We start from the raw sequence: 288,358 nt of genomic DNA, 5'->3' as shown, positions 1-288,358 counted from the left end.
CCAATAGCAGCTCCTCTTCGATCTTGAGGATCACGGTCTCGGTACGGTGGAGGTGGTTCACACGCACACGCAACGCGGAGGGAGACAATAGTTTTTTCTTTTGGGGGTTCAACACTATCGGCGTGCTATCGATGCCAAGTTCGAATGCGAAAACGTTAAGCACGTTCTTCGTCGCACGTGCGCGCTCTCCCTCTCTTTTAGCTCTACATTTTCTGCATGGCGGCGGCACCTTACGGGCCACTAAATTTTTAAACTTCCGCGGTTCTTGCCCGGGTGTTCGCTTTGCGAATTTAACATTCCACCCACCAAAACCCACAGTTTTCAAATAACCGAAAGGCACCCATAAGGTAAATGAATGGATACGAAAAAAAAAAGGGTTTTCTATAAAAGAAAGAACAAAAGAAACTTCTTGCTAACTTAAATACTAAAAACGGGTAATTAACCTAAATATTGTATGGCTACGTGATTACCCACGCGTCAGTGATTGGGTAAGGGACAGAGTTTGACCACGGGCCGTTGCATAAGTCCGGTGGGGGTTTTTAGAGTCACCACCCGGACGAAACCATCGGTGCCCGGGTGAACTTTGGTTACTCGGGCTAAAAGCCATTGAAGAGGTGGTCTTTGCTCGTTCTTTATGAGTACCAGCCTCCCCACCTGAATATTATCGACTTTCTCGCACCACTTCGCCCGCTGCTGAAGAGTGTGAAGGTATTCATGTTGCCACCTTCGCCAGAAGTCGGTGTGCATCCGCTGAATTAATTGCCATCTGCTAAGGCGATTGATGCGCATATTGGAAAGATCTGGATCCGGAATGCTAGAGTTCAGGGGCTCCTGCGTTAAGAAATGGGACGGAGTCAGTGCCTGGAGATCGTTGGGGTCGTTAGAGACAGCGCACAACGGGCGCGAGTTGAGAACAGCCTCTATTTGCACGAGCAAGGTATACATCTCCTCGTAGGTGAGGAGTTGATCGCCAAGCACTCTGTAGAGGTGAGTTTTTACTGATTTGACACCGGCTTCGGCCAAGCCGTTGAAATGTGGAGCGCCGGGGCTATTAAAGTTCCACTGAATAGCCGCAGTCTGGGCGGCGAGTTTAAAATATTCGACGATTTGTTTATGGGCACCGACAAAGGAGGTTCCTTGATCGCTGATTATTTGTGAGCATCGGCCTCGGCGAGCTACGAACCGCCGAAAGGCGGCAATGAATGCTTCTGAAGATATAAGAATTTAGTGACTTGGCACCTCGAGACTTGCTCATGGTCATCGAGAGGGGGCCGGCGTAATCTAGGCATACCACCGAAAAAAACTTTTAGTTCTGAAACTCTTACGGCTGGGAGGTCGGCCATAAAGGGAGAGTAAGATTTGGGCTTCGCCCGGAAGCATCGAATACACTGGGACAAGACTCTCTGTATAGCAGTGCGTGGGGAAAGGATCCAAAATTGCTGTAGCAAAATGTATTGAAGAGTCTTAAAGCCTACGTGTAGGTTTTGTTTGTGTGCCCAGCTCTGTCAATCGGTGAGATTTGGGCAATAATAAAGGATGCTTCTCGTCATAGGATAAATTGGAACGCCTAATCCGACCACCCACCCTGAGGCAGCCTCGCCCATCTAGGAAGACGGCTAACTTGCGAAAGGGTTTGGGAGGCAGATTATTTTTGTTTAGTTGTTCAACGATGTCTGTAAAGCAAAACATTTGAACATGTTTTACGATCACCAGAAGCGCATTTTGAATCTCCAATGGGGTGAGAGGGCCGAATTGTTTTGCAAGTTTATCGGATCTGGTGTTCGAAATGAATCTAAGGACGTAGGCTATTGTGTGTTGTATTTTGGGCAAAGAGGAAAATTTATTCACCAACAGCGTTAAAAAGTGCTCCTCGAAACTGGTGTGCAAGACTAAAGTTCGCTTCTCGCAGAAGACCTCTTGGGGACGAATCTCAGTAATGTCCGGCTGTTGAGGCCAATTATTGGGTTCCTGTGCAAGCCAAGCGGGGCCTTGAAACCATAAGCCATGGTTTACGAGCTGAGCGGGTCTTACACCTCGGGAGACGCAATCAGCGGGGTTCTCCGCAGTGGGAACGTAGCGCCAACTAGTGAAGGGAATGAGACCGTGTATATGTGCCACTCGATTGGCCACGAAGGGTTTCCAGCGATGCGCTGGGGACGCCAACCATGCCAAAGTAACTTGTGAGTCAGACCATGCAAAGACTGCGTCGAGAGTGACGTGCCTTGCATAGACCTGCTTGACGTAGTCGACAAGGTCGCTGAGAAGTGCGGCAGCGATTAGTTCCATGCGGGGAATCGAGATGGCGGTTTTCAAAGGGGCTACTCGAGACTTACCAATGACGAGATGGATCTGAGGATTGCCAGTAAAATCTCTGCATTTGAGGTACACCGCTGCCCCGTAGCCAGTCTGCGAGGCGTCGCAGAAACCATGCAGTTCCACCAATTGTGGTTCGTCTACAAATATACGTCTCGGAATTTTAAGGGCTGTTAGTTCGGGAAGTTCCGACTTAAAATTATTCCACTGTCGACAAACATCGTCACTGGGGATTTCGTCCCAGTCCGAGTGAGACAACCAAAGCTTTTGCATTAAAAGTTTAGCGAATAGCACCACGGGTGACAGAAAGCCTAGAGGATCGTAGACGCGAAAGATTTGACTGAGAATATTGCGTTTGGTACAAGGTAGATCTTTGGGCGAGCAGGAATAGAAGAACGTGTCGCACGAAGGGTTCCATTGCAAACCTAGGACTTTAATACATATGGGCTCATCCTTGTCAAACGAACAGGGCATCTGAAGATGTGAGGCATTGACAGCAGATAGGACAGCTTCGTGGTTGCTTGCCCATTTCCGAAGCTCGAACTTCCCTGTTTGAAGAAGCTGAATAAGTTCTTGCTGTAAGCTTAGCAAGGCATCAAGGAGGTCCGCACCTGCGGCGATATCGTCTATAAAGATTTGATGCTCCAAGGCTTGGGCCGCGCGGGGAAATTTTTTACCTTCCCGTATGGCCAACTCTTTGATCGTTCTGAGGGCCAGGTAAGGAGAGCTGGACACACCGTAAGTGACGGTGTTTAAAACGTATTCCTGCAAAGGTTCCTGATCGGAGAAGCGCCAGAGAATTTTCTGGAAATTTCGGTGTGCAACGTTTATCAAGATTTGCCGATACATCTGACGTATATCGCAAACGAACACGTAACGATGGAATCTGAATTGTAGGAGTATCGAGGAGATATCCTGCTGCAATTTTGGGCCTGTAAGCTGGGTGTCGTTTAATGAAACACCGTTTGATGTGGCGCATGATGCGTCAAAAACGACACGGATTTTTGTATCTTTGGAGATACAAAAATGAGTTATGTAGTAACCTAGAGGAGAGCGATATTGGGCGGAGTCAGATACCAAAGACATGTGGCCAGATTTCAAATAATCTGTCATAAAATCAACATAAGCCTCTCGGAGGTTAGGATTCTTTGCTAAACGCTTTTCGAGGAGGTTGAACCTTTTAAGAGCTTGATTATATGAATTTCCAAGCGTGGGCGCGGAATGCTTAAAAGGAAGTGAAACTACGAATCTCCCGGAGGTCTCGCGGTAGGTAGTTTCGTTATAATATTTGTCACATTTGATGTCATCAGGGGATGGAGGTATGGACCTTGAAATCGATTCAAGTTCCCAAAACTTTTGAAGACCAATATCAAGTGTTGGCTCCGTGGATACGTGTAGATTAGTCAAGTGATTGGAGAAGGCCAAACATTGGGCTCTGCCTTGCAGGATCCAGCCAAAGACGGTCTCAAGCGCTACCGGTTGATCAGGGTTGCCGACTAGGCGGCCCCTTTCTAAAAGGTAGGGTACTAATTCAGCACCAATTAACAGGTCAATGTCGCCTGGAATGTTGAATTGAGGGTCTGCAAGAGGCAGATGTTGTATATGGGCCAAGTGTGAGCAATCGATTATCATTTTGGGCTGCGAAGAGCAAATTTTGGGCAAGATAATTGCTTCAAAGTTGAATATAGGTTCGAGCTTATCACAAGGGCGGAGTTGGCATTGGATCATACCTTGGTTGCAACTGGACGACATATTGTTAAGCCCCTCTATGGGAACCAAAACCTTTTTACGGGGTAAACGTAACCTGTCTGCGCAGTTCTGCGAGATAAAGTTTGCCATGCTTCCTGTATCATTCACGTGGGCTACGATAGTGGACAGTAGAACTGTGGATTGTTCTGACACGGCAGATGATCCGACAAGAGTCAAGTTTGGTGACTGAAAGGCAGCTGCACAAGTGGAATCGTTTGCGTTTGCATTGGGCAAAGCCTGAGAGTGGCTGGGGGTACTAGTAAAGAGCCGGGGCTCAGTGGATTGAGCTAAGTTGTCGTCCTCGTTATTCTTGGGAAAGTGGAGGAGAGTATGATGTAAAAATTTGCAAATTTTGCAGTGTACTGAGGTGGGGCACTGCTTTAGGTTGTGTGGAGCCCGTAAGCAATTGATGCAGTAATTATTAAAGACCTGGCAACGGAAAAGTATATGATTACCAGAGCACGCAATACATTTGCTTTTTTGGGCAGAACTTTGTTCAGGCGTGTCGGTTATGAAAGCCGAGGTGGATTTTCTAATGAAACTAGAGCTGGTTGGAGTTTTAGTTCGAAGACCAGACGGGTTAGAGTTCATTAATTGCGCCGAGTCCAAGGCCTTACAGTATTCTTCAAGAAAATCGCTTAAGTCCTGAAATGTTGGCAACTCAGTTGTCCTGAACTCCTTTTCAAACTCAGTGCGTGTCTGACTATCCAGCTTTGGCAGTATCATGTTAAACAATAAAAAATCCCAACTGTCGGTGTTAAATTTAAGGGCTTTAAGAGCGGATATGTTTTCTGAAAAAGTGTCCAAAAGGGCGCGGAGTTCTCTAGCAGCGGGTTTTTGAACCGCGGGCGCATTAAAAATCTCATGGTAGTGACAGGTGGCTGTGAAACGCTTATTGTCATACCTTTTACGCAAAGCTTCATATGCGATTAAATAGTTGTTTTCCGTAATACTCAAACCCTTAATAACATTAAACGTGTCACTTTTCAATGCTCTATGCAAGTAATGAAATTTTCGGACGTCTGAAAGCCCTACGTTATTATGTACGAGACTATCAAACATGTCTATGAATGGCGACCAGAATTTAAAATTTCCATCGAAAGTAGGAACGTCCATTTTTAATTGAATGGCCGATTCGCGGGGAGGCTCAATATTACTGGCGTTTTGACTAGATGCAGGGGCATCCGTGGAATAAATATCGCGTTTAAACATTTTGATTGCGTAGTAATATATGTCCGCCTGTTTTCGAACCGCATCGTGTTCCTCGAATTCCGCGTCATCGGCAAGCAACATAATTACGGAATTATGAGACTTGCCGAATTCACCGTACATTTTGTCACACTCATCGGCACGAACCAAAAATTGAACTTTTTTTGAAGGATCGGTCTCGACCTTTACCCCAACCTCGTAGGTTTCCTTTAACCGATTAAGATCAGCAGCGCGTTTCATTACGAGCCTTTTCAATTTTTCGGTCATTTCCAATTAAATTGTAAAAGAACTAGACACCAAAAAATAAACGGCTACGTAAGTAGTACTAATCGACAGGAAATGTAACAAAAAACGGCAAATACCGACTCTGTTATTATTTGTTAAAGAAACCAAAGCGGAGTAACCAACGTTTTTTATTTGATAATTTTTTGAAAAGTTATTAACACTACGGTCGTAATGCGATATCGTAGGCCTTGGTCAAACCGTGCGCCCAAACACTTGTTTTTATAATTTATATATGGATCTACCAACAAAAAAAACTTTCGATATGGATCGATAAATTTTGTACCTACGGAGGATTTAACCTATTGATGCATTTATGTACCTACCCACAAATAAATGTTTTGAACGAAATACGCCAAGCAAACACTATGACTTTTATATGATGCAGAAAATGAGCATGTAAAATATTGAAAATATAGAAATCACGAAACATCCAGCATCCCGGTCGAAGGATCAAAATGGGTCGTCGCGACCCTGAGGTTAATTTAAAGCGGACTGTAATTTTTTTTAAGCAGAGCCCGCAAGACGTGGTCTTGAGGGTAGAGACGGCACTAACCTCTTGTCGCTGCTGTCTCGCTGGACTGGGGCCCCAATAGCAGCTCCTCTTCGATCTTGAGGATCACGGTCTCGGTTCGGTGGAGGTGGTTCACACGCACACGCAACGCGGAGGGAGACAATAGTTTTTTCTTTTGGGGGTTCAACACTATCGGCATGCTATCGATGCCAAGTTCGAACGCGAAAACGTTAAGCACGTTCTTCGTCGCACGTGCGCGCGCTCTCCCTCTCTTTTAGCTCTACATTTTCCGCATGGCGGCGATACCTTACGGGCCACTAAATTTTTAAACTTCCGCGGTTCTTGCCCGGGTGTTCGCTTTGCGGATTTAACAGTACGATCAATATTAAATTATTTTTAGTCGAATTGCAAATATTACGAGAATGTTGAAAAACATTTCTATGATAAATGGACTTGCAATAAAATAGCTTTTATTTTTTATCTTGTAAACGAAGAAGGATATGAGCAAAATTTAAGAAAAGAAAAAGTAGTAGTTATACTCGCTCTATCCCCGAAATTAAATTAAAGTCAGTGGCGTGTATTTTTATCAATACGTTTTATAAAGTTGGAACAACGCCGCCAAATTTCAAAGAAATCCGTATGAAGGTGTTTAAATTAATTTAAAAAATATTATTAAAAACAAAATTAAAATTGTTTTAGTAAAATGATCTGAAGAATCACGTTCGTAAATATTGCTACGCCTTTTTTAAACACCCTGTAGAGTCCCGTGCACAAAAATCGCTGCAAGCAATGTTGAGGTCAGTCAGTCAAGATCGAGATGAATTTTATCGCCATCAATTTAATCAGTTTTGAAACATCTCTATTTCTACTTCAATAAAACACGAAACGCCCACTGCGTAGGTATATAATTTTAATTAGTTGCGTAATTAATATTTATTATGTTTAAATCAACGGCGGGATAAGGTGTAGCACGAACAAGGTTGCAGAATCTGGTAAATGTTTATCGATCGTTGTGTTTCTACACTTGCCTTGGGATAAATCACCTATTTATATTTATTCTTTTATTTATATTTAACAAAGTAAATATCGAAATAGGGGCAATATTTATTTATATACTTACTATGAATTTGAAAATAATAATAATAACATGTAGTAATAATAATTATAGTAATAATGATAATAATAATTGTTTTGTCTAAAAATAATAATTTAATGAATACCAAATTGTGACAAAAATTTCCTCACTTAACCTTCATTCGCCGTATATTAATTACATTACAATTACAATTAATACAATTAAAAGGCAAGCCGTACAAAAAAAGAGAACGAAAAGAAAAGAAAGAAAAAAGCCCATGTCACACATGTACCTATTATTATCTACATCAATTTATTTATACAAAAAAAGTAACAAAAGAAGAAGATGCATAAGAAAATAGATGATTCAGAACAGGGCGCATATGCAACTACCCAGATATTTCACAGCAGCCCTTTTGAATGAGTCTTATGAGGGCAAAGTGATATAGCGATATGGTGTGTTTAAGTCCAAATTATGAGCATCATATCTAAATTTAATTTTATCAAATATATAACTCAATTCATCTTTTAAGTTATTTAATTATTTCATTATGCAGTATAAAATACTATGATAATATCGCCTTTTCCCCATGCTCAACCACCCAATTTCTCTCATTTTAGTACTAACCCCCAGCCATACTGTCTAATATCAGCAATGAAACGCACACAACAATTCTGCATAAGCTGGATACATCCTACAAGGACCGTACGCAGTGTCACAAAAAGTGAAACTGCTAAAAGACTAGACTATCACATGATTTTTTAAAACCATGATTTAAAAGATATCTTTAGTCGAACATAAGTTTAAGATTGGCAAATGAAATTGTTGACATTGATCCGTATAATTGGGGATTTTAGAGAAGGGAGTAGAAACAAATATTTGCTAGAAGAATCCATAGAATCATACTAAAAAAAATATATAATCGCCTGGAAGACTAGAAGCTTAGAAACACATGAGCATAAACTACAATAAACTTACTTTCATAGGAAATATAAAAAAAGGAATACAAAAATCGGAAAATGGAAAAAATTGAATATGTGGGGAATATATTGCCAGGAGTAACACAATTTGTTATTGCGTATAACATGCCCGAATGGGAGTTCGCCCCAAAAGCAGAACCGGAAAAAAAGAGTCTAAAACCCCATTACATTTTACATTTTACAAAAAGGAGAAAACCAAAATAGCTATTAAAATTAAATAACTGGTAAAACATATTGTGTTCTGTTAGTAAATAAGATTTTATTGATCCTTATTGTCACATACATGAACGATCTCTGAAATTCTATGTAAGTTATTTCTTGTTCTTTGGGAATAAGGAAGAGGTAAATGAAAAAAAAAATGCGCATATTGCTCATATTTAAAATATTAAAATTACTTAAAAAAGGAGATATATGACTACAGTAATGAATGTTAAATGCTTTTTTTCTAATTTTTCATTTGATTTTTTAGTTTGCTAAGAGAATCTCCATACGCCACCTGTTCGAAATCAAATGGAACTAATTTGTTGCTGTCACATTAACGATATTGTTATGATCATGTAGAGAAGAGGTTTTTACTTTTTTAAGCAAAAGCCGTATCTATATTTGTATTTATTTGTTAAGTTAAATAAAGAAATTTCTAAAAGAAACCTTAGTCAGTTGCGATTCAGCAGAATATTGCAGTTATTCGTTTTATCCGTACTATACACAACACAAATTTTGGGGTCACAGCAGATCATTCGTTGGTCAATGTCAGTGTTATTACGACGCCTTGCCAAAAACACAAGGCCTCGAAAAACACACTTCGATCTTCCAAATTTAATTTGCAAAATCTCGTTTGAGAAAGAAAATTTATTCATTTATAAATTAGACGCACACCAAATTATGTTCGTGGCAAATTCGCCAATTTGTAAAGATGCGCACGTAACTCATCTGCGAACAAAAGGCATCGATTTTAGATATGTTGCTATGGCATTAGTGTGGGATCCCATCGTCATTATCAAAATGCAAAGTAGCGCATCAAATTTTGGTTTTTTAACGCTAGTCTCAAGGTGCCCGTAGCTAATTTTGGTACCTGCCTATTTTTAAATATATGCTAACTATGCGGCTCTTCCAAGCACTATTAGAGACATTTGCAATTCGATATAATAAAGTTAGGCCGTGGTGCTAATTTTTTTTATCAACTTTTTGTCAACGTTGAACCGTATTTTGTATTAAACAAGCTATGACAAATAACGTGACCATGAAGTTGTGCATAACAATGCAACTGAATCGTATGACGTAAAATAAAGCAATAAGAAGAAACTCCTTAAGAAGTGACAGAAACGTTTCGCATTATACAATGAAAGGGACGAAAGTTCCGCAAAAAAATAAAAACATTTTTGTGCAAAAGGTATATTCGTTGCAGTTGCAGCAAATTTGGTGCTTGCGCAACAAATATAAATTTATTATCACACAAATAACATTTCCTTGCATTCAAATTATATTTGCAAAACCTATAATATAAGTTTGTTTAATGTACATATTTTTTAATTAGTTTTCAGAACTGAGAAATAGATAGTTTAACCAAAGATCATCAAAACTGTATTGGTTTAATTCACCATTACTGGATTAAAACTTTTATTATTGAACAACTAAATGATAAGATTGAAATTTTTAATTAAATAAGTAGTATTTGGTTTTTACACTAACTAAGCAACGTTAAGAAGTCACAGGGGCCCATTAGATTTCGCAGTAGGAATATAAAATAAACATATTTTTTTATTCCATACGTTATTTTTTAGATTTAGTTCAGAAGAATGATATGGGTAGTCTAATTCAATCCCCTCCACACATTTTAAAAACGGTTAAAAATATTCTGTTTTTATAACAGTAAAACTTCCATAATATTTTATTGTTCTATCTTTTTTCATTTTTAATGTAAAGAAATAAAAACATTATGTTCCGCCATAGTTGTAGCGCGATATGTCGCTAATGGTTGGCTTTTGAAGCAACGTTAATAAAACAAATTATCCCTTATTTTAAACGTCAAATCATACTCTTAAGTTTTTCTCATTTGGTTTGTACCACCCAGTATATTTGGAACATGTTTTTTGTTGGCTCTTAGAAGAGCTGGAACAACCAATATTCACTGTCCCTTCGCAAAGACATTTGTCAGGAAGCTTGATCTGTAATTTCAGTGAGGCTGACGATCTGTTTGTGCAAAGCTGAAAATTTAGCCTTGACACTCTCGTTATATGTGACTCAAGGTCTAAACGGACCGTTTGACCGGGTTTCGAAGCGGACCGTGAAATGAAAATCTAAATTTCAAACCAAACGGCGGTTGGTTCTAAAACGACTACAATCTAAATTACGATCTAAATACCACACGAATCTAATTATGATCACGAAGTAAGTGACGTAGGTATGTTAATATTATGTAGGTACAGATTAAAAAATGGATTTTTAACGATTTTACAATTGTGTGACGATAGTTATTGCGCGACTGACGTCAATCATATTATTCTACTGCTTAATTTGCCTGCCTACTAGCTATCTCCACGGAGCTGAGCTACGATGATGATGTTTAAATGGATTAAAATTACGTTTTAATTGAAAGCGGTTAAAAATAAAGTTATTTGAATGTCAAGTTCTATGAAAAATTTAGGGTTCAGCAAACGAACAACTTTAAGGTAAATTGTATTAGTTGTCACATGTAAAATGTCAGTATAAAAATGTGAAAAATTTAGGGTTGAGCAAACGAGCAACTTTAAGGTAAATTATATTAGTTGTCACATGTAAAATGTCAGTATAAAAATTGAGTGAAGGAGTAAATGTGCGTTAGTTAAATAGTAATAATAAAATAATAAAATTTGCCGCGAAAATTTTATATACATTTTTCTGATTCCGATTATATTAAAATTAAAAACAAAGAGTAAATATACAAAACAAGGAAGAGTGGAGTGAGGAGTGTTGCCTGAATACAAATGGTTGCCATGGCAACAATGTAATGAAATAAAAATAATAATATAAAAAGTGAAATTATTCAAACTTGACCTTTGCAAAGATAATGCAAACCATACAGATAGATACGAAGTCCTAAACATATGCAACAAAATTCAACAAAGTAATTTGCTCTATGTGATAGCATTAGAAGAGAAAATAAAATTTAAGAGGCTAAATCAGAAAAGGTGACCAAATATTATCATATTAACTAATCTGATCAACCACATCTTTACGGTTGATGTTTATCCGCCTTACTTCATACTCCATTATTGAAAAGCGGTAATAAACATAAGATGACAAACCACTGTCTAACTATATAGTAGCGAGAGTTTTCTAAAAAGTATGAAAATTGTAAGTAACAATATTCTTCAGGAAATTTTAAATAGTTTTTGAAAATCAGTATGGCTTTCGAAAAAATTGAAACACGCAATACATTAACAGTAAATTTCTAACAAAAGAAAAAAGTTTTAGTAAGTTTAGTAGACCTCAAATTCAACTTGTGGTTTGATAAGCCATTTCTAGTCCTTTACAACGAAAATCCTTTGAAAACCAAGCACATTTGTTATTGTTAGACAAATGATTAACTATTGTTTAGTCTTGTATGTTCTTAGTTTTTGTTAGTTTTTATATTTTTGTTTTCATTATCCAATTATTAATTTATTTCTTATCTAATCTTATACATAATATCGTGGATACTAAGTTTCCCAGTTCAAAATATCGTATTGCCGTCGAAAAACTATGTTTTTATTTAGAGAAATATGTATGTGTTCTAGAGTCTAGAGGGTCTATGCGATATGAAACAACGGAATTTTCCGCGATTCCGTTGCGATAAGCGTAGAAATTACGTTTAAAAAGTTTATTATTTGTTCGCAGTAAAATCGAGTGTAAATGTGAAACGTTCACGCTCAAATTGAAAACCAATTAGAATAAGTGAACTTGAAGCAACCCAAATATTTTCGTAATTCACAAGAAAATGTTCAATATCATCTATTTTCTTTGCATATTTTTTCATTGACCGCTAAAGGGACTAAGATAAAAGCGAAACATTATTCATCTATCGCAAACTATTTCATATAAACCAAACAATCTTGAATCATTTAATCTTCGTTACCACAAAAATTAACTCAAAAACAACTAAAATTTTTAATGCAATTAGACTTTCGGTGAGTAACCGGAAACAATTTTAAAAATGAACTGACAAACCAGCTTATATGCCAACCGGCTGGAATACAAGCCCAATTAAAATTACAAGCAATTAACCGTAATTGTGGAACAATTATCGCAATAAAAATGGTCAAAAGAGTAGTCTCTCACCAGGAAGTGGCACCCTTCGCAGCTAAAACTGCAGGTCAAACTAATGCAACATAAAATTTGCGCCGTTAGCTGTTCTTTGATAGACGTAATTAATGCGGCAATTAAATCGGCAGACAAAATAACGTTTCCCTTGTTAATCGACATTTAAAGTAATCCGGTGTAAACAAATAGCAAATATTTGTCTATTTAATGTTATCGTACTGCGTTGCTGTTGCCGCTCGTGAAAATGTGTCCCTCTAAGTAATAATGTTTTCATTGATTTTTATTGAACAACAGAATAAAAGAACGTTATTTCAAAAAATTATATTTCAAAATAAAAATTAGACAGATTTTACATACTACTCTCACTACCCCATGCAATGATGTCATAAGTTAGATGAGTCTGTGAGATTGACATGTATAATATTTTTAAATGTTCGCTTTTTGGAAAATCTTTAAGCTGTGAACATTTATTAGAGACTCCACCTATTAATAGTCTTTTATTCAATATTATATTATAAAACAACTTAAAAAGTACTATACGTGTTGCATATTATACTTTTTCTACGACCGTTAGTTTTTGGGTACATTTTTCCAAAACAACACGAATATATTCACTAACATGACAGTCAGAATTGACAAACGTCAAAATGAAATGAAAAGGTGTTTTTTTTGGGATATTGGCATTACAAACACTGCTAACAAAATTGCAATTTAATGTATAAGTCTTAGTATATTATGCAACAAGTGTAGTAAACGGCATTAATTTTTTTGTAATAAACGTTACCGTTACCTTTACTTGACGATGACGATTATATTCATTGATACGACCGTTAGAAAACATCCGATTGCTTCCAAACATAACAGCTACTGTAGATTTTGAGTGTTTCTCATCCCAAAATCTACGCTGAGTACTAAAGAATTTCTTTCTTTTTGTCGAAGAAAAATCGTATATCTGAATAAATGGAATCATGGCGAGATACAGCAACAAATGTGTTTTATATGATAAGAATCTATTTACATCTTTGATTGTTTCATGTTACATTAATTTTTATTTGCAAAGTTTTAGTCAACTGTTTAGTATCTGCTCGTATATTTTTGTTTTAGAATCTTCCTGTAGCAAATGGACAATTTGTCGAAAAGGGAACGAAAAAAGGACAGCACTCAAAGCTTTTGCTCCCATTCAGTTTGTTCAAGGACGCAAAGGTCAAAGATATACGTATAAACAAAATGAGAGATAGCAAATGCAAATGCTAGCGTTGAAAATCAGACTAGCAGTGCGTATTTCCAATGTAACTGAACCTCGACATTTACGATACGACGATAAGGAAAGTGTTAGTGAATAAAACTAACGTTTTTATCCCTTTTAGCCGACGGAAAAGCTTACCTTTCTGAAATTTCCTCAGCGACCAACTCGACGACCTGAAGTAAACATTGTCGAACTCCAAATCGACCTGTTGCTTCTTGGGGAACTTGTACTGGACGGTATCTTTGACCATCGCGACGTCGCTAACGTTGAGTTTCGGCAAACCGACACAAGAGTTTTTTACCTCGCACAAGACGTCGTTTTCGCTGGAATCGTTGGAACCGAACGACTCATTGCTCTGGCAACACTTCAACGCCGATCCCGATGACTTATTTTTATCTTCTTTGTTGGACATTGCGACGCGACGGACATTAACAACTCATCCTGCAAGCAACAGTTCTGCGTTAACCGCGCGTTTCCTGAGCTATCTATTACGGACTCCAACGCACAACGACCGTTAACGTAACACTAACGCGGTCGACTGTCGATTGTCTGTTTTTATAGAGGAGCATAGCGGTGTGGCTTCTCTGATTACGTTTCATGATTAATACGATACGTCACTGGGAATCTCGCCTCTGTTCAAATGAGCCCGCCGGAACGCGTACAAAGCTTGTAGTGCGTCGTTCATTGCGTACGAAAATGGTATCCGTTAGAGATTGTTACTTCTTTTAAATCTGTAACCTTAGTAAGCAAAATTCTGCTCTCTAAGTAGAAAATGTATGGCAGATGAAATCGGGGAAATACTTGTCCGGATTTTCGCAAGTGACAAAAATTTAGCTCCTTCAAGATATCGATTTCAATTATGAAAAAGCATAAAAAAGGACGTGGCGTTGGGCCAAAAGAATTTTTGATTGAAGATCAAATATACACTCCAAATTTGCCCGCGAATTTTACAGAAACATCAACAGTAACAATTAAACAAGTTACCAACGTGAACTGTGAATTTACAATATTTATTAATGTTAGGTCAGTTTTGTCAAACCTCAGCCCTTTCCATGTCAGTACATTAACCTGGTAGTTTTACAGTCAATTGCTTGGAATATTAGTTAAATTCTCTAGTTAAATCGCTGTAAAATCACAGTTTCATGCAAAACCTGTGACGCAGACACGCGCCATCTTAACTTTCGAACTTATAAGTATTTAACGGGAATGATCAAAGTTTATTTATTTTATTATTATGATAAGGAAGAGGTAGGTAATACGAATTATTGTTATATAAGGTTAATATTATTTATATCATAAAAACGAAGATATAACCCTCACCTTTACCTTCATCAGTATAATGCTACTAGAAAAACATTTAGTTGTTTATATATTGACTGCTTTTAGCACATATTTTTGGAGTTCACATGGCCAAAAATAGCGTAAAAGTGGGTCAAAATTTACTATTAGTTATAATTTTAATTTTAAGTGCAATTTTACAACTGATAGTTTCCAAAGTGAATATTATTATATATATATATATATATATATATATATATATATATATATATATATATATATATATATATATATATATATATATATATATATATATATATATATATATATATATATATATATATATATATATATAATGATGACACTATACTCCGGGATATCATCCGTTCGCTCGTTGAACTCCGACTGGAATCCTGCATCCGACTGGAATCCTGCAAATCCTGCATCCGACTGGAATCCTGCAGACGTTTCGCCAAAATCTCACTTGGCATCTTCAATGCTCGCGCTCCGAAAACGGTGTTCGAAGTGTTTTCGGAGCGCGAGCATTGAAGATGCCAAGTGAGATTTTGGCGAAACGTCTGCAGGATTCCAGTCGGATGCAGGATTTGCAGGATTCCAGTCGGATGCAGGATTCCAGTCGGAGTTCAACGAGCGAACGGATGATATCCCGGAGTATAGTGTCATCACATTTTTCCATCCGTGAATCAATACGTGAGAATATATATATATATATATATATATATATATATATATATATATATATATATATATATATATATATAATAGCGTCGAGTTGATCCAGAGAATTTGAGCATCAGGTACTATTACGCAGGTTAGGAGAATCATCTCTGCAGATTAGAAGGGACATTCATTCTTTAAAATTTCTGTATGGGTAAGGGCTTTTTCAGCGTACGGTCGCCAATTTTATTTGCGAGTGGTAACTTCGTTATTGTTTCAGATATGTCCTATTAAAGAAGATACACTTCGTGAGTATGTGTGTGAGTAATAAGCTTCCTTTAAATACGTGTGCGATTGCGATAGTTTTCTTATGTTTTGTGCAGTATTTTTATTATTTTTCTCTTATTTATATATGTTCTGTATTTGGGTGTAAACTTGTTGAAATAAATTTGCTTATTATTTAAATTTCTATTGTCGTTAGAAGATTTTGTTTTTTTAAAAGCTTCTGCCGTGATTTACGTTCCAATCCAGAACCTTGTGTAAAAGTTGTGTAAATTTGGCATGTTGTTTATTGATATTTTTATCACCGTTATTCTAGGAACAAACAGTTTTGATATGCTGTATGCCTTCCCCTCCGTTCCCCATAAATAATTAAGATAACAATTACCAACATTTCAAGGTTTCTGATAAATAGCGTTTACACTGTTTAAAAGTCGTTTAATGCGCCCCATTAGGTCACTAAACAGTAATATAAGAATAAAAGAAACTGTTAAAATTGAGTAAGCAACGACTGAAAGTAGAGGTTTACTAACCAAAACAGAAAATCACTATTAATAGAATAAGACAAATTATGTGACGTCGAGGACGTTATTATTTATGTATAATAATAATTATATTTATTATTCCAGTAAACTACTTGTAGCAACGCTGTTGTCTCTGAACTCTATTAGTGTTGCATTAAAGAACGATATTATTTTCGAAATCTCATCGTGAGCTAACCGAATGCTCAGTACTATGCGCTTTGCAATCTCCCCTCCCAGTTTCGCAAAACTTCATAGTCAGCGGCAAACTTTGGTAAATACAAAAATTTGTACAAATAATAGCGATTTCCAATGATATTTTGCCAAATATCTCGCGCACCCTGTATGATAGATAAAACCTGAAACTCTCTCTGTCGACACAGTTTGCGATACTGTTTAAACCAAATCATCCCATGTTTTAGTGTTTTCGTTTACGGCTAATAAGTTACCCACCACCCAATTTTCAGGATTTTTTTGTCTTTTTTCCCATAATCGACATACCCTGTACATAATCCAAAAAATGCCCCCAACAAAAATTATAGCCTTCGATCTGCCACGTTTCCTGGTATATGAATTTTTCCGATAGAATAAATGGTTTTCGAGAAAATACTTGTTTTCTGAAACCATGCCGTAATAGTAAATGACATCATCGCGTCTAGATTGAGTGCAAGATATAGCGACTGTCACATGCACTTTTTCAAATATCTCGAGACGCCTGTATGATAGACGAAAACCATAAATACAAAAATTGTAGGCCTCGATGCTACCTTTATTACTGTGAAAAGCGAATGGCCATATTTTTCATGAATTTTGATTTGCGGCTAATAATAATTTGATGAGAGCCTCTAAAATTTTTGTCTATAATTGAAAAGCCCAGTAATATAATCGAAAAACTGATTGAAATAAGAGTTACGGTCCCCAATCTCCAGGATTTTCCGGTTCACAAATTTTGCCCATTTGGTTAATAGTTTTCGAGAAAATAACGTTTTTCCGGAAGCTAAAGTATCCACAAAAAAAATCAAAACTAAAAAAAATACTTCTCGGTATTTGATTGAGTCCTGTTTCAACAGTTATAATAATAGATAATAGTAGACTTCTACTTATCTGCCAAATCTGAAGTCGATTGCTGCAAATTTAATACACCTGTTAATGTTTCAATATGGCATGGAATATCCTGAACACTCTGTACAATAGGCGAAAACCTTAAATACAATAGTTTTAACTGTTTATTGGGGATATATCGTCATGTAATAGGAACTGAACACAGTATTTTAGTTATAGCCAATTTCACTGGTCTGGTCTATTTCTTTTATTCATGATTTCATCATATTTTGTGCTCTGAACACGGAATTCAATAGGAAAGTACAGCTCATAGATTTTGAATAAAATGTCCATTTAATTGAAAAATGATATTATTAAAGTAACAACAATTATAAAAAATATTACTGTCTAAGTTTTACAGTGAAAAATGCTAATTTTATTTTTAGAAGTTATAAAGATATCAGTAAATATATCTCATTATGGTTCTAAAATACAAGTTACTTTGTAGTTTTTTTCTTTTCATCGTTTCCATCGGAGTTTTTCAGTGGTATCGACCAACAGAAATCAGCAAGCATTGCTGCTGACCATTTCCCATTGTAGCGCCCTTTCAAATTGCATAATATCCTGATGAAACCTCTCACCATTCTCATCTGATACGGCACCGAGGTTTTCAGGCAAGAAATCTACATGAGAGTCCAAAAAATGAATTTTAAGTGACATTTTGCATCATAAAACTTTATAAGCAGAGAGAAACTCTCGAATAATTTGTCAGTAGTTGTCAGCTTTAGTATTCCCAAGAAAATTATGACATACATTTACAAAAGCCATCTAAGCTCTTTTTTTCGGCTTTGTTCAACTTCGAATTAAAAGCTCCATCCGTCATAAACTCGCGTATTTTCGGACCTACCAAAATTCCTTCTTTCAAGGGGGCAGAAAAATTTTTGTCACTTGGCACTAGAGGTTTATGAGATATATTTTTGAGTCCAGGAGTCAAGCTTTTTCTTTGTGGTCAAGTTTTTACTTTGTAATGATTTTCTCTTGCGCAGCTATCAGACTCGCATATAAAACAACAGAACTTGGTTTATCCTCCTAGTAATCCAATAAATATAGCGACAACTTTTAAATCAGCACAAATATTCCATAGGTATTGAGAATATTTTATTTTTTCAAGTAATACCTCTAGATTTGCATAATTTGTTTCATGTTTGTTACATGTGCAACGGGCACTATGGAGTAAAAATTCCATTCATCAGAATTTTCCGCAACACTAAGTTCTTGGAGAAGCCCGGCAGCATCATTACAATATACTAAATCATCTTCTTTGGAAAAGTAACTCGTGAAATGTTGTTTAGTGCGAAAATATGAGACTTTTGGACTTTTATCCAACAAATTCGACTATTTTAATCTTGATCCGAGTAATTGTGCTTTAGATTTTGATAGCCCCAAATATGTAACAAAACTATTTAACTCGCATTATTTAAGTAAATGAGGTTCTTTTGATGAACTTGAAGATCCAGATAAAGTGTATGAAGGTGAAGATGTTCAGACAGACATAAAACTCGATTGAGGCTGTAGACCGGAAGTATTTTTATTTTCCATCTTTTCGTTATATCTTGGTGGAACTGGAGGTAAAGTGCCTTCACCACAAGGAATTGGTCCCTTTGCAGATGCCATGTTCAGATGTATAATCTTATTTTTATTTTTTTTTCAAGAATTCTCGTGTGAATGATAACAGTCATTTTCATGATTCTGAGGTTCACTCCAAAGCATTGGCATTGTAAGCCAACCTCTCAACGTTCTTGGGCAACTGTTACAGCACATTGCAGTCGGTTATGGCATTTCGCTGCATTTTTAGAGTAAACTCACCACAAATGTAGCAAACATATTGTGTAGAATTCTTACAAGTTCGCGACATTCTATAAGCTAAAATTAAATAAAATTTCTTTTAGAACAATTTTCAAATTGCTGTTTTATATTTATTGGCTCCGTTCATAAAAAATACATGAAATACACATACAATACTTAACAAAAGTATAAAGAATATAAACGTTATGCAAAACTTACCAAAATATTTGATACAGAACGTAAACAATTAAAAGACAAGTATTATGTGTACTACCATAAGAATCACATTCGGCACTTTCCTTCTTTATATTACAACTCGCTCAAACCTATTTTGTATGTATACACGCTGTTTATGATGTTAACGCATAAATTGAATTCAGAAAAACCTAAATTTATGATATTTAATGATATTTAAAATATCGAAAAATGTAGACGTGATAGCAAACAACGTTCAACGGGAACATATTCAGAGCATTAAAATCTTTATATTTATGACATAACCTTTTATAGGGGCACGCATTTTTCAGTTTTTTTTTTATTATGCGGCGCACCCTGTCCACTTATGAAAAATTGTTAGCAGTAAAGGTTTATAAACCCGAATCTGCGTCTTCTCGATCAAAACCTTTTTGGAGGCTTAAACGGGTTTCGAGAAATGATATTTTTTTTGGACATTTGCAAACGCGGTTTTTATCTTTTTTTTAAATACTTCCCGACACCCCAGGCCCCCAATTTCAACAGGTTTCGTCAGTTGACCACACCTTATTCACTTGCCAAATTTGAAGTTGATAGTTACAAATTTAGGACAGTTTTTAATGCAATGTCCAAAAAACAGTCGAAAATAAACAAAAAGCAGACTGTAAAAAAAGAGCAAAGTTTGAACCTCCTAGATCAAGCGGTTCGAGAATTATTGAATTAAAACCCGTTCCACGGAGAACGGAGAGTCAAAAAAAATTGAAATGTTTATTTTTTAACGCTGATTCGATCTGTACTACGGCGTTGCTTTAAGACCTACTATTACGGAGATCCTAAAAAAAATTACTAGCTCGTATACTTTCGAGAAATTCGATTTCATTGATTTTTGGTTGAGTTAATTTTTACGTTGCAAGTGGAATACAATTGTTTCTTTATTCGTTAAAGAGAAGAGAGAATTAAAAGAGAAAAAAGAAGTAGCACTGTTAACCATAGTTATAATTATAAAGAAAAACAGTCAGCAATTCAGTTGGACAAGTACTATTTTGAAGTTACTGTGTGATAGTCCTGATGGAGAATTGAATTATCATTAGAATAAACCAATAATAATACTAATAATATCTTTATCATCTCATATATTTAGAAAACAATCCGTGTACAATGGATGAAAGTGAGCCAAAAATAGGTACACAATATATGCTACGCAAATGAGATAGAGAATTATATTAAAAATTTATACAATAAAAATACATGACAGAGCATAGCAATACATTTATTAGGCAAAATATTCCTTTAAAGTATAAAAACAGTTTTCTGAGAAGAACAATTTTTGTTTGGATTTAAAAACATGTTCGTTAGCTCTGAAAAAACACCGGTATTCGTAAAATATTTTTTTCTAAAATTCTAGTCTATTTTTTTATAGAGAAACAATCTTTGTTACATGTATTATATGCATGGAAATTCCGTTTTTTGTTATTTTTATACACCCATGAATAAACTTAGCGGAGAAAAAGTCTATATACTGCAATGATAAACTATCGCTTCAACGTATTATTATTTCAATTTAGTTTTGGTTATGGCAATGTATTAGAGAACTCGACAGGTAAACGAGCGTGAATCTTCCAGCTGACGTACTTAAATAGCGCTGAGCCAGCGTTGTACGCACTTTTGACAATCAACCTGTTCTGAAAGTGTTGTTTTTTTAAATTGCCCATGACCAATGATTCGTTCCATTTTCTCTCTATAATACGTAGACATTACTATACATTTAAAAAACAAAACAGTAAACAAATAGGGATAATTGAATTGACATGTAATTGGAAATACACACAGATACAAATTATAATTATGACAAAATATGTAATGCGTACTTGTTTCTTAGATAGGCGGGGAGCTGTGATAAAATATTATCGTTGGAAAACTACACGGAGAGCATTAAACATCGGGCAAGCGAATAGAAAGAAGGTAGTAAATTGTTTTAAATTGCCTTTATAGAAAAATTTCAGAAAAATGTTATTCAGTCTTTATTGAGCGATAATACTTAAAATGGATGTTGGCAATATCAATTTAAATAGTTGGGTGCAAAGCTTGAGTAAGTGTTTCTTTTTCTATCCGTTCTACGTTTGTCTGTAGACAGGGCATTAAATTGCGATAACTTTCGAACGGCTTGACTCACTTCCTTCATATTTGGCTCCTCTAAAGCAGCCTACGAGATACATAAGCCAATAAAGAATAAGCTGAATTTAACAACGCCGTCCATCTTTTTTTGTTGATTTTAGACTGTTTTTTGGACGTTGCTGTGTGTCCGAAATTGGAAGCTATCGACTTGCAATTTAGCGGACGTTTAGCGTTTCGTTCCCTAACGTGGCCTATTGGAATGGGGGGGGAGGACCTGAGAAAAATGTTGATCTTGCCGCTTATTCAAAAAACCGAAAAATGTGTTCCTCTGTTAATGAAAATTGCCAGAAAGATACAAGTCCATATTCGCATTTCAACTATTGAAATAGGACTTAATCGAACCTCACAAAGTATTTTAAAAAAATATTTTTTTTTTTGAGATATTTCGGCTTCCAGAAAAAAAAATATTTTCTCGAAAACCATTACCCCAATCGGCAAAACTTGTGAACCAGGAAATTATTTTAAGTATTTTTCTATTATATACAAAGTTCTTCAGTTACAGATAAAAATGTAAAAAAACCCTAAAAGTTGTTTTTTTCGGGATTAAATTATTAGCAGTAAATCAAAATTCGTGAAAAATATATTTGGTTAACACCCTTATGTTGGCTGAATCGAGGCCTACAATTTTTGTATGTAAGGTTTTCCACTTCAGTCACTATATCTCAGAAAAGAAGTGTTTTCTCGCACACCATTTACATTATTGAAAAATTTCATATACCAGGAAATGTAGGAGTTCCAGGGCTATAACTTGTACTCCGGGTAATTTTTCTAAATAATGCTTCTCTCTAGCTAAGTAGTGGTATTATAGACTGCATAGCACGTAGCCAGGAGCAGTCGCCTGGCACAGCGACGAGATTTCGAAAGCAATCTTGTGGTATTTATCGCTCCAGTATGTCGCCACAACGTAGACTGAAAGATATAAGGTAAAAATATTTAATATTGTTGATAAATTTTTTGAGTTGCGTCCAAGCATAGACAGAGCTGCCGCCGCTGTCTGGCTTGCTTTGGAAACTGTTTTGTAGGCCATTTATCTAAACAAAGAGAGAAAGAAGGTATCAAGGTAATTAAACCGTTTAACCACATCGAGCCTTGAATCATCCAAGAAGAGCTAGGTTGCCGAACAGGAGTTACTAAAGCACGTAACTTTAGTATTTTGAGCTTTCATTGTAAGAGAATTTATCTTTGGTCAGAAATGTCAGCATGTTCTGAAATTGAGTCTCTGGTTTAGCTAACCAAGGGAGAGAAGAAGTCATCATGTCCGCAAGGACATGAGGACTTCTGATGACAAATCAAAAGCGCATTTAAAATCAACGAAAGCTGTAAAAACCTATGTCGATACAGCCGCGTATACTAATATATATATATATATATATATATATATATATATATATATATATATATATATATATATATATATATATAATAATATATACTAATATTTGGTAGCCATTTTTGTATGATTGCTAGTGCCCTAAGATGGCTTTGGCTCCACTGCAACTTCAAGATATTTATCAATATCAATCAATATTAAGGTCTGTAAAACAAAATTTTGATATTTAGATATATTAACTTATTACCTTATTAGCGTAACAGGAGGTGCCGTCGACGGCAAATAAAATATTAGCAAAAAAATGTTTCAAAGGCTGGTTTTTAAAACGTTTAGAAAAATTGTGAGTGACTCATTGACGCAAGTCTTTCAACTTTATTGCGAATTCTGGTGGCCGTGAGTAAAATTTAAACAAACCTACAACAATATTTCATCTTAAATTGAATGCCTATTTAGCCCAAAAACCAGCTTATTCGTTTTCCCGTCACATATTCGCCATGGTAACTGGCCTACGTGCATTTTCTTCGTAGTTTTTATTCGCGGAGGAAATGGAAACATCACCTGAATCGTTAAACACCGCGGCTTGCGTCAGACGACCAGATTCGACGTAGCAAGTATCTGGTTTACGATCGTTCACAATCTTGTGGCTTGTGGCTTCGTTTCGCGATAAGATCAAATCCAAAAGTGCTTCGGTCTCGACGTTTTGAATTTTAATAGCTAAATATTACGTTATGACAAATGTAATATATTTTTTTTATTAAACGTTTATCATTTTGTTGTTGATGATACATATAAAGGAGGTGGGGCTAAAGGCGACTTAAAACTACCTGATTTTTGGTTTAAAAAAAAGAGAAATTGGTATGTTTATGAGATTTTCATTTGACTCCCGTTTGTATTTTGTATTCTTCAAAAGCTTATCAAGTGCAGAGACCAAGCACAAAATAATAATGGTTTTACTTCTAACGGCTCTGTTATTAATAACTACCTACATTGTTTTGATATGCCGAGCGTCCCAGTAATGTCAGGAAGATAAGGTATTGGGAAAACGAAAGTTAGGTATTAAAAGCTGGCGCATTTTGACATAAGCGCAAAAAAATAAATTTCTGAAAAAAAAGCAGTGAAAAACTGCATCTCAATATCTTTATTCTAATCTAAAATATGAACAAAATAATTTAAAACTCAAAATAAATTAAATTTTGGTAAGAATTTCCACTCTACGGATCTTTAATGAAATAGGATTTCGTTGTTTATCTTTTTACTGCGTTGTGATCTGTTTTTAATTGATATCTGTTTTCAATCGGGTATTATCACTTTTTTTCATAAAAATAGATTTAGTCGCATATATTTAAACAAACCACAACCTTATTAATTACTGATATTCAAGCAGTAAGTCGAAAACCGTAAAATACATAGAGCATTTCATTTCACACATTCCCAATTAACGAGATTATCATAAAATAGTATACTATGAGCGAGTGATTAATAAACGAGGGACTTGTAGAGTTTATCAAACGTGTTGCACACTATACATTTTTGCAAAATACCACGAATACCGTGCGGTAAAATCTCCGAAAACATCCGATTACGCAGCTTTCATGTCATGGCTGAGCGAGTATACTCTGCAAATTAGCCGAATAGCAGACAGCATCGCTATCTTTAGGAAATCCTTCAAGCTTAGGAGTTAGTCAATTATAAAGTTAATGTTTGATCACAACACTCCTATGCGGATACATCTTCAAATTGGGATAGCGTCTCTGTATGCATCTGTTAACATCTGCTAATCTTAAATGTCTTTAGATGATCATCTCCATATTTTTAGCTTCCCCGATTACCTTTAATTTCTCACTTTTTACAACAATCTGCAAAATATTTTCCAACACTTGCATTTATTTCAATTGATGCTTTTTCCCAGCAAAACTACATATTGGGTAAAACATTGGAAATAATATTGAACACTGAAGGACACCGCCTGAAACGAGCTATTCTGTAAATATATCCTTTTCAGTTTCAATGTACTGATACTGATTAGTTAAATAGTTCTATTGTACTTTCTGAATTGCCCAAGTATTGCATCGCAGACAAAAGAATTTTGTGGGTTGCCATCCTCTTTGAAAACAGCTGGTAAGTATCAGAACGCTCTTTAATTTTATTATGTGTGATAATAATAATAAATAATAATAATAATACTGGCGAGTAAACCTACACGTTCGAAATGATAAGCTGGGTATGATTAATATCAAAAGAGGCATTTGCCAACGCTCCCTTTCATCCATGTGGTTCATTAACCCATTGTCGACCCTTCTGAATGATGTTCAGATAGGATACATACCACAACCCAGAGGCAATTCCAAAATAAACCACAATGGATGACTTAAAAATGTGTGCAGAAAATCGATCAAAACTGAACAGCCTCATTGCTATCGTGAAAACATTCAGTGACGATATTAAGATTTCATATGGATCGGATAAGTGCACAACAATAGGAATCAAGAAAAGAAAACTTGATCCATCAAGTGAAGAAGAAGATTCTTTCGAAGGCATCGCAGACCTAGAACCCGGCTCGTTAGTCTCTAAAATTGGTGTGCAATTATTAGGATCGAACCAGTCTATAAGAAATGCCAATAAAAACTTCACCAACTTAGGCCAATAGTAACCGATACAACATCAACACTACATCAGGAAATACAAACTTGGACGGAAAAAGCACTTCATGGTAAATGCATGGCTTCATAAGGGCTATCTTTATTCGGAAACTGTTCGCAATACAAAGTAATTAGAACTATAAATTATAAAAAACATATATTGAAAATCAACAACATTGATAAGCGTAGGAAATGTAGCAATACTGGAGAATCAAAAGAACACATCATGGGTGGTGTAGACCACTAGCAGAAAATGCTTCTGTAAGAAGGCACAATCAACTGGCAACAATCATACAACAGCAACTGAGTTTCAAATGGACACTTTTATCGAAAGATACGCCTGCATTTTACAAATATAAACCAAAATTAATTCTCGAAAATAGGTCACATCTGCTATAATGGGATCGTCCGGTACTAATAGATAAAACGGTCGCTCACAACGGACCAAATATTCTCCTCATTAATAAACAGGAAAAAAAGGGACAATCATTGATATCGCCATACCGTCGACTCACAATTTGAGATCTACCGAAGCTGAGAAAGTTCGAAAATATGAAGATCTGGCTTTAGTTAAAACAAATCTGGCGTCCTAACGAAGTTATGTCAACGGAGGGAATCGTCATGACCTCACTGTTGTTCATGATCTGGTGTACTCCGCCGCTGTGGCAACCATCCTGCTCCATAGACAGAAATTCTATCCCTCTAGCACTAACTCACCAAAGAAAACGCTTAAACTCCCCCGATGGCAGAGAAGACTAGAGGACAAAATTGCGACTTTGAGAAGAGAGATCGGTATACTCACTGAAACCCTTGAACCCAGAAAACCAAGTAAACGGGTCAAAAAGCATGCCGATAACGTGCGAAAAAAATACGGAGACTCTGGAAACTATACTGTGGTCGACATGTTGGATCTGCTAAAGCAGAAACTGCGAGTATACGCAAATAGACTGTGCAGATACCAGCAATCATGGCATAGAATAGTGGATAATAACCTCTTTAACCGGAGCCCTGGTGCTTTTTACAGAAACTTGGCGCCATCAACCACCGACGACAAGGGCCAATACCCGGAACCAGAAAGTATCAGGGAATTTTGGAGTGGCATCTGGCAGGTCCATCTCAATCACAAAGTTTCGGCTGAGTGGATAAAGTGCGGACAAAAGAAGACCGAAAGAATAAAACTCATGCTGCCTCAAGTGATCGTCATAGAGGACCTAAATGAAGTCCTGGCGAAAGCTAAAAACTGGAAAGCCCCCGGACCGGATGGGATACAGAACTTCTGATACAAGAAATTCACCGCTGTCAGGTCCAAACTTGCTGACATCTTGAGCCTGATACTGAACAACCCTCAGTCTACGCCACCCTTTCTGATGAAAAGGATGACCTACCTTCTCTCAAAGACAGATTACCCAATTAAAAATCCCTCAAAATACAGACCCATAACGTGCCTGCCCACGATATACAAAATTCTCAATGGAATAATAGCTAACAAACTATACCAACACATGGATGATAACAATCTTTTGGCTGAAGAGCAGAAGGGGTGCAGACGGCATGCACAGGGGTGTAAGGAAACACTTGCAATTGACAACGTTGTCACCCGCAACGCAATAGCTTCCAAGAATTTCTTTACTGCATATATTGATTATCAGAAGGCATTTGATAGTGTTCCGTACACTTGGCTGCTACAGTGCTTCTCTGTCTATAAAGTCGACCCCAAAATCATCAACTTTCTCACACATGCTATGGACCAGTGGGAGACACAAATGATTCTGAGAGACCAGGGGGCGTAAGAAAAGCCGATCAGCATAAAAATACAACGAGGTATTTTCCAGGGTGATGCTCTGAGTGCCCTCTGGTTCTGCATAGCGTTAAACCCACTCTCCTCCGCTCTCAATAATCTCAAGCAAGGATATCCACTTAATAAAGAACTTAAGCTCTCTCACTTAATGTACCTGGACGACCTCAAGATATTCTCGGACACCGAGAAGGGACTAAAACGGCAGCTCAGATGCATCGAGAACTTTTCAAATGATATTCGAATGAGGTTTGGTCTGGAGAAGTGTAAAGTTGGTAAACTTCATAGAGGAGAGTGGCGTCAGATAAACGGCGATCAGCTTACACAACATAGTGGTGGTGGAAAAATAACGACGCTGGATAAATTTGAAACCTATAAATACCTAGGTCTTGCCCAGGCGCGAGGAATAGATTCTAAAAGTGTCAAGACGCTGCTCACCGAGAGATTTAAAGAGAGAGTCAAGCACATCTTAAAAACAAGATTGGCAGGCCGTTACATGGCGACTGCAATCAATTCCTACGCCGTCCCTGCAGTGGCGTACAGCTTCGGCATCGTCCATTGGACGCCGACAGAGCTTGATGATCTGAATAGAACCTTAAGGACAAGTCTAACTAAATTCCGCGCTCACCACCCACGAGCTGGCAGAGAGAGGGTACATCTACCTCGAGACATCGGTGGCAGGGGATTCTCGGATTTGCGAATATGCCACAAGACCCAGGTGGAGCGGCTGCAGAAATACTTCCATCAAAAAGCGAGAGCTCAGCGCTCCACCGAGCAGTGACAGGTCCAGATAGATCATTTACACCCCTCATGTTGCAGGTCACACACTATCAGTGCGACCCTAAGTATTCAATTTTCGAGCTCGAGACCCAGTGGCGGGGAAAGGAACTACACGGCAGATACCCAAACTTGCTTGACAGTGCTGACCTTGACAAGCCCGCATCAGTTGGCTGGCTAACGAACGGCAACCTTTTCCCCGAGACTGAGGGTTTCATGTGTGCAATTCAGGATCAGGTCATACCCACTCGGTCTTATCTTAATCAAGGACCCGACAGTAACAACAACGAATTGTCGTATATGTGGAGAGGGCCATGAGAATGTTGAGCACCTCATCAGTGGTTGCCGGATACTGGCCCCGAAGGAGTACACCACAAGACACGACAACGTAGCCAAGATAGTCCATCAGGAAATAGCCTTCAACCTTAAACTTCGAAAAGAGAAGTGTCCGTACTACCGATACTCACCAGAATCCGTGCTTGAAAATGAGGGATTTAGGATATATTGGGACAGAACTGTTCAGACCGATCACACTGTCCAGCATAACAGGCCAGATATTCTTATTTATGACAAGGCAAATAAGGTGGTGACCATCGTCGACGTTGCAATTCCCGCACCTAACAACTTGCAGAAGAAAGAACGTGAAAAAAGAGAAAAATACATACCGTTAGCGGATGACATAAAACAGACATGGCGTGTCGATAGGGTTAACATTGTTCCTATAGTGATCGGTGCAATGGGAGAAATACCAAAGTCCCTCAGAACCAACCTGACAACACTCACCGTAAAACCAGGCGCCTACTTTGAAATGCAGAAGTCTGTGGTACTAGCTACCTGCAACATAATTAGAAGAGTTCTTAATCAACCTCAACTTCAATAGCGCACATTTCATGTTTTGCTACTCACCTAGCCGACATGAGAGGACTCCATCTTCCGATGAGAAAAAAAAATAGTAATAATAATAATAATAACAATAATAATAACGTTATTGTTTAACCATATTTACAAATATAAAATATACCAAACACCTACAGAATCGAAGCAGATATCTGGGTAACCAATAAAATTAACATAAGTCGGACTCTTAAAAAAAACTGAAATTATGAAAAAAAGGAAGAAAGAAAGAAGAAAAAAAAACGAAGGGAACCGAAATACAATGAAAAGGATTTTACTGGTCAAGTATTTTTTTTATTAAAAGTCGTGTATATTGGACTGATTTAGAATAAAAGCTATAATATTTTTTAAAATTATCTTTACAATGTTGAGAAACAGTCAAGAGCCTTTTGCAACGTAAGTTTAAATTATGTATATCACTTCTAACACAAACTTTGTTGTACAGTTAACGCGGTGTAGTATATTTAATAATTTTGGAAAAAAAGTTGCGGCATGGCGCCTCTATCTGTATACGAGGTGTGTTCAAAAAGTTATGTCACATATCCGGTGAATATGATGGCTGAGACATAATTGTGGTTTTGTTTTTGGCCACAAAGTTAGACACAAGCAACGATGAGTGAGCAGGTGCATTATCGTCATGCAAAATCCATGAATTGTTTTCCTACAATTCCGGACGTTTTCTTGGTAGTGCTTCTTGCAAACGGCGCATAATTTCAAGGTAATACTCTTTATTGACCGTACAACCTTGTGGTACGAACTCTTGATGTACTACGCCACGATAATCAAACATTAAGAAAAATCTTGACATTTGATCGAACTTGAAGTGCATCATTGACGTCGTTTAACAGCTCTTCGATGGTCCATTTGTTCAAAAACAAACAGTTTCGGAACAAATTTTGTTGCTACAAGTTTCATGTCTAAAACTTGGGACTTCACTTCTTCCACGCTTTCATCAGTTATTGACGTGCTGGGGCATCCAGAGTGAGATTTGTCAGCGGAGTCTTCTCGGCCATCTTAGAACAGCTTGGACCAGTTACCATTTTTTTTACTTAAGGTTGATGCACCATATGCCGTTGTCTTTTGCAGCACTGTATTCCATTTTTACACAAAACACATCTAATGCCTCTGTCTCACAAAAGAAAGCACATGTGCAAACTGGATGAAACTGGTTTAGTTAGGGACATGTCTAGCCCGCGCAATTACAAAAGTCACCATACTTTTTGAACACACCTGGTACATACTAAGCCAACCAAATTTTTATAGGTAAGTTGTTATGCGAGACTCTCTCCCTATACCAAGACATGAATTCTGCATTTTCTGATTGCGCTAGTATTAAGGTAGGGCTTGTATACACTAATACATACAATGGTTCAGTTGTGATAGGACAAGAGTATCACATAGGTTTTATTTATATCGCGAGACAAACAATGACGTTGACTGTAGATTAACTTTAAACTACTGTAACAAGTTCTAAGCTTACTCGTCACATATTCCCTGAATTTTAGTTTTGAGTCTAGGATTATGTCCAGATTCTTGCAACAATCTAAGAACGGTAAGGTTAGGTAATTAATTTTGATTTCAAATTCCGTCGTACATGATTAATGAGTATAACCGATTTATTTGGATTTAATTTGAAGAACGATCCGTGGCTATACCACAAAACTTGAATTAATCCTTTTCGCTGATGTCTACATCGTTAAAAGAATGATAGAGATGGCGTCAATGTAAACGTTATATTTATAGTATTTTAAGCACTTACAAAACTGCAAGTAAATATTATGCATAGCAAAGGACTGAAAATACTTGTGGGACTCCGATTTGAACATTTAGGGATTCAGATATCCGGTCATTACAAATCACCTGTCGGGTTCTATCACACAAAAAGGACCTGGCGGGATTCATCACTCATTCCAATGTAAATTAGCAAACAGACTTTCATGATTCATCATATCAAATGCATTACAAAAGTCTGACATTATTGTTATAGAAATTTAAAAGGTTGGGTTTAGGTAAGTTACTTGTGACGGAGTTTACGAAAAAAATTATTAATGTTGTTAAAGTCACTCAGACTTTCTGGAAGAGTATTATTAGCTTTGTTGTTGACAATACTTAAGTTTTGCAGTTTTCTCCACCTCTCTTCATTATCTGCATTTTAAACCATTGACCTAAAGTAAGCTTTTTTTTCTGCCCTCAATGCCATAATGATATAATTTTTTAATTGTTTATAATATTCGTAATCAGTAGAGAGCATTGTACGCTTAGTTTTTTTAATGCTTTGTTTCGCAGTTTACGCAAAAGCTGTTTAGTAGTAGTCATCTAAGGAAAATATTTACTATTATTTTTTTGAAGTGTTTTAATGCGGGCTTCTTATTAAAAATATTTAAAACACATTCATTAAAAACGATACCTTATCACCAATTTTATTTAGATACAAAATATCAACCCAAGGAGCAGCTAACAAATCTGTGTGCCCTTCAAAGGCCTATGAGAGAAAGTACGCGGCTGGGTAACAGAGACCTCAACATTCAACTTTTAGGTACACTAAAAATGATCAGCAATATTAAAGGCAATCACACCGGATTCGGTAACATTGTATATGTTAGTACACAATAAATCAAGAAGTGTAGAGACTAGGGGCTGATTTCCGCGTCGGTTCGTTCATTAGCTGTTAAAAGTATTTAGCATTGCTTCTCAACGTGTAGACAGAGTATTATTGATACCCAACATGTTCATATTGAAGTCTCTATTGTCATACTGCATATCTTCAAGATTCAACACAATAGATATCTTCTCCAATTTAAATTCAGACATTCAGTCTATTGAAGAGACATTAATTCAGCCGCAATATATTGATTAACGTATAAATCCACACCACCTTCCCTACCGTAACTTCTATCTTGCTTAAAAAACTGTATCTGTTTACACCTACAACGTCATGAAAGACCCCAGTATGCAACCAATTTTCTGCGAGTCTAACAGAATTTTTTTACATAGAATGTTTTAATGATATGTCTCCAAATTAGGTTATAGTGACATTGATGTGAGCAATATTTAGGTTCATATGTGTGTTCACGGTAGGAATATAGTAGAATTGGGGAAACATAGGGGAAAGGTAAATAAAAAGAACGTGTTTAATTTAAGTCATAAGTAAAGTTTTACGAGAATAGCGTGTTGGATGCTTCTACAAAACTTTTGTCAGCACCGACTCTTGCCGGTCCCATTTATAGTAAAAGCGTCGTTTTTATGCAGTTTGCAGCTGTCCATTGATAAGGAAAATACGACTCCAATAAACAACTATTAATATTATTATGATGTAACATAATTATTATTACATGGAGATTCAGTTCATCATGAAAACAAATATTTTTTACTCCATTTTATTCGACTGGGGAAAGTATAAAGGACGCCATAAAACTGAACATTTCTATTGTTATAAAAATCTATTACCTTACTATCGACATCGGTTAATCAGATCAGGCAAATGGGATTTTTACTCCTGTGTGTCAATAAATTCTGCCACAGCAGTCTTGAGTTTTACTGACATGAGTTTAGAGAAAATTATTTTTCTTTTTCCATTTTAACTGCGATGTCCGTTTGAAATAGTAGTAGTGTTTTACGCTAGAGTTGAATTCTGCTTTTAAAAGGCCTCGTTTTTTAATTTGATCATTTTTTGTAGCTAGTAACCCAAGACACCTTTTTACGGAGATATGTTAAAAGATCAATTTAGGCAAGAAAATACTCGGATATATTGAGACCCAAGTGGTTAATTCCAACTGAAAAATAATTTGGCCCAAACTTTTTACGCCCGACTATATGATTTATGGATTTAGTTTATTGTTGGTGTTAATATTACTTATTTTAAACTGCAAAGTACCTTTGACCCACTTTAACCAGATTGACCAAAAATTCTTTTTTAATACCGATAATGTATCTAAATTTCAATCTTAAATTTTTATTTATAATTTTTCTTTTGGTTAATTTTCGTGTGAGTTTAAATACGAACAACTAAGGGTTTAAAAAATCAGCACTAACTCACAAACTAAATCAAACAGCCTGAATGTTAAGGTTGGAAGTGAGGAAGATCAGGCAAGACAATGTAATGTAAAAATAATTTCCCCTAGAGAATTTGTGCAGATATAAAAAAAATGTTTCTTATTTGCTTATACCACTATTATTATTAACAATCAGTGATAAAAAAATGATATTAAGACCAGTTACTAATTTTGTTCTGGTTAGCAGTAGTATTAAACGAGAAACAAAAATGGTGGCGCATGTGTTAATTAACAATACAGGAACAACTTTCGGTGTACTGTGTAGACGCTTCATTTGCAATTTACGAAATTACCACAAAACTTGAAAGCATAAAATACGTCCCATTATAAAATAAAATTTGAAAAACAAAGCTCATAGTCCCACAACAATTATTTCACTTTTTGTATTAGTTAAGCAAATGAATATATATTTTTTTATTAAACTTTCTGAAAAATATTCAGTTTGTATCTAATGGTTTTTTTTATTTTTTATGTTTAATTGTCCTTTATAAATAACAAAATGTGAAACTTTTAAACAAGTGTATGTTTAATTATGTACAAACGTTGAATATGTAGGTGTAGGTGCAGTAATTGTGGTTTCGTGACTAATTACGTAAACGTTTAATGTTGCGAAAAACCCGATAAAATAAGTAATTTTGATAATTTCTTAAGTTAATTGCTGAGAAAAACATAATTATTGTTCTCAAAGTGTTAACGCATGATCCCTGTTTTCAAAATTTTTGAACGATTCCTTTTTTTGCATAGATTTAATTGGTTATCGGAAATATAAAGCTAAAATATTTATTGAATATCGGCGCATTGATAAAGAGATTCTATTTAATTATATTGATTTATGAAACAACATTTATGGATTAAAAGGCAAAAAACGCGTGTTAAGTCATTATTGAACTGCAAAACATAGCTGAACTATTTTCTAGATTGCTGTTGTTGAATTGAACTTGCCGACGTTTCGCCAATTAACCTGTTGGCTTCTTCAGAGAGGGGCTTGAAAGTTGTCTCGGATGGCTGATTTCAATATTGGTGAAAAGATTGTTTGGTTGTCTGTAGATTTCTATTGTTCTCGTACTTTTCGGTGGTAGAAGAATTATTTTTTAGAGCCAACAATTTTAATTTTATCGAATAAAATTTGCTTAAGTTTACTGTAAACAAAATGACCCAATGTTAGGTCTGATTTTGTATTGTTCAGAATATCTAAGAATGAAAGATTATTATTAGATTCTAATTCTATGATAAAACGTTTGTTAAGGTGTATAGGGTTTAAATGGCTAAGAAAATCACGTAGGCATTCTTGACCATGATGCCAAATAACAAGAGTATCGTCAGCATAGCATTTCCATAATTTCGGGTTTAGATGAAAGTTGTCAAGGGTTTTCTTCTCAAAGACTTCTATAAAAATATTCGCTTGATAATGGAGAACCCATAGCTGCTACTGACGTTGGTTCAAAAAATTGACAGTTAGATATGAGAAAAATATGCTACAGGAATAGGGACTTTAGTAAAGAGGGATTCTATGTCAAAACTAGCCAGAACATCCTGAGGATCTAATATAATGCTGTTTAGTTGTTCAACAAAGCGAAAAGAAATAAGTATGAAACTATCAGTTTTCGCTCTCAAGGGTTTTAGTATAGAAGCTAGATATTTTGCTAGAGAATATGTTGGAGAACCAATGGTGCTGACAGTAGCTCGACCTACAGAGAACTACAGAAAGAAAAGATCTGTTAAATGAGGGTGAAAAGATTGCCATCAGATGAATAATACATTCATGAAATGAAAAATTGAGAAAACCTTTGAGGGAATTGAAATTTTGTTACAAAATAACTCAAAAATGTCTATTATCTAGATGAAACTTTAGTGAACGGTCATGGAAGGATGGTCCATTCGAATAAAAGCACTCTCGGGAAAAATGTCCATAATTTCTTTCATTATTAGCAAAAACGGATTTGTCGGCATATTAGCATTTCAAACCAAATCTCCAGGAGGATATCACCAAGACATGAATGCTAATATTTTTGAAGACTACTTCCAGCAAATGCTAAAAACGTTTTTCTCATTATATTGCGATGCCTTTAAATACTTTATTCTGTTTTTTGGTTGTCATTTTTTTTTAAACTGTTAATTAGTGCGGGTAAAACTTGTATGTCATAGAAGTGCTCTTTTTTATTAATAAATAAAATACTCTTTCTACTTCTGGTAAGCTTTGGATAGTTTCTAATTTGTTTGTAAACGCGGACGTAAAAAATGGCGGACGATATTATTTTCAACAACAAATATTTCTTTATATAGAAGGCATTGTGGGTGCCAAAATTGGGAACGATATATTTTATAAATTCTAATGCTGAATGTCACTTGCACTTAAAAAGTATTTTGTGTCGATAACAGATATGCATTACAATATACGATACGCCGAATGCCATGGTCATTGCCGCTTACTTCTAATAAATATAAATGGATAAATAAACAGCTCCGTGATTGCAATACGAAAACAACAGTTTATCCTGCTTTTAGCGATTAAATATACCGGGTTACTCCGAATAACGCTTTATTGACATTTAAAATTGCCAGTTTCCCACCACAATATCTATTCATCAATTTCAGATATATTTTGTTATGGCGTACGATAAGTACAATTTATAGCAAATGAATAATAAAAAAGTATAACAATTATCGGGCCACAAAAACATCGCCAATACAACACAACAAATAGTTATAAACTGATGGAATCACACACAATCACTCTCGGCATAGAGTTTATAAACCCTTGACAAAATCGATTTAATCTCCTTTAATTATTTCCCAAAGTACTTGCTTTTTTTTTGTTTTATGCTTACCAACTGCATTTTTAGGATAAGTTCAAAGAGATTGGGAAGGAAACGGAAGTAAAAAAAACACGTTTCGCTTTTCTAGAAGTACGTTTTGGATCATTATTCTGTTGATACTTCCATATTAAGGGCATGTGATACTCTGCAAATGGTAATATGATGTCCAGAATGAAAAATGTGAACATTGGTCCATAACCTCCTTTATCCAGTAATTTCGTCTTACACAATGCCAAGAAAAAGCTCCGCACAACTTCATATTACCTCCTCCATGTTTAACACTTTTGATGGTATGTTCTCATTATGGGTCCTGGTTGCGCGGTTTATTATCTTTGATCGACTGAGACTTTTGCTTTCATTAAATTGCCGGATAATGCTTTTCATTGTGTCAGCTGAAGGTACCCGTCGCCCATGATTAATATGACTGTATTGTCGTTGAACTGCAGCTATTCTATTGTTGTCTATATAAGATAGTGAAGAACATTTTTAACTACGTATTATTGTCCTTGCGAATTTTTTTATCTTGTAATTGAAATTTGTCTATTTGTGTAATATGAATACTTGAGTGCGAATTTAAACCAATAGACACCTGTCAAATGTGATTCAATATAACACAAGAATATACAATTTTGAGCAAACAAGAGCTGACTGAATACTTGTCACTATTTCATATGAACATATGCAGCATTTAAAAAAAAATGATGAACTTCAGATTGCACTTAGTGATATAAATGAATCTTTCGACTGTATTATACTCACTTATTGCGCTGCTTCTAGTGAGGGCGATATTAATAAAAACTACGACACGATAATATATATAAAACAGAGTCTTAACAATAGTCAGAAGATTATCAAGATTGGTCAATGTAGAGTAATACAAATAACAGTACACAATCAAAACGCAAAACCAATAACGATAAACTGGACTATACAAACCACCATCGATTGATGAAAACAATTTTATCGAGAACTTAGAATCACATTTAAAAGGTATAAACTCAATTTAAGGGATTAAATCTCTCCGTTTCGTACAGTCCATTTATCTCCATAAAGAGCACTTTTGAGAAGAGTTGTATAGTCCAGTTTATTGTCATTGGTTTGGCGTTTTGATTGTGTACTGTTATTTGTATTACTCTATATTGACCAATCTTGATAATCTTCTCCAATCTGTTAATATCGCCCTCACTAGAAACAGCGTGAGTATTATACAGCCAAAAGATTCATTAATATCACTAAGTGTAATCTGAAGTTCATCTTTTTTTTAAATGCTACATATGTTCATATGAAATAGTGAGTGAGTTCTTGTTTGTTCAAAATTGTAAAATTTTATATTCTTATGTCATATTGAGACACATTTGACAGGTTTCTATTGGTTTAAATTCACACTGAAGTATATAAGGATTCATACTATATAAATAGACAAATTTCAATTACAAGATAGAAGAGTTGGGAAAGACAATAAATACGTAGTTATAAATGTTCTTCATTAGCTTATGTAGACAATTCCACAATAAGATCAAAGACGAAATAAACTAACAATCAACAAGCAGAAAAATGATAAAACTTTTAATATTTGTTTTAATTAATCATTTTTTTATTGCCTTTCTTTAACTTATTTTTGATTAGTCTCGAGGTGCCTTGATTATTGTAATTCTTATTTTTTATGGCGTTAGTTCTTGGTTTTTCTTGCAACACTAGTACAGCAGAGTTTTAGTTTTGTTGTTCTAGATCTGACATTATTTGGGTAACATTTGCTTGGATATTTATATTTTGTTTTGTGATGTTTGCGTTTTGTGTTTTAATTTTGTTTATCTCGCGATAAGCGTTGTGGTCAGTACCACATTTAAAGTTTTTGCATTTAGAGTTTTTGTTGAGCATCAAAGGACAACATGGCACTATTGTGGTTTAATATTGTTCACGAAAACATGTAATCTTGGCGGATTATTTACGGAGTGCACAAAACTGAGTACTACTTCAGAAAAGAGTTTAAGGCACCCTTTCTTCGATTTAGAAGGGTTCATTTTCTATTTGAACTATGTTATTGAGTACCTTACCATATAACCTGCTGAATGTGCTAGTTGCTGATCTGCATCTCTAATTCGAGCATGTATCTTTTCTTCCATTTTTATGGGTAAGGGTTGTTCAGGTGTCGAGTATAATTTGACCGTTGATGTATTTCGCCATAAGGGCTAGTATTATTTGATGATGATGATGATTTGATTTTTTGGTGATCAATATTTAAAAAGCTCGGCTGGGACCCTTCAGGGCCAATGGTTCTATTATTTTTTATTGATTTAAGAAGTTTTTCTGTTTGTTCTTCTGTGACTTCAATAGATGTTCCTTCCACTCGGCATGGTTTGGGAGAACGTGGGGTGTACAGGGTTATTTTTTACATTTACGTACCCAAGTTTTAATACACAGGTTTTGAAATTTTTGCAGTATTATCTTTTAGACACGTAAAAGAAAACAAATACGCATCGCAAAGTTTTATTTTTAAATAGTACACCCTATATACTTTGATTGATATTTGAAAAAGCCGTTCTTGACTTATTTAAATTTAAATTTTCGATTGACTAAACAGATATGGACAATGTGACATATTGTGTGGCTTTATTTTAAATCGAAACATTTCGCTAGGAAAACAATAATAATAGAATAGCCGTAGTTCAACGACAATACAGTCAGATTAATCATGGGCGACGGGTACCGTCAGCTGACACAATCAAAAGTATTATCCGTCTATTTAATGAAAGCAAAAGTCTCAGATTCGTTGTTAGAAATGAAGGCTAATATACTTTTATGAATAATAATTAAAAATAAAATTAATTTCATATATATATATATATATATATATATATATATATATATATATATATATATATATATATATATATATATATATATATATATATATATATATATATATATATATATATATATTTTCACGTATTGATTCACGGATGGAAAAATGTGATGACACTATATTCCGGGATTCAGGTTCGCTTGTTGAACTCCGACTGGAATCCTGCAGACGTTTCGCCAAAATCTCATTTGGCATCTTCAATGCTCTCGCTCCGAAGTGTTCGAAGTGTTTTCATATATATATATATATATATATATATATATATATATATATATATATATATATATATATATATATATATATATATATATATATAAGTGTTTTCATATATATATATATATATATATATATATATATATATATATATATATATATATATATATATATATATATATATATATATATATAAGTGTTTTCATATATATATATATATATATATATATATATATATATATATATATATATATATATATATATATATATATATATATATATATATATATATATATATATATATATATATATATATATATATATATATATATATATATATATATATATATATATATATATATATATATATATATATATATATATATATATATGAAAACACTTATATATATATATATATATGTGTGTTCGAAGTGTTTTCGGAGCGCGAGCATTGAAGATGCCAAGTGAGATTTTGGCGAAACGTCTGCAGGATTCCAGTCGGATGCAAGATTTGCAGGATTCCAGTCGGATGCAGGATTCCAGTCGGAGTTCAACGAGCGAACGGATGATATCCCGGAATATAGTGTCATCACATTTTTCCATCCGTGAATCAATACGTGAGAATATATATATATATATATATATATATATATATATATATATATATATATATATATATATATATATATATATATATATATATATATATATATATATATATATATATATATATATATATATATATATATATATATATATATATATATATATATATATATATATATAGGATTGCTGTAGTCAAATTCATGTCCTGTTTTTATGTAATGCTCAACCACTGCACAAGTATTCTTATGAATACGGCATTTTTAAGCAATTATTGGAAGCTGTACTCTGTAGTTTTAGAGAATACGGAAATTAATATAATTAGTATATTGGATTTTATTCAGCACTGTAAACAAATATTTCCTTTTCTCTGGCGTTTAGGTTTGGGGATTATGGCTTTTGTTTTTCAACCCACAAGCTGTAAATTTATTTTTGCATAAAGTTTTGGTATTTAATCGAAACATTCAAACACCAAAAACTATGTTTATATCATGTGAAAAACTTTGTCCACCACCAAAAAATTAATAGTTAAAAATAATCAGTGATAATATATATGTCGTTGCAAATTTACATTTTATTATTCTTGCACATTAAGAAAGGCGTTTCTAAACAAGCCAAACCATTCAATCAATTTCTTCATCCCCAGGTTTCTGCAGTTGTTCCCTAAGCCCATTTTCGCTTAGATTTTTCTCATAGTATTGAAAAACCCGGGACTAAACGGTTCTCTCTATAAAAATATTACACATATTTACACTTTTAGTAGTCATCTTTCATGCTTTCGACTTTATTTACATTTTTCATCGACGTTACAGCCATAAGCTTAAAAAAACAAACGTTTTGCAGAAATGCATGTGTAAATTGCATATTGTACACCGGGGTTTACATAAAAAGTTCATTTGGTCTCATGTGATACGTAAGACAGATACATATGTGGCAGACCAGACCAGACCAGACTAGTATTTATATTAAATGTGGTTGAGAAACTTGTTTTTAGTTTGTAATTTGGCAAGCTACATTTATGTATATACCTAATAACACTATAAAAAATAATAGATATCCCTACTAAATTCAAAATTTGAAAAATGTACTTTTTCAGAAGTGTTGCCGAATCCCCTCAATTAAAAAATAATGTTTGTTTGGATGCTAACCTAAAAACCGTTACTGTGGTTAAAGCTCCTTTTAATTATTCTATCCACATTATTCACATTAATCCAGTTAACCTCTTTAATAAGTCGTAAAAAATACATAGATATAAAATCTCGCTGCGATGAGACAGATTCGTCAAAATTAGTATATGTGTCGTGCGTTTTTCTCTACGCGATAGCAAAATAACTGAAATTTAGTAACAATCTACTCACGTATAATACATGAACTTTCTTCGAGCACGAAAATCAATAACACGATTATTTCCAAGGTTATTTTTTGCAGTCTAGTGTGCCAAGGTTCGGTGGCTAAGGGCAGTTTAAACCGGAGAACATGCGTTCATCCAACCGCCCCTATTTAGCCTCTAATCGAAATTCAACTAACGAACGGTTGCTATCTAACAAAGTGTGTACCATAGATATATAATCAAGATGGAAGTTAGTTAGTCTTGACGTGCTTAAACAATGTTGCCAGTGCTATAGCCACAGATAAATACGCGCTACTCCCTCTAAAGTTTTCGAATATTGCCATCTAGATCAAATTCACAGTCTTTTTGCAAAACATATCTTAGCATAGGTCGACATGGAGGCGACGTAGTGTCCTGTTGCGTTTTTTCTCGCGATCTCAACACTATCAATTGCATAGACCATAATATATTTTTTGATACTTTTTATACTTTAATATGGAGTACAGCACATAGTACAGCACATGATTGGGCAGCCCCTTATCTGAATAATAGAGTCTAATATGTTGAAATTCCAGATAAAACCGATCCTCGCAACAACAAAATTACTTCATGTTTTATTACTTAATGTTAAGATAGGAGTGATTTAGATTTCCGTCCTGGGACTACTTTTCTTTATTGGCGGTTATGTCTTCTTTTAAAAATCGGTTTTTGTTGAGTCGAAGTAGGTAACGTTTTGCCAATCATCCTGTTGGCTTGCTCAGAGCTTGACTGAAATTAGCTCGCATTTTACTCTGTATTTGCTTTTATATTGTTTGAGGGGGCGGAGCTGTGAAGCTATCTCAGCTCGAGTCACTAAACCCTGAATTAAAACACCTTACCTCTGCTCTTCTTTCTAATAATTTCCACATTAAAGATTCCATCATAAAATACACTTCAAAACAACCTTCCAATAGAAATGAGACCGAAAGCAATCCCACACTCGCCACTGTTGTCCTTCCTCACATTCAAAACATCACTGACCACATATCAAAAGTTCTAAAGAAACATAACTTCAAAATAAGATTTACTGCTTGTCGAAAAATCTCTCAACATCTTCTATCCGTCAAAGATAAAATTCCATTTGATATGCCAGGATTTTACAGCATTCCATGCATATGCGCCAAAGAATACATTGGAGAGCCGGACGAAAAATATCAACTAGAAAGAGCCTTAAGACTGAGACAAATAAACTCATCAGCAGTTGATGGAAACAATCACGAAACCGAACATAAAATTTTATTCGACAAAACTAAAATTCTTGCATGTAATAAATTCTTCAACCAACTAAAAATCCGAGAGCCGATAGAAATCTATAAGCAACCTAACAATCTTAACCGCGACTCAAATCTTTATCTGTTACCAATATGGAAACATCCAACCTCTTGAACCGTTTGTTGTAATACAAAAATTCTTAAAGCAGTACACTGGTGACGCTTTGGGCGACCAAGTTCCTTGTACAGGATGAGTCAACGATAAAGCAGATTCATTATCTTATTGGTTTCAAAAGTTATGAGAAAAAGATAAATGCAAAAGTTGTAAGGATGATTAGGATGCACAATTTAAAATTATTTTAAAGTATTAAATTAAAAAACAAAATACGGAGCAATTTGGCTTAGGTAGTGATGTAGCCCATATCGAAGGTCTGTTCTTTATCACAGTTTTTGTCCATCATATAAGGTGCGCAAGATATTTGAAAAACTATAGTAAAGATAAAGATACTTTATTTCCATTGGACTTGAGTTATAAGTGTTAAATATTGTCAGTGTGATACGAATATAAAAATATAAAATTATCTTAGTATAATTAATTAATAATAATAATAATAATTAATAATGTTAGATAAAAGACAAATATATAAACAGTAACAAACAATGAATTCGTATAAAAAAGGTATCACAAGAAAGAAAATCTTTAATATTGTAATAGACGAGAAGTAGCAATTTGTTTTTAAGTTATCTCCCTCAGTTCGATAGGCACTTTATTTTAAATTTTTGCAACTAACCAACTAACTAACCAACTAACCAAAACAAAACAAATTTGATGTAAGAGACAGTCGATATGTAGGTATTTTTATGTTAAGATTTGCTCTTAAATTGTACTTACTGAATATCTGAGTTTCTTGATTGCATTTAAAGATTAGAGTTGTACATACTAGGAAGTGTCAATAAGGAGTGTTGTGGAAATACGTCCCGACATGAAAAATTCCACGGCTTAAACATTATCGTTCGTAAAATGCGTTTCTGCATCCTAAAGTCTTGTTCCGCACGTGGGGAGCCTCCCCAACAAACCAAGACGTAGTTGAGACAGGAGAAAAAATAGTAAGTACATTTTTAATAAGGGAAAAGAAACCTGATGGCGAGGCCTCCATATGACAAAGTTCGTAAACAGAAAGTTTTTTTAGAATGTGATCCACCTGTTCGAACCAGGAGAGTCTCGAGTCTACATAAACTCCGAGAAAAATTTTACAACACTTTTCTGTTGGATTGTGCTTTCATTGAAGCTACTCATAAACTTTTATTTAAATCCCGTGTTAAAAGGTGATCATCTTAGTTTTATTTTCATATAATATCAATTTGTTAATTTCCGCATAATATTTCATTTGCTCAACAGTTGTCTTAGTTGCAATGCTAAGTTGCTCAGACGAAGCTGCAGAGAGGGTAGAAACTGCATCAGACGCAGAAAGGGAACGAACAAAACATATCATTTATAAATACACAGCAATTCGCTGACCTGGAGTCAGAGAAGTATTCAAATCCTAAGGTATCTCGCGTACTAACTAACTAACCAACTGCATATGATCCCCAAGAAAAGACCTTAACTAATTTAAGGCATTACCTCTAAAAAGAGAGAATGGCACCGTTCGTTGATTGTTTTTGTTCGAAATCCAAATTGCATGCCAGAAAAAAGGTCTTGACTTTCTAAAAAAATTGAAAGTAAATGCGGGGCTTTTTCGAAGAGTGTTGCACCGTTCTTTTATAGAGAGCATTATTTAGAATGCTGGGAAAAGATCCATGCAAAAAGGAATAACTAATGAGATGTGTCATCGGTTCTACAGAATATTTCTTAGTGACTAGCAACATTATATTACTAACTTCTGTACATAAATATAGACTTAAATACATAGTCTCAGCAAGACCTACATCTGGCGAGATCGTATTTTTATTAGGCGAAAACATATTTTTGAAACTATTGGCTGAATCGACGAAAAAATTGTTAAAACAATTTGCAGCCGAAGTCATATTAGTAACCTTATCCCCTTCAGTATCAATAAAAAAATCCGGTGTTTTTGTGGCACATTTTGTTTCATTGTTCATTATATGCCATGCGGAACGCGATTTGTTTTCGGAATTTAAAAAACATTGATCATTAAAATCGTAATCGTTAATACTGGTTTTTATATCTACCAAAGTTTGACATTACTTTGAAAGGCACTTTATATGCGGTACCTACAAAAGTTATATTTTAGTTCATAGGAACAGGGTAGCTAAAATCGGATCCTTGTTTTGAAAAGACAGTCGACAGTGCGGCATTAATTCGACAGTACTTCTTTAGAAATTAGCCCTTATGCCATTAAATTTTCTGGGAGAAAGATGGGTTAGGTGTAGAGATCGCTATTTCAAAAATATAGGTCAAAAGTGCAAATTGCTGTGCGAAATGTACCGGGTGATCATTTATAATGTTCCCCCATTTAACTTTTTTAACGTTTGGCAAAAAAACGTTATATTCATTCATTGTATTCAAAGACAAAATAATATTCTAGAATTTATAATTTATGTTAGCTGGCTGCGAAATAGATCGTAACCAGAAAACAAAATGCTGTTTATAACTGACAGTGACAGTTACAGATTTAGTAAAACTATGCTCTTTATAATATATAAAATGCCTTATTCGCAAAGAGGTAAACAATGAATTTTGGACACGTTTATTAAACCAAATAAGAGGGCTAAATTGGCTCAAAGGGAAACTACTTGTGAGTAACTCCGATTGCACTTTTTAGACAAAAAAACGTTCATCGGATTAATGAAAAATTTCAACAAACATACAGCCTAGCCAGAAAGAAGAGAACATTTCGTATAATATATCCTAATACCTAATTATATCATAATAGCTGTACCATATACTTAAATTCAATTGTTTTCGAAATATTTGTTAAGCTAAACGCGACATTAAAAATATTATAGAACTTATAATTTAGGTAGGTATAATATAATATGTAGGTAATTAGTTTTATAAATGGAATTGTTCCACTGGTCCTCCATATTCTTCAATACACCTGATGTATGTTCTTCGTAATCTTTCTAAAGCGGTAGCGATAGATTAGGAATATTCTTCATTTAGAATTTGAACTTCCCCCAGCGTCAGGTCAGGACGGTTGGGTGGTCACTTTATAGTTTCATTATTTAAAAATCCTTTGATTTTTAAAACAAATACCACACAATGAGATAGAGCATCGTCTTGTTGAAACAAGAGGTTCCTTAGTTGTTCCAATGGGAGTTTATCCAGACAGTCTTCTAATTGGTTCTGAAGAAAATTTAGAAAAACCGTTACTGTTTAGAGTAACGTCGGAGAAATGACGACCTATTATCCTGTTGTTCAAAATAGCACACCACGCATTTATTGAAATTCCTTGAAATTCATTGAAATTGAAATTAACTCTCTGCTGTTATTTCGATTTATCATACCACTACCATACACCATTACTGAAAACGATGAATCGTCATTTCCGTTAATTTTTTCCCACATTCTATGGCAGAAGTAAATCTTTTTTCTCAATGCCTGTGCAGTAATTTTTGAAAGTGGTTTGAATCTTCCACTACATTGTATTTTTATGATCAATAAACTTTTCTTTCAGATTTTCCTATATTTTTCTTGTTGAAGTATTGGGATTTTCTTCAACTTTTAGTAAAATCCTTAAATCATCTTCATCTCTTCCTAATGTTCTATTCTTTCTGGCCAGGTTGTATGTTGTTCACAGATTCGATAAAAGTCTTTGGTTGGAAAGTGTAGCGCGTGCAAAAATCGTGTAAAAATCTCGTAGCCGTCTGAAATATGGCAATTTTACTGTATATTCAACTTGGAACGTATTGTATATAAAGGCTATTTGGAAAAATTATATTTATATACCGAGTTAGTAATATCTAATATCTCCAAAACCGGCGAAGTTGGAACGATATAATTCAAACCTGTAGGGTTTTCAATATGCAGAATTCAAAAACGATAACAGTAGCGTTGTCAAATTTACTATTAATAAAAAAATCTTAACCTCTTAGAATTTTGAGGGTTTTTGAACATAGAAACCTTTTATACTGAATCCGTGAAAGGTTATCTACCAGAGTTACAAATATCTTTTTAGCATTTCCAAAAACCCGTAGGCGTTGAATCTCAGAAATTTAAGCGTTTCGATACTTTTTGTTAACCAGGTATTAACGTTTTCCTTGTTCTTAGTATTACGTCAACGGTCGTTTATTGTTTTCCGGATGCAGCTAATTTTGAATCGCATCCGGTCTTTGTTAGATCTTCCGAAACGACGTCGTTTCGGTTAATTTGCTGCATGCGAAAATTTCACGGGTACGCTTTAATAATATAAAAATCAGAAATTATTAAATCCGGACGCTTCCTAAAACAATTAACAATTAACCAATCAGTCAATTAACTCTCCAGGAAGCGAAAATTAATAATTGCCGTAGGAATTGAAGGCTTTGATAGGTACACACTTTTTTATGCAGTTTTATTACTTTTTGCTTTTCACTTTTGACCGCTACTTAATGCGATTTTTATCAATGCTCACTCAATTGCTCATAATTTTCAATAATTTCCTAATAATATTAAGAGCATTATTGTAATTAATTATATACAGTGTCCAAGTAAGTCTGTACAGCTAAAAGGTCAAATGATTGTATGCCATCAATTTGTCATGGAATAATAACTAGATACGCAATTTAATTTAAAAAACGTTTATAAATAAAATCAGGCAAAAAGTTTGCTATTTGCCAATATTTGCTCTTCTGTGCGTACTGAAAACACTGAATGGATAATGGGAATCAATTAAGACATCTTCTGATTTGGTATTCAATGAGTGACATGTGACGTCGAGCGCTGGAACTGACGTGAAATTATCCGGGGGTAAAGTTTACCGAAAATATCCGATCCAAAACCCGTGACTAAAGTACCGGAAATGTCGGAGCGGTTCGCGATAACGAAACTGACATCTTAAAGTGTGACTTTCTTCACATTAGATTAGTGCATAATTGGGTATTGAGTTCGGCAGTAAAAGAAATGTTATAAAGTAACCCGGCGCCTTCGTATAGAAGTAGAGTTTCCTACACACCTGCATTTTGCTCAATGTCTTTATACATTATATTAGATATTGCCGATATTTTTTAACCTGTTATACATGTAGGCTAATAAAATATTACAATAGCGATTTATTTGTTCAATAGCAAAGGTTTTTCACTATTCTATGAAAATGCCAATTATCTCATAACAGTCCTCGGCAACGTGGTATCTTAATAGAGAAACTGATGTTCCTAAAAATTTGAAAAAAAAAACTAAGTCGGTTAAAGAAATTGCTGGAAATTGTCAGGTTCTAAACTTCAAAGGTCGTAATTGGAAAGTGGTGGGGGTGCTCCAATATTTCTGGAAATGACTCAATGGATTTTGATATACTTCGACCACATGGCGTTTTCAGACATGATGGCAATAAAAATAAGTTTATGGAAAGAAATTGAAAGCAACGATATGATATTTTTTTCTCATTAAATACAAACAAGAGCCCAACAACCTATTGAAAACCGCATCTCAATATCTTCATCCTAACCCAACGCAACGCTTATAAATTAATAAGTCTATCGGAAAATTATGAAACTAAACATTGATAACGATAAAACACAACAAAATTGATTGAAAGGAAAATGAAAATACGGTTGTTCTAATTTCAGCTCTTGTAAGATTGGCTAGAACATTTCGGATAGGATCAACCATATTTTGAAGGGTAGTAGTGATAAACAATCTTTTATTTTTTCCCAAAGGTAAAAATCCAGGACAGTAAGGTATGGAGATCTGACGGATAAGTCTGGTCTAAAAATTTAATAAATTCGTGAGAAAAGTGTGCTGAATAATCATCGTGTTGCAGATACACATCTCTTTTCGTTCTGAAGAAACGTTTTCGAATTAAATCGACAAGTCGTTTCTTAAGTTCAAATAAATTTGGCCAGTAACTTAACCTTTAAAGAGAAATGTTTTCATCGCCTGATCGCCCAAAAAACTACACAGAAGTTCATACTCCAGCGATTTTGATAATTCACTTCACGCATCCAATGAGGAATCATTGGCGACCAATAATGCATATTATGCAAATGGACTCATTCATTGCTCAAAAAAGTAGCGTCATCGGTCCATAATATTCGAGATAAAAATTGGTATCCTCATCTACCAAAGAATTTAGTAAATCAGTTTCTAAAAGAGCCTGATGATGAGGGAGTAGATAGTCTTTTACAGATTGGTATACCGATGTTTTACTAATATCGAAGTCTAAACTTATTTTTACTGCTCAAATATGGACATAGGCAATCACGTTTTCTTTGTCGCTAAAGTGTCTATTTGTCCTAGGCATTGGCTTACTATGACTTTGTCTCTACTTGATTGCCTTTTCAAACGTAAGATAAATTTAAACACTGACTATTTAAACCGGTACTTAATTTAGAGATTTTTACATGCATTAAATAGAGACATGAGAGATGCGTATAGCAAAAAGTAAACTATTATGTTAATAATTATAATAATAATACATATATATTCAAATATATCTTACAAAATATAATAATATTAAATAATCAAAGGAGATGCTTTATTTCTTTTATTTTCTACTTGCTACATGAAATGTCCGTAATTATCAAATTTAGATGGTCTTTAACATTAATGATTCTTGCAGGAAGATAATGGGCTGCTTGAAACCTACCAAAATTGTATTCATTTGCTAGTATTTCTCCACCTTACATTAGAAGATCGTTTCTTAACTCAACTCAACCACCTAGTGAACCATCCTCTCATGAAAGCTGGCCTCTTCATATTTATAAAGACCAACTTTTAGTTATAGTGCAAAAGTTCTATGAAAATGGGCAATAGGTGCTCTTCGAAAAGATTTTGCCACATTATCTTAGACATAATGAATTTTTTGAGGGGCGAATAATTTCTTGGTCGTATCATCTGGAAGCCATTGTCGTGTGACCTTACCCCTCTGGATTTTTTTCCTTTAAGTTATGTAAAGTCTTTGGTATACACTAACAATCCCCAAACTAGCAACTTAAAAATTAACATCGAACAAGTTATTGGCGAAATTCAGCCCAACTTGTTGGAAAAGTGATCAAAAATTCAAATGTGATAAAAACGTTATGTTATATAGTTGCTTACATAATACAAAAAAAAACAGAAATATGTCTTTTCATTTTATAGCACTTTGAACCTATATCATTTGCTCAGTCTTCTCCTTGTCATTGCCCTTCTTCCTTAACTCTTTTGTGCATGTTTGTTTTCAGGTTCTTAGATTTCTGCACATTTTAAATTCAGCCATAACTTTTTCGCCCTTTTTGTCTTCTTTTTGATCAATTTATTCATGGCTTTGTATCTTAATATCGTTTCCGTTTTTGAGTTGTCTTTTCTCGTTGTCAACCATGTCTCCTTTTTTGTCTTATCTGCAGTTCTAAGTTATTTTTTTTGTAATTAATGCAGTTAGTGTTCTTTTTGCTACACAATTTGTCTTCTATTGGTTGTTTGTTTCATGTTATATTTGACTATTCACTTCTTCGATCTTCAGTTGATTTATATCTATTGCTTTGTTCATATCTTCTCTTTCTACCTTCTTTAATAGTAGGAGTATTTTTGCTCAATAATAATTTTTCACTCTGTCGTTCTACTCATTATATAGGGTGTTCGGGATGTTTCGTGCCATAATACAAAATGTAGTAGGTGCCTTAAATTTGCAGCTATCGATTTCAGATTTGGCTCGGCATTTCAACTTTCAAACGTCGCCAAGTATTTTTTAACAATTTTCTTTTGTTTTTCAATTATTGATAATATTTTTTTGTTTTCGGTAGTAAATTGTTAGCCGTAAATCGAAATTTGTGAAAAATATGGCTATTTGGTTTCGACAGTCCTGTTGAGCTACAATTTTTATATTTATGGTTGTCGTCTATCACACACGCTGCTCGAGATATTTGAAAAAGTCCACGTGAAAGTCACCATATCTTGTGCTATATTTAGACGCGATGACGTCATTTATTATTACGACCTTCTGCATGCTTTCAGATAATAAGCATTTACTCTATTGGACAAAATCATATACTCGTATAAGTGGGAGATCCAGGGCTACAACTTTTACTTGCTCCGCACAGCGAAGAGATTTTGAAAGCAATCTTGTTCTATTAGTTTTGGCCTAGTTGGGGTTTGTAAGATACTATACTAATAAGGTTACAGTGAGACTTTGCCGGGTTTTAAAGAAAATATATATAATATAAACTCCTTTATATACTACAAATCTAACTGAATAGATATAACATAAATTAAAAAAATGTCCAAATTCCTCCATAGTATAAGAAATAAATATTGCACCTACGAAATGCACAGCCCTTTGCAGTAGTTTTCCAGAATCTACTTCTTATCCTCGAAACCTTATATTTATACGCTTTTTAATTATATAAAGTAGGACCATTTTCGAAGAAAAAGAAAAAATTGCATTGATATAGACCGTTGAGATAATCTACAAACATGTTGAGTAGCACTTAAAGATTGCAATAAACCCTCAGATGTAGAAAATAACACCTTTAAAATATATTAGTCGCTACTCGTAAATCACAGGAGTATGAAGTGCAGACTTAACGTCTCGATTCTGTCGATTCATATTAGCGGACCGAGTGCAGTTTGTACTTTAATATGACTAACGCCCCTATCCTGAGCAAGAACCAAAACAAAATCAGTGCTATAACATCGTTGCTGAACTGATCAGCTTTCACAGCCACATCTTCCAGGAATTTCTTGGGATATCTGTAGTGACAGTATAGGTCCTCGGGACAATCGAGGGTGGCCCTGTTCATCCCATAGACAGCTCCGACTATTCCTTCAAGCGCAAAACGGAGATATGAGATGTAGCTGCCCCAGTAGAGATATGAGGGCAGATCTCGAAGAGACACTCCAAAACCAGCAAACATCATCATAGGAACTGACAAAGTTGGCCCAAGAAAAGTGCCGTTCTAGAATTGGAAAGAAGAAAATTGAGTTATCACATGAGATAACTATAAATTATGTAAAAACTCACCACTACATTAAAATATGCCCCTATCATCAGTCCAAAACTTTGCGCGACGAACACAACCAGCATGCTACTTACGAAGAACATCGTAAATCTTGTCATATCGTATGGTTGGGCCGTTAAAATATATATAATGGCGCTGAACAGGAAACAGCAAAATATCTGTAAAAAATATAACCTATAGGTTTCAGCAAGGACAAGTTAATAACGAATACAAACCGACAACGGAAGATCTATCAAGGTCACCGAAGCGTAATACATTTTGAGCGAATACCATCTGTTGAAGTGCTCTTTGATGAGAATGTTCATTTCTTGGGGAACTGGAGAGGAACTAAATTCAAGCGGGTTCAAGTTAATAGAATATACGATTCACTTACAAGTCAAAATAGTTAACATCATCGTGGACATCATGTGGTGCATGAGTATGGAGAACAGTAGATTGTAGTTGTCCAAAACTTTGGATCCATCGATTCCCGCCTTGTAATAAAGAGCTCCCAACATTAAAGCTACGACTACATTCACCCCAACTCTCAAGTACGTCAGAGTCTATTGGAATGTTTTTTTTTTTTAGATTTTAAGGCTCACTGGGTAGCGTCTTATATTTACCTTGTCTCTTTTCGACTTGATGTAGCCCCTTCGCATTAGAACTTTTAACTGGTTTAACTTTGATGTGGCCTGCAGTCCTTCCTCGTCATCATCAAAGGTTTCGCATTCTTTCCCTAAGAGGATACGTTAATTCTATCCGCAAGAATTGTATGCTTAGTGCTTACCGGTGTTTCTGTTGCTCGACAGGATCTTTCTGTCTTCAAAATACGTCAGGGAGTCTCCATTGCCCGACGATTCAACCATTATGTTTATTTTATCGTTGCCGTATTCTCCGCAAGCCAACTCAATCACTGGAAAGTGTATAATTGGTCAAAATTTTGATGTGCTTCTGTAGCATATCGTATAGACAAGATAATTAGCTATTTTGAGCATACAAATAAAATAAAATGATAACCAACCGTAGTCGGCGGGATTGTGAAATTGCGGACATGGAAACCCGACGTTTTGGAAGAACGGGATCATCTGATCTGTCCCGCCCTGATACAAGCATCTCCCGTCGCTCAACACATAAACCTGGTTGAATAATTGAAACAGCGATGCCGCCGGCTGGTGGATGGTACATATTATGGTCCGTCCCTGATTGGCGAGGACCTGAAGCAGTTTCACGCATTGGCTGCAGGATGAACTGTCTAAACCGCTAAAATGAAAAAATTTTTAATTAAAAAGTATAGTCATCGCTGATAACGCGATTTATACTGATTATTAGTAGGATAGCTATCGCTGTATCCGTGCTAAAGATGTTTTTCCAACTTTAGGATTATTTTTTGAAAATGGTTTGGTTCAGAATTAGAATTATTTTTTGTGCGAAAAGCTGATTCTTTAGAATCTGAATTATAGAAGTTTGTGACAGTAGCTTTCAATGTTATAGGATCCAATTACTGCAAAACTCCGAACACATTGCTAATCTCGGATCGCCATTGAGACCAACCTATCTTTCAGGCATAATTTACAGAAAATCTTATAATATAGCAATAATCTTTAATAAAAAACCTACAGATTTAGTTAATCAAAAAATCAAACTCTAATTACGTATACCATCCTAAAACCTTATACAGTGCGTTTATTTGAAAACTTTCGAACTCGAGCATCTCGAAATCTAAAAAAAAAACAGCTGGAACACTTAAAAACCACGGCAAACTTTTTGTGTTCCATGTACTCCATACCTGCTAAACGGAAATATAGAGAGAGAAAGTTTTAGTACTTTTATTTTGACGTCCGTTTTGCTGGAATCTGCTAATTTAAATGCATTAAATTGAAAGATTTCATTCAATATTAAACAATGAAATAATTTAAACATCAGCATAATATAAAAATTGTGATGGCGAAGAATGCAACAACACATTAAGAGTTTGAAATTTTCACATAACATAAAAACAAGATGTTTTACTCGATATTTCCTATCAACGCTGTGGAATGAATATTTGCTCAGGAAGTTATCGTATTTCTACATATGTTTGTGCTTTTTTTAAATATTCCGATTTCAAGGTATTCAGGATGAAAAGTTTTTGCACGAAGGTCTGCCATGAAGCTATCGATTGAAAGATATTGGTAATGTTATTTAATGTTTAGCTTGAATTTTATACAGTCACGTTCAACTAATTAGAAACAGTGGCTTACGACAATTTTAATTGTTGATACTAAGAAATTTGTGTCAAATATATTGAATATTATATCATTGCTACTATTGTCATTGTATATTTATCATTTTCGCATTAAGTACAATCATAAGTCTACAACAATAATTTTGTTTGCTAATTAATTTGAAAAAAAACTACCTTTTTAAATTAATTAGTTACGTATTTTTAGCCAACAAGGTTTTGTCTCAATCTAATGTTGGGTATTCATTGCTTTTAATTACTTTTTATATTAACATCTGCTAGCTTCTCCCACATCCTCGAATAGTTCGTCGAAGTCCTGGGAAGTTCTCGAGCCTAACTTTCTTTTAATGATTATACACAGATTCTTGGGTTATTGGGTTAAGGTTTGGGTTACAAGATGGTCAGTATAAAACATCTGTACGATCTGTACCCAGGTAGTGACCCTCCTAGGAGAATACTTGGGATCATTGTCGTTCAGAAATTTCCATAATGCTGATAAATTTTCTTCTTGTATGTTAATGCCAACAACATTACAAAAAAACCATGATACACCGACCTCCAAATTGCAATGTTTTCATCAGAACGAAAATTATTTACCTTTGATTCAACTGGCCATAATATTCGGATGATTCTATTTTAACTGTCATTTTTTATGTCTTGTATTGTTTGTTCTCACTGGTGACTAATTAATAATATAATAATGAAATCTTTTTATTAATGAGGGAAATGGAAATGGCGCGCAAGGTTGATTTTCTGTTTTTGTATTTTGTAAATTTATATAGTTAATTACAATTCTTTAATTTGAATGTGTCGCATTTCGTTTAAACAGTTCTCACATTAATTAGATGATCATGAACATATTTCACCATATTTTTTATATAATATAATTTGTCATTCAGAGAGAACCTAAAATTTATACATAAATTCTTAATTTTATTTCGTCGAAATAAATGATTTAATCTAATTAGTTCATAAGTTCTTATTTCTATGATCAAACTAAACAAAATTGACACTTTAATATATTTTTTAAGTTATATTTTAATATAATATTTTATATATATCTTATAATATTTTTATATTTTATATTATTTTATAAAATTTTATAATATTTTAAGTTAACACTGAATTCCGGTTCAATAACTTTTTAAAATGTTACGAATTTTTGAATCTGAACTTATATGATTCGAGCGGCATATATCTTGAGATTTATGAATCATCCACCTGCTTTCACTTCGAATAGGTGAGGTTTATTCCTCTGAACCTTGCCAAGAGTTGTGTCTCGTTGAAACGGTAGCGAAAACTCACTCTCTTGGATATTCAATAAAAACTTCTTTCCAAATGTCAACTGCTCATTCCATGAGAGTTTGCTTTAGAAACTTTAACATGATGCACAGCATTAAACACAGCTTTTTTTGGAACGACTAATGATTTCTTCAATATTTTGATAGAAATAAGCTTTCCTTTTGTTACAATTCGCTTGCGAACCCATATTATGTGCAGAAACTCAATTCAAATAATTAATACTCAATTATTGACAGAAATGGAAGGTGACAACTCACTAAATTTCTATGGTAAATATAAAGTTCTTTTAAATAAATTATAGATTTAAATAATTATTTTTCAAAGAAATTTCCATAGGCTACTAAATACTATTTACAAATCTACTGGATTCCTCCTGCGTCGGTTGCTGATCCGAGATAATGGAAGACTGAAGCAAAATTTTGGTAAAAGGTAAACCTGTGTCGCAGTTAATATTGTGTTGTTGCTTGTAGATGTCTATGGATTTTCGGTTTTTTCTTTGATAGAAGAATTTGTTACATGTAAGAAGATTTTAGAGTTTATTTCTTTCAGTGGCAAGCGTGGGATTTCCCATTCGATGCAACGCACCATTGGTTATCAGATATATTCCCTAGTAATATATTTAGTTTCAATATTAAAACTCTTTACGGGGAAAACTCGTTTCGTACTTAAGTGCTTTCACTTCATTGGACAATTAAAAACTATTATATTTGATTTAACCATATTCTTGGTCGTGTTGACACAGAATCCCTCTTTACTTAAGTACCAATTCCTGAAACTCTCAACATTATTTTATACGGTGAAATTTATGAACAAACGTCAGAAACAGCTATTGTTTCTCTATTATCACCAGTAATCGCGAATATATGTATCTGAGTTTTTGAGAAGAAATCCTTCCCAACCAACCAACCTTCCAACTAAAACTACTAACTAAAGTTTATACACCTTAACATTACATCAATTAGTGGATTAGACACTAAAAATCATCTCCCATTATCAGATATTCTAATTAATTAAACATCAGACCTAACATTGAGTCAATCTAATTACAGAAAACTTACGCACACAAACCGTAGCCTTTGTCACATCACCATGCGGCCCAGAAATCATCGGTTATCAACTCTCTTGTTTACAGAGTCGGGTCACTGAATCTAGATTTAAAACACTAATAATTTCTACATTAAAGCGTTCCATCACAAAATACATTTTACAACAACTGAGTACGAAAGCAACTCCAACTTTCCACTGTTGTAATTCCTTACATTGAAAACATTACTGACCACATATCAAAAGTTGATAATAAATATAACGTCAATGCAAGATTTAACACTTGTCCAAAAATCTCTCATTTTCTTCGATCTGTCAAGGATAAATTTTCGTTTGAGATACCAGAGCTTTATAGCATTCCATGAATATGCGGTAAAGAATACATTGGAGAGACTGAACGAAAAATATCAACTAGGCCTTAAGATTATGGTAAATAAACTCATCAGCAGTTCTTAAAATTAAAATCTTATTCAGTTAAACTAAAATTATTCAATTCTTCTGCCAATGAAAATCCGGGAATCCATAGAAATCTATAAGCAACCAAACAATCTTAATTGCGATTCAGTTCACCAGTTTGGGAATCAGTCATCCGAGACCCTATTTTAGCTCCGGTCCCCTCAAACAATATACAAGCAGGTACAGAGTAGAATGCTAGCCAGTTTCAGTTAAGCTCTGAAGAAGTCAACAGGATGATAGGCGAAACATCAGCACGTTCGATTTATCCACAACTGACGCCAGAAGAATCCAGAAGTAATAGAATAAAATTGTTCTTCAAACTTATAATTATGGTTTACGTAAAAATAATAGACCAACCCAATAATTATATAATATTCTATATAGCTTGAACAAAGCTTTTGGTAGTAACAATTAAAATTTTCGTAAGCTATGGTTTCCAATTAGTTTGCCGTTACTGCATGTTGGGCACTCCCACGTAATAGTGTGCAAAGTAGTCAGATGGCATTTCTTCATGGGCTGCTTATTTCCTGGTTTTTGTTTTCAGTGGAAGGCGGCCGCTATACCTCTTAAAGAGTTTACAGAACTTGTGAACTGTGACCTTGTTTCAGTGCTAATTTAAATATACGTTTTTGTGTAACAATGCAAAAACCAAATGATTAATATTAAGGATAACAAGACATGTTGTTTATCTCATTTGATTTCAGTTTCGCTAATTATTATTCTCAATGCTAAGTGTTAAATTAACGAAGCGCCTTAAGTGACATACCATTTATTCTCGGTATAACTATGACGTTCGTTTTAGCGATAACAAAAAACAACCGGTTTGAGAGGTAGAAATTGTACTTACGTGGTAGGTTCGTCTAAGAACAGCACCAATGGATTGTTGATTAGTTCTAAAGCTATCGAAAGCCTTTTCTTTTGACCTCCGGACAGACGCGATATTTTGGTTGCTTTGGTATCGATAAGGCCCAAAGTACTTAGGATATTGTCAATCTGGAAGAGCAAACATATTTAACATCGATCTGGTAGGGATAGAAAAATATATTTTTTGTATGTTATTTATTAATAGAGCGTTATTATCAAAGTTTGAATTATCAGAAAAATGTCGCAACATTGTTGTAATCATTATCGTAATAATTTTATTTACAAGTTAAGATTAAAAATTGTGTCGCTTCCGAAACTTGGCGAACAATTAAGCAACAAAGGTCGTTGCTGCTTTTGAGATCAATATCATGGGAATTTCATTTTGGTTTAATCTTTTTAGAACAAATACATTTTTCCTTCCTTAATTTTGTGAAATATTTTAAACCACACGAGTTCTGTTAAAACCAATGGTCCATAAGTAATAGTACATGGCAAAATAGAAAATTCTGTAGGTACAAATATTACGATTTTACCTTAGTACAAAAGTTGAAATTAACCAAGATACTTTGTGTAAAAAAGATGAAAGAAATAACACCTCTATTAAAAATCTGCATACGCTAAGGCGCAATAAAGTTACAAGTATCAAGTGCACAATAAGTACCATAAGTAGCGCCCTCTACAATTTGTCCCAAAGTTATTAACAAAAACGGATTTCTGTCAAAAAACCCCCTTGCTACATTTTGTGCAAAAAGCTGTATAATTTCAACAATTATTTAATAAATAAAAATGAAATTGCAACTTCCACACTCTGAAGAATCTCCTATTTTGCCATTTTGCCATTTATGGGACACCCTTTATATTGATGATCGCTTCTCGCAAAACTGAGGGTGGTTGTAATAGAGTTCTGTTCTAAACTCCAATTTAGTGCTTCATTTGCTCTCACTATTTTTTAATCCTTCTTTAATCGGTAGTATACTGTTCAAAAGCAGTTTTGGACACCATACTTTGACCTTTACCTCTGAAACAGAATATTCTGCACAAAAATGACCAACATTCGATAAAGCACTGATTTTTTGCAAAATCAGCGGATTTTGTTGCAAAAGTTTTCACGTTTTCGGCCAGTGAGTGCTTGTGATACCACAGATGTTGCTTCGCCGTTGTATCTGAGAAAATGCGTGGTTTCTCTTATCTTTGACCTTTTGAACCATAACAACGCCAAGTGGGATCTTATCATGCCGAACGAATTTCCTTGTTTGTATGAGAGTTTACAATGTTTTCTTTTAATTTTTAATTTTAAGCGTTGTAAGTTTTTGGGTAGTAATAACTTGTTTCGAAAATGTGGCAATTCCTCGCAAGATAGTACGAAAAGCCATTTCAAATGGATATATTAGATTATTCTGATATTTAAAACAAATGTTTTTACGGCACAGGGTTTGATGTGTTCTTGGTTTTATTTATGTCGAAAAAGTTAAGGAACTCTGAAACTATCCTTCCAGACCACCAGAACGAATTGGTGTACCCTATGAATGTACAATCTAGGAAGAACTATTAAATTGTGTTCAGGATCCGTTACTTTAATTTTTTAGTTCTTCTGTTACAATTTATATAGCAATAATTTAGCAAATATGGAATAACAAGAAAATCGCTAAAAATAGGATTGGAGAAATGCAATGAAATCAGAATTTGTATTCTACTTTTAAATTATATACAGTTGGTGATCAATTTTTGGAGCTTCTCGATGTAATAAATAAATTTTCAAATTGTTAGCTTCCATACTTGTGCTTTTGTTGACTACAGAAGCGATTCTCAACAGGCTTAAAGAAGATTTACGTTGAGGCAAAAATCTAAAGGCATCAAATCAGGCAATCTGGGTGGACAGTTCCAGAGTCTTAACTCCTTCGACGTAAAGTCTGGAGTAACCTTGACTTCTGATTGATTTTTAATAGAAAACAGGAAGCAGCAAGAAAAGTGACTGAAATGGGTATATGATATAGAATTGCATCAGATCATATAATAATATACACGATACAGTATTGAAAAAACTAAGTTTAAGTCTCGATATTAATTTTATTAATTTGAAAAATATCATTCCTGTGTTTCCATTTACCACACAAGCGTTTACTGCCAGTTCAAGGTGGTTAAATGGAGCAGTGATCAAAATACAAGGAGCTATGAGACACTTATGTTATACCCTGTATAATTATAACTAACTAAACTAGTGTATTAGAATTTCTTTTAATTAGCAAAACAATTTTGACGGACATCCAACACTTAGTATCTAATATTCAACACACAAAATTCGCATTACTTAATAATGTTTTTGTTATTATTACATTATTAGAATAGATATAGAGGCAAGAAAAATTATATTGTATTTTTTTAAAACATTCTCTACAAAAGTCAGAGCAGTCTGAGCCGGCCATTGCTGTGATGGTTTTTTCTTGTAAAATTACTATTTTCCCAGAACCTTTTGAGCTTCTCAAAAACACTACCCTGTGGAGATAGTACCTAAACTGTTTTTAACGTAAACTCTTTATAGCAAACAAAAAAGCCGCCCAATCCAAAATGATTTTGTAATTCTACAGGACGGTAGCTCTTAATATCTTCTCTGTCTTGGGACTATTTTTGAGATTTTTAATGCTTATATTTATGAGTTGAATTTGTATTGCAGATTTTCTTAATAGTATGGAAAATTTCGTTTAACTTTTATTTAATTTTTATTTATTTCAAGTCTTAGTCTTAAATTACTACAGGTAAAAACCGTGATGGTTTCAATATTCAGCAAATAAAAAAAGCAACTCGATAACTGGGGCGCAGTATACTTAGCTTGCAATAGCGTAGACTTTGAACTTTGAAAGGACCTCACAAACAAATAGGCGCATATTTTTTGTTCCCAGGCACGATACCAATAACAATTATTATTTATTCAACAAATTGTGCGTGATTAACACTACGTCGTATCAGTATACAGAGAAAAACGCCAAAACAAAAGAAGCACGTGTCAATAGAATACTTACGATAGACGATTTCTCGCATCGACTGACGCTCGAAGTCAATTTAAGATCGGCAGCGATCTGCATGTTTTCCGCGACGGTAAGCAGAGGCTGCAACCTATCGTCTTGGGTTATGTAACACGATATTTTCCTGAACGCTTTCAAATTCCTGAGACCGTTGTTTATGTACACGTTTCCTCCGACCCCACGGATGCTGTAACCGCTCAGAACGTTCAACAATGTGCTCTTTCCTGCTCCCGATGGTCCCATTATCGCTATTAGCTGACCTCCCGGAAATGTGCCGTTAACTTCGTGCAAGATCCGTTTCTTTCCTAGAAGAAATATATACAGCAAAAGAAAATGTTTTAGTTTAGACAGACAAATCTTGAATGAAAAAAACGTTATTATTATCTTTTTTCTTATCTACTATACCTTCTCTTTTTGATTTTGTTTTTCTTTTAATAGTATTATAAAGATATCTTTTTGAGTTATTGGGTCTAAAACTTATAGGGAAAGGAGCTTTTCAGCTTTTTGACTCTCTTTTTGATTGTTATAGTATCATAAAGAAATTATTTGGTAGCTTTTAGTAGTAGAACTTTCCCAGATGATATGGAAAATATGTTTTTTCTACTCCCGTCTGTAAAATGCCTAATTATACTAGCGTGCGGGAAGCGTCACTTTACCACGTCAATTTCCTTTTCCAGGGATTCGAACCACTTCGGACATTTCCGGGATTTTACCGCGCGGGTTTGGGAGCAATCGGATATTTTCGGAGATTTTTCCCACGTCTTGAATTTTGACGTTTGTCAATTCTGACGGTCATGTCAGTGAATGTATTCGTGCTGTTTGGCGAAAACGTATAGTATGCAACACGTTCGATAAACTTTTTTACTCACTCGTTTATTAAAAACTCGCCCCGCTCGTGTCAAATAAACTATTTATTTATAATGTAAATCTTCTGTGACCTGTTTCCTATTACTTTTTTTTGTAACAGTATTTAAAACCCCTTATCTTATTAGATTGTGCCTATTTTTTTTTTAATAAAGAATCTTAATTTACAATAAGTGGCCAAAAACCCGATTTCGACTTGAATCCGACCGAAATCGAATAGAAAATTTTTATAGTCTTATCAACAAGTGAGGCTTTTGACAAGTATCTGAGACTGAGCGATCCAGAAAACAATGTTTTAAGTATATTCTGGCAGGTTTGATGTAGTTTTCCTTGCAATATGTGATTTAAAATCTTATTTTGACTGGTATTGTATCTAAATTTAGAAAAGGCTACTGTTCGACTTATAAATGGAGGTTTAAAGTTGGCATCTATATGTATGTTAGCTTTTGAGCTTTTCAACTTAAAGCTGGCAAGTAAGGTGGTTTTTATATCAAGTACTTGTAAAAGAGGTTTTAGGCTTAGAACTTTTAAATATTAATATTGGAAATTTATATATAATTTGGCAAATCTTAAATGATGAAACGTCATTATCGTCTTTTTTATTATCTTTCTCTTTCTCCTGATGATTTTTATAGTATCAAAGATATTTTTTTAGAGTTTTTTGTTCTAAAAAAATTAGGGAAAAGAGCTGTTAGGGCTAAATTTTTTAAATTACAATTTTGTAACTTTACGCATACGCAATTTCGACTAAGCAAAAACCGACGCAGGAGGAATCCAGAAGTTTTGTAAAAAGCATTACAGTAGCCTGTGGAAGTTTCTTTGAAAAATTTACGCATACTTGAATGAAAATGTGTCATTATCATTTTTTATTATTTTCTCTCCCTTCTCCTTTTTAATTTTTATAGTACCCTAAAGCATTTTAGACCTAGGGCTTGTAAGTAATATAGTTTTTATTTATAATATGCATTTTCTGTGACCCATTTCCTATTTTCTTTCGTTGTAAAACGATGTAACATGTTTTATATGAAAAACTGAGCATTTTATTATATTCTTTCATGTTTTTCTGAATGAAGAATCTCCGGCTGAACTTTGGCCCATGTTTTTGAAAAACACTTTGTACATAGAATATACAATATCATAAAAGTTGTTTTCTAATTGAATATCAATATTTTGGTAATTATTGGAAAGAACAAAACTAAGTGTAAGTCTTACAGCAAAAATTAAATTATGTGATCGTTATTGCGACAGAACGCAATTATTCGGTAAATCACCGTATGCTGCACATTATTTAAGTTACGACCTTGACGAAACCGTGTGAAGGTCGTGCCGGTTGAGATTATAACCATTATCGGTCCCCAAATTTGGAAACTTTCTTCCGTTCACCTTAAGTTGAATAATGCTTTGACCTATATATAATATACCTACTGGGTGGGTGCAACATTCACAATAAAAGATATTTCAATTGCACTAGCGGATATAAATCGATGTTTATATAAACAATAACAGTTGAAATAGTCTGTAACATAAATATTGCGAAATATAAACATCAAAAATTAATTTTTCTAATATTAATATATAATATTTTTCGATAACGTTTGGTCAAGAATTATCTATCTGTATTTGTTACCACTTTGAACACTTTGAATAATTTGGAGACTCATATGTAGCGTGCTAATTTAAAATTTAAACATCTTTTCAAAATAATTAAAGCACTGAATATTAAAGCAAAAGGAAAATCACATAAAAATTGTATTTTCTAGATTTATGTTAAAAAAGTTTTACATGCTGTTTATTTAATTGATTTTTCGATTCCAATTAAGCAAAATTCAAGCCACAGATAGTATAAAACGCAAAGTAATGATTCTTAAAAAGTGGCAATCAGGTAACATGTTGCACAAGCCCACAAAACTAAAAGGAGTCGAATCACAGATCGACAAGAATTGGACGTAGTTATGACCAATTCAATTTTTTAGTATAATTGTGCCATCTAACTGTCAAACATATTATCTAGGAAAAAATCATGGATCATTAGAAATCTATTCTTTATTCTTTCATTATTTTCAATAGATTTTATTGAAGTATTTTACAAATAAAGTGTACGCGATTTTTTTTTTACTTTTTACATTTCGATGGTCAATTTCGATGTTTTGTATAAGTTGGGCGTAAAAAACTTTTGGCGGTTTTTTATCTAATTGGTCCAATTGATTTATTGGCGTATTAATTATAATCGCCCGCGCACAGCATTATTCCTTTAATCAGCTAAAAATTGCCGATAAATGTCTAAAATCGTGTGCTGACGTATGCGCTCTAAGATGATAATAATAGTGTCGAAACCTGTTGTCATGCGTGTCGGATTGTACGAAACAAATGTTTTAAAACACATTTCCTAACAAGAACGCCCTTCGTGAACATTTATTATAAATTGTCAACCCCATTGTTTTTAGGAAAAATACATTATTTCTTCGAAACCACACAATGCGAGTAAAATTGAAGTTCACTTGGTAGAACCACGGTAGAACAAAAAATGCTAAAAGGGGAGAAAAGCTTAGCCACATACTAAGACAATTGCCAATTATCAAGCCTTCTAATCCACTGACTATCAAAGGATTCAGTGTACGGTTAATTAAATTCCAGCAATTTTTTTTAGACGTACATGTATTTCGTTTTATGATTGGTATCTTATTATTTCTTCCAGCCCCTCTTTCGTTATTTTTATTATCCCTTATCCATGTCAGTTCCAGCTATTAAACACAGGATCCCTGTTAAAAAAAAAACGAGTTTTCCGAAAGTTCTAATCGGTAGTTTGATGTTTGGATTGTAAATAACGAAAAATTTTACCCAAACTCTAGAGAGTTGCTTTCAAAAGTAACGCCGGATTAGGATTACTGCGGGTTTGGGTACAGTCCAAAAGTCAAGCCGATCCTCCATCTTGATAGCGCAGCGAACAATAAAAAAAAACAACTCAAATTACTAACGTTTACTCTGAAACAATCCACCTTCGGTTGCTGTGTAGGTGACCCTTTCGAAGCGCATATTGACCGGAGGTGTAGACGGTACCATACCGAACGTTTCCAAACCATTGTCACAATCCGAACCGAACTTCACATCACCGTTCGTCACACTATCACCGTTTCGTTCGAGCGGGAAACATTGTTCTTTGTGTAGAGTCGCCTCGTGTATAACGGCTTCCATCTCGCTTTTGTTTGGGTACTGCTACCAGTTGGTCAACCGCGGTACCATCGGTAATCAATCGAGCGAAAGCGAAGTTGGTCGGGATATCTCCAGCTCACTAAGTGGCTTTTATCTCGCTCTGGTCATTTATACGTAAATGCACGTTATTTACTGATTAAAGTTCATGTTCCTCTTTTGTCAGAGAATCCGTCAAGATTATTTTTTCGATGCTCGATCGCGGCTGCTTTGTTGGATCGCTTTCAATTGTTTCTGATTGCGCGCTCGCCGCACTTTTTTACATTAAACTTTCGTTTTAAAATTGAATTAGAACTCTTTTTTTTTTAAACAACGACCTGTAATATAATGGCGTAAACATAGCCGAGCAATTTTGATAATTTGGAAAATCTTTTAAAACTTATATGCGAGCATTTTGTAAATAATGTCCTTTGAATTTCTCCATGTACCCATTTTCAACGTTGACTCCGGTTTTGGATGAGGCTCCATTCGGCGTAAATATTTTTATCGCCTGTGTTACGATAGAAGAGAGAGAAAATTAAAAGAGAAGGTGCCTCAGTATTTTATCTGCTTCGACTCTTGTACTAACCACCCATTTACCTGCCAGCGTTTAACTTTTGACAGAGAGAGCACCAAAACAAAGTCGCATTTTTGAAAAACTGCTGACTAAACTCGAAAGGCCGTCCTTAATTATTACTGATAATGCATGATATCATGCTAGACTTGATGAAAGTGTACCAAATGTATTGACAAGTAAACAAGAAATTATTAGTTGGCGGCGCAGTAAGCGGATTAACTACCTAGAAAACTTAAAACTTAAAAATTACAAAACAAACTTTCCATATACTACAGACGAAATGATTGCTGAGTTGGGTCATGGGTCAATGGGTAAGATTGCCTTTTTACCATTGTATAATTAATGCTATAGAATTGGTGTGCAAAATATTTTTTAATAAAAATATTGTGAATGACTCAAGGCACGATGATACTGCAGTAGTATCTGTTTGAAGGGCGGCTCTCCAGACAGTTACCAAAATACAGAAAATATAATAAAATATTACTGAGAAAAGGAGAATACACTCATTTTATGGCAATTTTGACTCTGATTATCGTAAATAGAAAGTAAATATGGTTTAATTGTATATTTACTCTTAGCAAATTATATTTTATACGTTATAATATATTTCTTTTAATTTTACGATTTCTTTGGTATTGTTTTAATTTTTATCGCATGAGTTTTCGGACAAAAGTTTATTTAACAAATTGTCATAATTTTTTCATGTAGATTCACCAACTTAAATATTCGCATATCATTATGGAAAACCCGGATCTATTATTATATAGAAAATACATGAACTCATCTCCGAATATGTGCATACTACTTAAATTAATATATGCCAAGTACAACCGATTGTGTCTTACAAGCAATATATTCGTGATCATTATTGGCGGATGTCTTGCGTTGAACAGATACACATTTAGGGCGGAATAAATATGTTGAAGTATAAGGAAGCAAGGTGATCAATCTATTTTATTCTGTCTGGCATTTTATTGCCGACTACTCCATTACAATTCGTACCGAATATATATTCGTAGAAATGCGAAAAACATCAGGGGGTGATTCTTTGCCTAAAATACCCTTTATTTTAAAATAAAGAGTAGGTTGTTATATATCTGTTGGGTCAAAATGCAATTATTACTCAGAAATCGCGCCACAAATATTTCAAAAAATTAAAGTATTTTTTTTATCTTAAAAACAAAAATATTCCGAAAGTGCACTAGTAATACTTTCTGCATATTTTTTAGTGAAATAGCCTACCCCTATCATTTTTCATTACTCAATCTAGGGAAAAACTTGTGCAATGATATAATAAAGACATTTTTATTTTAATTTATTTAAAAACTTTTGTCTCCTGCAATTTTTTAATAATACAAACCGTCGCAATTCTTAACGAGATAAAAAAGTTTATTAGATAAAAAAAAATCTAGTGGGCTACTGTCACTTCTTAAGACTTTTCTTATTATTGCTTTATTTGAAATTCCTCAGTTAGTTTGAATGTAAAATATCAGTAATTTAATAAAACATTAAATCTAATCAATTAATTGTTCATTAATAAGAATTTTAATTCTTATTTACAAATCTTCTGGAACATGCTAACGTTTCGCTAATCATCCTGGTGGCTTCTTCGGAGCTTAACTTAAACTGGCTCGCATTCTCTCAGACGACCGATTCCCATATTGGTGAAAGGTAAAGACCTGCGTCGCGATTAGGATTGTGTGGTTGCTTATATATTTCTATAGATTTTTGGATTTTTCGTTGATAGAAGAATCGATAACGAATAAAATTTCATGTCCGGTTTCGTGATTGTATTCGGCAACTGCTGATGAGTTTATTTGTCGTAGTCTTAAGGCTCTTTCATGTTCCTTGAGCGTACTTGATATTTTTCATCCCGTCTCTCCAGTGTATTCTTTGCCGCATATGCATGGAATGCTGTAAGCTCCTGGAATCTCAAATAGAATTTTATCTTTGACGGATCGAAGATGTTGAGAGATTTTTGGACGGTCAAGTGTTAAATTTGGTTTTGACGTTCTATTTGTTTAGAACTTTTGATATGTGGTCAGAGATGTGTTGAATGTAAGGAAGGACAACAATGGCATGTGTGAGGTTGCTTTCGGACTCATTGTCTTTAGAAGGATGTGGTGAAGTTTATTTTGTGGTGAAGTTTTTCGGTTTCAAAAAAAAAATCCCCGAACCTCCTAAATCTATTATTCTAAAGCCTGAACGCGGTAGTCACGAATACATGTGAATATCAGAAAAAAAATGACGGACTCAGTAAAATTCAAAAACCAGCATTACCTCTTCGACCTATTGACGGCAGCATTTCTCCAAACTGTTCTCTAGCAAAATATCTAGCTTATATATTAAAACCCAAGGAAAACTGATACATTCGTACTTAATCCCTTCATTTCATTGAGCAATTTAAAATCATTACATTAGACCCACAGGATACTTTGGAAGGCTCTTGAAGTACAATCCCTCTTTACTGAAGTCCCTATTCCTGAAACTCTCAACATTATTTCAGATATATTAAACTCTATTCACACTAACATACGTTTTACCATTGAATTGGAAATTAATAATAATCACCCATTCTTAGATATTCTTATCTATAGAAAATCAGACCTAACATTGTTTACAGAAAACCTACGCACACAGACCGATACCTTAATGCATTGCAAGAACACTAGCTGGCTCAAAAATCATCGGTTATCAACTCTCTTGTTACAGAACAGTAAAACTATCTCAGCCCCAGACACTGAATCCAAAATTAAATCTTAAAACTTAACAAAAATTGAAACACCTTACATCTCCTTTATATACAAGCGTATCCTAATTGTAGACCTGCCTGTAATCTGGAAGTTTCGAAACATGTAGTTTTAATACTGGCCGAAACCGCGAAATTGTAACCCACGGATTTAGAAGTAGCTGCGCTAAATTTACTTGAAGTTCAAGTACCAGTAAAATTGCAGTAGAAAATTGGAGGGAGGATTTTAAAAGAACAACCAGACATTGTCAATATTACCGACCATGATTTTTCCCAATGGTTTTGATATTTTTTTTATTTAAATATTCTCTTTTGGGATGAAGCTAGACTCTCACGGAATGGATGCAATTCAAAACTGCCACAACATGCATGTATGGACCGAAAATAATCGGCATTCAATAACAGAATGTCGACATCAATATCAGTCTGCTGTGAAGGTTTGGTTAGCGAATATCGATGATAGTTTAATTGGCCATATTTTTTATCTTTAATATTAACTGGTGGATCGTATTTTCGTTTTCTGTAAAAAGAATTACGTCCTTTGATTAAAAAAGTACCTCTGTTAAACAGAAGAGGTGGCGATGATGTGATGGTGCCCCAACACATGTCAGCTTAAATCCTTTGAATGATTGTATCCAGAGATATCTAAAAGTACTAGTCTACACTACAGGATATCGAAGACCTAAAATATCGGATAATTGCATCTTGTAATGTAATAAGAAATAATCCATATATATTCCAGCGTATCAAGGATAAATACCAGTCAATTTCAATACTTATCATCAACATTTTATTTTTGTTTTGCCTGTTTGTTGTGTTTTTATTTGAGTTACATTGTTTGGATAAAATGTATTTTTATATTTTACGCACAAATAGATGAATTAGTTCCAGAAATATGTATTAATAAATTATTTTTAAAATGTAATTGTTTGGAAGATAATTGATAAATGTTGGTTCAAAATCCAACTTTTTCGACAGCACTCGACTAAATTATTTTTCTAAAAAAAAAATTTTTTTTCAGCATGCAATGCTTTACATTTAATTTTTTTGTTCGAAAACCTTAAGTTTTATGGATTTTTTTTTTCATATCGTTGAGTAAGTACTTCTTTTGAAAGTGTGTTTTTATAATACTTCAGTAATATTTTATTGATCAATCTATTTTTGTGCTTTTCTGTAATAGTTGGTTTGGGACCCAACGTTTATTTAACTAACTGTCCTTTATTTCTCTTGTGTAAAATTTTGTGGGTGTGTGAACCCACAAAATTTTACACCTATATCAACACCACAGGACTTTTCTTGAATAGCAATATGGGAGTTTCAGTTTTTTTGTAAATGTTTGATGTAATAAGTAAGTGTAAATACTGCTCAAAGCATCCACATCTCTTTTATGGTTAATAGAGTTGGCACACTGATGAATATAGCACATTTCTAGGAACCTACGTTTATAGCCATTTTTTTCCGTATCTAGGATCTAGGGATTGTTGTATGTCACTTGGTGGTCATGATTATTCACATGGGAACTGACGCTAGTATTCTTGGGCTTATGTTTACAGTCACTTTTATGTGCTGTAATTATTTTTTTTTTAATTTGGGATGTTTGCCCTATGTAAAGTTTATTTATTTATTCATTATACTTAGCGATCTTAATATTTGAAGGTTGAAAGAGCCGCCTCTTGGCCGATAAAAACTAATAAAAACGCACCATAATAAAAAACCGTATATATTTTTATACATTTACATATATATAAATCTTTTACAGACTATAATACCGGTGTATTTACAAGATTATAATACATTTACCATAATTACAATATTTAATAGATGCCTTTTCCAACAAACAAGATTCTAAAATGAAAACGCACACGAATAATGCGAAAACCAATACTCCAAAAGGGTTACCATGCGTCCAACTACGTTACGATAGCCCTTTTGCCCGTCAAACTACCTACTCACATTTTCTTAGCCACAGCGTAATTTCACTATCGGATACCGCGGAAGGTGCAAACGGAAGACCAAAAATATCTCGGCACACGTCAAAATTGAACCGATATAAGTGCGCTTCAACAGTTTAGGTCATGGGCCGAGGTAATTTTGAGCGTCTCACACTTCCAACTTCGAAAAATTATCGATTTGAAACGAAAGTTTCGATTAAAAATACTGTATCTCACGGTTCAGTCTTATATTGACTTATATCACACAATCAAATACAAAAATACGATTATCTATAACAATTAAACTTGATTAGCGTTTTTGTGTTCCTTAAGTGCTAAATAAAAGCGAAATTTTTATGGGCCTATTATTTTCTCGTCTGTTGGTTTTAGTATTTTTTATTCTCAGAAAAGACATATAGGCAGTTTACAATTAATTTAAACTTATTTTAATTATCTCGTTGAATCCAAAGGAGAGAAACACTTAAACAGTTACAAAATATACAAACTGTATTATAAACATTGACAGCGACAATCACAACTGTAAAGTCTGGTATTAGAAGATTATCGAATATAAATGCTAAAAGCCCCGCAGGAAAAACATGACTATGTTATAGTTCTAGTTATTTTCAAAAGAAAAGTCCGATTTGTATTAAGTTTATATGTGTGCTTTCTGAGATATTAAACAAATTGACATAAGTGCAAATGATTTTGTGTTAGAAAAGTATAGTAAATATTCAATAACCTAGCCTTATACATTGTTAACGAGCTATTGGTATATGAATTCCTCGCTTTGTAATATTCAGTGTGTTGCAACTTATAAACTTGGCAGCATCTTGCTTGATTTTAACGGCAAACCCTGGGAATCATTTCATTTTCCGATTCCACGCAAACCAGAAAGCAGATTTTGTGGAGGTTCTGACCCTATCCTTGAAGAATTCTTAACAGTTTCGTGTTTCAATTAACCAGAGAGCGGAACTTTTGTAGACAGTTCCTGTAGCTCAGACATACATTTTAGAATGAACATGAAATGAAATGAGAGATTTTGTATTTGCGTTCTAACAAGACGTTTTATTGTGTATTTTAAATAGTAATGAATTTTACAGTCAGGAAATTACTTTATTTCTATACGAGACGCAGTCAAAACGAACATTTTTTTGAAGAAATATCGAGAAATGTCCGTCTTCAACTACTCTAGATGATCTAAGTACAATGCGTTCGTTTTTAGTTTTTACCGATATCGTCTGTAAGTATTGGCTTTTATATAAGTGTCTGTAGGAATTGTGTGTGTTAAAAAAACATAACCGTTACGCTTTACCTTAAAAATTTGTTTTTTTTTTCGCTACGTTTGGGTAAAAAAAAGATTTAAAAATAAAACACTTTTTTGTTTTTTTACAATTTCTTCAAAACAAGTTTCTATTATACTAGGTACTATCAAATGTTAATTTATTCCAACTGGGAAGATTATTTTTAGCTATAACATTTTTATAAATATCTGACAAAGTAGGAAGTTTCCAACATTATTATATTATATTAAAACTAATAATATAGATAGTTTTTCGTAGAATTGTACTGGCCAAATGCTTTTGTTTTTGTTTTTGACGCAGCTCGCAGTAAAAATAAAAATATGGACTCAACCTTAAAGTCTAACAAATTTATTATTAAATTTTGCCCATTTATTGAAAAAACAATATAAAATGGTGATGTCCGTGTCAGTATCTATTTGCATCATCTATAATAGTTGAAAATTAATATTTTTTGTATGTTTTTACGTTTAATAGTACCCAACGAATATTCGAAAATATACTCTTTTGATTGCACCTAGTATATAAAGATTTTCGATAGCAACAGTAGACTACGGAATATTTACTGTACTTTTTCAGTTTTCATTTTTTATAATTTATGTCATTTTTGTACTTTTGTGTAGAAATAATTTAATAGTATCCTTAAGTGTATATATTATTAAGTTTATCAAATAAAAAATGGTTATAATTTTTACGTCACAAGTGCATCGTATTAAAGGAAAAAAATGCGAATTTTTTTGGCACCCAAAAATACCATGTTTGGGCTATATCTCGAAAACGGTTTGCCTGAAAAAATTGTCATTGTCACATCACTGAATTCTGCCCCTTGCTGCTACCTTTTTTTCTATATTATAGTGTGTTCGAAAGTATGATACCACCCCTCCCTCTACTGGTTACCGATCAACTTTTTGATTGCAAGTAATTTAGGTGACAGTGTACCTATAAAACGCCCTTTTCCTTTTTTGATAGTCAATGTCTCAGATACTAAACATAAAAACTTAATAGAAATAACTTAAACAAAATTAAGACATAATTAATACTATGACATACTAAGAATATATTAAATATGGATGAAGTCCATTTTCCATGTATTTCGTGCTGAGTTTTTAATTGAAGCATTTTGGATTACAAGCAAATGACTTCGAAAGTGGTTCGAAAATGCGCCCGCATTCAAACATCCAATGATATATAATATGTAGATCTAAAAATTGGGAATATGAAAGTTTCAGTTCATTAAAAAACTTTATATTCGCGAAGTTACAATTTACCTAGTAAAACAAAGCGATATTTGATTCAAGTCAGCTTATATTCACCCAGATCAAAACAGTTTTCGTCGTACCTATTCACCTATCTAATCTATACTTTGGTTTCATCACTAACATTAGATCTGAAACGGAAAAATTCAAGACACAATGAATATCCTGTAAGCGTAGGAAATTGCTACGAACATGGTGAATATAATTTCATGAAATTTGCAGCAAATTGCCGTCAAACATTTTCTGAAATAATAAAATTCACAAAAAAAGGTTTGTTAATATGAATGATGAATCGTTCATGGCAAGCGTATGAAAATAACCACTGATCTGTGACTATATATATAGTTAGATTTGACTATGTATTCGGATTTGCAAATATTACACTGGACCAGTTCTTTACTTACCTGGGTAAGTAAGCACGAAAATATTGTAAGAAAATTCCCAAAAACCATATATAATGTTGCTATACAGAAAATAACACCTTTTCAGCTTGTATCATCCCAAAAAACAATTTAATCACTATTTCGCAAAATCTGATATTGTTCCAGAGATTCAATCAGAGCCGCTTAGGAGAGCTTCAAAACGATATATTATTCAACCACCTTGAAATCGTCGGGAATATATAAAACTACACCCAATTATGAAATTTTTAAGTTCGTTATATTTATTTTGCAATATCAAAAAAATCAGAAGTTATCCCAGATATTGAATTAGACCATTGGAAAGCCACTTGGAAAAGCTTGAAAATGATGTATTACTTAACCACCTCGAAACCGTCGGGAAGATATAAAACTATATCTGTGTTTGGGCTCAAACAAGCCCTAAATGAGAGGGTATAACCAAGTTCAGTTTGCAGAACAATTTAAAATCAACGAACCATCTCCAGAGTCTTAAGTAGGTTTGGACAAACTGGTGGCAACGTAGCAAAGTCAAGGTCGTGGAAGGGTTGCAGGACATCTTGAAGACCGATTTCTACGAATTCGCCATTTGAGGCAACGGTTTGTGACGCACTTTAAAATGAGTTCCTGGAGCGTTAGAATTCTAGACCTAGTTAAAATACAACCACGAGAAAGCTAGCGGAAACCAATATAACTAAAAAAAATTGACACTCTTTAGGTTAATGAATTCCGATTCAATAACTTTCATCTTTAAAATTTAACGAATATTTGAATTTATATGACTCGAGCGCCATCGACCTTGAGATTTATGAAGCCTCTAGCGAGTCATGTTGAAAGTACGTCATGTGAGTACTGTTTACAAACATAGAGTTGATGAAATAGTCCAAAGAGTTTATATTATTTTAGAACTCAAATTGATTTTGTTTCAGTACCGTGGAATGGAAAATTTGAAATTTGTTTCTCGTTCTCCACGCTGTGAAGTTGTAGTAAAATCTTTTCATGCTTTTATTGTTACAGTGAAATGGATAAACAAATTTAAAAAGCCTGGTTTGACAATCTAAGAAATTTTAATTTAAGAAGTTCGAATGGAATCTCCATACTATATATAGACTAACCATCCAAAAATCTTAAAAAAACGTTGCCAAGACAGCATTTTGTTTATCAGATATATTCATGAAGCTCAAACTTTTAATGCCATATAGCAAAGAATAAATATAATAAAAGTTAATCAGTTGGATCCTAGTGGTTATTGCTTTTCCACCCTAAGATCTAAGACAAAAGAATTTTGCCGACAAATGAAAAATTAGGCAATATCTTATCTGGATATATACCGCACGTTTGTTGCTTTGCTTTTTCAGAGATTAATTAAAAGTTATATTGGTGTTATTTTGACGTCTCATTATTTGAAAACCAGCATTTGCGTCACAACTCAGTAATTACCCTCATTATTAGTAGGTCAGTGGAATAATCAGAGGCAATACAATAGAAACAAATTCCACCACAACCTCATGGCCAACATTGTATTGTATCGATTAGTTAGCTAGAGCCGTCAATTAATATTACCATCAAAGAAATGAAAAATCTACATTTATTAATCAAACGCAGCGGCAAGTTCCCAACTGTAACCTCGTGACATACCTAATCCTCTTAATATATTCAAACTTTGACTTGTAAATTCGACTAATTGGCGAACCGCAAAAGCACGTTAATCATGTCGTCGCCGTTGTGTCTGTATCCGATTTCTCAGACTGAGCGGTGCGATTCCTAAAATGTCTGACGCAAAATTCTATGGACCACGCCAAACAGCACAACATTATCAGAAACGTCTGGGAATGCAGGCAGATCGGATAACTTTGCGTGGCGTCTCTAATCTTACCTAGAAATGAAATGAGACGAAATTCATCACCCTGGTTAGGCTTTTTGCGAAGTAATACGACTCGGACAATATACGAAATGAATAAAAAAATAAATTTTGGGTACTTCATACATGTACAGTGTGTCGGAAATTCGTTGTCAATGCCAGATGGATATCTCGGTTATGAGTAAAACTAGAGGTTTGCGGTTCGCGGGTCATGGTGCGAAACAAAAGATGTCGTCAACATAATTTTCTTATCCCATTGCGTTTCTGGTCTCCATTATGATTTTGAAAATTTCAACCATTTGCGGCACTCCTCGTATCTCCATTAATTAATCCATTATCGAGAAAATAAACACGCCTATAGAGATTTTTTACGCACAATGCATTGGGTGGCTAGTTTTTATTCGGATTTTTTTTTGTTTTTATCAATTTTAAAAACGTACTAGTTTAAAATAATTTGCATCCCTGGACCAACAACGAAGGCCAGAATTTTGTCATTGGTATTTGCAAAATATCAACCGAGATAGGGACTTTTATAAGAAATTTGTATATATATATATATATATATATATATATATATATATATATATATATATATATATATATATATATATATATATATATATATATAAGTAGGTAGCCTCATAGCAAAGAGAAATCTGGGTATGCTGGAAAATATCTTACCAGAAATATGCGAAGAAGTCCCGTTAGTTCAACGACATATATTCTTTAATAATATTTAATTATTCTCAAATCATACATCCATATTTAGACAATAATTTTCCTAATCATTGGATTGGCACACGTAGTCCGATAAGATAACCACCCACGTCTCCCGATAGTTCTTGGTAACTTCTTAAGGGCTACCTTCCAAATCAACATCACATAAGAGAAGATCAGCGAAATGCCACTTGAAAGGGAATTAAGAAATGTGCAAGCCTGCTCCACTATGTTACTTAATGCGTTAAACAGAACAAGAAAATTATGCCAATACTCCATTCATGACAATGGTGGTCAATTTGAGAACTTTCTTTAGCTGTAAATTCAGATTTACGTTTGAAGTTTTTTTTTCTAAGAAATACAATTTGTAGACTCATACAAATTTAATTTTGCGAGGAAAAATAGAAAACACAAATAAAAATACTTATCGAATACACTATTTATATTGAATTAATAATTTAGTACTAAATAGTAATCAATAGTAATTAACTAATTGTTACATATATAAAGTTATCGTGTATATAGTTATTATTAAATAAATAATAATATATAAGATATAATAATAATAATAATAATAATAAGACTACTATAAGAAGAATATTAAAATATTGTATTATTGAATAGAAACAAATTGTAAAGTGTTATATATATTTGGAAACCTATTAGCGGATGGAATATAGTGACATAAAACTATACAGGATGTAGCAAAATACAAAACTTTATATCATGATTCAAAAAATAAATAAAATCTGAAAAACTAGCACCTCCGTTTTATTCTACGTAAAAAAATCTCTATAGACTTTTTTTTATTTTTTCAGTAGCTTAAATATTAACCTACGATACGTTACAAATCGCGAAATTTTCCAAATTACCCTGTAGCTCAGAAACGCAATGGATTAAGAAAATTCTATTGACGAATTCTTTCGTTTTACAAAACAAGTATTGACCCGTTAACTGCAAGACTCTAGTTTTACTCATAACCGAGATATCCCGCAATTACAAAGAATTTCGGATACTCTGTGCAGGGTGTTATTCATGCCATACGGTGCAGAATATTATGACTAAAGCAAAGGATTCTCTAAAAGTTTTACTTCTGAGATATTAACTTTTGCAAGTCCTGTTATGGTTACTTTTATAAATTACTTTCATATTATACAGGTCGTCACAAAAAAACATTGGATTCTCTTTTTATATTAACGCATTTTGGATTCTGCAAACTAATTTGCAACTATGTATTTACAATTTTGCAGGATCGAAGAATGGTCAAATGTACTAGTTACAGATGAGTCGAGATTCGGTTTATATGCCTGTGTGTAGACTATTTGGAGAACAGTGCAATTTTATAGGTGGAGAGTTTTGGTGGATGCTCAACTATAGCCTGGGAAGACATATCTTATAACCGACGCACAGAATTGGTGGCCGTAAACGAGTACAGGTTAACCGCTGATCGCTATATAAGAGAGATTGTCGAACCTAGTGTAGTCCCTTTCGAGGGGACAATTTCATATTTATAAGTTAATATTACTGCCATAAACTGGTCAGTAAGAAGCCCTGACTTAAATCCGATTGAGCATGTCTGGGACCTTATGAGATGTCAGAGATGTCAGATTGAACTGCATAGAAAGCCATTTAGAACCATAGACTAACTTCAAAATTTGCTTTTTCGAATATGGGAACAAAATATCATAGGAGTACATGAAGGTCTTTCATGGAAGAAATACACTATACTAAACAGTCTACTTTAGGCGTTTTTTTATTTTAATTGCATTCTTGAAGAACTAAAGTTTTGTTTCAATCTGCCACATGAAAAATGTGTAATTTCAAGTTAAAAAATAATAATTTTACAATAAGTGAAAAAAAAACTGTTTGCATCTTAAAGTAATTTAATAACAGTTTTTAGTTCTAAATCATGTTTACGTATAGAAATTTTGATATTTATTTAAAAAATATATATATATATATATATATATATATATATATATATATATATATATATATATATATATATATATATATATATATATAGCAGGTTTTGATAATTTAATGAATTTAAAAATCACATCAAAATTCGTTAAACTTTAGGACTGCAAATTTTATTTAAATAAAAACATTAGTAAAAATCATAATTTTTATTTGTTCTTATCAGGCAACAAAAATATTTAGTTATTACTAAAATAAAGCATTGTTGAAAATGAAAGCTTATTCATGTTGAAGATTGTAATTTTTCATGATTTTTTTAATTTTAATTTACCAACGTATATTGTTGGAAGATTTTCTATTGAAACAACTGAGCATTTTTTATTTAATGTAATAGGATCTATGGATCTATCTAGATTGTATTTCAAGGCTCTAGCGTTATGAACTGTTGGATCTCCAGCTTTACTGCGAGAACGAACTGAATTGGCTAAGTTAATTTCAAAAATATTTTTTAAAAATTCGTTATTTAAATGTAAAGTGTTGGTTTTTCTTTGCAGTTTTTAAGAAACTAATATAGTCAGCTGGTATATTTATTAACCTTCCTGATTTTTTTTTCAGTTGTGGTATATATAGAATCGCATTTTATTTAAGCATGATTAAATATTTTATACAAATTCAAAAGGGCATTTAACATAGCCTCTTACAATTTAGCAAAACAAAGAAATGTGCCGGGCAACTGAATGGTAGAGAAAATGGGCCCCATAAGTTTTAGCGTAATGTTACAAACCAGGCTGTAACCTTGAAATGACCTAGTTTTTAAAGAAGCTGCATACCAACTCTTTTAGTGATTTATTGTTTATTGAATAATATATCTTGAAAAGTAGGAATTTCATTTGTGAAAACTAAATTTTAATAAAATCACTAAAATGTTAAAGTTAAAATAGCTAGCCACTCTGATATAAAGATCCGGAGTACTTGTGCAGAGTTATTTTTTATATTTGCAGCCCCACTTACAGGTCGGAAGTCACCGAGATAAAGTTTAAATACAAAAGTTGTATCATTTTTTTTAGTATCACCTCTTAGACTTGTAAAAAAACCCATGCGCGTCGCAAAGTGGAGAAACAGTAGCAAGCAGTTTTATATGTGTTCCGTGACCAAAACCTGAGGTATGGTGTATTATTTAACCATATATCAAGCATATGTCACGAAAATATAGAAATTTTGGAAAAAGGTGAATTTTTCGAAAAGATATTCTAAATTCTCTAAAGAATGCAGATTTTTAGGACATATCCTAATAATCAACATATCGATTATTTTAGGGGCGTACATAATATACAGCGTGATTCATGATTACACATCACAGATCTAAAGATTTAAATGCCGTTTTTTTGCTTTATACAAGAATATTAAGATGTTATAAAAATTAAAAACACATTAAAAAGCAAATGACAAAAGAGGAAACTAATGATTTAGGCACCGTTCATTGATTTTTAATCTGATTATGGAAAATGTCTTGAGGTCATACGGCTGGTTTACTAGTTCACACTTTTTTATACCTACTGGGAGCAGGTATGAAATTTTTTTCACCAGCCGGCGAAGACGTTCAACAAAGCCTTTGTAGTCTTCGCAGGTCTAGTGACGAATTACAAATTGCCTTAATTTGAATTAATTACATATTCGGTATGCAGTCCCAACTGCAAAAGTTGTATAAATTTTGTATTAAACCTTTTTCTCGGTGATTTCCGTTAAGCCCTGCATTGGGTAAGCACGTTTAAAAATTATCTCAAACGAAAACAAATATATTAGACTAGCCGTATATAATATTAAAGCTGAAAATTAATTCACAATATTTACATTTTACAATAAGCAAAAACTGTTGATTTGCAAATATTTTAAGTAACTCAGTTTCTTTAATATGAATGAACTTGATCTTAATAGTGTATCTTCAAAGTGTAACTTCAAAAAGCCATAGATGCAGGCATCATAGAAAGTCCAACGGTAAAATAAACAACTATTTACGAGAAGTTGGTGAGGTAAGATCTCTGGCTTTACGGAGTGTCTAAGGCTCATGGAATGGTTGCAATAGCCAACTGTGATCTTTGCCAAAGTCAAGCGCAAAACAGAAAATATGAATCAATAAAACAATAACGAAGCGATCTCCCAGAGTGAGAAAGATATTTAACAGAAACGTCTACCGCCAATCGAGATAGGTGTTGCCACGTTAGAACAGACTAAGTTAGCGTATCATCAAAAAAATGAAATTTAACGCTTTATTCTATGATTATATCTCATATGGGTGTACTAAAACGGTAGATATTAACCTAACTCAATATGGAGATTTATATCGTAACTCTTGTTTTAATCACAACTGCTTACGGGGTGTGTGTATGATGTTGGTGAGTTTCGATGCCATACTATGGAGACTTTTTTTTACTTACTTTATCCGCTACAACATAATTATATTAAAATGCAAATAAAAAGACCATAACATAAAATACTACATATTGTTATCTTCTCGTTATATGATAAATGTTCACGTAGCGACTTACCTAAGACCGGCCCCAAGGTGACAACGAACAGGCCTTTTCCTACATTGTGTAGCCCGAATGCGGCGGGTAGTTTTTCCAGAGACGAATACTCCGATATAGTAATAGCAAAATTGATCAGGGCGGCCCCTCTAGCGAATCCCGCTATAACCAGCCAAATCATGATCATCGTGTACTCAGTTTGTTGCGCCAATACTGAAAGAGATAGAGAACCGAATGAGCACCTGCCGATATGTATCTAAGTTGCCCCTGTGCGAAAAAACCAAAACGTTATTTGATATAAAAAAGTTCCATATATAAGCAAACAACAAAAACGTTTCTTCCTCCTTCGTTCACTTAACATAAGAATGAAACAAACAAAAAAAGAATGCCTTAAAATAACTTTTAAAGCTTACGTTTGTGTGTATTTCTGGGTTACCTATTCAATGGCTCCTTCGGCTGCCAACAAAAATCATAGAAACATTAGAACACACTTCCAAAGTGAAACAAAAGGTTTTTTTTATTCGGAAACGAAAAGCGGTAAATGAAAGCGAATCTCCGGTGAGTAGGTTATTTTTGACGAACGCCTTATTACAAGTCGCTACACATACCGGGTGTTTCGAGGCAACGAGGTAAAATTCGAAAAAAAATGCTGGGAATTATTTTTGAGATTCTGAAATGACGATCAGTGGGCGTAATTGCCGTTTTGAATTTTAAAACTGTTTTCTGCAAAATATTCTTATATTAATGAAACATAGAATGGACACTGTCTTAACGCTGAGAAAACTACCTGTTTGCACTATCTGTGGGTACTGGATAGAGCTTAGCTACCGGGTGTTGCAAAATGCCTGTTACCGACCTAACATCCGCGGCTCGGATTAGATAAATAAAACAATTGTGGCCAATCAAATGTAAAAGAGTAACATTGACAGACAAACAGAAAAAAAAATTAACAAGAAAGATTATTACACATTACGTCAAAACAAAAAAAAATCCATACAACTAGTTAGCATCTTCTCTCATGATGGTGGTTTCTACATACTACCACACGGGATAGAAACAGTGCATTTGAAGCAATTTTTTTACATATATTTTATTTTTTTTGATACTCAGTGCCTTCACTTTTGATGGCAGTTTATTATATAAACACAGACAGTGGAATACTTCAATTTCTTTTTGCGAAGTAAGCCAATTATTTTCGGGTAAGATAATTATAATAATAGGAGTTCACCGTAAAGGGGTGTGTGTTCCTAAGCACTTTTTTTGAAGCTAAAAAGTCAGATCAGCTAGTATTTCATTATTATAGACCACACATTGTCTCCTAGATAACTTAATAAGATCCAATGGAAGTCCCCATATTTGTTCAATTTTGCCAGCAGCAACTGGTGAGAAACGCAGTCGAAGGTCTTGCTAAGGTCACAAAGAGTAAGACTCACTTGTTCAAGGCTCTGCACTACTTCTCCCACAACCTGCACACTGCCTGACCCAAAGCTAAACTGGGTACTGCTTGTATCTGCATAAAAATATACAATATATAAAAAGCGTGATAACTGGTTTTTTTATTAATGACTCAAAAATTTTTCCCAGTAAGGGAACTATAGATATTGACCTGTAACTGTTTGATAAATTAGGTTGACCATTTTTGAATATCGGTACAACTCTGGACACCTTCGGGGAAAATTCGCTCCTCGACGCATCTGTTGGAAAAGGTAAGTAAGGAATATCAATATTGGTTCAATAACCTTAAAAATTATACTATTAATATTATAATAATCAAAGGAACCTGATATTTTCAAAACTGCAACACAACTCAAAACATCGCCCTCAGCAAACCCATATAGAATGAAAGTGGCTGGGACAAATCGTATATCGTTCAGACATTTCCTTTGTAGCTCTGGTCTGACTGTTAAAGAGATAAAAAAAAAATATATTGGAAGCAATGCTAGTAAAAAATTAATTGAGTTCAGCTGCAGAAATATCACCGAAGTGATCTTCTTTTTTAATGCGATTTCTCTCACATTGTGCTGTACTGATGTACTAATATACATTCATGTGCCTCTCGCTTAGTATTTTTAATAAATCTCCTAAATTTATATTAAAAAGACCCATAAATTGTTCTGTGTTCTGGTTGTTTGCTACAGTCAGCTATTGTTTTTAATGAATACTAATTTTGTTTCTCATATTTTTCATCGCATTATTAAACCACACAGCCGGTGATCTCCTGGGCTCAATTTTTTTTTCAGAGAAAAATTTGATTAACATGTACCTTAACCTTACCTATTAACAAAGAAGCTAGTCCAGCATATATTTTGTAATGAATTTCTAAATGTTTAAAGTCCAAAATCAATTATTTTCCTTCTGAACTTTTGTTCGTTCTTAACGAGGTACAGTGGCACTACTTTGATATTCCAATATATTTTTACAGAAATCAGACACTTGTCGTTTTATCAACTGCAAACGTTTCAGCTTGATTAATTGAGTTAAACTATAGTCGGGATCAGGAATTGTTCGCAAACGGGCTCCAGTAACAAGAAATGACTGGGAGTTGGAGGTTAAAGATCGTTTGCATCAGAGAGTGAACGGCTATTGAGCAAAGATTCTATTCTAGATATAAGAGCGATGTAACGGCTTTCTCGCCTGCATCACAAAATTCATTTATAAACGGGGCTCCCGAGGGAAGAAAAATTTGCAGTCCGAGTATTTCATTACGATTGAGGATCCTGCCACCAGATGACATGCAACGACATGAACTTCCATTGGATGGTCAAACAAGAGCCCAACAATCCAGTGAAAACCGCATCTCAATATCTTTATCCTAACCCAAAATATAGATAAAAGAATTTAGTGAGTGTAGTTGAGTTTTGGTAAGCAACTCAACTCTACGGGTTGTAATTGAAATGAACGTTCGTTGTTTATCTTAGTTTATATCAGATTTGAGTATTATAACTTTTTTAATAACAATTGTTAAAGACTAAGTTTACCAATTACTGATGTTCTAGAAGTAAGTACAAAATCATAAAAGAAATAAAACATCCCCTCTGATAGAAATAGTTCATTCCTAATTATCGAAATCGTCATAAAACATATGTCGCTGACCGACTGGAAGCAGCAAATTAACAGCAATAGAAGACGTTTTAGTAGAATGGTATTTAGTCGTTTAACTAAATATTTGACCGAAACAGTACGAGAAAAAGAAGAATAAGTTTGGAAGTGGATGTTAGTAAAACATCGGCTTGCCCAATTCTAAAAGAATACTGTCTACACCCACTTCATATTGAATTACATCAGCCTCCTTTAGAAACTGATTTTTATAAAAGATAAGACACTGTAATTGGCTAAATTCTATGGTAGGTGAGGATCCCAATTTTCATCTCGAATATTATGGACTAATGAAGCCACTTTTTCGAGCAATGGAGGAGTCAATTTGCACAATTGCGTGAATTATCAAAATCGGTAGAGTGTGGAACGTGTCATGTGGTATTTTTGGGTGATCGAATTATAGGAGCATTTTGTTTTAATGGTAATGTTAAATCGCAAAATGTATTTGAATGTTTTAAAAAATCACATGCCTATTTTATTAAAAAACGTCGCTTTACAAACGAGAGGAGATATATGGCTACAACACGACCGATGTCCAGCACACTTTACTCACCAAGTTAGGACTTTTTAGGCCAACTTTGGATAGGAGGGAGCAGTTTGTTTCAGTGGCCTGCCAGATCTCCAGACCTCACTGTCCTGGACTTGTACGTTTGGAGTAAAATAAAAGATATTGTTTATCAAACTCAACTTACCACTCCTGAAAATATGGTTGATCGTATGCGAAATGCTGTAGCCAACCTTTTGAGAGCATAGAAAACGACGGCAGGCTCTTTCAAGATCAAAACTTTTGATTTTCCTTTCAATCAATTTTGTTGTGTTTCATCTTTATTTTTAGTTTCCATAATTTTCGGATAGACAGTTATAAGTGTTGCATTAGGTTAGGATAATCTGATGGCAGAGTGCTCAATCGCATTCATCTTACTCATAGCACGATTGACAGCCTAGGAAAAGCCTCTTTTAACGACCCCAAGTTTATTAAAATAAATTGGGCGATTTTGGAATTATCGACAGAATATGCCAAGAAAAATATAAAGTAAAAAGTCTCAGCTAGATATATTACTTGTTCTTTCAAAACGTAGTCGACATTTTAAAGAAATTGAAAAAACAATGTGATAGGCTCTTGTAAAAAGAAAAATGTAACAAAGCAATATACGTTTTCGAGAAATGAAAAAAGTGAAATTGACACCAGGTGATATTCACAAACAAATTAGAAGCCAATTTGAAAAGAGCTTTAAAACGGAAAATAAAAAGTATGCAAAATATTTATAACTGAAATAATTTCTTCGCTCTGCCATAAATAAGTGAGAGTTGAACAAATTTGTTATTTTTATATTATGCACATTGCATGAAATGTAACAAACCATGAATCTCCGATTTATTTTCAATAGAAGTTCCAGTAGAAAGGTTAATTTAAAAACTCATGATATAACACCAGACTGTAAAATCATACAGGTGATCAAACCTCACCAAGTGAATGATAATAAAATTATATGTCTTGAAAAATTTTTTGTTATAATTATAATTAAGAATGTCCAATATTATTTTGAATCAATTAGGTCTGTATTGTGCTTAAGAAGTACATTGATTAAATTAAATAGAATTTGTACTCAATTGCATTCTTTTTTTTTAGTATAAAATTTTATTTAAAATCGATCACTCAATAGACGTCTTTTTGATCCTAAAAAAAAATATTTTCCATAATTTTATGGTCCCTAATGTACATCTAATTTATTTTGTTTTTTGCCTATGCATATTTTTTAGCACTCATGTCCATAGGGTTTTTGGCACTTTGGCACAAGGTCTTCAATAAAATCCAAGTCTGTCGGAATTTTGATTTTCTGAGTACTATTTTTATGTCTAATTTGATCGGGTTATTTGACAGATTCAAGTTGTATTGATTAATAAGTATTTTATTAGAAAAATGAAGTATTTCTTAGAGTGTTGATGATTTCGCTATTCCCGTTGATAATTGGATTTTTACTTTACTGGCTACTTAAAAAGTCATTTGACTATGTTTAAAGCTTAATGTTCGGTTAGGAATAATCTTTTCCGATTGTACGCACCTCGAAAATGTAACCTAACATAAAATTCCGAAAAATGTCCTGAAAGTAGAATGAAGTATTTAATTGTTGATAATTAATGAATTTTGAGATTTAACTAGTTTTAAACAAAAATACCTGTTGCTATTCTAATTCATATTTGAACCGCTGCTTGACTCATTGTTATCTGGATTCACCAAATAGTTAAATGATAAAACAGAATTGTGTTTAGACTTGTAATAAGTGTCTATAAAACTGTCAAATGGATTTACACCGAAAACTAAAACGCGTGGAAAAAATAATATGTAATGTTATTAAACAAAAAAAGTATTAATTGTTATTCAATCGCATACACAAACAGCATTACATTTTTGAAATATACGGCGTATTTCGTGAGGAAAGGAGAATATTTCAAAGGCATGTTCTAGAAAGACGATTAAACAAAAAATATTGATTTCCCGGAAATCGCCTAACTACAATGTGACAAAAAATTTCGTTTTCCTTAAAACGATTTATAAAGAACACTTGTGTTATAAAGTCTTAACTTAAATTACTAGTTTTTACACTGTTGCATGTGATTGTTTGTTTATTGCGAGTTAGAAAATACCCGTCTTAAAATATTTTCTTTCCTACACAAAAACCCCCTGTATATTAATTGATTTAAAACGGGAAGAATTAGGATAGATAAGCTACTGACGCAATTTCAATCTCAAATTATTCCTTGTTTTTACATTACGCCTGGTTGCTGAATAAATGTTATGCAAAATCTACTCTATGCGATGAAAAAATTCGAAATTATGCATGAACTCTCCTAAGCAGCATCTAACCTCCTTATTTTAATTGCAACACCCGAGATACTAGCCAATTGCTATTGAGATTTGATTTATCATTTATAGAGAGTTCAAACGTTATCAGACTTACTTTTTTAACGGTTACCTTGTTATTTCCTATTTTCTCATCAACTCACAGTTCCTTCTAGTTAGCATTGATTTTGACAAAAATTGACATGGTCTTGGTTTCATTTATTTTATTATTATTTTTTTATTATTTTATTATTGGTTTTATTTATTTTAGCAGTTAATACTCAAGAACTTGGTAATGAATAAAATGAAACAATTCAAAATTTTTGTTCAAAGACTTAATAAAAAGCAATTCATATGCATTTTGTACAGATCTACTAGAAAGAGTACATTAGCTCTTTTATACAGTCACCGAGCAGCACAAATCGGATGATCTGGATGGCCAATTCCTGCAATACAAAAAAATCAAAATTTCTATTCACTGTGGTGCTTTTTAAAATATGTTAATTGATTTTAAGTAATAATTCCTTGTTTCGAAATAATTCAGCAGCAACCGGGTGCCATAATTCATCTCGAGTATGAACCACTTCATACACTAGCGACTTCATATACTCCCAAACACAAAAATGAATAGCAGTGAAATCACTTCACTTCCACGACTTATCCAACGATAAGAAAATTAATTATTTAGATAGTCTCTAACATGTCTGGAAAAGTGCGCCGGAGCGCCGTCTTCCATGACATTATTCTTCTTAACTCTAAGCATATTTATTCAAAAACATTGGGTCGGCGTTTTCCGGACCCAACAAAACCGAGCACATTCCAATCTGGCGAGATGGTCACAATCTAAAAGATTTTTTACAGGAGCAAAATTTTATAATTTTTTTTTTTTGGTAAAAAACGCTACAAACTGTAGACTTGCACATTGCGGTTCCCACTCTCATTCGTCTTGTGAAATTTCAGCTACTTGGACTAAAATTTCCTCTTCCAGCTCCAGTTTGTCCGAGTCTATTATAAATATTCTTAAAAAGTTTAAAATCAGGGCCTTCCGTTTGAAAACATCTCCAAATAACGTCTATGAACTCGATGACCATGATAATTTGCTTGTGCGTATAAATATATCACTAACCAAAACTTTTGAAAAATTACCAAACTAACTGGCAAACAGCAAAGAAATTGACCAGAACCTAAGCGCCATTTTTTTTAGTCAAAGCCTACTTTGAACTATTTTGCAGGTATTTTATCGTGTCTATTTTCGTCAGAGGCTACTTTGAACTGTTTTATGTCTGTTATTGTAATTAAGTTAATCTATTTTACATGTTCACATTAAACTGTTCAATTATTTGCAACGAAAATTTCAAATTCGAATTTTTCGGAAACGGCGACTGCATACTCTGAGGAGCAAAATAACAGATGTACGAAAGGTATGTCCTCTACAATTTGCCCCAAAATTATTCACGAAAATGGATTTCTCATGTCAAAAAAGAGCGATTTGCAAATTTTGTGCAAAAAGCTCGGCGGTGCCACGTTCCACCCTGTTCATTTAAAATGAGGAAGTTGGGTGCTGTCGGTAAGATAGTAATGACATACTCTTTATTATGGTACTAAGCATCTAAACAACTTTTGAATTTAAAATTTTTATCAAACAGTAGTGAGCCGCCCTGAATTATGTTTTTTTTTATAATAATGTTATATTTACAAGGAATAAAAAAATACTACTTAATAAACGAAAACTAATACGTTTTTCAGTAAGATTAAAATTATCGCAAGAGAATTTTGTTCTGAATTGATGTCGCGGAACGGTAAAACATTTGTTTTTCATAAGTTAAAGTTCCGTAAAAATTTGCTATGCTATTCCTTCAACAGCCGGAAAACCAGAAAAACGCACACTTACCGGATCTGCAGATACCCAAAACGAAAATTCCGGACATGAAAAGCGTCCTTTTTGATATAGTTAACCGATCACAGATAGGTGGCAGTATTAATCTAGCTAGAATGTCGGTGAAAGCTTGAACCGAGAGGAACAGGGCTACGTCGTGGGGTTCGTAGCCGACGCTCTTGAAGAAGAACGGCGTAACCATCTTGAAGTTCTGCTCCGCCACGTAGAAAATGGACAGTCCGAATACCAAATTTAGATACACCGGATCCTTGAGCAGATCAAAGTCCATGAACTCGACCACTTTTTGCCAGGCGGTTTTTTCTGGTTCTTTTCTGATAGGCGCGGGACCTCTCTTGACATCTCTCACGATTTTATGTGGCGTTGAGAACTGAACTCCAGGATAGCTCATGTTGCGTCGCAACTGACGAGCTGACGAATATTCTTCTCGGTCTCTGTCGGTACTCTAGAAGGAATTAGCGAGTTATTTATTATTAAAACTCACAGGCTGATTATTTAAGTTGCCATTAACCTAAAATCTAGCTTCAAAAATAATTACTACTGCTTACGATGTACCAAAAAACCTACTCCATCATTCTGCAATAAATTTTTTAATAATTTTAAGCTATTTATTTATTTACAAAAAAAGTCGACCTAACAGACACCAAAATCAACTAATAGGTAACTTGTAGTACAAATTGGAATAATTATAACCTGCCATAAGCATTAACTCTTATAAAAAGTACAAGAGAAAAGAAAAAGAAAATTTATGGTTACATAACATTTTTACTTTACTAATAGATTTCGAAAAAAAAGTCCAAATAGGGTCTAACGTTATATTTGGAGTACATTGAGAAAATTGGCTATAGTTTACATGGGGAACAAAATTTAGTTTATAAATATGTCAGCGCAATCAAAAGAGTTATTTAAAAATTATAAATATAGTCATTAAATAATGACAATCATAGCGAGCACTAAGATACACAACGAAATCTATTTAATAATATTTCAATTTTATACCGTACATTTTTTAAAAACTTACGCAGGATTTTTTTGCAGACCGTTAATTTGACAATTGTGCCCCGAAGACCAAAATGGTCATGCATAATCTAACTTTGACTTGTCATATTAGTTCTATAATATTTTTATTACTTTAAAGACATCTGTCAGCACCTTATATTACTCCCAAGTCACAACAAGTGTTAGAACGGGAGAGGGTTTCATCAAGATGATGATTATATATTTACACATGGTGGTGAAAGACACTGCATTGCACTTGCACAACATTCAGAAAATCCAAAAGTAAAAAACTCGTGGAATAGAATTTTGTGATCTAACAGATCAAATGATTTTGAAAATAAAGATATATAACGTCTAATTGAAAAACTGCATCGATAGCCTCAAAATATACCGACTTTTTGGTCCAACATGATATATTTTGCTATGTAGGATGAATTCTAAAATTTTACAGATCTACAGTCTTTTTTCTGTTAGGGAATAATTTTAGATATTTTCCATATTCCAGGAGTGACTTGGTTTTTCAGACATAGATTAAAAACCAGTTTAGGCAAAACAATGCGACAGTCATGTATATCAAATATTATGAAGAGCATTTTCCACCTCACATTCGTCACTGCATATTTGCCAACAATGCTATTTTAGTTTCAATTCAATTTCAACTGTTAATTATGGTGTACATGGTGAGCCTTTGATACTGGGATGGCACCTCAGAAACTGCCAAAAATATCAAAATATACGCTTAAAATACTATATTTACATATTACATACAGGGTTTTTGTATTTTCGTGGACAAGTAACAACTTTCTTACTTCAAGTCTTACCTTTACTGACATATTTTGAATTTTGTGTCAAAAGTGAAATTGGAACAAATTAATTACATTTCATTCATTTTTTCTTCCGCGTTTTTTGCATTGAATAGAATACTGGGTGGGTCAAAAAGTATTTTTTAATTTGTGGTTTTTCCTTATCGTCTATCTATCATATCAAACGTATTTGGATTTCACAAAGAAAGTGCGAGAGTACGAATTAAGTCATTTTGGAAAAAACATTTGAAGATTTTGATAGAAGAAATGGGTCCAATAATTTTGTTATTTAAAATCGCTGCGCGGATTAATTTTGTAATGTATTTTTATTGCAATGTCAAAAATTGTGTTCATTTATTGTCCGAACGAAGAAAAAATGGATTTCAGTTGCACATTTATATCATAGAAATCTTGTACGGATGCTACGTTTCTTCTTTTAATACACGCAAAGCTCTTTGTGGGCTAACATCACTATTTGATGTTACTTCAGAAGATACACGATGATCCTCAACTTCTAATAACAGGTTTGTTAGCGTGTTCTCATTTATATTTGGATGACCTAGCCGTATTCGATCTTTTACATCCCCGATTTCTATAAATTCGCTCGCAATTTTATTCACTTTTGACCTGTTAATGGCTTTGTGTGAATGTTTTGAGTTAAGTAAATTACAAATCGCTGTTCATTTCAAAATTAAATTCCATTTTTTATTCTTTCGCTCATCAACTTCCACCCAATCCATCCGTGCAATAATTATTATATATTTCTTCCGTAAAAAATCTTTAAAACAATTTTGTTCACATATGGAGATACACAATTTTTATAATTTTATCGCATTTTTCGTTGTAAACATGCCGTCACGACTAAACATGATGAAAGAAAACAATCTAGCACAACAGAAGCATCACTATTTTGACTTACTTGCTTGAATTTGACCATACAACTGTCAATGTTTGACAGTTGTATGGTCACCCAACTTAATAATTTTTATTAATATGGTTATTTTAATACACAAAAAATGTTCAAAAGTTTAGAGCACATTTTTCAAAAAAAAATCTAAATAATTAAGAAAAAAATTATAGTCGACAAAACAAATTAAAAATACAGTTTATTATTTTTTACATTCAAAAAAATGCATATTAAAATTAGAATTTTTTAATAAAAGTATGTATATGTAAATAAGATTTTTAATAAATAAATATATGAAATGAATTAATAATTAAATAAATTAAAATTATAAAATTCGTTTAAAACAGTAATTTTCCTATAGCTTTCGATCATAACTTTTCTGTACTAGAACTAAGGGGGGATCAAATTACCCTACCATAATCAAGCATCTACTTCACTACACTATAATACAGAATTTTCCGCTTTAATATTTAACATATCAATATATTAAATTTTAATTTCTTATCAACATCATCTTTTGTGATAATTGGTCTAATAGTAACTTTATTCATAGAAAAGCGTTTTTTTTACATATATAAACTGATATAAAAATCCCACAAAATATCTTTTGAACGCTTTAATATATCATTAACATCTTTAACATCTTATTGTACATTTACTCTTTTTTTCTATCAGCCACATATTTGAATACTTAACGAATGAATAATAAAAATGATATTAGACCTAGTGTCTATACCTAAGGCACCCCACATGTAACAAGAATTGAATCGGAATTATTATTTTTGTGACATAGTGCATATTTTTTACTTTTTCTATTTGTTAATTAATATAGCATTATACAGTCTTATGGAAAATCCGATTAAAAGGTTTATCAAAGTCTGTAAATATAGTATACACCCGGCCCTCAGTGGACATGACACATGTATCAAATCCTGTAAAATCTATTCTGTTCTGGAAAAACAAACCGAATATCTTTACTTTTATGTGCACATTTAATTTTGCAGTTAAAAGGTTTCTCCTGATATATTAGATAAAACAGCTAAGGTGACAATAAATAATGTAGTACTGGATAGTTTTCAATCGAGGCTTATTACCTGTAGATGGAGGTGAATGCTCGACCCTGTGAAATCCAAATGGGAGTAACTGGACAAAATGGATTCTTTGGAAACACGCCGCTTTTTGGGCGCCGCAAAAAAGCTCAAAGAGGAGAAATTCCGAGGAAACGTGGATTTCCTGGGCAACGCTGTAGCCTTGAGTTCCTCGAAGGTTTTGACGGCGATGTTGTTGGAGATCAAACTATTTACTTCCTGTTCCGTATCTTCGTCTTCAGTTTCCTTAATGGTTTCCATCTCCTGGAAAACAGACGTTTTAAGTGTTGGGTACAAGAACAAATCAAGGGAGCTGATAACTATAAGACATACAAAGCAAAATATTTTTTAAAAATGAAGAAAAAGAAATCAAGGAAATGAAGGAAGTGAGTTTAAAAAGAATTGAGTGATAGTGTCAAATTTGGTAAATACAGTAAACTAACTAATTAAATAAACTAAAAAGTCACCAAAACCAACCAAAAAATGAAGAAGAAGGAATCAAGAGAATGAAGGAATTGAATTTAAATAGAATTGAACGGTTGTGTGAAAGAAAGAACTATTTGGTTACTAAATTAAGCTGACTAAAAAGTAACCAAAACTAACTAAAAATAAAGAAAAAGAGATCAAGGAAATGAAGGAAGTGATGAATTTAAATATAAACTAACTGAACTAAAAACTAACCAAAAATAATTAAAAAAATGAAGGAAAAGAATCAAGGAAATGAACTAAGTGAATTTAAATGGAATTGGGTGGAAGAATTAAACTAAAACAACTAAAAGGTAACCAAAATTAAATGAAAAATTAATTAAAAGGAAGCAAGCAAATGAAAGAAGTGAATTTAAAAAGAATTGGTTGGTAGTGTGAAAGCAAAGACTATTTGCTCACTAAAAACTGACCAAAACTAACTAACTAACCGTTTATTAAACACTCGCTTCGCTCGTGCCAAATAAACTCGTGACTCAAATGCCGTTAACCACACTTGTTGCATATTACAACAATGTCGCTGTTAGCAAAATGTCTTTTTGTTTAAAAAACGAAACATGTACATTATTGCACTTTCCAATCCGCCAATACTATATGATTATTTTGGACTAATACGTTCTTATATCTGTCTTTAGTGGTGTTAGAGAAAACAATTATTTGCTTCTCTTTTTCGACCAAAACATAGCTTCTTAGCTTAGCTTATTACTACGATACGGGACTCAGTAGAAAGTTAAAATTGTAAAAAGAAAGGTAGTATAGCTTTTTTCCAAATAAGTTTATGGCCAAACATCCTAAAATTCTAATCAACAGTTTGCGGGTATGTTTTTTATTCTGTTAAACATTTTTCCATTAAACCTATTCCAAATGTGGATAAAATGTGCTGAAAAGTGTAAAATTCTTGGAAATTTACCTGATTGGTTTGCAAAGTTAATGAAGTGAATCTGTCATGTAAAATTTTGATCTAAGAATTTCAATACATCCTGCATCCGACTGGAATCCTGCAGACGTTTCGCCAAAATCTCACTTGGCATCTTCAATGCATTGAAGTGAGATTTTGGCGAAACGTCTGCAGGATTCCAGTCGGATGCAGGATTTGCAGGATTCCAGTCGGATGCAGGATTCCAGTCGGAGTTCAACGAGCGAACGGATGATATCCCGGAATATAGTGTCATTATATATATATATATATATATATATATATATATATATATATATATATATATATATATATATATATATATATATATATATATATATATATATATATATATATATATACAATTTAAATCTTAAAATTAACTGAAATTTGTAAAAGTTTCGGCTTATTGTTTAAATTTAAATTTGGGCTGGAAAGGGTTAAATGGTCCGCGCTTAGAATTTTCATGCATAATTAAATGGTTACCTCATTGGATGCAAAGAAGAAATGAATTCTCTGCAGCAGTAAAAAGGAAAATTAATTACCGTTACTTTGTTAACGCTTCGCGCCTCTATAAACATACCTGATGAAAGCCGCCCTCCTCTTCGTCTTTTGTGTCGGGCACGAAATGCCATTCGGCCGGTTGGAGTAGTGTAGAACCGACCAAGGAGTTCAGAGCGACCCCCCCTAATATCAAGATGGCACCCCGGAATCCATAACTGTCCAGCAGAAGTCTTACGGCTTGCGGCATTAACATCATACCGAAAGCAGTACCAGCTAAGGACAGACCTATAGCTTGACCTCTGCGTTTCACGAAATAGTTGTTGAGCGCCACGAAGGTAGCCGAGGCGGTCAGCCCAACTCCCAGACCTAAGTTGCGTAGAAATAAATGAGAAAAACTTAAGTTTGAAGACCACTTTAAAGTTTTCATTACTCTATATTAGTGAGTTCGAGTAATTACGTATTAATTATCACTACAAACGGAACTCTATAGTTTCGGTACTTCAAAGCCAGTTTCTAAAGTGTGTGGAACGGAATTGTTACTACGAAAATTACTTTGAATCGCTTACTTTAAAGTAATATTTAACGATCGTAATTACTTCAATCTCTTCTAAGTGTATATTTCTTTGTAATAATGATGATAGTAATTTTAATAGCGACTACAAGGTAAGTTTTACTCCCCTTTCCGATTAAAAATTACCACAAAGTTTGAAATACCACAAGAAAATACACAAAGGTAAGAAACGACAACAACAACAACGTCAGCTTATAATCACTTTCAGAAATTTTAGGATAAACTTCCAAATGGAACTTAATTAGAAACATGTTGAATTATCTTTCCATTTGAAAGTTTGAATTACCTCAAAGTAAAAAAACATATATATTTCTACCAGTTGAAGTAGTAAATTCCTGTAATACGCATTTCGAGGTAAATGTAACTTAACTAATCAACCATTAGGAACATATCACACAAATGCGACGGAAAAATTATGTTTTTATCTTAAAAACGAAAATAGATAGAACTACTATAAAAACACGCTTACTGCGTATTTTTTACAAAATGAGTGGACGAGATCGAATTAGACTACCCTTATCATTCTGCTTAACTAAATTTAAGGAAAAACTTATGCAACTCTCTTGCTGTTTTTTGATGATGCTTACGGTTTACAAATAAAAAATATAATCTAAAGCAATGCAAACTAAACTAAATTATTGTTCTAAAATAATTTATCTCGTCCACTAATTTTTTAAAAATAAAACTATACCCGGAAAGTGCGTTTTTATAATACTTTCAAAATATCCTGTATACGCATTTCATATAAACCGTTTTTTTGATATTATGTTCAAATTTGGTAGGACCACAATGCATAGAAACCCGTTTTCTCGTGTGAAAATTATTTTTCAACTTTCAGCAATGCTACGGCACTACTTTTTCCGAAAATAAATTTGTTACAAATCAAACTTGCTGAGGTTTCGCCAATCATTCTGTTGGCTTCTTCTGAGCTTAACTGAAACTGGCTCGCGTTGTACTCTGTACCTGAATATATATGACTGATTCCCATAGTGGTGAAAGGTGGAAAGACCAGAATCGTGTTTGGTTGCTTATAGATTTCTATGGATGGAAGGTGTCCAAAGGCTTGTAAAAATATATTCGCGATGAATGGTGATAATGGAGAACCCACAGCTGTAAATGACGTTTGTTGATGATACTTTTTTTATTTGGCCTGAGGATCAAGAATCCTTTAACATACGTTTGATCATTGAATTAGAAATCAATAATAATCTCTCGTTCTTAGATATTCTTATCAATAAAAAATCAGACTTAACAAGATACACTTCACCACAACCTTCTAAAGAGAATCAGTCCGAAACCAACACCACAATTGCTACTGTTATCCTTCCATACATTCAAAACATCACTGACCTCATATCAACAGTTCTTAAAAAACATAACGTTAAAACCAGATTGACAACTTGTGTTTGTGTCCCGCGCCCAACTCAAACAAAATATGAGCAGAGAGAGAATAGAATGCGAGCCAGTTTCAGTGAAGCTCCGAAGAATCACGTCAGAAGATTTTCAAATAGTATTGCAGTAGTCTGTGGACGTTTCTTTGAAAAATGATTAGCATCTTATTGCGAAGCACACACCATTCCGTCTTTGACCAATTTTGCCTGATTCCCGTTTTTATAAAACAAATGACAGATTTCCGTTTGAGACCCGTCCTGGGAACCTAGTTGTTAATAGCGAAAAGAGTTTTAAGAAAAATATGTGAAAGAAATATATAGGGTGTTTGACAAACTTAGTGTATTAATATTTTTTCTTTAGAACACACTGAGGCCTAAACGTTACAACCAAATCAGTATGAGGAAACGCTGTTCCAAAACAACAAAAACATAGTCAACAAAGAAATTCCAACGTAACGTACCTACGTTTATACCTATAAATACTATGAGTTGGCGAAACTGTTAAATTTAAAGAATAAGGATTAGTATGAGGAAATTCTCTTCCAAAACAATAAAAATATAGCCAATAACGAATTCCAATGTTAACCTATCAAAACTATAATTTGGTTAACCGTTAATAAAAATAAACTCAAACATTTCAACCAAATAAGGATTAGTGTGAGGAAAAGCTGTGCCAAAACAACAAAAAAATAGTCAACAATGAAATTCCAACGTAACCTATAAATACTATGAGTTGGTTAAACTGTTAAATTTAATTTTAAGACGTCTAAAGATAAATCGTATTTAAATACTTAAAAATATCATTTGCTTTTAATTAATACTTACGAAAATTGAAGACGTGTCTTAATGAAAACTGTTTAGTATATAGAGATTTTTTTTGATGGACTGTATGATCAACAGTGTAAATTTAAACCTACCATTTATAATACTGTAGGTTGCTAGAATGTGCGCCATACTGTTCGCGGGGCTTGTAAGTGTCAAACCCGCCGCTACCAGTATAGATCCGATTATCGAAACCTTCCTGTACGAGAACGTTCGAATCAGAGGTCCAACAAATAATCCGGAAAAATTAATAAGGGCGTCTAAGGTACTCATGATGACCGCGGCACCGGTTGTTTCGACCCCCAAGTCGTGCAGTAAGTCCCCAAACAAAAGGCCAAAGGATTGTTCTATTGATCTGGTACATAGCTAAAAATTTGTTAGGAGTTATCATGGCATATAACCGTACCACACTACGCCTACGTTAACGGCACTAACACCGATGACGACAATCCACCCCCATCCTCCGTCTGGTGGTACGAGCTTATTTCCTTCCACAAACATGGTGCGATTAAATCTGAAACATTCGAAATTGCCACCGATCCAGCATTTGAAACCGACAAAAAGTTTGTAGAATAATACAAAAATTTTATTTGAATTCGCTATCACAAAACTAAAAGTACAAATAAATTAAAGCAGAAAACAACGCTTAATCTATTAATTGAATAAAGTATTCTTTAAGTGAATATGTAGCTTTCTTGACGTTTATACATTTTACGTTAATACATTTTACAGAATTGTATTCTATTGTGTTTTTATTTATATTAAGTAGTAATAAGTAAGTTATTTATATTAAGTAGTAACACCATATCTGATTCTATTTTTAATTACAAATTCAATGTATCACGTGTTATATTTCTGCGTACGGATTCTGCAATACTTTGTGTAAAACGGAGCGGGCGGACATTGGATAATAGGGAAAGTCCTGTAGATATGCAGCATATATGTGAATAAAGCTTGCCAAAAGAACATCCGCATATCAACTGAGGACATAACATTGCTACCTTGCAGTTAGGTGATGAACGCCAAAATCAAAGGGAAGTAAAAATAATCTGATCCTCCAAGTTGGTGGTAGGAGCGTCAGGCGAGTTTCCTGACATTCATAAAAAATCTAGCATTACCAAAAAGCCCAACCGAAGTCTCGGAACTCAGGCCAGGTATAATCTAAGACACAAGCTACGGAAAGGGATCATGAATTGTAGAACTTGGAATACTCAAGCAATAAAGGGCAGATACAACGCAATTGCCCCGGATATATACATAGATGTTAGAGTGTTCGCAGAAACAAGCTAAAGGGAAATGCAGTTGAGTATCAGGGAAGCACGAAAGAGCGAAAAGAGGAATATCGATTATGATACATAAAAAACATAAAAACAATATAAAATGGATGAGGTGATGAGGTGAATATGACCATCATGCAGAAAAATATTACGGTACTGGGAATATACGCTTTGTCGGAACACTGGCCAATGTTTTGATATCTCTTCTCTCCGGCACTGAGATTCTCATTTTTACAATCCTTATCTTGGACAGGCAGTATATCTTAATGCCTTTATAATAAGATCCTTTCTCCATTATCTGCGATTCGGTAGGATGATAGTTTAGGTTGGGTATAATCACTTTATTTTATTTCGGTTAAATGTTAGACATTACTTGCAATTGCTTAAAGCTTGCTCTATCATTTATGTCTTCTAGGGATTATTTTGATAGCATAACCTACGGGGCTTAATTTTGTACATACAGAGTCACTGACATTCATTTATTTATGTGAATTCCTAGGAACTTTATATATATTTTGCCGATTTCGACGTCACTTAGAAAAATGCGCAGAGCATTTTCTATGAGGGTGGAGTAAAGTTTTTTGAACTGCCCTGTATAAATATCACTTAAAATTCGAAAATTTAAGGATAGCAGAAAAATAACCGTTTTTATGATCAAGCGAATGAGTGTTTGTGGAAAAACCAATACATAAATAAGTGTTTTAGACCTATTCTTAATATATGGCACCCGATTTTAAAACCTATTGTTTTATGAAAAACCACGGAAATGGCTACTGTACTCGAAATATTAAATAAAATCGGCAATTGAAGCAAAAGGGGTTTGGAATAAAAGATAATAGCAGATACTCCCTCTCAGTTTTTGCAGAAAAAAGATTTTTGCAAATACTTGTGTGATGTGTAATCATCCTGAAAAATGTTTCATCGCCAATCTTGATCTGCAAATTTTGATCGAATCCAGTAAATTAATTTCTACGAAAAAGAAACTATTAGTCAAGTTGGACCCCACACTAATTTTTGTTCATACCAATTTTGTTAAGTAAAAGTTTAAAATTTTATTAGAGTACACTTAGCTGATAACAATCATAAAAATCTTCATTGTAAGAATAAATCAATTTTATAGAAAAGCTGTAATGTATAGAGTGAGTGAACTATAGAGTAACGTTCATTATCTCATTGGTTTCCAAAGTTATGGGAAAATATATGCATATATGGAGTGGTGTAGACAACACAATGGGCTATAATAGATCAAGGGAAGCATGGAAAAAAATATTAGAAGCAACAATAAGCACAAGAATATTATACAAATGATTCCACCTAATGAGTGGAAAGAAAACTACTCGATGTTACTACAAATGGAATTTGTACTACATGTCTTAAATATATAAAAAAGGAAATAAGTCAACTAAGAATTATAGAAGAATTAGCGTCATCCCCTCAATCGCAAGACTTTTTACCACAATAATAAAAGATAGAACAACATATGGATGATTTAAGCGAAGAACAATCAGGATTCCGGAACAGTAGATGATGCCTGGACAATATATTTATGATAAGACAGGTCATAGAATAAAGTCAAAGACATTGAAATACATATGACATTAGAAAAAGCGTATGTGTGTATAAGTACCCAGGAAACAATTATGGGAAGCTATGAAAGGAATGAACGTTGGAGAATAATGGATGAATATAACGAAAAGATTATATAATGATACAAAACGGCAAATAAAAGTAGGCAAAGAATTTACAAATAGTCATAACAAAAGCACTGAAACAAGGATGGGGCCTATCATCCACACTTTTTAATATAATATATATTGGGGATGGGAATAGGATGCTTACAAAACAAACCACTTACCATTTTCGCGAATCTCAACCTATTTATATTCAATAGAACACGTTATTCTGATTAATACCGATAATAATAATAATAATAATAATAATTTGACTTTACCTTAATAACATTTTGATTGGTTGAAATTTTTTTGTTTTTAAAGATTTCCAGGTAATTAAAAAAAATAAAATGTAAAGTGAGCAGCCAAATTTATTCCTAAATGACATGTAAAACAAATAACACTTTTCGCAGATTTGGTCCTATTGGACATCTTGTTAAATGAAACACCTTATATATTTTAATTTTAATAATCGATAATAAATATAGCACGTTATTTTGATTAGAATTGTATAAAATACTTTATATATATATATATATATATATATATATATATATATATATATATATATATATATATATATATATATATATATATATATATATATATATATATATATATATATATATATACATATATATATATATATATATATATATATATATATATATATATATATATATATGATGACACTATATTCCGGGATATCATCCGTTCGCTCGTTGAACTCCGACTGGAATCCTGCATCCGACTGGAATCCTGCAAATCTTGCATCCGACTGGAATCCTGCGACTGGAACACTGTTCGAAGTGTTTTCGGAGCGCGAGCATTGAAGATGCCAAGTGAGATTTTGGCGAAACGTCTGCAGGATTCCAGTCGGATGCAAGATTTGCAGGATTCCAGTCGGATGCAGGATTCCAGTCGGAGTTCAACGAGCGAACGGATGATATCCCGGAATATAGTGTCATCACATTTTTCCATCCGTGAATCAATACGTGAGAATATATATATATATATATATATATATATATATATATATATATATATATATATATATATATATATATATATATATATATATATATATATATATATATATATATATATATATATATATATATATATATATATATATATATATATATATATATATATATATATATATATATATATATATATATATATATATATATATATATATATATATATATAAATTGTCCAGTGATTGTATTTTTATGAAAATGAGTCAAACATTCTTTCTTGTGCCCATTCACATAATGTTGATCTAATCCGATAATAATTATCATCGAGTTCTTGATGAAGTTGTAGATGATAAGGATGCATCTTATTTTTTACATGTGGGTTTTCTGCGACACTAAATAATACTTGACATTCATTTCCCCCTTTCACTATAGTCTCCCATCTTTCGTTCTTTTCACTTCCAATTCGAGTAAAAGGATTCATCAGATTGATAGAAGGCTGCGTTCTTCTATCGGGATCCTCTTGCTTGTGAATTCTCATAGCTAATAATGCATTCCTCTCGATGAAAATCGACCATTTCTTCCAAAAATTATTGGTTGAGATACAAGTTAAACCGCTAACAACAAATTAATTGAGCAAACTAATACAATTTTTATGAAATACAATTATTTATGAAACACTTTACCACACTGTATCACAAATGTTAAGACATTTATTATATATGATCATATGATGTTTTCTTTTTAAAATACACCTTAATCATTGAAATTGAGATAAAAAATACGAAATAGAAGTTTACGAAAAATGTGTTGAAAAAATCAAATAAAAATTACAGCAGTACTTAGAATACTAAAGAATATAACGCATTTTTATTTGTTCTAAATGTGATAATAACTCTTGCCTGTTATATTTCATTCGTAGGTTGTTGTAATAAAATAAGGATGACTCTTTCGTGCTATTTTTGCTAATATGTCCTAGGGGAATAAAATGTAAAATTTGTTATACACCTGTAATCGTAACAATAATAATAATAATTTATTGCCAAACAGTTCACGCCAAGTACAGGACAATATGTAATACAATAATCACAAGAGAGATTTGGAGATTTTGAAACGAGAGGGAGAAAAAAAAAGAGAAATAGAAAAATACTCATAAATTTGGCAGTTTGATGAATTTTAAGCAAGAATTCTGTAATGTTTCTTATATATCGATATTAATCTAGGCAAGGAATCCTTAAAAACATCACTGTACTGACTAAGCGAATCAATAGGCTGAGATCTCAGAAAGTGTTATTCTTTTGTTTTAGGAAAAAACTTGGCTGCTAACTTTACTTACTTACCCCTAGAGACTAAACCTACCACCGGAAAATATCAAGCAGAACGAGTCTTACGCTATTAAAAATAGATTCAGCATTTTTATTGCAAGCGATACCGTTACATCGTGATTTACTAATTATTGTCGATAATCGATAACATTTTCACCGTTATCAGTTACTGCGAATGCCAGCCAAGTAATCGGCTTATCTGCTGAGCGCGTGACCCATTACAAAACGTGTGTAATAAGTACATTATTAAACAGTGGATAGTTAAAAAAAATCGTGCGTTTCGCCGGTCAGGGTTTCGATAATGTTAAAAGCGAATATATGATTTGCGGTAAGGCAGATCCAGAGAAACACCGAATAAACGATAAGAATTAGAATAAATAACTATTAAGCCTAGATTGATTTTCAATGCAGACTCGATCGCCGAAAACTTGACGGAAGGGCGTTCAGGCAAATTCGGGTTCAAGGTTGTTTCGGAGGTCTAACATTTCGCAATGTTTCGTGCTTTCGGAAACCAGGTTGAATGTACTGGCGTAAAGTACAAAGCAGCGTGATGCATATAACGTAGAAATACATACACATCTCACGAAGTGAGGCACCCGACAATTGCTAAACTATTCTGCGTTGGATGTACCCGTTGTTCTTCACCGACTGAATCGAGCTCATGGAAATTGGAGGCTCTTGGGTCCATTGTTGCCGCGTCTAAGATCACTACCACGGAAAACGGAGCATTTTATACAAAAAAAAGTAATTTATTGTGTGGTGATATAAATAACATTTATATATTTATTTAATTGTTCTTTGCGACAGAAACAGGTTAAACCCAGAACAATGTCCGTTCAAGAATCCAAATATAAATACATAATATTATGCAAAGGTTAGGTAATAACTATAACAATACAAAAGAAAAATATGAAAGAGAAGAAAAAAATTAATTAATGAGTCAATCTTATCATAGAGAAGGCAAAAGAAAAGAAAGAAAAAAGAAAAAGTTCTGACCTATTTTTCTATTATGTGGTAAACTGTAAATAAGTAAAAACAAGAGAAGATTACAAATCAGATAGCAATTATCGATCCATAGTCTACCGGTCAGTGTCTTCTTTAAGGAATCATGTGAGAACGTAAGTAAATCCAGTTCTGAACAGTGAAAGTTTGCAGCATCCGGCATAAGTAGCAAGGGATAATTTTGAGAGTTATTGGTGTTTCTAAAGGGAATAATAATTAAAAGCATGGGTTTAAATTGTCAAGGTGCTACATTAAATGTGATTCTTGCCAATATCTCATAGTTTACACGGCCATTTGAAATTTTATTCAAGGAAGAATATCAGTGAGTACTTTTCGATCCTCCAATATTAGGAGATTATAATGCATTCTATAATAATTAAACCCGTTCTTCAGAAATCATATAATTTTTTACCAATACCACAGACCTATTTGAATAATTATAAATTATACAAAAAACATCGTAATAAAAGTTTTTTACTTATAGATACACACATTGATACTTACATAGCAAATTGCAAAACATATAATCTAAAACATAATAATCCTGCAGTGACAAAACGTTTGCGATTATAAAAAAAAATATAATACAATGATCAATACCGTTGATACATTTAGATAATAGCAACGTGCACCACATACAATTCGTAAATTAACAATCTATTTCTTGCAGTTATAAAAACAATTGATAACCAAATGTTTTTAAAATGTTCCAAGGCGCCTTTTATCTCTAAATATATGTATAAAAATGGAAAAACTTCGCTCAACATCTACAGAAGTTGTTGGACGGTATTTTAGTTTTGGAATTAAGGAATTAACTGTGTTTCTAATTTACACAAATCTCTCCAAATTTTCGCCTTTTAAGTTGGTGTTTTACTAAGTTGACATTCTAATCCACAATAAGCTTGTTATCTGCATGAATCTGTAAAATCCAAAAAAGCAAAACTAATTTAAAACAATCTTTCCTACTCGTACCAAATAAAATATAGATTAGAAAACACTTACATTAAAATAGTTAAAATTAACAACCAATAATGTGGTTGAATATGTAATTTATAAAAGCCTAAATTTCTTATTATACCAAAAAACATATCTTCATCATATTGGTACCATCTCAAGTGAACTCCATATAGCTCTTTATCTCGCCTTTTATTCACGACATGTAGAAGTTAGTTTTCAGCATTTTAACAAACACTGGACAAACAGTCACAGAGACTTTTCAAAACAAGGGACATAAAAAGTTTCAAGTAGAAGATATCAAAGAATGTCGGTACGATTTGCAAAGGCATAGTCGGTCATAAAGCCAAGAGAGACGGTGCCTCATCATTTTAACTGCTTCCACTCGTATACTAAGAATGGCAAAACCTGCCAGTGTTCTATCTTTGTCTATTACTTTAGTACGTAGTACGTAGTTTCCATTACAAAACAGAATCGTATTTTTGAAAAGCTGCTACAGAAACTAGAAAATCCGTCTTTAATTACTATGGAAAGCGTACCCAATGCATTGAGAAGAAAATAAGAAATTATCAATTGGCTGCGTAGTAAGCGGATTAATTACTCAGAAAATGTGAGTTGTTAAAAATTGTCAAAAATTACAAAACAAACTTGCCATATGCTACAGATGAAATATTTGCTGGAATGGCTCATCATGTTATGAGATTGCCTCCTTGATATTATACATTAATGTCACAGAATTGGTGTGGGCTCAGTGCAAAATATTTTTTAATAAAAATATTGTAAGCGAGGTAAGGTACTATAATAGTGAAGTAGTATCTATTTGGAAGGCTGCTCTACAGACAGTTACCAAAGAAAATACTGTGAGAAAGAGAATACACTTGCCATATCGGTACCACCACTTGCGTAGATGAAGGATCATTTTCATTTTTAAATACAAACTAAATATGGTTGGCAAATTATATTTTATACAGTATGATCTATTTCGGACTATAGTTTTTTTAATAAATTATCATATTTTTTCATGTAGATTCACCCACTTAGATATTCGGATATCACTAAGAAATACCCTGATCTATTATTATTAGTATTAGTTAAATTAATAAATGCCAAGTACAACTGATTCTGTCTCTAATAATCATGATCGTTGTCTTGCATTGATCAGATAGACATTTAGGAGGGAACAACATCTATTGATGGATAAGTGGAAGCAAGATGAACAATCCATTCTATTCTGTCTGGCATTTTATTGCTGACTATATCACCACAAATCATACTGACTATACTATCGGATTCAGTTTGCAATATTACTTCATCAATGTAACAAAGAACATTTTGGTTTATGTGGGTTTATCCTGGGGAATTCTATGAATCTATTCATATGTAAGAAAACGGTGAAGTACCTACGTCGGCCCCATTGTAATGCAATAAACTAATAAACAGCCCTGTCAAAAACGGCCGTACACGGTCTTTATTTGGCCAGAAAATGAAAAAAATTCTCTACTATTGGACAAAATGAATAAAAACGCAGACAAAAAATGCACTTTTCTTCACTCCATATTTATAACAATGAAACGCTTATTTCAAAGGAAAAATTGGGCTTCCATAAAAATGTAAAAAAAAACTAGCGCTTTTTCAGATTTTTTAAGGAAAGCTTCCTGAAATATATCTGATGAAACCGTACAGTTTGGCTTCAGGTTGTATAAATCTACGGGGTTAAATCTTTTAATTCACATAGATTACCTTTTGTCTCCATTTGGTGCAACTGTTTGCTGAAAACTTCAAAATGAGCAGTATAATTAGATCTCTTATTGATTGTGGCAAACTGCAATATGATCTCAATAGTCTTCTTGACTGATGTAATAGAAACCCTTCTCAACGTAAACCCGTTATCTTTTCGCTCTCTATTAAATTTATTTCCAAATTGTTCCACAATTCCTTGACCAAGTTTCCCTTATCAAGGATCTTAGAGATGCTTGGGTCTATTAGCAGGAGTACCCAAGACTTCAATAATATTTCAGGATTAAGAACCTTATATTGCGCCCCAGTATGCAACCATCTGGACTATGTCTCTTACGTGTGGTCTTATTTTTATGGCACATTGGGATTCTCTTCAAAGGGTTGAACACAAGTTATGAAAATTATAATTTTGCGGAACTACTGGCTAAGCTGAATATGGTTTCCATTTCAGTGCACTATAAATCGAAAGGTCATATAACCTTCTATAAACTTCTACACGTGAAAGTTTTCATCTCCAGAAATTCTTCATAAAATATTCTACCTAGAACTACCAGAGTAACTGACAGTTTCCACCTGCCGACCGTCATAATAAACTATGGGTTTAATACTTTAATTTCCAGATTTGCTTAGCTCCTTCCTACTGCAGAAGACATAGACGAAAACTTGAAGAAGCCAGTCTGGCTAGTCATACACTCGCAGCGGCACCAGAATTTCTTAGTCCGCCAGGGGTCACATTTTGCTTACTGATAATCTCCAAATGTTCGTAAGAGGATATGACATAAACCACAAGAACCTTTTGCCTTTACTTTTAGTCCTAGGGTACCATACCATTTATCGTGTAAACCAAAACTTTCTTTGGAGTCACATCATCCCAAGAGGCTCTTTAACTGCTGTCAGGTACCTGAATGATGCTTTCGTTGTTCCTTGTGTTGATTTTATTGAAGACAATTTTATTCTGGTGCATGATAAATGCCAACAATCATTCCTGCCTTGCAGTGCCTTAAGTCCAGATGCGAATCCAGTTGAACATGTGAAGTCGTGCTCCATTCATTTTAAATGAGCTTCAACAATCCCTATTAGAGGAATGGGAACTTATCGTTCAAGAACACATCTGCTATGTAATTTTAGACAAGTCAAGGAGGATGCAATAAATGGCTCTGGCACACGTTATTAAAAAAGCTGGGATTTACTTTTTTTATAAATACGCTTCAATTTTCATAAATAAAGAAGTTAGTATTGTTGTAAAGGTATAGTTTTCTTTGTAGAAATGAAAGTTTAGAATACCTTCGTCATATGTTTAGAGGAACGTCTGGAAAATATAGAACTGACTAGCTTTTTGTTTGCTGTTCAGTGAAAAAAACATATGCGTGTTAAAACTGGAAATATTGCTGATACGTCAGAATGTCTCAGGTTTTGCAAATGCGACAACATTGCAAGCGGCAAACACTGATGATGATCGATACTCGGCGGAGGATCATATGACACTCACGCGCACACCACGTGGTAGGCTCAGCTGATGGGGTTATCGACGACACTAGCGGAACGAAAGGTTTTTAATAGCGTATTTTCAGTGTCATCGATCTCAAATTATATATCGAATATCGTTTCAAATTACTCGGACTTGTGTGTTACTAATCGAGACGGTTAAATTTATTACTATTTGCATATTTTTATAAACCTAGAAACACATATTCTCAAGTTGTGTTTTGCGTAAAAACGAACGATAAAAATCAGAACGACATTTTAATTTTTACTTTCTGTAGAAAAAGTACCGCTTGCAAAAAAGAGCGTTAATAATTTTTTTTGTCTTAAATTATAATGTTATATATTGTGTGAATTGAATGAAAAGAAGTCCTTTTACGAATAATGAAAACATATAGACCACCCTCTAAATTCAAAAAGTTTGATAAATTTAAAAAGTATTTGACCTGCAAATTTTTAGACATTTTATGGTTGGTAAATATATTAATTTAGTGCATTTTTCAGCACAAAAATAAAAATTTTAAGTTAAATTTAATTGTTTTAATTTCAATTAAGATTAACACACCATTAATGATTGGGGGAAATAATGTTAAGAAAAACAATTTTATTCAAATTTAAGTCCTAGGTATGCAGAGAGTGTTTTGGTTAGTTTGTGTTTTAGGAAAACCCCTTTTATACTCAACGTTTGCCATATTCTGTGGGAATTTCCGCAAAACTATTGGTTGTTTATTCACGAGTTCATCTCAGTCATCAAGTGAAATAGTGAATAATGAACTTAATGTCAGTCGAATAAGTTTTCCAGATTAAAAGAGAAATGTTATAATACCAGAAAATACACAGCAACATTAGTACAAATTATGTAAATGCGCTAATAAAACAATTTCCTGTTTAGCGATGAAGGTTCAAGAGAAGGTTGGCATTCATTAAAAACATTTTTTTGAGGAATGCAGCTGCTCGATTTTTATAGTGCCACAACCGCTCGCTCAGCAAGGGTTACTTTTCCATTTTTCCCAAAGAAACGTCAGAAAATCTTCGAAGAGACTGCGTGGAAAATGAAAATATCGTTTTCGTATTCTACATCCACTTAAAAATGTTTTATTCCGTAACGAAACCTTACTCTAGGTGTATACTGGTAATATGAGAAGCCTAATTTGTACAAGATTACATTTGAGTATATAACTAAAAAATATAATATTCCAATTAAGAAACATATAATAATGTATCAACAAAATTCAACTTTTTGAAAAATTAGATATTTTCAAAATCGAATAATACTTCATCTAAACTAATAGTTAATTATTAATAAAACCTAATAACAATTGCGTGTTTATCCAACCGCAGAGCAATGAATGCATTTATTTCTTCAAATCACGAGGCAATGTATTGGAAGTTCAAGGATAGTAAATTTATATTACATCTGACAAAGTCAAATTTATTTCCGAAGTTTCTAGATAAACAGGGTTTTACAAACCCGGACAAGATCAGTGAGATTAGAGCCGTTTTGCTGAAAAAATGCTGTTGTTCCAGAATATTCCAAAACAATTGATATTTTATTGCGTATTAAGGCAACAAACAGTTCATTTTTTAAAACTATTGCACTGAATTGCAAAATAATGCATTCATTCATTTCATTCATTCAGAGCAAGCTAAAATAAAGATGTATAAGTTTATTATCTAATAATAATGCTACTTAAACTAGAGAATTATACTTATTTTGTAGCAATATATTGATATAATTCATAAGAAATAAAAATTTTATCGTAAGCATATCAGGAAACAAAATAATAAACATAAAATTTCATACTACCAAAACTCTACAAGATAATATTTTTGAAAAAAATATAATTTAAATTGAACCATTATAGAAACCAAACCAAAACGAATCTGCATTACGGGAAATAGGTCCATGTTTAAGATGCCCTGATGATAGCTCTGGGGTAATAAAACTCTGAATTCATGTTTTTTTTTAATTTCTATTGATAAGTTACAATTAACAAGTAATTACAAAATCAAAATATGTTTCACAATAAAGAAGATATGGCAAATGCTTAAAATATATCAATTTTCGCTTGTAGGTCATGATGACAGGTGCTATCCAAAATCTGATTACAGAATTTTTCCAATCTCAAAATAGTAGCAGAGCAATGTGCAAGCGGCATCTTTTTCCTCTCTCCTCTGAAGTTTCTCTACCAGATAGCCACAGTAGAATAAAACACCACGGCAAACTTAATTAATGAGAATCTCAAAGGCATTACATGAAGCGGCTTATAAATTAGAAGAGCAGAGAGTGAGATTTCTGGTGAAATGAGGATACTAAAAGCTGCCAGAAGAAAAACAGAAACTATAGTAATTGTGGCTGGGTACTACAACTATTAATATCGAAAACTGGCTGCTAGATGAAACTGAGAAGTGAAAAAAGCAGTTAAGAAGGCTCAAAGTGAAACTTGGGAAGAAATAGTAGATTGAAAATGACATACGGGGGACCAAAGAAAAAAATAACTCAGTAAACAATAAATTGCATAAGACAAGAAGGCAAAAATAGACTCAAATTTTACTGGATAACATTGAAAGAGTGGGGAAATTAATATCATGATGTGCTGACAGGGCGAAGAGAAAAATAATGTTGCCGAAGTAATTATTAGAGAAGAAATAACGAGAGATGGAATAAAGCAGGCATTAAGAAAAAAAAAAATAATGAAAAAGCCTCAGGTTAGTGGAACTGCGTAAATGTTTGATGAATATAACAAATCATCCAAAGCAATCGAAAATACCATACTTATCTTCAATATATAAAAAGGCTTTAAAACATGGTACTACGAAATATAGAGATGTCAGCGTAACAGCGATCATCGGAAGACTGTATGAGACAAAGTGGTGTTTCCCAGCAAATCGATCAAAAAGTGCAGTGTGGAACGAAAAAACATATCTTATTTTTCTTGATTTGGAAATTTGTTTGACATGGTTCCACTCCAAAAGCGCAAATAATCTCATCTCTACCACTTTTTGTAAATATCTATCAAAGAGACTGTCAAGGACTTGCAAAATAAATGTGCCTGGATATAGATGGAAGTTGCTGATGAGTAAATCCTCATCGCGAATAACTCGCATGAAATAAAAGATATTAGACATATAGTGAGACTGGTTGAAAACTAAATTTTAGCAAAACTACCTCATCAATCTAGCAAAGCAAGTTGTAAGTAAATTGTGGTCAAATAATCTACATCAACAGACAAAACTATGAATATATAAAAGCATTGCACAGTTATGAGTAAAACTCTTTAAAATAATAAATTTTACTTCAACAACTAAAATTAAAAATGAATAGTAAAGTGTTATATGGATTCGGAAAACATTTAGCAGATACAATATAATGACGTAATAGTATATTATGCAATAAGTGCGGTAAACGGCATTTCACTTACGAGTCTATAAAACGAGTGATTTAAATTGAACTGAGGTGGCTTTTACATGATGAAAATCCATTTAACAAAATAAATAAGAACTGAAAGTTCAGAATTTCGCGAAATTATATATATTCACATGACAATTGTTTCGACAAATGTCACAATTGTCATGTGAATATATATAATTTCGTGAAAATCTGAATTTTAGTTCTTATTTATTTTGAGAGACTTAAAAATTTTATCGTGTTGCGTACTATACTTTTTCTAGGATCATTAGTTTTTCGGTACATTCTCGCAAAACAACACGACTGTCAGAATTGACAAAAGTCAAAATTCAAGGCGTGGGAAATATATCCGAAAACATCCGATTGCTCCCAATCCCGTGCAGTAAAATCTCGGAAATGTTCAAAGTAGCTCGGATCCGTGGGAAACCAAACTGACGTAGTAAAGTGATGCTTCCCGCGCGCTAAATCGGTGTGTAATTAGGTATTTTACAGACGGGAGTAGAAAAAATTATAAATGTTCCATTTTATGAAAATGAAAAAAATCTTTAAAAAATATAGAGGTATTTTTATTTTTTTGATTGCTTTAATCGAGAAATTTTCTAAATTACCCTTCAAAGAATAATAAACACTGAAATAAAACGGAGTGACTAAAGTGGTACGAACTGTTGACCAAAAAGAATTTTATGTTGCCAACCGTCATATGGAATAAAACCTCTAGACGAATAGATAAAACAAATTGGGAAAGATATGAAGAGAAGAGAAATAGAAACAAATTTGCTTATATATAATATACATAATAACATAATAATGGATTATATAAATAAAAATAATAATTAAGGACGTGTAAGTTTAACTATTTTTTAATTAAGTTTTTTACCTGATAATACAATCAATTAAAGATGCCTATTTTCGCTTATATTTGAAAAACTTGGAAATTGATCCAAATTACAAAATTTCAAAAACCGACGCAGGTGGAAACCAGAAGATTTGCAAATAGTATTAGTGTAGACTGTGACTGTAAAAGCTTCTTTCATATAAAATATATCATATAAATTAATTAACAACATCTTATGTGGCACCCTCAAGCATTAAACAAAAAACTAAATTAACATTTCAATTTCTCGTCATCAACATGCCCAATATCCCGAATTTCGTCTGATTGCCATGTCTCCGCTGTACAAAAATATATTAAAAAAACCATATAAAATAGTTTTTTTGAACGCCTTGTATCTTTAAATTAGTCAGTAATAGTAAATATTTAATGTAAAACGCGTACCTGGATGGATATGACCAATTCACGTCACTTTTTGTTCCATTTTTTAATGGAAATTCGCGTCCGTTACAACCTATTACTTTTTTAAACTTGCACAAACGCGGACAATTTGCGATATCAAATTGACCGCAAGCAGGAAACGTAACTACACATAACCAACAAATAACGCGAACCGGGTAATGGAATTGAATTAAAAAGTTTAAAAATAAACTGCTTTTATGATAATGACACCACTTTCAAAGTATATAGTTATATCTGTTTGGTTGCACTGACGTCTCAGTTAAAAATTGAATACATGTGCACTTACCATGAATTTAAAAAATAGTCTTAGAGCCGAAATCGTATTTATTGGTAGAAAAATCAATTATCACAACTTAGACATAGCTTGAAAATTATACATTATTGAAGATATGGTAACAATATTTCAACAGCAACCAAGCGAAGCAAAACTATAGCCGTTGCGCGCGACGAGATTATCTTCAGTAGTGCCGAAAAGTTGTTGTCCGTAAGAATTGTTTGCCGTTACTGATTTCCCATTTGCAATGTGCGACAACATAGCAAAATACTATTGGTAGGTAGCGATAAACGACAAATGTCAACAAACACGTCGCGTCAGCTGGATTTATTAGTTTTCAATTCCGATTATGCGGGGCTTATGAATTGAAATTTAAGCCACTAATACCGTCCGTAGACCTCAAGAGAACTTCAAGTTCAAGTTACGGAAGGACCGATGTATTGTCCACATTTTAATAGATTTCACAACATTTATTATGGATGTTACATTGAGCATTTGATTTATTTATGTATAATTTGTGTATATGTATTAATTTCTGGCATCAATTTTACGTCCTCTGTCTCTAAATCGAAACAAATAAAGAAGATAAAAATTTTATACGATGATCTAATGGCACTCCATATGTGTAGGATGTCCCAGATTTCTCTGCAATAAACCAGTTTGACGTTCAAATCAAGGTCGAGCGTATTTCACCGATTTGTAATCTTATAAATCCAATAAAAACAGTTTAGCTCCTTAAATATACAAAGTGTTCAATAAAACCATGGGCATCATGTAAAAGTAAATAAGATCGTTTTATCTATCTATACATATTTCAAATTATAAATTATACTTGTCTGTTAACCTTGCAAAGTAAACAACATTTTAAAACATACAGTCTGAAAAATACGAGCACTGATAACAGCACGTAAAAAAACCAAAATGAGCGCGGGTAAAAGCAACGTCAAGCAGGCAATGACGTCATTTCTAACAATACTTTTGTTGTGAGATATACCATCCTCGAATTTTGACAAATGCCATTTTATTCCATGGATCTATGAACACACCTTTCGAACATACGTCAGCTGTGCAAGTCAAGTTGTTTTTAACTTGAAATGTAAGGTTTCTCTAAACGCTATGAATGTTACGCTAGCTTAATTTTAAAATTATGTGAAGTGTAACGGCGAAGCGAAATGGTTAATTGATTGCACATATCTGAAAGTACAACTAGCGTGATTTTTTGAAATATTTTGAAGGTTTGAACATAATCCTTAATATTTATTTAACATTTACTGTTCTTTTTCTAGAATTAATATTTATTCAAAGTTGTTATATTGTGGGAGTTATGACTCGTTGGCCATATTTGGATGGGACTATTGAGAATATTTAAGCCATGGACGACTACAAGTTTCTTTTTAAAGTAGTTCTTGTAGGAAACGCTGGTGTTGGTAAAACATGCCTAGTAAGACGTTTTACCCAAGGTTTGTTTCCCCCAGGGCAGGGGGCTACTATCGGGGTAGATTTTATGATAAAGAGCGTTGACGTTGGAGGCGAAAAAGTGAAGGTTAGTAGTAACTATAAATTTTTTGTTTAACTAGTGACATTCTGACTTTCTTCAGTTGCAAATTTGGGATACTGCAGGTCAAGAAAGGTTTCGGTCAATAACTCAGAGCTATTATAGATCTGCTCATGCTCTTATATTGGTTTATGATATATCATGTCAACCAACATTTGACTGTTTGCCCGACTGGTTGCGTGAAATTGAAGAATATGCTAGTAGCAAAGTGTTAAGGATTCTAGTGGGTGAGTGAATTGGGTCACAAATTCCAAAACCTGTTTGTTTTTATTAACAAGTAATAAGATTTTTATATTATATACTATTCTTTTTTTTTTATTCGTGTGTAATTGGTGCCTTTGTTTGCATTTTGTAGGAAATAAAATTGATAGAGAGGATAGAGAAATTCCCACCCATGTAGGAGAGGAGTTTGCAGAGAGACACAACATGTATTTTTTGGAAACATCTGCCAAGGAGTCGGACAATGTAGAAAAGTTATTTATGAAAATTGCTGAGGATTTAATGAAGGTAGGCAGCCAGTTTGAGCATTTTTATTCTTTTTTCATTTCGCAATATTTTAGCAAGCCAGAACGAGAGAGACTCCCAGATATGACCAGAACAATCAAAATATCAATGATTCCAACAGTTCCGAGTCAAATAATTGTTGTAGTAGGTTGCAATAAAATTGTCTATTAAGGATAACCAATGTTAATGCCAATTTTTTCTGACATGATTTATTTAAAAATTTCGAGTGACCAAATAACATGATACATACCAATAACTGCTCTGTATGTATGTTACGTTAATAGGTCAGAACTATTTAAAAAGTGCCAGACATTCTTTCAATGTTTGTTGACATGTGAGTTTTTGGGTTGTTTCTCTAATTTGTAAACAAAGTATTGTAAATCTAGTCAGTTTTATCCATTAACATGATTTACTTCATCCTGTCATTATTGTAATTGATTGTGGTTTTGTGATTGTATCAGATGACATAGACAAAACTTTAGGGTATCAATTTTATAAATGTCATTCATTATCATGCAAACACTAGAGGTCAGGCGATGTCTCCATTCTTTTTAATTGGTGTCAAGACTGTTGGTGTTCATGCTTAATTATTTATTACTCCATCTATTAATTTTGTATGCGCAAGGTAATGCAGACAGATTGATAAATGTTTTGTAGATAATAATTTTCAATGATGGTTCTCAATGTGATAATTCTGAGTGAAAATGGAAATGCAAGTGTTGAGATGTCAAGATAAAATGATCAATCAATTTATATATTTAGTTCCTTAATTTAGTTAACGATGCATTTATAAGCATTTCCATTAAAGCCAGAGGTACCTACTTAATTTTTGTTAAATTTTATGCGCTTCTGTTAATTTGTTATTATATATATATAAAATCGGTGGAGGTTGTTTTATAATCTTGCATTAGTTTAAGCCAAAGAAACATTTAAATGAAAATAATTAGCTATATTTATTAATAAAAGGTTTTATTATTGCTTTACCCATATTTAATTTTTAATTTAATCAGTGTAATTGGGAAATTCTATCACTGCAGTACTAGTAAATATCACACTAAAGAGCTCGGAAAAAGTCAGTGATTAGTAGAATTTGTAACCAGTAAAAACACTGTAGCATAGCAAAATTACAAGGATTTTTAAAATATTTTAATTCTCTCCTAATTAATTACACCAAGTTCAGTTCACCAAGAAACAAAAGAAATCTAACTAATTAATTAATTGGCAATGGATAGGATAGGATATGAAAAAAATATTGATAAGTATAATCAATGTGGTGTATTTACCCAACAATTAAAGCCTACAACTTAATAGATATTATAAATAAATAAGAGTGATAAACTTTTTATTTGGCTGGTTTAGGGCTCCACCCCAAATTGCTTTATACCCAACAAGTCTTTGGTAAAACTGAATAGCTTTTCTTGAAGTTCCGTGGACTGCGCGAGTGCGCTGGGCGGCACTACTTTACAATTATGGATATAGGTACCACCTGTACCTTCAAGCGCGGGCGATACACAAGCGTGAAGAATGGGCGCGGCTCCTTGTTCAGCAGTCTGCGATGAATTTTTAGTTAATATATACGAGTTACACGTTTTTATTACTGTAAAATTAAATAGATTAATCTTAATTTAATTGTTAGGTTATGGCGCTGTTTCTGTAGGAATCAATGACAGTTGCCAATATGTAAATATCGAAAATGGAATTATTAGAAATCAGTGCTCACGCGGGGTTTACACGGGTCAATTTTTGCTGCACGATTAGGCCTTGCGGCCAAAATCGTCCGAGTAAATATCAAATCGACCATACAGAAGCGACTTAAAAGCGCAACCACCAAAGTAGGGAACCATTGGACTTTTACAAAGTGATCATAGGACGCATGCGACGGGTAACTAAAATCGACCGTGAAAATGATTCAGTTCTAGTCAATTTCTCGCAGCGTGAAAGTCAAAGCTTGTCAAGCTTAATGATGTTCGCTTAGCGGCTCTTAAGTTGATTATTCAAGAAATGCGTCTGTCCATATCAGTTGAAGAACTTAAATCAAAACATATTTTCTGGTCATCATTTTCAAAAATCTATATACTGAGTCGCTTGTTTTCAATCGACTGTGTAAATGAAAAAGCTATGCGGCTTTGGCAAGGCGTTATCGAATCAACTTGCCGCACGGCGAAAATCGACCAGTCTAAACCTCGCATTACTGTGTGTGAAAAATATAGAGTTAGTTTACAAATACGCCTAAACAAAAGCTCGAACATAACAAAACAACGTGGCCTGTGCGAGATAAACAATGTTTTTGCCTAGGAACCGATGACGTCACATTAATGTTTACAGTTCAAAATTTAGTAGAAAACTGTTTTCAACAATAATTCAATTGTTGTTAATAGATTTTTATACACCATTGTCAGAGTTTCTTAGTTGGTAGTAGTTAAAAGTTAAATTTTTTTAGTCGACAATTAACTTTGAAGTTGCTCACCTTGAACAATAATTTCGGCGCCCAAGGAGCGATGCTTTTCAGATGTGTTCCATTGAACAATTCCGTGTTCACTATTCCCGGATGAACCGCATGAACCTGCACGTGAGCTTTCTCTTCTTTTAACAATCTATTTAAATGGTTCGTAAACAGTACCTGGGCCAATTTCGATTGCGCATAAGCTTCGGCGGGTATATATTGATTCCTAAAAAAAGTCTCAATATAAAATTGTACCTATTGCAGGGTCGCACTATCGGCAAATCTTAAATTACACCCATATAGCTACTAGACATGTAGAGGCTCGGCCTATGCTCATGCTCATGAAGCAACTATGTATTTTTTTGAGAAGGTCTATTGAACGTGTACATGCGCGAGATTTAAAATTTTGTTTTCAACCCATGGCAGCTCTAATGATAAATTTTGACGTTTACACCGGTCGATTTTTGCCACACGATTGGACCCTTTGTCGAAAATGGTCCGTGTAAATATCAAATCTACTACTACAGAAGCGACTTAAAATCGCAACCACCAAAGTAGGGAACCATTCGACTTTTGCCGAGCGATTTCTCGCCTCATGAAAGTCAAAGCGGGTGTGTGTTCTGCTAAGTACGTGAAAATTTAAGAATTAACATGCTTATGGAACCCAAGAGAATCAGATTATAAGAAAAATGATGTTCGTTTAGTGGCTCTTAAGTCTATTATTCGAGAAATGCGCGTTTCCATATCAGTTGCAGAACTTAAATCAAAGATAAAAAATATTCCAGCACGTAAAATACCTGTTCTGGTTATCATTTTCAAAAATATATACTGGGTTGCTGGCGTTTTCAATCGAATGTGTAATTGGAGAAGCTATGCAGCTTTGGCGAGGTGTTATCGAATCAGCTTCCCGCACGGCGAAAATCGACCCGTTTCAACACACTTTAAGACTTGCGGCTGTTAACAAACAGCCGCTAACAGATCGTCCATGTTTGCCTGCGGCATTTTTACGGCAATACTTTCTTAAAATATGTCGAAATTCTATTAAATTTTCAGGCAAAAAAGGAGTTACCGTGTGGAAAATCAGTGTAGAATTGCAGCACTCGCGTTGGCGTCAGTATAATTTTGTTTGTAAATCGGCCCAAAGCGTTAGCTTTCATAAGCTCATAGGTTTAGCCTGTATTGAAATAACTGTGAGATGCTAGATATCGCACAAGAAACATCTAAGTTGAAAAAGTGTTCAAGAAGCACCTCCTATAGACAGTAGTAGTTGACAATGGGTATTTCTTATGATTGTTCTAGAAAAAATTCAACTTGTAGCTTGCTTGCCAATTATGTTCGGAATTATGCTCAGATAGTTGGGGGTGACGCATGAGCAAAATATCACATCCACCTGCGGTGCATTACTTTTTACCGTAGTAGGGCCACTATATTATCTTACACCCAATAAAATCGAAATATTCTAAATTCATGAAGTTTGGCATTGTTATTCGCTCTCAAATACACACTATACACTATACGGCTGTTTAAAATATATTTTTCAGTAAACTAATAATATTAGATTATATAGTGGGCCCACTACGGTATAAATTGATGCCCCGCATTCGGCATTGATATTTTCGTGAAGAAGGTGATAATATTCCGCGGATGCCTCTACATTTCAACCAATTTGGGGCATTTTCTTTCTAAACAGCGACTTCCACATACTTAACTCGTTTTGCCCAGAACATTTAACGAGATCTAGGCATATTTTGAGAAAATACTTCCGCAAAAAAACCGCATCCAAACTTATTGCCAATCTATCAGGGTCCATGTTTTACTGGAAAAACTAGAAATGTCAGATTAAACTCATTAGATAAATACAGGGTGTTAAAGTTTAGTTCTCGAAATTATTTCTTAATAAGTCAAGTTGTTTTTGAGATATCTAAATGGAAGCATGGATTCGGGGGTTTTTGAAGATGAGCAATACATTCTCTTTTTTTACTTAATATACAGAGGGCGCTAGTTATACCCTACAATAACTTTCTTTTTAGTCATGTTTTGTTTTTGTTTTGAAAAACTATGATATAGGGATGATTGGCAAGCAAGTTTTCGAGATATTTGCATTGTAATGCAAGTTCAAAGTTGTATAAGTAAATCTACTATTTATTAGTTAAAACGGCGTGTTTAGTTTTAAGCACATTAAATTGTTTTCTTAACTAATTCAAACTAACTATATTAACTATACAAAGTAAAACAATACCAACACAAAATGCGTACTTCCATATTATCGGCAAATTTGCAAATATTTCTTCGAATGTGGTGAATAAGTGAACCATTGACATTTTGGGTGCTCTAGTCCAAGTCACACTGATAATACTGTGGGTAGCGTAGGCGCTGTCGAGAATCGTATAGCACCCCCAGAGAACTAATATTTTAAAAATTACGGTGTTGAAATTAATTCGCTACGTTTTGATAACAGATGGCGCTAGTGGTACATATTTTTTTTAGCTACATGAGTAATTTTACTGTACATTGTTTTTCGAAACATAAACAACAATTTGTGATTTTTTAAATATATCGGAATATGTGCTGAATAAAGTGTAGTGGTGCTGCGGAAAGTCATCGTATTTTTGTATATGTTAATGATGAACATGCACTAGCTGAACAAACATATGGAAACAGGTTTGCACATTTTAAAAGTGGTGGTTTTAATTTACAAGACAGACAAAAATTCGACGATGAAGAATTATAAAAATTGCTTATTGAAGGTTCATGTCAGACTCTTCAAGAATTGTCAACTTCACTAGAACTTTTCGACCATCGGAAAACGCAAAAGAAATTAGAGATGTTTCAGAATGAGGGACGTTGGGAAATGATTTTTGTATCGAATCGTCACGGGCGACGAAAACTGAATTTTTTACAATTCTAAACGAAGAAAGTCTTGGGTAAAGTCTGGCGAACAATCAACACCAGGGCGAAAAAAAATATCCACGGATCTAAGCTTCTGCTATGCATTTGGTGGGATCAGCTGTGTGTGATTTATTGCAAGCTGTTAAAACCAAATGAAACGATTACATTATTACATTATTGACTGACTACACTTGATGGGTCTGAGACGTGAATTAAAACGAAATGGGCCGCGAATATTTGGAGCAATGGTTTTGAGTCGCTCATACAGAAGAATGCTGTTGTTTTTGTAAATTTAGGTATCCAGTGACCTCATGGAAAAAATTGGTTGCTCGAAAAAAACATTTTCTTTGTCGACTCCTACTTGAAATCAAAAGTTGTCCACGCATACACAATACCATAATGTCATTGTGAAATTGTATGGAACCAAGTAAAGCGGTATGTGGCAATAAACATCTTCGATTCCATTACAGAACATGTTCATTGGTTAATAGATAAAGCTTTTCAACATGTTACTGAACAAAACTGTACATTGACACTGTTTCAGTCTCTCTTTGCCCATCAGGATTTTATCACCGCTCTGGTGAACTCTTTAAGCTGCAAGTAAACCCACTTTGTGTAGGAAAATATCATATTATCCTAGTTCATCCTGGAAACATCATGGCATTAAGAATAGTAGATGACGTTGTGGGTGCAACAGACAAAAATAAAATAATAGGTTTCGTTAGTTCTCGAGTTCAGTAAAGTTTTTAACACACTTAATCATCAGCTTTTCCCTAGTTCTGAAACGCAAGCCGTCTGGTGGAATTGTATTTGAACCAAATGTGGTGGACAGAGATGTCCGAAAACACATATAGGGGCGAAATTACTTGAGAACCCACCTATAACCTCTCGAAATTAATAAATTTATACAACAGTAAATTAGGCAACAAGTGTGGTAAATGGCATTTGAGTCGCAACTTGTTCCTTCGATAGCTCAAGTTGGGATGCATTACCATGTACGCATAAATGAATCTCAACCGAAATACATTATAAATTGCTTTATTTTCGATTGTTACAGCGGATCGTACATAGTCACGATACATTACGCGTAGCTCTACTGATCGTCTTTAATCGTCGGTAAATTAGTTTTATGAGGCGCATCCGATGTCAGTTACAGATCACTATAATTGAGGTTTTGTTATTTAGTACTCTGTCACAGAGATAGTAGAATGGCGTCTATTTGCAATGTATATTAAAATTACAACATATCCACCACCTCCAAAAATTGCTATAATACATAGCTGATGCTTAGTGATCACCGTGAAGAGAGAATTTTCTATTTGAGTTAGTAATTTTGAAGAATACAAAATTTGTTTGAGCGCAATGTTACGGGTAGCAACGATGCACTCCATAAAACTGCACACTGTTTTCTCAGTGTGACTTGGATTGTAGATTTTGCGTCGCGTAATTCTAAAAATAATGTATTGGTCCTACACTGTGGTCCTATATAACACGGATGCTCACCGGCTCACCTAGAGTTGATATCCTCGAACTTGATGTCTCCGATAATGTGAGCGCAAGAGGATACGTTTATTATTCGCGAAAACGAATGTCCGTCTCCCGAAGCTTTCAGTTGTGGCAGTAGAAGGTCCGTCAGTAAGAAGTGTCCCAGATAATTGGTCGCCAATTGGGACTCGTAACCGTCTCTGGTTTCCACGTACGGTCCAAACATTATTCCGGCTAGAATCGAAATTTATATGGTATGTAAAATGGGAGTACCTGCCATAAGAAACTCACCGTTATTTATAAGATAATCTATCTTATTGTGCTTCTCTTTAACGATTCTGGCAAAACCTTTCACAGATTCCATTACGCTTATATCTAACGAATATACTTCTATGGTTCCGGAGGAAATTTCTTCATCTCTAAAGCTTTTCAGCAACGTCTCACCCTGTGCCACATTTCTACAACCTGCGGAATGACAACATTCTTCTAATTCAGGTAATATTTTACTATAGTATACTCCAATCAGAGCAGTTGTACAGTTACGACACATTCAGTGACGTAATCAAAAATGATACGTATGTCCTAGCTATATTGCCACCATAACCATATATAAGTTCTAAAACTGACAAACAAAATTACTGTGTCAATTTACGAGATCTAGTAATGAACTATATAAAGATGTCATGCTATGAGTTAACTGCTCAGTTGCTCTGACTGGACTTTACCTTCATACATAAATGTCTTTGACCTGCAGTCGATAATATATAAGTAAGTCAAGGAGTCCTTATATTTGGGATTTTTTCATGCCTTCGTAGGCATGTGGTGGGTTGGTTAGTGTTGGTTGATATTTGTTAATTAAATAAAAAAAATAAATGTCGGTGATTACCGATTAATGATTTCACTTCGGCGTACTTAGCTAATTTTATATCTAAATGGAGCGAACCGGCCGACCGAAGTTAAAAGTAAGTCACCAAAAATCTTAGGCATCATGTTTTTACTTTTTATGATACACCAAACGATAGTTAGCAGATCAACTTAGTCTGTTACAATTACTTATAATGTTTAAAAGGCACCAAGATGTTTACTGAAATTTTCAAACAAATTCCCGATCGAAACATTCCTGCGATGGTCGGTGTAGAAGAAAAAAATGCGTGGGCGTTCAAAACAATTTAAAAAATGTGTTTTTTATATGCAGGGTGGTCGTAATTGTAGTTTTTTAACAGGAAAAAACCTATTTCTGAACTAGATAGGCCAAAATCGACTTACATGTCAAGGGTTCGATTTTTCAGTAACATTTAATTGTTAAAGGCCCATGGCGATATCTTTACTATCAACCGAGACCTAGTGCGTTTTTCAATTTTCGGCTCCTTTTGAAAATTGACCATAACCTTTTTTAAACGCAAATGCAGTAGAGTACTCAGATTTTTTTCTACAGTTCTCCGTTTTCTCATAAATGAATAAAACTTTCTTATTTGTCGTGTCGACGCTTTGTTGGTATCTGTGACGAAAAAAGGCGGAAATATAGGGCATTTTTTGTATATTTGTTAGTAGGCCGTGCATATAGCTGTTAATGTCAGTTGAAGACAACTTTTATTATTTATTGAATTTTTGAGCCCTTGACATGTAAGTCGATTTTGCTCTATTTGGTTAAGAGATATGTTTTTGCTGTTAAAACACTCCAATTACAACCACCCTGTATTTCGCAAAAATAACAAAAAATTACCGAAAACTAACTTTTTGGAACAGTATTAATTCAAGTCGTAAGACATAACCATAAAATCTCTAAAAAGTTCACTTTGGGTAGTGAAAAATTGGGAGTGGTTTAAATAGTTTTTAAATAGTTTTAGGTTTAAATTTTATTAATCTCCAAAGCTTTTTTACTTTTTAATTCATTATGTAAAATACCACAATTTAAAAAAAAATAAATAATTAAAAAACTTGTGCATTTCTGAATTCATATAAATTGCAAAAAACTTTTATTTTAATACGCTTTTTCCTTAACACGTTTCTTAAATGTCCAACCTGTCTGATATAAATTTTGGGATGTGATCCACATTTCAACTTGTAGAGTCCGGATTTTTGAGTTTTTCGTAATTTAGATTATTGGTTTTTAAAAATTTTCCTATAGTGTTTTCGGTTTTAAAAGCACTTTTAACGCCAAATTCTAAGAGATATAGTCCACTTCTTACAGAAATGTAAATGGACGATGTAGAAAATACCATACATAAACATCCTCTGAGTAGAACAATTCTTTGGTGGTATATATATGTAGAAGATATTTTTGCTTATTTCACCGGAACGGAAAGAAAAGTGCAGTCCTTTTTAATTCAAATTATAAAACTTAACTTAACATAACTTATAAAATTTTACCTTACTAGAAGTAGATAACTCTTTAAACTTTCTGGACTTAACTGTATCTAAATTACAGGACAAATTAGATTTTTCCATTTACCAAAAATCCTCACACACGTACACAGTAATTCATAATAAGTCAAATCACACTCATAACACAAAATGGCGGCCTTTTTTTCGGCGGTATTCTTTTATTCACAGACCACTTACTACTTTCCATAGAAAATTGTGAAAAAGAATTAAATATTATAAAACAAATAGCTTTTAAGAATGGTTGCGACCCCTCTTTAAAACTAACCAAAACTAACCCAACACCGAGGCCAAAATTGATAAAACAATAAAATACATAGAAGAAACGAGCGAGAAAATTTTGTTAAACATCTATCTAAATTTTGTCTTAAAATTGCTTTTAAAACTGAAAACATTTTAGGAATTTTTGTAAAAACCAATTAAACTAAATCATGAAAAACTCATAAATCCGAAGTCTACAAGATGAATTGTGGATCATATCGTAAAATTTATATCGGACAAACGGGGTAAACATTTAAGAAATGCATTAACGAAAATAAAAGAGCTTTATTTATTTAAATTCAGAAATGCTCAAGTTTACGGTAATTTTGATATTTTACATAATGAATCAAAAAGCAAAAAACTAAATTTGTTGGAAGCTATGGAGCTTAATAAAATGAGATATTCGAATCTATTACTTAATGCCCAATTGGATTCGAATGGGTCTCCGTTGTTAAATTAAAATTTAGAACCCTATAACGATAATTAAGAATCTATTACTACCTGTTTATATATGGATGTCCGAATATTGTCAAATTTTGTATTTGGGGTTGGCGAAACAGCTGTCATAAACCAAGCAATAACTGGGAAAAGCTTAACATTTTTTGTTTGTTGTGAAATCCGTATTAGTTCATTTAATGTAATATTCCACAAATGGTTAATGTTGAGATGTAAGTATGGAAGTATATATTAGTTTGTATTGGTATTAGTAGTTTTGTCAAAAATGTTGCACTAGAATTTAAAATATCTCAATAGAGGGTGTTATTATTGCTTTTTTTGTAATTTTTTTCAGGTTGTGAACTGGAGTATACTCTAAAGTCGACCCGTAGGCAGGACTGCAAAGCTTCTTATTCCTCCAAGAATGATCGGACGATATACGTGGCATCCAATATGAGGGACATCTGCATCAGTTTGTAAGTATTTCATGGAATGCCAATTTGTTGAATGCTTTCTTTCAAATTCTTAGGAACCAAGCCTGTGGATGATGTGGTGTGATTTTTACTTCATCGAGGCTCCATATTTCCAGGATTTTTTAAGGTGAATATATTTCTCTACTTTTTCTATATGTTTAGTATGCACGTTATTGTTGTTGGGTATAGATATGTCTGTTAGCATGGCTGAATTTGTTTGTTTATTTATTACTGTTATATCCGGTCTGTTATGCGGTGTTGTTTTGTCTGTAATAATTGCTTTATCCCAGCAGATTTTTATCTGTCCCCTTTCAACGGCAAGGGGGGGGGGGTTATACGAATAATATGGTTCTTCGTTTGGAGGAGTGATTTCTAGGGATTTGAGGATTTTGAGGCACAAATTTTGGAGAGACACAACAAGGCTGCTGCCAAATATTTTGTTGGGGCAAATCACGGGCACGCGGATTGTATGTGCTCTATAGTTTCTTGGGGATATTTTCCTTGATTATGTACTTTAGGATAATTACTATTACTATTATTGTTATTATTATTAGTATTATTATTATTATTTTATTATTATTAATTAAAACTAAGGTTAATCTTTGAAGAAGCAAACAGGATGATTGGCGAAACATCAGCAATTTATTTACTGTTGCAAACATTTTATTATTGGTATCTGGTATACTTTTGAATAATATGAATGTATGTCCAGAAATGCTTTCTCATAGATACACAGGGTGTTAAAATTTTACTAAAAAAACGAGCTTTTTAACGGATCTTGGAAAACACTTGAGATATTTTTTATGGTGTAATGGCGGATTTTCTTAATTGGTACTTTAAGCATTTCACAGAAGTAGTGAGAAAAGTGACACGAAAATATTCCGGACATCCAGTAAGTTTGCACATTGAAGGGGCGATTAATTGCAAATAAATATTATTCGCGGGTTCAAAATTTCAAAAATTTTTCACCAAGTAAATTTGGTAGAGAAACTGAAACGTGAACTCTCGACGTTCAGCAACGATACGAATGAGCGTATTCAATCACTCAAATTTGCATGTCATTTGCCTACAAATTTGCGCTTTGAGCGCCATAGATATAGCTAACCGAATTAGCTGCCTATTAATTATCCCACGCCTCTCAGAAGTGCATCGATGTTATCGAATAATTTCATGTTCGACGTCAATTCCTGTTAAAACATATAACTCATAGACTTTATGTTGGTTTCGTGCTTGAGCATTTGTGAAGTTTTCGTATTTGAATCAAACCTAGTGCAAGACGGTGTGAATAAATATTTAAGTTTAGATAACAAATTTCCAGCTTTTCCTCTAGTGACATGAATTTTCTTCCAAGGTTCTTGAAGTCATGACTTCTTCTATGTCATCCATTCAGCTCCTCCATGGCCGACCTCTCCCTTTTTTTCGGGTGGTACCCACTCTAATACTATTTTCTACGTCACTTTACCATGTCAGTTTTGTTTCCCATGAATGCGAGCCACTTCGGACATTTCCGGGATTTTACCGCACGGATTTGGAAGCAATCGGATGTTTTCGGAGATATTTCCCACGCTTTGAATTTTGACGTTTGTCAGTTCTGACGGTCATGTCAGTGAATGTATTCGTGTTGTTTTGCAAAAATGTACTCAAAAACTAACAGTCGTAGAAAAAGTATAGTATGCAACACGTTCGGTAAACTTTTTGACTCACTGGTTTATTAAAAACTCGCTCCACTCGTGTCAAATAAACTCGTGAGTCAAATGCCGTTTACCGCACTTGTTCTATAATATACTATTTTTGGTGATGCATCATCTGTCATTCTCTTGACATGTCCAAATCAAGTGAATTGTCCTCGTTCTATTTCTTATTCCATTGATTAATCCATAGTCCTTTCTGTCCGGATAACCTCGCTCCTGTCCAATTTTGATCTTCTACAGCTTCTCCTTGTAAAGTCCATCTCCATTGCCATTAATTTCTTCTTGTTTGCGTTAGTTACGTCCAAAGCTTCTGATCCATATAGAGTTTTGCATGTTTCATAAATACGTTTTTTGTTTTCTTTGTTAAATGTTTTTCCCAACATAAAGAGTTTATTATATTATTTATTCTTTCTGTTTTTCTGTTTGTCTTTACTATTCCCGCGTTTGTGTTAACAATCACTCCTAGATATTTACTCTCCTCTACTTTAATTTCTAGATTTAAGTTTTCGATTTCTATTTTTCCGACAACAAGGTACTCAGATATGGTTAAACCCGCTTATTCGTGCTCTTCCGGGCTTTTTCTATCCACCTTACTAAGAATCTGTCCAAATATATTTTGAAGAGGGTAGGAGACAAGCAGCAGCTCCGTCTCAAGCCTTCAGTTGTTTCGATAAAAGTCGTTAGTCCTGAGTTGATTGAGTTTTAATTTTTGAAAGAAACATTCAAGGGCTACTGTGATTGAGTTTTGCCCATAGTAATTTTTAGGAGCCTTTATCAGGTTTGTGTTATTATTCAGATTTTCCATTGCTTTTGATAATTGCAAAACTGGAACGCTATCTTATTATTTTTCCAAATCAATGCTCTGTGTGTTTCTCTGTTCTTCATTTCGGTGGGACATTTTCGTCATTTGGACATCTTTCGAATAAACTTCTTAGCATATCTGTTAATTTAGGAGAACCATATCAAATTAATTCTGAAGTTATCCCTCCTGGTCCTGGTGACTTTTTTAGTTTGGTATTTTTTGTTGCATTCTCCACATCTTCGATTTTTAATGATACATGTCCGGTGGTTTGTGTAGGTGCATTGCCTATTCTATACTTGTCCCTTGTTTGGGTCAATAATTTTTCGAAGTGTATCTCAGATTTTGTGTTTTGTTTGTAGATTTAATATTTTTTTATTATCTTCAAGGCTCCCGAACTTCTTGTGCCCGCGTTCTTTTTCTTCTTCAATACTTACTGTTTGATCTCCCTATTTAATCTTTTGTATTTCTCTCTAATCTTGTTGTTGTTTGTTTGAAGGAATTGTAGGTATATTTCTTTTTCCTTTCAAATTTATGCTCTATATCAAAACGGCTTATTCGTGTGTTAACTTCTTGTTGCAGAGCCTCTTCTGCAGCATCCATAATACGATTCTTTATCTGTTGGTACTTTTCTTCAGTAGATATGTTTCCTGTTATCAACTTTTGTTTCAATCTCCCCAGATGCGTTTTTTTTGTACTTAAGTAGGTTTAATAGTCTTTTTTCATTGTTATTGTCTCCTCTCTGTGCATCCCGATCATATTGCTGTGCCATTTTTTTCCAACACTTGCATTCAGATCTCCTGCCTGATATTGTAAATAATTATTCTTAACCCATCCTCAAAATTTTCTTCGACTCGAACAAGTGCGTCATCATTTAAGGCAAGGCCTTAAATTGTGTGAATAAATACAGGCTGTAAATTATAAACAGATACACCTTGATTTTCTAAAAAAAAAAAACGCTGAAACACGTCAATTTTTGTTTGCATTTTTGCATTTTAGTGGCATATCTTTCTAAAGGGCCTTATTATACCTTTACGACTAAGCTAATTTGGTCGATTAGTTTTTGACATATTGGAGTAAACAAAAGAAAATATTTTATACAATTTTCAAAACATTTTCAAATTTTCGTACTACTTTCATGGTGAGAGAAGTTATACCGCCATAATTTTAAATTAAGTGGGTCCAATGTGCCAAACAATTGAATTCAAATGCTCAAATTGGCCACCATCTTCTTGCATGACATTGTCCAATATTTGGGGGGTCATTCTTTTGCATTCGTCTACTATTGTTTGGAGCAACTCTTGCAGAGATCTTAGTCTAGTCAGCGACACTTTACTTTTTAAGTATGCCCGTGTGGGGTTGCTAGTCCCCATCGGACGCCTCCCCAGGTGGCGGATAGGGGAAAGCCTCTCAAGATATGGGTGGTACCGGTGAAATGAAATAGCCGGGCCGGACCAAAACTAGCATTGGCGAAAGGCAGCAGTTTCATCAAAATCGGGCTATGGCGTGAGAACGGTGTAGTACCGAACACCAGGAGGCGACAAGCAACAGTTCAGCGAACTCGGCTTCTGTACTGCGGTATAGAAAAGGAACGGAACACTTACTATACAAAAACTTCCAAAACATCTTAATGGCAGACGAAAACAAAGACACGGCCCTCAGTCCGGGGCACCTCTTAGATGAGGAGAGGGTGCTAAGAATCCCCCCGTCGTCGACTATTAAGAGCAATAACAATGAACGAAGAATAAAAGTGGACAACTCTAGAATACGAATTGCGACATGGAACGTGCGCAGCCTGTGTGCTGCGGGAAAGCTGGCAAATGTCGAGCTAGAGATGCGAAGACTAAAGATTGATATCTTGGGAATGAGTGAAGTCAGATGGCCTGGATCTGGTAAACAGAAAACTGTTGCTTTTCACCGATACGGAACTGCCATACTTGTCAGCAAGAACTTAGCCAAATCTGTTATAGAGTTTATACCCTTCAACGATCGAATTACTCTCCTAAAATTACAAACTACTCACCGAAACCTGAACATAGTACAAATATACGCCCCGACAAACGACAAAAGTGATGCAGAAGTAGAAGAATTTTACTCAGTACTAGAGCAGGCGATGAAACACGCGAAGAAAGGTGAAATCAATATGGTCATAGGGGATTTCAACGCAAAAATTGGTTTCGGAAAGGAGAATGATGTTGTAGGTCAGCACGGGTTAGGTGAACGGAATACCAGAGGAGATAGACTTGTTCAGTTTTGTACAGAGTCAGGCATGTTCATCTCCAATATATTCTTTAAACAACATCCTAGGAGATTATAAACTTGGAAGTCTCCTGTCTCCAGGTCGTATTATAAGAAATCAAATTGATTTCATACTGGTAGAACAAAAGCTGAAGAAATACGTGCAAACGGTAAAAACATATCCTGGCGCAGACGTTAATAGCGACCATAATCCGGTAGTTATGGACTTTCTAATGAGACGGTTCAAGAAGATCAGTAGGCCTCAGCCGATTCGTAAAATCAACACCAGGAAACTGGTGACACCAATTGTACACACCCAAGTAAGTGACAAGATCGAATGTGAAATGGCAAAAATCCAAAATGAGGAACAACTGGATATAGAAGAAACCTGGAATAGAATAAAATCTTCAATAACACAAATACAGGTTGATGACATCGGATATCCTGAAGCCAATATGAAGAAAGAATGGATGACCCCTGAAATCCTAGAACTCATGAATGAGAGAAGAGCTCACAAGGCAAATCCAACATTATATACCGAACTGAACAGAAAGGTCAGGAGAGAGTGCAGGGAAGCAAAAGAACAGTGGATGTCCGAGAAATGCCACGAGATTGAAAGGCTTCAAGAAAAACATGACGCATTCAATTTACATAAAAAAGTTAAAGAGATTGCAAACTGCAACAAGAAACGTCCAACAGCCACCTTACGTAACAAAAATAACGATATCATCTTAGGTAAAGAGAATAAACTCCAAAGATGGAAGGAGTACGTAGAAGAACTATTCAATGACAGTAGACCAAACGTAGCACCAGAAGTGGATGAAAATATAAACGAAAGTGGCCCTGATATCACCAAAGGCGAGGTAATACACGCAATAAAAACCCAGAGAGACGGAAAAGCAACCGGCCTAGACAATATTCATGCCGAACTTATAAAACTCATAGCCAAACAAGAGGGAAAGGGACTGCAACTGCTAACCTCAATATTTAACACAATCTACCGTACAGGGACTGTCCCAACAGACTGGTTGCGCTCAACATTTATTACCCTGCCCAAGAAAACCCATGCTTCGAACTGTGATGTTCACATGTTCACATGTTCCCAAAATATTCCTCCGAATAATTCACACCAGAATTTACAAGAAATGCGAATACCAACTAGATGAAACTCAATTTGGATTCCGCAGTGGCTTAGGTACTCGTGAAGCGCTATTCGCACTGAACGTTCTAACTTAGCGATGCAGGGAAATGAATGTCAATGTAGTCGCTTGTTTCATAGATCATAAAAAAGCCTTGCTTTGCTGCGTTTAACACCAAAAGCTCATAGAAGTACTCAAAAAAACTGGAATAGATAGAGAAGAAATCCGATTAATTACAAATCTTTACTGGAAGCAGAACGCAGTAGTGAAAATTGAAGAAACAACATCAGAGGCAATCATGATTAGAAGAGGTGTAAGGCAAGGCTGTGTGTTATCGCCGCTGTTATTCAACTTATACGCAGAGGCTCTGGACGGAATCGAGTGTGGGATTAAGGTCAACGGGAAAATAATCAACAACATCAGAATGCCGAAGACACCGATGTGCTATCCGAGAATGCGCAGGACCTGCAGAGGCTAATGGATCACATAGGGTGATATAGCGAAAACGCTGGCCTCCTCATAAACACTACAAAAACTAAGGCATTGCATTTACCAAGACACCTGTTCAGGTTCGTCTGAATGTTGATGGTGCTGCGGTGGAACAAGTGTCATCATACAAATATTTGGGGAGCATCATGAATGATCAATGTGATCCAAGGAAAGAAGTCAGATGCCGCATAGAACAGGCCAGAAAAATATTCTTGAATATGAGACGACTTTTCGTGAGATCAGATTTGAGCGTGGAGCTCAGGGTACGCATGGTTGGATGCTGTTTTCTCGGTTTTTCTGTACGGATGTGAGAGTTGGACTCTAAACCCATCACCAGAAGAGAAAATAGATGCATTTGAAATGTACATTTACCGTCGTATACTAAGAATATCATGGGTCCAAAGAGTAACAAACGTAGAAGTTCTTAATCGCATGAGAAAACAAAAAGAACTTATGCTTACCATCAAAGAAAGAAAAACTCGTTGTATTGGGCACATAATGCGAGGTGAAAAGTATGAACTTCTGCGCCTAATCATAGAAGGCAAAGTCCAAGGCAAAAGATCGGTCGGCAAAAACTCTTGGCTGAAGGACATTCGACGATGGTTTGGTTGATCATCGCTCGACATCTTCCGTATGGCCGTCTTTACAACCACGTTAGCTATTTGGATCGCCAACCTTCGAAAGGAGACGGCGCCATAAGAAGAAAAAAAGAAGTCTAATGAGTTTAAATCTAGAGACCGAGCGGGTCATTCAATTGTTGCACTTCTTCAAGTCCATTGGCCGGAATATCTATTATTTAATTATTTTAAACCGCTTCAGTTACTAGGTTGTTGATTTCGCTCTCCAAAAACTGCAAATAAATTCCCCCATCAAGGTTACCTGGGATAAAAATTATCCAAATTATGGCGTTGCCAAGAAACCCAGCCGAAATATTTAGTTTTTGTGCAGCCACCGGACGAACGGTTTGTTTTTTTTTGGCTTCAACATGACCTAGGACAGCTACTCCTATAGCTTCGTTTCTTACTGAATGTCGGAATTGATGCTTTTTTTATATCCAGTGACTTATATTCAGTGGCTTCAGCAATGTAGCAGTGTCTAACATTTAGGTTGGGATGAATTGCATTAATAATTCGAGTGGCTTTTATTTTGATAATAGATGGAGACAAGTTCGATTCTATGTTGAAATAAAACATATTAAAGGGTTAATAACTTTTGGGTACCTACAGCAAATAGAAAATGGCAAAGGTAAAGAAAAATAGAGTATCTGAGAGAAAATTTTAAATAAAGCATGGGTTTTTAAAATTTGGAACTATTTTAGTAGTGCCCAAATTAACTTAAAAATAACGCTTTAATTAATTAATTTAAATAAAACGGCCAAAGAAATGTTTTTATGTACTCTACACTACTAATGTATGTAAAATATTTCAGAATTGGAAAGGCTTTCTCGATACCTTTAAACCAAGGTGTCACTTGACTAGTCAAATGTTAAGGGTGAATCTCACCCCTAAAAAGAGAGCCGTCAACAAATTTTTGGAGTAGCCAAAACTAAATTGACGTGTTTCTTCTTTCAGTATTTTGCAAAAACGTTTCTAAAATGTAGAAACAAATTTTTGGCCGATGCCAATTATTACATCTCAAAAACTAATAGTCGAAATTTTAATATTTTAACTTATTAGCAAAGGTATATAAAAGTATATAAAAATTTTTAAAATTTCAAAATAGCCAAGACGTGTTTCAGCGTCCTTTATTATTTTTTGAATACTTTACCATGAAATAATCAAGTTGTAGGAGAATAAATATGGGCAGCGTTGGAAAAATTTTATGATGCTCGTCATTTTGTGCTTAGTTTTTTTATGTCATCACACCTTTATATGAAAACGTGATAAATATTTATTAAATGTTAATATTCAAAACTCGTATTCGAATACCTTCGGTTTTAATTTTATAGCAACACATGCTACATTGTTGAGACGTTAGGGTTAATTTCAATAAACCATGAGGCACATTTTTCATTTTTAAAGATGAACATTTACTAAAAAGAATGGTTAGTTAATCATGGCAGGATCCACGCACAATAATACATCGAAGTGAATTTTGTCTATTAGTCTCTCATAACAAACACAATTATAGTACCATTCTATATATTCTACATAAAGTGATGGGTTAAAGTATGGAACAAATTCATTTATAAATTAAGAATTAAATAGAAAGTTTACAGAGTGGGTCAAAAAGTAGATGTCGATGCCAGGATCATTTTATTATAGAAACCCATTTTTCACCAGCTTTCGAGTTCTGCGTTAAATTGCAAGCATAAATTGTACAGTCTGCCCTATACCTATTGATTACTTCTTATGAGCAACAGAATAAAAAATAGACATTTAATTTTGAAATGAACAGGTAAGTAGCTACTACCAGTAAAGTTCTTATAATGTTACAATTACATTTTTGCCGATAAAGACAGTGAAGGCAACGCATCCAAATAAAACTGGAATGAAATTATTATTCGACAACTGAAGAAGAAGTCATCGAAAAACTAAGAAAACTAAGAACAACACAAGATCCCCATCGTGCCCTTCTGAAGTACAAGATTACATTACTACAAGAGCTGAAAGAAGATGATCTCGACTGCTGAATACAGTTTTGTCAAACTATGATGGAAATGGGCAACTTAAATTCAATTTCTCATTTACAGATCCTGTTTAGTGATGAAGCCACAAAATGACTTGCTTCCTATTCTCGCGGTTTCTTTCCCATATCCAGATCAAACAGACAGAGTTTGAAGGGGATGGTGCTTCGCCCTATTTTGCTCGACAAGTATATATTTAAATACGTTATTTCTCGGTCAGTGGATTGGTAGAGGGGAATCAAAAGATTGGTCAGCAAGATCTCCAGATATTATTCCAATGGATTATTTTTCCTCTTCGGATATTTAAAATCAAAAGTGGATAAAGAAAAACCACAAAATTTACATGATTTCAAATTTGGAACCAGATGGGAAATGAGGCCAATTAATCAAAATATCCTAAGTAATATTTTAGAAGGGCTTTTAGATGGATTAGCATATTGCGAAGAAGTTAATTTTCAATACTTAATAAAATAATTTCTTTGATATTCAATGTTTCTATAAATTCTGGAAATTATACGTTCAGCCAATTACAAACTTCTCGTTTTGTCTCCATCTCCAATAATTTTATTTCAGTTTTATTTAGATGTGCCGTATTCTATTTCTTCACTGACAGAAATGCAATTGCGACAACTAAAGAACTTTATTGATACTCGCTATGTACATGTTCATTTCATAATTAAATTTCTGTTTTTTATTCTTTTCATAAAAAGTGAGAGATAGGTATGGGCTATGGACTACACGAAATATGCGTATAATTTGCCGCAGAATTCGAAAATATATTTAAAAAATGGTGTTTGATTTAAAAACAAGCCCTGCACTGTAAAATTTCTATGTTATGGAAAAAATGCGCGAGAAATAATTATGATGAACGTGAGCGAGAATTTTTCTTAAAATCCAAGATTATATATATACAGTGTGTCCAAGATAAGGATGCACAGCATGGGGATCTCGGAAACTATAAGAGATACAGTGTCGGTTAAATTAGACAAAAGTTGCGCATTTTGATACCGAACAAGATCCCGTTTTACAAATTTGAAAATTCCAAGCCGTTCCGGAAATATCCGAGAAAAACCGAAATATTGCGATTTCGTTTTTATTATTTTTTAAAGCTATTTGAAAAGATATGAAAAAACGGAAAACACTTTTCCATTGGCACTTTTTAATCTCTCCAAATTGACGTTAACAAATTTTCATTACAGCGTTTCGATTCCATGGAACCACCATCAATTTTGATTTTTCTTATGGGACGGAAAAAAAGTACACACAGTATTAGGTTGTGCTTTTCATTGCGAATTCAACGATGTACGATACAATACGGTTACTTATGTTTTTATCCAGAAAAATGGCTTTTTAATACATTTCTAGTATTTTATTGTAGTAGGCCATGAGATCCGAACGATGAAAGGCAAAAGAAAATGGTTGACAAGTTCGAGTTAATGTGTTTATTTATTTACTAACTCTAACTGTTCATTTAACATAACAACTAAATCCAACAAGTTAATGAAAAACAAATTCTATAACAAATGTTCGAATAAATGACCTCCATTTTCTAGGCATAAGTACGCCCGTCTCACGGTATACTCCAAAACACGACTTAACATTTCAGGAGTAATTTTATTAAACGCTGCTCGTACTGATTGACGTAATTGTTCCTCGTTGTCAAAACATTCTTTGAATACCTCATTTTTTATGTAGCCCCATAAGAAAAAGTCCAAGGGAGTTAAGTCCGGGGACCTTGGAGGCCAAGGTGTTTCACTGTAAGTCCCAATGTATTTTCCATCAAACCGTTCAGTTAAATATTGGCGAACTTCTCTGGAGTTATGGGCTGGGGCACCATCTTGTTGGAACCAGCAGTCTTGCACAGCGCCTAGCGGTAAATCATCTAAGGCATCTTCTAAATCGTGCCTCAAGATGTCAAGGTACCGCTCGGAAGTTAAGGAATTATTATAGAAAATAGGGCCTATAATCTTGCTACCAAAAATCCCACACCAAATATTAAACCCAAAGCGAACTTGATGTCTGGATAGTCTATTAACACGTGGATTTTGTTGCGACCAATAGTGTGTATTGCGCCTGTTATAAATACCGTTATTGGTCACCATACTTTCATCAGACCAAATCACTTTATATGGAAAATTAAAACTCTCATCACACATCCTGGTATACCACTCACAAAAATGTCTACGTCGTTCGTCGTCACCCGGTTTTAATCCTTGACATATTCCGAATTTGTAAGGCTTAAATTCATTTTTCCTTAAAATAAACTGAGCTGTAGATTTAGCTACCCCATTCTGGTCTTCAATTTCTCTGGTAGAAGTTTGTGGATTTTCGATAACAGATTGTAGAACAATGTATTGGTTTTCTTCATTGGAAGGTTTTTGTCGGGATAATGCAGGCTTCTTAAATGATCCATATTCTTTCAGATTAAATAACAAACGCCGAAAAATACTCTTGTCAGGTTGTCTCCGCTCTGGGTATTTGTTAGAATACATACGCTCGGCTTCCACACAATTTCTTTGGCATCAGATGTAGCAAGACAGCATATCACATTTTTCTTCGTTTGTAAAATTACCTCCCTCCATTGTAGAACAAAATAAATTAGAAAAAGACAACAACAATAAAAATACAAAAACAATAACTAAAGGAATAAACTTATGATCGACTGATAACAAAGACAAATAACATTAATGTGTCATTGAAATTGACTGGATGTCATTTTGTCATGGCCTACTTCATTTAAATGCTGAAATGTATTAAAAATCCATTTTTCTGGATAAAAACATAAGTAACCATATTGTATCGTACATCGTTGAATTCGCAATGAAAAGCACAACCTAATACTGTGTGTACTTTTTTTCCGTCCCATAAGAAAAATCAAAGTTGATGGTAGTTCCATGGAATCCAAACGCTGTAATGAAAATTTGTTAACGTCAATTTGGAGAGATTAAAAAGTGCCAATGGAAAAGTGTTTTCCGTTTTTTCATATCTTTTCAAATAGCTTTAAAAAATAATAAAAACGAAATCGCAATATTTCGGTTTTTCTCGGATATTTCCGGAACGGCTTGGAATTTTCAAATTTGTAAAACGGGATCTTGTTCGGTATCAAAATGCGCAACTTTTGTCTAATTTAACCGACACTGTATCTCTTATAGTTTCCGAGATCCCCATGCTGTGCATCCTTATCTTGGACACACTGTATATATATATATATATATATATATATATATATATATATATATATATATATATATATATATATATATATATATATTGTTTATATTTTGTTTTTTCTTAGACCTTCTCTATATTTATGTTTAGCTTTTGGTTCTTGGGTTATAGGTCTTTGTATTAAAAGCGATTAAATTTTTTTTTGTCCATATATTGACGTTTCGGTCTTCTATGACCTTCTTCAGAAAGGGGTACAGTCTAAAATTATGTTATAGTACAGTTCTTTTTTTTTTACATATACACAACGGAATTAAAAAGAACCTTACCAAAAAGAGACAAACACAAATCTTAAAATAACATTATATATATATATATATATATATATATATATATATATATATATATATATATATATATATATATATATATATATATATATATATATATATATAATGTTATTTTTTATAAAATATTTATTTAAATTATTTTTTCCTTTAATTCTTCTCTACGCAAAACTATTCATCACATAGCTTCTTTTAAAAATTATAGTATTTTTTTTACATTCCACTTTTTTTTGTAAAGAATGTTGTCTCTCTCCGTATACATTTCATAAAAGAAAAGGCATTTATCCCTCGATAAAATTATAGAAATAAAAGGTTTACAAAAAGTTCTATTTTTGGGATTTTACTACCAAAACAAGTGTAAGTTTCAAATGCAAAAGTAGTATTTATGGAATATAAGAAAAATTTGTATTTTATAGAGGGTGATCAAGACTTGGTCTCATCTAATAACAAATTAAAGTGGCTATAACTTCATTAGTTTAAATGGATACCAAAGTTTTTTACCTAAAAGGGATAAATAAATGTTTTATTGCATCTAGTTGCCTATGGTATTTAGAAATGACACAATTTATTGAGGTAGTCATTTTGGTCTGGTGTTGCTATAAAGCCGGTTCATTGGCTGACCTGTGAATTCATATATTTTTTGATATTGGTGCAAATTCCATTATTAAAAGTTACAACTGTGGCATGTTTTAAAACCAACGGGTGCAACAATTAGATAGGTACTCTAAACAATAACAATTATAATATATAAGATTTGCAATTGCCCTATTTAAACTAATCAAAACTAACTACACATAATGAAATGTAACTGAATGAAAAAATAAATGGAGAAAACTTGTATTTTCAAAAAAATTTCTAAATATCACTGTCCGTTTCTTTTCCTCAAACTATTGCTAGTTCTGAACAAAATTTGCGGGGATATAGTGTTAAAAGCATCTCTAATACGCATTTTTATATCTGCTGCGATGGAAAGCGAGTTATAAACAATCCCTATTATATGTATAAAAAGCAGTCTAATGGCATTTGACATTTCCAAATGCCAAAGGTAACGAGATAAAATAAAACGTTTATTTAGAAAAAATCAAATGGCGCCAAAAACCGAAATAAATAATAACAAATAAAATAAGAAGAGTTAGCTCTAGTTAACTGGAATGATTCCCTGGTAGTTTAAAAAATATGATTTCCATTTAAATTTCTAAGTTATAGCATAAATTTATTATTAGGTTAGTTTAGGTTGGTTTCGACCACCCTGTATAAAATGGAAAGTATTTTGTAACTGGGACATAAAATAAGTCTATTGCTTTAGTTGCAAATAAATACTTTATTGAAACATACATTTATGTTGATCGCAGTATCCAAAAATATAATATATTTGCAAAAATTAAATTTTTATACTTTCACACGAAAATCTGTATATAGAAGTGCTTAACTTTTGGTTAATCTTGTGTTTTCAAAAATTATTTTGTTAAACTTTTTTTCCGCAGTCCGACCCCGCACAATATCTTTTGGCATTGCTCATTGCACAATGGGACAGAGACAGGTAGTTTTATTGCATTCTATAACTCGAAACTGTGCGAGCACTAGGTATACTACTTTTTTACGAGGGGACAGAATTGAGGTGAATACATTTTATGTAAATTCACAAAACTGCAACGCCAAGTTTAAATTTTCATGCATCCAATTTTTTTCTCTTTGGTGTGTATGTGACTGATTTTTTTTTCAATATATTGACATAATGATTAAAAATATGCGTTTTTCGATAAATGTTTATCTGTAAAATTAAAAAAAGATAAAGTCCATCGCGAAATAACTGGTAGATGGTTCATACCTATAATTACGTTAATATCACATTTGAGCAGTAGCTTTATAACTTCCAATCCGATGCCTCTGGTACCTCCTGTTATGACCGCCACCTTTCCCGACCTCATTGGCAACACTGCAATCAAAAGTTTCTGATAAGAAAAGTGAAGGAATATCATGAATGAATCATAATTAATCAAGAGTTAATTTGTTGCATAACGAATTTTATTATAATTATTGTGTGCTCAAGTGTTTTTTATTGCCATGTTTGCAAATCTTTTTTGGTAATGGCGAATGTGGTTTTAGACCATTGAAGACCGGATCTTCATTTGTCGTGGAGCTTATCAATAGAATTGTAAAAGAAAAAATGATTTCCATAAAGAGAGGAATCATCACGCATATGGCGCTTTTCAACTTAATCTTGAAATAGAATGAAAGGGTAAATTATATTACACCACTTACAAAAATAATAAAATTCCGATATTTATTCATATTCAAAAAACTACAAGAACAAGTCGCGTGGGTCGTCATATGAGGAAATTCACTTCATTTTTAAATACACATTTTTAAAGCTTAAAGGTAATATTGCAATAATATCAATGTGTAGAAAAATGGAGCCCTTTCAAAATTATATTCATTGAGAATTTTTGACTAAGAAAACTCTTGTCCAACAACCTGTGCATGTAGCCACTAATATGTGAGACTTTCCTGTTGTCTTGAAACAGGTACGACAATGAAATGTAATATTAGCACTACCAACTATTATTCGTTGTCATTCTAAAAGGATAGTAGTTTAGAACCAACAATTTTTTTTTTTGGTAAGTTGACTAGCAAAATCAAAGAATTGGGATTTTATTGGTGGAACTGCTGTTGAGAAATTTGCAACGTATAATCCTCCCCCGTTTCATTAGGTTAACTAGTAGAATATCAGAAATCACCAGAGTTTCCATATAACATCAATGTAGGTCCCATATACTAAGTCGGCACTACAAAAATATTTTTCAATTAGTAGCTCTTCGAATATATTCGTATATTTGTATAATATACTAGAAAAGAATGTTTTTTTTTTTTTAAATATATGATACTTCGCAAAACATACACAAAAAGCTTATGCATAGTATATTCCACTTAGTAATACATTTGAAGTGTTTTCTAAATGTTCTACTGCGAATATTCTTTCGAATAGAATTGGCATACTGTCGAAGGAACTAGAAAAAACTCGAATTGAAGGGTGATAATGCTCAATATTATTATTACTTATTTTGAAGATAGATCTCAATATGTTAAAGTAAACAACATAAATAGTCTACTAAACTCCAATATATATTGTGTTCTACAGGGCTGGGTTCTGGGACCCCTGTTGTACTCTCTGTACGTATTTAAATTAAAGAAAATACTGAACTTAAAGCACCTTCGCACATACTGCTCTAGTATGTGTTGGAAATTGTCAAAATGATATGTGCAAAAGGATCAATGTTGATATGTTGATTGGCTATATTCAAAAAAATTAAAAATGAATATTAAAAAAACAAAATATATGGTTTTTCCGCCAAGAAATAAAAATATAAATGATATAAATATTCAAATGAACGATATACAACTGGAGAAAGTTACTAAATTTAAATATCGAGAATAGGCGATAAATTAAATTGGCTTAAACACAAAGAAACAATTACCAATAGAATTCTATCTATGTTCTCATTTTTGTTTAAGTGTAGAAAATATTTAATTAATAAAACAAAATAAATGAAACACTATTCTTTCTCTTTATCACAATTTAGATATTTAATGCCTATATGGGGAATGTACACCGAAACAAATTTCAATAAAATGCAATCCTATATTTATGATGGGCTAACCTTGCATGTGCATAAACTCAAAGAGATAATTCAAATTGAGCAGTGCAAACTTATATTTCTTATTGGGAATGAACACCAAAAAACCATTACATATTTAATAATTACTAATCAGGTTCATAACTATGAATATATTTATGGAAGCCTTTGAGAAACCTTCTCTCGACAACTTCCACCTTAAACGAAAATGGAAAACGCTACGTCGATGATATTGTCAAGAAGCTCCAGTAGATTTTCTTAGACATTTAAACTTTAAATACTGCAATATACGTTTTACCACTGAATTAGGAACTAATAATAACCTCCCATTCTTAAATATTTTTACTAATAGAAAATCAGACGTAACATTGGGTCATTATGTTTACAGAAAACCTACGCACACATACCGATACCTTAATGCATTGTCACATCACCATCCTGCCCAAAAAATATCGGTTATCAACTCAACGTAAAACTCAGCCCGAGTAACTGGATCTTACCTTACCACTGGACTTCTCTATAATAATTTCCACATTAAAGATATTAAGTGTTCCATCACAAAATACACTTCACCACAACCTTCCAATAGCAATGAGGCCGAAAGCAATTCCATACTTGTCACTGTTATCCTTCCTTACATTCAGAACATCACTGGTCACATATCAAAGTCCTAAAGAAATATAACGTCGAAACCAGATTTACCACTTGTCCAAAAAACTCTCAACATCAATCTCTCAAAGACAAAATTCCATTTAAGATGCCGGGAGTTTACAGCATTCCATGCATATGCGGCAAATAATGCATTGAGAGGCCTGTCGAAAAATACCAACTAGACTCAAAGAACATGAAAAGTCTTAAGATTAAGACAAAACCGGACATAAAATTTTATTCCATAAAACTAGAATTCTTGCATGTAATCAATTCTTCTACCAATGAAAAATCCAAGAGTCTATAGAAATCTATAAGCAACCTAACAATCTTAACCGCGACTCAGTCTTAACCTGTTACCAATATCAGTCATCCGAGACGGTGTATAAGCCCCTCATTTAGCTCCGCCCCTCTCAAACAATATATAAAGTCGGTACAGAGTAAAATGCGAGCCAGTTTCAGCCAAGTTCTGAAAAAGCCAACAGGATGATTGACGAAACGTTAGCAGTTCGGCTCAACAAAAACCGAAACAGGAGGAATCCAGAAGTTTTGTAAAAAGTAGAATATTTTTTGACTGTATAGATGTTAATTTGTAATTACTTAGGATTGATGATTGGTTATTTTTGATCGTTTATTGTATAGTTTGTAATAGATATTTATTATGTTAGTAATGTGCCAATATTGTATGGGCCAATATTACATCAATTGTATATTCTCGAGGCCAGAGTTCAATGCACTGTTTAGAGAATCTGTAATAAGTTATAAATCATTGGTGTGAAGAAATAAAGTTACAAAAAAAACTGAGTACGTGAGGGGAAAATAAGGTATTTACTTGGAAGTTAACAACCCAAAATTACAGGTTTTCGGAAATACCCATTTTTTTAAAGAGCATTTTCGAAACTAATTAAAAATTTATTAGAGCAATTTTTGCATAGAAGTCGATTAGACAAATTTCATGTGCAGATTTTTGGTTTTATTGAACTATGAGCTTTTATTAGCATTTTCTTTCTTCTATGGTGATATTTGATTAATTTTTTAACACCAAATAAAGTGATTATCTTTGTGTTATAAAATGTTTATTCTTTAGGTAAATGGTAAACTTGATATAAGCTTTAGAAAGTCAAAATGTTGCAAATAAAACATGGCTTTCCCATTTAATTAAACAGAATAAGTGAAAATCTAAAACTTTTTCCATTTCCATTCTAATATGCCAAATACATCAGTGTAGGAAAACCTTAACAAAAAATGAATCTTGGTTAGAATTTAAAAATGAAATGATATACAGGGGCGCCATTTAAACTAATTAAGATGGTGCTGCGTTTATATAGATGCGCAACACTGCGCAGTTGAATATATTTTAGAGCACCACAAAAACAACAAATACAAGCAATAACAATACGTACCCACTTTATTATCCTTCCTCATTAGAAAATCCTGCATCATGTATCTTGTACCGACTATATTGTAGAGTATTTCATATTTGGCTTCTGCTAGTACGAGTTTAAGCGGTTTCTTCGACCTCACGACCGCCACAGCCGCGACCCCGACGATCACCAAACATCCAATCACGATTATCATCGTTTATTTGTGGGACGCATTTAACTTGTTTTGTAAGGAAGAGCGGCTGTCTCTCAGATCGGACTGAAATCGTAAAACGTTGTGGTCGGCAACACACTTTCTTAAAATCGCTTTCTCTTTCGTCGACGGAAGCGCGGCACAAGCGCAATTCCAGCGTCATTTTTGTAGCGCTAATTTTTTCTGTACATTGTTTAAAGCGACGTCAGAATAATTGTTTCTATAGAGCGGATTCACGGTGTGGATGTAAGCGATTTAAGAAAACGAAACACTCCGAAAATTTGATTATTTACATAAGCGGCGACCATCTAATATCGATCGAGACAGTCTCCAACTATGCGACGTTGCCGCGTTCTCGAAAAAGTAGCCTCGTTTTCCTAGCATTTTACGAGAACTTAATTATGTATTAATTATTACAGTGTTAATTAGGAATTATAAGCTTTGATGTAGTTCGAGAGAGTCCCATGCAATAGTGGTGTTATAAAATTAGAAACAAACGTTTTCTTTTATATACAGTAAAAGCTCCTTATTTGTGCTTTCTTTATTCTCGTTTTCACTATTCGCGAATCAAATGAGACCTAATTACTATACCTATTCGCCGCTAAAAATGTCTTTACTCGCGGATCTAATAAGTACATACATAATAATAAAAGGATTCCAATAGGTACCCCCTGACGGGTTCAATGGTCCGGAAGAAGCATCTTTAAGAACCTGATAGTTATACTAGTGAATGTATGTAAAGATGGAGAATTTCAAGCATCGGAAGGTTGGTTCAATAAATTTATGGCGAGACAATCATTGCATAACATTACAATCGTTGGAGAAGCGGCATCTGCAGACACTACTGCAGTAGAACAATATCCAGAAGAATTTGCAAACCTAGTAGCAGATGGAGAATACAAACCTAAGCAAGTATTTAATGCAGACGAAACTGCACTGTTTTGGAAGAGAATAAAGCATTCATTTCTAAAAGCAAAAAGTCTGCTCCTGGATTTAAGGCAACAAAAGATAGAGTTACACTACTCCTATGTTCTAATGCATCTGAAGATTGTGTCATTAAGCCGCTTATGTTGCACAGATCGTTTAATCCTCCAGCTTTAAAAAATCGAAAAAAAGACAATCTGTCAGAGTTTTGCAGCGCTAATAAGAAAGCTTGAGCTACGAGCGCTATTTTTGGAGACTGGTTCCGGAAGTGCTTTGGTTAGTTTCTGGATTTGAAACTTATTTAAAAAAAAAACGAGTTTAGACTTTAAAGCATTTCCAGTGTTGCACATTGCACCAGGTCATCCTCACGAACTTGAAACTATGCATCCAAATATAAAAGTGACATTTTTACCTCCCAAGACGTTGGCTTTGCTTCAACCTATGGACCAATGCATAATCCAGCTCTATTACAAAATGTAATGTAATCCTAATATGAATGTTATGGAATGCGGGAAGAAATTTGACATCGTAAACCTAAAACAATCATTGGAAGAACTGACTCGCATTGAAGTCATGCTGGAGAGAACTGTGTCCTGCACTGCGGAAAATGACGATAAATCTGTGCAAGTTCAAACTTTGACTGCAAACATAGCCGAAATCGCGAATGGAACAGAACGAGATGGATTTGAACAGAGAGAGTCAAGTGACATTCAGGAATTGCTTGAATTGCAAGATGAAGATTTGACTGAAACCGACTTGGAGGAAATGTTAAATTCACAGACTATTCAAGAAGAGGCTTCAACAAGCACTGGAAACGTGTCACTTAATTTGAAAAATCTTAGTGAAGGTGTAAGAATGGCAAATGAACTTCGCGATTTCTTTATGAACATTGATCCGTCTAAGGAACAAGTTTTATTTTTAAGAGGCAAATTGTTAATGCCACTGCTGCCTATCAGTCTCAATTGAAAAAGCTTTTAAAAACTGCCAACCAAGCGAAAATTCTTCAAACCATTATCTATGCCTTAAGATAATTAATCAAAATATTTAAAAACTTCAATCAATTAGATAAGTTAATTTTTTTATATATTTGATTTTTTTTTTAATTTTGTCCTCTAGGAATGTATCCCCTATAATACCATAAAAATTATGGTCCCATATTCACGGTTTCGGTATTCGCGGCATGTCTATGAAACATATATCCCGCGAATAAAGAGCTTTTACTGTAACAAAAACACTATACCGACTGGTATTTAAGTGCGTGTACAAACTTTAGAGGTTGAATCTTTGAGTAATTTTAACATAAAAGTTCATATGAACACATTGGTTCGCAAATCCTTGGTTTTTGTGGCACTGGGTGAGTCATGGATTGGCCCGCCCTCCCTCGGACCAGGGAGCTGCTAAGACTGACCAGAAGGGAGTGTAGAGCACTAACAGGGGCCTACACAGGACATTGCAGGCTTAGGAGGCATTGCTAGGCTTGCTAGGCATTGGAGACGACCCGGAGTGGAAGGGGAGGAGACCCCGTATCATTTGCTCACCGAGTGCCCTGCTTTGACCTGGGCAAGATTGGGAGTCTTCGGAACGGCCCTGATCGATCCGGACTCGGTGCACGGTATTGGGTCAAAGGAGTTGCTGACCTTTTATAGGAGGGGCGGCATTCTGGACGCCCTCAAGAGCGGCCTGGGGGCACAACGGGCCCATTTGGTGGCCAGGGCGCCCCCCTTTAATACCAATACTGGGTGAGTCAATGATAGAGTAAAGTTTATTATCTCATTGGTTCAAAAGTTATAAGCAAATGGTAAATGGAAAAGATGGAATAATCCTAAAATGAAAATTATTTTAAAGATCACAGGGGGTTCAAAAGAGCGTGACGAATAAAATATACAATTTTTGTAATGGATCACCCTATTATTTTTAAATCTTATTTTGAATTCCTTTTAAAATTATTCAACTTTTTAATACTATTATATTCCTCATTCGAAGATGAAGTAAAATTCACGTGCAACGAAATTCGATTTAGATGCTAAACGAATATATTTGGATCATTTTAAATTGAAAAATCTTGAATAAATGGCACATCACATATATTATTTTTTCTGAAAGACCTACAACTTTTCTTAAGCATGTGATATACCTGTTTTTAATACTTGGCGATATATTTTAACTTTTTCAATATTTACACTTCTTTCTGTCTAAGATTATTGCTATAGCATTAGTTGGCCATGACAAAATGACAAAATTTTAACTGACAACTGAATAAATAACTTCATAAAATTTATTGCGGTGTCAATAAATTAAAAAAGAAACTAAGCATGAATGTTCCTAAAGCTGACTTAATTGATAGGGGTTTATACATAATAGTTTCTTATCAGAAATACTTCACAAGGGGAATTTCTTTAATAGGCATATAAAGAAGAGACTTCAGTGTTAAATGGAACTGTTTGATGTTAGTGGCAGTATCGAATATGAAAAACAAAAGTATTAAACCGGAATGCTGCCACTGAGGAAAAAGAAGTTCAAGATAATCCCCAAATAATGCCTTCAAGTAGCTAGCTTACGCGATACATCCCAAACTACAGTTCGCACCACTAGAAAACCATCCCTTCCATATGGAACTACATCAAGAAATTTTAGACCGTGATTTTGAACTAAGGGTAAACTTATATATATTATTATAAATGAAAAAAAAATCTGATGAAGGTACTGTTCACAGTAATAACAACCAAAACCATTAGTCACTTAATGTGTGGTGACTTTTCAATTACAAATGATCCAAATATATTCGTTTATTTTGAACACACTGTAGCTTCTAATTCGAATTCCGTTGCTCCTATCCTAATTCTTTTGCAAGTGTGAAAACTAGCATTTTTTTATAAAAATTGAAATATGGGAAAAACTATTAGCTTTAGGCACATATAAGTATTAATAATAATTTTGAAAAAATTCAAACCGAATTCAAAGCAAAATTTCAAAATAAGGTGTCCCGTTAAACAAATGTATGTTTTCTTCTTTTCTTTCTTTTCTTCTTTTTTGAGCCCCCTTTATAATTTAAATGTGAATCCTAACAATTAATACAACTTTTGTATTAACCATTTTCTCGTAACTTTCGAAACCAATGAGATAATGAACTTCACTCTGCATGTTAAGAACCAAACCGTTAGGGACCAATGTTCATATGAACTTTTATCACCCTGCAAAGGGCGTTCATTTTGTTTCGTTTCATTATATGGTATTTAGACGAAATTCGAAACACGGTGTTTTTTGTTAACGTTTTATCTGCTCGTATTCATTTTTCGGAAAATAAATCAAACAGGTCCGGCGTAGTAGTAAGGAAATTGAATCACAAAATATATGAATACGTTCTGTTGTATTGTGTACTGTATAATTGAAAATTTATACATAATAGTATATTATGCAACAAGTGCAGTAAACGGTATTTGACTCACAAGTTAATTTGACACGAGCGGAGCGAATGTTTAATAAACGAGTGACGTAAAAAGTTTACCGAATTTGTTGAATACTATAATTTTTCTACGACCGTTAGTTTTTGGGTACTTTTCGCCAAACAACACGAATACATTCACTGACATGACAGTCAGAACTGACAAACGTCAAAATTCAAGGCGTGGGAAATACCTCCGAAAACCTCCGGTTGCCCCCAAACCCGTGCTGTAAACTCCCGGAAATGTCCGAAGTGGCTCGGATCCGTGGGAAACAAAACGGACGTGGTAAAGTGACGTTTCCCGAACGCTAGATCGATGGCTATTTAGGTATTTTACAGACGGGAGAAAAAAATAGCATATTATGCAATAAGTGCGGCAAACGGCATGTGATTTAGGAGTTTATTTGACACGAGCGGAGCGAGTGTTTTATAAACGAGTGACTTAAAGGGTTCACCGAACGTGTTGCATCTATATTTTTTCAACGACCGTTAGTTTTTGGGTACATTTTCGCAAAACAACACGAATACATTCACTGACTTGACCGTCAGAATTGACAAACGGACGTGGTCAAGTGGTAAAAGTATCCAAGGGTATAATTAATGGTTTTTCGTTGTCCCAAGTTTTCTTATAATTATTTTCCGCTTCACGTACATGGTTAACTCACTGCTCTCTGGTACTAATTCATACTGAGTTTTAATTATAACAATTACTTGGGCGGACATTTTTGCGTTTATATTATTGCGTCTAGCTTCGTTTTTTAATTGCGGCACATATTATTTTTATTGGATTATAGGTATATTACCGCATTTTTTTGTGACCTCGTCTACGAAATGCGTTTTATCGTCCGATTTGTTGCTTAAAACTTCAACTACTTCTATTTTTTTTTGTATAATCTTCAAAATAAAGGTCATCCTAACTAAGGAACTCTTGCAATACCTCTTTTTTGCTGCTAATAGTTGTTTTTTTTTTTAGTTAAAGTGCTGTGATAACTATAATTATCATTAATTATTACGCTGCCTGGCGGGATAATTGGAACAAGAGAATTTTTTATTCAATTTTCAAAAAGTTCACTTGTCAAGTCTTTAATGTTTTTGGTTGAAAGAAGCAGCACTTGGCACCCAACTTTCTCTCGAGCCATAGTGTAAAATGGAATTTAAGTTAAATATTTTTGTCTCCATTGCACCAATCGTTGCGTCTCTTTAATGCAACTACGCTTGTCAATTTTTCTAAATATTTCACGACTGCCAGTAAATCTACTGCAGTTAACTTCTATTGCAATGATTCAACTGACCGAATCTGATTACTCTCATACACTGCATACATTTCCCTGCGAATCCACTCTGCATCACCATTACTAAAGAAGTTCATCATGCCTTTGTCATGTCGTTCCTTCCTTGCTAGTAAATCATTATTAAGGGATCGACGCCAGACTGACCTTGGAATGAGAGTTAACTCTACTGTCCCCCCAATAGCAGCTTCTGACTTTTTAGAAGATCTACAGGAAAATTCTGAAATAAAAGATATAAAAAAGGTTCAGAAATGCTATAGTAAACATTTGCTGTTTTTTCAAACAGTTTATTACGTAGAAACAGTATGTCGAATTGTCCGATAATAAAGACAAAAAAGTAAGCGTTATAAAAATTTTACCTTCGCATTTAAATCATACTTTTGGTTAGTTAGTCTCCTTTATTCCCTGGTCGAAATTTTCTTCAACGATCTCAACACAACAAATAATGATTGTAACGCCACTAATGACAGAGCACAAATGATTTTAAATTTTCTAATCTGTTGCCACTACTAATATAAAAATACCTCCCTGTACTGATAAACGCTTATAGAACGACTTTTTATCGCTCTTTACAAATCTTCTGGATTTCTTCTGCGTCGACTGTTGATGAATCGAATTTGCTGACGTTTCGCCAATCATCCTGTTGGTTTCTTTACAGCTTGACTGAAAATGACTCACATTCTACTCTGCATATATATTATTTGAGGGGGGCGGAGCTAAAGACGGGGAATGAACTTTATATCGGATGACGACCTGAGCCGCGGTTAAAATTATTTCGTTGTTTACAGATTTCTATCGGTTTTTTCTTTGGTAGAAGAAATGGTTCCATGCAAGCATTTTAGTTTTATCGAATAAGGTTTGATATTCGGTTTAGAGATTTTTGGGCAAGTGGTAAATCTGGTTTTGATGTTATATTTTTTAAGAATTTTGACATGTGTTTGACAGTTATGTTTGGAATTTAAGAAAGGACAACAGTGGCAATTGTGGGGCTCCTTTCATGGATTTGTGTGGATTTTGTGATAGAACGCTTTTTATTCGTTTATTGCTAGGTTTGTTCAGTGTACAGGCCCTTTCGTCACGCAAGGTATGACCATTTATCGTGTGCAGGACTGTGCTGATATTGATTGTCAAGGATCCCGACTATGGCGTAGTTTGATGGACCTACCTGTGCCTTCTCAAGCCAATGCCTTTTCCTATGCCTAAAACTCAACATTCGGAGTTGCAAAAATAGTTGAAATGTCTTAGAATATGACAGTTGGATAGTCAACAATATACCTACTTGTGAACGAGGATAGGGGCTGCCTCATCAGGTCAGTAAAGAGAAGTAGAAATAAAGCTTTAGTAAAGAAGGATGAAAAGACTGCCATCAGAAAAATAATACACTAGTTTTACGTCAAAAAATTGTACAAAATAATGTCTAAAGTGGAAAAGGATAATTTTATTCCACATACGAGTAAGAAGAAACTATGGAAAAATTCGAAGAACAATTTTCGTTTCGAAAAAACTGAAAACAGAAAATCAATCAGAGAAAGGCGCCAGCAATTGGAAGAGAAAGCAGGAATATTTATAATCCGACAGAAAACTAAAGAAAAACTAAGAAAACTAAAAGTAGATTGTTTCCCAAATAGAACCAGATTTGATACAACAAAACGCATAATATTTTATGGTGCGTGAGCGCACCACTGGTAACATTCGGTTTCATTTTTGGTGATATTTTGTAAAGCATGAAGTTTGTAAATGCACATTACACTTATTACAAACGTAAATTGTGTGACTGTGGCAGATTCTACATCTCCTTCGGGCTTTATTAGCGTGAACAATCATGAGGTGACCTTGATTATCATAACGCACTCCGTCTATGGCAAGTGCAAGATTTCTTTGAGTAATTGTTTTATCAGTTTTTAAAATTCGCAAAGCAATGTAAGATTTAAACTCTACCTGGGAAATCTTTTGTTCCTTGACAATTTCCATGCATTCACTACTAAACTATCCAGTGAGTTACAACATAAAGGCCGCCACAATTTCTTCCAAATACCTGGTACCTGTAATTAGCAATTCATATATCTATTGTATTGGGCAATTACATAAGGTTGGGGTATATTTATATCTTTCCGTTCTTTTCTATTATAGCGTTTTACGTTTTGGACAGTATCTACACTAGAAACATTACTTGCCACAATTACAACTGAAATGTGGTGCCAATGGACAATAGAATTTTTTGATTCAGATTCACATGCTGAAAGATAGGGTCCGCGGTCTTTTTTTCCAAATGATTTACAATTTTCCATTGGACATTTGTTATATTTTCCCGGATAGTATCGGTGACAAAATAACCATCAGTTTCTAAATGTACAAATAGTTTGAATGATGAAAAAAAATTGTCAAAAAAATTTTGGTGATTTACTGGCTTATCTACAACAGAAAGTGATATGACAACGACACCGCCAAGACCAAGGTTAGAATGAGGTTTATTTTGGGCACTACCATATGTAAGTGAATAAAATAGGTACCCATCAGATGAACAACGGCACCAAAGCTTGAAGCTGAAGCGAACTGGCTTACCCCTATAAACATTTTGCAGGAATGGCGGCCAAAGTAAGGTACCATTTGTTCATCTATGGATAAGTTGAACGAAAATATGCCGAACTGAAGATTTTTTTATTTATTACATCAAAGAAGGGTCTTTTGAAAATTTATTATATTTATCCAACAGATTATTGTCAGATAAGTGCAAGTTTTGCTTTATCAATTGGAATCTATTGTAGCTCATACATTTTTTTATAAGATCAATTCCTTTGGCAGTAGACCAATAATATGTAGTAGACCAATAATATATGATAACCCGCGAACAATAAAATGCTTACAAAATTTAAAAGTTCATAGCCGCCTCTAATTCATAATAATAAACTTTCTAAATGGATGTGCAAACTAACCAAAACCATATTGAAAATGTTAATTGTTTTTTGTATATCGCAGAACTTTTGGTAGAACAATTCAATTTAAAAAATATTTAATTTAAAATAGTAAAATTATATACAATAATTAAACATACATTGAAATTAACTTTAATAACGTATTACTTTATTATAATTGTAAGAAATTAATTTTATTATACAGTAATACATTTAATAAAAAACAGTGTTTGTTTTGGGAGTCGCTCTAGAGACCTCCTCCGTACATTTCCATACCATACCAAGCGTTTCTTTCGAATGTCTTCTATAATTTTGTGTGTAGTACATACCCATAGTACCCATAATCTCCCTATATCGTTATATTGTAAAGTTCCTATAAATTGCAGTGACAGTTTTCCATATTTCAGTTTTTAAAATCTACACACCTTGAACAGTTCCTAAACTAGGGTCACACTAATTTGCATAAAATAGAAAGACGAGTTTGGCAAATGAAAATTATGTGGCAATGGTGTTACTATAGGTAATAGAATAATTATAATGTTATAATCATTTCTTGGTCGTGCCTACAGTATGCAAAGTGATAAAGGAGATGGTGCTGGTCCTAACCAAAATTGCATCAAGATTCAAAGTAATATTTTCCTTCATGAGACATGGTACCATGTATGCAGAATGACTGCAAATGAATGCTCCTTCACGCCACATTTTTAATCTGGCACTTGGGACGAGTGTTTACTCAGGTCCGTGGAAAATTTCCAAAGTTTATTCTATTTTCAAAAGGAAAAATCTTCCGCAGTTGAAAATTACCTACTTATTTCGATTCTATCCAATTTTTCGAAAATATTGAATATTATATATCATCAATTCGAAATAAATTCGATTCGCAACCCCATCATGTATCACTAACTCATGTTCACTGTCTTCTTTCATCTGTAGCTGCCTGAACAAGCGACGTGAGTTTGACGTCATATACACTGACTTCCATAAAGCATTTCACCAGAGAAATTATCACTTATTGGTGGGAAAAGTGACTCAAAAATTTGGTTTCCCCGATAAGCTGATTTAAATGTTGAGGTCTTAGCTGGTCCATCGTCAACAGTTCGTTGAGATGGCGTGCCTCAGGGTGCTAACCTTAGACCACAAGCTTGCCGAAATAGATATGATAAAACTATATCACTGCCTCAAAACCAGTACAAACTAACCAAAACAGGTACAGACTTCAAGACTTTTCAAGCCAACATCAATGTTGTCAGTCAGTGGTGTACTAAAAATAATTTGAATCTTAACATCAGCAAGTGTAAAGTAGTTTTTTACCACCGCACTAAAACTTCTATAATCTATAATTGTAGTATTGATGGTACTATCCTGACTAGATTCATCATTGTAAAGGATCTGGGGTTTTTATTTGACCAGAATTTCTCTTTTGGACGTCACATCACTAAAATGGTTTGCAGTGCAATGCAAATTTTAGGATTCGTTATAAGAAATTGTAGGTTTATTTGTTGCTCATCTACTATTGAAATATTATTTTACTGTTACGCTAGATCCAAGCTTGACTATAGCTCGGTGATATAGTCACCAATATATAACTGCCACGCTGTCTATTGAAAGCATGCAGTGAAGGTGACTGAAGTATCTAATGTTCAGAGAGGAGGGTTCCTATCTTGAGAGTTTACTTGATCATGTACTGTAGTGCCTCTGCGATGCGATTGTCCGTTTCTTCTGGAACAATTACGTTTTCATGTGCGGCGGCTGGAAGAAAGACCGCAGTTGCCGAGCATTTTAACCCATTTTGTCCCAGTGGTGCGTTAATGCTTTTATGATTTTTTTTGTCACATCCAGAAAATATTTTTGCACATCCATTTAGAAATTTCATTATCACTACGAAGGGACATAAGACCATAGAAATCGCTAATTTATGTGTAAAGTAAAGATCTTATAGATGACAAAAGTTAACAAAAGCGGTACATAAATTTGTATCACCTTTTCAAGTTTTCAAAAATAAAATATATTTTTTCGGTAGTAGCACTTTAGATATTTTAATAAAATTTGGCATACAAGAGGCATTACTTAGTCTACCACAATTTTTTAAAAATATTTAAACACTTCAGAATCGTTATTATAGTGAAATACGATCCGGTACTTCCGTGTTTACATTTTAAATTCTAATTTATTTTTTTCCTTCCTCACCGGCAAACACCTGATTTGCTCTGGCTCTGGCAGTCTTGCCAGGCTAAGAAAAGTCGTAATTTAATTCGCTCTATTTGGTTGATAATTACTAATATTTCAAATACTCCATAATAAATGGTCTATGGCGTATGGCTTTATGCACCAAGGTCCGTGCTTTCTCTACGTTCCGGCATCTCTCTCGAATATCTTAGCAAGTTCTCTATTTATCTTTTTCACTCCTAGCTCCGAGCGACATTGCTTTACTTGGTAGCTAACCAAAAGTGATTAACCAATCGGCTTTTTCTTTAGCCATCGCGTCGCGGATATAAGATTAAATTTACTTAGATGTGTGGTCAGCGATTTGGTGATTCCGTTGCTGTGCGTATATTTGACCTTTGCGATGGACAAAAAAAGAGACAAAATTAAGACATCAAATCTGCTCATAAATGATTGCAAATATCCTTATTTTTTTTAAGTAAATCAGTGACGTGCCACTGGCTCTCTATGAACAAATAATATTTTGGTTAATTGGGTCGTCACTGCACTGGTTAAATCGAGAAATTTTTTTGTGAAAAATAAAATATCTATCTTAAACAAAATATCTAGTTTTTAGTTAGTTTAGTAACTAGTGTCTTACATTCTAACAACAAGATAAATAAGAGACGATTCTTATTTAAATTTATTTTATGTATTTTGTATTCGTACTTCGATTTTTTGAAGTATTTTATTAAAACAGACAGACAATTACTTTAGTAAGAAATAATGACCCTAATAATTCTCTGCATGCTGTCATATTAACGATATTGATATGACCATGCAAAAAAGAGGTTTACATATTTTTAAGCGAAAACCGTACATCAGATTAAAAAAATGAAGGAATTAAATTTCTTTAGAGATGATTGGAGATGGTAAGAATAATTTTTATTTTAAGAGAAATCAGTGGAAATTTCCTACTCCCGTCACTGGTGTATTGTAAAGAAATCGTGGTACACTAAATAATGCGCCAGTACATGTGCGCCAAATTTCATTAAAATATTTGAACTGATATTACCGGTGTTGCGGAGTTTCAGGATTTTTTCGTCAGAAAGAACACAATGGAGGACGTCCAAGAAATATAGTACTGGGTCAGGAAGAAAAAATCATAGACCGTATAGCTGATAATGCACAAACAAGTATTCACTCGTTCTGCATCAGTATTTACAAAAATAAAACAAAAAATACTTTATCTTTATCATTTCACACCAGTCTAGCATTTGCTGCCTCCTAATCCGTAAGCAAGAATTTTTTTTTGAGCTTGTTCGAAACCAGCACGATGAAGATCGTTTTGTTAAAAAAATATTATTTACTGACTAGGCTACTTTTACCCATAGAGGTATTTTTTAATCTGATCTGATATGGGAAAGCCATTTCCAGAATGCATTTTTTGAAGTATGATCTTGAATTAGTCTTGAATTTCCGGACTGTAGTCCGGATTATAATCCAATGGATTTTTGTTAGTCGGGAAGACCTTTGCAATAAAATTTAGGATGCAAGTAATGAAGTCCTTATAAAAAAATAACACAATCATTCATTAAAGGAAAGTTTTTGTTTTTTGTAATAATTATTAAATGCCTTAATTAAATAAAATTTGATTTAATTACAATTCCGCCTGGTTTTTTATTATTAATAGTAATAGAAAACACAATCTGTGTTTTTTATGTTCATAAAGGTCTTGTTTCTTTTTCGGTATTCACTTGCAACTATTATTGAGTTCATTTAATTTACCATTTTTAATAATAATACAATGATTATGCTGTTATTTTATAGCTCGTTCGTTTTGAACCACCTTTCAAACAAAGAGTTAAACTAATTTGAAACGTTGGGGATTAAGAATTTTTTTCTTTGTTTTTAAATGAAACACTCTGCTTCTCATTCCACAACGAGGACTATTATTTACTATCAACGCAAAACTATAACTAAGTTGAACTCCGAAAATTTGTACTTGCAAATCAGGAATTTGAGGTAGCATTTTTCTCAACATCATAGAGGCCATCCTGTATACGATATATCGCAAGCAGCAACTCAAATCAGTTTTTTATACGGACAATGTTGCGGTTCATATACGACCTGACCGCAACACATCATGTAGGTGATAAATTATCTACCGACCAAAAAATCCAACTTTGTTCCTCTCAGCACAATGAAAACCCTCCATTGTTTGTAATCTAAATATAATGCGACGTCTAAAATAAAACGATTTAGATTCTGGAGGAGAAATTTTTCACGACAACAACGGACAATTTTTCCGAAGGAAACGTTCTCGTTTAGCTCGGACATTTCCGACAATTTAATCAATTGCTTCCTTGATTTTCGGAATAAATATTTTTACTTTTGCGACACAATGCGAGCCGAGATTATGGTAAAAGGCCATTACCTCCATCGCAATTTCTAGTCTATTTATCCCGTAAATAAGCGTTACAGAAAAATCAATTAACCAAGTCGCTAGACAGTTTAAAGTTCGTTGCAAAATTTGCCTAAATATTTAGCGCCCGAAAAGCCTTAAGAAATACATTTTTGATTTAGAGCATGGAATCAAAGTGGCAAAGAACAATCCATATCCTTTGTTCTACGACATCTAATAATAATAATAATAATAAACAAGTTAACTAAATTTTCCAAGAGCGATATGCCTTTTGGTACACAATTAAGACAGTTCGAAATCGACATTCAGGTTGTATACAGCTAACGTGGACCAGATGTCAAACATATGTTTCTCAATCCGTCCAGTGTGCAGTTAAATACATCATATACATTTGACAAGTTATTACAATTAGGACACGCTACATTTACAGGAAAACTTTTTAACAGTGGGGCAGTTTATAACGTTATGCAACAATTTATAAATTAAGATACCTGAAAAGCACTTGTTGCTTCGATCAAAACTATTTATATTGAATATATTTAAATATAGATAAATATGTATATGCACCATCAGCTTTGAACACTATTTAAAAACAGTATTTAAAAAAAATCTGTACACCATCAACCGCCCAGCTATGACCAGAGTAGATCGGACTCCACACAAGCGATGCGTACTCAAGTTTAGATCGAACAAAGCTCAAGTAGACGGTTTTCAAAGCAAGGATATTTGCAAATGATTTACAATTACGCACAATAAAACAATCATTACGATTAGCCTGAGATACAATTCCCGCTATGTGAGTCACGAACGTAAGTTCTAATCATATCGTATTCAATTGTCAATGCTGTTCTTTGTCAGTGCTTTTTTTCGGATGAAGCAATTTTCCACAATAACGGCTGTTCCCTGTTCTTTTTCACGGAAAATGTAACACCAGCCGAGATGGTCACTTAATGTTTGAACAGGAAGTGTATGGAGTAACTACTACTGAAATACATCTAATATTTCTGCAACATCTTAAATGTGTTATATCAACATTTTTTTAAATAAACGATTTGATAATTGATACATTGGCCAACGAGATGACAAAATTAGATTTTTCCTTGTCAGGATAAGTAAAGGAAAAAGGTTATTAAGTCGATCCAACAGAAAATTAAGATATGCAAATGAAATTCTGGAATTTTCCAAATAAATGCTCCAGATATGCTATAAAGGGTTAAACGTATTATTTCAAAAACGGGCATAGAGAACGTCATTTATAGTACAGGGTGAGTCAACGATAGAGGTTTCAAAAGTGACGAGAAAATGGTAAATGTTAAAGCTGTTAACTTATTTAAATGTATACATGGTGTTTCAAAAAACTGTGACCAATAACACCACATTTTATCATGGCGAACTATTTTTTAATCTTATTTGTTGGCTAATAGTTTTGTCATAACTAATGACTAATATTTTGTATAACATATTTTTCAAAGGAACTTGCACAAACTACAGTAATATTATTTCAAAACTTTTTTTCTTCTTCTTCAGAGAGAAACTGTTTCAACAATTTCGGTGTATATCAAAATAATTAAATAATATTCCTTTGCTAATTTTTCAAAGTAACTTTCACAGTAATAGTTTTTCAAAGCTGAATTGAAACTGTTTCAGATAAGCTCTGAAGAAGCCAAGGAGATGATTCGCGAAACGGCAACAAGATCGATTCAACCAACGCAGGATGAATTCAGAAGTTTTGTAAATAATAGGAATATGACATACTTAATAAATTTTCAGTTTTAGTCAAGCTCTGAAGAAGCCAACAGAATGATTGGCGAAACGTCAGCAATTTCGAGTCAGCAAAAACCGACGCAGGAGGAATCCAGAAGTTTTGTAAAAAGTTTTAATAAAACTTGTAGGTTATTTGTGTATCATTTAAGAAAAGCCCGATTTTTCAATTTAAAATGAATTGTTATAAATAAATTTGCAGCATCTAATTCAAGTTCCGTTGCATATATCATTTGCGTCATCTTCGAATAACAATAATATTAAATATTAAAAATAATGGCGCTTTGATAATTTTTTTGCAAAAAAATAGTATTTAAAAAAAATAAAATATAGGAAAACTGTTAGATTTAGGTATGTAAAAAGTTGAAGAATTTCAGAAAGAGCTCGAAAGTGAACGTGAAAATGAGGTATTGTGCCGGGAGCACTTTCAGGTCTTCGCTGTTCAAGTTCGTCGGATGGCTCAACAGTATTTTATCCATCGTGGTCACCCCCTAGTCGTCAGTTTCATTCACAAATTTTTAATCTGTTGAAACACGCTCTCGCGTGGACAATTGATTGATTGATAGACTGAAATCCATGGGTCCTGCGTTGATCAATTTATTTAAAAAATTCGTTGTACTCGTAATTTGTGCCACATATTTCCTGCAATTACGCGTGCCTATTGCGTCATGATTCACGATTGCATCGTGGAACACCGGCCTCTTAGCGAAGTTGTCTGAACGTTGTCGTAATAAATACGAGGCAAATTTGATCGAGCGGCGCAATTCGTGGCGAAACATTGTGTGTATACTCGTGCTCTGAAAACACTTCTTCGAACAACTTCAATATGTCAATGATAAAGGAGGTCCTTATTGCTGCTACTCAGCTGCTGGTAAGTTTTTGAAGAATTTTATTTTTTTTAAATTTTTTTAAAACTTTTTTTTCTTCTTTTCAAAAGATTTAACTCTCTATCCCATCGACGAATCACACCTGTTGCTTAAGCGGCGCCTCACAAATCACGTATGGAGGAAACACACACAAGAGTGGTCGGCGTGGAAGGAGCAGCAGCTAAATCAACACGCAGCAAGATTTAATGAAAAAATTGAAGAGGACCGGCAGTGGTACGCCTTGCAAGCTCAAAGGCAACAAAAAAACAGCAACAAACGACAACAAATGGGACGGGACCAGTCACAACAGCAGATGATGATGAGTGGGATACCAAGAACAGTTGTAGTTCATATCAAACGACAACAAATTGGACGGGACTAGTCACAACAGGAGATGATGAGTGGGATACCAACAACAGTTGTAGTTCATGTTTAGATTTTTTGAAAAATAAAAAAACATAGTATAGAAAAAAATGTTTTGCATTTCACACAGATCCAATCCTCGTTAATCATAAAATTCGTCGGGAATTATTAGAATAGTTATCTGTGAAAAAAAAAATATTTAACTTTAACCTGGGGGAGTCACCGTACAAATCGGGTGAGTTGAGTGACAAAATGCTAGTCAAAATTAACGAAGTTGGTAAGTTAATTAAAAAAAAAAAGACTATCGAAAATGGATACAATTTTTTAATCAAAAGTGTTATTATTTTTTTTTTAAATATCGGAAAAAAAACGTATCGACGGAGCTACAATAGTCGAATTAAAACCAGAGCTATAGTAAATTTAAGTCTCCCCGTTCTCGAACAAAGTAACTGCAGTACTAAATATACGCTGATCATAACTAGCGTTTTTATAGAGGGGATTCATGGGTATACTGGCGTATACCCATGAATATAATTCGAAAATATTATTTAGGGCGCACATCCGTCGTCCTCCGCCCTTGTGAAACATACAGTTCGGTCTCTCGTTTTTCTCAAACTTTGGCGGCGGCGGCGGCGGAGGTACAGTTGCGGCGTGGTCGTCTCGTCATCGTGGCTCGCCGTCGTCAAACTGTTCCACGTTAATGATGGTGGTCTTCTACGCCGACAACGACTCCAGCCTCTTGGCCAGAAAGTCCGCTTTCACCTGCCCCCTCACGTAAATGACGTCGGCCTGTGCGCTAATATGATTTATCACGTCGTCCACCCTCGCATAGTCGACAAATCCCCCGCTGTATATCAATCCATGGAGGCGATCCTCCAACCACTGCACCCCCCTCTTGTCGGCGGAGGACAGCCGCCCATATTCCTTTGGGGGCTTGGAAATAAAATGGCAGCTTTGACTGCCATTACATGCCGCCAACTCCTTCACGACGAAGCCCTCGCCGCCGTCTTGCAGCTGGAATCCCTGCAGGTCGACCACCACGAACCGCATGTTTACCACAAAATGTTTTGACTTCACAAACTTTGTACCACGAACTGCGCCGCTCGATCAAATTTGTCTCGTATTTATTATTACGACAACGTTCGGACAATTTCGCTAAGCGGCCGGTGTTCCACGATGCAAATCCGTTTTTAGCCTCGATATCTAACTTAACGTCGACCGTGCTGGATTTCAGACTGTCGTTTCTTCTAGAACAATCGATGACGAATACGGCTCGGCTCGACTTTTGAACGTTTCGTAGTTGAGCAGGGCGCGTCTCTCCTCGCATCCCTTATAACTAGGATAGAAATCCGTGTAATTGTGATGCGCCTCCACAAAATCGTTCTTGTCAAAGTCGAGGCGCGAGCGTTCATGAGGGTAATATTCTCCGTTTAGCGTTAGTCGTATATCCGTAATATCGATGTGATCGAAATAAGTGGCGTCTTTATTTTCATTATCTTTACGATTTGTTTGAAACGCGACGATCACATAGCGGGGACTCTCGACCGCCGCGCACGTTTTTACTGACCAAATTTCTTTGACAGCGCCCGCGGTCAGGGCTGGATGTTCGTGAAGTTCCCATCTTCGGTACGGTATCAGAATGGGCTGATCCGCTCCAATCGATTACAACAATTGCAATTTCATTTCGTCATTTGGAAATATATGTTTGACCCTGAGATCGACGCTATCAATTTTTAAATCCGCCGTGGTCGCCTCGCTGGAAATGACGGCGGCGGTGCCGGCCTTCGGAGTAATAACCATACAATTTTTGTCGTGTCTCGCCCGTACCAATCTTACGGTTTGTTTTCCGCACGTTATCAAATTATAATCGTTGAAAATGACGCAATGGGATCCGCATGCTGAAAGATCCGTCCTTGTCGAGAATAGCTCGTTGCGGGAAATTCCAGCCGGCAACGTCTAAATGCTTCGAATCCTTCTCGTCGTAACATAGATAGCCGCGGAGCGTACTGACTATACCGGAATCGCGCACGCTGTCCACTTCCTTTCCGTTCAGTTCGTAAGTCACAGTTTCGAAGAAAAATGCTCCGGCATTGTTTACAAAGTCCAAATCGTCGGTCCCCGTGAGCCTTTTTAGCGTTCCTTTAACACAAATGGCGGCGTCGTGCATAAGCAACCACGCGTCTCCTTGATTGATCGTTATCTCGATTGTGTCATTGTTGAGAAATGATTTCACAAACGGGTGGTAGGTGCGACTTTCCACGCGCTGAATCGACTCGTCATATTTTGGTTTTCTGTGTATGTCGAATATTTGATTGGATAACATCGTAGCCCAGCGAACGAAGAAATTGCTTGTTCGTCGGTGTAAGGCGTCCTTTACAGGTACCCCTCGGTCTCGTGACTGACTCTACCGACGTTTTGTTAGGACCTTTATATTGGACGACCTCGTTAAAAATCAACATTTATGATAGCTTTTTCAACTCCAATCTGACGATGATTTCCTCGCCTCGGAAATTGACCGGCTCGAAATTTTGATCCAGAACGTTGTAGATGTTGTAGATTTCTCGCTTGTTTACTGGCAAGTAAGTTAGGTATTTCGGGGTTTCGTCGATCGCGTACCCCGGATCCAAGGACTAGGCAAACTCGTAAATTGTGTGCGAAGGTCTGTCGTTGTAGAACGCTCCGGACGTTATGTTGCTATCTATATGTATGGTTCTCACTTTTATTATGTCCACAGGCAAATCGGAACAGTGCACGCTGCGGGGTTCCAGAATTTTCCGCGAAAAACCCAACAGTTTTCCGATACTGTCGTCGTGATCTTTAAAGTTTATCCCGTACGTGTCGCTATAGATTTCACATTTTATCGTATTGTTGTTGGGCTTGATCAAGATCTCTTCTTTTAACTTTGCATTCTTCTCGACCGGATGTTTTTTCATTTTTTTTATAGAGAAATTGCAAGCATAAATGGCCGCAATGGTACTGTGTAAATTTTTGATATCGGTCGTGATTGTAGTAGATGTTGACGCCATTACCGCCGAAGTATTTAACCAATTCGACGGGCGGTTTTAGGTTACCGAAACTGTCGAAATAGTCGACATCCGTCCCCATCTTCTTGTAGGCTACCCAGTGAGTTCCTCGATTTCGACTCAAGTCCAAATTAACTATACCACACTCTTTCGATCTGATTCGTTCGGGTAAAGTATCTCACATAAAGACACCCCTAAAGTAAGGTATTTTTAACTTGCGTGCCGCCGCCACTAAATCGACATCGTATAGAGCTCTTCTGGGCAGCTTTATAGGGAGTTTTTTTGCTTCTTCAGGTAGAGACCGAATCCGCCGCTCGGACTCTTTTTCAAAAATAACCCCGAACCGATCTTCCAGATCTCTTCCATTGCGCGGTCGTGTCCAATGTACTCCGCTAGTTTCTTTCGTGCGTTTTGCACATCGATGACTGTTTTGGCAATGGCAGCGGCACCGCCCGAGAGCGAACCCAAAGCCCCGACGGCACTCAATAACGGTAAAAGGGGTAAAATTCCCCCCTTCTTCTTCTTCGATTCGAACGGTATAATGCGGGGCACCTCAATTTTTTTACGCCCGCCCGCCTTTTTAACGGCGCCTCTGCCCGCCCGAAGCGCCTCCGACGCACCGCGCTTTAAAGTTGAAGGATTATCGTGGTGCAACAATTGTTTTTTCTTTAATGCGTTGCGAATTTTTTTAACGATCCCCTGTCGAAAGGAAACGGGGCTACGCTGCTTGCGGGATACTTTTCATTTTCTTGCGCCCACCCGCCTTCTTTTTTTTTTAGCCCCGAGCGACGACGTTTCTGCTGCTGCTGCTTCCGCTGCTTTGGTTGGCCCATACCGAGCTTGTGTTTGGCCTTAACTGTGGCAGTGACAAGGAACGCCCCCGCTTTTTCACCAAACTTCGCGTCTTTCGCTTTTACTCGCTCCCACGCACGCTTTTCCAACTCTTTATCCGCTTTGTGGCGCTCCTCGAGCGATTGGTGTTGCGAATAAGCAATATCGTGTTCCCTACACGCCGCGTTCAAAGGATTCACGCCGCTATCGCCGTGACTAAGCCGTTTTTTCAATTTCGTCCCCGGTCCGCAAAATTGATAACCGGGAAGGTGTAGTTCGAAAGGTAACTTATTTATCAGCGTGTTAACGAGGCCGCTTCCGGACGCAAAGTATAACATACTGACAAAATGAAATTACGGAGTGTCTATATATATATATATATATATATATATATATATATATATATATATATATATATATATATATATATACAGGGGGGAGGTTGAAGTAATGCGGGGTGATGCTGCACTCTCCCTCATCGAAAATTTAGATTCTGGTTTCGTTTAAAGATTTTTTTTTGCGTTTTTTTTGTTCACGTCGAAATGTGACGATAAACTCGATGTCGAAGGAAACGCAGACGGTGAGTTTAGGTTAGGTCGGCGGGGTCCCCCTACGGACGACGGTTTGACGGACGACGGTTGGCACCACGGACGATGGTTTGGTTGGCACCACGGACAACGGTTAGGTTGACACCACGGACGACGGTTTGGTTGGCACCACGGACAATGGTTTGGTTAGGTTGGCACCACGGACAACGGTTTGGTTAGGTTGGCACCACGGATAACGGTTTGGTAAGGTTGGGGCAAGCGGCCTATGGACGAACGCCCTATGGGCGAGTGGCCAAACCACCTTGGGCGAGCGGCCATTGGGCGAACGGTCAGGACGCAAAAAAGAAGAAGACCCGAAGCCTATGGCCGAGTGGCCCGTGGGCAGGGGGCCAGAAAGTGAGGTTACATTCGCCTAAATGTCCCTTTATTCATCTACTCACGTCAGTTTCGTTTCCCATGAATCGGAGCCATTTCGGACATTTCCGGGATTTTACCGCACGGATTTGAAAGCAATCGGATGTTTTCTGAGATATTTCCCACGCTTTGAATTTTGACGTTTGTCGATTCTGACAGTGATGTCAGTGAATGTATTCGTGTTGTTTTACGAAAATGGACCCAAAAACTAATGGTCGCAGAAAAAGTATAGTATGCAACACGTTAGGTAAACTTTTTAACTCACTCGTTTATTGAAAATTCGCTCCGCTGCGCTCCGCTCGTGTCAAATAAACTCGTGAGTCAAATGCCGTTTACCGCACTTGTTGCATAATATACTATTTTCTACTCCCGTCTGTAAAATACCTAATTACCCATCGATCTACCGTTTGGGAAGCGTCACTTTACCATGTTACTTTCGTTTCCCACTATTCCGAGCCACTTCGGACATTTCCGGGATTTCTACCGCACGGATTTGGGAGCAATCGGATGTTTTCGGAGGTATTTCCCCCGCTTTGAATTTCGACGTTCGGTAATAGTATATTATGGAACAAGTGCGGTAAACATCATCTGATTCACGAGTTTATTTGACACGAGCGGAGCGAGTGTTTAATAAACGAGTGAGTTAAAAAGTTTACCGAACGTGTTGCATAATATACTTTTTCTACGACTGTTAGTTTTTGGCTATATTTTCACAAAACAACACGAATACATTCACTGACATGACTGTCAGAATTGACAAACGTCAAAATTCAAAGCATGAGAAATATCTCCGAAAACATTCGATTACTCCCAAACCCGTGTGGTAAAATCCCGGAAATGGCCGAAGTTGCTCGGATTGGTGGGAAAAGAAACTGACGTGGTAAAGTCACGCTTTCCGCACGCTAGATCGGTGCGTAATTAGGTATTTTACACACGGGAGTAGAAAATTTCTTAACTCACGCGTTTATTAAAAACTCGCTCCGCTCGTGTCAAATAAACTAGTGAGTCAAATGCCGTTTTTTACCGTACTTGTTGCACATATTACTGTATTGTTAACTCTCCCTATACAGGGTTGCTCAAATTCGATGCTCATTATTGAGATTTCGGAGACCGTAAGAGATACAGGATCGGTTAAATGTAGGCAAAGTTGCGCAATTTGAAGCTGTATAAAATGCCGTTTTGCATTTTGAAAAATACTTCTAAAATTGTTCGAAAAAAACTGCAATTTTCAATCTTGGTTTCTATTGTCTCCTGGCTTTATTTTTTACGATAACTTAAAATGAAAAACGGTTATTTAATCGCTATAAGTGTTCGAAGAGACAACTTCCTGCCTCGATACATTTTCTTGCTTTGCTTTGATTTTTTAAAACAGCTTGGATTGTTCTCGCAGGAGTGGCAGCCTCTTCCATTTCTTCCAAATTTTGTCGTAGTACTTGAAAGTCGTGAGGTGTTTTTTTTTTGAAATAAACGGTTCTTAAGATATCCTAAAAGGAAATAATAAAGGGAACAGAGATCCAGCGGTCATCTTACAAAACCATTGCTTCCCATCCATTTATTGGAAAATAAATGGTTAAGGAAACGGGTTACTTCTCTTCAATTGTGGGAAGGAGCTCCGTCTAACACATGATCCCTAATCAAATTTAGATATCGTTCGGAAGTAAAAGTCCGTCGTAAATGAAAAATCCAATAATTCTGTTCCTCCACATACCAATCCATACATTGAATGAAGTGCTCCCTTGAACTCGTACCTGCCGGTTTATTCTTGTATTATCAATAGTTGCAATAAAAACATCACGAAAATGTAGTAAGTTAATTCTTTTTTTACCTTCTCAACTAAAAATGTAGTTCAGGTCCGTATTATTTTTATTTTTATTATTTATTATTATTATTATTTATTTAATTTTAAAAGTATTGTGACTTAATTTTTAACCTTTTAACGTAACTCCATAAATAATGTCACTTACAAGAAATGTCCACTTTGAACTGACATAATTCTTGAAATCTTCAGATAACCCGGTAATTAAGTGAGACCTAAAGTCTCAGGTGCATCGGTTTTTATTGAGTCTAGCTAGCTAACGTTTCACTTTTTAAAAAGATTCTGGATTCCTCCTGCGTCGGTTTTTGCTGAGTCGAACTTGCTGACGTTTCGCCAATCATGCTGTTACCTTCTTACTCTGTACACTGACTTTTTGTTACGTCGTAGAGACCATAAAGTTATCCACAATTTTCTTAAAATATATTTTCGCTTTACTTCGAGAAAGAATTGATCATACCCGTAAGGAAATAGACCAAATCAATAAGGCTCCTCTGTCTCTACACCTTGAAACTTCATCCATCTTGTCCCCATCCGATTTCGATACATTTTCAAACATGATTCATGAGAATGCTATAAATTTTCGTTTATCTACTACCCAAAATCAAATTCAGAAATTTGAAAAATTAACGTCAACACTAGGAAAACCATCAAACTTTTCTCAACTACTAAACGGAAATAAATGTACACTGCAATAAATGTATCATCGCATCAACTTTCAGACTCGGAAAAATTAGTTCTTTCAAAAGGTTCCAACTTCGTCCTTGCCCCACGTATTATCCCAAAAGAGAAAATCATTTCAAATGTCGAGTCTATTCTAAACAAACTGCCATCTTAAACAGCTAATGAAATTCGATTTGAAACCGCAAAAATCCTTAAAAAATCATAACCTTATAAATTAAACATTGCAAAGCCTGAACGCATTGCCCGAAAATCTCTAAAATATAATCCAGACATCGTAATCCTAAAAGCAGATTAAGGAAATTCTCATGGTGGTCATGGACACAAATGAATATCAGGAAAGGATTCAAGATATTCTTACAAACAGATTATCAACTTAAAAAAGATCCTACGCCATGTATGGATCGAAACCTTAAATCCGTTATTAAGGCTATTAGACTCCGTGAAAAAATCTGTTACCCCCCATGACTCTAAAATTCCTCGCTCTACGGATTCCGAAACATCCACAAACCAGGATTACCTTTTCGACCTATTGTCCAGCACAATTGGTTCTTCAACATATTCTCTAGCAAAATATCTAGCTTCCTTATTAAAATCCCTTAGAGGGAAAACTGATAGTTTCGTAATTAATGCCTTTCACTTCATTGAACAATTAAAAAGCATTACATTAGATACCCAAGATTTAGTTTCGATGTAGAATCCCCCTTTATCAAAGTCCCTATTCCTGAAATTCTCAACATCAGTTCAGACATATTAAAATCGGGGAATCTGGAACAAAACCTTCTCACCTTAATTGAAAAATGCTTGTCTGGAACATATTTTTGAACAAACATCGGGAACAGCTATGGATTCTCCCCTATCACCCGTCATTGCGAATATATTTATGGAACTCTTTGAGAAGAAACCTCTCGACACCTTGCATCCAGAACCAAAATTATGGAAACACTACGTCGATGATACTTTTGCTATTTGGTCTCATGGTCAAGAAACCCTAATAGAATTTCTTAGACATTTAAACTCTATACACCCTAACATACGTTTTACCATTAAGTTGGAAACTAATAATAACATTCTTAGATATTCTTATCAATAGAAAATCAGACCTAACATTGGGTCATGGTGTTTACAGAAAAACCTACGCACACAGACTGATACCTTAACGCATGGTCAAAAATCATCGGCTATCAACTTTCTTGTTTACACAGCCATAAACTATCTCAGCCCGAGTAACTGAACCCAAAATTAAAACACCTTACGTCTGCTCCCCTCTCTAATAATTTTTAATAAATTTTTAATAAATAATAATTTCCATATTAAGCGTTCGATAAAAAAATACACTTAACCACAACCTTGCAATAGCAATGGGGCAATCCTACACATGCCACTGTGGTCCTTTCTTACATTGAAAATATTGACCACATATCAAAAGTTTAACGTCAAAACCAGATTTACCACTTGCCCAAAAATTTCTCAACATCTTCGGTCCGTCAAAGATAAAATTCCATTTGGGATGCCAGGAGTTTACAACATTCGATGCATATGCGGCAAAGAATACATTGGAGAAACCGGACAAAAAATATGAACTAAGCTCAAAGAGCACGAAAGAGCCTTACGACTAACCGAACACAATCACGAAACCGGACATAAAATTTTATTCGATAAAACTAAAATTTTTGCATGTAATCAATTCTTCTAGCAACTAAAAATCTATATATAGAAATCTATAAACAACCTAACCTCATTTAGCTCCGCCCCCTCCAAACAATATATAAGCAGGTACAGAGTAAAATGCGAGCCAGTTTCAGTCAAGCTCAGCAGAAAACGACGCAGGAGGAATCAAAAGTTTTGTAAAAAGTATTACAGTAGCCTGTGAAAGTTTCTTTGAAAAAATAGCCAACGTTTCGCCAATCATCCTGTTGGTTTCTTCAGAGCTTGACTGAAGCTCTGAAGATGCCAACAAGATGAATGGCGAAACGTTAGTACCATAGTACTAACCATAGCGATAATGCACGTTGAAAACAAAAGCGATAGCAAGACCAAAAGCGAAGAAATACCTAAAGAGGAAACGAGGCGTATCCAATAAAACCGAGTCGGTTGAATTTTCAACTAATCTGTCAAATTGCGTTGATGGTATCGTCAATGTTCCGGGAAATGCGGGGGTAAACAAAGATGATCGTCGCCCAACCCTAAGAATATTGGCGGCAATCGGGTGCGATCAGTGCTGCTACCGAAAAAGCTGCGTTGGAATCGGCGTCTGGAGTGTTATCAGGCGCTCTCGCCGGCGTCAGTAACCGGCGTCGCTGTCCCGCGTGAACAACCTAGTGCCGACGTCGCGACGTTCGCCGGAATATCCGCGTATCCGTTCCGACTCCGGGCCCTCGCTTTGGTCCCATAAAAATAGTGTTCCGGACAGTTATATATCTGATTATTTCGTTGGGGTAATACCGCTGATAATTTTAGATTGTGGTGTTAGTCGATGTATTTCAAAAAATGGAAAATATTGCTTAAATAAGCCGTTAAACAATTATTATGAAAGGTCAAACCTTTTTGCAATTTAATTTATTAAACGTTGGTCGCCATAGCTGCAATTATAATTATTTTGTCATAAGGTACCCTGTGATCAATTTTTCGAGATCTATCATGAAGATATTGGAAGCCAGAAGAGGTACTAAGAGGATAAAATTTGTAAAAAAATTACAAAATTTCAACGTGCTGTTGAGAAAACCTAAAAAATTCCAACACTTGCCGAAAAATAAAGGTCATTTTCTCGTTTCCACTTTTGTGACCCTATATGTGACCCAATATATGTTGACAAAATTTGCCCTTCTACCTGGATACACATGTTTAGTCTTTTTCGTATATTTTCTTGGACGTTAGTTGGTATTAACGGTATTATTCTTCTGCACGCGTCAGGAATCTTATTTTACATATCTTCTGCTGTTGTTAGGAGATTCACATAAACACGGTAAAATATAATACATATAAAAAAAAATAGTGGTGTCACATTATCGAGGACGCCATCCAATAAATCAACCTTTACTGATCCATTTCTGTGGATAACGACTATTTAAAAATTCTCTAACTTCTCCATGGTAACCAACATTTGTTGGATCTCAATGTTCTCCAGTTCTTGAAGAAGAATAACTGAGAACTGTTTTATTCCACTCCATAAAACCAATGCTTTTCGTTTTTCATTACCCGTACCCAGAATAGATTATCTGTTGAATTACTTCGAAAAACATTATTTTATTTCACGGCTACTAACTTGGGGATTATCTGGAACAACTTAAAATTATTTTTCCTTATTAGTAGCATTTCGGAATTGTAAAGTCATACTGCCAACAAAGTATTTGTTCCGCCGAGTATATTAATTCAGTTTTAGGAATGTCCATTCTTAGTTCTTTTTTTATTTACTGACACCAGAATAAATTTTAAGAATTTGTCTACTCAGCTTTCAGGTAAAAATTTGACAATGTCACTTTATCATGGCCAACTAACCTTATAACTATAGTCTTGTACAGAAATGACGGTAAATATTGAAAAAGTTAAAATAAATGGCAAAGTATTAAAAGTACGTATGAGATATACTCAATACATGAGGTTATTGTAAGGTCTTTCAGAAAAAATCATAATTATATGCCGCTGTGCCATTTAAGGAAATCGAGATTTTTCAATTTAAAATGATCCAAATATATTCATTTATTTTGAACACCCTGTAATATCTACTTCAAAAAGGCGCTGATCATATTTTAAAAATAATGGCACTATTGCAATTTTCTTGCAAGTGTGAAGTATTTTTCTAAGTATTATTATTAATAAAAATTTAAAAATAGGGTGTTCCGTTTCAAAAAATGTATGTTTCATTGGTCGCGTTTTTTTTGTACAGCCCTGTATACTTTAAAATAATTTTAAATTTAGCATCTTAACAATCTTTATAAAATTCAAATATAGGAAAAACTGTTAGGTTTAGGTATGTAAAAAGTTGAAGAATTTCAAAACGACTTCTATAGTGAACGTAAAAATGGGGTGTTCCATTTAAAGAAACGTATGTTTTATTTTTCACGCTTTTCTGAGTCCTGCTGTATACTTTAAAATAATTTTAAAATGTGCATCCTAACAATCTTCACAACTTTTGCATTTACCATTTTATCATAACTTTCGAAACCAATGAAATAATGAACTTTATTCTATCGTTGACTCACCCTGTACACAATTAATGTGAAAAGTGTTGTCTTCGCAATTAAACATACCAAAAACTACTTGAAAAACTGGAATATTTTTAAATAAAAATGTTATTTTTGAAGTAAAATTCAAGGTCGCGTATTTTACAAAACGGGGCTCGAAAAAAAAACACACTTAATGAAATTCGTAATAATTTCATTGTGATTAACGGATTGACCAATCTTTTCAACTCACCCTAAAAAATATAAAAAAAATGATATCTGCAGAGGACTGTACCTCTTTCCATCTTTTAAAACGTTACAACAATTAGGAGAAACAAGGATATAATTACAAACCAACCCTACTCAACACGTAGGTACTAAATACGCACCCAAATTCGTCTTCATGCGGAACTACGCAAATTACGGCGATCCCACTAGTTCGCTGTAGCACTGCCAACTAAGTTGTTTATAGGCTCAGTTAATTATATGGCAGGCGCGCAGGTTAATAATTTTTGCGTTAATTACATATAGATAATTTTAGTCGCTCCATTGGTCTACATGTATCTACGACAACCCACAAGGCTATTTAAACATTTCCACCAAAAAGTAAAAAATGTTATCGGGGATTCAACCTTCCTAGTTCAAGGACTTCATTTTACATGCCTCTTTCATTTCTATATAACTTGTGTACCATTAACAGCCGTATAGCTAGACGAAAAAACGACAGATCAAAGTTTCGAGAAAGGTTATTTAGCAGTAAAAATTCGCGGCTTTGTGATCGGCAATTATTTGAAAAATGTTCTTTATTTATTGTGCGTCAAAGCAATACATTTCTTTCATTATTTTTTGTAGTGGAAAGTGTTAAACACGGAAATTATATATGAGATTAAAAGAAAAAAATTAAAAGTATTGTCAATATTCATAAATATGTGAAAAATCATACTTGTATAATATTTTAATGGATCATGACATTAGGACCTATAGTGACTGTAGATGGCCACTTAGATCATCTAATCTAACAAAGATGAACTATTTTCTGTGAGGATATGTTAAAAATCATGTGTATAAAACTGCCCCCACAAAAAAAGAGGACATGAAACAGAGGATAAGAGAAGCTTGTTAAAGTTTTAGAGATAAAATTCTAGGGAATACTGCCCAATCGTTTAAAAACCGTTTATTTAAATCTCGGATTTAATAAATTATTTCCACCTTACATGTTGTATTAATATGGAACGAATGCTATTATCTGAAAGAATTATACTTAATTTGCTTCTGTACACTTTTCACGTTTAGGTAGTATTTATTTTGTTTTCCATCTTTTGTGACATTTTCGCACAGTTTAGATATAGGAAATGCTTAATAAAGTTGAAAGAGCATTAATAGGAGTAATTTGTGCAAGTACAGGGAGAATTAATATTTTTCTTTTTGACTCACCCTGTATAAAGGATGTAAACCATCGTTGAAAATACTATAGGAAAAACGACTGTGTCACTTTATAAAATTTTTGGCATAATAAAATTACAACTGTTTGAAACCGCGTCAAAAATATAAGGTATTAAACATAAATTTTCAGATTTCTATTGATTGAGTATAACAGGAAGTATCTACCAATGCAATACTATACAGGCTGTTTCATTTAAAAAATATATAAGTTTTGTTTTCGACATATTTGAAAATAATTTTAATATGGTTCTTTTAGTAATATACACATATATACACATTATTTATACATACTATTTGGACATCCTGTATATGGTAGCTAAAGTTCCTCGAATTCGCTGTCCACAGTTTCAAAACAAATGAGAAATATTTAAGGGAGTGATTTTTTATTTAAAATAAAGGTTAGTTTGTTGCATAAAAGTTCCGTTACAAATACGACAGACAGTTTTTGTTCTATCTTAAAAAACGAAAAGAGAAGAAAACAATAAAGTATCACAGAAAGAATACTATTATAAAGACACACTTTACTATCTCTATCACTCATCTTAACTAAATTTGAGGAAAAACTTATGCAATGATCTAAACAAATTACTTTTTCCATTTTATGTTTTAAATAGAAACTTTTGCCTATTGCAATTTTTTCGTAGTACAAATAAACAAATGAAATCCAAAGCATTGCATGTCCAGATAAAAAAAAAGTTCTAATTAGAAGCTATTGTGCTGCTCCATATTATTGACATTAAAAGAACAACAGTTAATATCCATACCGCGTAAGAGATTTCTAACCGTGGATGGTTTCGTTGAATGAATGTCGGCGATCCTTTTTTTTATTCAAAAATATTTTTCGGCGAAGCTAGTTTCTCAAGGGATCCAATTTAATACTCTTATACTCTGGTGAGTCTTATATTTGCTTCTTATAAAAAGAATTACGCCCTTTGCCAGAAAATATCAACTAGAAGAGACATGTACTAAATATACGATGATCTCAGAGTGCATTTCATCTTAAATGTATCTTGGACTATCTAATAGAATTAATCTATATTACCCTAATAGAGGATGAAGACCTTAGAAATAGGATAATTGCGTGTTGAAATGTAGTGAAAAGAAATAGTCCAGGCAAATATTCGGGACTCAATTATATTGCAAGGCAGGCATTTTCATCACTTACTATAAAAAAAAATGTTTTGCCTCTGATGTTTTGCTTATTTGTTGCTCATTCATTTGACTGACGTTGTTTAAATAAAATGTTTTTAAATAACGCATTTATTCATAGTTTACGCAAGAATAGATCTATTAATTTCAGAAATTTTAATAATTAATTGTATTTGTGCTGGCACAAAATACAACTGCTCAACAGCACGCAACTAAGTATTTTCTTAAAACAGCAATAAACAAAAATCTTTCTAATAAACCATTCTATTGAAAATTATTTATTTAGCTTATTTTAAAAAATAACAAATTATCAGGTGTTCTTTTATACTAGGTACATTTCAGTAATATTTAAATATATTTTCTTCTTGCATTTAGACTGCCTTTACAAATAGTTCCGAAATCTCTACTCTCGGCTCTATTTACGAGCCCTGCTCATGCCAGCCTTTTGCTTTTTAATAATACTAATAGTAAAAATTGATAAGTGCGTAGTAGCAGCAGACGGTAAAAAATATACTAAAAAAACTAACCGAAATCTGTTTTGCTCAGCATACCGAAAGTTTGTTCAGAATACAGAGTCGACTCTCTCAGAAAATATTAAATTATTTTGAAACTTTATAAATGCACGGCGCAGGACTTATGTTCTGGCAAATCTCTTTAGATGTAACAATACTAAGGTTGAAATAGGTTCTGGTGCAGCGAATTTATTGAGGATTATTTCAAAGCTATATATGTGAACAAAAACTTTACTCCCCCCGTTCAGTTAAGTTAATAGTGTATTATGCAACAAGCGCGGTAAACATTTGACTCACGAATTTTTAATAAACGAGTGAGTTAAAAAGTTTACCGAACGTGTTGCATACTTTACTTTTTCTACGACTGTTAGTTTTTGGGTACATTTTCGCAAAACAACATGAATATATTCACTGACATGACCGTCAGAATTGACAAACGTCAAAATTCAAAGCGTGGGAAATATCTCCGAAAACATCCGATTGCTCCCAAGTCCGTGCAGTAAAATCCCGGAAATGTCCGAAGTCGCTTGGATTCATGGGAAACGAAATTGATGCGGTAAAGTGACGCTTCCTGCACGCTAGATCGGTGTGTAATTAGGTATTTTATAGACGGGAGTAGAAAAAATTATTTAAACATGGAACATCGAATATCCGTTTCTGAGATTTACGCCGAACTGAGTATACACAATGCCAATGAGAGACCTGGTCCCGACGGAACATCTCTCCGATGCTGTGCCTTCGTCTTGGTGAGATCTCTATATCTCATTTTTAATGAATCACTGCATTTGGGTATTTTCTCCAGACTACTGGAAAACATGTTACATTATTCGCATTTATAAGACAACATGTTACAAATTGAAGACCTGGATCCATATTAAGTGCCATACCAAAGTTGTTCGAAAACTTAATAACACAATTATTAACTCCCTGTTTCAAAAATACAATTATACATAATTAATATGGCTTTCAATCGGTCAACAATTTTGAATTTAATTACGTACGCGGACTCAATCGCTGGTGCTTTTGACACTGTTTACGCAGATTTTTGCAAAGCGTTTGATAAGGTGAATCATGCAGTGCTGCTTGATTAACTGTATGGCGTAGGAATAATATCTGGGGGGTCGTCGTCAGGTTGTTAAACTTGGAAATTACTTGTCAGAGGCTTTTCTAGCCACTTCCGGGGGTCCCTCAGGGCCCTTACTTATGGCCGCTATTCTTTCTCACAATTACCAATAATATGCCTGTTTCCATAATGCTAATTACCGTCTTTTTGCTGATGACCTAAAGGTTTCCTCGATTATTCAAAGTCGTAAAAATCAGAAAATCAGGTTCGTTTACAGGATGATTTAGAACGTATTGTTCCCAATCTCTCAAAATGCCCAAGGATCACATTTCACCGCCTCCTCGATCCTATAGCTTACGAATATACTTGAATGGATGAAAACCTAAAAATGGTATCAAATGTTAAAGACTTTACATACGAAGTAATAATGAATAAGTATTTTATGGGAAGTCCGCAGTTAAAATCAAAATGACAAGTCAAGTAACATTATAGCCCAAATGAAATATTTAATTAATTCTAAAATGCTTTAGATATAATAATGCATTTGTAATTTGCAATTCAATCGGATATAAAGTTCGTTTCGGATCCGTTGTTTACTTTCTGCCACCGTGAATATAGCTCTCAGTGGTTCAGTTTTCCCGAAGTGCAGCCTGTTAAATTGTACCAATTTTATAAATTGCAAAAAAAATCAATAGATTTTTTTCATTCAAAAATATAAGTTTGGCAAAACAAATAAACGACAAGAGCATCTTTTTTATACGCAAAACGATGTTGGAACGATATTGAAATGCCTTAGATAAATCACTTTAAATATCGGGACAAAAATGAAGATGAAGGTCAATAATTCCGAAACGTTGGTGGTCGCTAAGACTAAACCTTGAAGTACTTTTGTATTTAACTTTTTGTTCAATCTCTTCTAGTTAGTGGTGTCTCATAAACGGGCCACCCTGTATAGTGTGTCCGAAATTTGTTGCCATTGCGAAATATCTCGGTTGCGAAATATGTCGGTTATAAGTAAAACTAGAGGCTTTCAGTATGTCGGTCATGATGCTACATTTTTGTGAAAGCTACATTGTGATCTTTAAAATTTGGTTATTTTCGGCACCCCGTAATCTCGTAATATTCAAGGAATTGAAGAAATAAAAATACCTATAGAGATTTTTTTTTTTACTTGAAATCCCAGTGGAGTGGCTAGTTTTTTTTAGTTTATTTTATTGATTGTTATATTACATCATAACTTTATATATTTAATAATTAGTTATTTTTATTTCATTAAAATCAAATACTATCTCGTAACAAATTGTTATTTTGACTTAAATAGTTTATTCAAGAATTACTTTTATCCGTCTTATCTCTGACATAATTAGTTTAAATTTTTATTAGCTTAAACATACAACAATATTTTTGTTTTTCTATGTAAATAATCCTTTTTTTGGTAAATAATCATCAAATTGAAGTAAGCTTTTTGAAAGCATTTAAATATGTGATTTGAAAACTGCAATTCACAATCCGACAGTAAACCCAAATTTTTTACGGTGTCATTATATTCAATTACTTTGTTATTTATAAAAATTTATTCTTCAAATGTAACTAGAAAATTAACTTTTGTTACGTCCAAACAATGTAAAAAATTGCTTGCAGCGTCTAATTGTGCCGATTCCTCTGAATAAAATGGTATATAAATGTATGTGTCATCGGCATAATAATGACTTAGACACGAAATATATCACATAGAAAATTTTGAAATATATATAGAGAAAAGGATTGCTCGTAATGTGGAACGCGTTTATTGGGATATAATAAAGAAGATAATTTAAAAATATATGTCACTGCTTCAACCATTTTACTGATATATCTAGAAAGTAGATTTGCTGCGTTTACAGAAAAATCTATGTAATGTAAAACTCCAGTTAGTGTGATTGACCGTATGAAAAGCTTTTGAATAATCCAAGAGAGTCAGAACAGTAGGTTTACCTGCATCTAGAGCTTTAAAAATATCATCAGTAATTTTCAAAAGGGCACTTGTTGCAACTGCGGTCACTTAAATCTTTAAAACCTGATTGATTTACCGGTATAATGGAGTTGAATAGACTTGTTATACAGATACATTTGAAGCTCTGAGTTAATTACTTTTTTAAAGATTTTAGAGGATGTTGGGAGAATACTGATAGATCTGATATTATTAAAATTCATTGGATTTGGTATTTTAGGTTGAAGAATAACTAAGACTTTTTTCCAATGATCAGGAAATATAGATTATTGTGAGTAAAAATGTAAAAAAGTTTAATTGACGAGATATTGATTCCATCCACTCCATCCACCACTGTACATATAACGGTTGACATCAAATCTTTTTCTGAAGTAAAATTCATTACCCATGCATACCTTCTAGATTGCCGAGATGCAGAATTTTCAAATTGCCGATATTGAGACTAAATGCCTTACTAAAATGTCGCTCCTTAGTGATCTACATGGTGTTGAAGGTGTTGGAGTTTCAAATACACAACTTATATCCCATATAATCTACAGACCCATTGAAAAAGTGGTCACGATCTGTTCTACAGATAGAAACCACAGTACCCTCTCCTCATTCTCCGAATACTGAAACGAGTGTTTCGATCTTGCCGCACCGTTTCACCTTCAGTTTCGCAATACGCCGTACGAGTAAAGAAGTTCCATAAACCCAAAACATATTTACATACGTTCACTTGACGCGGCTGCAAATTTAATTTTTCAAACTCCTGCGGTGCACGCCGGGACAAAGGGGCGGAAACGGGGGCCAACTTTCCAGCAGCTTTCGAAAGCGGAAAGCGTATCCTTTGACAATCCTCTGCTCGCAAAATTTATGAAACTTCCGCGCCGCTGGAAAACATAAAAACTTTGGTCGCGGATATGTCGGCATTCCGTTAATTTGATTGTTATCGTTTAGTTAAGTAGGGTGAACATATTTGGATATTTTTATAGGAGCTAGAGAAAAATGGATAGTAGTACGTTGTGAATCACCGTTTTTTGCCGTGAACTCAAAAAGGGTATAGTGAAATAGTGTTAAGTGAATTAGTGTTATCACAACTAAATTTTTGTGATGTTATCTATTATCCATGTTTGAATCGCATTGATATTTTTCTTATTCAGAAACTACAAAACGGCTGTTTAAGGCTGATATTCGGTTTAAGAAAATTTGATCGTATAAGTCACACAATGGTAGGATGGCTAAACACGCAAAATGGAAGATATATCCACTCTGTTTGCTTATTTTCTAAGATTTTCGTGAATAAACCTCCTCCTTACTTATATGACAAAATAGTTTAGAAGTGAGGTGCATACTATGAATATTAGATATAAGGGGACACTCACACCACTTCATTCAACTGAGCTTTACAAAAGGTTATTTTCTTATGTAATAACCAAATTTATTAATGAATTACTAGGTAAATTAAGTATAATAACCTAATCAAAAACTAATAAATCACTTTTTCTATATCTTTTTAAAAACAGTGTTCCCCAGTAAATTATATAGGAAAATAGGTATAAGTTATTGTTCCTCCCTGTAAGATTAAGTATTATACTTTTAAATTTATACTTTTTCATAATTGCCCTCTGCATTTCTTAGGCCTTTAATTTTCAGGTTATGTGGAAGAACAGGTCAGTGATACGGCACGAAACTGAACATCGCCTTTTTTTAAATTGTTTAAATTTATTAGTAGATAATGCATAAAAAACGCTTTTAGGTATACAAAAGAAAAAAATGAATTTACTTATTAAGGGTCATGATGGCTCTCAACGAACATTTAAATTTAATTCATTGATCATTGGAATTTGATCAAAATTGAGAAAAAATTAACGTAAAAAATGTCAAGCGAAATTTCTTTACTTACTGATTAAAATTAGAATAACTTGTAATTACTTACTAATTACATTGGAATCAATAAAAAATTATAATAATTGTAATTTATGAAAAGATGTTTAATAATTAATACATTTTGTAGATAGTAATATTTACTATGATGTTCAAGCGAATAATGCCTATTATTTTCTAGAAATAGGCAAGATCGTCTAACTGTGAAACTTAATACTTTGTTAAGTGCATTTGGTATAATGGTTTGACGTGCTATGAAAACTAACTGATGTAATCTTTGAAATACAAGAATTTCTCTATTGTTGGAAAAAATGTATGTACAGATGCAAAAAATGCATTTTACTCTCTTCTGACTGATAATATTTTCTCAGTCATTGACATCACCGTATATTTTTTGTTTTCAAAGCGATATTACCCCAACTAAGTTAAAATCCTTAGAAAGGTAAAAAGGTTTTTGCTGGGAGACTTTGGGACTCGTACTCTAGTGAACGGTTCAGTTTTGCAGTGACATTTTCGTCAAGGTTTACACCTGGATAGAATACGGAGGAAGTCACGTGCCATAGCCGCCAAGCGCGGCAAAAAAGTAAAGGTAAGTTCTTAGTAGTTTATGTGTTGGAGTCAGACGCGGTTGGAAGTCTCCCAAGACCGATTCCAAAATGAAAACAATATCGATTTTTCCTGTAGCTCTGTTTGACAAGCTCGGATTTCGCGCGAAATAAATATTTGAATAATATGAAAGTCGTAAACACTTCAACAACAAGAAAGCAGGAAGAGAATATCGTCGCAACCGTTTAAACCTTTTTTAGACTGGAGCGCAAAATCGAACAAAAATAAAACGTAAACATACAAAACCGACGTATTTAAAACTGTCTCAAAACTTGAAATTAACATGTCGAATTATTATTACATTCCTTGCAGTTTTGATCCTTTGTTGATTCTCAAATTTTGAAGTTATATTTCTTACCGTTGATGCAAGTCTCTCTGATCCCTGAAGATCCACATGCCCAGAACTTTTAAAACTTAATTTTCCAATGGTGGATTCGCCGCTGTATACTGTGCCTCAAATGTAATCATAGGGTTTCTCGGTATCATCATCATGTATCAGGTTTAGGACATACTCTTACACCTAAAATAACAAACCAGACTCTGAAAATACGTTACTGTCCCTTTATTTCGATCCAAAGATAAAGAAGATAAAAACCTCGAAATCAAGAAAGATGACGACTAGCAAATGCCATACGAATACGCTTGGTGTCATTGCTAATGTAATCGTGATCACACCTGAATTCTAGTATAGATAGATTTATTTATGTAGAATTCAGTCGTGTAGTCAAGACACTTTATATCCTGTATTTTTTGGTTCGTAAAAATTCGCCATTTTTTCTGTTTAAAATGATGTATCAAAATTCTGACATAAAGGTACCCTTAAAAGCGCAATATTATAAGAAAAACTTCCACAAGCAAAATTAAACAAAATAAAAAATTAATTTCCCACTTGATAAACAAATTGTGTATGACTAAAAAACTATTTAAACACGCAATTGGCACTGCGAATTCTTCTTAGAGCGTTCCATCGTTATTATAGATCTACGCGCAAAATGTTAAACGATTCGAAGTAAAAACAGAAAACTATCGAGAATAAACTTTTCCAGATTAATTAGTAATACATTCATTTGTCAATTAATGATGCAAGTTTTTCAGCGGGTACCTTAAATGAAGCTCCTTCGTCTACTTACAACTATCCTACATCTACTCTACCCTCAATTTTAGGTGCTTCTGTAAGAGGGAAAATCTTAGCTTACTTCTTCCAACTCCTTTATACATTCGGAAAGTTCAAAATTTGAAGAAGCACCTTCCAAATACTTAAAAAACGGTATTGATATATTGGTATATTGGTATTCCCCAAATTTCTTACCAAATTAGTACAAGGAATAAAAACTTTAGAAAATAGAAATTAATGAAAAATTTACGATATCTAAAGAAAGCAATTCAAGGTCTTTTAGTTCCGAAAGTGAAATCTTGTGATATCGTGAAAACTGCTACGGTACCAAGTCGAAAGCTGATTTAATGTACGAAGTTGAGTCATTGATTTAAGAGGGAAAACTGTTCCTGTATTATTAAAATATGTTAATTATAATAAGACACAATGTTTAGTTGGTATGTGTTCATTTTTTGTTGTAATATATCTACTTCAAAACGAGGTTGCAAATAACGCAATTCTCGTTAAAAATATCCAAATAAAATCCCAGAAAATTGTTCTTATCGGATTAAAAAATCGCGCCCTAAATTAATACTCGTGGCTTTCGAACAAAATTGAGCGGCCGGATCGAAATTAGTTGTCCAAACACCAGGCAGCGAATGTCACGTTTATTATCTTAACTGATACAGCGGCTAATTAGTTGTGTCAGATAAAACTGCGTTATGGCGGAACCACCGTCATATTGCGTCGTTCATTAAACGGTTAGCTTGTTTGACCAATATTAGGAAATAATTCCATTAAAGTTTACCGACATCCGACCGCCGTTATCAGATAATTTTTTTTCCACGAGTCGAAAAACGGATAAAGAATTTCGAACCTTCGCAATTTTATTTATTGTTGCTGGACGACGGGTTAATCCATTTTGCCGACGTTGAAATTTGGCTGTGGAAAACGAAAATTTCACCCGCGGAGGACGGTAAATATGTCCGCCAAAGTTTTGGCGTCGCTTGGCGTTTTGTCGACGCCGCATTTACAATTAACCGCGTCACAAAATTCAGTCACTACAATTGATCATCATAATTAAACAACGAAACGCCTGTAAATATTGAATAAAACACTGTTTGTGTTTATTTATTCAAACTAATGACGTAGCTCAGGGTTCGTTTTGGGTCGTTGGGGTTCACGAGAAGCCAAGAAAAGTCAAGCGGAGTAAAGTACATAAAAATAACAAAAGAAAACCAGTCGAACAATTCTAGGACGTAAACTAAAATAAATGTGGACAAACGGATAATGAACCACACGGTTGGCGCTTCAGCCGCTACTGCTCTGCTACTGGGTTCCCCTTTACGTCCCACTCAGACTTGCACTGACCAGGGCTGTACTCTATAAACTCTTTAACAGGATGTGTCAAAGATAAAGTAAAGTTCATTATCTCATTGGTTTCAACAGTTATGAGGAAATGTTGATGTAAAAGATGTGTGCAACATATTTTGAATTACATGCTACAGGGAGTTCAAAAGAAACGAATATATTCGGATCATTACAAATTGAAAAATCTCAATTTTCTTAAATGGCACACCTTTTTTTTCTTCTAAATGATCTTACAAAAACCGACAGCTCTTGTTAAGTATTTATTTTAACAATTCCAAAATTTACCCTTCTTTCTGTATTCTAAGACTATTGCTATAACATTAGTCCTCCATGTCAAAGTTTTACCCCAAAACTCAGTAAATAAAGTCATAAAATTTATTGTGGTGTTGGTAACTTTAAAAAGAACTAAGTAACGAATGAATGAAAATTTTAACTGAATTAATTGATATGTTAAAGATAGTGTTTATGTGAATACCCCAACAACCCCAGAAGATATGGAACATATGATTCGGAACTCGTGAAAGAGAATAACACCATTTATGCTAAGAGATCAACGGCATAATCGTTTTTTTCAGCTTCAACCACATTTAATATGCAAATTAAGATTGAGATAAAAGCAAATTGATTTTTGAAAAAGTCAATTAATTTAGGTCGCTAAAAAAATATTTAAAAAATTATCACTAAAACCACGATCGAACCAGCTACCTACCTGCTTACATTTTGTTTGATGAGGGTGGAGCTATGGACGGGCATGAACATTGTCTCTGATGACAGATTTCCATATTGGCGAGAGGTAAAGACCTGAGTCGCGGTTAAGATTGTTTGGTTGCTTATAGATTTCCATAGATTATGTTCGTCAACTGCGGATGAGTTGATTTGACTCAATCTTAAGGCTCTTATATGTTCTTTGAGTCTAGTTGATATTTTGTAAAATCATTAAACTCTTCTCAACTACCAAGCACTGTCATAAATGTATCATCGCAGCAACTTCACACGGAAAAGTCAGTTCTCGCAAAAGGTTCCAACTTTGTCCTGGCTCCGCGTATTATCTCAAAAGAGGAAATCATTTCAAACGTCAAAAGTCAATAGTAAAATCAAATAAACTAAATTCTACGGTGGTCATGTTCACAAATGAATATCAGGAAAAGGTTCAAGGTATTCTTTCAGACGGATCCTATCGTCAACTTTAATGTCATCTATGGAACACAACCTTAAATATATTATTAAGGCTTCTTCTCTATCGGAATCCATGAAAAAATCTGTCACCCTTTATGACTCTAAATTCCTCCTCTTTACGGACTCCTAATATTCACAAACCAGAATTACCCCTTCGACGTACTGTTAGCACCATATCAATATTAAAACAATTAAAACGGAAAACTGATAGTTTCCTACTAAATTCCTTTAATTTCATCGAACAACTAAAATCATTCCATTAGATCCACATGATATTCTGGTTAGTTTCGACTAAAGTCCCTATTCTTGAAACTCTCATTTTTATTTCAGATTAATTAATATCCCAGAATCTGGAACCAAACCTTCTCATCTTGATTTGAAAAATACTTGTCTGGAACACAGTTTTCTTAGAATGGCCAAATTGTTTAACAAACGTCATGGGTTCTCCATTATCATCAGTCATCATGAATGTATTTATGGAAACCTTTGAGAAGAAAGCACTCGACACCTTCCATTCCAAAAATTTGAAAACGCTTTGTTGATGGTACTTTTTTTATTTGAAGTCATTGTCAAGAATTCCTAGGAGATTTTCTTAGACATTGAAACTTTATACACCCTAATATACGTTTTAACATTGAATTAGAAACTAATAATAATCTTTCATTCTTAGATATTCTTATCAATAAAAAATCAGCCCTAGCATTACTATCCGGCCCAAAAGTCATCGGTTATCAACTCTATTAAGAATTACAATATCTTGCATCTGCTCTTCTGTCTAATAATTTCCACATTAGAGATATTAGCACATAATCACACAATCACAAAATACACTTCACCACACCCTTTCAAGGACAATAAGTCCGAAAACAATTCCTTCCTTCCTTATCACTTACCACATAACAAAAGTTCCCAAGCAATAAAACATCAAAACCAGATTTACCACTTCTCCAAAAATCTCTCAACATCATCGATTCGTCAAGGACAAAATTCGGTTTGAAATGTCAGGAGTTTACACCATTCCATGCATATGCAGCAAAGAATACATTGGAGAGACAGGACGAAAAATAACAATGCGACTTAAAGAACATGTAAGAGCCTTAAGACTACAGCAAATCAATTCATCAGCAGTTGTCAAACGCAATCAGGAAACAGGACATCAAATTTTATCTTTATCATTTCATCAACATAGGTTGTGAAAAGCAAAGAGCTTAGTCCTTCTGTTTGCCTTAATCCTGCTCTCGTTGTGAATGGCTTTGCAATTTTATTTTGGTGTATTATATAGTTAATATTTTCTTTGTATATATTTTTCAACACTTTTATCATTTTGTTTTCTACCTTCCAAGTAGAATTTTCCACAGTTTGTTAATTGGTACTTTACCAAACGCTTTCTCCATGGCAATGAGACCAAAATATATTTCATTATGTTGATCTATTGCCTCTTCAGGTATTTGTTTTACTGCTAATATGTGATATTGTATACTTCTTTCCTTATATTGAAAGATTCCTGTATTGTATTTTCTATCACCTGTTTTATCTTTCTATCCAGGACTTGTTCATACATTTTCACATAGAAGACTTATTCCTCTGTAATTATTCAATAGAATTTATCCCCTTTCTTAAATAGTGGGGTTATTAAAGATGTCCTTTCAACTTGAGGTATGCATTCTTCGATACATACTTAATTATATAATTTGACAATGATTTGTATTCCACTTTCACCATCGTGTTTGATCATATTGTTTTGCCATTTTTGAATGCCTTTATTACTTGTTGTATTTCTTCTCTTGTTAAATACTCACCATCTTGTTTATTTCATACGTGGGTTCTTCTTGTAATTCATGTCCGTCCATCATTATCTTCTTTTTCTCTTAGTAGTTCCAGCAAAAAATCTCTCCATCTCGGCATCATTTCATTGTCAGTTGTTAACAGCTTTCCATTTTTGTTTTTTATTTTGTCTTTTCTCAGTATTTTGATCGAGCAGTAATACTCTATTACGCAACAGGTGTAGTAAACGGCATTTAACTCACTAGTTTATTTGGCAGGAGCTGAGAGAGTATTTAATAAACGAGTGACTTAGAAAGTTAACCAAACTTGTTGCATACTATACTTTTTCCGCGACAGTTAATTTTTGGGTACATTTTTGCAAAGCAACACTGACGTGACAGTCAAAATTGACAAACGTCAAAATTCGATCGGTGCGGTAAAATCTCCGGAAACATTCGCTTCCTCCCAAACCTGTAGTACGGTAAAATCCCGAAAATGTGTGAAGTGCCTCAGATCCGTAGAATAACAAACTCACGTGGTAAAGTGACGCTTCCCGCACGCTAAATCGGTTTCTCTATTTTTTCGCCGTACTATATCCATTTCTTTTCTCGCTGTTTTATTTGTTCTTTAATCTCTTCTGATCACCAGACTGTTTGTTTTCAAGTGGTGTTTTTTTTACTACTACCACAGATTTCTTTGAAAGTGTCTAGTAATGTGTTTCTGAAGTAATTACATGTTTCTATGTTGGCGTTTTTCATTCCTTCTTCTTGTTTCAAATTTTTCATTTAAAGCAATTGTAGGTCTTTCTGCGATTACTCTGTCACCTAATTCAGATTTTATACTTATAGTTTTTTTTAAGTGTTACTATGGATACTATTAATTGCATGTTCTATCTTTGATACAACCAAATAGTGATCGCTCCCAATTTCTGGTTCTCTTCCCATCTTGTATCAATTTTATGATTTCTGTTAGCTTTGGTTGGTTTTTTATGTTCACTATTGACTATTATATGTTTTGAAGTCTATAAATATACAGGGTGTTTCATTAAAAAAAGGAAACTTTTTGATCTGGCACAGTATACTAATTCCGAAGGCGGAATTGAGTTTTGCAGGAAAAGTTTTCATATTTTCGATAAGTTGTCGACGGTTGCCTGAAAATTTTCAAAATTTTGTTAACGGCATCTTTAGTTTTTAGTTATTCTTAAAGATTAATGTTTTGCCCTTCAAAGTACGCCCCCCCCCCCCAACGTTTTTTATAATCCTCGAAGAAGCAGTTTCTGGTATAGCCTTGACTTGTTCCCGTCACTTTTTCTTTATCTCCTGAATCGTTCTTCTTCCCTTCATGGGCTTCTTGAGTTTTGGGAAGAGGAAAAAGTAGCAGGGGGCAATATCCGCTGAATCTGGTGGCTGAGACATAACTATGGTTCTGTTTTTGACTAAAAAGTTAGACACAAGCAACGCTAGGTGAGCAGCGTGATGAAAAATCCAAGAATTCTTTTCCAACAATTCCGGACGTTTTCTTAGTATTGCTTCCCGCAAAGGTGGGAATACTTTTTATTGACCGTACGACCTTGTAACCGTAAACTCTTGATGTGCTACGCCACATAATCAAAGAAAATGTGCTCTTTTCGGTCTGGCGATTCAGGGTTCTTCCACTGGGACGACTGAGCTTTGGTTTCGACGGCATAACCCTATACCCATGATTCGTCACCAGATATGAACTTTTTGAGCATATCAGGATCATCATTGACGTTTAATAGCTCTTGAGCCATGCTCCATCGATTGTCCTTTTGTTCCAAATTAAGCAGTTTACGAGCAAATTTTGTTGCTCACGTTTTATACCGAAAACTTCGGAAAAAATTGCATGGCACTTGCCAATAGAGATGCCGACGTCTTCAGTCACTTCTCTAACGCTTTCATCAGTTATTGACGGGAATCCAGAGCGAGCTTCGTCATCAGCGTCTTCTCGACCTTCTTGTACCACTTATAAACTTTTTTTTGCTCAAAGTTGATTCACTATATGCCGTTGTCCACATTTCAAGTATTTTGCAGCACCGTATTCTATTTTTTTACACAAAATTTTATGTAAATTGTTTGTTTCATTACTTTCATGTCTAACACTTCTGTCTCACAAAAAAAGGAAACTTGAAAACTGACTGAAACTGTGAACAAATGTTAGGGATATGTGTAGCAACATAACAAAAAAATTCTCAAAGAACGAATGTACGTAGCTTGTCCAATTACAAAAGTCACTTTACTTTTTGAATGCTCTCTGTAAACTGTTGCGAAAACTGCAACTTTTAAGAAATAAAAATATCGGAGATACTCCGAAAAAGTACCTTACATCTATGTACGTTGTACCTTGTGTATTAGGTATGGGTCTATATTAGTTGCGGTGGTAGATTGTATAGTATATTTTTTATTATCCGTACTAATTTTTAGCAAAAATTATATCTGCCTAATTAAAGCTTGCATATTTGACTTTGCAAGGTGAGGCGGCATTCACTTGAAAGCAATTATAGATTACATCTAGTAGTGATTATAAGTGTAAATTAAACAAAGTGAGTTTCACCTTTGTTTATAGACATTGAATTTGTTTTTTAAACGGAAGTAGAAACTTCTCGATAATCAAAAATTCCAAATAGTACGCAGCAAAGGGAAACGATAATACTACAGCGATCGAACAAAAACTAATAGAATATTAATCCTTATTAGTTGACGTCAATGCACTTAACAAACACAAGATAATATAAAACACTGTCCTCGCGAGGCACAAAGGACCGCGTGGCTTTTTGTAAAATATGCGCCTTTATCTTTCAAGATTTGTGTTATCGACGTATAAATTTATTATGTCGATCGACGAATCTGGAATAAATTATCACTGGTTTTGATTTATTAGAGCGAGGCAGTTTTTTTTTCGAGTTTTTCGAAGATGTTGAAAACGCTGTTGTTTTTCTGTGCCCTGCCTATTTTACTGGGCGCCAACGCCGACAGATACGGTAAGTACCGGTTTATTTTTTATATTCGCCAATTCACCAACAAAAACTTTGAATAAAAAATTTGATTAATTTTTGCAATATTATCTTCTATTTACATTATTTTATATTTTTAAACAGAACACTCTATAGATTCGGCAATATTAACCACAATATTTTCTTGATACACCGTCATTATTTCGGTTCTTCAGCTGGATATGTTATGTTCATAGAGCATCTGAGCAACAGATTGTGTTGAAGTTAGAAATCAATTTAATCCAGAAAAATCCAACAATACCCCAATCACTACTGGAGTGGAGTGCCTCGAGGTTCAATTTTATCTTTATTTTTTAGTCTTTATGCAGCAGTTACGAAATATTCAGTGATGCAATAATATGAGGATGATTCCCCAATTTATATTTCTTTTTTTACGGAAGAGTTCAAACGTTCTCTGAAAAACGTGTTTCTTACTATATCCCATTTCGTAAACGCAATACATCATATTCAATTAGCAACTCCGGTGAACCCGATTACCTTAGAAAGCAGTGCAATGTTTTTTGTATGGCATTAGAAAAGTTATCGATGGTCTTCAAGCAGATACGTCCATGGCAGACTTCAAAATGTACGGGTGTTGAGGCAAGAAATTGTTCAAGACTCTATCTTGAATGCGATTCGTCATAAAATGAGAGATAATATTAGAAAATGTTTGGGAAATCATGGTGGATATATAGAAAACACAGCCATTTACTTCATGTTATATATTAATTTTTCAAAGAAACTTCCACAGGCTACTTTAATGCTTTTTACAAAACTTCTGGATTCCTCCTGCGTCGATTTGAAACTGTTTCAGTCAAGCTCTGAAGAAGCCAACAGGATGATTGGCGAAACGTCAGCAATTTCGACTAAGCAAAAATCGACGCAGGAGGAATCCAGAAGTTTTGTAAAAAGAATGTACATATTTTTGAAATCAGGGAAAAAAGATCTTTCGTCATAACAAAAAAAACATAGTTAAATTTATAAATAAAACACTACTGTTTTTCAACTTTGCGATGCGCATTTGCTTTTTTTTTACAAGTCTAAAAGATAATACTGCAAAAATTATACAACATTTGTACTAAAAATTATCCCCTGCTGGAAATTGAAACTCTTCTGGGGAAAATCACCTTTCAGCCATTTTAAAGTCCATCGAGTGGGGATTTCTCGAGTTCTTACGGGACGGAGTTAAACCGGGCTACCTCAAAGAGGCGATCCAACATTTCCAATTGCCCCACTTCTTTAGAGATGAAGAATTTGACAGGCCCGATTACGGCTTGATGAGCCTCATCACAGACGAGGAGACATGTACGCTGTGCGGCATTTTAGTGAACGTCATAATCGAAGAAAGGAAGCTGGGACTCGGCCGAGAGCAATTGGCCGGAGAAGTGGCCGCCATTTGTATAGATTTCGGTATCGAAAACGAAAGAGTGTGCAAAGGAGCAATCGATCTCAATGTGGTAAGTAGGTAAGTCTATTTCAAAAAGGTGTAGAGTACTAAACACTCCGGTATGCTTTGGGACCACAGAGTAAACCAACGGAGACTTTCATTCATACCATTAACGTTATTACAAAATTCTTCTTTTTTTATAGACTACAGGTAGTGCCATACGGGTTTGAGTCAATTTACAATGCTATTCATTTTGTACATATTTTTTTTCACGATAGAAAGTTTTTATGTATTTTAATATAACTTTGAAGACCTTTAAAGTTTTGCAAAAAGTGGAGGAGAACGGACAGTCAATTTCGGTTTGCAAATATGTGTGCCGAGGTTATAACTACTTCGAATATATGACAATTTCTCCTAAATTATCACAATTTGTATATAAAGAGATTTCATACGAAAAAAAGACGGCACACTTAAAATATTGAAAATTTTTAAATTGATCTCTACTATATTTTTTTTAATAGTTTTTGGTTTTTCTAGCAAGAGAATGAGTATATCTTTTTGAGCAACAAAAACAGCGAGTGTTGCCTAACTTCAATTTTTAGCACTGACTTTAATTGTGTCAAAACATAAATTTGACAGTTTACTTCACTTTACTTCACAATTTGATTTCCAGTTAAGATTTGTGTAAATATACAGTGTGTTTATCTATCAAAGATATATTGAAAACCATAAGAGAAATGAAGATGGTTAAATTAGAAAAAAGTTGCAAAATTTAAAAGCTAATAACGTGGTATTGAGGAAATTAAAAAATTGCGAAGCTACGCCAAATAAAAGGAAATTTGTCGATTTCGGTTTTATTTTTTTTATGTGTTATTAAAAAGATGGCGTTGAAAGATTTTAAGTTTCTGAGTGTTCGAAATGTTTTCGGAGCGCGAGCATTGAAGATGCCAAGTTAGATTTTGGCGAAACGTCTGCAGGATTCCAGTCGGAGTTCAACATGATATCCCGGAATATAGTGTCATCACATTTTTCCATCCGTGAATCAATACGTGAAAAAAAAAAAAAAAAAAAAAAAAAATATATATATATATATATATATATATATATATATATATATATATATATATATATATATATATATATATATATATATATATATATATATATATATATATATATATATATATATATATATATATATATATATATATATATATATATATATATATATATATTTGGTACCAATTAGAATCATTGTTTTCTATGCTGTGCAATGCTTGTCTTTAATTATTGACATGGTCCATAAAAAATATTTTTTTGCAGCGCTTGGCACTTTTTGGCACCCAAATTTGTAATTGGCAAGAAGGTAATAGCAAGATATAAGTGACAAAATATTTGTATCTATTTAAAAATTAATTCGATGTACTAAACTGATAAAACATTGAAGCATTTATTTTTAATTGTTGTATTAATTTTATATGCTGTTAATATAATACTTTATGCTGTAATTAAAAATTACATTGACTGTCTAAAACTTCAGCAAGCCTCATACAGATTATATGATCGGATTATAAAAATGAATTTCAGTTTAATACTGATACGTGTTTTGGACTTAGCTTTAATAGAAAGGGTAACCATGTAGAGTTAGTACTGGTCAGAGTTGTAAAAATGCGGGATCTTCGTGTAACCTTTGATATTTAGGCCACATATAAATAATATGATTTTTAGAGTATCCAAATTGGTTGACTTCATGATAAGAAATTGTAAGAATTTTAATTTAAAATGTCTTAATACATTGTATACATCATTTGTCAGAAGTATACTTCAATATTGTTCTTTTGTTTGGAGTCTTTGTTATGAAACTCAAAAATATAACAATGAAAAGATTCAAAATAAGTTTCTACGATTTGTATATCCGTGAAAATGGTGTGCACCCAATGCACATGCAAATCCGCTCAGAGGGTGGTTTCTGGAATGTATAGTCAGTTAGTAAGCTTCAATCTAAACTCTTTGAAATATGCAATTAACTCGTAAATTGTATTGTTATAGTTGGTAGGTTGTTACCACCCTACTCTGTAAATGGAAGTAATTTCGTTGAGTTTTTTTTATAAATAAATACCCGTTGTCAAGCCCGAACGTTTGGCTAGCAATGCTTATATTTTTGTTTACCACATTTTTGGGACTATATAACCTTCATTAATCCACCTTTCAACAAAAATTGCAGATTTTGTGCTGTTCTCTTTGCTAGTACTTCATGCTTCTCAGCTAACAATATTATCAGAAGTACAGCAGGGATCAAAAATAATTTTATTGCACGCAATTTTCTTACGCTTATGATCGAAGCCGAAATTGAGCGGAACTGGACCGAATTTAATATTTTAGTACTTTGCACTCTTCTGAAATAGCCTATATGAGGCCCATTAAAAGTTAATTTATCTCAGCCTGAAACTTCTGTACTTGGGTCCTTGAAAACCGGGAATCTCATTAAAAGTTTGCCGGCCCCTAAAAGGAATCCGTTTTCTGTATTAAACTGCTTTGAATCTCTTTCATGTGTCCGGCCCCTAAAAGGAATCCGTTTTCTGTATTAAACTGCTTTGAATCTCTTTCATGTGTCCGGATAAATATCCAGTTGGTCCCTTGCAGGATATTATCATCCATATAGCCGACAAACATAAAGACTTGGACGGTAAGAGAATATGCGCAATTTTGTTGCAAAGTAACGGTTGTTCGGCGAACAGCACCGATCTGGAATGGTCCGTTGACCTGCCGTCTGGTTACACGAGTAAAAAAAATGTGGGTATTCAAAACTATCCGAAACTATCTTATCGTCGATGTTCTACTAAACCGTAGCGATCAAAATCGGAAGAGAGCTTGAAAATATTGCAATTATCCGACTTGCATTACGACCCGCTATATACGCCTGGTAAATCTAATGAGTGCGGGGAACCGTTATGCTGTCAAAACGATCAAGAAACTGGTGATGTTGAAGCTGGCACCGCGTGTGGTTATTGGTCTGATTACAAGGCAGCGGACGTTCCCGAATATCTGTTTGATGAAGTGCTTAGGCAAGCTCAAACTTCCGTAAGTAACACAATATTATATAGAATAAATCCAACTCTAGTGCTTCTTAATGGTACTGATACCAGTGCTTGTATCGGGAGCTTAGTCGACATTTTATTTTTATAGAATTTTTTTTTGGTTTTTGGTCAGTTAGTTGCCTGACAAGTCGAACGCTGATTGGTGTTCTTTTCTTGCGCTGTTCGTGTTGCATTTTTTGGAGTTTGTGTTTGTGGACTTCTTGCTGCAGCAAACTGCTGAAGCACTGAAAGTCGAGGTACAGGAGGGCCAGTTAAAGAGTTTATCCCTAAATCTTTAATATTGATACAAAAGTTTGAATCCTATAGGGTTTGCTTCAGTAAGAATGATCTTAATTTTTATGTGATTTGTTCAGAGTGTCTCACATTACTATAGGTGTGTCAAATAATATATATATATATATATATATATATATATATATATATATATATATATATATATATATATATATATATATATATATATATATATATATATATATATATATATATATATATATATATATATATATATATATATATATATATATATATATAATAAAATTATTTGACCACCCTATATGTAATTGAGCGACAATTGAAATAATAAAACACTATGTAATCACAAACCAATGCAAAGCGTATGAAACATTAAACACTAAGCACACACTAATGCAAAGCGTAGCAAGTTTTAAACGTGACATTATTTCCACTCCTAGCAAATTCCAACACTGGCCAAAACCAAAAAGGCACCCAATTATCTTCTAATAGATTGAAGAGCTCTTCCATATCCGGTGTCATTACCCAGTCGTCGGGCCACAGCCTTAATTGCTCCTTAGCGGCCTTCGTGAGCAGAGACCTATCAATTCGCCTTATTTGGTAGCGCGATCCATAAAAGGAAAATCTCCCACTTTGAAGTATATGGTATTTCGTCGTTTTTCATTTTCTTTAATGCTTTTTCTGTAGCCACGTACTCAAATTGGTTTGTAAATTCCTGATGGGCTGTAAATCCATACTAATATTTGCAAGTATGCTCTGAATTAATGGTGTAGACCCTTCTATTTCAATCAAAGCCCTAAGCGGTGCCACTTGAATTGATTTTTGTACCGTCATCTTAATAAAAACTTAAATTTATCTTAAAGTGCTAGCCCATTCTGACGTAACTTTAGTTTCAATCCGTGGAAGATTCATGATAGTCCTCAAGTACCTTTCGACTTGTCCGTTCGATCGATGTACATCTGGGGTCCTAAAATGATAATTGTGCCTCATGAATCCAAATGTTCCGGTAGACTTAGATTTTTGAAATTTTTGCCAGCGTCCAAAATAATTTGTTTCGGTGTACCAAATAACGAAATAAATAGCTGGAAAGCAGCAACTCTTGTTTTTTCGGCTTTAACAGTTAATAAGATGCGAATTACATTTATGGGGCCGGTTGGTTTTTGTACGTTAATAATAATGCCTTGAAGAGGACCCGATCGACATTTTTTTTACAGCGCACACAGGATAATGACGGATATATTTGATAACAAAATATCTCATACGCGGGAACCAAAGGTGTCCTTGAATTGAACTTCTTATCAATACCAACATGACATTGTTCGTCACGGAGTATTCGCAATAATCCTAACCTGCTGTAACGAGGAACAAATAGTTTGGCAACAGTGCCGTTGGTTGTGGGTATTAGACAATGAAGAATATTATTTTTTACTATAAATCGAGTTTTATCCAACCTTTGCTCTTTCCAATCATTTAAAAGCTTCTTGACCTTATTAGTCATCTGGTAAGGAGCATCCTTTTTTGTACACAATGTCAAAGCTGGAGTCCTGAATATAGACCCACTAACGAGCTACCCTAGGCAGCATATCTTTTTTTGTAGCAGTTGTTTTAATTGCATTACAATCAGTCACCAAAGTAAAGTGAATCCCTAGTAGATAAAGTACTTCATTGAATTGGCGGCTGCTAACATCTCCAATTCGTAGGACTGATTTTTTCTTAGTACTTGTTTGTCTTTTTACTGTAGTATCCTATAATTCGTACATTCCTATCCAATTTTTGAAATAACTCGCCTCCATATCCAATGGCACTCATCTGTTGGGAGTGCAGGATCAAATACATTGAGAAGTGGTATTGAGGTAAGGTGTTCTATTATGCATTCTTGCCCTTCGCCCCAAGAAAATGGCGAATTATAATGGGTTAGCTTGGTTATACACGTTGTCCTGGTAGCAAATTCTGGGATAAACTTGCGAAAATAACCTGCCAAACCCATCAGCTGTCGGACATGTTTAATATTGGTCAAGTTGGTCTTCTTTTAATGGCAATGGATAACCGTCTCTTATCGTATGCGAGTTCAACTCACTATAGTCACAGCATAACCGGTAAGTACTCTCCGTCTTCCTGAGGAGAATGATCGGACTGGCGAAGGGCGATTCACTTCCTTGAACGATGTTATTGGCTAGTACATCCTTAATGATGTCTTGAACGATTTGTCTTTCAGCTAAGGATAAGCGGTTAGGGCTTCTTTTAACAATTGGTTCATCCTTAAGTCTAATGTGCATGGTGGTGCTGTTAACAAAAGCAACTGCATTTCCACGACTTTGTTGTAACGAGAAAGAGCTTTAATAATTTGGATCGATGTCTGTTAGATACGTCTATTTCAAAGTCAAACGAAGTGGGCAACGAATTCACAACTGTTGCAACCTTGTTCGTGACAATTTTATATATACCGGGATCATCATATGAATTAGATTCAACTAACTAACCATGTTCCCAAAAGTTATCTGGCACAATAAATATCAATGCAAGACGTAAACGAGTGGTTAGAAACATATTTTGCAGGAAGTAGTCCAGTGATCGTAATATAACTTCGTTTTATTTTATTTTCAATTTTACCGATATCTCGTTAATGGCACAAAGCATGTCGATATCGGCTCCGGTATCAACAATACCAGTCATTTGAATTCCGTCAAACGTCACTACTGAACAGGCTATTTGTACCGTTATTACATAAGGTAACATTTTTACGCTTTTCATTTCTCTTCCTTAAAAAGCAGTCACTAGACTCATGTTCCAACTTAGCACAAAAGGAACATTTTGTAGCAGAAGTCGTAGAGGTGCTACGTTTGGAATAGTCTACAGCAAACAAAGTTTGGGGCTTCCGTTCGATTGATTTTCAAAACAAAATCTCTGGATGCGTCAATGCTTACCACACTTATAACATCCCATTGGTCTATTTCGTTTTTGATCACTTCGTAACTCTCTGCTCGCAATCGTTGAAACTCATCAGTGAATTTTTTTTTCGGGTTTACCCTCTTCATTATGACGTTTAAGTACTAATTCTAAATATGCGATAAGTTCCGATATGTTTCCGTGTATAATTATTTCCACAAGGTCAATCTTCTCACAGCGTGCTCGTAGTTTTCGAAGAAGATTAACTTTCTCAAAAACTTTGTTTTGCTAACGGTTGCTATTAAATTCCGCAGCTTCTGAAAGCAATTGCCCTATTTTTTTTAACGGAAATCCCTAGCAAAAACATTTTATCCTCACAATAATTTGTTGACTTGTCGATTCAAATTCATTCTTAATATTACTAATCTTAGTCAACAACCTTTTTGCATCACTTAATTTGGGGCGAAAAATTTACAAGTGTACTTGCTCTGGAGCTGTACTCAAAGATTTGAGTGCTTTAACCAATTTTGCCAGCAGGTCTCGGGTAGCAGGACCAGACTCAGCCATTGTATTATAATAAGTGTGAACGTGCTTCAGTCCCTACTTCTGTCTAATTTGTGCAAATTGTCGTATACAATACGTCGATAATTAATTATCACAATAACCCCAGCAGCACTACTTTACTCGAGCGGTACACGTTGAATATATACGAATTCGACCCACCGACCGAAGGTTGCTGTGAAGGTTGTGTATTTTTTGCAGACAAAATATGACTCAGTTGATTCCGACGACAAAATTTTTGAATTTCCGATACTATATATGCGTCACTAATGTACCTTTATTAGTGAATGCCATCGGTAAGGTTTTTCTTTATATTGTATATTAAATTTTAAAACATTTTTCTGCGCAACATATTTTAAGAAATAATACTTTTTCCATTACAATATTCAATATTGAAATATTACTTTATTTATTAATTTACTGCTACTTCTTTAAAAAAATTTAAACTCTGTATATTCTACGATTTTGATCGATTCCGAGTACTAATTCAATTAACCTTACTTCTGAAAGCGTCTCTAATATTTTTTTATGAAATTGCTATATCCATAATCAATTATTTAAAATACTGCAAAAATTATAGATTATTTTAATTTTTAATAGTAACATTTGACAAACCTTTTTAAAATTAAAATTAATAATTTTATATTCAATTTAATTGATTAATTACATCCCGAATTTTTTGTTGCAATGCAAAAACTTCTATGGGATTATTTTTGTATACTATCTCATTTAAAGTGCCTCACAAAATGAAGTCCAGTGGGTTTAAGTGTGGGCTCATTGCTTGCGAGATGGTGTCATTTTGCCCAATCGATTGTCTAAAATTGCAATTTAAAAATTCACTAATATCAGAGACTTCGATAATAAGAAGCGTCATTTTGTTGCCAAATTAAATTTGGATTTTCTTTTTCTGGAATAGTATTCTGAATAAGGGGCTCAATATTATGGCCCTAAAATTTTCCTCCCTAAAATCTCTCCAAATACCGCACCACATTTGAACCGATCTTCTAATTTGTATATTTGTCTCAAGTTAACAAAGTTTATTTTCAGAGTTTCACTAATGCATATGTTTTCGATTATGTAATGTTAGTGATGTGGTAAATATCGATTCATGATTAAATTAAATTAAAATGATGAATGAAATAATATTTATTGATTTATTTATTTTCTAATGAAGAATTTTTATAATACGATGAATTACAGACCATCGTTGGATTAATCTATTAAAGGTGTATTTAAAAATATAATAAAATATAGGATGATCCATTTTAAAAATATAATTTTATTTCACCACCCAAAAAAACTAAAGAGCATGTCACTATACACAACTTTTATATTCAAACTTTTTTTATAACACTCATAGATTTAGATAGATTTAGGTATAGGCCCCTCTTAAAACGGCGACCCTGTCCACCAACAAATACCTTACTTTTCAATGTGTTGCAATGCTGTAAAGTAATGTTTAGTGATTTAAAAAAAAAACCTGAAAAATGGCGAAACTTCCCATTGAGTGCAAAATTCTTAATATGGTATAAATTCGGGTTATCACTTATATACCACAAAAGTTGTTTGACAAATTGTTAATGCTTTTTAAAGGCACATCTTTTCTGGAAACAACCATATGTAACATATTTATAGTATTTTCTTTAGTACTTCCATTTTATGTGGGTATTTCTAATAAGAAGTTAGATCTTCTGAGGTTTATTTCAAAATGGAAATTTGATAAGAATGCCTTGCAGTTCAGGATGTACCATCCCACCTGCCCCAAAGAGAGAAAGAACTTTGGAAAAATTGATTTTTGCAAAACCGAATTACGTATTGATAATAATACACAATTTTTTGAATTCAGCTAAAGCACAGGTGTTTTAAAATTGCTTTACTGAAATTGTGTAGCCGATGATTCTTATTGGTCCTAATAATTAACGAGAAACAGACTTTTCTTTTTGTCTGTTACTCACATTTTGCACAATTTGAATTGTTTATACTTGCTTCCTAAATAAAATTAAAAACTTATGTAATTAATTGTTAGAATATTGTTCCTAATATAAGTGATATTAAATATTTTCGCTTAAGTTGAAAGCACTTGAGGTAATAATAAAGGTGTATTACATATTGAAACTAGAGGATCTTTGCTCAAAATAAAAATTTAATAAATGGGATCGCAACAATTAACATTTTTAACCAACTCGAGTGACTTTGAAATTCGCATTTTGACTAATTTAACGATCTTTTAGAAAGTATTGGGCTTTTTAATTGAAAATTTTACAGAAACATTTCTTTTTGCTTTTTTCGATTTTTTGTACCGGATGTGTCAACGATAGAGTAAAGTTCATTGCTTTTAACAATTATGATAAATATAAAAGTTGTAAAGATAGTTAGGATGCACATTTTAAAAATTTCTTATAAAGAATGGTTCAAAAAAGCGCGACAAATAAAATATGTATATTTCAAATGAAACCCCATTTTGTTTCGCATTCGTTTTGAAATTATTCAACTTTTTTGTTAATAAACAAAGTTTAAAATATAGTGTTTGATTTCAAAAAAAAAGTATCAGTCACCCTGTATATTTTAAAGTAATTTTAAATTGTGCATTCTAACAATATTTACAACTTTCGTATTTACTATTTTCTCATCACGTTTGAAAACCAATGAGAAAATGGACTTTATTCTGGACTCACCTTGTAAATATAGATAGATAGATTCTTAAAATTAATTAAATAGGTTGTTTCGCTATTGCATTTTTAATGTATAGACTAAAAATTCTACAAAAGGTAAATACTTTCCTAAATGTGAAGAACTAAGTGTGGATTATATTAAAAAATATACGGAGCTAGTGAATCAATCCAATAACTCGGGCATTTTAGAATTTTCAGACAAATTTACCAAAAATACTCGTTATTGTTATAGAATTTCCTCTTTTATGTATGGCTATTCCTGTATGGTTCATAAGAATCTTAAGGCATTAGCTGGTTTGTATATATTCTTCGGACTTAATTAAGGATGTTTTAAATTTAGACTTCAATTTTTTTAAATGCGTAAGTGACACACATTCGTTTTACAAACTTGCGCAAAATCTTTAAAATCCGGGAATACAACAAAAACGCAACCAATTTAAGCAAAAAAATGGTGTCAACAAAAGTAAAAAAGTGTAATCAACAATACACCTTTTTACCATTGACTTGTATTCTACCAATACAAAGTGATCCAACGGTATTGTATTAAAAACTGCATTAGTATCTCCAAAACTGCCAAAACTGAAACGATACAATTCAATACCTGGGGGTTTTTGAACCTGCAGCATTCAAAAATGTTAACAAAAATGTTGTCAGATTTACCATTTGTACGTCACACATCATAATTTTGTTATTTCAAGTAGAGGTAAGCAGAATTATAAATATCTTCGCGAAATATGATATCATTGGTGTCAGCATTTTTGAATTCTGCCTGTTTAAACGCCCCCAGGTTTTCAATTTTATCGTTCCTGATTTGGCAATTTTGAAGATATTAAAGCGTTCCTGTACTTTTTACTAACTCGGTTGTTACTTACCTTTTTAAACCTTGGTAAATTAGTTGAATATGTAATGATACACTGTTTTTAAGAAGGTCTAGCTAAGAACTACAAGAAATATTACTCTGGCAGTTGGATCAATAGATAGTCAATAGTAAAAATTGGCGAATATATAATTTTTAATGTAAAGGTTGGAGTATTAAATTAACACAGATTGCCAGAATTAAAAAAAAACTATTTTGTTATATTATTAAGCCGCCATAAAGTTCTCCTGTTTGTGACAAATATTATTAATACAATCTTACTCCAAGGGGCGTTTTATGTTATGTGCAAAATATTTAAAGTAATTTCATTCTCTAAAATAAAAAATCCGGACCCGGTGCCAAACTGCTATCTAAAATACAACTACTACAACTTATGAAGTTGTCTGGAGAACAGAGTCTTGACTGCGCAAACTGGCAAAGGCATGGAATCTTCCACTCTGACTACTCTACTATCAAACCTAACCATTTTTTTATCTTTCTTTTGTATAACATTGAAAATTTGACGTCGAAACACTCCTTTCCTTTTCCTTCTGTCTGCTCCTGCTGTTTATTTAACAATGCAGATTGCTGCTCTGTTGTGAGAATGTTTCCATATTCGGTAAGCTTTTGACAAACTAAATCATAAGTTGGTTTTGGCCAGCCTGCACTTCTTGGAGAGAGCGATTAGACTTATGAAGTTGTTCGGGGAAGACAATTCTGTGGTGCAAGCCAAAGTTCAATTCTGCTATTCACACTTATAAGCGGATGTCTGCGAGCGGTTCTAAACATTTATATGCAGACGATATGCGTTTTCTTTCCTTACCTTCCAATGAAAAAGTATCTGTCCAAGACAAACCTCTCACCTTCTTCGCATATAATACACACGACACTTATAAATTCCTTTAAAACAAATTTGAAACTGCATTACACCTGCTGTGCATTCTCTCAATTGTTTCAGTTTCTGGAGACATTTTTTATTTATTACATTAGTTATCTTGATGACATTTCATTGGCGTTGAAACGCACTTTATGAATGTGATGTACTATTATTATCATTATATTAAAACCAATTATTCTTTATAGAACCCCGACTATGTTTACTTTACGGGTGACATAGTCAGCCACAGAGTGTGGTCGACCACTCAGATCGACAACACGCGGGACATAAAACTGGTGTACCAAAAATTGAAAGACGCGTTTGACGTACCTATCTATCCGGTCGTGGGAAACCACGAACCTCACCCCATCAATCAGTAAGTTTCGTCGGAAAACAAACCACGTCATAGAAACGATTGGATTTGTTGCTGCCCCTCCCCCCAGCCTTCCCACGAACGCGTCGTTTTTTTTAGGTATTGTTTTACAGAAGACGAATCTTCTTACTCGACGTCGTGGGTGTACGAACTGGTGATTGAGGAGTTTCCGAATTTGCCGCCGGAAGCGAAGGAAACGATCCTGTTGGGGGGTTTCTATACCGTATCTCCGAGGGAAGGCTTCCGGGTTATCGTTCTAAACAACAACATCGCCTATACCGCAAACTGGTAACAATTTCGTTCATTTTAACTCAATAGAAAACCACTGAAAGCGATATATTAGAGAGTGGAAAATTCGGTAGTTAATATCTATAACACAAGCGATAGTTCTCCGGGATAGTCCCAGTTTCTATTTATTGATTGAAGAGTCGGATGTACCTTAGAAAGGCGCTATATAGTACACTATATTATTTTTTAAATATTTTAACTAATAGTATTAACTATATAATACAAATTATGAAACTATAAAAAAGGAAAGTATATCCAAAATTATAGAAATCATGTGAAGCTGGCGTTTATTTTTTATTGTGCAAATTTGTTCTTAAATTTGGGACTTACAGTTATTATTTTGTCCATGCTCCATAATATAACTTTTTGATTTTTTAAAGCAAATTTCACAGCTGATTTAATATACGTTTAATTAATGTGTAATACTTGGGCATAGCTACTACCGGCTTAGCTAATTCCCTGACGTAGGAGAGCGGGAAATTTGAATGTGGGCAGTTATCTTAAAATTATTGAGAAAAGTAGTATACATTAAAAATAAAACAAATGATATATGATAAACAAATATTAAACAATCAAAAGTAAATAATAAGCTGCAATTAATCAGATTGTAGGCTGTATCTAGGCAATTAGTTATTTACGACGGAGTATTTAATTTTAGCAAAGAGGAATAAAAGCGTAAAAAGAAGAGATAAATATGAGAAAGAAATACCATAATCCCATATGGATTAAAAGTACCAATTAAGATCTAGGTGTGTGGTGGAAAAAATGTTTAAAAGCACCTTTTCTTTAATGCTTCGCTTATTATCCTATTTTGAATTTGAAATCATTAAATTGTAACGTGCTTTTTGGATAAAGAGATACCAATAATACCTAGTTACAATAATAAAAATTACCGAATTTGAACTTATAAAGGCATTTTAAAGCAATCAAATGATACAGTCTCGTAGTCGATCGAGAAAGCCGGCTATTTAATATTTTAGAGTAATACTTCAAACGCTACTTTATTGAAAGCCTAACCTGTGTCCTTAGTTTCTCATTTATTACTATACATAAGTTTCTTTCTCAAATTTTCTGAGAATATTTTCAGTTACTACCTGTTTTAAAAATATTTCGGTTTATAAAATGGTTTCCACTAATCTTTCATTTTTCTTTGGTATTAGCTGAAAATACACATATTGTTGTATTTTAAATTATTGAATAACGGAAAAATATGTGGCTCCTGGCTTGTACTGACAAATGCCTATCAATCTTTAATAACATAGAATATACCTGCTGATCTAAACTAAGTGTTCATCATTGGTTATGAGTAGAGATAAAAATTCAATTAGCAAATTAGTAGCACTTTTTCTAGTGATTAGGATGGTGAAAAAAAAACAACTCTAACGTTCGCGGATCATAAACAGAACAAAAAAGATCATACGCAATATTCGCTTAAAATTGAAAATAACCGAATTATCAGCATATGAGTGGTTGCAAAATAAAACTCCATTTTCCTTTAATTGTTTTATTTCCACGTCTTCATTATAAATTTTTTTAGTTTACTTGTTTTAGCAAAAACGGTTTCATTATTTTTTAGGATTCGATAAAGGCGCAGGAAAATTGTTCAAAGAAGGCTGCGCAAAATAATGACAGCCCTGCCAAATAGAAAACTCGTCAAAAAAATAGTTTCATTGTGTTAATTATTAGTATTGTTATATTAATTTTTATTAATTATTTAAATTAATTTTACATAATAAAATACATAAACCTATATTCACAGCGAATTCCACAACATCCACAATTTTTCTGTGCCTTTATCGAATTTTTAGAAATAATGAGACCGTTTTTGCAAAAAGCAGGCGAAACGTTTCTATTATAAGTGAAAACGTGGAAATTGGTTTTCTTGGGTATTTTGAAGCATATCGTGACAATTCTATTCGAGACATAGTTAAAGATCTATCCTCTAATACTATCCAAAAGATATAAAAAAGAAAACACAAATTTTGCCTTTTTAAATTCCGAACAGCTCAGGTGGTTTTGGCAGAAAATACTTTTATTTTGTCATGGTTTGTTTACTTTTGCTGCCGAAACCTAAATAATTTTCAGTATATATATTGTGGACTAACAAATCGCATTTTTTAAATTCTGGAATTTATATTCTAGTCTTAGTCAAGAGAAAATTTATTGCTAGTACATCTTCGAGGTTCACAAATTCGTTTCAGCTTTGACGTGCGATATATTTTATTCTCGTATTGTTGGTCCATATTTTCATCCATATTTACATTGCAATTATTACGGAAATTCTGGATGGTTTCCAGATGAGCTTGACCTCATACGTAGATCGAATCTTCATTTCCAACAAGATCGTGCACCATCTTATAACGTCCGAAGCGCATATCAATTTTTGACAACAATTTTCAACAATTAATGGACACTATTCCTTTTCCTCTTAGGTCACCAGATATAAACCCCACTTGATTTCTACTTGTGGGGTTATTTAGACGACGTTGACACGTTGACGTTTGAAAGGCTGCAATAAGTGAAAAAAGAAACGAGATAGATAGTGGAACAATAGCAAAGGCAATTCGATCAAGAGAAAAACCTGTTCAAAAATGTATTAAATGATTTTTTTTTCATTTTTAATTAATAATTAATTAATTAATTATTATTAAACAATAAAAGCCATCTAGTCTAAATGAGAAATGTGCTAATAATTCGGTTTTAAATTTTAGGCTAATATTGCATATGAGCTTTATTGTTCTGTTGGTGATTTACGAACGTTGGATTAAAAAATATACGGGGTGTTCAATTTAGAAAGAGCAGATTTTCCTAATTTTTTCCTGTTTTCACCACTGGAAAAAAATGCTTAGGGGTGCCTTTTAAGCGAGAACTAGTTCATTTGATTGAAATAAATACACATCTACCAGTTTACTTAAAGAGATAAAAAAATGTTTCAAACAAAAAAATATGCAATTGGATAACAAAACCCTAATCTTTAAATAAGAAACACTAATAATAAAAATAAAAATTATTTAGGACTTCGCCTTTATTTCGAGGTTTTAATTCATTTTACCTCACAGTATAAAAACTAACAATTTTCATTTAAAATTTCGATCAATAAACGCCCAGCTAGCGTAGATAGAGACGGAAACGGTATACGTAAGACGTAACTCAATTTGTTCACTTTTGGGATACCTGAGCTATCTCACAATATAAATGTTACTCCGATTATTCCGTTTTATCCGTCTTTCTATTTTTACTGGTTTTCTCTACGGTCGTAACGTCTGGATTCGGCGAACGCAGTCAGCGAAAATTGAGTCTCCGCTAATGCGAGCTAACGTCCTGGCAACCAAACACCCGTATTCGAACGAAACGAACTTGGCACACGTTATTTGCTTTACATATTTCGAGCAGAAATTATAATTTTTATTGGCCGTGCGCGCAGTTTTATACGTCCGTTTCGTGTTTGGATTTTCCATCGAATAAATCTTTTATTTTTAATAACGGCTTGATTGGCAAACGCTTGACGGTTATTTGCGAGGCACATTTACGAACCGTGATGAAACATAAACTCATAAAATTAATCGGCTATATAGCCTCCGAAAAAAATCGGTAGTTAAGATAGTTAACACCTTACGGCAGTTACAGTTTTAACTACGAACTCCAATATACTGAAGTCACTTGAAAAGTTTCCGTCCTGACTCTCAAGATGGCGGTACTAGTTACTAAAAGATAGTGTTTGTAGTCGCGCATTTCTTGATAGTTACCAAAATTTCAGCCATTTTTGGGGCGTGGTTTTTAGTTGAGAGTCGCTTGAGTGAGTCGACGTGAGTATTTTGGTGAAAATGGAAAAAATTGAGTATGGAGCTGTTACAAAATATTTATTTTTGAACGGAAATACGCCTACGCAAATTAAAGTTGAGTTGGACTCTGTGCATCGTTATTTACCACAGTGAAGTTTTGAGCAGCTGAATTTAAACGTGGTCGTAAGAGCTTATCAGATGATGGACGTTCGGGACGTCCAAACACTGTTACTATCGCCGGTAATATTGCAAAAGTTCATCAAATGGTGAACTGGTGTGAATGGTGTTATGAAAATGTCGGAACAACGTGCTTGTCACATTTTAAATCAAGATTTTTGGGCATGAGAAAGCTGTCCGTTAGATCAAAAACGTGTTCGAATGAGTGTTTCCTACTCTCTGTTAATGTACTGTAAATGAAACTTGGATACATCATTATATGCTCGAATCAAAAATACAGTCAAAACAGTAGACTGCGCAGAGGGAGGAACCGACTTCGAAAAAAGCAAAAACTAGTTTTTCGGCTGGGAAAGTGGTGACCACTGTTTTTCGGGATAGCCACGGAGTCATCTGAATCGATTACCTTAAAAAAGGAAAAACCATTACAGAAGCATACTACGCATCACACGCTGAGGAATGAAATCGCGAAAACACGTTCACAAAAAAATACTAGTTGACCAAGACAACATAAATACCTCAATGAGAGAAGTGTGCTGAGTTACAAGGAGATTATGTGGAAAAATAAAAAAAATGAGAAAAAATGTCTTATGTCATAATGGCTTTCGGAAGTAATTTTGGAAGCAAAATACAGTGAACCGTTAAAGTATGGAACAAATTTATTTAAGAATTAAAAAAGAAATTAAATTTATTTTTTATTGTGCATTTTTTGTGGTAAAAAAAAATGCAAGTTGGGTCAAAAGTAGATGTCGACCTAAGTTTTGGTATACGACATTTGCCGGTGTTATGTTTGCATATTTCAATTTATTTCATTGAATATGTGTGCAATATGTTAAATTTGTTTGTAGGATGAAAAGCTTTAACTAAAACATCATATTCAATTAAAAAGACAGGTCATGATAGGAAAGATTCGTTAGTTAAACCACCATCAAGTAAATACGGATTTCAAAGTGCTGGAACTGTTCCTTCCAAAGTAATACCGATTTTGAGCAAATTATTTTCCAAACATTTATAGTGCCATTACGGACCAACGTGGAATTATGTAGGAGTATTACAACGCTATACTCTGCTTCTTTTAAATTAACAAAATAACGTTATAAACGTTTTTTTTTCTATTTTTTTTAATTTCGCAGAAAACCGAAGTTGTTGCTTTCGAAAAATCGATGAAATCGAATCATGTTATCGAAGTATTTTTAAAAATTTAAAAACCGCATTTGCAGGGTTTGAAGACCAAAAATCATTTCTCAAAAACGCAATATACTATCGAAAAAATTCTTGAACCAAAACACGATCCATACCAAAAAGCTGACGAATTTTTAAAATTTTCAGCAATTTGCAACAATCTAAAAAATGGGTTAATCTTTTAATGAAAATTGGACATAACTAGAAGATTGTATAGCCCACTTAGACAGCTACAATTTTTATAATTAACGTTTTCACAGATTGTACAGTGTGCTCGGGATATTTCGTGCTATATTATAAAATATAGTAGGCATAGTAAATTTGTAGCTACCGACTTCAGATTTGTAGAATTCCACATCCGTTAAAATTTTAGAAACTCGTTGCAATCAAAGGTCTCGAAGTATTTAAAAAAAGATGGTATATTTTGATTTAAAAAAAAATGTTTTCTTTTAAGTAGAGATAGGCTGGAATTTTGGGAATAAAACTTTTTTTTTATACATGTTGTCGATTATATACTGGGTTTGTCAATTATGGAAGAAAATCCATACGACCCTGAAAATTTTTCTTTTCGGGAGTAAATTATAATTTTTATAGTTAGGATTTTCGTCTTATCACACACGCTTCTCGAGATATTTGAAAAAGTCCATGTGAAAGTCGCTATATCTCGTGCTCAGTCTACAGGCGATGACGTCATTTACCATTACGACTTGCTGCATGGTTTTAGAAAACAAGTGTTTTGTCGAAAACCAGTTACTCTAATGAAAAAATTCACATGCCAGGACTCGTAGGAGATCTTTAGTCTTGGCATTTTTTTAAATATGTGCATTGTGTGTGTGTGTGTGTGTAATCTACGAGAAATCTAAAGGATTGCAGTTTTTGTTGGTAAAAGATTAACCGCAAACGAAACATTTGGAAAAGAGGGCATAATTGATTAAAACAGTATCGTAAACTCGGTGTCGAAAGAAAGTGTCAGTTAAGTTTCATGATATAGGGTGATTCAATTCTATTAAACCCATGTAGATATATTTTTTTAATAGCTAACTTTGCATATTCATTTATTCTGGAATTATGAATTTGCTTCCCCATAACATATCATGTCGTATTTGATGCTAAACCCAAGGACCGTACTATAATATTCTTGATCGCGTGATAGAGATTAAACGAAAGGCAGATTGAATTGAACGAAAGCACTCACTCACCTTCTGCCATGTTTGTACTATTGCGGAGAGCTCCTCCTTTTCCTTGAGTTCTAGGTTTATGAGCAAAAGTATAAAAAACAAATTTTATTAAATGAACAGGTAAGTAGCTAGTACCTGTAAGGTTCTTATATAACCACAACTACATTTCTGTCACTATAAAAAGCGAATATGGCGCGTCTAAGTGAACCACACAGAATGGAAATGAGAACTCAAGAAGCACTATGTAATTTATTTAACTCAAACTATCCAGAAAGACCCATTACATCATCCACAGAGAGTAAAATTGCGGGAAAATGTATAGAAACAGGGCATGTCAAAGAAATTATTTAATTAGTTGTTGAAAATGCCTACCATTAACTTCTTGACAAAATGCTAATCAGTTTAAAAACTTTTCCAAAATATTACTAAGGATATTTTCATTAATTTGCCTTATTTCATATCTACTATCCCTGTACACTTTCTGTAAAATCTGTCTCTCTGGCATATCAGGCTGATTTGGATTTGGGAAAGAAAAAATTGTACATATCAGGCTCCAGTAAGATATTGATTGAAGAAATAAACTCCAATTATATTGGTGTTCAAAATTCCTGCCCGAGCATTTATTTTCCGTGGACGTTGTAAATGATTTTCTCTCATTTATCGGGGATTATGTGTACTCCAATACCGACAATTTTGTTTATTTACCGGACCATTTAAATAAATCCTGGCTCCATCACTAAACAGAATCGGATGATGAAAAAATGGATTCAAGTTGCACAGTTTCAGAAAAATGTAACCTTCGGTTGGGAACATTTTTATTCACCTCCTGTATTAATGCATGTATGATGATATTTTTTTTTCATTTAATACACCCAAAGCCGTTCATTATTCGTTTGTAATCGACTAAATAATAAATAAATAACATGTTAAATCTCGTATTCCCATTAGTTTTTGGGCGACCTCTTAGTAGACGATTTTTTAAAAATTTTACTGGTCCTCTTTTTGTCTTCATATTTAATAAAAATTAAAATTTCAATTCTGTGGGATTCATTTACTGATTTTCTTTACTGACAGAAATTTAATGGTGACAATTTCAGAACTTAAATTTTCTATCTTTTGCTCTTTTTGCTCATAAAAAATAAGAGGTATAGGGTATGCTACCTGAATTATGGATGCAATTTCACACAGAATCCGATAATAGATTTAAAAAAATGATGTTCCATTTAAAAAGAGGAACTTGGTATAGACTTCTCTTTTTGACAAACCCTAAATATTTTCTGTATACTATATTATAGGCGTTCATTGTATATATTCGAGAAACTTTGAAAAATTTCTGAAATCACGTTACTGAAACTCATAGTGATTGACCAAATCTATAATGCCATTACGTTTCAATAACCAATAATTCAAACGTTTAGCTGCACGGGTGGCGAAAAAAATTATTTTATATCAGGTTGTTTGTTGCCAAATTTCTTAAAAAGTATTTTTTATCTCCGAAAATGTTCAAGATAGGTACATAAAAATGATTCAGAATGTGTTGCAGAATCTAAAAATGTAATTATATACAGGGTGTTCCATTAAAAAAATAAAGTTTATATACGTTTCGAGTATATCTGGCAACACCGCGTGGCCTAAAAATATTTTACATAGATACCTCATATTCGCTTACATAAGTAACCAACATTTTTGGTTTTTACAGTAAGTTATTCTCTATAAATGTCTAATAGGACACTGGTTTATTAAAACTGAAACAGCAACAGTGTTTTTACGTACCTTAATTAATTTCCCATCATGACGTTGTATTGGAAAATTTTACAATATTAAACAATATGTTACAATTGTAATTTTTGCCATTGAGACTATCTCATGTTGTTTCTGATGTCATATATATGAGTTAATACTATTTTTCGTACCTTAATGTTATGTGCTGTACTGATATCATTCTGTAATGAAGTAAACTTGATGGTGGACTATATACCGAGAGGTAAACGGTATAGAAACGAAATAAAAGGTGTAACAAATTATCCTGGATCAGAGATCGACTCCGATCATAACCCCGCATTTGGAAATCTTGAAATTGAATTGAAACATTCATAATCGAAAGGAAAATCGTATGACTTCTGAATAATGAAAGCCGAATTACAACAAAATAATGATCATTTCCCAATCCACAAATGAATAAAAGAAGCAACTAAAATCAAGACCAATACTCAGCAACAGAGTATTCTAGTCACAGACAATAACAAACAAACTATGGAACTAGAAAAAATCTAATCAATATGGATACACTACATACTAGAATTTTGTGAGCATGACAGAGTAGCTAGAACAAGAACCAAGGAATAGTAATTTTTAAGTCATAGATAAAGCAAGCAATAAAACTGTTAAAAACACGTAAATGACAATATATATGCTGATATGACTATTGTATTTGGAAGCCCTGCTCCTCGCTTACAGCACCAAGATTTTCGGGAAAGTAGTCCAGATGTGAGTGTAAAAAGTGAAGTTTTATGCTCATATTGCATCCCATTTCTATCAACGTCTCTGACATGTTTTCTCCAACGTGTTTCTAATTTGGATATTTTTTATTTCCCAGAAAACCTTTTGAAATGAAGGAAATCCATCAACTTTATCAAAGTCAATCTTTTAGTCAATAGCCTTTATCTTCTATTAACAGCCTTATTTGTAAAATTGTAGTCTGTACCAAGTTTCTTTATTAGATTAGAAATATCGGTGCAAAAAACAATTCCAGATAGGCTATAAATTCTGTCTCGCGCTTCTGGAAGCATGGGATTTTAAAGTCATGTGCCAGTAAATTTTTATTTCGAAGTCTAGATGCTAAAATTTCGGAAAGATCCTTAAGTAAACCTAAATCTCTTACTAAGTCATTAAGTTCTGATTGTAAAAATAACTGTGGTTGATGAGAAACGCCATAAATTACCACCATCACTGAGGGTATCTTCATCTATTTCAGTTTCAAAAAAACTAGTGGTATCTTCTTCTAAATTGGTTGGATTCTCAGGTATTGGTATATATGGATCATGTGGCACTGGCCTAATTGCAGATTTGAGGTTCGGATAATCAATGGTTTTCAAATTTTTATCATTATATCCACGAACATGCAGAAATAGCAACCATTCTGGTGATTTGTTGGCTCTCTCCATATCATACATATTCTAAAGGGTAGGGATCGCCTGACTCTATTATTCCAATGACTTTAACCTTCTTCATATCCCTTACAAACAATATGTGGCTCCCAAGGTTTATCTTGATCGCCAATTTTAAAATAAGAGAAGTATTGTTTTTTAAACAGGGGTGTAATTTTTCGTCTAAATTTCTCGACCACCAAAGAACCACACACAGAGTAAAATATTTTTCCGTTTTCTTGGCATTTTAAAGAATTATTTAACTGCACAATGCTCACTAACTCCACGAAACGACTCCCTACAACAAACGCAATTACACGATAAACTATAAATTTGCGAATCTCAGAAACCGTAGCAATTACAACTTTTTAGAATGTTAGGTAATGTTTACTATATAACAATAAATATAACATTTCAAAAATTAATTTAACGATATTGCGTGATAAAAACAAAGCATTGTTTTTCTATTAGTTTAGTACTCCAAAAATCAAAAAATTTTGGTTGGTCTCGGTTATCAAATCGCGCAAAATGAAAATTAAATTTTTTAGGTGGCTCATAGATTCTTCATACGATCCGTACGAGCAACTTGCCTGGCTTGTAAAAACGCTGAAGGAAGCGGAAGACAATAACGAAAGCGTGCACATATTGTCTCACATACCAAGCGGCAACGGCGCCGTCTTAAAAGTATGGAGTCGGGAATACAACAGGATAGTGGAAAGGTAGCAAGCGGGGATACTTATTATTTGTTGCCATTCAGTTAAGGCCGACTTTCTTCAACTTTCGACACTAACTTAACGGAGTTAGTAAACTGTTTGTCCTTTTTGACTCACAAACGGAACTTTTCTCGACAACAGCGCTCGGCGAATTTGAAATAGTTTCTGCGACATGTTTTGCGTCTATGAAAAGTCCATAAACTGGCTTTTCCTTTCTCGTCTGTAATTTTAGAAGTCTTGCGATCACTAGGGTATGAAAACTGATTTGCGGCACTGCTAGTTAATATATCTGGACGTTCTTTTTTATTTTTTTTTTAAACTTTCACAGGCTACTTATTAATTCAAAGTTTGAACGTTTTGAAATTTATGGTCAGAACAAGCTAGAATGTTAATTTATCAGTTTATCAAATTCTTTTTAATTCTAAACTTCTGATCTAAACTTCTACATGCTCCGCTAATGTTCCTATCAGATTGGCAATAAATTACAAATAAGTTCATAATTCCTTAATTTTTGAAATGATTTTGCTTCATTTTTCTTTTAAAGCTTCACAAATACTTAGTGCGAATGTCAATAGTCAGTCAATCAAGACAAAAGATTGCTTCAAGATTTGTCAATTAGACAATTAGACAAATCTTTATTTTCATCGTCTTTTCATAAAGTTTACTGATAATGAGATAATGTCAATTAAATCTTTGTAAATATCCACATAAAAATATAAAAACACAAGCAATTTAACAAGTTTACAAAAAAATATATTATATTGCAATGTTCAAGTGCAATGTGCAATCAAGAGCTATTATAGCATAGTAGGCATTTTTTACTAAATTGTTGTTTTGATATTCTTTTAAATGCACTACTTTTTTGTAGTTTTTAATCTCAGTAGTCAGTTTATTATAGAATTTAACTGATAGCACTCTCGGTGTATTTGGTATTTTGGCCAGCATGTGTCTAGGCAAGATCAAATTAAAATTTACTAGAAAGCTAAAAAGTTTTTGATTTATTTAAAACCAATCTATTTTCATTGCAAAAAGTTATCAAAGAAAATTATGAATAAGAGCCTCCTCAATATGCTTCCTTGAGGTACGCCATTGTTAACTCAAGCATAGTATGACCTAACCGAGATATCGTTATTTTTTAAATTGGTTTTTTGTTCTCTGCTAGTGAAGTATGATTTTATCCAACAATAAGTAATTCCATGCATCCCGCCTTCGTAGAATTTATCGAGCATTGATTCTAATACTTATCACATTAATAGCTTTGATCAATAACAACAAGGTGAACAAGGTGAAAATTTAAATTCATAATTTTATTAGATTATTATAATTGAATCGGATGCTAAAAGAGTGCGAAAGACTTGGAAAGAAAAATTAAATGAAAATGAGGTTTAACGAAGCTCATCTTGTCTATGCGCAAAACTTTCTTCGAAGTGGCTATGTTGAATGTTACATTTCAAAGACGGCGAGAGATGGGTATGGGGAAACTTGAATAAAATATACAGGAATGTACATGGCGTGCTATTAAAATAACAAATAAACTGTGTTTCTAAAATTCCCTTACAAAATCTTATTTTGCAACACTCTGTGTTTTACATCTAAAATGGTATGCCAGGAAAGAATGCGCGAGCCTTTCCACGGACTGCCTGGAAAAGTTTGATTTTTAAATAGCTTCATAATCTATGAAATTATTTTACATTTCAAAATGTTGGCACGTTTCTATAGAAGCGAGAACACTGCATACTTCAATATATTTTAGACCAATAGAGCACCTCTTTTTATATCACCCTGTAAAATTTAAAATAAATCCTTTGGTCCCCTCACGAGATACCCTCAATATATGCCAACCGGTGTAGTATTACGTAACCTTTTTATCATGAAACATTATACAAAAATACGTTATACTAGAAGTTAATTATTTTTACTATGTTTTACATTTTTCTGAAACAGTGAACAATTTATTAACTTTATTTCAATACATTTTTTATCTATATTATTGTTTATCGGTGGATATAAAATAATATAGCTTCACAAAATGTAATTGATATGTATTACACAACTTCCAGTTACGTAATACTGTACAACGAAATTCTTTAACAATAAATATTGGTTGTTGGTCCTTAATAGTAAATTGAAGTCATTAACGGATAGAAATAGATATAAGCCCTGGCAAATACGCTTATTCTGTCCTAGAGTGACGACTTCTGAATATTTAATTTCATTTACTAATGAACTGCGGAGTACTCAGTGTATCTTGCATTTTATTAGTGACTTAAACGAAATGTACGAGGGTAGGTGAACTAATTGCGACACAAAGCATGAACTTTTGCCTGTCAACCTTTACTATTTTTCTATTTAACTAACTATAGCGTTACTGGATCTTAAAACCACAAAGAATTTAAATAGAAATTAATTTTTAAATGTGCATGCATTTGTTGCCAGAAATTTCCGTTTCCAGTTTTTCCGTTTTTAACTACAAAAAACAGCAAAGCTATGTATTAAAAACTTATGCTTTTTAAAATTTCACTGAAAGTACGGGATGAAGTACTCATCCAAATACTAAAAGCGCAAAGACGGAATCAATTTGTGAGACTTCAATAAATCCCCCAGTTGTCCAAGAGACTTGGAGTCACAAAAATTAAGATTTGTTGATAAACGAAAACGAGATTTCAAAAATTTGATATAGATCTATAAAATATTATATTTCGCCCACATAGGCATCCACACCTCTTTTTGACACAAACGATAACTGTCACAGCGAGAATACATTTAATACCTTTCAATTTTAAATAAAAGACTAATGTTTATGTTAAAAAAAATATAAATTTAGAATACGCGAAACGTGGCAACGTGGTAGCATATTTCATTTTACGTCTATTGAATATGAAAAGTATTTCAAAGCCTCTCGCTATGCCAAAAAATGAAGAAAAACGCCTCCACACAAAACGTCGCATGACAGATCTTGAACTCGTCTTGACACGCACTCTGTGAGTGTGTATCAATATACCGGGTGTTCCGAAATTAGTGGGGGAACGAGTTTTTTATTATTATTTGCGAAATAGGTTGAGAGAATGTTTTCAAATTGAAGCGTTTTAGTAATTTTCGCATGTCGAATCTAATTCTAAAATTGTATATGTCAAGTTTTGGTCAGGCGCGTAACTTTTAAGGAGTACAGATAATATAAACTGGAACAGCCATCATTATTATCAATTATTTAACGGATTCAAGTCAGGCAACCGAGTCGGCCTCCATTACTCCAGAAATGCGAGTATTTATCTCTTGACTTGTCACATCATAAAATTTTGTCCAAAACATCTTGATGGTTGAGGATCGACTGGCAAAATTCTGAACAATTTGGAAAGTCTCCGTCTTAAATTATGTAGTTTTAGAGAATGCCGATAATGTCCTGGCATCAAGGTAATTCTACCATGCTGAATAATAAATATCTATTTCACAAATCTTCAAAATATAGGTAAAACTTTTTTGTTGTCATCGTTTATTTCACTTGTTAATGCTACTTGATGATTTTCCTCAATTCTGTTAGATTTATATGTATCTTGGATAATACTCTCCGATGTGGTTGTCGTCTTTGTGGAAAATCAATATCTGCTAATTATCTGTTCGAAAAATGCCCCGCCACAAAAAAATTTACAAAAACTTCAGCTACAATGTGAGCAAAAACATCATGAATGTCAAACGGGTAACAAAATAACAATCTTATATATTAGGTGGCCAAATATTGGCGCCCCTGTACATTTTATAGCAACATTGTAATAAATTTTTTTGAAGGGGCTGTATGATTAACTCATGTGCCGAGTTTGAATAATTTTAGTAAGCCAATCTTCAGTTATTGAATTAAATGTGATGGCAAAATTGCAAACGGTCAACATAACAAACCCCAGCGAATATTTTCTATGACGCTATTTCCAAAATTTGACGAAATCAAGCTGGACAATAACATATCAAATAAAGGTTGGTTTACACAACAACTTCTTCTAGGTGCGGGTTCAATTTTATTTTGTAATAAGATCAAATTGCTTTCTGTTTTGATGTTATGGTTGATAAAAATAGGCCCATATTATGACGTCCGCAAATTTCCACCATAACATTCATTTTTTGGCTTCCAATTTGAACAAAACGATATTCATTGTTTTGGCTCCACTACCGACGGTTTTTGAATATTTGCTTTGTTGTTGTGTTTTTTTAATGTGCGCAACACTGTGGTTTGCTCTTTATTTTCAGCTGATGAAAGAATCTTCGTACTAATCATTTTATTTTCTTTCACATGCAGTTCAAGTCTCTATTGTCCCTTTCTTCTACTCTATTATCGACATTTTTAAATGAACATTTATACGGTGCCTTTGGACTCGAATACCGCTTGAATATGATTACTTTTTCTTCAATTGAATAACACTTATTTAGCTTTAATTAAAGCGCATATACATACAATCACAAATAAAAATATTGTTGCTGGTAGGAATTTTCGTATCAATTTTCGTGTCAAAATGTATTTAAATTATTAAAAATTTCTAATTTTCCCATCATATTTAATTCAATAATTGAAGATTTGGGTTATTACAATTTAATCAAACTGGGCACGAAAAGTTATATTACAACTTTTATAAATAAGAGCCATAAGTCAATACGATAGAAATACAATACGACTTTTACAGTAAGCTAAATTAAATGGATAGTGGGATACGTGGGACTACGCAGTACTCTTTCTCTTATATTTCTTTCCGCGTTTACTTCAGTTGAAATCATCGAAAATTGCCTCTGAAACCGAGTTTGGGATTTGATGATAAAACGGCCGATTATCAATTAGTCAGCGGCATACTCTGCGGTTTGCACGCAACACTAATGGGCGGCATTTCAGATTCGCGAACACAATAACCGGACAATTTAATGGACACACCCACAGGGATCAATTTATGGTCCACTATAATACTTCGCAACCCGAGCAAGTCATAAACGTAGCCTGGAACGGGGCTTCGATAACAACATTCGATAACGCCAATCCCAGTTTCAAAGTGTATTCGACTGACAGTTCTACGTTGGTAAGCGAAATCCAATTTCGAAATACGCTTCATCAATTATACACGAACATGTAGGAGCTTCTCGACGCAGAGGAATGGACCTTTAACTTGACAAAGGCAAATTTAAATCCGGAAGCGAGTCCGGAATGGTACAAATTGTATTCGTTTAAAGATGCCTTCGGTGTTGATAATCTAGGTCCCGATGAGATTGGGAATTTATTGGTCCGAATGACCAAAGATCACTCCCTCATAAACAACTATCACGTGTAAGTAAGCATCTGTGTACTGCAGGGTACGCCGTGCTTTGCCTACAGTTTTAGGAGTCGCAACGCTGATCCGTCCGTAGCTGTGGAATGCGACAGCAAATGCCAAAAGAAGTATTTGTGTGAAATCTCCGTAAGCGAAGTCGGGGACAGATCTCACTGCGAAAGGCTGGAGGAGCTATACGATCAGAACAACTGATTTTACACTCTAGGATTTTGATTCGTTGTTCATTTTACATTTGTTTGAAAAGTCTATTTCTGGATATCTTACATTTTTGAGGACTCTAGTGAATTATTTTCCCACGAAAATATTAATTAAATTAGTTTTCATTATTTATTTGTGTATTTATTTTAACACTCCTTTTTCCTAGTTTCGCTTCAATATCTCCAGCATTGAAATCCTTTGCCAATCAAATTATTATACATTGATGAAACACCAAGATCACAAAGGGTCAGATGAATAATTCGACACAAGCAACACAAGGTGAGGTTCAAAATTCAATTAAAATGTAACTTCAAAGTTACTTTAATCTCAAAATTAAAATTCTAGAAACATTTGTCAAGGAGCCATTTCGTCCTGAACGTTTAAACTCCCCTCGTTTTTACTATGACTTTGAGTAACATTCTAACTCTAAAATTCTAATTGCAGAAAAGCAGACGTATGAATGAGAACACACAGGTGTTCTATGCACTTCGTGTAAGCATAGCCATATCTTCTGCATGAAGTTCTGTTTGGTTGCAGACAAAAAATATAAAGAAGGTAATGTTAAAATACAGAGTTGAGCAAAGTATGGTCTGAGTGAGGCTCTAAAAGATATGTAATCTGTTTTTGCGTCCTCAATAATTTAATTGTGTGAGTAGCGGAGCCCCAGGAGATCAAGTTATAAAGTAATATTTAATTTCAACCAAACGCTTTCTAGCCTGTATTTCGCGCACCCTGTTTGACAGACGAACAGTAAAGGCATAAATTGTAGCTCTCGAGGCAGCCTAAAAGGGCATTAAAACCAAGCGATGCCGTTTGTCACTGTTTGTCAGTTACGACCTACTATTTACTTCGGAAAATAACAATTTTCCGTTTTTTACTCATAACCACGACACCTGCATTTTTTTTTAGTCAGCTTGCCATGAACCTCACTCGTCTTGTGGTTTAAGAATTTTGTCGATCCGACATACGGTTTTCGGGAAAACATTTTTTTTCAATTTTTCAATTTTGTTTTATTCTTCGGAACTTCCAATCTCGCCCGGTTTCAATCGGTTCCATCTGGGCATGTAACTCTAAATTCCTGCCGTATTTCAACTCAATAGCTCAAAATCTCGAAAACTTACTTCCTGAAAATCCGTTAAGGAAAACAGACATACTTTTTCGAAATTCGATTTCATCCGTTTCGTGGATGGAATGCAGAGAGAGAGATATGGCAGTGATCACGAAAGATAACATAAATCAGCTCATTATGGGCAAAAGCGTGGTCTTTCTGCATTGGTGTAAAAAATGTGTTTGTGAAACTTAAATCCATTAGATATAATTTAGAGCCCATTGATTCACAATCACGTGTCCTTCCTGTGTTATTAATTTATTTATTATTAAGATTTAAATTTCATAAATATATTTTTTCCATTGTTATATTTTCAATCGAACGACCAGTCCATTTTGGCCAATACGATGATGGTAACATCAAGTTAGGTCGAAATTGTTCGTATCAAATAAATATCTATTCAAATAAATACTTACCCCCTTTTTAAAGGATGATCATCAATAAATGTTTGTTTCATACACATAAACTTGTTTCTTGAAATCTCACAAGTATTATTTAAGTGAAATACATATTTATTGGTTTTTAAGAATTGTTGGTTTCTTAAGAATATGTAATTTATGTTGTTATTTGGATGAAACACATTTAGTTTACTTCAGTTTTTTTATTTGGACCGAGGATTTGATCATTTAATATAAATATACCGTTCTGCTCAAAGTGTCGGTATTTTATAGTTTATAAATCCGCAATAAAAGTTAAAACGTATAAATTCTATTAATAACAAAGTACATTAGATTAATTTGTAATATCTTATGGAATAAGCAATGTATTCAGTTATTGTTGGTTTCTTAAGAATATATAATTTATGCTGTTATTTAGATGAAATGCATTTAGTTTACTTCAGTTTTTTTATTTGGACCGAGGATTTGATCATTTAATATAAGTATACAGTTCTGCTCAAAGTGTCGGTATTTTATGGTTTCTAAATCCGCAATAAAAGTTAAAACGTATAAATCCTATTAATAACAAAGTACATTATATTAATTTGTAATATATTATGGAATAAGCAATGTATTCAGTTATTGTTGGTTTCTTAAGAATATGTAATTTATGCTGTTATTTAGATGAAACACATTTAGTTTACTTCAGTTTTTTATTTGGACCGAGGATTTAATCAGTTAATGTAAATATACAGTTCTGCTCAAAGCGTCGGTATTTTATGGTTTCTAAATCCGCAATAAAAGTTAAAACGTATAAATCCTATTAATAACAAAGTACATTATATTAATTTGTAATATATTATGGAATAAGCAATGTATTCAGTTATTGTTGGTTTCTTAAGAATATGTAATTTATGTTGTTATTTGGATGAAACACATTTAGTTTACTTCAGTTTTTTATTTGGACCGAGGATTTGATCATTTAATGTAAATATACAGTTCTGCTCAAAGTGTCGGTATTTTATGGTTTTCAAATCCGCAGTAAAAGTTAAAACGTATAAATTCTATTAATAACAAAGTACATTAGATTAATTTGTAATATCTTATGGAACAAGCAATGTATTCCGTTATTGTTGGTTTCTTAAGAATATGTAATTTATGCTGTTATTTAGATGAAACACATTTAGTTTACTTCAGTTTTTTTATTTGGACCGAGGATTTGATCATTTAATATAAATATACAGTTGTGCTCAATGTGTCGGTATTTTATGGTTTCTAAATCCGCAATAAAAGTTAAAACGTATAAATTCTATTAATAACAAAGTACATTATATTAATTTGTAATATCTTATGGAATAAGCAATGTATTCAGTTATTGTTGGTTTCTTAAGAATATGTAATTTATGCTGTTATTTGGATGAAACACATTTAGTTTACTTCAGTTTTTTTATTTGGACCGAGGATTTGATCATTTAATATAAATATACAGTTCTGCTCAAAGTGTTGGTATTTTATGGTTTCTAAATCCGCAATAAAAGTTAAAATGTATAAATTCTATTAATAACAAAGTACATTAGATTAATTTGTAATATCTTATGGAATAAGCAATATGTTCAGTTGAAATTTAGCAAATGCTTAATAAATAACTCTTTATTAATAATAAACTGAAACCTGAAAAACTAGAAAATGAACTTGTTAACAACTTTGATAGGTAACTTTTTTAAGACAATGCAGTATTTATATTGTAATAATAATAATGTAAAGATAGTTTTGGTTATAATGTTCCGAAATAAGTTTAATTGTTGTAAAAAAAACATAAACCAAAAAAAAGACCCCATTGTATTATGGCAAGCCATGTTAGAGGAGTGGGGGGGGGGGGTCCTTGCGGTATAACTGATTGAGCTATTTGTATTTAAATCTATTTTATTTGCTTTTAATAAATATAATTAAATCAAATAAACGGTTGTTTAATATAATGGACTAAGCCAATCCCATTATTTTCTTATTTGGTTGAAATAAGCAATTACTTAACATAACTAGAAATACAATAAAAATTCAAACCAATGATTGAAAATATTTGAATACATACAATTAATTCTTTAATACCAGCAAAAAATTTTGTTCAAAGGAAATAAAAAAGTTTCAAATAAATATTAGTTGGGATAAATTTTTCAGTCTAAGCTTCATAAAATTTAATTATACATTTGTTGTAACAAACAATTAATTGTTGGTGATTTTTGTTGTGTTTCCATTTCAGATTTTTGGCATAACTTCTTTACAGTTTATATTTAAACAATACTGTTAACCTTTATGGAAATACTTACCAGTTTTCCTATTAAATACTTTCGGCACTTATTTACTTGAGGAAGTGACGCTCTTCATAAGCAGTAAAAACCTTCCCGTTTCGTTACAGTATTAGTATCTGAAATATTTTAGGCAAGTAGATATAAAATGTGCTAATTCAAGTTGCTCAGGTGTTATTTAAGTTATAGCGTTACTAATTTTTCAAAGAAACTTCCACAGGCTACTGTGTGAAGCCAACTGGATCATTGGCTAAACGTCAGCAAGTTCGACTCAGCAAAAACCGACGCAGGAGGAATCCAGAAGTTTTGTAAAAATTCTTATAGCGTTACTGTTTTAAATATTATTTTATTTGTAGAAATTTTTTTCTATACTTTTTATATAACATTGAAATCACTAAAATTTGGAACTGAGGTGGGTTTTACTTGATGAAAATCCATTTAGCACGTTAAATGATGACACAAAGTTTATTTGCTCTATGATACTGTGGTGTCGAAAGTAGAAATGAGAATTTACTCAAAAGATTACCATGTATTTTAACTGGAGTGTACTTAATCTCATAGTTACATAGTCCAAATATTTTGTCCATAACTAAACTGAACATTGATCCAAATCGACCGTCCATTTTACTAATTTACTTACTAATTACTAATTACTAATTAATTATATACAAATATAGAACATCAAATGGAAATATTTGACAACAAGCCTTTTCCCGCTTTCAACCGGTGTCGAGTGCATTCGGATCAAAGTACTAACTGCAAAACGCATTATCTAAACCGAGAGTAATGACATTACTTCTTCAATATGGCGAAACACTCCTTCACTGGAATTATAATTATTTGCATGGAAAATGTATTGAGTTAAAAAGCATCATCACTCATTATGATGTGACGTTAAAATATGCAGAGCGTTTCATATACAATCAACAGTTTACGAGGGCTTCGTTTTCGATATACTTTGTGTTATAAATTAAAAATTTCTAATTTAAATTGTCGCGAATTATCTTAGTCCATCGATGAATTCCTACAGCGGATCAAAAGTTTTCTTCTTGGTTTTGTTATACCGAAACAAGTCGGCTTATTAAGGTACAACTTTTCCTGTAGAAAATTTCGCCCTTCCGGATTACCTGTACGCTTTTATTTCGCCGAAAGCTTTTGAAATCAATTTTGAAACTTTTGTAGGACGATATTTCCGACCATCAAAGGAATGCCAAAAATCGTTGAATAGAATGAATTTAGGGAACCAGGCGAATGGACGTCGTTTGTTTAAGCCGTGAAGTGAATACAGATGAGTGAATAACGTTTTTTTTCGTAGTTTTCCGGCAACTATTGCCATGTTTAAGCGATTTTGCCCTTTTACACAAATTAATAATAACAATAATAAGGAATTTAGTAGCAATAAACATTTTCTTTATTAATGATTTGAAGGTTAAATAATTAAATAAATAGGAGTTTCGCTAACACAAGAAAAAATATAGTTATCACTTGTTAGCAATTGATATAGTTATTAATTAGTTAGCAATTGTTCTGTAACGAACATATGTAAAAAAGTAAAAAATAACGAATAAAAAAAATGACCGTTCATATAGAGTTTTATGGGCTGGAGTAATCAACCTCAAACCTTACATTAATATTGAGCATTCGTCCGAAGAGATTGTTATTATATATATAAACAATCCCGAGCAATAAACTTACATTCATTGTTATCGGCTTGAAGGAACAAGAAAAAAAAGCGGTTCAACGATTAGATAACGCTGAATTGCTTAAAAATAAGGCAGAGGATTTAGGTGTAAACGCGAGTAACAGCAGTTGGCGCAGTTTGTAAAGGTTTTTGTAAGGTAGACGTTAGTCATCGTGTTATAAATGTATGAACCGGTCATTCGCAAAAAGTGCCATGTACCTAAGAAGAAAACAAATATCAATTATATAGGTTTAAAACTCCCGATGCAACAACCAAACCAACGAAAACCCATAACGCAAGGGAAATCATCATCGGAAAAAATATCTTCCTCCGAGTGTGATTCATGCTGATTCAACTGGGAGAATATTAGATGCATCGATCAACTTTTCCCTTTCCCAAGCCTTACTTTTCAGGTAGTCTGTGTGCCTACAATAGTTCGTCCATTTTTTGGGTGAAATCTGAAACAAAGTGTTATGAATACAAGCAAGTGATTCAGCCCATTAACGCAGCATAGTATGTGACCTCACATTGCCAGCATTAATTGTAGAAATACGGTAATAATAAAAATAATAAAAAAGGTAATAAACTGATATTTAACATTTTTAAAAATGTCTACCAAATTTAAATTACATTAGTCGTAAATGTGTGGTTTTTAGCTTGGTACAGAGGCGAAAACCGACGTATGAAGTTTGCGGTGCCAAGGTCTTGAGGAGAACCCAGTGATCACGTCCATGACTGTTATTTTTGTATGGTTATCCAAGTAAGCGTCGATCGGGTGAAAATGCTACAAAAAATTCCGACCTGTTTGTAGAGAATTTTTTGCCAGCTTTTCTAGACGCTCCTTAATATCCAAGTCTCGTCCAAAAATGCTGAATTGAAAATGTCAGTTATGATTGTTCCGTCAGATATTTCCGGTTTGAAATAATTAATAATTTAAATAATAAAAGTGGAGATTCTTTAAAAGAGCACGGAAACCACAGAAAATGTGTTTTGTTACTAGACGATGCTCCTCTTCACCCAAGCGCGGAGTAATTTGAAGGTGGGGAAATAAAAATAATGTTTTTCTTCCTGCTGTAACTTCTCTCATTCTGCTCATAGATCAGGGCGTACTCGTAAATTTAAATAGATGAGGGTGCCGATCTCATCTAAAAAATAAACTTCAAACATGTTGTATATTGGATAGCTTCAGCTTGGAATCAAGTAAAAGATAGTACCCTGAAAAAGTCTTGCTCAAAATTGATTCACCAGGAACATCATCACAACATTACACAGAACAGAAGTTTATGAATGCTTTGACAGTGATGGCATAGACAATGAAATTAACAGAGCAAGAAATAATTAATTAAAAATATTTGCAAAAATGCTGTTGAAATAACCAGTGATGACACTGACAATATACCAATAAAAATATAACATTCGGAAGGACTAAAGGCCTTGGAAAACGAGTTAACTTATGTAGAACAACAAAAATTATCAAACGTTGGAGAGATATTTCGGCCAGAAACAGAAGTACGACTAAACAACTGAATTTAAAAATTACCTTATTGTTAAGACTGTTAATTAAAAAATTGGATATGTACTTTAGATTTTAGGCTACCTTTAATGTGTATTTTATGAATGTACGTAATAACATATTCAAAAAAATTTTGAGTATTAAAAATTGAATACATTATTTGTTCTACGTTCTTTTTAAATGCTACATTGAAAAAAAATGGATTCACCGAAATTTCGATGAGTTGAAATCACTTTGGTCTACATTATTACGGATAGTCGGGACTGTACTGTATTGTGTGCCAGTAAGAACCATCAGATTCAGATTATCAAAACGAAAGGTCGTGCAAATTTCAAAAAAATTAGCAAATCGAGAAAATGCTTAGAATTATTTTGTAGCCGCTGAAATGACCACTAGGGGGTGTAATTGCTATCTTAAATTTTGAAACTCTGTTTCTATAAACGTTTCTAATATTAACCACAGTAAAAGTACTTTAAAGCCGAGGCTAATTGAAATGGTTTTAATTTAATGCTGCTTGCTATATCTCTTAAATCAGTGTGTTTTGCTCGAGAAACGTGGTGTCGTTAAAAAGGGCTTTTTATTGCCATTCCGGTTGGCGTTTTCTGACAATTGCAAAAAATAAATTTTCTCGATAAGGGATGAATGCAACAATATGACTTTTTTACGTCTTAATGTCTTTTTCTAATTTAAAATGTGATTAAAAGAACTTAACGCCAAAAACAACTGAAATTTTGAAAAAAAAAACATCTTTATGGGTTTTATTAATGTCTAATTAACCAGGTCTTCCCAAATAAAAGGCAAATGATATTTGAAATCAGAAAATGTGGAAAACCATTTAAAAAGTGAAATTAGCATGTACGAAGAAACACTGTTTTTGGAATAGGAAACACCTTTCTCCATTACAATTTCTAGGTATTTTCAAAATAACTGTCAATTTTGATAGTTAATGAAAAATTTTTGATAGCAATGATTTTGTTTATTATTTTTGACGTACAAACTATCTCCATGATCAAGACCTGCTATATCATTAATAAAAAAGGTTCCCATATGATGCAAATGGCAAAACCTGCTACGTAAGGACACCTAAATTCCTTGCAACCGTTTCAAACTATAGGCTTAAATTATTAAATTCATGCCTGAAACGTTAGGCGCCCCGCGTGTACCCCAAATGGAACCTGAACGTGATCAAGTTTTAAATCAATTTAAAGTGGGGCGAAATTCCCGTTGTCCTATCGTAAATTAATTTGCCGGTGCCCGTGTTTAATAGGATTCTAATTTGTGTTTCGGCGTATACGAATATCAGTGCTTTTCAGTGCTATAAAATCCCGAATCGGTGATAAATAACTACCGAAATGTAATTGTTTGGCAACGAATTGCTGTAGATGTCACATTTACAGCGACAATTTAAAAAACTTTTTTTATTTAATTTGCGAAATCAATACTGACAAACGAAAATCTCGATTTGTAGAACGCGCGATTTGCAAAATTAACTCTTTTACATTTTTCTCCACTGACGTTAATTTCTATGGTTAATTGAGAGTTAAGGTCCACTATCTGACCCTGACTGGAGATAACGATTTCATTTAAGTTGTGGGTATATATAGTCGGTACGATTTGTGATGGCATGGTCCGCAATAAAATTTCAGACAAAATGAAATAGATTATTAATGTTGCTGTGAGTAGCTCACAGTTGTCACTGTCGGTCCCAAGCCCGGATAAAGGAGGAGGGTTCTTAGGTAAGGTTAGCAACCTGCATAAGGTAAAACACTCACATGCTCAAAGCACCGGTAATACAGCCTCGGAACCAGGATTGATTTCACAGATAACGACCCACGCGCGAAAAAGGACAAGGAACAAACTTTATATGAAGCAGCAACAAATAAGAATTGCATGCTGGAATATAAAAACACTCTATTCGAAAGATCATGAACTAATTCCCGAACTCAACAAACATAAAATAGACATATGTGCACTTTCCGAAACAAAAAAGAAAGGTAAAGGAACAACAAAACTAAATAACTACATTTTAATATACTCAGGCGTACCAAAAGAGCAAAGAACAACATCAGGCGTTGGAGTTGCTATAAATGATAAATACGAACAGAATATAGAAAGCATATAATACGTGTGCAACAGAATCCTGAGACCAACCCATTCACATTATATCAGTGTATGCACCCGACATTAATAAACCTGAAGAGATATCAATGGACTTCTACGAAAATCTACAGTCAGCGATAGACAAAATACCAACACATGAAAAGATAATTCTGTTAGGGGATTCAAATGCAAGAATTGGAAACGAGGTAGTGGATGGAATGAAACAAAAATATAACGAGAATATAACTAATAGAAACGGCGAAATTTTGACCGAATTCTGTGGACAGAATGAACTGAGAATAAACAACACATATTTTCCCCATAAAGAACAACACAAATACACCTTCTATGACAATAGAAACAATAAATCAATAATCGATTACATCATCACCAACCGAAGTTTCTTACTTCAACAAATATTAGACATAGGAGTATTATCTTCAGCCAACATCGGAACAGATCACAAACTTGTGCTAGGAAAGATACGATTAGGTACGCCGCTATCCAAAAAAAGACTATCGATAAGAACTGAAAAATTCAATATAGAATCCCTCAATCACGAAAGCACTAAACAAATTTACTCAAACAGATGCCAAACACATGTCACTCTTAACCCCATAGTACAGTTTGATACTCCTAACACAGCTTGGAACAAACCGAAAGAAAACATTTGCAAAGGTGCTAAGGAAGCTCTAGGAACACGCACTGTTTCACACAATAGGAGACCGAACATTAAACCCTGGTTTACATTAGAAGTCAAGAACATTACAATGGAAAAGAAGGAAAAATACTTACAATACAAGAAATCTCCAACACCGGAGAACCGAAATATCTACACCGAAATGAGGAACAGGACTAATAACAGAGTACGAGAAATTAAAGAAGAATATTGGCAGCGATTTAGTAACGAAATAGACGCGGATATGTACGGAGCACAAAAACGCATTTGGAAGATGTTGAGGGGTCTGAAACGAAAAACAAATGAAACAATACAACTAAGAACAATTGCAGAAGATACGTGGGAAAAATATTTCAGAGACCTATACGCAGAAACAGATGAACCAATGGAAGCACAAGGGACAAGCCAAAGAGATAATATAGAAGATCGCGCGCAAATTACCTACAAGCAAGTAGAAGAGACAATAAAGAAACTTAAAAAATAGAAAATCTCCTAATCAAGATAAAATACCAAACGAACTAATAAAAACGCGGGCACAGCTATCATAGAGGAATATACAAAACTGTTTAACATTATATTACTATATAACAAAATACCAGAGGAATGGAAACAAAGTATAACAATATCCATTTTTAAAAAGGGAGATAAAACCGACCCAGCAAACTATCGAAGGATAACATTACTGAGCACCTCGCTAAAACTCTGGATTCCTGGAAAAAGAAGTAAGGAAACAAGCCAATAAAGCTGCCGCAATATCAGGACATCTTAAATATCCCATATGGAAAAACAAACATTTGAGTGCAGAATGTAAGTCAAGAATATACAAAACCTGCGTACGACCAGTGATGACATATGGTGCGGAAACCAGAGCTGAAACATCAGTCACAAAGAGAATCCTACGAACTACTGAAATGAAGACCTTAAGAATGATAACTGGATACACATTGAGGGACAGACGGAGAAATGTAGACATAAGATAAATGTGCCAAACAAATGACGTTGTCAGATGGATAAGGCAGAGAAGAAGAGAATGGAACTGTTATGTATTCATTTAACGTGAAATGAAACTCGACCACGACATTGCAACCATTTACTCACAACTCCGTACAATACGCGGCCCGGCAGGTAACTGCCGTGGATCGCCCTAGAAAAACGTACCGCATCACGGTTTACAAAAAAACCTAATCTAAACTGCGATATAACAAACTCGCATATAGAACACCTTCCCCCTATAATATACTGAAACTAACTTAACTCTAGTGGTGTTTATGTACACTTGCATTTAGATATGAGTGTCACGTTTACTGGGTGACTTGTAAACGATCTGGAGGGTTAATCTTACTACGTCTACGAAGCACACGCGCACCGTAGTCACTTGGGACTTCATTGACGCTGGGGTGAGATAACGTCTTCACTTTCTGAGTCCGATGTTTCGCTATCGCTAGACCTAAGTGACGTTACATTATTACTTGATCTGTTTCTTGTTACGTTGGAAGATGGAGTCATCGAGGAGTTTTTTTTATTTGGAGCTGTCATGGAGTTTTCCTTGCTGGGGCAAGACTTGTCGTTACAATGATACTTTTTTAACTGACTTGAATGTCTTTTCCATGTGACTCCACCGACCAACTCAACCACGTAAGTTCTTCGGCCAAGTATATCTCGAACTACCCCTTGACACCACCTGCTTTTATCCGTGTTTAGACTGTAGTCCCGGGTCCATACTTTCTCCCCAATTGAAAATGACAGTTCCCCTTTCTTTTTGAGCTTAAGTTCTATTTTGTTTTGTTTTTCTTTTACAATATTTTCGGTCGAAGGTAAAATTAAATCAAGTCTAGTGCGTAAAAAGCGACCAAAAAGCATTTTTGCCGGACATTCTTGGGTCGTAGTGTGCGGTGTATTGCGGTATTGAAAAAGAAAAGTATCTAAAATAAGTTGTAAATCGGTCACCCCATCCGCATATCCTTTGCGTAACGCTCTTTTTGCAATTTTGACGCCTGATTCGGCCAGCCCATTCGTTTCCGGATGATATGGAGCACCCGCTTTGTGAATGATCCCCAAACTTGCCAAAAAATTTTGAAATTCCTCGGACATAAAAGTCTGACCGTTATCGGTGGAAACTTCTTTTGGGAGACCAAAACGAGCAAATAGAGCTCTGAAGATTTTTATGGTTTGCGCAGAAGACATGTTTGAGACTATGAAACATTCTAGCCATTTTGAAGTGGCATCTTCGATTACTAAAAATGTTTTATTTAAAAATGGTCCGAAAAAGTCAGCGTGAACACGAGTCCATGGTTCTTTAGGAGTATCCCACATAATTAAAGAAGGTTTCGCGGAGTTTTCCGAATAAAGTGCACATGTTTTGCATGAACGCGCGATTTTCTCGATAGAATCGTCGATTTTTGGCCACCAAACATATGAACGCGCCAAGGCTTTCATTTTAACGATTCCGGTATGAGTTAAATGTAATTCCCCCAAAATACTGTCATAGAAGACTGGAGGCACAATTAGACGGTAACCCCACATTAAACAACCATGTTCTACAGAAATTCCATGTTTTTTAAGAAAATAAGGTTTAAAATCGGTAGAGGGGCAAGTTCGTGGGCAACCGTTTCGAACATAAAATAGAATTTTGCTCAAAACGACATCTTTTGAGGTTTGTTCTTTAATCTTTTGGAAATTAACTGGGAATTTTGAATTTTCGATGTAATTTAAATATAAAATTTGATCTTGTTTCCCCGAGTCGAATAGTAACGGATTGTTGGCATGGTGAAACATATTTTTAGTGTTTCCCCCTAACCGAGATAGGAAATCTGAGTAGTGTTGTTTGGTATTGACATACTTAATTTCGAAACGGAATGAAGATAGAATGTATGCCCATCTTTGTAGGCGGTTGGCTGCAAAAACTGGCAACCCTTTTTTGTCGCCCAGTATTGCCAAAAGAGGTTTATGGTCTGTGTACAGTGTGAACTTGATGCCGTAAAGGTATTGGAAGAACTTTTTGACCCCGAATATTATTGCTAGAGCCTTTTTTTCGAATTGGGAATAGGAGAGTTCGTTTTTATTTAGCAACCTTGAAGCGAACGCGATGGGTCGCTCAGTTCCGTCTGTGTAGGTATGACTAATTATTGCCCCTAAACCTATACTGCTGGCATCTACCAATAATTTCATTGGTAATTTTGGGTCAAAATGGGCCAGCACAGATGGAGATACTAACATATCCTTGATTTTATCGAAGCTATTTTGGCAAGCCGGTGTCCATTCCCAAGGGATGTTTTTTTTAATAAACTGTATAAAGGATAAAGGGCGGACGACGCGTTCGGTAAGAATTTAACGTAATAATTGACGCCCCCGAGAAATGACTTAGGTTCTGTGATATTGGTTTTGACCACTGCTTCGACCCTCTCATCGGTTTTGTGCAAGCCGAACCTGTCAATTAAATGACCCATGTAAGTCAAAGATTCTCGCATGAAACTACATTTTTCTTTTTTTAATTGGAAGCCACATTCCGATAATTTTTGAAAGACTTGTTCTAATCGCTCCAAATGGTCAAGATCGTTTCTCCTTGTCACCAGAATGTCATCTAGGAATGATATAACGCCAGGAATATTAAATAATTGCTCCATGATTATTTGGAAGATGGAGGGCGCGCAGTGTATGCCGAAAGGCAATTTTTGATAAGAAAACAACCCCTTATGTGTGGAGATGGTAACCAACTCTTTCGACTGATCGTCGAGCAAAATTTGCTGATACGCTTCTGAAAGGTCGATTTTTGAAAATTTAATTCCCCCCTCTAGTTGGCTAAATAAGTATTCAATTCTTGGAAGAGGAAACTGTTGAAATTCCAATTGGGGGTTCAAGGTCACCTTAAAATCGCCGCAGATCCTTATACCGCCGTTTTTTTTTTTAATATTGGGACGATAGGTGTTGCCCACTTTGAAAATTCTGTGGGCACTAGCACCTTGTTTTTGACTAGCCGGTCCAGTTCTTGCTCAATTTTCGGTTTTAATGCTATTGGAACCGACGGAGGCTTAAAAAATTTCGGGGTGGCGTTTTCTTTTAATTTTGAAGTGACCTTGAACTTATTGAATGTACCTAGCGTACTGATGAATATTGGTTCGAATTTTTTTAATAAATTTTGCAACTTGGCGTCCGAATTTACATATAATAAACTGGTATTGCTATCGACTGATTTACAAGAGCCGATATTTAGCATTTTCAGACCATTGCGACCTAATAAGGGTGGCCCACCGTTCTTAATTACATATGTTTTTAGGTTGTAATTTTGACAATCATATGTTATTTTTAAGTTTACAAAACCCAAAGGTTGAAAAGATACACCGACATAATCTTTCAAACGCAAATCATTACTGATTAACGGAAACTTTTGAAAATGTTTGTTATACATTTTTTTTGAGATTACCGCGTGGGCGAAACCGGAGTCCACTTCAAAATTAAATTGCATTTTATCTATCTCTAATTTAATTAAAATAGGTTTTTCGTTACTTATTGAACTGCCATGGACATTTTCTGTTTTCATATGAAACATATTTTGTACGGGCGTCTGGGTGATGTTCGTGGGACCGTGCAAGGGTTTATCACTGATAATGAAGCACGGATCGTAGCTATCGTCCAAACCTTCGAGCGCGTTGTCTTTTAGAAAATTTTGACCCACGTTATTCTGCTTACACAAGGGTGCTAAATGTCCTTTTACTCCGCATTTATGACAAAAACAATGGCGGTAGGCACACTCGGACGATTTGTGGTTAGAACGGCCACAAACTGAACAAGAATGGAAACTTGATGTTTTCGATCTTAGGTCCTTGAATTTGACTTACCCCTGCTCCGACGAAAAATACCTGGTTTTTGATTGTTATAAAACAGCTCTTCTGGTTCTCTCTTGATTTCTGTGGATGTATCTTTCGACGCGCGTTTTTCGTGGTCAAAAAATGCAGAATCCTTTGCCAATGCGATTTTTTCCATAAACCGGAAGGTGCACTTGCTACTTTGAGGATTTTCCTCAAATAAGCGGTCACTAAAACGCACATCATTTAAGCCAACCGTGAATATATCCCTCATTAATCGGTCGAGAGTGATAGAGGCATCAAACCCACAAAAACTTGCTAAATTTTTTACGCGAACCGCCCAATCACACACTTTTTCAATTGGCTCCTTTTTTGCTGTGTAAAATTTTGATCTTTCCGAAAAATACGAACGCACGGGAGAAAAATGCTTTAATAACAACTTGTCTAACTCTTCAAACTTCAGCTCCGGCGGCGTTTTCGGCACGCACAAATTTCGTAACAAAACGTAACATTCTTCGTTTAATGTGTTTAGAAGTGTTGCCCGTTTTTTATCTCATTCGTTATCTCATTCGCGACGAAAAACTGTTGAAGTCTCTCGGAAAAAAATTGGATAATCTGACTTTTCCGAGTCAAATGAACCGAGGTTCCCGAGAAAAGTCGACATTTTAAATAATATTTTAGTTCGAGTGCTGACTGCGCCACTGTTATGTAATCATTTAACGTGAGATGAAACTCGACCACGACATTGCAACCGTTTACTCACAACTCCGTACAATACGCGGCCCGGCAGGTAACTGCCGTGGATCGCCCTAGAAAAACGTACCGCATCACGGTTTACAAAAAAACCTAAACTAAACTGCGATATAAAAAACTCGCATATAGAACAGGAACCAACATGTCAGTAGAATGGGCCCCGACAGAATGGCCATAATAATTCGCAACAACGTACCCCATGGCAGAAGACCTACTGGACGACCACCTAAACGTTGGCGAGATAGTTGGCAGTCAACCTCGCAAGAGTTGCTTAGACGAGGAGGAAACCGGAACTAAACACGCGATACGCCTTCTAAAAGAGGAAGAAGAAGAAATAAATATCAGACTCCATAAAATATAATTTGTCTGGAGTAAGTAGGCGAGTAAACCATATTTAGTTTGTATTTATGACGAAACGTTTTCATCATCAGAGCCCAATATTGGAACTGCTACTACCAGAAAATGATTTTTCGTTAACATTAATCACAAGTGGTGGTACCGTTATATCAAGCGTATTCTCTTTTTCCCATTATTCTTTTATTATATTTTCTGTATGTGTTAAAACTGATCTAATTTTCTTTGGTTATTGTTCGTCTCTAGCAAAGAGTATAAGATAAAGCTCCATTAGTGGCAATGTGCGGTTCAATTCAATTTAAAGTTTGAAGTGTAAAAAAAAAATCATGTCTGTAGTATTTTCAGTGTGACGCATTAGTGACGCATTACTTTAAACCGCCATGACAGTACTTTAGTACTTGAACGCAAATATTAGATGGCATTCGTAACAGTACACGCGACCGTCCCCTCTATGTTATACTTTTTGGTTTCTAGCATACGGCAAGTCTGTTTTGTTATTTTTGTGAATTTCTAACAAGGCACATTTTAGACAGTTTTTTATAATGGAAACTACTGTAATTATCCGGTAATTGGTGTTCTCTCTGTACGACACCGGGGCATAATAGACAGAGGTAGAACACTGGCAGGTAAATGAGTGGGTTTTGCCACCCAAATGACGTAACCCGAAAAATTCCAGAAATAGGATTAATACCGGCATATAATACACGTAAAATACATGAGTAGCTCGATGGAAGTAACTCGCAACAAGCCAAATATTACTAACTTAATGTTTAAAAGGAACTGGGCTGCTTTAATACTATTTTCAAATCTTGCTTGCTGACGTTTCGCCAATCATTCTGTTGGCTTCTTCAGAGCTTTACTGGAACTGGTTTGCAGTCTACTTTTTACCTGCTTATATCCTGTTTAAGGAGGTTCGCGGATCGTATTGCTTTATTTTTTAAAGACTTCTATGTATTCTAGGATTTTTCTATGGGAGAACAATTGATTACATACATTGACGATTATGTGCGGCAAATGTTGATGCGTTTATTTGTCTTAAGTCCTAAATTTCTTTCATGCTCTTTTATACTAGCCTTAGCTTCTGCATTTTTGATTTGAAAAAATGCTGAAGGACAACGATTTTGTTTGCAAGGGAGATACATTTTGACTATTTAGTTAGGAAAGGCGAATTCATTTATATGTCGGCAACGGTAGGTTCTAGGGGAAAAATTCTTAAACTAAACTCAATGATTCTTTAAAAATGTACAGGATGCATCGGTAATTTGTAAAAACTAAAAAAAGTGTTATCTTTAAATAAAAATTACTCATAACTAGAATTGTACGTATAAATCTCACCCCTTAACAATTTCAAAATAGCCATAAACCAAAAAAATCAACTTGTTTTGGCGACTTTTATCTTTTTTTTAATACTTGTCTACAAGGGCATAGTGGATCCTTTAATTTACGCCCTGTATAATATACAATACAAGAACATCGATGTAAATTTCGTTCGGTCTATTTGTTCACTTTATCTTTATGTTACGATAAATCTATATCTGGTACGCAAAAACGTTTAAACAATATTTGCCACTCGATTGATTAATGCGTTTGTTTTCAATTTATTGCGGTATATTATTATATTGCGGGCGAAAATACAAATCCGGAACCCCAAACTTTTGGGGGTGAATCGAAATATGCAATCGGAACGGGACACGCAGGGTGATTTGCGTTCACGCTACCCCCACATCGGAGTTCCGATTTACGACGGGCCGTAACAAAGGTGCAGTGCTAGAGTGGTCGTTAGGTCACTGTGTCAAAGACCTCTGCAGGTAGGCCGTCGACATTTTAGTCGATATTAAGGGATATTATGCACGTACTTTTGGAAGGAAGCGAGCGCCCCAGAAACGGAGCTTCGACCCCATTAATAACCGATTTGTTGCCGTTATTTTGAATACGGTTTCGGTCGTACAAGCTAGAAGCGAATGTATCGACAACGAAGTCATTCCGGGAAAAAAGATTTTACTGATTTAGGAACTTATTTTATTTTGATTTAAGCAAATTGACAACAATATTGGTATACCCTGTCTCAATCTTTATCGTGCTGACTTTTATATGCAATTATGGACGTAATCTGCCGATGTCGCTAAGATTCGAGTCCGGTAGGTATTAAAGGACAGAACATTAGGGGTGAACCCTTAATGGTTTTGAAAATTTTTTTTTGTTTATTTAGGTGGGTATAAATTCACAGCTAGGATATCTATACATAATTACATTTTTGTCCTAAGTGTCAAAATCTACTTCTGTTTTACTGGGACTTAAAGTAGAAGTAACATTTTCTGCTTTGATTTGATTTTACTTGGTTCCACAAATGCTCTATGGGGTTAAACATGCAATGGTATGGAGGAAGACGTAAAACAGTATGCTCATCCTGTTAAGTCAAATTATCGCAAACACACGTTTTTTTAATTGCATATGAATTTAGGACTTCCATGACTTGCGCTTTTTTGTAACTGAATTCAACATAATTATCATTTTCTAACAAATATTCTTCAATCTCAGTTTTTGAACTTGATGAGGCTGGTGCTTTGCCTAGCAGACGGCTGTGGTAGCGTAATACTGTTATTGGGAATACTTTATAAAACATTGTTTAGAACCAATTTTCAAAAAGCTCAGCACTTGAATCCTCCTGATAATTCAAGCTACAATCATTAATATTCTTTGCAAACAACAGACAAATCCGTCTTCTGACCCAGCGTGTGTGTTATGGTGATGCATTTTCCTTTTTTTTTAGTTTTGAGTGGAATTAACCCACCCTTTGGATACAGTGTCATATGTATCGAACTATGTTTCATCAAAGTTAACTATGGATCTGTTGTCCATATCTTTTAATTTTTTATGGTAATTAAATCTCCAAGTGTGTTGTTCCATTATATTTGCCTGTTGTCTATTTTTTGGGATACTTAAATCCCATTTTACAAACAACTCTGTGAAGGGTGGCATGACTTTTATTTATATTAGTTTCATCTTCTTCTAACTTCTTCTTCAGTTTATCCAAGATAGGAACAACTTCGCGTTCGTTCTTATTAGGTCTTGGTAGCTAATGTATATACGGTGAGTTTGAAAATCACTACCTTTATTCCTTTTCTTCAAATCTCCACTATTAATAATATCCCTTATCGAAGACATTGGCGTAGGTAGGTTTCTTTTAAAGCTTCGAGTTGAAGCTTCGATTAAAGTTTCATACACATTTTTCACAACCTGTTTTGTATCAAGCGATAACTGTTATGTTCTCGTAAAATAACTTTTTCAAAAACGATTAATCAACACTGCCACAAATGCCAACATTGTCACTCAAGTAAGAATATTTTTTTTGTTAATGGCTTTACCCAATAACAATACGTAATAATATCTTTAATGCTTTAATGGAGTAGGTCAGCTAATACGATAAAGATTGACACATGCAAAACCCCAAAAGATACATATGCTTTGTCAAAAAGACCTAGATATAAATACAATATGTAATATAAGAAAATATGTAATAACTGTTGATAGTAGAACGCTGATTGATCATATAGTTGTACCGAAAACCTTGGAACCAGACTGTTTTTCCTGAGATTTGGTTCTGATCATTTTCTGATTTACATTGATTTCAGTTTAAATAATTTTGATCCAGATTTACCACAGCATACACCCTAATAACCTGCTGAGTATGCAAAACATATTACGATGGCAAATATCCGTAGCGGGCGGTCAGATGGAAATATTTATGTTGGAATCTTGTAAACTTGTATTTCAAAAATAAAGTTATTTTTTAAAAATCTACAACCACGGTTTAGTGAGTTAATTGGAGCAGTCGGAACAGATTTTCAGAAATCTATATGTATCGAACGTATTCGATTTGTTTCATTTTAATCGAATTAACCGAAAAAAAAAAAAGAAACTGTTGTGAGACTAATGGAACTGTTTGAAGTAGTGCGGAGTTTTTCCGAAAATCGAAAATCTTTCAAGCTATCGAAGATTTGCGGATTACAATCTTCACAAGGACCAGACATTTGACAGGAACCAGAGTTGACCTATTGATCGTAATTTTAATCGTAATTTACAATTTAATGAAAAGTGTTTCATTTCATTTGCGAATTAGGCAATTTAGGTTTAAGTAGACCTTCAGCTGACTCTGTTTCAAATCCAGAAACATTATTTACAAATCAGACCAACCATTCAACTCATAACTTTTCTCGCAACAACAAAATGGCTTATTTTAAACTTTTTTAAAACATTCAAATTGCGTACCAAATTTTGACGGCAAGCCAAATGATTTGAATGGTTATTTAGCAACATATCAATCGTTAATCGATCATGTTTACGATATAACATTTTTCAAAATACATATATACTAAATTCCTTAGTCGGTAAACTTACTGGACAAACCAAACTTAGGTGTTTACACTCAAACTGATGACGAACAACAACTTGAAAACGAAAATTTTCGGGAAATGCTCGACTATTGCACAAAAATTAAATCCTAATAATATAATAAAAGATCCTTTTATAGTATCTAGTGAATTTCACAAATCACATCAATACGCTGCAACGATCCTAGCTTCCAAAATTCTCAAATTACCCGAACCACACTCTTTGAAATTTTATTTATTCAATTTTCCGAACGAAGAAGACTGAAGAAGAAAATCCGACAATTGAACTACCCTTCACCCAGTATAGTTAACTCTAAGGGAGGAGGAGCTGTGTTACCATACACCCTGACAACCTGCTGAGTGTACAAGAGTCGCCACGGTAGGAAAGATGCGCAGCAAGCAGTGAGTTGGAAATATTTCATGTTGTAAGCTTTTAAACTTGTATTTCGAAAATACGGTCTAGTTAGTTAATTAATTTCAAGTACGCTACCTCACCACAGCATTAGTTTTGGTTAATTCTTGCTCCTATGGACAGGTTCAGGATCAAATTAAAAAACGAGGCATTTCAAAATGCATGCGGTTAAACTTCAGTGAAAGGCACTATACGTAATTCAAACAAATAAGGAATCAAACTAATATTGTAAATAATGCTGAAAAAAAAACCTATTACAAATTTTTGATTAACTGGTTTCAAGATAACTCTCGTCGCTTGTGGCGTGAACTAGCCCTTTGTGGTGTGTTCCACAGAAAAAAGAGTGGCATTCCTGATAATTTAAACATGCCTGATCTTAGTTTTTTAAAATTTTCCCAAAATAATACGACTGTTAATAATTGTGTAATATATTTTCACAATAATCAAAAGGTTGAGTTCAACAATCTCCTACACTTTCATACAGTGGATAGTATTTTACCAATATTATTAATAGCTGTTTGTTAGAAATGTTTTTTCGGGATCAGCGGAAGATCGCAAAAGTGATATTTTGTCTGTCAACAAGACAAGACCAGTAATTGTTTTGCCCGTAGTGTCGAAGGTTTTGGTTAGTTTTGGTCAGATAAGGGAACAGTTAGATGTCTACAAGCTACTTCCAGAAACTCAGTCAGGATTTCGAAAAGGATACAGTTGCACAACTACACTATTAGGTGTTACAGATGAGATCCTGAGGGATGACAATAAGTGTGTACTGCACTGATTCTGTTGGATTTCTCCAGGGCCTTCGACCAGTTTAATCATGATATTTAGCTTTATGAAGGCAATATTTGACTTCTCAATATCAGTTTGCTGAAACAGAGAAAAGTTCTGTTCTTTCAGATTCCTTAGAATTTTGCTTGGCATGCTTCTATGCAGAAAATCATGAACAAGCGGCTGTCAGAATAAATAAAGATTAACAAAACGAAGCGAACAGCTTCCCAAATCAACACCAACTAGAAGTAAATGTCTAACATTATCTCACTCATGACAATGTTAAAGAGAAACGGGCTTAGAGAGTTCCTTGTCTGTGTGGGAGCTGCCTATTGTAAAGAAGATATAATATATCGTTGAGCTGGACTCGATCGAATGCTTTTTGCGTTATTTGCTTTATTTGCTCTAAATCCTTGCTGTTCATCTGATAAAGTGATTAAGTTATTGATTTTATTTGATATGATATTCATTGTTAATTTTAAAGTTGTATTAAGCAGATTCATTCCTCTGTACTTCGAAGGAAGTTTTCTATTCTCCTTTTTAAACATAAGAATCGTAGTAGTTATTCGCCATTCGTCCGGAATTTTGTGATGTAGGAGAATCTTTCGAATCAGAATTGTTAGTTGTGCTGTAAGTTTTTCTCTACCGTGTTTGAGTAGTTCATTTGCCGCACTGTCTGAGCCGGGGCTTTGCCTGTACTTTGGATTTGAAAGCGATAGCCGTACATGGTGTGTTATTTCTGATATGTTCGTTTTAATTAAATCATTATCTGCTCCATATAGAACTGTAAGATATACTACCCAGATTTGTTAAGTAATTTGATTTGTTTCGATATGTTCCTTCAGTTCTTTTTCATATTTGTTATTGAATCCCGTAGTATTCACTTTCCATCCGTTTTGAAAACTCTTCCTAGTACCTTTATTTCTCCAACCAGTTGCGATGTTTCTTTACGAGTTATCGTATAATGTTTGTGTTATTCTGCGGCCCTTAGTGGTACCCTACCTTCTTTTGTTTGCATACTTCCTTAACTTCTAAGCAGAACCATGAGACTTTATTTGGAGCAGCACTCGTGATATATTTTTTCATTTTCCCAGCTAGTGTTAATATTTTCCCGTTTAGTTATTGTTGTCTTCCACTTTCCACAGTTTTTTTTGGTATAGTTGTTTTACCAATGGGTTCCACAGCGACTGTTTACCGTATTGGGTTCTTGCCTTTTTAAGGTGTAATTTTAATTCTTATCTTTGCAGTGGCATACTATGGTCACTATCTACATCAGCCGAATTTAGGGTTCTGACGTCGAGGATCTGGCTTGGGTGTATCCGTCTCTTGGTGACTATGTAATATATTGTTGACGTTTCACCTCTAGTTTTTAAGAAGGTGAATTTATATTGAAAGTTATGGTTGAAAAAGGTATTATTGATTCGTAGTTCATTGAGAGATCAGAGGTTCATCATTATCTGTCCATTATCAGTGATGATGATCAAGTGGCAAGAATAATTAATTTTTGATTGATTGCGATAAGTTCCTGATTTTCAAAAAACTAATAATTAAGTTATCTGCGTCATTTTATTATAATAAGGGGTTTCTATTTTTTTTTTCATTTATAAATGGAAAAGTTTATAGGAAAAAAATGAAACAATTACTTAATAAGTAAAGTTAACACCTTTCATAGGGTTTAAAAACTTTGAAAACTTCCAATGTTGTTTTTTTTTTAAATTACAATCATGATAAATTATGTCAAGTCAAGTAAAACTTTTAAATGTGTTATATTAAATTTTAACAGAAATGTTTTTGTGCAAATAATAGTATTTATACAATGTTTGCTTTGCCATAATTGATGTATTTTTATTTTAAAAAATCCATCTATTAGATCCCAGAGGAGTGCAGAGTAAATTTAATTCAAACCTTAAACCAAACTTTTAATTTGGTTTTGATTAGTTTTGATTACTTTATTTTAAAAAAAATAATTAAAGAGCATTTTGACGAATTGTTAGAAATTAAGACACATTTTATGGGAAGTGTAGTTATTGTGAAGCATTGTGCAGAACTACGATGCATTGTGGTGCAATATAATACAATATGGTTGCATTGGAGGCAATTAGAGTGACTAGGATGCATTATATGAGAATTCTGTTGGTATTGGGGAATACAATACAATACAATGTACATGAAATGATAGTGTTATCACACCTCGCTTTCACACCCAACCACAATACCATATGATGGTGTGAAGTTAACATGTGTATAGTAAAATGATAGCATAACCTTTTTTTACAGAATTTCTTGGTTACCACAACATAAAAGAGTAACTTAATCTTTATGTCAGTAACTGAATTGATGTGACTCTCCGAAGATAAGTTTATGGTCTAGAATTTTACTACTTTACTCTGCTGAATAGAGGTTATAAAACTACTCTTGTTCTGTTGTCTATAAGAGAAAATTACTGACTTTGTTTTAGTTCCTCCAAATATTAGGATCGCCAACTATAAGGCAAACCCCTCACTCCACATTTAATTAATTTTCGATTTACGATTTCATGATGAACCATTTCAGATGCAGTAATTTTATGATGTGAAGTATGATTTTCATCCAGTTTCTGAACGATGACATCTACTATGTTTACGATACCATCCTGTGTGGACTTACGTTTTTGAAAATCGAATTGGACCTCAAATAAATTGTTGAACTGTCATTAAAACCATCAGACACGGCTAGTTACTGGATTACACAGGCCAGTAAAGATTTTCTGATTTGGTATTTTTCATAATTTCAAAGTTATTTAAATTAATATAAAAACAATGTTTTTTGTTTCTATCACGCAACATTTTTGAATTAATTAATGTCATATTCATTGTTTAAAAAAATAAGACCATAATATTCCAAAAATTGAATTTGCTACGCCACTAGCGTACATTTTGCATAAGTTAACAGATAATTAGCGGGGAATCCTCCAAAGGAAAATATAGTTTCTGGTAAATATGTGGTCAAAACATTGCCGAGTCCGGTAGTGGCGGTATATCTTGAACAATGCCGGTTTATCTTTATTGTTGTAGGCAATGGTTTCGTAATGTTAGCGAGCGTTCTGCAGTTAAATTTCTTTTAAAAATACAAAGACTTTGTAAAAATATTACACAATACATACGCTTTGTTATATATGTAGTTCTTTTGTGGTCGAAAAATTTTGACATAAAATTACATGCCTGTAAGAAACACAATACTACGCTCATTATAAAGTAAAAACTAGTGACAAATTTTGGGCACCGCATATTGTTTGTAAGGTATGTGTAAAAGCTTTAAGATATTTAAATAATGGAACCAGGCGATCCGTACCTGTTTTAATATCTATGATAGGAAATACACCATTTCTGCCCGTGCAATGTTCATGGATGTAATACCAAAAATTTGAAAACATTGTGTATCCGAACTTCAAGCCTGCAATTAGGCCAGTGTCACCTGTCCCGGTTGTCCTAATCTCGAGAATCTAGCCAATTTAGAAGAACATACCATCAGCTTTTCTGAACCTGAAATAGATGAAGATAGTGATGTTGGTAATATATGAAGTGTTTCTCAGCAACCACAGTTATTTTCACAATCAGAACTTAATGACTTATTGAGAGACTTAGGTTTACCTAAGAATCTTTCCGAAATTTTAGCATCTGCGAAATAAAAATTTACCGGTACAAGACTTTAAAATCTCATATTTCATAAAGCGCAAGGCCGAATGTTTAGGCAACAGAGTGGTTCACTTGTTTTTAGAAACTTGGTACCGCCTACAAAACTGTTCTTTTGCACAACAGAAATGTTCTTGCTTCTATACCTGTTGCTCATTCTGTGCAAATGAAAGAATGCTACTGGAAGCTCTGGCATTACTGCTTGAGAAAATTACATATATTTACCTCAGCAGTCAGTATAAACGAAGTAGAAACAGATAGCAACTTTGAATGAAAATGAACTGACCCAAAAACGAGTTCACTCCCAGATCAAAAAATATGTTTCACGATAGTCTTATTGATCCACGAAAAATTTTCCTACTACCGTTGCATATTAAATTAGGGCTCTGCTTCATGAGCACGTTGAGCTTTAAATAAAGATGTAAGCCTGTATGAAATACCTTTGTCGAAATAACTTAATGGAAGATTAAGACTTTGTTAATACCATGATGGAATCTGAAAAGGTTAAATTTCTGTTTTCAAACTGTTGTAAAAAGTTACCCTTTTGAACAATTTCACTGGTTCATCCAGGAGTTTTTCTGGTGGCCTTTTAATTTTTAAAATATTTTTAGCCCCTAAAGAAAAAGCCTTTTCTATAATACCATTAAATTCCGGCAACTATTCTTTTAATTATTATTAATAATAATTAATATTATGGCCAGAGGCATACGTTTCAGCATCACTTTCAAAATTGCTAAAAATGTTATTTGAAGAAAGTTAAATAAATCATAATAAAAAAATTCATTGTACATACTGTACATAAAAAACGATTTTCAACAACTTTTGAAAACAACAACTTCAGAAAAAATAAAATGTAAATGCCTCAAAAGTGATATTATTATATGTTATTGGGTGCGACCAAAGCATATCGGTAGGTTTTTTTTCTTGTAACACGTTACTCGTGCTGTCTTGCAAAAATGGACCCAAAAATTAGTGGTCATAGAAAAAGTATAGTATGCGTCACGGGGGAGAAAGTAGAACCCTGTTGAGCTCTCATCCGCTTGCAACTACCAACATCTTTGGTTTCAACTGTGTTCAAGTTACTTTTAGTTTTATAGCGGTTACGACGAATTCCAAAATTATTTTAGGTTTTATCGCAAATTTTGAGTTGTTAAATTGATCAAGCGTGCTAAATGTGTCATTTTAGGACGTCAGTTTTGTTACCAACGGCTTCGAGCCACATCGGACATTTCCGGGATATTACTCACGGGTTTGGGAACGATCAGATATTAGCCGGGGGTTGAATTTTGACGTTTGAAAATTCTGACGATCAGATCAGTTAATGTATTCGTGTTGTTTTGCAAAAATGTACTCAAAAATTAACGGTCATGGAAAAAGTATGACTCAAATGCGATTAACCATACTTATCGCATAACATAATATAATAAGACTTTTTATTCTTTATAACATTACTACACTCATTTGTGTTCTAAAACTTTTAGGAATAGTAAATAAATAAATAAAAAAATAAAAATGACTTCACCCGGCGAAGGGCAGTAGAGCTGTTAAGTATTTAAAAAAAATCATAAATCAACTTACAGTGAGGCAAATTTTATAACAAATATCACAAACAAATATCACAAACAAATAAGTAAATCATCTAACAATAATAATGACAGTAGTTTAACAATAACAATAAACGTGGGGAAAACTAAAAAACTAAAAAACAAAAATTAAATTAGTATAACAATAATTAAAGCAATGAAATTGACAAGGCTAAACTAATTTAATAAAACTACATAAATATAACTTACTACAGCGGTCGCCAACCTACCGGTAGCTCGCGAAGGCAATTCTGGTAGTTCTCGCAACGATTTTAATTTTAAAAATACAAATTGCAAAAATCAGAGAAGCTTCAGAATTCCACAAAAAAAGCTAATTGTCATAATATTCTGCGTGGGTAGCTCATTGTTTATTCCAAAATTAACGAGCCGAAGAGGTTGGCGACCACTGACTTACTATATAGTTTCATTTAACAATTTCTTTTTAAAATTTTGTTTAAAAGACGCTTTAAATGAGTTTCCGAGCAGGTTGATGATATGATATGATACCATTTTGGTATCTCATAAGGATTGTTAAAACGTGTACAACGATTATGAACAGTACTCCAGGTCTTAATTTTTTCCATTAAATATTTCGGGTATCCAGTTTTGAGCATCTTATGTAAAATGGAGGCTAGGTAAAGTTTTTGTTAATAGGCGAAATTAAGCCAACGTAACTCTTTCAGGTTTTCACTTAGGGGGTCTTTGGGTTTTAGATTGAGTCTGAAACGAATACATGAGTTTCGCACTTTTTGTAGTTTGCCTTTAGTGGCCAAACTGGGACCAAATACAAAAATGCAATAGTATATGTAACACAAGACCAACGCTTTATACGATGATTTTTTTAACTTCCTGTTATTGCCGCCGACCTCTTATTATCAATCTCCACTATCTGTGATCTTTTTTCTAAATAATTACGAATTAATTCGATCTTTTGGGCTTAAATCCACAATAAAAGAGTTTCGCACAGACCAGGAAGTCACTAAGGGTGTCAAAAGCCTTGATACAGTTCAGTAATACTAAAGCTGTCGTTTTTCTCTTATCAGCAGCCAGCGGAACAACATCGAGAACTTTTAACAGCGCTGTTGCGGTGCTGATCACCTTAAAATTGAATGAAATATTTGTATGTAAATTAAGATTTTAAACTCTTTTGAAAGCGTTAACAACAAACTGATGGGTCTAAGATCAGATACATTCTTTGGAGCAATAACCTTAGCTAAAGTCAATTTTCCATAGCGCAGGAAATACTCTTTTCTCAATGCATGAATTAAAACTGCTTGTTAACGATTGTTGGATAACACTGTCTAAGCATCTCAAGAGATATTCTATCATTTCCTGAAGCATTGAGACCGACATAGCTCTATTATCGATAAATCAACCAATTTTTTGGCGAAGAATTAAATAATAAAAAATTTTTTAAGTAAATTAGTCCAACGTAAGTGAAATATAACACCAGAACGCAAAACTCAATTCCCGTAGCACAGGCTTAAATAAATCATTAGCAAAAATTAAATAAAACAAATTTCGGACGTTCTTGGAGATTGGTACACCAATTTTCTACGGTTGATAGTTAAACGCGCGTTAGTGAGTGAAACGGCCATAAATTCGGGCCATAAATTTTATTGTCCGTAACATTTATGCCGAACTGCCCAAATCTACAATTTAATTTTAATTAAACCAGTCGTCCCGCGGTTAATAATTTCTTTGGCAATGACAGAATTACAGTTATAATGTTTTGCGTCGTGAGTTAATGGCTTCATATCAGTGCTCGTAAAAAAATAATACTGTAAAACAGAAAATTACCTAAGAATATGAGAAACTCTAATTCTTCTTTCAGGATAATAATAATAATGATAATACCAATAGTAATAACATTAATTAATACTAATAATAACTATAGAAGCTACATTATTGATCCCATACGAATAGCGCGTGGAATATTCCAGGGGGCTATATATATAAGCTATATCCCGTTGCTCTTTTGCCTAGCACTCAACCCATTGAGCAATATGCTCAAAGAAAGCGATTTCGGATGCACACTCACGAAACAACCAGCTATAAAGACTTAATATTTACTTTTTATGGCTGATCTAAAATTGTATGGAAAGAGCAAAGATGAATTGCAGTCGGAACTTGAACTAGTGAAAACATTTACAAACGACACCCGGATGGAATTCGGAATAGAGAAGTACAAATTCATCCATTTCAAGCGGGGTGAGATGCAGGCAGAGGAGGGCATGAGATTCATGGACGGATCTGAGTTTAACCCTTTGATGGAAGGTGAATCCTATAGATATTTAGGAATAAATCAACGTTCGGTGTTATAAAGTGGAGTCAATCTGAGTTGGAGGCAGTGGACCAGGAGGTAAGGGTTCTAATGACAAAGGCACCGAACTCACCATTAAAAATCCTCAACAAGCAGAGTATACCTGCCAAGAAGAATGATAGGCAGAGGAGTATTGAACCTCTAACAACTCCATTCGAACCTGCTAAGAAAACTAACTACTTACCTCACAAACAGCGCCGATAGACTTCACACAGAAAAACATCGATTAAAGACATGGAAGAAGAATAGAAAAACAAAGGTCTACATGGAAGGTATGCTAAGGCGCCAAATGATGCTAAAGGCAACAAACAACTGTCCACATTATATCTTACCTAAACTGAAGGTTTCTATACAGGACCAAGTAGTTGCCACGCGAAACTACAGAAAATACGTACTAAAACAAGCGGTGCCAAACGAAAACTGTAGAATGCGTGGAAGCTGTCCTGAAACGATTCAGCATTTAATATTGGCGTGTTGTTATCTAGCGGTAAAAGATTACCTTAAGCGGCATAATCAGGTTGCAGGGATTATCCATCAGCATATATGCAACAACAAAAAGCTGATACTGAACTCCCGTACTACAAATACTTACCGCCAAATGTCATCGAAAACGAAATGTACAATGTTTATTGGGACACAAGCATAATAACTGATCGGAAGGTAAGACACAATGGACCAGAGGGGGTTTCTGATTGATATGAGCATCTCATTGGACGAAAATATAGCTAAGGTATGGACCGATAAAATTACTAAATATCAAGATCTAACATAAGAGCTAAAAGGCATATACCAACTTGCAAAAATATCCATAATTCAAATCATAATTTCTGCAAACGGAATTGTGGAAAAGAACCTGCCCAACTGTTTACAACTTTTGGGCATAGAAAACCACAAAAAAATTACCACGCTGGTGCAGAAAGCGACAATACTGGGCACGTGCACCATAGTCCTAAGGGTGATGGCACATGGAGGAGTTGTTGAAGAGTAAAGTAGTAATAATAATAATAATAATAATAATAATAATAATAATAATAATAATAATAAGTAAGGTTCTAAATCTGTTAATAACATTTTTATAGCGTACTTAAAGAATTGCAATTGCTTTTACATTATTTGGTAATTTATTATACAATCAAAGGTACATGTACCAGCGACTCTTCTCAGTTAAGGTTAAACGGTGAATTCGGTAATTTACATTTAAGGTTCTGGTATTACATCTGTAAAATATCTGCAGCTCGAAGTCCTTCCTATTTTTAAAAAAGAATATCAATGCTTCATAGATTTATCAAGATTATACGGTCAAAATGCCTTCCACCTCGAATGCCCCTCTACAACTCTCTCTAAGTAGCATTTTTTTTAAAGGTGCGACGAGACCTTTTTTGTAGGAAAATTTTCTGCAGTTGATCATTACCTCCCCCCTTCCCAATAAAAAAAATTCCATACTTCATGCGTGACTGAAAGTTTGCAAAATAGATAATGTTTAAGTTTTCATATTCATCTAGTTTGCAACAATTCTACAACAAAGTCAATTTAATTTATTTAGCAAATAATCAATATCTTCAGACCAATCAAGAAATTTGTTAATTTGTAAATCTAAGAATTTAGTGCTCTTCAAAATATTCATATTTTCCGTATCTCTCCTTATGCCTAGTGCTATTTCACCTATAACACATTTAGTTATAAAAATGGGTCAATTTGTTTTTTCTTAGTTTAATATTAATTTATTTCCTAGAAATCATAATAAGCCCTTGCAAATTATCGTTTTTATCAGTAACCTCGGTAAGATTGGTTCTACCTACAAGCAGGTTGGTATCATCCGCATAGCATTATTCTTCTGATTTTGTTACAAAATAAAAGTCATTCACAAAAAGGATAAATAAAATTGAGATATGCCCAAACAATTTTTCTTAATAATAAGTACAACCATTTTGGGTTATTTGTACTTGTTGTTTCGTTCCCAATAAGTCTGATTCAAACAATTTTAGCATTTTATCTTTTATACTGTATAAATCCAATTTTGTGAGCGATAAATCCTTATGTTCCTATCGAATGCATTAGAAAGCACGTGTCTAAAGCTATTCTTCCTCCCTCCAAGTGCTTCAAAATTGTTTTTATAAATTGAAATATCCTGCGTCGGTTTTTGCTGAGTCGAACTTGCTGACGTTTCGCCAATTATCCTGTTCGCTTCTTCAGAGTTTATCTGAAACTGGAAGAAGCCAACAGGATGATTGGCGAAACGTCAGCAAATTCGACTCAGCAAAAACCAGGAGGAATCCAGAAGTTTTGTAAAAAGTATTACAGTATCCTGTGGAAGTTTCTTTGAAAAATTAACAGGACATCAAGTGCGAATGCAAAAAATTAGAAGATCACCTACTGAAACTGGTAAGATTTCTCTATACACTGACCTTTTTGTTACGGTGTAGAGACCATAACGTTATCCCCAATTTTCTTAAAATATCCCATTACATCAAAACCTCATTAGCTTGAAAAATTCTTCGAAAATCTAGTTTCACTTTACTTTGAGAAAGAATTTATCATAGCCGTAAGGAAATAGACCAAATCAATAAGGCACTTCCTGAAACTCTCAATCTTCTTCTTTAATCTTCTGTTCTCACCTGAATCGAGAAATGATTATCGGGAACATATATTTCTTATAGCGGTTAAATTTTTGAACAAACGTAGGGAACAGCTATGAGTTCTCCACTATCACAAGTCATCGCGAATATATTTATGGAAGCCTTTAAGAAGAAAGCTCTCGACACCATTCATCTAAAACCAAAATTATGGAAAGACTACGTCGATGATACTTTTATTATTTGGATTCATGGTCAAGAAAATCTAGTAGATTTTCTTAGTCATTTAAACTCTCTACACCCTAACATACGTTTACCATTGAGTTGGAAACTAATAATAAGCTTCCATCCTTAGATGTTTTTATCAATAGAAAATCAGACCTAACATTGGGTCATTGTATTTACAGAAAACCTATGCACACAGACCGATACCGTAAGGCACGGTCACATATTTTGAAACTCCTTAATTTTCAGATTTTCCTTTTTCTTGTATGCCAATTTATAATTTATTTTGCTGATCTTTTGCAAAACTTTCCACAATTATAGCGCCGCTTTTGGGTTGCTTGAGACTTTAAAACATTTTCCAGCATTCATATCATTTATCTCGCTTTTAAACTGTTTAAGAGCTTCTTTTGGATCTGTGAAATTTTCGACACGAATAATCGTTGCATGTGCTCTTAATAGTTGTAGGCGCTACCCACGATTCACTTCTTTCATTACTAGCACTGCTGATATCTATACTATTGTAGATTTTATTTATGATAGTTGTCAGCCCGTCTGCATGTTTTTTTTTTTATTTTAATTTTTGCCATTTTACCCACCAGGTCATTTAAAACTAACTATCTTTTGAACTTCACATTCTCGTTTTCTATACAAGCATAGTTAAACACTACTACCGTAAGAATTTTATGTATGTTATTACAACTGTTTGATTTGCCAATTGATTAACTGTATTTTTCTACTCCCGTTTGTAAAATACCTAATTACGCAGCGATCTAGCGTGCGGGAAGCGTCACTTTATCACGTCAATTTCGTTTCGGACATTTCCGGGATTTTACCGCACGGGTTTGGGAGCAATCGGATGTTTTCGGAGATATTTCCCACGCTTTGAATTTTGACGTTTGTCAATTCTGAAAGTCATATCAGTGAATGTATTCGTGTTTTGCGAAAATGTACGCAAAAACTAGCGGTCGTAGAAAAAGTATAGTATGCAACACGTTCGGTAAACTTTTTATAATCACTCGCTCACTTGTTGCATATTATACTATTAAATTGTCAAAGATCTGCTGAACGAATTTTTCGGAGAAATTCAGTTATGCAGATCTGATTTCATGTTCATTAGGTTATTCCAATTACATATTCGAATCAAACTTGATGAAGCATTTTATCCGATCCGATAATTGGCAAGATCTACAAAAAAAAGTTTCATACAAAAATTTCTAGTAATAACTTAAACTTCTTAAGTACAGTTGATACTCTATATAACGAAATTGAAGGGACTGCTTTTTTTTCGTTATAAAGAGTTATAGGCACTTGAAAAATAACAATTTGCATATGTGTTTTGCAAAATTTCATTATTTTTAAAACACATTTTAACATCTACTTAGGAACATTTTATATAAATATTTAAGAACTACATTTAATGTTCCCCATGATACATAAAAAAGTCTCTAGCAGCTTAACTGAATCTAGGGCTTGTTGAATGGTTGGTGGTAGACCCAGGCCCAAGCCCAGGCCTTGGTGCTATTCCCCACGGTTTTTTGCTTGTTGTAATATGACTTCTTCTGTCAAGCCCGCTGTTGTAGGCCAATCCTGATCTATCACCATAAAATCTTGAAAACGTATTTGTTGTTTGAAACTGCTTTATCCACTCGCTTAGTGGCTGGATTATCTTCCAAGTCCTGTTCGCATTCTGCCTGTTGTGTGTCTGTGGAGTGTTGAATAGTTTCTGCTGTTATCTCTCTCCAAGCTTTATTAATAAAGTTGACTGCATCTAGCATATTAATGGAAAAATAGGTCCAGAGAGTGGTACATTTTTAAGACATTATTTGACCAGTTAACAACACTAGATATGTCTTCGTTGATCATATCCATAGCCATCAAATAGTTCCCTGGTGAAAAATATATATGTAATTGATTATCATCTACCCAGTCAGTTTATACGTGTAACAAATATAAAGGAGAGGTCCTAAAATTGCTACTCTGGATGTAATATCTCTAGAATGCGAAAAATGACGTTTATATTTGACTCTTTCGGTTCTTCCTGACAAAAAGCTCTGAACAAGATTAAAAGGAGTGCTAGATAAGCCTATGGATTCTACAGTTGCTATTAGAAGACGGTGGTTGATCATATCAAAAGCTCTTGTAAAGTATAATAATACAACCGATCTAAGTTGTATTCGAGTGGCTGCTTCACATATATTATTCTAAAGTTTGCTGACTAATATGTAATGTTGTTAGGTTGTCGATAAAAAAATCACTTATTGAATTGTCACTAGATAAATGTAACGGTATTGAGTCGTCTTGGAATCATTGACCATCATACTATTTGAATATCTAAATGAAATAATTTGATAATCGAAAATCAAAAGCATAAAATTCGTATTTTATTCTTTTATAATTATTTATTTTAAACCTGATGGTTTAAATATAAAAATTCAAATTCAAATATTCAAATTTGAGAAAACTAAATTAACATATTCTACGTTCAACATAAATCCTAGTTTTGGAAAGTTATAAACATATGTCGAGAAATGCCCTCTGAGTCACAGGAATGAAAAAGAATGAACCTGAAAATGATTCTTATTAATATTTTCAAAACAGATTGAGCGAAAGTTTTAAAATTTTACCATTTGCATAATTTTGGTCTGCTGAATCCTATTTCAAAATAATAAACGGCAAATTTTGGTCGGGGGCGTATTTTTCGAGGGATACAGATAACAAAAACTGCATTAAATTTTTGCGGCTTGACTTTAAGACTTTCTTATTATTAAATCAAATTAACTGTGTTCTACTACGAGAAAAAAGCCACACCTAATGGTATCGCTAGACAGGACCATTTTCGAGGAAAATGGATTTTAAGAATGCGAGTATGAGTATCTCGAAGCGATTGTTCTCAATTTGATTTCGGGTAACATTAATTCGCCTTATTATCCCACAGATAATAATCTAGTGGGTTTAACTCAGTTGGGCCTATCCACTTAATTTTTCAAAGCAAGTTTTTCTCCTGCCAGGGGTTGTTCATAAATCGAACTTGCCGTCGTTTCACCGATCATCATGTTCGCTTCTTCAGAGCTTAACAAACATAACCAAAACTAACCAGTTTCAGAAACTATTCGCAAATTGAGCTGGGGTTCCATCTCATTGAAAGAACATCTAATTTTAAGTAAGTAAATTTAAGTAAGCTTTAATATTTAGTCTATTTGCCAAAATAAGTGGGCCTGTTATACCTGCCCAGATATTGAATTAGACGCAGCTAAAAGAGGGGCATGAACATTTTCTTAGATTTCCATATTGGTGAAAGACAGAGTCGCCGTTAAAATTGTTTGGTTGTTTAGAGATTTCTATGGATATTTCCCTGGTAGAAGAATTGATCACATTGATTAATTTTTAATTTGATCGAATGAGATTTAATGTCCGGTTTCATTATTGTTTTCGGCAACTGCTTATGAATTTATTGGTCATAGTCGTATATTTTTTGTTCTGTTTCTCTGGTTAGTTTTGACATAGCACTTTCAGACATATTGCAATTCGCGAATCTAAAATCAAACCTTTTCAATCGAATTTAAAAATGCTTATCTGGATCATATTTTTTTGTAACGGTCAAATTTATGAACAGGACCAGCTGTGAGATCTCCAGCATGGTTGGCGCAATGTCAGCTAGTTCGATTTATCAACCACCTACGCAGATAGAATGCAGAATATTTGTAAATAGTCTTACATTAGTTTGTGAAAGTTTATTTTAAAAAAAATTCTTCAGAAATCTTTAATTGTATATTACTCAACAAGTTTGATAAGCCCCATATTGGTTTATTTGGCACGAGCGGAGCGAGTGCTTAATAAATAAGTGACTGAAGAAGTTGCATACCAATGGGTGTTTTTTTTTTCGATATATAGAACTTTAAATTGGCATTACCGTTCAAGATGGAGACCGATTTAACAGCTATCAAGTGATTTATTCTCAGTTTGGTTTGGCAATTCATCATGAACAGACTCACGCCTGAACAACGCTTGCAAATAGTGCAATTTTATTTCGAAAATAATGGTTCTGTGTGGAATACGTATCGCGCTGTAGGTCCATTTTATCGTTGACAAAATCGTTCATCAGAGCAGTTAATTCGATTAACCATGGAACGTTTTCGCACCACGTTTACTGTTATTGATAACTCGCATCCCCAGAGACGCCATACGGTGAGTACAGAAGAAGCTATTGCTGCTGTAGAGCGTAGCATTGAGGAAGACCCGAATGAGTCCATCCGCCATCGAGCACAGGAAATGGATGTGTGTCCATCCACTTTATGGAAAATTTTGCTGAAGGATCTTGGTTTACGTGCTTACAAAATCCAACTCGCGCAAGAATTGAAGCCAAACGATCATCAAGTAAGTCGTAGATTCGTCCAATGGGCCCAAAACGAGATTGCCGTTGTTCCCGATTTTCATAAGCGAATTTTGTTTAGCGATGAAGCGCACTTCTGGTTGAATGGTTACGTCAACAAACAAAACTGCCGCATTTGGAGCGAAGCTAATCCTCAACTGTATGTCGAAACACCGTTACATCCAGAGAAGCTGACTGTTTGGTGCGCTTTATGGGCTGGTGGAATCATTGGTCCGTACTTCAAAAACGATGATGGTCAGAACGTTACAGTCAATGGTGATCGGTATGGAGCTATGATTACTAACTCTTTCATTCCTGAATTGAATAACCATGATGTCCAGGAGATGTGGTTTCAACAAGACGGCGCAACATGTCACACAGCTCGTGCCACAATCGATTTATTGAAAGACACGTTTGGTGACCACCTAATTTCACGTTTCGGACCTGTGAATTGGCCTCCAAGATCTTGTGATTTAACACCGCTAGAGTACTTTCTGTGGGGCTATGTAAAGTCATTGGTCTATGCGGATAAGCCACAAACGCTTGACCATTTGGAAGACAACATTCGCCGTGTTATTGCCGATATACTGCCACAAATGTTGGAAAAAGTCATCGAAAATTGGACGTCCAGATTGGACTACATCCGCGCCAGCCGTGGCGGTCATATGCCAGAAATCATATTTAAAATGTAATGCCACAAGATTATCTTTCGGATAAATAAAATTCATGTCAATCGAATAATCCATCGTTGTTTTATTGCAACATAAAGTTCTATACATCTAAAAAAAACACCTCTTATATGCATACCTTGACCATCAAAATTGACAAACCAAAGTCCTGCATTAGACAACCATTTATATTGAATATTTCTATAATATAAATATTTATATTCGATATTTTTAATATTTCATAGTATTTAGCAGAAACTATCGGAAGAAAGTAAGTAAGTAAGTAAAGTAAATCTAAATATGTACACAAAAATTAAAAAAAGATTCAGATGTTACTGCGAAGCTATAAATACCCAACGAAAATACAAAAATAACCAAAACTATAATACTAACCAAACCCAAAATATGTTAGTTAAAAAAGTTAAAGAAACACAACATTTTCTAAAACAAAACCCTGACATCATAACATTAAAACCTGATAAGACTAACAAAACAGTCATAATGGACCCTACCGACTACGAGAATAAAATAAACTTCTGTCAGATAGGACCACATATAGACAATTAAAAAACGATCAAACATATTACAAAAAAATAACAACGACATAATAAATCGACGGAAAAAGCTCTCCTAATCTCGCCGCAAACTGCAAAAAACTTAAAAATTAATAATGCTATCGCCCCAAGAATCTACGGCTTACCAAAACTGCATAAACAAAATACCCCGTTAAGACCTATTTGTCTCTTACACTCAGTCCCCTGTCGAAAAATTATCAAAATTCCTAAAAAACAACTTAAAAAACATAGTGAATGATAATGAATACTATATTAAAGATTCGTGGCAGTTTAAAGAAAAAATTAACAGAATCACTCTACGACATGACCACATTTTAGCATCTCTATATGTAGTGTCCCTCTACATAAACATTCCTATCGCTTTGGCTATAGATATAATAAATAAAAAATGGTTCATGATCAAACTTCACACAGACATTCCACTAGACGAATTCGTGGAAGCCACAAAATTCAACGTATTTCATATATAATAATAAATATTACAAGCAGATTGGCGGTTGTGCCATGGGTGCTTCTATTTCGAGTGTAATTGCTCAACTTATTCTCGAAGACCTAGAAAAAAAGGTTATTGACAAAATGACTATTAAATTACCCTGTTTCTATCGATATGTCTAGCAATACCGAAAGATAAGGGCGACCTCATTCTGAATAGTTTTAACTCATATCACACAAAAATAAAATTTACAAAGAATATGAAAAAGATGACAAAATTAACTTCTTCGACATGACACTAATACGCAAAGAAAACAAAATCAGAACGATGTGGTACATAAAATATACATGGTCTGGACGATACCTTCATTTCCACCCCCAACACCCAAATCACAAAAAAAGACTGTTATTGTCGGGTTGGCTGACAGAACCATAAATCTATCGGATCCAGAGTACAGAAAATAAGCTATATATAAGGCTAAGTACACACTAAAACTAATTACTAACTAATTACCCAATTGCCTTAATTAACTCTATTTTTAAAAAAAGGATTCATAAATTCTACAACAAGATTTCTGTTAAGGAAAACACACAACCATCAAAAAGAGAATATTGTTCGTTGCCATACATACCAAATTTATCAGAAAAAATCTCGAATGTGTTTAAGGGAAGCTCAGTAACAATCTGCCACAAGGGTCAAAATTTGTTAAATAGGAATTTCAGTAAACTAAAAACACCAATACCTAAAGATAAAAAAAGTCACATTGTGTATCAAATATCGTGCAACGACTGTGACTCAGTGTACATTGGATAGACTAGTCAACTATTGAAGAACCGCATCAATGGCCATAAGTATGACAAAAAAACCAAAACAGCCATCAGCAGCCATATAACGGAGAAAACACATACTTTTAACTTCGATAACACAAAAATTCTTGCTACAGAACCAAACACACAAAAAAGGGAAATAATTGAGATGATACATATTTAAAGAAATACAAATTCCATAAACGCGAAAACCGACATAAAATATCTGAGTGAAAAATATTTCCAATTGTTAAAGTAACCCATTTTAATGCTCAGACGCTCCACCGTGTATCAGTAGGTCTTAAACTTAACACAAACGTACACTCTAAAAAATAAATAAATAAAAATTAAGAGGGGAAAAAAAGGCTTCAGATACAATGAATGTTTATTTTCCACTTCTATTTTTGTTTCGTACGCCAAAGCAAGAACGTTATCGGTTTTTGCAATGATGTATGTTATGGTATTTTTCCACAAACAGCGCTAATAATACACATTTTGAAAAAATTAATTCATTTGTGAGTATGGCTAATATATGTAATTTGTTTTTGTAATATTTTGTAATGTTTAAATTCATATATGTCTACTGTTTTAAGATACTTAGTGTTACACGTTTTATTTTTTTGATAGCGAACTAATTTTTGGTATGATCGCGCTTTTTTGTCCTTTGTTTTTGCAGTTTTTGAGAAAGACCTGGGTTGCCGGTCGAAACGTCAATGACAATTACAGTGTTTTAAAATTATTCGTGTGTGGACCAAACCCTAAGAAACAATCTATAATATATATATATATATATATATATATATATATATATATATATATATATATATATATATATATATATATATATATATATATATATATATATATATATATATATATATATATATATATATATAATGTATTGTGTTCTTGGACCGTTGTTTATATGTTAAAATCAAAACTTTTTTTTGGGTATATATTATGGTCCGTTACGTAAAACAAAAGAGGAAAGTTTCTAATTCATAATAAATTTATTTAACGTTTCGACCGGCGTATTCGGTCTTTTTCAAAAATATCTAAAAAATTGACAGTTTTATACAAGGCAACGAGAACACGAACAATAAAACTAACCCTTATGTTCAAATCGACTTTGAATAAAAACATTTAGATACAACACACGACGGCACTATTTAAAATTGTAGAAATAAAACTGTAGACATAAAATCGTAAAACAGAAATATAAACGGTGTACATATTGACAATAACAATTTGTATGCACGTGTCTGCGAATCTATCGTGCGGACTGAGATGTCAATTGGCATGCGATGCAGAACAACGAAAGTACGTTTTTTCCCGGCGATTTTATTTATTTACTTCATTTTTTACTTTAGATTTAATTTTGTAACAGCTACCCTTATTTATTTAGTTTTTAGATTATATTTTATATTTAAATCAGAATGGTATAGTAAATTTTACTAAGGCTTTTTGTGTCGGTTTTAAAGTTTATGGATTTTTTGTTTTTTTTTTTTAAATTTATATCGATTCGTAGAGTTCTCTTTTTTTAGTATTAGGCTCTGTTTTCAGTATCTTTAAATTTTGAAAATCGAATGAATGTTTAGTTTCACTACAGTGTGTATGAATAGCTGTTTTGTTGGTTTTGTCAAATTTGTGCCCATTCACTCTATTGTTGAGATACTGACTCGTTTGTCCAATGTACACACTATCGCAACCAGAACATTTAATTTCATATACTATGTTTCTTCTTTTTTCATCTGATATTTTTGCTTTAATTTTAGAGAAAATTTGTTTTTGCAAATTGTGACACTTATGACCTATTTTGACTTCACGTTCCTTTAGAATACCTTGGATGGTTTCGGATAGGCCTGCAATGTATGGTAACGGTGTATATTTTGTTTTATTGTTTTGAAATTTGTGGTTATGTTGAAGACCGTTGTAGAATTTATGAATTCTTTTTTTAAAAATTTTGTCTACTAAATTTTGCTGGTAACAGTTTTGTTTAAGTGGGTGCCTGGCTTTTCCTAACGCTTCCTTTTCAAAATTCAGGATCGGACAGCATAATTGCCCTATATACCAGACCTATTACAACAGATTTTTTTTTGGGCGATGAGGTGGTTCGATTCAATTTCGTTATGTCGATGACTGTATTACTGCGGTCCCAAAAAACAAAATCAAATCATTACAAGACTCTTTAAATAAATTTAACCATAAATTATAATTTAAAGTCGAAATAGAAAAACAAAACAAAATAAATTTCGTAGATTTGACCTTGCACCGCAGTAAAAATAATATAAAATCGAGTTGGTATACTAAAGAAAGCAAATCTACTAGGTACCTACATTTTGAAACGAAGCACCCCATCGCCCAAAAAAAATCTGTTGTAATAGGTCTGGCAGATAGGGCAATTATGCTGTCCGATCCTGAATTTAGAAAGGAAGCGTTAGAAAAATCCAGGCACGCACTTAAACAAAACTGTTACCCGCAAAATCTGTAGACAACATTTAAAAAAAAAAGAATTTATAAATTCTACAACGGTCTTCAACAAACAACAAATTTCAAAACAATAAGACAAAATATATACCGTTACCATACATTGCAGGCCTATCCGAAACCATCCAAGGTATTCTAAAGGAACATGACATCAAAATAGGTCATAAGGGTCATAGTTTGCAAAAACAATTTTTCTCTAAAATTAAAACAAAACTTCCAGATGAAAAAAGAAGTAAAATAGTGTATGAAATTCCATGTTGGGGTTGGGATAGTGTGTACATTAGGCAAACAAGTCAGTATCTCAAAAATATAATGAATAGGCACAAATTTGACAAAACCAACAAAACAGCTATTCATACACACTGTAGTGAAACTAAACATTCATTCGATTTTCAAAATGTAAAGATCCTGAAAACAGAGCCTAATACTAAAAAAAGAGAACTCTACGAATCGATAAAAATTCAAAACAAACAAAAAACCCATAAAATTTAAAACAGATACAAAAGGCTTTAGTAAAATTTACCATACAATTCTGATTTAAATAAAAAATATAATCTAAAAACCAAATAAATAACGGCTGTTACAAAATTAAATCTAAAGTAAAAAATGGAATAAATAAATAACATCGTCGGGAAAAAACGTACTTTCGTAGTTCTGCTTCGCATGCCAATTGAGATCTCAGTCCGCACGATAGATTCGCAGACACTCGCATACAAATTGTTATTGTCAATATTTACACCATTTATATTTCTGTTTTACAATTTCATATCTACAGTTTTATTTCCTTTTTATACTTTATTATCTTGTTTTACGTAACGGACCATAATATACACCCAAGAAAAAAGTCTAACCATAACTAACCAAGAGATTGTATTCTAACTTAATCGTTACGAATAACACCGTGCTTATATGAATTTTTACTAGATAGATGAAGTTTCTTGAACCTTCTCGTGTTTTTTTTTTCAAATTTTTTTGGGTATTCGGTCTCTCGAAAACAAATAATATAATTCTTCTACATATTTATTCATGTTAAGATCGTAATTTCGATCTTTTTCAAAATACAAAATTTTGTATAATTGACATATATAACAATTAATGACATTTGACATTGCGTTAATATATTACATATTTAAAATAAACATAATTTGTCAGCAAATATTTTATGCGGATTGGAATGGTATGCAAAGCAAATACGGATGTTTTTTATTAGCAAATATATTCGGCAATTTAATTTTGTTAGTTCAAAATTGAATGATATATTTTGTTAAGGCATTTAGAACCGGTTTTGTAATTAATTGATTTTTTGTTTTTTTTTATTTCTATACTTTCATAAAGTTCTCTTTTTTTGGTGTTAGGTTCTGTTAGTAGGACTTTAACTTTTTGAAAATTAAATGTGTGTTTGGTGTTGTCACAATGGGTATGAAGATCTGTTTTATTTTTTTGTCATACTTATTTCCGATGATTTTTTTTAAATACTGGCTGTTATGGTTTCAAGAAAAGCTCAATTTTGAACGTCGTTTTTTTCAGTAAGTTTGTGTTTGCATAAGTTCCAAATGTGGAACACTGAAACTAGTTTAAGTGAACACAAGAAACTTACATATTATTATTTTTTTTGTGAAACTTTCCCTTCTTTACCGCGCCGTATAGCAAACTAGTACCAAACGAAGTAATTTAAAATGTTACACCAATAGTTGAGGGTAGATTCGTTTAGAATTCGTCTCTGGTTTTGAAGCCTTAAAGAACAGAAAGCTCTAGGATCTGTTTTCCATTTAGTGAAGCGGAAGGGGACGAAGTTGAATTGGGCATCTGACTGAAAGCAATTTATTTAGCGAATTTGTAACGGAACCTGTGATGTAGCAAAATTTTCTTTCGTTAAAAAGAAAAGAAGGCAAATTGCAGCACAAATTGGAAATTTAAGAATTTTTCTAATTTTACCGGAACAGATGCGAGTGAGAGAGATACTCCGATGTTAATTTGGTCCATTAACCCGCATTCATATTAATTTTAAATAGAACTGTTGCTTATTGGGGAGAGTATTAAAATATAAATTTGCAATGATACGAATCATTAAACAGGGTGGACAACTTATAGCTTATATCGTAAAAATCTATGGGTTTCCAAATTAGGATCACACTAATTTGCAGATAATAGAAAAACGAGTTGCTTTACTACAGTGATTTATTAAAATAATAAATAAAATAATAATTATATATGACCATAATTATATGGATGGTAAAAAATTGAGATATTAATTATTATAAGATCAAGTAAATAAAAACATATGAAATTAAGAATAATATGAAAATAGACAAATTGTTACAAATATTATTATTTAAAAAAAACGCTACTGACAATCCAAGGTTATTTGCAAATTTTAGTTTTCATCTTTCGAGTGGTCCAGAGAAATAATAAGGTGTCCTGCAGTGTTTTCTTGTATGTTATGTTATCTTATGATATTGAAAAAAGTTTTTTCGGTATAGTATATGAAACTAACTGAATCCTAACTCTCTTTTCGCACCTAATGTATTGGACACTATGGTAAGCTTTCTGGGGCAAGCTCGGTGAGCAGGGTTCCTCAAGGTTCGCTTTTGGAGCCCTTGTTGTTTATTGCTATGTTTTTGTTGTTATGTGGTATGTTCGCGGATGGTTCACGCCACGCGGAGGAAACTCAAACGTTTATTATTGCAACAGATTAGCGGCTCTGTAAGCGAAATTGTGTCAAGTTACCCAGTGCTACTCGGTGAAACTTCCGCAGGCTACGTAATACTATTTACAAATCTTCTGGATTCCTCCTGTGTCAGTTTTATATAAATTGAGCTTCCTGGCATTTCGCATGGAATCCAGAAGATTTGTGAGTAATACTTTTAACTGATAAAATGAGAAAGATATAATTATAAAGATTTTAAAAAATATATTATAAAACATTTTTTTCTCACGTTGTTTTTACAACCTGGAAGAATATGTAAGGTTCGATTTTAATATGCAACAAACGTCATAATCTGAATATTTTTAAATATCTGTTTATAGTGCCTGTAGATTTTTTCTTTCTTTCCAATTTATATACTTTTTATTTTTGACTTGCTGTAATGTACTTGCAAAATTGTACGTAGTCAAAAAAATTCTATTCGGTTCTATTCTATTTGCATCACACATTCTCTCTTCTATTTCAATCATATGTTCGACGCACTTACTCCATTTTTTACACATGAAAAAATTATGATAATTTGTGAAGTAAATTATTGTCTGAAAACTCTGTTCATGCAATAAAAATTAAAACCATACCAGAATTTCGGAAATTAGTGCGTATTTATTATAAAACATCTTCATCATCAGAGCCAAAATTGGAAGTGACCCGTCTTTCAGCTTCTCATTACACTAAGCAAAACCAACCAAAACTAACACACTCTAGTTGAGATCATTCAGAATAAAAAACTTTGAAGCCCCAGTTTATCTGATTTTGTTTGAGATTGGTACTATTAAAATTCCAATAACCTCTCACTTACAATAATTATCTGAAAGAAAAATTATAAACGAAAATATAATTAACACCATGGCTGTAAGTTCATTTCAAAGTTTATTACTCTTCTGTTTTAATGTTTGTATTTGGTTGTGGATGATCCATCTAAACAATAATTTTACGCACCTTGTAAATTTTTTATCAGCCAACGAAACAAAAACAATGTAACTTAACTTCATGATAATACTAGTTCGTTGCATTCGAGAAATAATAAATTCAACTACATATAATCATAATATTATGCTATCTAGCATTACTACTTTAGAAATTGTCCATTCTATATTTATCCCCCTGTATATTTCTGTCGTCAGAACTGTTTCGCGTGGAATTCTCTTTTCAACGGTAGACCAGAAATTGACGTTTATTATCAAAATGGTGGCGAACGTAGCATTTTCCTTAAACTCCATACTGCCTTAATATAACTTAATTTGTTTCACTTTTTTGGAAATTAGGATTAATTTTCAAGGCACAATTACTGTTTCGTCCGCGCGGAAACGGACTTTGGCCGCAGCTGGCACAGCAAGAAGTCGCAAAAAATTACTCAAGACGGGATCAAAAGATTTTTGATTACTTAACTTAATCACGCGTATGACCTGATGCGTTCAATGGCACTTTTTGAACCACACGATGAGAGTGACCGATTTAGCGCTTCATCGTGATTTTTAGTGGAGCATGCGCCTAAGGGCGCTGGCGGGTATAGATGGCCAGTTAAGCTCAAGGCTTTAATACCGCGGAGAAAGGAAGAAGAATAACTTCTTGGTGCTGTACTCGCAACCAATAAATAAGTTATAGGTTCATATATATAAATTCATAAAAACCTGAAAAAATAATAAAATGAAAACTAAACATACCGCCCACCAGAATGCAGTAGGTATTTTCCCTTAAAAAACAAAAAATGGTTCCAAAAAAATCATACCCATGTTTACCTACAATTTATAGGTTAAAAAAAAATGAAAATTCAGAATTATGCTAACAATTATTACTAATAGAAGTGCTAACATCTTGTATTCTTTAAGCGAAAAATGTGCTTGCCACGCTATTGGTTTGGTAGAGGGCAGAGTTTTACGACAGGTCTCTTAAAGACACCAATCGCAGTACGAACCTTGACCAATCTGACAATGCCATCAGGGCCAGGATACACCTCGGCTATACGCGCAAGACGCCAGTCAAGGACTGGAGTGTTTTCCTCCTTTAAGACCACCAGTGTCCCCACATCAAGATTGGGGCGATTGTCGCACCATTTATTACGTTGGTTGGGACTTGTGAGATGTTCATTATGCCATCGACGCCAGAAGTGCTGCTGCATTTGCAAGATTAGCTGCCAACGGTCTAGTCTCAACGCGTTTGAAGAAGTCATATCAGGGTTAGGAAGTGTCGATACTGGAGCCAACATCAAAAAATGGCCTGGAGTAATACAGCTCATGTCATTGGGATCGTTACTGACAGCGCATATGGGTCTACAGTTAACAATTGATTCTATTTGAACAAAAACTGTATTGCGTACTTCGTAGGTCATGATGCCGTCACCTACTATACGGACTAGATGTTTTTTGACGCTTTTGACGCCGGCTTCCCACAAGCCTCCGAAGTGCGGACTAGAGGGACGATTAAATGACTCTCTTCGCTAGCTGCCTCAGACATGATATTGGCTATGTATTTTGACGCAGAAATAAAATTCGTTCCGCAGTCGCTGTGGAGAGCAGAAAGTTTTCCTCGGCACGCAATCATGCGTTGCAATGCGGCTAAAAATGCATCAGTTGATAAATCCGAAACTAACTCAAGATGGATAGCACAAACTGAATAGCAGATGAAAAGACAAAGATATGCTTTTAGAGTCTTAGCACCTCGTAGTTTTGCTATGGTAATTTGAAAAGAACCTGCCATATCGACGCCAACACACTGAAATGGCTTGAGTTGTGTGATGCGATAAGAGGGCAGATTACCCATACGGGGAATGTACGGTTTAGGGTTTGCTCGAAAACAGCAGTAACATTGAGACAAATTCCGCCTGATGACTCGTTTCGAACCAATAATCCAAAAATGTTGTAACAACAAATAGGACAAAGTTTGAAAACCTGCATGCAGGTATTTATTGTGATAATAACAGACTATCATATCTGTCAGTCAGGGTGTTTTTGCTCATATGGAAGCATGAACGTAATTAGCCTTCCGCCCACCCTGAGAATACTCTGTCAATTACAAGACACAACTTGCGCATAGGTTTGGAGCAAGGTAGACCTTTGGAAACAAGATCAAATTCCTGTCGAAAACATTGCTATTCGAACAAAGACAAGTAATGAGTTATGTAATTCAATTTCATTCATCACTGATGTATCAACAGACTGACGTTTTATTTTCAGATCTATGAAACGCAAAACAAAAGTGATAATACGAAAAATTTTCAGAGAAAATCTGTCCAATAAATCCGAAAAAGGAAAGAATTTTTGTGGAAACGTTGACTAAACATACTTTTTTGATTCCTCCTTCCGAATATCTGGTGAGTCGAGAGTAGAAGTTGGATTGTTCGGTCATTGGTCAGACGAACGACGTAGCCACTCTGGGCCGTGCCACCACATAGAGTTCTTCAATAGCTCTTCCGGTAACATACTACGTGATGCAATATCACCTGGGTTGAGTTGTTTTGGGACAAATCTCCAAGAAGATGGAGGAAGAATGTTCTGAATTTGAGATACGCGATTTGCGATGTAGGTTTTCCATTTATATCGAGGCGCTCTTAACCAACCGAGAGCTACTATGGAGTCAGACCATCAGAAAATATATATATATATATATATATATATATATATATATATATATATATATATATATATATATATATATATATATATATATATATATATATATATATATATATATATATATATATATATATATATATATATATATATATATATATATATATATATATATATATATATATATATATATATATATATATATATATATATATATATATATATATATATATATATATATATATATATATATATATATATATATATATATATATATATATATATATATATATATATATATATATATATATATATATATATATATATATATATATATATATATATATATATATATATATATATATATATATGACACTATAGTCCGGGATATCATCCGTTCGCTCGTTGAACTCCGACTGGAATCCTGCATCCGACTGGAATCCTGCATCCGACTGGAATCCTGCAAATCCTGCATCCGACTGGAATCCTGCAGACGTTTCGCCAAAATCTCACTTGGCATCTTCAATGCTCGCGCTCCGAAAACACTTCGAACACTGGGAGGTTATCGGCGGTGCGTGCGGTATTTATACTCTGCGCCGGAGATGGTAACGGTGCTGCTTGTGCGTGGGGGGAGGTGGCTCCGCCCCCTGAATTGTCGCGTTGTTAATTTCGCCCGATCGTAGTTGCGATGTCCCCGTTGGCTGCTGCGTATCGCTCTGCTGTTTGATTATCGTTCTCCACGTGTTGGATAAATGCAAAGCGTCGTCTCTCGTATTGAGGTGTCCCGACTTTTCTATTTCAATGGCCTCTCGTATAATCCTAGTCCTAAAATCAGGAATATTGGCTATTTGTTTGCAAGTGCCGAAATCAATTTTATGGCCTGTCTGATGTTGGTGCTGAAACAAAGCAGATGTTGTTTGTTTGTTTCTTATGGCTAAACGATGTTCCTCGAGCCTGGCTGAAATCCTTCTGTTGGTCTGTCCCACATACGTCAGGCTGCACGATCCGCATGCTACACTGTATACTCCTTGGTTTTCCAGAGTAATTTTTTGTTTTGGGTTTCTTAGTATTGCTCCGATGGTATGGTCAGGTTTATATGCCGTTGATATGTCGTGTTTCCGTAATATTCGGCCGATTTTGTCAGTAACCCCCTTGATGTATGGCAGGACAGCGATCGATCTTCGTTGGGTCTCGTCCTGCACTCTCTGTTGCGGCTGTTGTTGTTTACTGATTGCCTTGCTGATGGTATGCCTTTGGTATCCGTTTTGTCGAAGACAGGTACTAATTTTCTTCAGTTCTTTATCTCTGTTCCTCTCGTTTGTGAGCCTGAAGGACCGAGCAATTAATGTATTTGCCACTGCCTGTATCTGTGATGGGTGGTGATGAGATTTAGTGTTCAGATATCTATTAGTGTGTGTTGGTTTTCTATAGACAGTGTGTTCCAAGTGTCCATCTTCGGTCCTTGTGATGTGCACATCTAAAAAGGGCAGACTGTTATCCTCTTCAAGTTCTATTGTAAATTGAATCCTTGGGTGAATGGAATTCAGATGATCTAGGAATTTCAAAAGCTCCTCCTTGCCAAAAGGCCATACAACAAATACGTCATCAACGTATCTTGTCCATAGTTTTGGCTTCAGATTTGCCTTCTCTATTGCTTTCTTTTCGAAGTAAATCATGAAGAGGTTGGCAATCACAGGTGAGAGAGATGATCCCATTGCTGCTCCATCTATTTGTCGGTAAATTTTCCCGTTGTGCATAAAGTAAGCGTTTTTCAGGCAATGTCTTGACAGATCCATTATGTATGGCGGAAGATCTTCGTTTTCTTCTATAAGCAAGAGTGCCTCTTCTACTGGAATACTCGGGTAGAGGGATTTGACATCGAAACTTGCCATAATGTCGTCCTTGTCCATCCTGAGAGAACCTAAAATCTGAGTGAAATGTTCTGAGTTTTTAACATAGGAATCTGCCTTTTCCACTATAGGCTGAAGTGCACTGGCCAGATGTTTTTCCAGCTTGCATAATGGTGAGTTAAAGGCGCTTACGATTGGACGCAGGGGAACCCCGTCCTTATGGATCTTTGGGAGCCCATAGAATTTTGGGCAACGACTCGATTTTTCCCTCGGAATAAGTTTCTTCTTTGTATCCTCGTTTATTGGTGAATCGAGAATTTTGGACATAGTTGTTTTTTCCAAATATGTCGTGGGATCTCTGGTGACTAGTTTGTATATTGGGTCGTTCAAAATATCCTCCAATTTTGCATTATAATCCGACGTATTCATGACGACAGTGGCATTTCCTTTGTCTGCTGGCATTATTAGAATGTTTTCGTTTTTGTTTAGATTCCTTAAGGCTTGCATTTCTTCTCTGCTTAAGTTTGGTTGCGGTGGTTTTGACTGTCTTAAGACTATGGCGACATTTTGCCTAATTAACTCCGCATATATATATATATATATATATATATATATATATATATATATATATATATATATATATATATATACCATTATGAAAACTAAACAATTATCTTTTTTCCAAAATACAAAATTTTTGTTTATCTTAAATTACTTATCTTCTTCAAGTAGCGTTTTTTCTAATTTTTTTCATAATGTTACTTCTTTATTGTCCTGGGTGAAACAAGTATATGTATGGGTTTTTCATAACGTTCTTTCAAAATTGATATCAACAAAAACAATAAATAATTTAAAAAAAATTATTTCTTATCAAATTATTTCTCTGTATTTTTTTTCTATATATCTGAACATGCTTTTTAACGGCACAAGTTCGACAAATAATTCCCTGTATTCTATGTGATTACTTAATTTCAAATTTGAGATTTTCATTAAAATAATTTTACTGATTTTTTTCAAGAATACAAGAATGAATTTGCACTTATAAACAAGGCCATGCCTTTTTACCTCTGTGAAATGTCCAAATATCAAATAGAAAAAGATCTTTCTCTATGGGTATCCCAGTCAAACTGATGAAAACTGATCATTAAGAGCTAGGTACACCTCTTACCAAGTAACCGCTGTATAATAAATTTTCCCTTGTTTTTGTTTCAGTTCTCAGAATGGATGGATCATGACGAAGGCAGTCCTAACCCAGGTAAATCTTTAAATATACGTATTCTTATGGTTAATATTAAGAATATCGGATCAATCTGATAAAGGTTATGTAAAGGTTAAAGCGAAATAGGATGAACACCGTCCCTTCGAGATCAAGTGATTAAGGAAATCTTCAGGCTACAAAGAAACCCATGACGTGACGTCGCATTCTTTCGTTTCATGACTCACGGTAAATTATCGAGTTTCAAGTACAGAGTTGGACTTTTTAGGAATGTTTTCATTAAGCTGTTCGAATTGATTTTTATTCCGTATTCAATCATTTTTAAATTTACCCAACTTTGTTAAGTGTAGCTTATTTACTTGCGCTCCTATAAGTTGCGCCTTTATTAAAATTGTTTTTTTAAAGAAACGACAAATACCAACCGCATAACTCTTTGAATTAAATCAAGATTCCATGAACCAAATACCGTAATATTAATGAATAATAATTTCGCACACTTTATCCTGGACGTTGGTGCTAAAGGTGTTAGTTTCATCCTAATTTTCTCCAAAAATGATAAGGCACTGAAAGCAATAAAAAGCCCATATTTAACAATTTCCATTGAATTGTGCCTGGGAGTGTATGCCCACTAAGCAATCCAGACTAGCCTATGATGGGAGCTCTTGCTACGGTTATACCTGAAGGATTCAGAAGATGTTGCAGTTGAACATCCACGAATAGCCTTAGAAATAATGGAGACATTTTTTTTTTACTCGAAAGCACATAAGAAAATGTATTGCGTATTGATTTGAAGTTTTTATATTACTTACTACTATTATTATTTAAATTCAATAAAATCAACAGTCGACATATGTTCATCAAAATTTGTCAAAAAAATCGTCTCTCATCGATTATTAAGAATTAACTTAAGAATCTAACCTCGCAATTAGAAATGTTGATATGTGCCGCGCATTCTTAATGACAATTTGATTGGATGTAACTTTTTGGGTGTAGAAGATTTCAATGTGTGTGTGTGTGTGTGTGTGTGTGTGTGTGTGTGTGTGTGTGTGTGCGTGTGTGTGTGTGTGTGTGTATATGCGTATGTGTGTGGTGACATGTATAACGAAACACTAACAATTTTCAATAGAATACGTTGTTCTGATTACAATTGTATAACACACTCCATATTTTATTTCAGGCAGAAAAAAAGGACATTTTCACAAAATCTCCTACAGTGGAGTGTATGAGGGGGTGTAAACTATGTAAACATTTTATTTAAATAATGTAACTTAAACAATAAAAACTCAAAAAATAATTTTTATAGCAAGAATTGCAATTGAATGCTTTAAGATATAATCATGAATTTATGCTTCTGATATCTGTATTAGGGTACTTCACCAATATGGAATTAAAACTCTTGCCATGATGCCGTGGAACGTCGCCAATGAATTTACAGGGGCAATCAATGAGTTAAGAGACAATTAAAGTTTACGAAAAATGTATTCAACAAGATGATGGTTAACTACAGCAAGATTTAGAACAATATATAATTTAATCCATTTACATTATTGCAGATATAAAAATTTCATTTGGAAGTTGTAATAAAACAAAAACCAACTATTTTGATCCTACTTTTGACAATATCTCGAAGACAAATCGAATAAAATTTAAATTGTATTATAAAATTGTAATCAGAATAATAGGTTCTATTGAATGTCGATAAATTAGAATGATATCCCAAAAAATTATTAGTGTTTCGTGTTTCATATTACTTAAGAAAAAGATTTCCTGCAAACCCTAGATTTCGTTTTTTTTTTAACTTGATATCGTTAAAAATAAAATAGTTACAGAGCCAATCAAAATCTTACGAGAAAAATAAATCCAAGAACTGAAATTCCATATCCTAATAAGTTTTGAACCAAATGTTTGGGAAAATAGTAGAAATATGTACTTTGATACACATACTTAGCAAAGAAACGAATAACATTATATTTGTTACAACCAATTTGGCCATCCCTTTAAAAAAAGAGAAGCACGGAAGATAAAACAAAATCAACTGCAAAAAAAATAATTTCTGTTCTATGATATAATAATGATGTAACTGATAATAATGTATGCCATGTGCCGTTATTAAAAAAAAACTTCCATAATTATTTCTTCTAATAATATTGGTGGCCTAGCCCACTGACATAACAATATCCAAATTGGTTAAGAGCGTCGTCTATCCACACGGTACAAAAATTTAATAAAAATTAATCGATACGGTTCTGTCGAATTGTCGTTGAAAGCGTGTTGGTTGTGGCAACTTTACCGGATTCAGCGAGATTGTTTAGTCCAGTTTATCGCCTCAAATCGCCATGATTACTTGACCTTTTGTTAACGCAGTTCTTAAATTATTTATTTGTGCAAGCGCGTAAACAAAATGTTTTCAGTTCCTAATTAGTGATAATATTAGTGTTGTTTTGCTGCTGTGATGTGTACCAAACGGTTTAGAGCACGCGCTGTCCTTGCTGTGATTTTTGTTGTCATATTAAGCCATGCGGAATGCGGGAGAAGTAAGTATTGCCACCTGTTTTTATTATAGCGCCCACAATATTACAATATGTAGCGACAAAGTAAGCGGTTTCGTTATCCACTGTGCCGTAAATTGCTGAAGGCGGACACTTGAAAGATGAGAACTTATTTTATAATGCTTAAATATCAATATTTTCCTTCATATGGAATTATTTTCTGTTGCCATTAATCAACTTAATAAAAACAATAATAACAACAATAATATTACTATGCCTAGTTTCTTAATGCGAGGAAGAAGTTAAATGTAAATTTGCAATGGTGGGGGTCAGTAAATAGGGTGGACAAACCGTTAATCTCAGATAAATTGCAATTATAGTTTCCAATGTTCGACACATTTCATTTTTCACAATCCACGCGCCTTTATTCCCTCTTGCAGTAGGGTTTTAACGTCCCTCAGTTTAGTAATAGTAGATAGATAGATAGTGTGGCTCCTAAAGAGAGTTTTCCGAGATAGATCAATACCAATTTCTTCTGTTTCATACTTTTCTGCTGATGTTTTCTCATTCTTTTTTATTGCCTGTATTCTTTTGCCAATTTATCACTTCTTGTCTTCGCAAATCCTCTTTAACTTCCTCAACCATCTTGATCTGGCACCTCTCCTTGTTCTTTTCGCCCCTGTGTTTCACTGTTATATTGACAATATCGTTGTTGTTTTCCATACATGCCACACTTTACTCGTATTAATTTTATCCTTCTTACTATATATCCCTCTCATTCGGCTCTTCCAGTACCTCATTATTGGTTCTTATCCTGTAATTGTCATAGTTTCTGTTGCATCCAGTAAAGTTGATCGTATTCATTATTTTCGTGTTCTCTTCATTCAGTTGCAGTTACGTTTTCTGTCCTTCCTTCACAATTTCGTTTAACATATTCTTCTTCTTCTATTATTTGCCCCCCTTTTGTTCTAATTGTTAACTTATCTGTGTCTTAGTGTATGCTTCAAGGGCAGATTAAATCACATCTCTGGCAAAGAATCTCCCTATCTGAGACCTGGTATCAAATTCGTAGGTGTCTCCCCGTTTTGTTTTGATACTAAATGATGTTCTTTTCATGGTCGTGGTAATCAGTCTTCTCAATTTTGGAGTTATTTCCATGTCTTTTGGTGCTTGTAAATGTTGTTTTCTTTTAATTGAGTCAAATCCCTGCTGGAAATCTATGAAGAGCATCATATGTTCATATATTTTTCTATAATTTGTTTTAAACTGTGTATCGCACCGTTGATTTTCCCTGTATAAAACCACACTGGCATTGCCCAATCTTTTTTGTATGAGTGTAGATAAAATTTTGTAGGCTGTATTTATAAGTGTAATTTTTACTATGTAGTTGATCTCCTTTTTTATCAACTGTCAAGACTTGTTCGTGTAGCTTTTCTCTGCCATATTTTAACGGCTTCACCATTATGACTATTGTTAATTATTTCTTTAATTTCTTTAATCGTCTTCAGCATGTCTTACTGAAATTGCTTCTTATTTAAAGGAATGGTGTGGATATTTTTTTGCATCTTCGTTAGTGGTAGCTGTCCTTATGCATGACTACAACAGACCGAAACCATTTTTTCCATTTTCTTCGCCCATGGGTGCAATGACATCATCCTTTTTGATTTTAGACATTAGTTAGGTAGGTATTTCTTTTTTAAGTAAAACGAGTTTGTTATTCCTGTGATGGCAGGCTTTTCGTCCGGACCTATTACAGTTTCTACTACGCCTATGGAGTACGGTTAAGATTAATGGTTTTACGGTTCAATAATAATTTATAACTATCTCGTACTAAGAAACAGAGCATAAAAAAACTTTACAAGGAAAATACATCAACAGGGTGAGCCAATATTTGAGTCAATATTTGGTTTAAATAGTGCCTTACATTTTTTTTCTTCTTTTACTTATTCAAAGCTCCTGTGTTGACGAAGAAGCAAGACACGCGGAACACTTAATTTAAATTTGTTACATTATTATTAAAATACCGAATGTTTATATTACTGTCAATTTACAATGTAAAATATCTCAAAAGATACAATTCTCATCAAAAATACACAAGCAAGAAAAAATATACAAATTTAGTGGTTTATTAAACGAAAAAATTCTTAAGATCAAAGGCATAAATCAAGAAAATTGGTCGGTCGGTGTGCTCTTCCTTTTTCCGTTAGTGTGCCGTGTTTATTTACAAAATTCAAGCGAAAAATATACCCCAACAGGACAATTGTGTCCTAGCTTCGCTTCTCTATATCTATATATCTTCGCTCCTATTATACCTGTTGCAAAGGTTGAATAGGGAAAATTTTTCGATTTCTGGCGATGTCTCACAAGTTCACAAAATATTTTCCCAAATTTTTTCGATCTAAGGAGGTCTCTCTCTGATTTTGACTTTAAGTAATTTAAAGTATCAAAGTTGTGTTTTGATAGGTAGTACGTTTTCTCTCATTAAAATCATTAACCTAACAAACGCATTGTTGTAAGCGCTATTCCGTATTCGAATGAAGAAGAATTTGACAAGTTAGTGTTGTACTTGCAATAACACAGAAGCGCCAACATAACCTCAGTTCGGTATTTGGAAAAATCGTAGTTAATTTAATTAAATAAGAAACCTTTGAACAACCTAGAATCCGATACATTGAAAATAAAAATCGCCACGGAAACATTTTACAAGCTCAACGAAAATCCGAGTGAATCGGTAAAAACTGTAAAATTGACCTGCCAAACTCAACGGTAGAGAGAGTGTTAAATAAGGATAAATACCATCTATACAAACTGACAATAGTCCAACGACTTGAGGAAACTAATTTTTCTTTTTTTGCTTTTCTGAGTGTGGCATTCTAGAAAGTGTAATGAAAGTCCCAAATTTGTAAATCATATAAATCACGAATTTTGGAGTTAATAACCACAATGCTCAGCATTGGTCTGTGGTAAACCTTCACGAAGTGGCAGATTTGGAATTAACTTTTGGTGTAGGATAATTGGTAATTTAACTTAGCTTTTTAATTGAACACGATCATTTTACGAAATAGACATATAGGGCCGTATTTGACTACAGCTTGAATAGAAAAGATGTACCCAGAACTTTTACGAAAGCAGTTGTGTCAGCTTTACAACTTATTCTAACGGAAGACGAGTTTAGCTAAAATTAGTTGTTAAGAATCTTTAATGCTCTTTGAGCCTAGATGATATTTCCTCCTCTTGCCATCTCAAACCGCATTTCATCTTTGACGGATCGAAGATGTTGAGAGATTTTTGGGCAAGTGGTAAATCTGGTTTTGACGTTATATTTTTAAATAATTTCTGATATGTGCTCAGTGATGTTTTGACTGTAAGGATATTAGGGTTTTCGGAATTATTGTCTTTGGAAGGTTGTTGTGCAGTGTATTTTATGATGGAAATTATTGTAGATGGAAGGTTTCGAGAGCTTTCTTATCAAAGGCTCCCATAAATATATTCGCGATGACTGGTGATAGTAGAGAACCGTTAAAGAAAAATATTTTTCAGACAAGCAAGACGAAGCTTTGTAAATAGTATTACAGTAGCCTCTGGAAGTTTTTTTAAAAATTATCAAAAGGTTTTTTGCAAACTATTTACCTTGCATACATGATACCATATTCAGCACTTGTTTTATCATTTTCAACAAATATGGGCAGCATAACGAGCATGAGCACATAAAACCGCTGCACACAGAGTGCACTACTGTTATTCATACTAGTGGCGTAAGCAAATATTTTATAACTTACCGTCCTATCACTAGGACGTCAGGGTTGTCAGATAACAAAAGACAATTGAGACTTGTCATGCACGCCATCTTACTCCTCTTACAAAAGTATCACAATAATGTCACATTTTGGCAACTATCAGTTTAACTTTTTTGGAATTACTGGCGAAAAACGAAATCCGTCATTTCAGTTTTTCGGCGATATCTGCCAAAGTAATTGACCGATCGTAAATCGAAATCCTGCACTAAGTTTCCTCTAAATCTTTTTCCACTAACATTTGCTGTAGGTATAATAGGGACCGAGATCTCTGTATAGAGAAGCGAATTTGGGACACATTGTATATCCAACACCCTGATATTTTAGAAGCCGGGCGCGAAGTTTCTTTAGTTTCGTAGAAAGAAGGTCTTTCATGGGTTGACCAACCTTTTTGACTCACCCTGTATCTCATAAAGAAATACCAAATATTAATCAACATAAGATTTGTTTTTCCAAAAAACCAAAGCAGCTCTACCCGCCCTGTAAACAACTTTCCGGTATTAATAAATTCGCGTAGTACTTTCTCTATTTAAACTTTTTTTTCTGTCCGTCGGCAATTTTAGCAGCTCTGCATATTTTCGGTGCCTCATTTTGATTTTTCCGGTAATTAATGAATTGCTTTACTCACTGACCCGTCACATAACTTTTAAACCACTGCGAGCTTCAATTAATGCAATCGTAAATGAATGTCAGATTTCGAAGTCCTCGTTCATTCTAGCTCGTGGCGGAAGCAGACCTTCTTCGAGCTGGGGATCATCGTCACACAGCAGGCCGTCTACGAGCTGGTCGTCACACAACAGACCATCTCCGAGTTCTTACGGTCACCCTGCCTCGCTGAGTTACCCGTCTTCCCATTATAATCATCCCGCACCTTCCCATCCAGCATCACCACCGCGCCAACCAGCAACATCCTCTACCAACACCAGACCGATAGGATGGAATGTTGGGACTCACCCAGTCGGACCTCCACCCAAAATCGAGAAACCAGTGGGATTGGCCTCAAGTGCCCCGAATTACGGATTTAAACCTGCTGGAAGTCAAACCTCTGGTGCGGGGTCTCACGCGCAATCAATCAACGTAAAACCCGTTGCTTCGGCGCCTCACGATACCAGCGGCGGATCGAACCCACCAAGTTACGGGTTCAAACCGGCTGTTACGGGAAATGGCGACCACAATGTTGGATTCAAAGCTGGGAACCCGGGACACGACAACCCTCACGGCACCGCAGCTAAACCTAGCGCTCCGGTCGGACCACCAGCAAACGTCAAACCAGTTGGAAACGCACTACCACCTGGAGCACCTTATGCAGGTAACGTTTGCAGACTATCGAGGTATGAGCATTTGCGTCAGAGCAAAATCAAATATCTCGTTTTTAATAATAATAATAATAATAATAGTGTTTAGTGAGACATTTTAAATTATTGCCTAAGATTTAGACAAAATTACTTAATGAAAATACAAACTAATATAGCTACTAACCTCAAACGGCGAAGTTTACCTTAAGATCATGATCTCAGCTACTCAACATTAACCGAATATTACAATAATAATGAAACACAAAGCTTTAATAATAAGAGTCTAGAAATTCGTTATTGTTAAAATATTAATTTGTTTAGGACAACGACTTTTGCAATTCCAATGGACCTTAAAGTTTTTCCTAAATACTAGCACTGAGCTGGATTCAAAATATTTATTATAATTATTATAAAGCTTAGTGGCATTATAGCTAAATCAGCGTTCAAATTTACAAGAATTATGCCGGGGCATATATAGAAAGTTTTTCGTCCTTAGAGGCGAATTGTGAATTTCATACTAAAACACTTACAGGGACGTTGGTAAATATTATTTCGTAACCTTAAATACGGCAATTGCGACTAAAAATTGAAACAGGTAGCATTTTACCGCAATTTTTTTTCTGATATACGATCAAACTTTCTCGGCCCATAAAGGAGTCGGGCACAGCTATACTGGAGTTTTTGTAATCTAGTTTTATCGGCAACGGTTAAGAGCGTTTAATATAATGGAAGACAGTATATGCATTTAGAAAGGATTCATGCGTCAGAGAGTTTTTTTCGTACTTTGACATTAATAACTACAAACATAAATTAGAAATCGGACCACTATAGCTCAATTGACCATCCATTTTTTGCTTCATTTGTAATTTTAAGATCTTCATTTTCCAATTGAATTGTAATATGATCAGAAAAAAAAATTATAGCTTTTAGGGGGAGCAAATAGCATAATTTGTTTTTTTTACAATTTAGCGTAAGATTGTGTTTTTTACTAGATTGAGAAAGATTTTTAAAATCCAAACTAAAATTAGCTTCGATGTTATCAAAATTAATTGAGTTACATGTGTGTAACAGCTAGGTGTCATCAGCATATGAATGAATTGATCTTCCTTTTTCATTTGGCCATGGGGTTGCAGTTTCGATAAAGTACGCAGAGTGTCCCAAAAAATAAGGTTGGCTAGTCTTCTAGTCCTAACCTAAATTAACTTTAAAATATAAAATTTTGCAAATATTATTGTAAAAAAAAAGTTTTGAAATTTTCTGTTAGGAAATTTAAAGTCAATTTCAGAATAAATTAGACCAAAATTATTCATTGTGTACTCGGCAAAGCTTTATTTGTGTTTTGAAATGCAAAATATTTAATATATAATATGCAATATATAAAATACACAAGTAGATCAATGTCAATCAAAGTAGGCACTGTTTAAGAGACCTTACAGCACTATAGAAGGATTTTTCGATTAAGAAAGTTTTTATTTTTGATTTGAAAGTTTATTAATCTATTTCTTTGGTACTATTTGGTAGCATAGTGAAGAGTTTTGGAGCAAAATAGTTTAGGCAATATCTAGTTTTTCCCAATCTGAAAAAACCTCAAAAAAAGGTTTGTAATTTTTTCAACTCAAGATATCTAGAAAAACAATTGAGAGAAAATTTATAAAAACAAGGCATGTCTATGAAATTATTTTATTAGATTTTGAAAATGCCCACCATTAAGTTTTTGACAATATTCTAATAGGTTTAAAAACCCTTCCAAAAACATTACTCGGGATATTTTCATTAATTTTCCTTATTTCGTATTTAATTCTAAATTTGAAATCATATGAAATTTTCGATTTTAAATATCCCGAGAGCAAAAAATCCAGTGGGGTAATAACTGGAAATCTTACAGGCCATCTATCAATCCACCGCCCGGGAAATACCGTATTTAAATATTCGCGCACTTGTCTAGCAAAAGAAGCACCATCCTGTTGAAAGCAAATTTGTCGCTTTGCCATGTCAAGTTCATTTTGATTTAGAAAAGAAACTCCAAGAGTAGGTATTAAGAAGTTTTGAAGAAATCGTTAATATCTGATTCCAGTAAAATTTTGATCGAAGAAATAAGGTCCTATAATTTTGTTATTCTAAATCCCTGCCGAAATATTCATATTTTATGGTTGTTTGTACTCAATACCATTAAAACGATGAAGAAATAATTTCACGAAACTGTAGTCTGCTGTTCGTTGACTAACTCAACACTCACTCACTATTTCAAGCTATTTCAGAAGATGCGCGATGAGGATTATCCTCCGTTTCCAACAAAATGTTTAATCTTGTGTTCTCATTAGTTTTTGTAGATCTTATAATAGGTATTCCTGGATATTTTGCTTTAAACAAATGGCAGACTCCTTTTCGAGTTCTCCGTTTGTCTTCATTTTCACTTTCTTTATTGACAAAAATTTAATTGTAACAATTTAAGAGCTTTATTGGTACTAGACTTACCTATTCATTTCAAAATTAAATTTCTGTTTTTTATTCTTTTAGTCCATCAAAATAAATATTAGTTAATTTAACTATCGGATGAATATTATTCCTAGCGTTCTCTAATGAATGTATTCTTAAAAAAAAACATTTATTTAGTGCGAAATTTGTAAACGATTTTTAAGACATGTAAACCTTACAATTAAATACCAAGAAAACACAAAAAAAGTTACCTAAAAATGTAAAATTATTTACAAATTTCTTTTATCAGTGATTTCTTTAACGGTAATCACTCGGAAGATGAATCTGAATTTTTTGGAGTAAAGCACTCATCGCACACCATATTTTCGTGAGATAAGCAAAAATGTGTCTTACATTTCTTACAATCATGATCTGTAAACCTACTTAAAACAGTTTCGCTAGTGCATATTGAGCAAGGACGTTTTTTTGGATGGAGACCTTCTCCTTCCTGCGAAGGAGGGAGAAATCGTTTCAGTCTATTTTGAAGTTCTGTAGTTCAACCCAAACGAAATATTCTTCAAGACATTGGTCTCAAATTGTTACCAAGATAAATAATATGAGAGTTAATGCCACTAACATTCAACATCGTTGAAAATACGGCCATTGTCTAGCGTATTTCGGAAGCCATGGAATGTAGCACACATTTTGTCCAGAGTGGCAACACCCGCTTTCGTTGAGTTATGGAACATTATAATCTCGGGTTTTTTTTCTTCTAGGGACTCAAGATGAATGGAATTGTCGTTATCAAGCGTTGACACGAGAATCACATTCTTGTTTTTTGCTGGGACATACGATACTAAGGTCTTCACTTCACTAAATCCATATAGCCTGCCAAATTGTTTTCTTGCTTTAGTGGCAATAAGTTGTGGCGTTAATTCCCTTTTGTTAGTTCGAGCCGGTCAACAAAGTCCATATCAGTAAACCAGTTGTCAACGGCGATGTTGCGGCCAGACCCAAATAAAGACTCAGCCATCCTGTACACTACTGCTGTTGACTTGTTGCTGATAGAAAATGGCCCTTCTGGTTGACGTTCTGAATATATTTCAATATTATAACCGTAATTCATTCTTGAATCAACAAGGGCAAAACATTTTATGCCATATTTGTTAGGTTTTGTTGGTATGCACTGCCGAAAAGGACATTTCTCTTGAAAACCTGGGAGCATTTTTTCTGGGAATATAACTCTTCTGGCTGTTTTGTACGAATTCATTAAAAATGTTGCGAGCTGAAGCAAGTCGATCTTCTTTGTTCCTTTCTGCTCTTGTAATTCGGTCGTCAAAACGAAGATACCGTATTAGAGTCTTAAACTGTTTTATAACTATCTCAAGACCAAACTTTTCAATACCATCACCGTCCCTTTCCCAAGTTTCTCAAAACTTTGCCGATTCCCTCCATAAGCACTTGCTAGATAAAAGATCTTATTTTGATCACATCAGTAGGCTTTATGTATCTCTCTCTAGAAAAATTATTTCTAATGGTGTCCTTGTACTGATTGGTATACCTGACTGTCATGTATAACATTTCGTCGGTAAATAGATTGTTTCAACTGTCAACAGCAGTTTTGGAAAACCTCTCATTAATTTTTACTCCTGGCTTCTCTTGGACGAGTCAATAAAAAACCTTCAGTGTTTGTAGTTATAGTCTGTATCAAGTTTCTTTATTAGATTAAGAATATCGGTGCAATAAGCAAGTAAGCCACTATGTTTAAAGTAGCTTATAAATTCAGTCTCGCATTTCCCGAAATATCAGATTTTAACATCTCGTGCTTGTAAATTTTTATTACGAAATCTAGATGCTAAAATTTGTAAAAGATCCTTTAGTGTGAAATACTGAGAAACACTCCACATATCACCAACATGACTTAGACTATATTTATCTTGTTCTTCAACGGGCTCAATGTTTTTCAGATCTACGTCTAAATTTCTTCGCCACAAAGTCTTGGTAATTTAAAAAAAAATTTAACTGCACAATGCTAACTAACCTCATGAAACGACTACCTGCCTTTGGGGTAAAAATTTCAATTTTTAGAATGTTATGTATGTAACAAAAATGTTGCGCGATAGAAACACGAAACATTGTTTTTCTATTAGTTTACTCCCTATAACTCCAAAGATATGAAAAATGCCAAGTCACAAAATCTTTGTTAGAATTTGCAAACAATCCACGTCTTGTCAAGATACAAAATTTTGCTCTGCTCTTATTATTCCGTCATAGACGAATAATCTATCTACCTAATAATCTATTTACTTATTTATTAATATGGGATCAAAATTAACTCCGAATTTCCTAACTTATTATACTACACTTTTCTAAAATATCCTATATTGTTCTTTGAGATGAGTTGATATCAGTAATTAATCCGGCAACGTATATCTTTTTTTTTTTCAGTACATCCACCACCGTACAATCCGCACGGCCAGCCCCCACCAGCGTATAATCCTAACCACGATCCTGCAGGATACGGCTCTCCGGCAGCTTACAATCCTGCTGGATACGGGCCACCACCTGCTTACAATCCTGCCGCATACGGACCACCACCGGCGTACAGTCCTGCCGGATACGGACATTCGCCGGCATATGGATCTTACGGCCACCCAAACTACCCACAAGCTGGTGGCTATCACCCTAACGCTGGTTACGCACAACCGGGTGGCGGTGGTGTTACGATTATTAACAATAACAACAACAACAACTACCATGGAGGGGGTTTGGGAGGGGGCTACGGCGGTGGTTTTGGCTACCCGAGCTATCACTATTCCTCAAGCGACGTCGGTAGCGGTGCTTTAGGTTTTTTCCTGGGGTATTCCTTGGCCAAAGTGACGACTCCCACTTTTCACTACTCTTCCGGAGGTTACGACGGATACCTACCGAGATACGACCACTACACCGTGCACCATTATTATCACAATCGAGATTCCATTCCGGCGCAAAGTACCATCCAACCAAACGCGATTGTGGGTTGCGTGGGAAATAGCGGTAGCATTTGTCCCCCAGGTACCACGTCGTTGTGCACCAACAACGGAGCGATATTATGCGTCGCTAGCGCAACAACTACGGTACCATGTTCCGGTCAGAACAATCAAAATTGCATAGAAACAAACATACCCTGCATCAACGGTACCGGAAATTGTGAAACGGGGAAAAACCAAACGGTAACAATCCCTTGCGTGTCGAACGCGAAGGTCTTAGGCAACATCACCTACGTCAACAACACTATTATCGTCAACAACACCACTATTATTAATAACAACGTGACGTATAATGGAACGATTCAATCGAGTAACTCAACTCTAAGCAGTTCAACCAACAGCACCGAGGGAGTGACCTTCAGTCCATTGCCGGTGAATGGGAATAATATGAGTGATACTGTACAAGTCAAGACTAAGAGAGAAGCCAATCTTCCAGTTCACGATTTCTGTGTGACCGTGCTCGCTCTGCCAGCAGAAAGAAAGCCTAGTGAAGCCGAAATGGTTGTTTCCAAAGGGACTAATATTTTCACAAAATTCTTAGTGAAAGCCTTAGGCATTGAGTGACGTAGCGTTCAAAAAGTCAAGTCTACATTCACTGTACAAACATTATAAATTTGTTGTGTATTGATGACTTAGTTTACAGCAACTCCGTATGTTACTAAATAAAAATTGTTGTTGTATGATTATGGGTTTTCCTTTTAAATATATAATTAAATAGATGTATTCGCAATATATGTACAGGGTGGGCAAATAAGTGAGGTAAGCGGCTGATCTCCCAAACCATGGTGCTGAAAAAGATGTTTCTCTAAATAATGCTTTATTATAGATTGACAAAAGAATATGACCACTCCGATCCTTGTAAAATTCTGGATTTTTTGGTTTTGATTTTATGGTTTATTTTATTAATTGTAAAGTAATAGTTAACCTCAACACATTTGAGACCTTTAAAGGAGGGAACATTGCTTATAGATTATAGAAGATCAAAGCATAGGCACGCTTTTTGAACTTTGTCTAAACATGATATCAGCAAAATTGAAATAAAATTAAACCGGTATATCTGCTGATGTGATGTTCCTATTGATATATGATGACATTTAAATTTAAGTTATCCGCTGAAATTAGTTTCAAATTACGAACCTTGTTAGATTTTTTTTTAATTTAAAGTTATGCTGAATTTTATCTCTGTCACTGCGAAAAAGTATCTGGTTTATGCTTGCCACAGGTCGTTGGTAGCTATTTGAATCAAAAGCATAATATAATTAAGTATTATATGCGATAAACCGCACAGACCGAAAGACAAGAGCAAAACGTAGGTACGCTTTTTGATTTTTTTCTAAACACGATATCAACAAAATTGAAATGTTCTTATTTTTATGTGATGAGATTATCCGCCAAAATTAGTTACAAATTACGATCGTCCTTCGAACATTTTCAATCTTCATTTTTCTGTTTGAAATTTAAAGTTATGTTGAATTTTATCTTTGTCACTGCCCAAAAGTATCTGGTTTATGTCTTTAACTGCTTCGTGGTCGTTATTTGATTCAAAAGCATAATATAAGTAATTGCCGTATGCGTTTCAATACACAGAACAAAATACAAGAGCCTTTTGGCCCCAAGATGGAGCCCCAAGGAACTCCATTCAAAACCATTTCGTGTGTGGAAGTTCTTTATTCATTTGCACAAATTGAAACTGCTGATGTAAATAATTTTTAAATTGTCTCTTAGTATTTAAACCAATCGCCCGTTTAACTTAGATTTCAAACTTAAGCATTATAAATACTCTTAGAAACATTTCCGAAGTTCGAAATTCAACAAACGAAAGGATGACGGATCGGATTTTTCCGGTACCCGTCGGAGTTTTGAGAAATCGTGAGTTAAAGAAAAATGTGAAACTGGACGTATAAACTTCGAATCGCATCCTTTTAAATTTAATATATTTCGATTTGCGTTACGCGCGTAACATTCAAGAGCGGAATTTTCACGACATAAACCCAACCGGATTATTTTTAGATACGTGCAATTTAAACTTTAGGTGTATTATTCTAACATAAGTTTTATAAACAAAAAGGCAGCTCTCAAACAAATTTGCCGGCGAATATTTCAGTACGCTTTCAGCGGTTCTCGCCTGGCTTGAGTGGTTTTACATAAAGAAGTGGGGAGGGAGTAAATAAAAGGGAGTTATGAGTGTTTCGTGTTACCTGAGTGTAAGCGCCGATGAAGGATGACGAAGGAAGCCAGGACCCGCAGGATATTTCCTGAAAGTTAGTTTGGAGCCGCTAAATGCGTTTTGGTATCTGTAATAAAGCGGAAAAACTATCAAGAAGAAAAAGTGTAATAGATTTTGATTTTGATAAAATTTATTTATAGATAAATAATATGATTTGATGATTGAATAATATTCTTTGTTCAAAAATGAAACTTTCTGTTCCTTGCATTTTTTTTGCATCGACCTTTGCTTTCAAGATAAAAATTAAGAAATCTCAAAGAAATTTTAAAACTTGATTTTGTTCTAAAATAAAAAAAATGTGTTAAATTTTAATAATTCAAAATCTTTTTGAACCTTCATATCATCATGATACTCATTTTTTGAAAAAAAAATCTTAGTATCGCAGAAAAATTTTTGTAAAGTCATTTTTTTTTTCGCTGACCACAGTTCTGAAAGAAAAATTGAGTTGAATTTAGTATATTTTGTAGCTAAAAAACTAACCAAAACTGTCCTATTAAATAAAGTCCACTAAATATAAAATTTTAATGTGACTTTAGTAATATTTGATTGTCAAATTTCGAAAAGTATAGAATTTTTTTATTTAATATTAATACACATTAAAAAAACATGCATAAAGAAAACTAATTTTTTTATGGACATCCCTAACTAAACATATTTTTTTTTAGTTTCGCACCTTTTGAGGAGTTCTTCCCATTTTAAAAGTGTTAATAAAAATTGCTTACCTACCCTTTGCCTCATATGGCGGTTACATCGCAAAATTGCTCAGATCCATAGAAAATTTGGTCCATAGTTGTAGAATAACTATCACCATATAACTATCATCATATATCAACCAAGCGAATAGATGAATAGGGATTAAAAAAAATTTTTTTATACAATTTTAATGAACCTTTCGTATTCAAACAATAATGTGTAAAGAAAAAACCAAAAACCGTTCCCAATGTTCCAAATTATAAATAGTTCATTCAATTTTTTTTAGTATAACTTTGAAGATTTGCACGTCTCTATGCAAGAGCGGAAGGCCATGGCTACAGCTACTGAGGTGGCTTTACTTGATGAAAATCCATTTATCAAAATAAATAAGAAATAAAAGTTCAAATGTTCACGACATTATATATTTTCACATGACAATTGTTTCGACAACTTTATCAAATAAAACAAATAATTAAAATATTAAATTCAGGTTTTGGTTTTCCAGTTATAGAATACATCTTTTTGAGCAATAAAAAGCGCTGTGTTTGGCAAACTCCAGAAACACCATATCGTAGTCTCGAGCCAACATTCGAAAAATAAACCGCAATCAATTTTAGAATTCATTTTAATTTGTTCAAAACATAACTTTAACGGTTTACTTTTAATATTAGGTATTCAAAGTGCGTTTTCAAAAGCTAAGGTTTTTATTAACATATAGGTAATGAAGTTTTATATTATCGCTAATTTATTTACCCTCTCATGTTTGGTTAGGTGAAATAAATTAGGTGGAAGGTTAATATAATTATTAGAGCCAATATATTGACGGAGCCATCAACAAAACCATATTTTCTTTCCTGTGGATAACTCAAACTTCGAACCATTTGATGTGGTGTTGTTTGGTCCATATATGTCCCGCCATTTCTGAACTGTGGATTTCACCCCCCATTTTGCGTTGCCTATATTCTTTGACTCTAACGTATAAAGGTCGTTTTGTTTCTCCGATCACGACAGTCACAGGCTTGATTGTTTCTCCATCACTCTCAACTTTCACAGGCTCTTTGTTAGATACACTCTTTCTCTTGAGTCGATGTTTCTGGCTTTGTTCTTGTAATTATGCTCCTTAATGCCGTACCGACTTGTATACAGTCTTAACCTTGTACTGTTTTGCTGATCTTTTCTGAGATTCCCGTATGGGATCGTCTGCTGCATTATGCTGTTGGTCTCTGTTTACAATTTAATAATATTTTGGTTAGTTAATACATTTTTGGTCTTGGTATGGTCGGTTCAAAGATATAAGAAAGTGACCAATTGCTTTTGAATGGGATTATCCAATGCAACAAGATTATTACCTAAAGTTGCGGAATTTAAATTCAGCTAAAATTGTGGTCCGTAATAGAAAATAATTTTATACCTGCCTGTGTTTAATATTCTTTGGTTTGGAATACTACTTAGTTTAAGTTTATTAGTAATCATTCTTATTTCGTGTGTAATACAGCGTGTGTTGAATCGTGTGCGAATTATGCAAAATATGTGCGAGTCTAGCGTATCTCAGGAGATGCTCCCTCCCAAATGTAGAAAACACTATTCTATTGAGAATAAGGAAGTTATAAACAATGTTTATTTGACTCTCATTGAACGTGGTGCCAGCAAGCAAACATCGTTAGAAGAAACGGCCACATTGATGAAACTTCCAACATCATCATCTCATGGAAAATTGTGAATAATCCTATTTCAGCGAGGAAAAAAAGAAGCGATGCTGACATTTTTTCGAGTATAGATGAAAGTGATCAAGATATAATACGGCGTAAAATTTACCAGTTATACGAGGAACAAAGCGTTCCTACATTAGATATCTTAATTAGGAGGCTTGAAAAAGATGGGTTTTAGATTTGAAAATATTGACAAAAGGCAAGTTTTAATGGATTTTTTTAGAATTCGGAAATGGCGACTGGAATATATAGAAAAAATTAGGATTTACAGAGAACAACAAAGGCCAATTATTTACTTGGGTGAAACCTGGTTCGACACTTATGTTACCCCCGAAAAGGGTTGGGTCGATTCAACTGATAAGTGTAAAACCAACGCGCCATCAAAAAGAGGTAAAAGAATAACTATTTTGCATGCTGGCTCTAAATATGGTTGGATTCCAATTGGACCTTCTCTGCCTGCTAAAAATATTAAAGATTCTTCTTTGGATTACTATGAAGACATCACCGCTGATTTATTTGAAAGTTGGTTTAAAAACAAACTAGTTTCAAACATTGCTCCTAATAGCGTAATTGCAATGGACAATGCAAGTTATCACAGTAGACAGTTGATTAAAACCCCTTCCTCTTGTGGCACAAAAGCAACAATCCAAAACTACATATATAATAGCGATATTTATTTGCACGAAGACTATACCAACAAGCAATTAATTGAGGTTCTACAAAGCTTGGACCTACAAAAGGAATACGTCTGTGATAATTATGCAAAAAATCTACATATTTAATCCTACTGAACATATTTGGCACCAACTGAAATCTGCCATTCGTCGTAACAATGTTTTTCCCCGTGTTAACTCCAATGTCCTCAAACTTATAGAAACCGAAGTTTTTAACATCCCTCCACAAAGTTGGGCAAATTCGGTTAAACATATAGAAAAAGCAGAACAATCGTATATCGATATTGCAAATAATATAGAACAAATAATAATTAGAACAGACGATGATAGCGATAGTGATACTGATATATTATGTGAATAATTTTAAGTAATTTAAGTAGGTAATAAAAATAATTTGTAATTTTATTTTAGATTTAAACATAAATACATACATAAATAAATAAATATTGTTTAGTATATTTCTTAACAAAACCCCAAATAATTAAATTCTAAGCAAAGTACGGACCTGTTCGGCCATATTTCATTCTTACAGCTTGCCCGAGTCACTTTCTTATATCTATGAACAGACTTTAGCTATTATGAAGCAAATCCCTTCTAATACTGCTTAATTCTACATCAAGTGATACTTTGTCACTGCCTATTGTGATTGCGCTTTTGCAGAGTGTTTGGATGATTCTTAGTTTGGTTGCTTTAGGCCGGTATGTGTAGGTTTCCAATGTACAGAGGTGCCGATGGAGCCATTATTTCTACTTATTAGAACAGCTAGAAAGTATAGACGGTCATTCTTCTCTTTCTCGATGGTTAATTTAATGCAAAGTGGCAAAAAATTAAGATGATTGGGAAAGGAATCTAGCTATTTATCGGAGCCAGACCTTAGGTTTAATAACTGCCGCTTCTGTAGCATGATTTTCAAAGCATTCCATGGAATCAAAGTAAGCAACGATATTACGGAATAACTATTTTTGGTTGGGCTTTTTAGAACTGCCGCTGTCATCCCATTGCAATATGAAACTACTCTCTGAACTATTGCTTCCGAATTCAAATATACATCTCTGTGCATATCGAGTGAAATAAATCGTAATTTAGGCAGAAAGTCGGTCGGAACGCGTAAACAGACAATTTATCCAGATACATTTTATAAATGCTTTTACATTGAGCTTTTTCAAATACACATGCGCCTGTGTGGACTATAGCGAAAATTGCAGAACCATGCTGTCACTGCGTGCTTAACATGCAAGTTCGATAGTGGTATTTTGCCTATATAAAGGATTTTATAACATCATTCATCATTGGCGCTGTTTTTCATAATTTAAGTTGTATTTTTATGCCATTGAGGTTTTCTAAATTCCTAACGTCTTAGCTTTTGAGAGCCGTCAAATTAAAAAATAATGAAATTTGCTATATTAACCGCCATTTTTGTCTTAGAACCTCCACATATTTTGCCAGACACTGATACGTCGCTGAGTTCTCTTAAAATATTAACCGTTTTTCAAATCTCTATTATTTTATTAATTAAATGCTTCATTTTTTCAGCCTCGTGTCAATATTTCTTCTTTAAACCATTCATTGCTTTAATCGTCAAAACTTGCACCATTGCAATTGTATCCTTAAAATAAATAAAAGCAATAAAATTAAACATCTACGAAACTATGAAAAAAATCTTGAAACTTTTCATTCAAGCTATGTATGCGCAAGATTTAAAATCTCGTTTTAAACGAAAGACCTTGCTGCATCCAACCAACGTGGGCATTGACAGATCGTCAATAAATATGAAAAGATGTACATGTCCCATTAAATATTCAGACAAAAATGAATTAAATGTTTAGATATCGATATTTAGAAAAAAAAGGCACAAATTGCATGTTAGTTTCTGAAATTTAGAGGCATGTGCTTCTCTCTGTAAATACCATCTAGTAGCTATTTGACTGCAAAAAAAAGAAAACTGTAATTGGAACTTGGATTTTTACTCAAAAGTATGTCTTGAAAGTGATTTAAAACAAGTGATGCTCTGGCATAGCTTACAACTAATTCAAATATATATAAAATCAGATGTGAGCCTTGTACAGCAATTTCAAAATATTTACATAAAGCGCCACAAAATACTGTTACTGTTACACTAACCTAATACCAAGAATATGTTCTTATACCTTAACCAAAAAGTTTAACATTTTACCTACCAGAAGTTGGCAATAAATTATAAAATAATATGGTTCTGTGCTTGTTGTATTGTTATAACCCCGGATAAAGTTTCTCTTTAACTCATTCTATGGTTAATACTTCTTAAATGTTTAAATATTTAAAAAATAATATAGTGTAATATACACGGTTCTAATAAATTGTACAGAAATTATCGGTACGGATTAACTAACCAGATCGTGGACAATTTTTAAAAATGACTTTAATTCGGAATTAGAAGTTTACAAGATTACAACATTAATATTTTTAACTTACTGTCCGCTGCGCATCTGACCTATCGCTATTGTTGTGAGTCTTGTTCACTCAGCAGGTTCTCAGGGTGTATAGTAACATAACGCCCTTTAGAGTTTTCTACACCTAGTAAGGAGTAGTTAACCTTCTTTCATTTTCTTCAATATGAAACATCCCCTGGTGATCAAGTACTTATACGCCACATAAACAAGCATCAAGCATCAATGCAACTTCCTCAGGTCACTGTAATACTATTCTCAAATCTTCTGGATCCTCCTACGCGTCGGTTGTTGTTGAATAGAACTTACTCTCGTCTCGTCAATCATCCTGTTCGCTCCTTCAGAACTCGTTTAACTTAATCTTTTGTAGATGAAAACATAAATTAAGGATAGACATATTCGAAGATGTATAATCAAAATCTGAAAAGATAACAGGTTGATTTTTAGTAATTTCTTTCTTGTAGTTTACAATAGTTGCCTAGTCGAATTTCCTTTGAGATCCGGTTGGCAAAGTTAGCAAGTAACTCCCTTCTAAATTCTGATGCTCTTCTTGGCATTCACAGCTTAACTTTACTAGCTTGCCTTTAGGCTAATTCAATAGCCATTTATTGAAATTGTCTAGTCGGAAATAGGTTTTGATGATTGAACTACCTGAACTTCACAAGACCCTTCCCAGTTCTTTAACATTTTCTTGCCGACATAGGTACATTGACGTCATTATTTCTTTGCAGGGACTTTTGTGGTATATGTACTGTAATTGGTTATGATTAAATATTTATTACGCGTTATAATATCTTTAAAGAGGCTCCCATGTTTAATAGGGACAGAATAAAAATGAAAATATTCAAAATTATTTGGAATTATTATTGGAATACGCAATAAATAAGTTATTCTCTTATGTAGAATGAGCTATCAATAGATCAATTTTTCAAAATGTATTATAGTTTCCAAACTAATAGGCAAGGGCACTTCTATTTAAACCAACACACTAAAAAGGTCACTTAACTTAATAATACTAGAATTCAATATTCTTAATTTGTAAAACGTTATTGAATTTTGAACATCTTGCAATGTCAATTTAATTATTTCTTGAACACTTATAATTCCTTTAAAAATATCTTTAATAAAGTACATATACAAGACTAACCCGTTTTAATTTTCTTTTGGCTATAATGTTTGTCGAGATTGAGTTTTGATTTCTAATATTCCTTACTAACTTATTTTGATTTAATTCAAGATTTTTCTCCATCAGATGTGTCCAAATTACCAGTTATTGACTTAAACACATAACCTGAAATATTTACTTATCCACACTTATTTCTAGTTCTTGAAGGATCGGAAATAATTTCACTCTTTCCGTAATAAATTTCACAATTTCTAAATAGTCGGCATAATACTCCAGGTGTTTTATTACTGGGTTTATTGTGGTATTAAATCGCAAACTCAATTTATTAATTTTGATTACTATCGCATTCAGGTTGTAGTAATACATAAGGGTGTATGTGTCTTCATTCATTTTTGCCTGCCCTGGTTTAAATGGTAAAATTCGGGGGTTGTCGTCTAGTTGTCAAATCGTGATATTGTCTTCGTCTCCGACAACTGTACAGAGTCAGCTTCAGGTCTACTTAAACGCAAATTGTCTAATTAGCAAATTAATCGTCGACACTTCTCATTAAATTAACAATTACCCTTACATTAAGATCGACTCTTGTCATGCTTCTCTATAAGGATTCGACTTCTGGAGGAGATTTGGTTCCTATCAAAT

The 288,358-nt window shown here is 34.0% G+C and overlaps 8 protein-coding genes and 1 long non-coding RNA gene across 18 annotated transcripts in view; 5 read left to right on the top strand and 4 right to left on the bottom strand.

Moving 5' to 3' along the window:
* The window catches only part of LOC132705348 (ATP-binding cassette sub-family G member 1-like), a 45,089-nt gene extending 30,912 nt beyond the window's left edge, over positions 1 to 14,177 (bottom strand). The window contains exon 1 of the mRNA XM_060675884.1: positions 13,785 to 14,177. Within this exon, the coding sequence (XP_060531867.1) occupies positions 13,785 to 14,058 (274 nt within the window). The 5' untranslated portion in view covers positions 14,059 to 14,177. The remainder of the gene's footprint in view (positions 1 to 13,784) is intronic.
* Positions 14,178 to 27,570: 13,393 nt separating this feature from the next.
* LOC132705063 (uncharacterized) lies at positions 27,571 to 29,076 on the top strand. Its single transcript, XM_060675495.1, has 3 exons — positions 27,571 to 28,196; positions 28,239 to 28,364; positions 28,428 to 29,076. The coding sequence occupies exons 1-3, from the start codon at positions 27,571 to 27,573 to the stop codon at positions 29,074 to 29,076; spliced, it is 1,401 nt and encodes a 466-aa protein (XP_060531478.1).
* A 19,752-nt stretch (positions 29,077 to 48,828) lies between these two features.
* On the bottom strand, positions 48,829 to 64,364 carry LOC132704498 (ATP-binding cassette sub-family G member 4). The gene is made up of 10 exons (XM_060674517.1): positions 64,039 to 64,364; positions 60,197 to 60,504; positions 57,163 to 57,308; positions 52,314 to 52,552; positions 52,080 to 52,205; positions 51,916 to 52,028; positions 51,687 to 51,855; positions 51,529 to 51,629; positions 51,316 to 51,471; positions 48,829 to 51,250 (listed from the first exon to the last, which is right to left on the bottom strand). Exons 1-10 carry the CDS (start codon positions 64,253 to 64,255, stop codon positions 50,903 to 50,905), a joined length of 1,923 nt encoding a protein of 640 aa, XP_060530500.1. The 5' UTR covers positions 64,256 to 64,364; the 3' UTR covers positions 48,829 to 50,902.
* Positions 64,365 to 69,296: 4,932 nt separating this feature from the next.
* Positions 69,297 to 112,101, bottom strand: LOC132705701 (monocarboxylate transporter 9). 7 transcript variants are annotated; one of them, XR_009619494.1, is made up of 11 exons: positions 110,913 to 111,071; positions 101,628 to 101,760; positions 96,221 to 96,314; positions 95,896 to 96,166; positions 93,096 to 93,382; positions 92,999 to 93,028; positions 91,120 to 91,377; positions 87,314 to 87,761; positions 79,506 to 79,697; positions 74,100 to 74,337; positions 69,297 to 72,194 (listed from the first exon to the last, which is right to left on the bottom strand). XR_009619494.1 is itself a non-coding variant. In XM_060676495.1 (10 exons), exons 3-10 carry the CDS (start codon positions 96,299 to 96,301, stop codon positions 74,171 to 74,173), a joined length of 1,734 nt encoding a protein of 577 aa, XP_060532478.1. In that variant the 5' UTR covers positions 96,302 to 96,314; positions 101,628 to 101,760; positions 110,913 to 111,071; the 3' UTR covers positions 69,297 to 74,170. The 7 variants fall into 7 exon arrangements, 6 of the variants coding, with proteins under 6 accessions (XP_060532478.1, XP_060532480.1, XP_060532483.1 ...); XM_060676495.1 differs by having other exon boundaries at positions 69,297 to 74,337; XM_060676499.1 differs by lacking the exons at positions 69,297 to 72,194; positions 74,100 to 74,337 and adding an exon at positions 79,898 to 79,940 and having other exon boundaries at positions 79,560 to 79,697; positions 110,913 to 111,154.
* On the top strand, positions 101,653 to 106,346 carry LOC132705704 (uncharacterized). The gene is made up of 3 exons (XR_009619495.1): positions 101,653 to 101,796; positions 101,860 to 102,170; positions 105,366 to 106,346. It is a non-coding gene; the product is annotated as an uncharacterized LOC132705704 (long non-coding RNA).
* Positions 112,102 to 112,281: 180 nt separating the features above from the next.
* LOC132705703 (ras-related protein Rab-30-like) lies at positions 112,282 to 114,335 on the top strand. The gene is made up of 5 exons (XM_060676501.1): positions 112,282 to 112,439; positions 112,491 to 112,747; positions 112,803 to 112,986; positions 113,115 to 113,266; positions 113,320 to 114,335. The coding sequence occupies exons 2-5, from the start codon at positions 112,577 to 112,579 to the stop codon at positions 113,419 to 113,421; spliced, it is 609 nt and encodes a 202-aa protein (XP_060532484.1). The 5' UTR covers positions 112,282 to 112,439; positions 112,491 to 112,576; the 3' UTR covers positions 113,422 to 114,335.
* Positions 114,336 to 114,506: 171 nt separating this feature from the next.
* LOC132704487 (dehydrogenase/reductase SDR family member on chromosome X) lies at positions 114,507 to 170,045 on the bottom strand. 4 transcript variants are annotated; one of them, XM_060674502.1, is made up of 8 exons: positions 169,970 to 170,028; positions 147,786 to 147,858; positions 141,812 to 142,049; positions 137,954 to 138,061; positions 120,372 to 120,545; positions 120,107 to 120,314; positions 115,731 to 115,932; positions 114,507 to 114,813 (listed from the first exon to the last, which is right to left on the bottom strand). In XM_060674502.1, exons 3-8 carry the CDS (start codon positions 141,984 to 141,986, stop codon positions 114,619 to 114,621), a joined length of 1,062 nt encoding a protein of 353 aa, XP_060530485.1. In that variant the 5' UTR covers positions 141,987 to 142,049; positions 147,786 to 147,858; positions 169,970 to 170,028; the 3' UTR covers positions 114,507 to 114,618. The 4 variants fall into 4 exon arrangements, with proteins under 4 accessions (XP_060530485.1, XP_060530486.1, XP_060530483.1 ...); XM_060674500.1 differs by adding an exon at positions 155,869 to 156,013 and having other exon boundaries at positions 114,508 to 114,813; positions 141,812 to 147,858; positions 169,970 to 170,045; XM_060674503.1 differs by lacking the exon at positions 147,786 to 147,858.
* Positions 170,046 to 186,488: 16,443 nt separating this feature from the next.
* Positions 186,489 to 215,643, top strand: LOC132704822 (sphingomyelin phosphodiesterase-like). The gene is made up of 10 exons (XM_060675095.1): positions 186,489 to 186,611; positions 187,758 to 188,080; positions 190,654 to 190,803; positions 190,861 to 191,091; positions 199,422 to 199,591; positions 199,688 to 199,876; positions 209,887 to 210,057; positions 214,922 to 215,102; positions 215,157 to 215,347; positions 215,396 to 215,643. Exons 1-10 carry the CDS (start codon positions 186,545 to 186,547, stop codon positions 215,541 to 215,543), a joined length of 1,821 nt encoding a protein of 606 aa, XP_060531078.1. The 5' UTR covers positions 186,489 to 186,544; the 3' UTR covers positions 215,544 to 215,643.
* Positions 215,644 to 268,141: 52,498 nt separating this feature from the next.
* Positions 268,142 to 279,547, top strand: LOC132704662 (protein pygopus-like). Its single transcript, XM_060674820.1, has 3 exons — positions 268,142 to 268,376; positions 272,844 to 273,434; positions 278,284 to 279,547. Exons 1-3 carry the CDS (start codon positions 268,295 to 268,297, stop codon positions 279,426 to 279,428), a joined length of 1,818 nt encoding a protein of 605 aa, XP_060530803.1. The 5' UTR covers positions 268,142 to 268,294; the 3' UTR covers positions 279,429 to 279,547.
* Positions 279,548 to 288,358: the final 8,811 nt, after the last annotated feature.

This window comes from Cylas formicarius, unplaced genomic scaffold (genome assembly GCF_029955315.1).
Source record: "Cylas formicarius isolate icCylForm1 unplaced genomic scaffold, icCylForm1.1 PGA_scaffold_7__23_contigs__length_41026272, whole genome shotgun sequence".
Taxonomy (NCBI): domain Eukaryota; kingdom Metazoa; phylum Arthropoda; class Insecta; order Coleoptera; family Brentidae; genus Cylas; species Cylas formicarius.
The sequence above is the reverse complement of the archived record's forward strand: the minus strand, read 5'-3'. Positions and strand labels throughout refer to the sequence as shown.

Excerpts from the sequence above, each read along its gene's own strand:
- LOC132705063 (XM_060675495.1), top strand. The coding sequence starts at position 27,571 with ATGTACCTGGACGACCTCAAGATATTCTCGGACACCGAGAAGGGACTA. Across the intron at positions 28,197-28,238 it reads GCTCAGCGCTCCACCGAGCA|GTCACACACTATCAGTGCGA; the intron begins GTGACAGGTCCA and ends CTCATGTTGCAG. Across the intron at positions 28,365-28,427 it reads ACCTTGACAAGCCCGCATCA|GATCAGGTCATACCCACTCG; the intron begins GTTGGCTGGCTA and ends TGTGCAATTCAG.
- LOC132704498 (XM_060674517.1), bottom strand. The coding sequence starts at position 64,255 with ATGGAAGCCGTTATACACGAGGCGACTCTACACAAAGAACAATGTTTC. Across the intron at positions 60,505-64,038 it reads TGGATTGTTTCAGAGTAAAC|GAAAGAAACGGATCTTGCAC; the intron begins GTTAGTAATTTG and ends TATTTCTTCTAG. Across the intron at positions 51,630-51,686 it reads GATGTTAACTATTTTGACTT|TTCCCCAAGAAATGAACATT; the intron begins GTAAGTGAATCG and ends GTTCCTCTCCAG.
- LOC132705701 (XM_060676497.1), bottom strand. The coding sequence starts at position 96,301 with ATGTTTGTGGAAGGAAATAAGCTCGTACCACCAGACGGAGGATGGGGG. Across the intron at positions 96,167-96,220 it reads TCGGTGTTAGTGCCGTTAAC|CTATGTACCAGATCAATAGA; the intron begins GTAGGCGTAGTG and ends ACAAATTTTTAG. Across the intron at positions 93,029-93,095 it reads AGGAGGGCGGCTTTCATCAG|AGAATTCATTTCTTCTTTGC; the intron begins GTATGTTTATAG and ends TTACTGCTGCAG.
- LOC132705703 (XM_060676501.1), top strand. The coding sequence starts at position 112,577 with ATGGACGACTACAAGTTTCTTTTTAAAGTAGTTCTTGTAGGAAACGCT. Across the intron at positions 112,987-113,114 it reads AGTGTTAAGGATTCTAGTGG|GAAATAAAATTGATAGAGAG; the intron begins GTGAGTGAATTG and ends TGCATTTTGTAG. Across the intron at positions 113,267-113,319 it reads TTGCTGAGGATTTAATGAAG|CAAGCCAGAACGAGAGAGAC; the intron begins GTAGGCAGCCAG and ends GCAATATTTTAG.
- LOC132704487 (XM_060674500.1), bottom strand. The coding sequence starts at position 141,986 with ATGATAATCGTGATTGGATGTTTGGTGATCGTCGGGGTCGCGGCTGTG. Across the intron at positions 138,062-141,811 it reads GAGGAAGGATAATAAAGTGG|TGTTGCCAATGAGGTCGGGA; the intron begins GTACGTATTGTT and ends TTTTGATTGCAG. Across the intron at positions 120,546-137,953 it reads TGATATTAACGTAATTATAG|GTTGTAGAAATGTGGCACAG; the intron begins GTATGAACCATC and ends GTCATTCCGCAG.
- LOC132704822 (XM_060675095.1), top strand. The coding sequence starts at position 186,545 with ATGTTGAAAACGCTGTTGTTTTTCTGTGCCCTGCCTATTTTACTGGGC. Across the intron at positions 199,592-199,687 it reads GAACCTCACCCCATCAATCA|GTATTGTTTTACAGAAGACG; the intron begins GTAAGTTTCGTC and ends CGTTTTTTTTAG. Across the intron at positions 199,877-209,886 it reads ATCGCCTATACCGCAAACTG|GTGGCTCATAGATTCTTCAT; the intron begins GTAACAATTTCG and ends TAAATTTTTTAG.
- LOC132704662 (XM_060674820.1), top strand. The coding sequence starts at position 268,295 with ATGTGTACCAAACGGTTTAGAGCACGCGCTGTCCTTGCTGTGATTTTT. Across the intron at positions 268,377-272,843 it reads CCATGCGGAATGCGGGAGAA|CTCGTGGCGGAAGCAGACCT; the intron begins GTAAGTATTGCC and ends CGTTCATTCTAG. Across the intron at positions 273,435-278,283 it reads ACCTGGAGCACCTTATGCAG|TACATCCACCACCGTACAAT; the intron begins GTAACGTTTGCA and ends TTTTTTTTTCAG.